The 266,551-nt window shown below is 42.4% G+C and overlaps 1 protein-coding gene and 3 pseudogenes across 2 annotated transcripts; 2 read left to right on the plus strand and 2 right to left on the minus strand.

The window, feature by feature from the left end:
* The first annotated feature begins 12,798 nt into the window (after nt 1-12,798).
* Nucleotides 12,799-228,616, plus strand: Poxm (Pox meso). 2 transcript variants are annotated; one of them, XM_065220334.1, is made up of 3 exons: nt 12,799-13,910; nt 50,194-50,226; nt 227,281-228,616. In XM_065220334.1, the coding sequence occupies exons 1-3, from the start codon at nt 13,901-13,903 to the stop codon at nt 228,144-228,146; spliced, it is 909 nt and encodes a 302-aa protein (XP_065076406.1). In that variant the 5' UTR covers nt 12,799-13,900; the 3' UTR covers nt 228,147-228,616. The 2 variants fall into 2 exon arrangements, with proteins under 2 accessions (XP_065076406.1, XP_065076407.1); XM_065220335.1 differs by lacking the exon at nt 50,194-50,226.
* Nucleotides 143,362-144,070, minus strand: LOC135699953 (uncharacterized; annotated as a pseudogene).
* Nucleotides 168,806-169,825, plus strand: LOC135699954 (DNA repair protein complementing XP-A cells homolog; annotated as a pseudogene).
* On the minus strand, nt 213,474-216,057 carry LOC135699937 (uncharacterized; annotated as a pseudogene).
* Nucleotides 228,617-266,551: the final 37,935 nt, after the last annotated feature.

Genomic DNA, 266,551 nt, shown 5'->3' on the forward strand with positions numbered 1-266,551 from the left:
TTTCTGGGGATCTTATTTATTGCGCTTCACGACGGTGGCTTTGTTGTGATGCATCGCCATGATTTTTCATCATCGTTGGAGCAATGTGTAGTGTGTTATGTGAGCGAAATCAAACTAGGTTTTTTTTTTAAATCTAATTTCCGTCCTTCTACGCGCATCCCTCACTCAACATATTTTTTTTTGAGTGGATTTGAACAAAAAAAAATGGGATGTGGCTTTTACAGATCACTTCTGAATTAATTTCCTTTCCATACTGTTGGATTTGATAACGGACCACAAATTGTTTAAATTTTGTGAAACATGTAACACTGCTTCTAGATTAAAAATTCGTCATACGGCTTTCACTTACGTCCAAACGTATTGAAACTTTGACTATATGTTTAGTATAACTTCTACGTGAAGTCAACGATTTACATAGTTGAAGATGCTAATTTCAAATAACAGACTAAAGTGGTAATTTTTATACGATAGATAAGGAGAAGATGAAAGTATAGAATTGATAGTTCCGTTAGAGTACGACAGTGTGAAAATTGCATATAGAGAGTAGACAGCGAGCTAGGACAACTTTTAATCGGTTTTATCATCTCTCTTTACCAAACTCGGAAACTCGGTTCTTGGAATGTCAGAACGTTAAATGAACCTGGACGAGTGGGCCTTCTAACCCGTGAACTGCAAAAGGTGAATGTGAGTGTGGCTGCTATTCAAGAAGTACGGTGGCTTAGATCTGGAGATCGTGAATTCAGGGCGGTAGATCCTATCGCCAACACATCGTTCAAATACCATATCTACTACAGCGGTGGCTATAGAGCAGAACACGGAGTTGGTTTCATAGTGATTGGGAAACAGATGAAGCGGGTTATGCGGTGGAAACCGGTTAGCGAGCGCATCTGCGTTTTGAGGATTCGTGGCAAATTCTTCAATTACAGCCTGATCAACATCTACGCACCGACTAACGATAAATCCGATGACGTGAAGGACGCGTTTTATGAAAGCCTGGATAAAACCTATGATGAGTGCCCTAAACACGACGTGAAGATTGTCATCGGAGATGCAAACGCGCAGGTCGGAAGAGAGGAATTCTTCGCCCAATCATTGGAACAGAGAGCCTTCACTCTGCAACGAATGATAATGGCCTGAAGCTGATAAACTTCGCTGCTGCTCGTGATATGGCTATCAGTAGCACCCACTTTGCACGCAAGGATATCCGAAAGCACACCTGGAGACAACCTAATGGCGAAACTTGCTCCCAGATCGACCTCGTGTTGGTGGATGGTCGGCATTTCTCGGATGTCGTAGATGTCAGGACCTTCAGGGGGGTCCTAATATCGACACGGATCACTACCTCGTTGTCGCGAAAATTCGAGCGCATCTATCGACCGTTACGAGTTCAAGAAACCGGAGATCGATGTGTTTCAACATCCAACGTTTGACAGTAGATGGTGTTGCTGCAGAGTACCACCAGAAGCTGAATGAGCGGATAGCGTAAATCAACGTAAACGAGAATCTCAACAATCTGTGGGAAGTTGTCCACGGAGCGGTGAGCACAACAGCACGAGAGGTGATAGGTACAGCTCAGAGGCATCACCGGAACGGGTGGTTTGACGAGGAGTGCGAGTGCCAGCGAGTGACAGAGGAGAAGTACGTCGCCAGAAGCCGGATGTTGGTGTCTGGTACCCGTCAGAACAGAGAGCGGTACAGGGTAGCAAGGTCAGCCGAGAAACGAACCCATCGCAGGAAAAAAGGCAGTACGAGGAACGCGTTATTGCTGAGGCGCAAGAAAGTATGGAGCAGAATGATATGCGAAGGTTTTACGCAACTGTCAATGGGGTGAGGAGTAAGACAGCGCCGTCTCCCGCCATGTACTACGACCGTGAAGGTAATCTGCTGACAGATAAAACGATGGTGGCTGCCAGGTGGAAGGAGTACTTCGAGACGTTGCTGAACGGAGAGAACGAGAGAGCATATACAAACAGAATACACATCGACGACGATGGTCAAGCTGTGGAACCACCAACGCTAGAAGAGATGAAAAAGGCGATACGAGAGCTGAAAAACAGTAAGGCTGCGGGAAAGGACGAGCTCCCGGCCGAACTTCTCAAACACGGAAGTGAGCAGCTGGACCAGATGATCCACCGTATACTGCTCAAGATATGGGAGGAGGAAGAATTGCCCGCTAGTTGGTTGGATGGTCTCGTTTGTCCCCTCTACAAAAAGGTACACAGACTAGAGTGCGCCAATTACAGAGGAATCAAGCTTCTGAATTCGGCGTACAAAATATTATCACGTGTTCTGTTCAACAGATTGAGACCGCTTGAGGAATCCTTCGTCGGCCAATACCAGGCTGGTTTTCGTGAGGGTCGATCAACGACGGATCAAATGTTTACCCTGCGTCAAACCCTTGAGAAGTTCCGGGAATACAACTTGCAGACTCATCATCTGTTCATAGATTTCAAGGCAGCGTACGATTCAGTAAAGAGAAACGAGCTATGGCAGATAATGCAACAAAACGGTTTTCCGACGAAACTAATTAGGCTGATTCGTGCAACGCTGGATGGTTCGAAATCATGTGTACGGGTTGCAGACAAGATTTTGGCCTCGTTCGTGACCTTAGATGGGTTGAAGCAGGGAGATGCTCTTTCGAACTTGCTATTCAACATCGCCCTCGAAGGAGCGATTAGGAGAGCTGGCGTGTAGAGGAACGGTACCATCATCACAAAGTCGCACATGCTCCTTGGTTTTTCGGACGACATCGACATCATCGGAATCGACCGTAGAGCAGTAGAAGAGGCGTTCGCGCCTTTTAAGAGGGAGACAGCCAGGATTGGTCTCACGATAAATTCTACCAAAACGAAGTACATGGTCGCCGGTAGAAAGTGTGGGAGCAATAGTGGTGTTGGTAGTGAAGTGGTGCTAGATGGCGAAAAATTTGAAGTTGTGGACGAATTTGCTTATCTTGGTACTTTAGTGACGTGCGATAATGATGTTACCCGCGAGGTGAAAAGGCGTATTGCAGCCGCGAACAGGGCTTTCTACGGGTTGCGTAGCTAGCTGAAGTCCCGCAGCTTGCGTACGAAAACGAAATTCACGCTGTACAAGACGTTGATTCTGCCGGTAGCCCTTTATGGCCACGAATCGTGGGCATTGAAAGAGGCCGATCGGTGTGTTCGAGCGTAAAGTGCTGCGAACAATACTCGGCGGTAAACTGGAAAATGGCATCTAGCGGCGTCGCATGAATCACGAGTTGTACCAAGTATAAAGGGCGAACACGAAATTATTGCGACACATTCAACAGGCATAACTTTTTTACCATTGGGTAAAAATCAACCAAATTTTGCACACTTTCTCATTGATGTGTAGTGTGTACATGCTGTCAAACTCGAAGTCGTGTTTTTCGATTCAACGAAAATGGAGGTGAACCAACGCGAGTTGAGAGAACAAATTCTTTCCAAACACCTGGAATTTCCTGACCTGTCGCACCGGCAGTTGGGAAAAATGTTGAACATTCACCATTCAACCGTCTCCAGAGTGTTGAAGCGGTTCCAGGAGCGGTTGACGTTGGACCACGGCAAAGGAGCTGGAAGAAAACCGGGACCGGAGAACAAAAAGACGGAGGGAAAGGTGAAGCGGATGATTAAAGCAAATCCCAACGTCTCAAGCCGTGATTTGGCTAAAAAGATCGGCATGTCGCAGAGCTACGTCGAGAATGCAAAGAAGAGAGCTGGACTACATACATACAAGGTACAGAACTTCCCAAACCGCGATGAGCGGCAACAATCGACGGCTAAAACTCGGGCACGGAAGCTCTACGAGAAGATGCTGACAAAATATGGCTGCTGTGTGATGGACGACGAAACGTATATAAAAGCCGATTTTAAGCAAATTCCGGGGTTGGAGTTTTTCACCGGCAAGAGCAAGTTCGATGTGGACGACACATTTAAGAAGAAGAAAATGTCGAAGTTCGCCTCCAAATATCTCATTTGGCAGGCCATGTGCTCTTGCGGACTGATGAGTAAGCCTTTCGTGACAAAGGGCACAGTAAATGGCGAGATTTACAAATCTGAGTGCCTCGAGAAGCGCCTTTTGCCGTTCTTGCAGCAGCACGACGAAGCTCCGCTATTTTGGCCAGATTTGGCGTCATGCCACTATTCCAAAAGTGTCCTGGAGTGGTATGAGGCCAATTCTGTCCATTTTGTTCCAAAGGACATGAATCCGCCAAACTGTCCGGAGCTGCGCCCGGTGGAGCAGTACTGGGCAATAATGAAGTGGGAACTTCGGAAGAGCAAGAAGACAGTCAAAGACGAGAAGGACATGTTAAGAAAATGGAAAAAAAAAACTGAGAAACTGGTACCGGATGACACTGTAAAGACTTTGATGGAGGGCATCAAGCGAAAATGCGTTCAATTTTACACTCAAGGCTCCATCGATTAACTTTTCTTTTGATTTTTGAAGTAAATATATGTATAAAACTACCCTAAAATTTTGGTTTGATTACATTATAAGAAAATTGGCATGACATTTTCGGTGTCGCAATAATTTCGTGTTCGCCCTTTATAACGGCATGGATATTGTGAAGCTTATTAAACACGGCAGGCTACAGTGGGCTGGGCATGTGGCACGAATGCCGGAAGAGCGTCAAGCGAAGTCAATATTCTGCAGGGAACCCGGAATAGGACGTCGGCTTCGGGGTAGGCCACGCACGCGTTGGCTTTGTGCAGTTGAGGAGGACATTAGGTCCTTGAACGTCCAAATCGACTGGAAGCGATTGGCTCAGGACCGAGACCAATGGAGACGGTTACTTCGATCGACGCAGATTTGAATTCAACGAATCGTCGCCCATCAGACACTCAGGTAGGTACAGACTTTGTGTTGTAGCTTTTTAACTAAAGTATCGGATAAAACGTATAACTGGGTTATTTAGCTTCGGAAAATATGCAGATTTTTATACATCATCTGATAGAGCTTCGTTTTCTGAGCACAACGGTATTTTTATCGATCCCGTTGACATTCATCTCGATTTTTAAACCAAGATTTAAATTTTTGATCGTTGAAACTATTCGTTGACAGCTCGCTCCCATACAAAGTCCCACCAAGGGGCATTATTTATAATAGTTCCAGTGTACCAAAATTGATGAAATGTTGGATTTCTGTTCCATTTTTAATGCATGTATCGAATATGTATTTTATTTATCACAATACCCCTAAACAACCTAATTGATTTGAGCACGGTGAAATTATTTATATTTTTGATGATTTCTACTCGATAGAACGGAAATAGGCGATCTACCCTTAGGCGCCTAATGAAAGGTGCCACACAAGGAAGAAGTGTTCGGTTGTTTACTAAAATGAACTTTGACGATTCTATATGGCAAGTTTTGCTATAATCAATCCTCCTCGTGTTTATTCGTGAAATTTACATCAAAGATTGTTCACTTGCGTAGGAAATCAATTTGGCAAGGCATTTGTGACCTTCCGGTCGTATGAAACAGGTCTAAATCTGTCCAAATCCACCCGCATTTTTTTGTTTTTTTGGCACTGTTCATGGCAAAATGGTGAACTTTTCATGAACATTAACAAAAAATAACTCACCAACACTAGCGGACCGTGAGTACTGTGCCACCCATATGCATCTATCCACCTTAGATATATCCTACACTGAGAAAATTGATCATATTTCGTTTATGTGTCACACAAATAGATTTTTGCAATGTGATTTCGCAAATGAAATTTATGTGTTAGACACATAATTATTTTCATACGACCTTCAATAAATATTAAAGGGTGATACGGTCAAAATTTGGTCAATATCAACTTGACGTATTTCTTTCAATTTTGCATTTAAAAAACCTGAACACCCCTCATTTTGAAGGTGTGTGTGTGTAGAATGTTGCTCCTATTTTGATTTTGGAATTCACTCTTCAGTTGTCAAAATGCCGTCCAAGCAAGAAGAGCAGCGTATCAAAATTTTGCTCGCGCATCGCGAAAATCCGAGCTACTCGCACGCAAAGTTGGCAAAATCGCTAAAAGTTGCCAAATCAACCGTTACAAATGTAATTAAAGTGTTTGGGGAACGTTTGTCGACAGCCAGTAAGTCTGGATCGGGGGGAAATCGAAAACCGGAAGCCGCTGAGACAACAAAGAGAGTTGCCGGTAGTTTCAAGCGAAACCCTAACCTCTCTCTCCGAGATGCCGCAAATAAGCTGGGTGTATCGTCTACAACCGTGCATCGAGCCAAAAAACGAGCCGGACTATCGACTTACAAGAAGGTAGTGACTCCAAATCGCGATGATAAACAAAATACGACGGCCAAAGCGCGATCCCGGAGGCTGTACACGACGATGCTGACGAAGTTTGACTGCGTGGTAATGGACGACGAAACCTACGGCAAAGCCGACTACAAGCAGCTTCCGGGACAGGAGTTTTATACGGCAAAAGGAAGGGGAAAGGTAGCAGATGTTTTCAAGCACATGAAACTGTCAAAGTTCGCAAAGAAATATCTGGTTTGGCAAGCCATCTGTACCTGTGGCTTGAAAAGCAGCATTTTCATAGCTTCCGGGACTGTCAACCAAGAAATTTACGTGAAAGAGTGTTTGAATAAACGTCTGCTGCCTTTCCTGAAGAAACACGGTTGTTCCGTACTGTTTTGGCCGGATTTGGCATCTTGCCATTACGGTAAAAAGGCCATGGAGTGGTACGCCGCCAACAACGTGCAGGTGGTTCCCAAGGACAAGAACCCTCCCAACACGCCAGAGCTCCGCCCAATTGAGAAATACTGGGCTATTGTCAAGCGGAACCTAAAGAAGACCAAAAAAACTGCTAAGGGCGAGCAGCAGTTCAAGGCAAACTGGCTTTCTGCGGCGAAGAAGGTGGACAAGGTGGCTGTACAAAATCTGATGGCAGGGGTCAAGCGTAAGGCCCGGCAATTCGGATTTGGAAAAGCGGAAGCCTAACTAAATATTTTTCCTGAATTTTATACTAATTGAACTTGAAAAAGAAATTTAATTTGATTTTTTAAATAAACGATTTCACCGATTTACACGCGTTTTCCCTTGACCAAATTTTGACCGTATCACCCTTTATGTGTGGTCACACATAAACATTATAGCTATTGACAGATGCATATATTATTTTCAAATGCCCGGAAAATATTTTCTATACGATATTAAACTCGATCTAAATCCAATCCAAAACACCAAATATTTTATTTTTGTCAAGTTATTCTCGAGTTTCGAGTAAGGAACGTACTGGATGCCCTTTAAATAGCAGTTAATAATTAGGAGAATAGCTAGCGTTTTCGGCCCTGATTGCACAGCTTACCCGTTCCTATTACTGCAGAACTGGATCATCGATTACAATTCGTCCAAACCAACGTACACAACAAACAAATGCGGACCTTATTGCTATCGTGGATGAAGCTGTCTTTCATCTCCTGTCTTGCGTCCGCCTTGACGAATTTCCTTGTGAAATTCCACATGATTTTCATGTGACCACACCTAAACAGAATCCACCCAGAAGCACACATGAAATGTATGAGTCAAATGTTGTCAAATTAAACGTTTGCTTTCCAATAAGTAGGTGCTTAGTACAGCATGAATTGAAAATTAGGGGGATTCAATTATTGAATTCCAAAGTCAGAGCAAAAGCTCGGATGAGGCATGAGGCAAACGAATAAAACTTATCTTGTAACACCTCAAATCACATTAGAATTAAAAAAAATAGTTCAATGGTAGTCATTAGGGGGGCCCAGTGCCACATTGGCCACACCTGGCCATGTTTCGATGCCCTCGGAAAACTGATCAGTTTCTGAATATGTTCAAAACCCATTGAATCACATTAAAATTCATCAACCAGTTCAATGGAAGTTATTGGGAACAGCCAGGATCCAGTCAATTTCCGGAAACCCCTAGGAAAGTAGCCTTGGACTTGGATCAAAATCCATTATGCGACGATTCACATCAGAATTCATCTACTTCCTCTATGCTCTGCTTAAGAAAGTTGTGACTAGGAAAGTAAGCAGAAAATCATCGAGGGTTGCGACACATCTAAATCTCTAAATAAAATGGTCGGAAAATCTCACACTAGCGAATCAATCTACGAAAATCTTTTTTCCATCTCTTGCATCTAAACCCATCTACTCGCATCGCTCTTCACCTTTTTGCAGGAAATCTTCAAAATCATAATCAATCGTGTTTCCATCTATTGAGCGGGAGTGCATCTCACAACAGCAAAGCAAAACATTTCCTGCATCTTAGATAGAGTCGCACCCCTCGAAAATCATGTTGCTGCGCGCGAAGGAAATTAAATAAAACCGAAGCACACCTGACAGCCAGTGCAGGAAACAACTAGGTCCAACCATAGAGGTAACTCTTAGACTAGTAGGTCCCAAAATAACGTGCTCAACTTTTTGGCTCAGCTCTGGTACTCTCTTCGGTTCCGAGCTAATCGATGCACCCCTCGAAAGATAGGAAAATCCACGAACCCCTGATATTATCTGTCAAACTTTCATAGCAAATCAAAACAAACATAGTGTAGTACTAGAATTTCGACAAGAATGGGGCAACAATCAATACGAAACTAACGATTTTAAATTGGCTCACCACTTTAGTAGCCTATTGGTCCCAAGCAAACGATTAACGTACCCTATTCTAGTTGAAATTCTATTACTACACTATGTTTGTTTTGATTCGCTATGAAAGTTTGACAGATAACATCAGGGGTGTGTGGATTCATGCAGAACATGCAGGGGTGAGTGAAATAGCTTGGGACTGTTGTTCTGGTACTGAGTGAGCCAAAAATAATAATGATTTTCTTCGGGACCCAGTGGTCTTAGAGTTAACTCTATGAATGGGGTGCGTTAATCGTTTGCTTGGGACCAATAGGCTAGTCAAGTAGTGAGCCAATTTAAAATCGTTAGTTTCGTATTGATTGTTGGTCCAACGGTGACATTGTCTCACTCTGACCCTACTCTGATAAAGGGTGTCCCACATCAAATTGCATCACGGAAAAAAAAAACGCTGTAGTCTTTTTTTATATCTAATTTTATATATATATAAAGTTTATAAAGTTTTAATTAAAGAAAAAAAAACAATTTGTATTGGAAAAAAAAAAACAGTGGAGAAAAAAAGTACCCAAAAACGAAGTAAAAGTAAAAGAAAGGCATTTTAATAATGAATATGTCCTACTTTGGCCTTCAGGACTTGATGCAGGCGCTTCGGCATGCTCTCCGCCAGGTTCTTTAGCTGCTGTGGATCTAGCTCTTCCTAGGTGCGCTCCAGGGCTTCAAAATAGTTATTTTTATTGGCAACACTAGTTTTGTCAACCCTGGCATCGAGAATCACCCACAAATTCTCGATGGGGTTGAGGTCCAGGCTTTGTGGAGGCAGTATGCTTCGGATTGTTGTCCAGTGTTGAAATAGGAACTTTTCTTCAAGGCCCGTCTGGATCAGTCAAATCTCCAGATTTTGGCGCAGGATGTTGATGTAGGAATCTGCCGTCATTATTCCGTCCCCACGAAAAACACCCCCAGACCATCACATTTCCTGCTCCCTGCTTCACCGTGCCTTGGATGTGGCGCTCCTGAAGCTCCTCACCCTATCTGCACCACGTTTGCTGTACTGCAGCATACATCATGAAGTAGCAATTTCAGGTTAAATGGGGCATTAATTTCCGCGATGTGTGCAATTGAAAATTCGAAGTGGAAGTGCATGTATAGCCTACGTGGGGGCCATTTGTGGACTCTACAAGGAATCACCTTAAACAGCTCGAATTTTGAGTCGTCCGTCTAGACAACTATTTTCCAGAACACTAGGGGCTTATCAGCATGTTCCTTAGCAAACTTAAGCGATTCAACCGGAAGCTGATAACTGAAGCGTTTCTTGGATCTCGCGGAGAGTTACCTTCCGGTTCTTCTTGACTTCGCGCATGATAATGGTGTCCGTTCTCGCATCCGTTTTGCGCCTCTGCCAGGACGATCCACCACTGATTTGAACGTTTTTATTATTTTTTTTCCCTTGATTGGTTTTCCGTCGATCTTGTTTTCCGTGCTGAGCACCAATGCTACCGACGCAGGGAGGCAGCTCCCACACCTGGACCCTACATATCGACCCATCAACTCATGAACCGGGGACTAACGGCTTTGAATTGTTATGCCTCAGAACATCCCGGCGGCGCCGACTGGGATTGAACCCAGGCCTGCTGGGGTGAGAGGTAATCACGCTTACCACTACACCACCGACGCCGCTAAACCGAACGTTTTTAGTTTCAGAAGAATTTTGCCAACCGCTGCCTTGCTGATATTGTACTTCCTAGCGACATCACGACGAACCACAAATTTTCGGATACACAAAATATCAAAACATAAACAATCGAGGGGTTTTCCGATGGAAACATATCGAAAACATATCGATTTTTGAAGTGATCATCAGAAAAGCGAGTATCTGGTAACCTTATTTGTTGTTTAATTTTGATTCTCCATTCTGTTTCGGATCGTTCCATTTAACTTTACTCCATTCCATATACTAAATGACGTTGGAGCAATTTTTAGTTTGCACGGCGAGCAGACTAGCGGGGTTTAAACTTCAGTCCTTTATGCCCTAGGTCACGTGTACCACATGCCCGCGCGACAAATAGATTAATTTTAAACTTGCATTTTATTTACTGTACATCATTTTCACATTCACCCTATTCAGATAACACTTCTGAAATTTGTGGGTTTGACTGAACCACCAGCACTAAATTGTCAGCCGCTGGTCACCATAGCCGGTCGAACTCCAGACGAATCTGGAACCGCACTACCGTTCATACTGGTGACAACGCTCTGTTGAGACAAAGAAACCTCACTCCCAAGCTCATCCCCTGATCCTATCCTTCGACAATGTACCCGTCTAACCTCGGGTAAGCCACGAGTATTCGTCCCAACTCCTACTAGACATAGAAATAAGTGAAAGTTGTTACAAACAAACAATGAACAATTGATTATCGGCTCCGTAAAGCTAACACGATTGCGCCTTCCAAATAAGCGTACTAGATAAAAAAAAATTATGCGTTTTATTCGAAAGAAAATGACAATCATCAGGTTTCAATCATTGATCATTGACATTAGCGTGAAATGGACCATTTTCGTTGTCTCTAGTCAATGAGGCTTAGTACAGTTGATATCGTGGACATTGTTGTTGGGAATAGCTACGGTTCATCATCTATCCCGGTTTGCGTTTGGAGCAATTTTTTTTTCAAACTATTATTCTTGTCCACATTATTGTAGCACTTCTGGGTCATTTTTGTGACCTGTCCGGGGATGAGATTTGAATTCGTGACTTTGTTCACGAGAGGTATGGAAGTTAACCACTACGCTGGAGTCGTCTCTTTTTCGAAAAAAATTATTAAATTTACATCTTTTTCTGTTGATAATAAGAGGCAAACCGTTAGAACATGCACCCAGAAAAGAATCTCTCTCCGATTTCTTATCTCCATTATCACAAGCGTTGCTAATTAGTGTCAATTATTCAACTGACTCGCGAAAACAAACCCCATTTCTTCGTTGGTTCCGGATTCGCTCCGCTCGCCACGATGACCTAAAAAAATCAACGCATCGTATTCTGCTGTCTCAGCTTCCAACCGAATATCACCAACTGCCCTCTGTTCTATTGTGTTTTTCTTTTGACCTCATCTCAACGAGACGGGAGGACGCGACGTGGGCATCATCATTCTCGCCACCACCTGCTCGCTCAACGAACCACTCCGAGCGACCTTCTGTTCCTTTCTTCCCTTCGTTCACAGCAGCATACTACGCTTTTCACGCGAAGCTTGATCAATTTGAAAATTGAGTGTCAAATTTATTTCCGCTGACCCATTGCCGAAAAATTAAAACGCTTCGTTAGCTGCTAACCAGAGCCTACTCATCCACGGAGACCGGAGACTGTTGTCGCCGTCGTCGCCTTCTTCTGTTCCTGCTTCGACTCCGCGTAGCTGTATTATCGATCCGATCTGGCTTTTGTTTACGTGGTGCTAGTTCATTCACGTAATTTTCCATTTTACGCGCAGCGGCAAGGACTGCTGGGATGAGAGATGTCCTGTTCCGTTATATTTCCCCATCCATCTGTCAGACGCACGCAGCGGAACCGAAAGTTTGCATCATTTTCCACACATCGTTTTACCTTAATCTTTCCGAGGCATCTCTCGCTTGGTCCTGTTCTGTCCCGTTTCCGCGAAGCGGAAAGCATTTAGCATAAACACAAACATGCTCACGGTGGAACGGAACGGGAGACCGACCGACAGACAGGCAGACAGACATACATGGAGAGAAAGGAAAAAGTGCGTGCCGTAGTTTTTTTTGTTTGTAACCAGAAACCAGAGAACCGAGAGGAATTGTCAATAAAATGGATTTTGATTATGAAATTGTGTGTGAAAAGTAGCAGCGACGGTTTGGTGCACAACACCACCAACCATTTTTCCGAAAACTCCTCCCCATTAGCTATGCTCGCTGGCAGCAGATTGGCCGTTCAGCTGTGACGGACTGACGGGTGGTAGTAGGCTGGCACGCCCCTTTTCACGCTGTCAGTTATGCCGGCACACAACTACCAGCGAAGGGTGAGCGTCGATACGCGATGGGAGGTGAGAGTGTGTTGGTGAAAGCGAAACTGGCTGCTGCTAGGGTGGAACTGGCGAACGGAGCGGCTTTTGTCTTGTGCGCTGGTATTGGTGTAGGGCGGTTGAGCAATCAACATAGTCCGGGTCGGGCGCGCGAGAGAGCGCATCGCGTGCTTCCACAGATGATCGCCGCAGTGTGCCATGAACGGAGGAATAGCCCAAACGCGAAAATTTCTTGCTGGTGTCGCCGTCGTCGTAGTCGTCGTCGTTTGTCGTAGTAGCCGTCGTTTTCGCACGCACTGTGCTTCAATGTTTTGCGCGCAAACCGTGGCTTTTTTCGCGGTGGTGAATTTTAGGTGAAAATTGCACTCCCGATCGATTATTGCCGACGAGCCCCTCGGTGTGTTTGTTGATTTAGGTCCACGCAAGGGTCACTCTCACCCGGATCCGCCACTGTCATAGCTGTCATCGCGCTACTGACACGGTTGACAGCAGCTCGCCCCCACCAACGTCACTTTGACCAGGGGGTTGACCCTGTTGCCAAACAGCGGAAGTGCGTTCGTGCGTGTACATGTGTGTGGGAGTGTGGGAGGATCATCACAAGGCAAAGGCAATCCTTTTCCAGCATCCCCGCCAGGACGTTGTCGACAGTCCTTTCCGGTTCGTGGTTCAGTGATTAAACGGGCGTGAAAGTGTTCATCCATGGATTGCACACAGTAATAAACAGTCGATTTGCGGGATTAACGCCGTAGCGGTTTGAAAAAATGAAACTTTGTTGTGGAAAATGATCGTGTAAAGAGCAAGAAACTTTGCCTCCCGGGTCAAGTGGATCAAAGCAAGCGAAATACCTCAAGTAGAAAAAAAATCGAAATCACAGTAGCAATCGTGAAGTTTTAGATCAAAACAAAAATCTATGTAGGAAAAGTGCCTTACCGGACCGAAAGCAGGAATATAGATGATTTTAGAAGCAAAACATCTCAAATCAACCAATAGTACAAAACTATATCGAAACACTATTTTAAACACCAGAAACGTAAACAAAACAAAGTAGGCGGAAAACCGTGAAGATCGAGTGGATACCTTTAATATCAAAGTAGGCATTTTATTTGTCCAGTTACACCCTTGAACATCAACAAAGTTGGAGCCGACCGCCGGGTTCAGCAGCACGGATTTGTTGCATAAATTTAGCAACAAATCGTTGGCCTTTGTGGGTCAGCTACCTCAGCTGTACCAATATCCACTGCCACCGCCAACGTCGCTGACTCAATCGGAGGAGGATACACGGAAGGCAGCAGCAGTCACCGTCGCCGCCATCAAGATGGAACCAGGTAGGTGAAATACGACCCTCAGCATTCCAACGCAAACTCCGGTAGCCTAATTCCTAATTTCTCGAAATCAACCGTCGCGTCATCTCCACAACGACGATCCGGGAGCGATGCAGACGTATGAAAAAAGAAAAAAAAAATGTTGTCTGACACCCGGGGAAACATGAAATCAAGATGACCAAAAACTGTCAAAAGTCTTTAGGGACCTCTATCATTCTATACGACGGGATTGATCTGTGGATCTGACAGGAGAGTGCGCCCTCTTCGTCCAGATTGAAACCCTCTGTTTCTCCGTCAGTCAGTGGCGGGTGACTCTAATCCATCTTGCTCCGAGCAGCTCATCGCCCACGATGACGATGAGGACGGACGGCGGGGCTTTCGAGCTCTCTGTTTGAGCTTCTTGGCTTTGAGCAAATATTGGTTCTTTTTGTGATTTCTTCTGTTCCTTTTAACGACGGCACGGCGGTCGGCGGACTGGCGGTTGGAAAACGTCTATGAAGTTCTTGATCTCGGTTCTTACAGCGGTTCATTTTATTAAGCCTTTCGCCGGTTGATGCTACTGGATAACGTAGCGCAAGGTGCGGGTTGTATTGGGATAAACTGACTCGAAGGGAACTATAGTGACTGTCAAATACTTCGAAGAAAGGCATTTCGCAAACTTCCGCTTGTTCTAAATGTTTTTTATGGCGTTAATTAACGAGACTGAAAATTGAGTTTAACTCTGTGTGCAGCCTGCATGAACTTGTTCAAAGTGAGAACTTAAATGAAGCTGTTGAATCTTAGGCGATTAAAAGTAATGAGCACTCTAACAAAATATTTAAGCTCTGATTTTCAAATTTCACATCACAATTTGTGTAGAAACTGAACATAGATTAGAATACATTTAAGAATTGACAAACCTCAGCACTGAGGAAAAATCAATCATTGTTTTCATGTTTCCAAACATGGCTATTTGCAATAAAGTCACAGATTGGAAGGGGTTGATTCTAAAGAGCCTGAATTTATAAAGAGACGACATCTTATCCATTTGACAGGTCTTCTGCTCGATTGGAATGACTTTGACAGACAATAGATTGTTCCAATTTTGACATGTCGCCTCTTTATAAATTTAGGCTCTTTAGTTGATTTGAGCAGTTAAAATGACGTTTACTACTACCATTCGAATTTCGAAAATTTTGAGATTTTTTCTTCTAGAACCTCGAGAAAATTTGTGCGTTTGATAAAAAAATAGAAAGTATTTTTTGGTTCAGTTTTTGTGAAATCGTTTGTAGAAAATCACGCCAAACTGCTTGAGAAAGTGGTCCATTATGGATGGCTACTTCGCGTTTCTAGAAGATGAAATTTCAAAACATTTTTTTTTATTCGAAGTTTGAGTGGTAGTAAACGTCATTTTGCACTGCTCCAATGAAGTGGTTAATTATAAGGTTGTGCTACCACATACTTTTCATTGTACTCATATGATTTCATTGTGTCTTTTTGTATATGTGAACTGAATTAGTGTTATGAGTCTTTCAATGTGGAATTTCATTAATAAGAGTATGCACAGACATAGGCGTTGCCAGCGGTCGCTCAGCCGCAACATATATATTTTTAGATTAAATGTATCTAGAAAAAAGTTTCAAGATTTTTAGTTTCATTAGCTTTTGCCAATTTTTTTTTAAAAAACGTTTATCTTCCACAATCATATTGAAGTTAGATTCATTCGGAATTGGTTTGAAATGCTATCTAACATGAAGCTTTAGTTAGATAATTTATAAGCTAGAGAATGATTTTAGAAGAGGGTAGGTAGATAGTTCCGTTCCTAGGGGTTTCTCACCATAAACTTTAGACCTAATATTAATTAAATATTTTTAAATTCCTCGTAAGTATCGTAAGTATTTTAAACTAAGATTATATTTTCATCGTAGTAACACTTGTTTTTATGACGCGTTGCTAGCGTAGAGGTTTGTTGTTGACTTTTTTTTTGTTATATCGAATCGTTCGCCGTGTATTTATTCAAGTTCATATGAAAATTCATGTTAATGTCTATGAAATAGTATTACTAATTTCTATTTTTCAGCCATTCAAAATGTTAAAATGCAAAGGTCAAGATCGACGTAGCTGAGATGCACCCGAGTCTAAATTATGAGGTGTCTAATGAGCGAGAGAACACAGATTGTTCATTGGCTCACATAAACCCTTTCGGTGCACAAAGATCCTACCGATGAATATATATTTCCACAAATGGATACTACTCCTACCTTCCTAGCAGCGAATCATCTAACTTAGTAGTTTTTTTGCAGTACAGTTGAGGAACTAAAAGTAAGCTTAAGGTGCCGTGAAAATCGTGTCACATAATATTCCTAAGGAAACCAAGATGACCAAGCGAATGGGTAGTGGAAGAATGGGTCAGGAGGGTCAAAACGTTTGATCAAAAGCAAAAATAAAGGTTATCAATCTATCGAGCTTCTCAATTAAAGAAAATGTGCTATTAAATTTCTAATACCTATTACATTTAAACATTGTATTGCTTGTTTCTATTATACGTAGGAAATCCGACTATTTTAATCAGTCCCATAATTGTTTCATTTTATCGTTGGACCATTATACTCCAACTATTGCTTTGAATTGCTCTTTAATTAGTTAATCACCAGATCATGCAACGAGAGTATGGAGTTCAAAATCGATATAGGATATAACCCATATCCTCCTGGAAAGTTAAAAAGAGAACTGTGCTGAAAACTAAAAATGATTAAAATTAGTTTCAAACACGCTCCACCTTTGGTTCAAAGAAGATATCTTGCTTCGATGGTATCCAGCTAAGAAGCAGCCTTGATGATTTTTTATCTTCTGTAATAAACATGTTCTACATTTAGAAGGTGAGAAGCTACGAGATCCAGGTCCACACCATAGGTTTTGGTGTGAAAGGTTTTACTTTACCACTTCCGATTTTGCTTAGGCAGGGCTGGTAGCAGGTCACTTTTTAGTGACTTGGTCACTATTTTCAAGTCAGTCACTAAAAAGTCACTATTCCTTGAAATTTAGTCACAAGAAAGTCACTTTTTTACGACCAATGTTGAGAGTAAATAATTTGACTTTATAAAGTCTGACAAGAAGAGTTGCGAACATATGGAAACGTTTACTGTTTACGAAATCTAATATTTTTATTTTAATCTTGAAATTGTCATAGACCTATCATAAATTTTCAGAGATTTCTAAAAAAGCTCTTGACCCAATATTCTGGCTGTTTTACATTGAGATCTTGAAAGTTATCCAAGTCTACACTGCAACAAAAAGTTTCGTAAAATTCACGTACACATTTTCCATCATACTTTTTAGGTGAATATTACGTGTTTTGGCGGAGAGATTACATTTGAGTGATTCACATAGAATTCAGATGATTTTCACTAAAATTTTGTCGGATTTTCCGGTCGATTAATTTGAGTCATAAAAAGATTGCATTCTAGAAAAATTGAAATTCTCTCATATTCTGCAATTTTATTTTTAATTTATAAATGAGCGTTGATCTGTAAAAATTATAAAACTTACGCTTGAAAGCATGAAGTAGCCTGGGAATTCCAACACTTTCAACAACGATGAATGCACACTTTCTTCCATCGCCATTTTTGAGATACAAATACGACGAGAAAATTTTCATACCATGAAATCACGAAAAACTGAAGTGAATTTCACTTAACCAGAGTTACATTTTCCTCGTATGTGCTGCCGAGACTCTCAATAAACCGTCTCCCGTCGCAACGAAAACAATATGTGACGAGAGAGAAAAAGAAACGCGAAAATAAGATACGAGCGAGAAATACATGCGACACCCAAAAATCCTGGCGTGCGCGAGGCTCGCGTTGATCTCATGTGCTACGATTAATTCTAGAACGGCAGAGCTCTAAGTTCTGGAAGGTGTAGGTAAACGAAATACAGGCTGTTGAAACTTGGTTGCTTTGACCGACATTTCATATGCGTTACCACAAACCATTTCTATTTTAGAGGAAAGGTAGCATATCAAGACCAACAATTGAAAAGGCTTCAACTCCATTTTGTAAACAAACCTTGTAAGGCCATTTTCTCGCGAACCGAAGTCCGCCAAGGCAAAACAACAGAATGAACAGGTAGGGGAAATTCTCCTCTACCCGATTGTGGTTTAGAATTGCGAATGTAGGTTTCGGTTCCCGAGAAAATGGCCTTACAAGGTTTGTTTACAAAATGGAGTTGAGGCCATTTCAATTGTTGGTCTTGATATGTTTGCAGTGCTTTTATTCTTGAAATCCTCTAATAGCCAAAGCCTTTCATTTGCTGGTCAATTGAATATTCTTTGTTTATTTTTTTCAGGTTCAACACTTAAATGCACTTGCATGACTAACATCTTTTGACACGTTATTTTCAAAATATGTAATGAACAAAAATTCTACAAAAAGTGTATTGTTTAGAACGGGGATTTGACCGTTGCAAGACGTTCACAAATGTTCAACGTAATTTAACCATGCATCGGCAACACAACTGGTATGCATTGCTAGAAGGGATGTTACGTAATTTGAATAGATTATGTATATCGAAATGCTACGGATGCAGCAATGTTATGATAAGTCAATGGGTGAAAGAATTTTATGCAGAATATTTTTTTCTTTAACTCAGATGAGCATGTGGACCAGTGCAGTGATATATTTACCATTCCAATTATTAAGTCTACCGACCTTTTGTTCCGTTCCTTCAAATCGTTTTTTGGTTGGCACGGTACGATCTAGGTGGCTTCTGAGTCAACTATACATAGACGTTAAGGACCATTGCTCTGCGGGTTTCGATGGCATCGTAATCGCTAAGAAGAAAAAACCTCTTCGGTTAGATAATGGGCGACCTTGCCTTTGTATACCAACAGTGAGTATCGGTACCAATTCTACAAAGCGACCACCAAGCGCCACCATCTCGCTACAACAAACGGTTGACCAGAAAGTCGTACAGCCATCGCTACAACCTTCAACAGATCAACCAATCAAATCACCATGTTGCCACCAGAATCGGCGCAGCACTGGAATATGATTCAAAATCTCGTCGCATCCGCTCGCCGGATTGCCAGAATGTATTAAACCATACATTTGGAAAATTACGTGTTGAAAGTTGATCAATCCATTTGAAAAAAAAATATGATATACAAAAACTTAAGCACATTCTTAAGTCGTCCTTTTTTCTAGCAACTCTCTAATTCAGATCAGAAGACCATCAGCCAATGCTGGTATTTTAATACTTCTTGGCTGTCTAGGGGGCATATCTGAAAGAATATCTTGTTACTTATGCATCGTTTCCTGAACATCTACAAAATTTCCATAAGTTTTAGAAAATTTACTCAAATTTCAAAGTTTCTTGAAATAAAACGATGGTCCAAAATCTTCATCATCAGGAAGTTCATTGAGCTCTTTAAGATTTCTGACAAACCGCTATGAAGTTCCCTAAACTGAAACGAAGATCCCTGAAGTCGTCTATCTCTACGAAATTCCCTGAACTTTTTCAAAATGCTCTGTACTTCTATGAAGTCTACGAAATTTCCTGAATTTGTGCGGAATTATCTGAACTATTTCCAGTCCACGAGATTTCATCAAAGTGCTCTGAAGTTATAAAAAGGTCACTGAATAATAAAGAGGTTACCTTACATCAAACAATTAACTTCTACGGAGATCCCTTAGCTTGTATAAAGTTGACACTTCTACGAAGTTTTATGAACTTTTCCATGATCTCAGAACTTCAAATAATTTCACTAAATCTGACATATGTTTGTCCTAATGCATAAAACAAAATATAAAAATAATACCAAAGAAACATTCAAAATCAGGACAGTGTTCCACTGAAAATAGTTAGCGGAACATTAATGTCAAACAAAGCATAAGCGCTATTAATCACATTAGCGACAGTATGAATAGCCTCATTCAGCTCATACTGTCAATTACGAGCTGCAAGGTGTATGAAATTTAGCTGTCATATAACTTTTTCAGGTGCGTAGAAAAAGCCCGAGAGTGCTATTTCATCGCAATAAGTTACAGCAACTTGTTTATGACTTAAATAAGTCGTATATAAGTTTCTACAATTGATTTGTGACAAGCGTGCTACTAGGGAGAGTTACCGAAGTACTTCGATGAAACTCTACGAAGTTCACTGAAGTTCGGTTAGCTTCTACAAAGTTAGGTGAACTTAAAAAAAATCTACAATTCAAGAAAGTTTCCTGAATCTTTGAAAAGTTCCCTGAAGATCCGTGAAGTTTCTTGAATAACTACAAAATTCCTTGCAACTAGGATAGCAGTTCGTACTCTGGTGTAGTGACTGTAGGTGCATTGTAAGACTGCACCAGCAAATAAACAGAGGAAGTGGTAGAGGTGCTGCATGAAGAGGTGGTGATAATGGACGTGCCCTCAGGAAACCGATAAGGCATGCAAAAACGAAGCCCTGCATCCTCGGCAGAAACGGTTTGCGGATCTGTCGAGATTCGATGCGTTTCGAGCAAAAAATATAGGAAAACGATTCAGATCTCCATTGCAATATTTGCTTAGTGCTTCAGCTCCGCAGAGCTTTTAAAGATATTCAGCCTACTAAATAAACATTTTGGAAAACATGGTTTTCGATTCAGATACCGACTGTTGAGTGTGAAAAATATGTTGGCTTCATCCCAAAACATACCATCTAGTTTTCTTATTTCTCATCATATTTTCAGGTTACCATACTCATTAAACTATGTCTACGCAAAATTTCCATTAGTTTTACCCAAAGGATCAACAGTTAGAGCAATTTGAGTATGTGTTGATTTTTAACGGTACACCCTTTACTAGATAGGACGAACACAGCATGCTTTTTATTCTAAATAGGGGAAATGTTGGCTTCGGCAATACCTTAACCTATTATCGTCAGGGGGGTCAGCCCCTAGTCCCAAAGTCCTAGAGCACTCAAATTTGGCCAATAGTTTCTCTGAAACACAATGTATCCACATGGGAAAATTGAGCTCTCAAGGACGTTGTTTACCCCCTGACGATAATAGGTTAAGGTATTGCCGAAGCCAACAGCCAACAGTTCTCAAATGTAAGTACATGTTTGAATTAACTAGTGATGTTATCGGCTACAGCTTGAAAGGCTGAAAATACTGCTGGATGAAGTCACTCGAATCAATTTCAATAACGAAGATATTGTTTTAAAGAGCCCTCCGAACTATTGGTTTGCTGCCAGCTGCAAAGTATCTTTTCATAATATAATGGTTTCAATTTGATCCACCAAGCTCAATCGGTTCCAAATCAGGCTGATCAATCTCCCAAATATTGTGCTAATTTGATGGCGAACTCATTCTGCACTGGCTCTTTGAAGTTTATATGGGAATTACTATAAGAAAACTTGTCCATCGGAGCCCCCCCTTCCCTTACGTGAAATTTTCCCAGCTACAACTTTGTTGAAAACCACTTTTCAATTGAATGTCAAGAATATTAGTTATTATAGTTGAAGATGCTAATTTCAAATGACAGACTGTAGTGGTAATTTTTATACGATAGATGGAGTAGATGAAAGCATAGAGTTGATAGTTATGGTAGATATGGATTGTTTGTTCCATTATGTCCTATTAGAGTTAATGATCCTAACGTTCAATTTTTCAATTCCCACATAAACAGTTCAGAATGAGTTCGCATCGTAATGAGATCAAATTTTGTGAGAATGATCAGGAGCTGATTCGAAATTGTTTGAACTTGGTGGAGCAAAATCAATATTTTGAACGATGAAAAATCCGTGCGCATGGATCGGTAACAAATAACCCCGCCGGTAATTGGTTCGTAATCTTCCACTTGAAATACTTCTATAAAATTTCTCAACGCTCAAAACCTGAATATCAACTGATTCAAATTAATCAGCTGTATCAGCAACATGATAATGTGACAGGACTACTCGATCAACAGTTCTCCGTTGTTTTCTTTATCATCAACCAGCCACTTTTAGCATGCACGCAGGACGTAGCTACGCTGCCGATCTCCCTGGAGCTCGCAAAGCTTGACTCATGAGACACAGCACATGTGACACGAATGAGGCACGTAGGAACAAAAAAGTGGCGCGAAATAATTCGTCTCGAAATGTACCAGGCACCTAAGATCTGATAGAAAGCGTGTATGTATCACGCGGGATGGATGCACGTGTACATTAACTCTGCACTTAACCTTTACCAGCATGACATGTGGACTGTACCAGTGAATTCAGTGGAATTCATTACCATGCCATTGAAGTCCTATTTTGAAGAGGTTACCCGAATTTTCAGGTAAAAATTACCTTTCTCGTTGGTTTAATGTATAATGTCAAAAAATGATCTAGGAAAATTTTCAAGCTCTCAACATTTCCAGGGAACTTTCACAAATCATTCATCTACCTGTTTGTGTGGTTAATTTTCGAGATTGAGCTTTGATTTTCGAGAAATCGGCGATTGACATGTTTGTTTACAAAATCAATTACGCCCAAATCTCAAAGTTCTCGGGATTTATTCAAAGGCCAGAAATTTGAATAATCTTTGACCCCCGGTAGCTTTAGTATCCATCCAAACATCGAGAAAAAAAATTCATGTCACAGATCTTTGAGTTCCTTTTTAAGTCCATTAAATTGTATTGTATTTTTTCCATACTAATATTCCGGTAAAACAAAAACAAAAAATCAAAGCGCAGGTCTTAGAATTTTTTTCAAAACTCTAAAATGTATTCCTAAATATCTAATTTTTCGCGATCGAGATTTTAAGTCCAAGACGCATTCAATTTTGTTTTATGTCCGTGATCATTCCATCTGGGAAAATTTCCTCATGCCATAATAATGTGATTTTTTCTTAAACTGCGATCTAGAAAAGTTGTCCCAGAGTTATGATTCTTTTTCTATGTTTGAGGTGTTACAGAAGATTCTATTCCTGGGAGGGAGGAATTGAGCAAAGTAAAAAGACGTTCAGTTCGTTATAGCGACTACAAAAAAGAGAAGGATCTTTTATTAATATACTCATGGCTAGCTTGGATCTATGTACATTTAATTCTAGACTGCAGTTCTTTATGTTGCTAAATGCATCGCTTCATATATATCCAATATTTTCAAAAATTGCTGTCTTATATCGGTACTTTGAACATGTTTCTCTGTGCCTCTATTTCGCGATCAAATAACAAATTCGTGATTTGCAGAGTTGGAAAATGGAGGTTAGAATTGGAACGTGCTTGCTCATTCAATTCATACTTATTTTTCGATAACAAATTTATGTGATCCTTAAATCATTTGTTTTATTTTTAAAAAGCATGAAAAATACCGCAATAACGGATAATTGGAACCATATATTTCCGATCAATAAATGTCACTGATGGTTACTTTATTATTGTTTAAAATTCACTATTTGGTCACTATTTTCGTAATTTTAGGCTGTGTTCCATTTGGAAAATTTTCACTTAGATTTGACACTTCGAAAATAAATTAAGATGTTCGAAAATCCCTCTGTTGTTGATCGGTCGATTTTCGAGCAAGCGTCTGTCAAATTGATTCCTTGTTTGTCAGAATTAAGTCTGCTGGAATAGCAGGTTTATTTGAAAATTTTCCATCTGTCAAATTTAATTAAAAATTCACCAAATGGAACACAGCCTTAGTCACTAAAGTCACTACTATTACATCACAAACCCACTACCAGCCCTGCTTAGGCTATATACCCGTAGTTATCGTTTGACGGGCAAGAACCTAGCGGACGAAAAGTACAATTATGTACCCGATTATAACACAATACTCACATGGAGATAAGGAATACAAATGATAGAAATCAAACCTCGAACGAGCAACCAACAAAAGATCCTCATGTCATTCAGATCAGAATGAACTCTTTCTGGTTCCATTCGAACAGATTACACCGGCAACGGTTCATGACATGTTCCCTAAGACATTAATTGAATCTTTCGTTGATATTAACTGTGACTTCAGCTGATTTGTCCTGCTGCTGATACTAAATCTAGGCCAAAACTTCTCAACCTCGAAATCAATGGTTTGGTAATGTTTCCCTGATGATGAGAAGATCTAAGAAGGGGAGTTTGCCGTCTCTCTCTTCTTCGTGAGTAAATTTGATGTTCTGGTGAACGTTACTTATGGCCTCCATAATTTTTGATAAATCTTCCATTTTGACAATGCTAAAAATATCATCCACGTACCTATACCAACACTTGGGCAACAAATTCCTATCCTTCAGAGTATTTTCCAGGTTTTTTTTTGTATTAATTTATTTGTACAGGCTCAATGGAATAAACTTTACAGAGCCAAGTTATCATTTGCGTTATACATAATAGATGTCTTAAAGCTAGAGTTAAAGGAATTGAACCGATTACTCGCGGTCGTCTCGAGTTTAGCAGAGATTTATAGTTTTATGGATGGGGAGAGGGAGAAGAAGGTTTGAGTTATATTTTACAATACAAATATTTCATTATTCCTAAAACATGAACTTACTCCTATTCAATTTGGTATCCGCAGTGTAATTATACAATTATTACAGAAACAAACATTAAAAAAAAACCAAACGAACAAAACAAAAACTGAACACAAGATTAGTCAAACTTACAATCTAAGGTTAATATTCTTTAAGAAAACATATATAAGCTTCATAAACTCCAGATCGCGTCTACCCAAAATATCCCGAACTGGAACATTAGGTTGTCTACCTCGAGCCCGAAGGGAATCATACAACTTGGATCTGACTCCACGATGCTCAAGACCAAATGATGTGATCTGCGTCTTGGTAAACTTGTCCACATTCACAGAGATTGCTGTCCCCCAGCCCAACACGAAACAAGTGAGAGTTTAACGAATAGTGATTGGACATGAGGCGAGACATCACACGAACGAAATCTCGACCCACATCCAACCTTTTGAACCAAGGACTCTTCGACACCTTAGGGATGATCAAATATAGCCATCGTCCCAAACTCCCTTCACTCCATTTATTCTGCCAGCTGACGAGTGACTGTTGACGATAAATGAAGAAAAATTCATCGTAGGCGATTTGTCGATCGTATATATCGCCTTGCATAGTGCCCACCTTAGCAAGTGAATCCGCCTTCTCATTGCCCGGAATCGAGCAATGAGATGGGACCCATGCAAAGGTGATGACAAAAGATCTTAAAGAGAAAGCACCTAGAAGACCTCGTATTTTCATGAGCAAAGAAGAGGAGTGCTTTATCATGGAACGAATAGCCTCGACAGAACTGAGACTATCCGTAAAAATGAAGTAGTGATCTGGTGAAAGTGAGGCGATGGTTTCTAGCGTATAATGTATTGCCGGCAGCTCAGCAACATATACGGAACAAGGAGCTTGAAGCATTTGAGAGGCGCTATGAAATTCGTTAAAAATACCAAAACCAGCGGACGCCTCTATTAGCAGGGTGTCTACTACATGGAAAAACCTGGAAAACCGGGAATTTACAGGGAATTTTATTTTTCTGGAAAAACCTGGAATATTCAGGGAATTTTGGTTCCACTCAGGGAATTTTCCAATTATCACTTCATTCGTAATTCAAAAGAAGTTTTTCGTTCAGTTTCTCGAAACGTTTCTTAAGGACACTGAACTTGGCAAGCATCTGACAGCTAAGACAACGTGTGCGAACGAGACAAGTTCATTCAGAGTGTCTTGTCACGTTCGCTCTTCGCTGATTTGTATGTGGAGGATCAAAATCGCCGTAAAAAGGAAACAGCCGTAAAAGAGAGACTGGCAACCGTCAAAAGGAAGCATACGAAGCATGTATTGTATAAGAATAAGCATGCCAGACAGCAGGTCTGAGACCCAACATAGAATTTGTTTTTGAGCTTCAGAGAGGGTCGGAGATCTACTGAGAAATTTGTTGAGCTTCAGGGTAGTTCGTAGATCTTGAGAACAGAACTACAAACAAATTAAAAGTTATTAACAGAAATTCATAAAAACAAAATCACAAGAGAGGTCGTAGATCTTCAGATAAATGTTCAAAGAAATTTTCAAAACTTCAAGCAAGAAAAAATAATTTCAAATCAATTTGTAAAACTATGAGCGAAATTTTACAAATCTTCAGGGAAATTCGCATAACTTCAGACAAGTCCAAGAATCTACAGTGAAATATAAAGTATTTCACAGAAGTTTGGAGATCCTCGAAACATTATACAACATCACAAAAGTTCGTAGATCTTCAGAACAAAGCTACAGAACTTTGAAAAAAATCACAGGACTTCTGAAAAAATCACAAAAATCTCAGAAATGTTAATGGAGCTTCAGTAAAAATTGCAGAACTTCAGGGATTTAAAAAAATAAATATTTACACGATTTCAGGAAAATTTGTAGATCTTGAGAGAGACATTTAAAACTTCAAGGAAGCTCAAATATTTTCTGATAAATTTTGACAACTTTAGGTAATCTTCAAGGAAATTTTCAAATCTTCAGGGTAACCCTAGAGGAATTTACAAAACATCAGAGAAGTTTGCAGATCTACTGAGAAATTTATGGAGCCTCAAGTTTTTTTTTGTAGATCTTGGGAATAGAGCTACGGAGCTTAAGACAACTTTACAGAACTTTAAAGATATTTGCAGGAATTTGACGGAAAGTTTCACAGTTTCACACAAATGTGAGATCTTCAGAAAAATTCGTTAAATGTCAGAAAAGCACCTCAATTCCAAAAACAAATCGCAGCGAAGTACAAAAGTACAATATTTTGCAGAACTCCATGGAAGTCGGAAATAGATAAATCTAAAGAACTTCAGAGAAGTCCGTAGACCTTAAGAGAAGTTTGTAGAATGTCAGAAAATTCGTACGTTTTTAGAAAAATTTGCAAAACTTCAGCAAAACTCGCAGATCTTCGGGAACGTTTGCCGATCTTTAGATCAAGAATCCACAAAGAAATTTAAATAACTTTAGAAAAGTTCGGAGATCTACTGTGAAATTTATTGAACTTCAGGGCAGTTCGTAGATCTTTAGAGCAGAAATACAGTACTTCAGAAAACTTTACAGAATTTGAAATAAATTTTAGGAACTTTAGAAAAGTTCAAAGGGCAGGTCGTAAATCTACTCAAAAATTAGCAGATGTTTAAATAAATTTTCAGAATTTTACTGCGGTTCTTGGATTTTGAAAGACATTCACAGAACTTCAGGTAAGTTCGCTGATCTTTAGAGATATTTCCACAGCTTCAGAAAAATTAGAAAAACTTCAGAATACTTCCTAAAACTTCCGGAAAGTTCAAAAATTTCTAGATAATCTTTTAATTCTTTAGAAAATTGTATAGATGTTCAGAGATATTTGCAGATATTCATTGAATCATGAAAATCTGCAGAGAAAATTACAGAACTTTCGAGAAGTTTGTAGATTATTAGAAATGTTGTGAACATCAGAGATAATTGTTGATCTTCAAGGATCTTAAATCTTCAGGGATTCAGGAACTTTGTAGGTTTTTAGGAAAATTTGCTGAACTTCTGAAGAACACACAGAACTTCAAAGAAATCTGTAGAACTACCGAGACATTTGCAGATTGTCAGGAAAGATTGTTGATTTTTAAGGAAATTTTACCGGAGAACAGAAACAAAACTTCAGGGACGTCAGAAGGTTTGAAGACCTTGCAGAATTGAGTTGTTAACAGAAATTTTCAGAACTCAAGGAATCATGTATATCTAGTGAGAACTTTTCCCACTAGCTTGTCTAAAGTTGGTATCGACATCGTAGCGAAGTTTTGAAATCCATTTTCATCTTCATATCGCAGCTCTTGATGGACAAGATGAGCCAAATCCCTGCCGGTGTTCCTCCTGAGCAACCATTTCCTACTCCACAAAGTTCACCTTCTCTTTCTCATTTTATTTAAAATAATAAAAGCAAATAGGGGAATTTACGTATTCTCGTCAATCTAAGCAGCGTCTGCACTTCTACTAGCATTTTCTCAGCGTCACGCACATATATGATGTGTCTGTTTGTTAACATTCATCTGCTGCTTGCTTCTCTATCCATTCCAATCGACAGAATTTTTCAAAACGTTTTGAAAGCGTTTTTACAATGCTCCAAACTCCTCAGGTGAGTGTGACTATTGTCGGCAGTCTCTTTTTCTTCGGCAACCTTCCCATTAGAACTGCGTGTTAACCAGCTGTTCTATTATCGGCAACTCGAAATCAACCTCATTTTGTAGTGCGTATGCTTTATTTGAAGAAAAATGTAGCATTACTGGATTGCTCGATCGTTCAAATATAATCAGATTGAAGCTGAAAGGCTAAACAATCGTTTGGACACATTCAGGGAAGTGCGTTGATGGGAAAACATAGTGAAATTAACGTTTAAATTTTGGTTGCCGAAAACAGTCAATGGGTGCCGAAGCCAACATTTACCCTACTTCTAAAGATCGGCGAGCTTTCCAGAAGTTCTGTGGGTTTTGCTGAAGTTTTGCATTTTTTTTTCTACAAATGTACGAACTTTCTGAAGTTCTACAGACTTCCCTTAAGGCCTACGGACTTTTCTGAAGTTCTTCAGATCTACCTATTTCCAACTTGCATGGAGTTTTGCAAAATCTTGGACTTTCGTGCTTTGCTGAGATTCGTTTCTGGAATTGAAGTACTTTTCTGAAACACTGAATGTCTCTGAAGATCTGCAAAATTCCAGGGCTGGTAGCGAGTCGCTATTTAGTAACTTGGTCACTTTTTTCAAGCCAGTCACTAAAAAGTCTGTTTTGCTGAGGCCAAGTCACTAAAGTCACTTTTTCTTGTAATAAGTCACTATTTTCAAATTTTTTAGCGTAAATTTATTTCAAGGATGATTATTCTTTGCTTTGTGACGATTAATCGGCTTTCTCTATGCACAGGATGTCTACTAGTTTTTCTGGATAAAAATACCTGAGTTTTCTAAGTAAGCAAGTCCAAGATCTAAAAATTTTCAATGTCTTGAAGTTTCGTATTCGATGTACAAGTTCAAGGTAATGAAAATATTCAAAGTGCCAGAATTAAGTAAACAAATAAATGATTTATTTCAAGTTCGTAATTAACTTTATGACATATTAGAGATCTTCAATGCAGTCCAATTAACTTTACAACAATTGTAGGAACTTTTGAGAAGTTCAGAGGAATGAAAGGAACTGCTGAGAATTTCAATTAAGCTCTATAAACAAACCGCAGGAACATAAGGGAAGTTAACACGCTGAAAATATGGGACGCTTACTGGAAGCTGTCAGAACCTCAAAGCGGTTCTTTTAGCATCCGAGACTTCTCCGAGTTCCTCAGAGAACTTCATAGGTGTCAAGCTTGAGAAATTTAAAAAACTTGAGGAGTATTTTAATTTTTTTAGAACTTCTAAGCATCTCAGAAAAGCTAGATAGATTGAAAATCTATAATCGTAAATTTAGATGAATTCAATATAATTCCATGATGTGCTGAAAAACAAATCGTGAACCCTTAAGATGTTCCGCGAATTTTAGAAAAGTAAGAGACCTTCAGCGAATTTATGAAAACTTCAGAAATATTTCAGAAACTTCACAGAAGTCCAAAGAATTTCAGGGAAATTTAAAGGTGTTTACGAGAATTCTATTTATTTCCCAGCAGAACCGAGGTCTTCAATAGAACGAAGAGCTTTATGGAAGCTTCGAGAACATCAAGACAGGTCAGAGAATCAAAGGGCAATTTAAATAATTTCAAGGAAATATTAGAAACCTTAAAGAAGTTTCGAGAAACTCAGTGAATTTCCAAAAACTTCAGCAAAGCTCCGAGAGAATTCCTGGAAATTTTATGAACATCCGGAAAACATGAGAGTATTTTAAGGATGTTATATCATGGAGATTCCAAGAACTTTACAAAATGCGAAAATTTAGCTAAGTTGATTAGAGAAAATTATCGAAGAACTTTTAGCAAGCAGCGATATCTTCAAGAAATTCCAGAGAACTAAATATAGATATTTTTAGATAGTTAAATGATATTCAGCGAAGCTCCGAGTACTTCGAAGACGATCAGATAGCTTCAGAATAATCCCATTAACTTAAGCAAATTTACAGCGACTTACAAGGAGTTCCGTGGAATTATATGGTATTACAAGATTTCTATGGTTGATCCTTAAATGTGAGAAACGTCAGGGAATTATGAATACATATCAAAAAATTTGCTGGCCTATCAAACAAATTTAGAGAACTTCAGGTAAGCATAGATAAGTTCAGGGAAAAACGCGTGTTAATAATGGTTATAATACTTTAAAGACATTCAGTAATCGTTTAGCACCAGGAAAGTCTAGACTATTGAAGAAATTTTATGAACTTCAGAAAAATCTTGAGAACTTTAGTGAAAATCATAGAACTATATTAATTATTTCGTTCTAATTCCATGAAAATTGCGGGAGCACAAAAGTTCCATAAATTTAGAAAAAAATCGGAAACTTCACAGAATAAGAATATTTTTTTAAATTTATTTCTTACTGAAGATTAATCTACCGTAACTAATACCGTAGGTTTGGTCATAAACTTTATATTGAATCTTTCGCTTTAAAGGTTTATATCGTACATAAGTGTTTATGAGATAATAATTGAATAAGTCTAAAACATCAAACATTTATTTGATGCGCCTTCTCCTTGGTCACTTTTAAGTCACTATTTTTACAACTATAAGTCACTATTTGGTCACTTATTTATTCAACATTTTCACTAAAATCACTATTTCTGACAGCAGTGGTCGCTACCAGCCCTGAAATTCCTTGTTCCACAGATCTCTCTAAATATCTACTCTCCTGAAGTTCGGCAAATATCTTTAAAGTTCTTTAAAGTTGTCTGAAGCTCTGTAGTTTTATTCTCAAGTTTTACGATTTACCTTGAGGATCAGTACATTTCTCAGTAGATCTACAAACTTGATCTGAAGTTTTGTAAATTCCGCTGTAGGCTCTCGGGCTACCCTGAACATCTGAAAATGTCCCTGCAGATCTACTAAAGTTCTCAAACTTTATTTGAAAATAGTTGAGCTTCTTTGTAGTTTTAAATGTTTCTCTTTTGGAGGCGAACCAGCCCAAGGCTGAAAGCCTCCCTAATAAAGATAAATAATAATAATGTTTCTCTTAAGATCTACAAATTTCCCTGAAATCGTATACATTTTTTTAATGCGCCGAACTTCCCTGAAGTTCTTAAAATTTCACTGAAGATCCATTGAAATTTCTGACATTCTAAAAATGCATAACTCTTTCTTGAAGGTCTAAAAATTTATCTGAGGATCTATGACCATTCTTGTGATTTTTCCAAAGTTCTGTAGCTTTGATCAGAAAATCTGGGAACTTTTCTGATGTGCAATAATTTTTCAGTAGATCTCCAAACTTCTGTGAAATTCTTTACATTTCACTGTGGAACCTTAAACTTTTCTGAAGGTATGCGAAGTTCCCTGAATATTTACCACAATTTCCCTTATAGTTTTACCAATTGATCTGAAAATATTTAAGCTTGCTTGAAGCTTTGAACATTTTTTTTTCTGAAGATCTGCGATCTCTCTTGCAGGGCTGGTAGCAGGTCACTTTTTAGTGACTTTGTCACTATTTTGAAGTCAGTCACTAAAAAGTCACCTTTCAAACCAAAAAGTCTTAGTGAAAGTTCAAGATTATTGTAAGCAGAAATTTATGATATTTCTGATGTTAATTTCAAAGAAATTCTAAAGGGAATCCAAGTAAATTTAAAATGGATTTATGGAAAGAACCTTCATGGAAATCCTGGAAGAATAATTAAAAAATCAAATATAATCTACTTTAACTAATTATGATTTATTAATTTATGCATGAAGTTAGCGATTTAAATAGTTGGAGATGCTTAACGTCAAATATCAGACTTAAAAGTGGACATTTTATACGATAGATGAGGAGATGAAAGTATAGAATTGAGTACGGTAGTGTGAAAATTGTATATAGAAAGTAGAAGTAGAAAGCGAGCAAAGGACATTTTTTAGGAAGTTACGAATCAGGTAGATGCTTACGTCAATTGGCGATTTGAGTGTGAAACATTTAATAAAACTGTTTCCGCACATCGAAGGTACATGAGCAAATACATCCCTTTTGCCAGTGTGGCGGAGTGAAACACCCCTCCTTATCCCTCATCAACGGATGAGTTTGGTAAAAGGGATGCTCTACCCGATTCGTACCTTCTTCAAAATTGTTTTAAGCTCGCTTTTTTACTTTCTTTATACAATTTTCACATTGCCGTAGTACAACGGAACTATCAACTCTATACTTTATTAAAATGTCCACGTTCAGCATCACCAACTACGAAAATAATCTATTTCCAAGAATGTTGTCGATTGTTCTGCAAAGAATTTCCAGAATGCAATATTATTTTTGTTAACCTTGTTTTAGAAGCAAAGAGGAGTGGAATAGTTCTAAAAAAGTTCTTGAGATCATTCTGATTTTTTTTTATGAAATATTCTTAGTGAATTATCAAAGTTATATCAAAATTTTAAAGATTTCCATGGCAGAATCAAATTTAAGATCTTCGATAAAAAATGCTGTCGTTGTAATGATGTATTTAGCCTATTTAACAGTAACATTTAAAAAAATCTTTGGGAAAATCTGGAAATTGCACTTCAAATGCTCTTAATAGAAGATTCCGTTGAGAGTTTCGATATAATTAGAGGAATTCATGAAATGTCATTTTAAGTTCCATGACAAAAACAGTTTATTTCAATATTAAACCTTATTTGAGTTTCTGAGTCATCATATAAATTTAACTTTTGGTTACTTATTTATAATTCAAAAGTCACTATTTGGTCACTATTTCCGTAATTTTAGTCACTAAAGTCACTACTATTATATTGCATCACCGCTACCAACCCTGCTCTTGTGATTTTTTCTGAATTTCTGCAAATTTCTTTTAATTTCTGTAAAATTTTCTGAAGTTTTGTAGTTCTGTTCTCAAGATCTGCGAACTACCCTGAAGCTCAAAAAATTTCTCAGCAGAATCTCTCTGAAGCTCCAAAAACATCTTAGTAGGCTCTCAGATCTGCTGTCTGTTTGTTGACGGCCAAACACACTGGAAAATAAAAATCAGTCAAATTATACACATTGAATGTTGAAATTGGTTTACCTTGCTGCTGGATGTTATCAAAATATTTGCTATTTTGCAGAATGAGTCCAATGAAAATTAACGACAAACCCATTACGTTCGACAAATCAAACGTCAAATCTAATCATCATGTCGAAAAAGTGTGAACGCATTCGAACATTGCATCCGACAAAATTATCGAGCAGTCCGCTTGAATCAGACCAACAAATCAGATAGTCTAAACGTACCTTAACAGGTTGCTTCGATATACCATCAACTTGAAGTTTTCAAAATGTGACTCAGTACTTCAGTAGTAGCCCCTGATTTCAGGGAAATTCCAGATCCTTAGAAGAATAACGAGAACGTCAGCATAAATTATAGGTCCGCATATTTTTTAGGAAGTTCTCAGAAGAACTTTGTACAATTTTGGGCACTTCAGGGAAGTTTTCAGAACTTCAAGGTGGTTACATCTGCTTCAAGGAAACTGCAGAAATTTTTGAGGATTTCTAAAAACGTCAGGGACGCCAGGAAAACTTCAGAGAAGTCTGTGGATATTTTATAGAAATTCAAAGTGCGTTAAACAAGATAGGTCGTGAGATCGTCAGACAAGCTAAGAGATCTTAAGGGCAGTCCCAATTGCTTCAGGGAAGTCAAGCCTCTCGGGTAGTTTGAAGATCTGTAAAGGATAGTTTCTATGAATTCATGACAGCTCTGTGAATTCCAGGAATATTTCGGGAAACTTTAAGAGTTCTGGGAATTTTAGGGAAGTTCAGAGAACTCCTGAGAAATATAGACAATTTCATATATTTGTTGGGAACATAACAGAAGTCCAAAGTCTAGAAATTATCAGGCTAAACCTTCAGGAGCAGAACTTCGTGAAAACTGCGAGAACTTGCGGGTAGCTTTAAGGGCATCAGAGAACGTCAGTGCAGTTAAATTAACTTAACTAAAAACTCAGTGAATTTCCGAAAACTTCAGCAAAGTTCTGAGATCTTCAGAGAAGTCCTGAGAAGTTCAAAAATGTTTTGAAATTTTTGCTAGAAATGTGCTTAGATGAAAATTTTGAAAAAATTAAAAATATTACAAATAGGTATTTACATCAACACCCTTAAAGACCCAATTTTTATAGCGAAGTGAGTCGAGCAACCTTGTATTTAAAGTTAATATTCGCACATATTATCGTTCAAGATGTTGGTAATTGGCAGCCGATTGAAGAGTCATTTGGAATGATAGTGGATTGGCCAACTCTCTGTTGCTAATATTTCGTGGACAGAGGATACGCTCTTCTCCCAAACACAAATCTCTCCAACACAAAAAATAAGCGGCATACCCGATTTCTCAATCCTCTCTGAAGTACAGATCATTACAGAAACAAATGAAATTATTCCCATACCGTGTTTCTCCCAAACGAAACACAATCTCCTCTAAACCCCTTTCCAAATCCCAGCCTACTACATTCATCTAATCCAAAGCCTACTTGGAACGCTCTTTGTCGGCCGTCTTTCTCGCTCGCTCTGAAAATAATATCGTAATTATCGATTATCGATAATTATATTTTATTGCTTTAAATTTCCATCTCCGGCTCTTTCACCGAACTGAAGTACCGAACAAATCACAAGTACTTTTGTAGCATTATTCAGACTAGATATATTTACCGATCCGATTGGGCAAATGTTCTTTCGAGTTTTAATCCTTCTCCTCTCCTACCCAGAGCGAAAAAAGGACCCTGACAAAAAAAAAGAAAGAATCGAAGCTTATAACTGATTTAATATTTTCCTTTTCCATTCTGTTCGGAACCAGCTACAACACCGACGAAATTTATCCCTTTTCTACTCTCAAGAGTTATTAGCAGATAACAAAGAGGCATACACGTCGAGCCTGTTGCTTCACAGAAGAACGAAAAGAGAAAAAAAAGCAGATAAGAAAAGAAGAGCCCAACGGCTCTGCGTCAGATTAGGAAAGCGATCCTCTCTGCTCTCTGTTCTGGACTCGATGTTGAGACCTCCGGCTCCGAGCGCAAGACACAACCGCAAGAAAATTGGTTTCCATTGTTTGTGTGGGCTTGTTGAGCGGTGAGGCTTCTGCTTGTGGCTGTCTTACCTACCTACATACTTACCTAGATCGATGATGACAGATGCCACTCGACAAATATGACGATTATTCTGGCTTTTCTCGAGTGTGATCGGATTGAAGATTTAATTTTCGGTCCGGGTGTTGACAGAAGCCCCGAAGGCAAATTCCGGAATGTTAGCAGAAAATTGCTAAATTGAAGATGGCCATTTTTTCAGTGAATTTCCACGGCTACTTCGATCGGTTCCAAGTTCGCGAAAAGACGTACCAGACTTGTGAGCAACCAATGTGCGAGGCCAGCTCGTCTCCCCCTGCACGCTGATGAAAAACGAGCGATAAATGAGTATAGCTTTTATCTCTTATCAGAGGAGATTGATCTCCCTTTGACGGATTAAAGACACGAGCTCATGCTGCGTTTCTGCACGACAAGTGGTTTTGGCGGGGTGGAAATCGGGAATCTTATTGAGTTAGAGTGCTCTTTTCATGGCAAATGGTAGCTGCTTTATTTCCGGGCGGTTTATCCAACACTGCACGCACAATGGGCAAAAATTGACAAAACAGCGACTAAATTGAATATCTCGGTTGCCAAACGCGTTCAGTCAACAAGTTGTACATATTCTTAAATGAAAAACTCTGCTGAATCCATTGGAGGTAGTTCCATTGGCCGGAGACTTTTACCTGCCGAAATAGAGGGCCGTGGAAATGCCATTATCTATTGACATAGTTTTACCATCGAGATAACTCTAAGACCAGAAGGTCCCGAAGAAACGTGCTCAACTTTTTGGCTCAGCTCTGGTAGTATTCTTGGTCCCAAGCTAATTGATACACCCCTCGAAACATAGGAAATTCCACAAACCCCTCATTTTATCTGTCAAACTTTCATAGCGAATCAAAACAAACATTGCGTAGTACTAGAATTTCGACTAGAATGGGGTACGTTAATCGTTTGCTTGGGACCAATAGGCTAGTCAAGTAGTGAGCCTATTTTAAATCGTTAGTTTCGTATTGATTGTTGGTTTTACCATCGAGATAACTCTAAGACCAGAAGGTCCCGAAGAAACGTGCTCAACTTTTTGGCTCAGCTCTGGTAGTATTCTTGGTCCCAAGCTAATTGATACACCCCTCAAAACATAGGAAATTCCACAAACCCCTCATTTTATCTGTCAAACTTTCATAGCGAATCAAAACAAACATATTGTAGTACTAGACGTTCGACAAGAATGGGGTACGCTTATAGATGTACTTGGGCCCAATATGCTAGTCAAGTAGTGAGCCAATTTAAGATCGTTAGTTTCCACCGGTTGGTTTTACATCTTACTTTACGTATATTACTGGAAATTGATAGTACTAAGTATACATGGAGTAAAGACACCATATACGCCCTCAAGAAATCTCTACTGGCTTAAAGGAAGCCGATGCCTGTGGTGTAGTGGTAAGCCTGACTACTTTCTCACCCAATGGGTCTGGGTTCAATCCCAGCCGAGGTCGGTGGCATTTTTCTGAGGCATACAAATCTCGATTGCCGTCAATGGATGGCAATCGATGTCCGTCGGTGATTGGCACTAGATTGTGGAACAGAGACCGACGTTAAATACAGCAATGAAGAAGAAGATGGCTCAAAGGAGGATCCGGAACAACCGATAAAGTGACCATATTAATAAAATATCTATATAATGAGAGAGAGAAGGATTAATATTTTCCATTTAATTCCACTACTTTATTTGCTTATCCTTGACAGATACGCGTATTTCGTCTACAATGTGCAGACTTCTTCAGTGTCTTGTACTAATACTCGACTATTAGTACAAGTCGCAGTCGAGCGGCTGACCAACGTAGAGCTACTAAGCGACCTCGTGGGTTCTAGGTAGCTGCACGGGCCTCTGAAAACTGCCGAGTGGGAAGTAAAATGGCACTGGGAAACGTTGTTGCGGTCCCAATTTGTAGCAATGACACAGATCAAAAGTTCTGGCTATACCTGTCGAGAATTCGCCCTGATGTCGCCATAGAATCCGTATCTGCTACGGTCAAAGCTAATCTGGAGATTGACAGTGATCTTGCCGTGGTGAAGCTCGTCCCGAAAGGCAAGGAATTGGATTCCCTTTCATTCGTGTCCTTTAAATTTTGCTCGACCCCTCGCCTAAATGAAAAGCACTGGATCCATCAACATGGCCTGAGGGATTGCTGTTTCGGGATTTTGAGGATTATGGATCTCTCACCAGAAGCTTGGTCATCCCCAATCATTCCTGTTATGAATTTGAGTTAAACTCTTCCAGGCCGGGAAGCATCAGCCTAACCCATTTGGAAGCCCTTTATCCCCCCATCACAGCGCTCAGCAGGCGTCTCGGACCTGTGTTTGGGTATGGAAACTAGGTCTTCCAGTCCGTCGTTACCGACAACTACAGTTCATTTGCATACAATTCTAGCCAAATGTCGTCACCTAACCATCTAGTCATCCGGTCATCAAAGTTTGCAGATAATGAAATGCACGTTAAACAGCATGATGGAAGCCCCTAGGCCACCCGACACAGTCGAGCATCGCTGCTTTTCTGCTGACTATTCCGGCCATCCAAGCCGTTTCGTTCCTGTTTTCGAAGCTGGTGAGGGGGTCTTCCAACTTGCTAACCAAGGCAAGTACGATAAGATTACTGCTTCTTCGCTTCCTGAAATCTGTCTAATTGACAGCGCTGAAGCGCTGATACTGAACCATTCCCTGAGGCCTGCAGCTCAGCCGTTACCGGTCATCGAACCAAAGCTAAACAGCATCAGCATTCCTTCCAGCCAGTGGACCCAATGTCACTGCTTGCGCATCCTTCCATACTTTCTACTCTGCTACTGAGTTCGACGCCATTCCAGATCTTCGTCGAATGGCGTAGACGCTAGACCTAAACGCTAGAAATAGTATATGTCCAGTCGAAGCTGTGAATGGTACTGCACGACAATCATGTAGATCAAATTTCCTGAACGAACTTCTTCTGTGTCAACTCCCGTTCGCCTGCTTGCAACGAACCGATCTCAGATGCTAATAACAAATTAAGGGTGTAGGTACTACCAGAATGTTCGAGGAGTGCCCATGAAAATTGACGACGTTTTCTTGGCTGTTTCGTCTTGTCATTATGACATTATAGTTGCTATTTCAACTAATTTCAACGGGTACATTGACCCCACTCCGTTGTTGTACCTCTAGAACAGCTCTGAGTTAAGTTGAAACTGAATCACTAGACTGATGCAAAATTTGAAATTTTCGCTCCACAGTGTTCAAACGGTTTCAAATCGGGTCCGAAAGTTTAAACTCATTTGATGAGAAACTGACTTGGCACAAACCATTTGAAGTTTGTATGGAAATTACTATGGGAAAACAAAACTTTTTGCTCATTGTCTTCTAGCCTTTTAACATATTGAACTGTTAACAAATTCTTTTGCTATTCTTATGATAATTTTTATCAGCTACAACGTTGCAGAAAATCATTTTTCAGCCAAACGTCAAATTAAATAGTTATTAATTGTTTAAGAGATTGATAATCTTATGGCAAGATTAAGCAGCTGCATTGTGGGCAACACTGTATTCTGCAGTGTGACATAGTAGCCATGATTTTTGTCCTCTATTCTACGCGTCATAAACACCAATGTTGCCTGCTGAACAGTTGACTGAGCATAATCATAAGACATCAGTGACTTGAATCATTAATAACTTTTGTTCCTTACATTTGATCGAAAACTGGTCTTGAACAAAGTTGTGGATGAGAGAATTTTCAACAAGCTCAGCTATCATTTTCTAAAGTAGAATGAACTGGTGAATTTTGAGATAGATATGAATCGAAATTATGGTTTCTTCATAGTAATTCCCATATAAATTTCAAATGGTTTGTGCCAAGTCAGTTTCTCACTAAATGAGTTCAAATTTTGGGAGGCTAATCAGGGCCCAATTTGGAACCGTTTGAGCACTGTGGAGCGAAAATTTCAAATTTTACATCAGTCTACTGCATCACTGTTCAGTTAGTATTGGTGTAATTCAAGAGCAAATTTTCATTATGTCGTAAGTAACATTCGCACCAATCCGAGAAAAATAAAGTTTTGTTTTGATGACCGAAAAGTTATTCCTATTTCCAAGTCAACACATATAATCTCATAGTGATAGCAATGTTTAACATATTTAGCAGGGTTTTAATCATACAAATGCAAATCGCTAACTTTCATGCTAAAAAATACTGGTTTTTGAGTCAAAAGTTATTATACGTCGTTTGGTGGCCCCTATTGTTACTTAAGTCAAAGTGTATTTACCAGGATATTCGGGAGAATTATCAATTACGTCTCCTTACGTGCAGCCCATTCATCAGTTTAGGACCACCGACATCATCTTAGCAACAAACAGTTCGATTTATTCACTTTAATAATGAGAAAGCGAAACGACGAACGTACACTTTTCACGGGTTTCTCAGCGCTGTTACTTAAGTCAAACGGCATCTCCATAGAAATTGGGTGACTTAAGTAACATCGAAAACTATTTTGATCGGAAGGTGATTACGTCAAAAAGCAATTTGACTGGCAAATAAATTTAAAAATGGGATTTGATCCTATATTCGGACAGTATATAGTGTAATAGCAGGAGAATCGATTGACACTGATAGCTCGACTTTGTTTACCTTTGTTACATTCGACGTAATGAAAATTTGCTCTTGAATTTATCTTCCACCAGATCGCAAGAATGAATAGCCATATCGAGTCTATAGAAGCGATTCATTCACACATAATTCAATCGGGACTCGTCTGGAACACACCAAGCAGTCTCACATCTCTGTTGCTTTCCCCTCGTTACTCGACGGCTTCAATCTGCATGGTCTGTCTAAAGTTAACTATACCTATTACTAATCAGAACATGCAAAACTTGGATTTCGCATTGGTGAAGGAAGCAACGCTCTCTCGATGCCAGATTGAAGAAGCTGTAGAACCGCTCTCTATTGCTAGTGTACTAGCCAACTAGCACGAGTTTCAGTTGCTCCTGAAATCTCATGCTGGTAGACGCTGATGCCCTGTTTACATTATGCTGTCTCTCACAGCCTACTGAATTTGAGAGTTTCCCGTTCTTGACTTTCACCGCGCTGATTCTAAAGGATTACTTGAAGCGCTGACTGGCACATTCTTGAATCCGCTGAAGATATCGACATTGCTGTAGAGTACTTTACCAGTGTTTTGAAGAGTTACTTCGTTGTTCCACTACGCAGGCTGTTACGAAAGGCAATCGGTCAGCGATCGAGCAACGGGAGTGAACAGGTTAATCGACCTATCTACGAGTCCCTCTCACATCCAATCCGGTAAACAGTGCAGCATAGCTGTCCAGCGAAGTGTCATTGAAAATGCCAGATAGGACTGTCAGCGTGATTCGACTGTCATACTGTATTGAAAATTACTATTATCTTAAAAGTACACATTATTTAAACGCGTTGTCCCATTAATTATCCTAGAATTTACTTCTAATTTTGTAGTAAGTAAACCTAATTTCTCTTATAATTAAAACGAATACTAATTATAAAAGTAGTTCACAGCGACTCGATGTGTACAAACAAAAACACACTTGTTACAAGCAGACGGACAGTGAACGTTAAAGACTAGAAATGTAAGTAACCTAAAAAATACGCCATGCAACATGAATTTATATTTAATAAAGCTAATTTCAGCTTAAAGCTTACTCTAACAGCAAAACCGAGTTTGCTTTTAAGGGTCCGAAACGTAACCGTCGCCGTAACAAAATCTTTAAGATTTCTAAGGTGAAATCTAGCCGACATCGCCAAAACTGCCACAGCCAATTCCACTGGGCTCATCCGATCACACAGCCGCTACTGTTTGCCCATGTGGGCGCACGGATGAAGCTGAGACCAATATGGTACAGTGTGAAAAGTGTTTGCGATTTTATCACTTTGGATGTGCAAGTGTCAGTGAGAGCATCGCAGATGAGGATCGTCATTTCATTTGCCTGACATGTGTCGATCGTGCGCCGACGGTCGTAAGTTCAAGATGCGGCCGATCAAGTACATCCAGCTCTAGAGCAGCAAGGGTGGCTCTCGATCTTCAGCGTCTTGAGGAAGAGAGAAAGATGGAGAGAAATTATATTGCGAAGAAGTACGACATCCTGCAAAACCAGCTTGACGAACCGATGGAGGAAGGTAGCGTCAGAAGTCGTCGATCACGTCGCAGTACACAGAGGACCCAGGAGTGGGTGAAGACCCAGGAAGTCCCGACATCGAGCACCAGCATCGGGTTGTCACAAATTCTCGCTGGTATCCCGTCTCAGACTGGCACAATCCCAAAGGAAACTCCTCTAGTACCAGCATCACGTAGAGCACCGACCTTCACTATCGTCGGATCACCGGTTCGTCAGACACCTGCTAAACAAACTGCTACTAGGCCATCAAGCATACCAGCTAGAAACGAGGGTACGTGCTTCACGATGAAGAATCCAGAAGCGGATAGCCGAGTTTCGGGTAGGCCTGCCATGGAAACGACGACTGTTGCACAGTTGATCGACAAAGCAGCAGGTAGTTCAAGTGCTATTTTGACCGGTAATCGCAATTCACCAGCTATGGTTGATTTCAACATTTCTCCAACGCCGATGTCAGACGAGTTGACAAAGCAAATGTTCGATCTCCAGATGTGAGTGAACAGCATTCAGCGGCAATTGGCGGCCAAACCGTCCGCTCAATCGTGTCAACCATCGTCACAAGTGGACCAGTAAGGAGAACAGCCGATACCATTAGCAATGCCGGAAAGGATACCTGTATACGAGTTCCCCATAAGAAGTTCGGTAAGTCAAACGTGCTCTAGATCTACCAATGCTGTGACTACTAGTGCAGTTCCGATATTTTCGACGAGCCGATCTATTTGTGACTCAACGCCTTCCAATATACGACCAAATGACTCGATCACCCTCAGCCATTTATTCCGCCTCACAGAAGTACCCCTCAATCGAGTGCGAATTCCCCCTCAGTGCATACAGTCTCAGCGTGCTTGTCTCCGATTGTTACTCCCGTGGTTACCTGCACAGCATCTAATTCGAATTCCATCCATGGATCAGCAACTTCCCCGCTGCAGTTGTTCAACGGTCCTAGCTCACAACAACTCACCGCCAGACATGTTGTCCCCAGAGGGCTTCCTATTTTCTGGGGAGACCCAGTCGAGTGGCCGTTGTTCCTGAGCAGCTTCCAGAATTCGACGGAAATGTGTGGTTACTCGGAAGGAGAAAATTTAATGCGTCTCCAACGCTGCCTAAAAGGAAATGCATTGGAAGCAGTTAGGAGTTATTTGATGCAGCCTTCGTCGGTCCCGCTGATCATCCCTCAACCCTAAAAACGATCATCAACTCGTTGTTGGCCAAAGTGCGTGCCACTCCGACTCCGAAACCGGAACGACTTGAAACTTTGATAAGCTTTGGACTGGTATGTCAACATCTTCAACCAGCAGGTCTTCAATCTCATCTGGCAAATCCCTTGTTGCTACAGGAGTTGGTGGAAAAGCTACCAGTTAACATCAAGCTGAACTGGTCTCTCTTCAAGTGAAACTGTCCTTTCGTCGATCTCTCTAAGTTTGGTGGGTTCATGGACCAGATTGTGGTCGCAGCCAGTGACGTCACCTTCACGTACGAAACCGATGGTCAACGCGCGGGAAAGCAAGACAAACAAAAGCCGAAGGAGAAAATGTTTGTTAACACCCATGCTTCCGAAGAATCCAGAAGCAAGCACACCGGCAGCTCTATCAATGTGGATCATAAGGAGTATCAACCTAAGCCCTGTATAGCCTGTCAGAAGGAAGGTCACAAGGTCAAGGACTGCATCACCTTTAGAAATATGACCCTCGGTAACCGCTGGAAACTTGTTCAAGAACGGAGGTTGTGTCGTCGTTGTCTGATTGGGCATGGGAAATTCCCATGTAAAGCAGGACTTTGTGGAGAAAAGGGATGCGAGGATCGGCATCACAAGCTACTTCATCCTGGCAAGCCAGAACCATCACAGACGATCGATGTTCCGAAGACTACTAGTACGGTAACAATTCACCGTCAACTTCAGCAAACTATTCTATTCCGTGTGGTACCTGTCACACTATATGGAAATGGTAAAACCATTCAGACGTATGCGTTTCTTGATGATGGCTCATCCACCACGCTGGTAGAATCGGAAATAGCGCAGAAACTGGGAGTGGAAGGTGACATTCACCAATGGAAAGGGAATCGCAGCTGATCAGGATGGAGATCTCGAGCCAGGGAACTTCTAAGCGGCACGTTCTGAAGAAGGTACACACTGTGGAGAACCTAAATCTTCCAATTCAATCTTTAGACTATCCAGAACTAAGCAAGCAGTTTCCACATCTTCGTGGGTTACCAGTGCATAGCTGCGAATCCGTATCTCCTACAATTCTGATCGGTCTAGACAACTCTTTCTTGAAGGCGACATTGAAAATTCGGGAAGGTTCCAGAGGTGATCCGATAGCGGCTAAAACCAGGTTGGGGTGGGCGATACATGGGACCGTAAACGCAGATGCTGCACTGGCAGTTCATCACCAGTTTCACATTTGCGCTCGTTCACCGGATGAAGATCTCCACGACTTGGTGAAGGAGTTCTTCTCGATAGAAAGTGTAGGATTGACTGAAAAGTCCGTCTTGGAGAGTGACGATGACCGGCGTGTACGCGAGATACTGGAGAGCACCACCATTCGGACTGCCTCTGGTAGGTTCCAAATTGGCTTGCTGTGGAAATATGACCACATCGAGTTCCCAGACAGCAAACCTATGGCAGAAAAACGGTTACGATGCTTAGAACGTCGTCTAGCGTCCAATCCCGAGTTATACGACAATGTGCGGGATCAGATACAGCAGTATCAGGCTAAAGGGTACGCACACAAGGCTAGTCCGCAAGAGCTCAGTGACTTTGATCCTAATCGAACCTGGTTCCTGCCCTTGAACGTGGTTACTAATCCGAGGAAGCCAAATAAAGTGAGATTAGTTTGGGATGCTGCAGCGAAAGTCCAAGGCCAGTCATTAAATTCTACACCGTTAGCTGGGCCTGATCTTCTTTCTCCACTACCGTAGGTGTTGTGTCCTTTTCGGCAGTTCAAGGTGGCTATCAGTGCTGATATTCGTGAGATGTTCCATCAGCTCCTTATTAGATGGGAAGACAAATCAGCGTTATTGTTCTTGTGGTGGCCCGATCCATCAAAGCCCTATGACGTGTTTGTCATATACTTGGTGCTACCTGTTCACCGTCAGCAGCTCAGTTTGCCAAAAATCTGAACGCTCAAGAGTTTGCTGAACAGTATCCGCTTGCCGCCAAAGTAATAATTAAAAATCATTACGTTGATGACTTCCTATACAGCATGCACACTGAGGAGGAAGCGGTCGAGCTGGCACAGCAGGTCAAGATGGTGCATTCCAAGGCCGGATTTACTATACGGAATTGGTTGTCGAATTCAGCCGAGGTACTCTCACGGGTCGGGGACCAGAAAGCGGAGTCATCCAAGTATTTTGAGCAGCCCAAAACGACCACTTACGAACGGGTTCTTGGGATGATTTGGATACCGGATTCTGACGTCTTCGGGTTCCAAGGAGTATTCAGGGAGGGAATTTGGCCACTACTTCACGACTCTGTCGTTCCGACGAAAAGGCAAATCTTACGAGTCGTTATGAGTATATTCGACCCTTTGGGATTGGTAGCCGTATTCGTGGTTCACGGGAAAGTGCTAATACAAAACATCTGGCGGTGCAAGACGGACTGGGATCATTCTATCCCAAATGAGCTACTCGATGCATGGAGGCGATGGACTAAGTTATTGGAGCAGCTCGAGCACATTCAAATCCCACGCTGTTACTTTCCTGGATATACTCCTGAAAGTTACCGTTCGTTGGAGCTGCACATATTTGTAGACGCTAGCGAGGAAGCCTACGCTGCCGTGGCGAACTTTCGAATCGAAGAGGAGTCAGGAGTTCGCTGTTCGCTTGTCTCGGCAAAGACGAAAGTGGCTCCTTTGAAACCGCTGTCAATACCTAGAATTGCAGGCAGCTGTACTCGGTGCAAGATTGTCCAAATCAGTAGAGGAAAACCATACGTTACCGATAGTTCGCAGGGTGTTCTGGAGCGACTCTAGCACCGTGCTCTCGTGGCTACGGTCGGACCAAAGAAAGTACAGGCAGTTCGTCGCTTTTCGGGTAACGGAAATTCTCGAGTTGACGCAGATCGACGAGTGGCGTTGGGTCCCTTCTCGCTGGAATGTGGCTCACGAAGCTACCAAATGGGGTAAGAGCCCAAATATCAGCAGCAACAGTAGATGGTTCCAAGCTCTAGCATATCTGTATCAAAACCTGGATGCCTGGCCGCAACAAGACCCATGTGTGAATGGAGTGACAGAGGATGTTCGCGTGACACACCTTCATTGTCATCTCGTTAAGCAACAGATAGTGGAATTTGGCAGATACTCGAAGTGGGAGCGCTTGGTACGTGCAGTAGCGTATGTACACAGGTTCATCGATAACTGTCGTCGTAAAATGCAGCGGAAGTCTACGGAAACATCTGTGTGGTTAAATCGGCTATTAGTGAACTGGTACCATCGTCAAAACAAGCACTAAGTTATTAACGTTCAAAATCTTTCATAATTTCATTTGTCGGTTTTTATAAAGTGTACCCCCATCTTCCCGAAAGACGTAGTCCTACGCCAAACATTTACGTCGTTACATTTCTACGGATCAGCTTCTACCCCAAAAGATCAACATCTACAAATCTCTTCCAATTTGCTACGTTTTGCATACGGAACATTGATGCTGATTTGAAATCAGCTTTCGATAAAGTTGACAACGGAATATTACTAAAACGTCTAGGATGAATTGGTGTCTCTGTAGATCTTGTTAGCTGGTTTGCGATTATTCAATTAATGGTGTCATCCTGGATTCAGCGCTGACCTTCCGATCGCACTACAACGGTATTATCTGTAGAGTCAACCTGGAACTTATCTTCAAAGTATCCTGCTAATTTACCGATCCTCTCTGCCTCCGGTCTCTGTACTGCGATCTGGTGCGATCGATTCTGGAATCCAACTCTGTAGTATGGTGCCCGTACCAGTCAACCTGGACTGGTAGGATCGAAGCAATTCAGAGAAAATTTGTGAGATATGCCCTACGACGCCTTCCGTGGCGAGATCCGTTGAACTTACCACAATATGGAGATCGATGCAGATTATTGGGACTGCAGACGCTTGAGCAGAGATATAATGATACCCAAGCGTTGTGTTTTGCTAACATACTAATAAGGTCAACTTAACCTTTACGTTATTGAACGATTGCTTCGTCAACGAAACTTTTTGCTACTTGAGCCCCGGAACTCCTTGTACGGCCTTCATGTTCCTGTCCGCTTCATGTCGGCTAGGTTCAACGAAGTCTGCATCCTCTTCGACTTCAACTCTACTGTGGCAACATTTAAGCGTAGACTGATTGAATTGCATTGATGGATCGCGTGAGATTCGTTATTGTGAAAGGTGAGTAATATTCCGTTGCTACTAAATTGTGACGATTATGCTACCTGCATCTTTTGACGTAGGTTACGTCTTGTGGCAACATATTGAAGGTTGTGCAATTTCAAGAAACCAAAATCGACCGCGTTACGAAAAGTGGTCAGGTTTTGACCACTTATAACTCTGTCAATAGCGGATGGATTTTAATTCTAAACAAGCCAATCGATTGGAAATTTTTCTACGAATCTGCAAAAAAAAACACTATTGAAAATTACACAAATGTCCAACTGTCACCGATTGCCTGCAAAATGCGCTTTCCCTAACACAGATTTCAAAATCAAATTCCACCGTGTGTGGTGGTGTCCGGTTGGTGATGACGAACAGCAGCAGTGCTTTCGGCGCGTGGCGTTGAACATTGTTCTCCAGTACACAACGAAAGGCTGCCCGCAAGTAGCGAGCTACATCCCACATGAGCGTCCATTCACCGAAGAAGGAGGAAAAAGCCGCACCGCTACTGATCGGATTCAGTAGCTCTTCGTGAGTCGCTGTGGGCCATGTATGTCAAACGCGTCACCCTCGTTCCAAAAAACATACAGCTCGGCAGCCTCATCTGTGTTAAACACCCTAATAGCTCAGCATCGTCACCTGCGTCAATAGTTAGATCCACTTTTTCACTTCAATAAAAGTCCATAAAATTCGGTGGTAACATTGCTGAGAACGAGCATTTAAAAAAAAATCCAAGAGTTCAATTTTTAAGTGTTCATAATTTAAAAATTCCAACAGTTTGCATTTTTCATGCGATTTAAAAAAAATCAAAATCGGGCAAGGACATTTCCAGATTTTTGTTTTTTAAATTTTTTAATGAAATTATTGAATACGTCTTTTTTTTTCTAAATTTTTACCAGAACCACATTATTTTTCTCTACTACTTTGTCTCAGACGCAATGTCGATCGGAAGTACCATTGTTTTGAAACATTTCAAAGACGCCATTTTGAAAATTTTACAAGATCCAAAATGACCGAATTTTAGCACAAATGTGAATAATTGCCCATAACAAACAATTATGCAAAGTTTCATTCGAATAGGAGAAGGTCGTGTTTTTCCGATTCGTCATTTGGCGTGGAACTGATCAGAGGTAGAATCTAAAGTTTGTTTATTTTGTCGCTATTTGGCGTGGAACTGCTGCCATGAAATGTTCCAAAAAATAAAAGAAAATAGCATGATGTTCAACCCCTCAACACACAGACAAACCCATCATCATCGTTGTCGAGTTTGTAATCCTAAAAACGGATACAAATTATTCCATTCATTCACATTTGCTGCGTTCCACTTTTCCGGGGCTCCCTATCGCAGGCTTTCAATCTACTTTTACACAGATGTGGATAAATTTCATCCAAAATAAAACCGACAAGGAGGACCGGGGGAAGAGTGCAATTCTGTTAAAGCCCTCAAAAACACACAGCGAAAAACTAACCGAGAAGATATTTACTGCGTAAGAAAACCAAGCCATCCCTTCCCTGTTTTGCACCGTTGCCTATCTCGCTCTCTCTCTCTCTCTTTCTCTCGCACGAAGCGGCTCGAAAGAAAAGCCTGAATTAAATTTCAATTCTCAACCGCAAATTTTTAATCCGATTTAACGCAGTCCTGAACCATGAAAATTCCGAAAAGAAAATGATGATGACGTTGGAAGACTTTCCGGGCTCGACCTGATGGCGTGAATGCATTGAACTGAGACTTTTGTGCCATCCATCAGCCAAGAGCGAACCGGGGAACAAAGCAGGCTCCGCTTTTGAATGAGAAACTATGCGATTAATAAATTGTAGCAGATTTTGCTTCCAGGGCCTGCTGCTTTGGGTTGAAACCAATTTTTTTTTTCGAGATGAAAGGGAGAATCTGTGATCCCTGTGTGCACTTTTCACCGACTGCATTGGGAAATTTGAGATGTTGCAATCCTTTCGGGTGCAAGATTTTGCGGTTTGTCCGGCCCCCCTCCCCTCCGGTTGTGTGTGGGTTGTACTGTTGGGATGCGTTTTGTATTGAAATGCCCTCATCCGCTTGTTGAGAACTGTCAGATTTTGCGGTTCGGCTACTAGCTTGGTTGGAAGATTGGCGATGAAGTGGAATCATCTAACATCCCATTAATCATCCGCCGATGACAAACCGCAAACGAATCAGTAGCAACACATACAACATCGACAGCCGCCGCTACAAATTACCCAAAAAGGTAAGCTCAAACCAGGCGCATAATTTGCAAACACGCACCGAAGAACGAGATTGAAATACCCCGATCAGCTAAACGAGAATTTGATCCACGCTGATAGGAAGATTGACGGAACCAGACGGAAGAGAACGAAGGGAAAAAACGACAAAACGCCGGTAGCTAATCAACTTTTCAAAATCAATCAGCTCAAAATGTGATCCTCGGCTGCCACACCGCTTGCCGCGTTCAGCGTTTGCTTCTTTTGACAGCATCCATCAGAGCAGGTCCACCACGCGGGCGCGGGATCCAAGCAAGTACCGAACCAAGTAGGCTACCCAACTACGTACGATCGAGCGAGTAAAACAGAAATCCAAACACAAATGAAACCTGATAGCCCCGACATCGGCTCCGGATTATGAATCAAGAAATTCTCGAGAAATTCTCCGAGTCCCAGAAATCAGCTGAAAGCGGTTCTTTGCTGCCAGCCGAAAATGGCAACAAACGACACGTATTTTAAATGGGTTAAAAGGGAAAATCGCTACTTTCCGGTCCATAAGCGACGAGACCGACGACCGAGAGCACGAGTCGAAAATAATCGATAAAACCCATTTCAAACGGATAATTTATATGCCTCCCACCCCTCGCCTCGTCTCAACGTATCTCTCGGTCGATGCTCGTAGTCGGAACGGAACCTCACAGTCAGCCACCAGGATCTAACTTGGGAAAAACTTTTTAGTTTTTTTGCCATTCCAGCAGCTAAAAACTTCCCTATTTTCAAGCTGCCATCTTACTCGGAGCGGTGAATCGGTGCGGAGGAGGGGACGGGGAAGGAAGTTGTTGAACTTTCACTTTTTTCCCTTCTTATCCGATTGAAAGATATCTGCTATCATTATTCTAGTACTTCCTTCTTGGCATGCGCCCTGTACCACGATGGGGCACCCCTCGGTGTTGGAGATGCTGTTGCTGCTGATGTAGTAGTGTGACAGCAGCTCAGTAGTCAAGCAGGCGGTGAACTGATGCGCATGAACGGAACGACGCCAATGTCTCGCCTACTGCGGTGGTGTGGTGGTGGTGGCTGTCGTCCATCCGAAAAAGAAGTGAAAGTGGAATCCGAAATCTGGACTGGGTCGCGTTTGTCTATTGTAAACAAAGGTGATCCAGCATCCCTGCTTGTGGAGATCAAACGCGACCGACGGCAAGTGGAGTGGAGCGACGGACGACGGGAGTTTGTATGTGTGTTTAGGACATTTGGGACTGTTGTTCGCTGCTGCTGCCGCCGCCGCCGCCACCACCTCTCGACACGGACGGTGGTAGCTAAACTCCGAATAGACCGGATGGAGAATTTGTTAATTTGGAAGCTACTGTTTGAGTTCGCGGGATCCTTGGAACGGGATTGAAGGATTTTTGTAGAATTTATTTTGGCTATGAGCATTGCTAAAGGAAGATTTAAACTATCCTTTAAGTGTTGGTTCCTTGACAAGCGTTGTCGATTCGAAGGAAGCAACCCACAATCTGTACAATATAGTAACATACATTTTCACATTTTTCTTTCACAGTGGGACAAGAATCAGAACTAGGCTATCTTCAAGGTATTTATTGAAAATAAAATTCACATTCATTTAAAGCGCATCGCTACTGGTCAACATTAGACCGTTAAAGTTATGGCGAGATCGTGTTCCAGAATCAGGCTTTGTAACATATGGTGAAGCAAAACGGCCTAAAACCCGGGCCCAAAGCATTTCGATTACTGTTTTGGGCCCGCTGTTGCTATGTTGGGTACGTGAAAAAATAAATCTGTCATCAAAGATTCGAGGTTCGAACTTCAGGGAAATCTGTGAACTTGAAGGAAATCTGTAAACAGAAAATTGTGCTAAATTATAGAAAGTCGGCGAGCTTCACGGAAATTTGCGAACCTATGCGAAGACCACGAATTTCTCGGAAATTCTGCGAACTTCAATAGCTTCTCTAATAAACTTCCCTAGTAACAAGTTAAGCTGAACAGTAAGAACAGAAGTTGATTATTGATTGATTTAAGGTGTACACAGCTTCAAGCACTACTAATCAACTATATTTTCAGCCTGCTGTTAATCAAGCAGGCTGAATATATAGTTGATTAGTAGTGCATGAAGCTAATTGTATCCCTATAATTCAACCTCAATAAATTAGCTGATCTAATGGTTGAACAAACCTTATTTTAGCTTAACACTACTCCATAAATCAGCAATGCAATACACATATTTTGATTAAGCAAGTGAGTAAGGAAGAGACAGTGTTTTCTTTATGGTTGATCCAAATAACATAAACCACGATGCTTTTAGAATCAACATAAAAGCCACACGACCACACATATAACGAACTGTCAAGTCCAGTCTAGATCAGTATGTGAAATGGGTCTATGTTCAAAATGTAAACAATGACTTTAAACGGCGATTTCTTGCGGATTAAGACTCATTCAGGCATACCTACTGCAGCATCTGGTACACTGAGGCAAAATAACCTAAGAATTCCATAAGAACCACTTATGAATTTGAGCCACAAGAAATCGGAATTAATTGCATTGATTTACCTTATGAAAAATTATGTCGACAAAAAAATAATAAAACTGAGCAGATTGGAACCGAACCATGGACGTTGTGATTACGAGTCCTGTGTCTGGACCACTCATCTGTCAACGCTTGGGAAAATGGAATGACTAATGGCGTAGAAGAGCTACCTCTTGTAAGACGATAAATTTTCATAAGTTAAATTCATATGTGTCGTTCATAAGTCGAGCCTAATGAAATTTTTAGGTCTATTTGCCTCAGTGTAGAGTAAGTTTGTTCTATCAAATGGTGTTGTGAGTTTGCGCGAACGTGTTGAGCAACCGTGCAAAGTCATTATTTACATTCGTCTCATAGGACCTTATCACATGTTGCTCAAGAAGTAAAGTCCGAAGGGCTGATGAGATCGACTCAAAATTGAGTGTTTTTTTTTTACTCATAATCGCAAAAATGTAGGTCATTCATGATTGAGTCATATGTTCCTCGCTTTTCCTCATAATTCTGCTCGAATATGAAGAAAATCGACGAAAATTTTACTCAAGTATACTAATAGACTGAGTAAAACCTCTCTCGACGTTTTTCCTGGAAAACTGAGGAACATTTTATTCAGTCCTGCGTTTTTGCGAATTTGAGTGAACGGAACTCAAATATAAGTCAAATTCGGCGGCCGTGTGCCTTATTAAGTTAAATAATTTTTTTCATACATACTGATTAATTATAAATCTTATAAAATTTTGTTGAACATATCTTTCCTTTCGAATAATATTCATTTTTGGAATAAAATTCACTGTCACGGTTTCCCAGTGAGTGGCAATGATAAGAGGGCAATGAATTAGTAAGTTTTTAACAGAAGGTTAAATACTCTGTCCTTCAGAACCTACCGGGCAAGCACCCTCTAACACACTTCCACCAGTGATCATTACCTAGGTCTGGCGGACTCGTAATGGATTTCGAACCAATTTGAACTGTCAAAATCGAACCATTTTTACTGTTCTCATAGAGCTCAATATGGAAGAAACAGATAGGGAGTATTGTAATCTGAGTAAAACGTAGTTGTTATTATTTTTGGAAACATATTCATAGTTTTGATGAACTGGGGTTTCCGGATCAATCTCGCAAAAAATCAACCACGCGCGGTGCAAGAAACGATCCTTCGGAAAGCGAAATAAACTTCTCTTCACCTGTGCACTTGCAGTGTAGCTGCAAAACTTTGCGTAACATCGCATTTTAACTGCTTAAGAACTTTTATGAAAACCAAATATTATTGATACAGTAGAAAACCGGAAAATTCGACACGCGCCAATCGATTTTACTCTCAATCTGTACGTCGGACATAGTGCGCTGTATTTGTACAATGATGAGCCATAATGCACACCATGTCCGACGCTTTGTTGTTGTACAGAACGAGAGTAAAATCGAAAGTCGGGTGTGGGGTTTTCCGGTGTCAAACGCGACCGACAATAACAACGAACTACAACAGACTACAACTACCAATCGATATTTCAAGAGAGTCACTCACAATCTTGCACACATTTGCTTTGTTTATCAATTTGACAACCGTTCGAACAGAGTAAAGCTTGCTGCAATGCGTCTTGGATAGTGTCTGAAGCTGTCTGCGATTCGACTTCGCCAGACCCAGATCATTACTATGGACGCACAAGGAATTACCCAACAAACATTAAATATTGAATAAGAGCCTATTCAGGCAAAAATAAACTTCTTCAGCAAATTGTTTGTTGGGTATAGTCATTAGGTATAGTTCATTTTACGCGATGACAGCAGCCAGTTTGCCTGTTGTTAACAGCCAGTGATAATATTGTTGTTAATTCGCTCAGCGGGTAGGTAACTGTAATAGTCTATTAATGAATTGAAAAAAAAAATCAGTTCATCAGAAACGTCTCGTGAAATTGTGTTTCTTCCCAAAGCCTATGAACAGAATCATATTTCAGTTAATTAGCAAAACATCCTACCGTGCATTTTAGCAATTCGTAGCTTGTAGTAAATACCAAAATTACAATCAATTCAGGAACCTCTGCAATGAATGTTTACAATTAGTTGGTCAAATTGTTTGTTGTGTCGCCAGCTCCGGACGGAAAATTAGATCAGCTGCATGCATGCATACATGACGAATGTAAACATTCGTGTTAGCAGGGCTGGTAGCAGGTCACTTTTTAGTGACTTAGCAACTATTTTGAAGCAAGTCACTAAAAAGTCACTTTTTACACCAAAAAGTCACTAAAGTCACTATTTCCCTAAAAATAGTCACTAAAGTCACTTTTTCACTACTAAAATAGAGTGAAATTTAAAAATATCAACAAAATGTTGGCACTAAGAAAGTCTACAGTAGTTTTAACAAAATATACATTTCTGTTGAAAAATTGAAATTTTTTAACTAGGGTGACCAGTGAACCGCAAAACTTTAGAGCACCAGGAAAACTATTGGGAAATGCCTTCAATTTCGATTAAAAATTGGGAAAAATATATCACCTTATTCACATTTCCCAGAAAATTCAATTTCGATTAAAAATCGGGGAAAATATACCTCCTTTCCCAGAAAATAAATTGTAAACCTTGGAAACTTTCCAAAGGTATTTATCTGTGATAGATTTTCAAAAGTCTTTCAAGGATGATTAAGAACTTTAAAAAATCCCAAGTATATTTTAAGAGAATTTTAACGGATTCTAGGGATGACACCAAGATGTATCAGATATTTCATTCACCAAAGTACAGACAACGAAAGTCTTATGTAAAATTTGATCTGAGAACCGATTTCAACATCTCCGCTTAAATCTTAAGTCAGATTTAACTATATAGTTAAACTTGGCTTAACACACATACGAGCGTCGCTTTTGATTATTGTTTAAATTATTAGAGACGCAAAATTCAGCTCCGAAACAATATAATTGCGGGTGGATTTTAACGAAAGTTCTGAGAAGAATTCTATGATGATTGGATGAGGATTCTAATAAGAATAATATAAGAATTCAAAATTATTTCTGAAAGGAAGCTTTGATGAAAATTGCATGAAAATCCCGTGAACTCCAAAAACGGTCTGTACCGATAGTTCTAAAAGAATTCTGGGGTGATTTCTGAAGACACTTCCAATAGAATTCGAAAGGGTTCGAAATAAATTCCGAGAAAAATTCCAATGGAATAGAATTTTGAGGGTTCAATCGCAAAGGAATTCTGAGAAGAGTTTCAAAGTTATTCTGTGATGGATTTTTTTTTTGAGAATTCTGAGGAAATACTATGGGAATTCTAAAGGAGAATGAATGCCGGAGAGAAATCCAAGGTTATTCTAAGCAGAAATTTATTAAATTTCTGAGGTTAATTGCATGGAAATTCTAAGGAGCAGCGAGCAAGGACAATTTTGAGGAAGGTACGAAACGGGTAGTTGCTTACGTCAGATGGCGACTTGAGTGTGAAACAATCGATAGAACTGTTTCCGCACATCGGAGGTACATGAGCAAATCGGTGATCATCCCTTTTGTCAGAAATGCAATCTAGCGGAGCAAAATTAATAACTCCGAAACGAAGAATTTCCGCCACTTGGTGTCTTCGGCAAAGTTTCTCATCATAATAAGAACCATCTAACAGTAGGCTGTGGAGCTTTGAGTTTTTCAGAAGAGTTGTTTATTTTATCAAGATAAACAACTTTGCCTATGTCGTCAAGTCTTCAAAACGCCATTTTAATGCATTAAAAAAAGTTATAGAAAAAATACATGCTCCATTAAAATGATGAAATCTCAAAAACACCAAAATATACCTCTCTCAAATTTTGATATTTTGTTTATCGAGTATTGCTTAATTTTTGCTGAAAACGTCAGGTTGCGATTTTTTGCGCTTTGGGAGATATTAAAGTTCAAAAATTGTTGTTTTTTTTCGGTTTTTCAACAATATCTTTAAAATTTGAAGCTTAAACCAGTATTTTTCTTCACAAAAGTTATTTATTTAATGCATTTGCTTAAGAGAAAAATATAACTTTATATGGTTGTCAGCAAAAAAACCGAAACAGAAAGAAAAAAGCATATTTTCGACATTTTTTTCTTTAACTCCATATAACTCGGAATCAGTAGGCTGTGGAAATTTTACGTCTTCGAAAAAGTTGTTTATTTTGTCAAGGCAAACAACTTTACGGAATCGTCAGAGAAAGAAGTTAGATTTTGGGCCATCTTTGCGAAAGAGTTTTGAACTATTTGTTTATGTCAATAGATGGTTCTTATTATGATGAGAAACTTTGCCGAAGACACCAAGTCGCGGAAATTCTTCGTTTCGGAGCTATTAATTGTGCTCCGCTAGATTGCATTTCTGGCCCAGTGTGCAGTGGTGGCAGGGGGAACACCCCCTCACCATCCCTCATTAACGGATGAGCTTGGTAAAGGAGATGCTCTACTCCATTCGTACCTTCCTCAAAATTGTACGTTATCGCTTTCTACTTTCAATACTAACAAATTTCACGCTGCCTTACTATAACGGAACTATCAACTCTTTACTTTCATCTCCTCATCATCGAATGTCCACTTTAATTCTGATATTTGATGTTAAGCATTTCCAACTACGAAAATAATCTATTTGCAAGAACTTTGTTGATTGTTTTGCAATGAATTTCAAGAATGCAATATTATTTTTGTAAAAGCTTAATTTGCCTCTAAGTTTAAGAGAAGGAAAATTATTCTAAAAAAGTTCTTGAGATCATTCTGAAGAAATTCTGTGAAAAGTTCTTGGCGAAATATCAAACTTATCTACCTAGATGTATCAAAATTTAAAAAATTTCGAACGCAAAATCAAATTCAAGCTCATACAAAAATGGAAATTACTATTTGCTAGTCATCATGTATAACGTAAGCAAAAGTAAATTATTCAAATCACTTCAAAAGCACTTCACAGGAGATTCCGTTGTGAGATTCGAATAAATTAGAGGAATGTATGAAATTTGAATTTTAGTTCCAAGACATTAAAAGATTATTTCAATATCAAACCGTATTTGAATTTCTAAGTTACCATATAAATGGTCACTTATTAATTATTTACAAGTCACTATTTGGTCACTATTTCCGTAATTTTAGTCACTAAAGTCACTACTATTATATCGCATCAGCACTACCAGCTCTGTGTTAGCTTTAACTGGCTGTTTTGTATTTCTTAACATGAGAGACATTTCGAAATACCCATATAAAATAACTCAACTGTTGGGTAGCTTTGTTTTTTCGTGTATGGGTATCCACCCTTTAAGAAAACTAGTTCGCTTACGGACATGGAATTTTCACGCAAACGATATATTTTAGCCCGATAAGTTACTTTTGAGTAAATAGCATATTCTCAAATTTGCGAGAATTAAACTTAATTTTGGGTACAATATACTTAGGAGTAAGTATTTTTTGTTGCTGATGTTAAATGAAAACTACTATATTCGATTTACTCAAATTTGGGTTATTAGGCTGAACCCGTGAACTGATTGAAAAGTACTAAATTTTGGGTAGTTTTTCATCTCCGTGTAGACTAATCGGCTACGCTAATGGTTTCACCAATACCAACCTAAATTCATTATATAAATTCCGTAAGCCATCTTATCTAATCTAATCTAACACCAACACAGCCAGTTCTTGAAAGCATCATGGAAGATGATGGATATACCTCCATAATTTTTCTTGTCTATTTGATACATGTTTCACATCGAAGATGCGTCACACATATCAAAACGGCCAGGCCTACTGTGCAGTATTTAAGGGGCAAGATAATTCAGAAAACATCGGGAAAACATCGATACTTCAGAATTCAATAAATGGATGAAACGTGGACATCTCGTACCGTACGTTCCGATTTTCGTAATTATATGATTGGTTGGTCGTTGGAAGCATCAAAGCTAAAAAGGTTGGGACATGAGTATCAACTCTTTTCCTAGCCTTTTATGGCTTATGGCTATAGCGCCATTACTCGCTTTCTGAAAAGAGGGAAAAGGATAGGAGAAGGACAAAGGGAAAAGGATAATGTAAACTCTATGAACATAAGCAATATTTTTGATTTGAAATATACAATATAGAAATGCATATCGGCGGTGGTAACTATCCGAGTCTTGTCACTATTATCAAGTTATAAAAAGTAACAAGGACTAAAATGTGATCCTTTGATTACTGGAAAATCCTGATTCCCTAGTTTGAAGTTGTCACGACTAGGGTTCGGTGGTAGATCTTATACTAGTAACGCACCACAAAAAGGTGATGCACACTTAGAAATAACTAATTTTACACGTGACGGAATCCATCTTTGACATAAAGCATTAGACGTAAACAAACATGTCATGTAAAATTAAGTGCTCCTAGACTGAAAAGTTCGTTACTCGACGAAAAGTACGTTTGATTGAGCTGAATTTTGCGTTTATTATGACTCAATTTTCTGTCAAAATTGACGCTCGTATATGTCAGTCTCAGAGCACCTGAATTTACATCAAATTTTCTTAGAGTGTGTTTTGAAAAGATAAAAATTTACAAAATGGAACGAACTCACCAAGTTTAGCCAATTGAACCTGAAGGCTGCTTGGAACGCCTCATGGAGGTTCTACTTGTCTTCGGAACAGCTTATCAGCGGGAAATAACAGGGACGTAGAACTAGATACAATGAGATGCAGCTCTCGCAGGGCTTCTTCTGTCTTAGTGAACTCACTGAGAAACTAGAAATTGTCTCCTGGGCCTGGATTTGGCCAGATCAGCAACCGATTATAGATAAAAAAAACTCCACGGAATAAAACAAATGTCAGGTTCGATCACACGCACAGCCTCTCATATAAATTCCGTAAGCCATACACCGTTTGAAAAATTCATGTAAATTTCTGCGAAATATAGCGCACATAAAATTAACGCTAGATTTGGCATACATTTACGCGATATTTCGTGTAAATTTAAGCGCAATATCGCATAAATTATCAATATTGTATGCAAGCTTTTAGACGTTTTCGCTGTTTATGCCAAGTATAGCTCAAAATTAAACGAAGGGAGGTTTTGCGCGATGGTTAAAATTCATATTTTTTCTGTGTCATTAAAAACACGTCCCTAAAGTTCGGCACATGGTTTTAAAGCGCAAATTACGTTAAATCTTCTGAATCAACGACACAAGTGAAAACTGTTATATTGATTTATTAGGCTATCATGTTATAAAAAGGTTATGCCACGTACACACTTGTATGACCATTATTTGTATGATAAATTATAAGCACATCCATGGTGACACTTGTATAGTTTGTGTATAGTTGTTGTATAGTGCTCATAATTATTACACAAAAAATGCTATGCTTATAGTAGGTCATACAAGTGTATCCGGCATAAGTCCTTTCAATTCATGAAATTATCTGGTTTTTGGATGACCATCGCAGTGTAGATTTTCGTTAGTGCAATAATACGGCAGGATCATGGCCAGTGCGCAAAACAGTCAGGTTCATTGAGTCATTTTGATATGAATATGAACTGCCATCTGCCTCATCATTCACTGCCTCGTGAGAGTCTGAATGATTCAAAGGTAAACGAGTCACTGACAGCCGAGCACTCAGTCAGTAGCTCAGTCAACACGTTTATTCTGCCGTGATGGTACCCAATATTTGTTTTGAATGACTGAGCGTGCATTTTCTATGGAAAAATGACTCAATTACATGCTATGTGAGCGAAGGCAAGCGGTGTGCGTCACATGCTCGTGAGTGACTGAATGTTTTTGTTGGCTCTTTCATTGGTACAAACGGTCTGCACAGAGCAATGGATTGCAGTGCAGTGCTTTCACACTCAGCTTAGGCAGTCAATAATTTTAAGCTCTGATCATGGCGCCTAGATATCAAAAAATAAGAAAATTTTACTCAACTTTTTCTTTAATGTGTCCCGAAAATAGGCAATTCATTTACAGATTACAATTTCACAGCAGATGTGATGTTAGTTTTTCATTACTTTAATATGTATTATTGCTGAATAAATTATTTATTTGCTTTCAAGGCCGAAATGAAGGGCTAGGCTGACAGTACATCCCGTAACCCTAACCAATAAATTAAAAACCAGCTGTTTAAAGTACGGTAAAAATGACCAAAACCGGTAATAATTTCTAAGGCTGTGTTCCATTTGGTAAATTTTCACTTAAATTTGACACTTCGAAAATAAATTAAGATGTTCGAAAATCCCTTTATTGTTATTCGGCCGATTTTCGAGAAGGTGTCTGTCAAAATTGATTCCTTGTCTGTCAGAAATAAGTTTTATTCGAAAAATTTCCATCTGTCAAATTTAAGTGAAAATTCACCAAATGTAACACAGCCTAAGTGTGTAGCCTCTCTTGTTCACCTGACGCAATCAAGACCACAGCAGGCCGAGGGTCTCTCAAATGAGCAACGGTTCAAATATCGCGCTACTGGAAACACATTCCCACTATCGAAATCATCGGGATGACTCTTGTAGCTGATACTATTTCCCCATTAGACAAAAGAAAATGTATCGTATTACACAATAATATTTTCCCCGTCGGAATTCATACGAATTACAAGCTTAGATACCTTCGCTTCATCTCTCCCATTATATTGTCGTATCCCTTACCCGTATTGTGTGTGTGATCTTAACCGGCATCGACAATTTATTTGTCATTCAATATCCCTGAATGTCCTCTTTCATCCCGTTTTCCCTTCTCTGTCTGTAGTAGATTAATACGACTCAATTCGTCCAGAGGGAGCCCTTCAAAATCAATTGTACCCGCCGGCCGCCACCAAATTCATCACTGTTGTCTATTTTCAAGTGGCCTGCCTCGATCCGAACGAATCAATCGATAATGTTGTGACTGTCAACAACAATATGACGGACAATGGGCCTCGGGATGTGACCGGCGATGGCTATCGGGACAAGTTTCCTTTTCCTCTTCCTCTTATCTACATGTTTTGCACTGACCTTTGTTCGAGCTCGACGTTGCAACAGACAGACAGAGATAATCTAGGAAACATGTTTTAATTATTTTTATTTCAACTGAAATCGGTCCTCTCCTCTCATGGAAGATTATCGGAAATGGTTACAGTGTTTTCGGCTTTCGGGATAATGCCGAGGGGTGGATTGCAGTTTTCCGACGCGACACGAGGGGACGTGGAATTTATAATAACATAACATGTTTATTTAAATTGGTTTTGTTACGAGGACTACGAGGAGACCCGAATGGCAGCCGAAAGCAAATGTCGAACAAAGTTGCCTTCGACACCGCGAGATATCATCTCCTGTCACGGCCTACTTGTCGGATCGTGGGTAAAACAAACGCAAGCAAGGGGACGACAATTTGTTCTGCCCTTAACCATAATACAGCCTGAAAAAAAAAACTATCGTTCGAACGTTGAGCGAGCGAGCAAGCGCGCGCTTACGACTCGAAAATGATATGCGATTATTTATATTCGAGTGACATTTAGATAATGAATTGTTGCCTAAAACTGTAATAATGCGAAAACTCCCGGCCAAGAAATGTTGCACGTTCCTGCGAACAACAACGACAAATGCCACTTTTCCGAATCATGACGATGATGAATAATGGGCTGCCCTCGCACAAAACAAGTTGTCATCCCTTCGCCCTTTGGGCAGCTGGATGGAATTGATAGCAAGCAGGAGGAGAAAGACCACTTGAACTTGCTACTCGCGAGCGACGACGGGGGCAGTAAAAGGAATAATTTATGATTCTGATTTTCACCAGCTTACAACGCAACAGTGAAGAACAGTGAATCACTCCTTTTCACCCCGATGAAGTTTTTTGTTTTGCTTCGAAAAGAGCCAAGAGTGGTATCCCATCGGGAAACATATGTTAACAGTGATTTTTGGGATGTTCCCTCGAACGAAGTCAATTGAATGATATGTAATTAGAGTTAGTTCTCTTTTTTTTTCGAGGATGATACCCTCTCTTCAGGGAACGATGACATTAGGCTGCAAAAATGACAACATTTGGTCGATTTGTTTGGGTTCATTGTTGTAAATTTGTTGATTAATTGCGTTTGCTCAATGGAGGATGTAAACTTTGGCGGCTATCAGGGTATTGATGGAACAGAAGTTAGAAGTTAGGATTTCATCTGACTTAATTTGCTCGACTATCTCAAATCTAAATGATTGATGATGCATATTTGTCAGAAGTTTGCAGCATATACCACTAAACTTCAACTTATTCAATACAAATGAAGTTCCCAGATTTTTCTTAAAATTTGTAGAATGTTCGTGAAGTTTGCAGAACTTTCCTGAAATTCGCAGTTCTTTAAATTCGTCCGAACTTGTCAAAACTTTTCAGAAGTTCATTGAATTTTTTTGAAGTTCGCAGTATTTTCTTGAAGCTCACCCTGACTTCACTGAAATTGGCAGAATGCTTTTGAAGTTCGCAGAATATCCCAGAAACTCACGGAATTCGCATAGGTTCGCAAATTTCCATGAAACTCGCAGACTTTCTATAATTTGTTCATTGTTGAAATTTTATAAAGTTTACAGACTCTCTTGAGGTTCACAGAATTTCCTGAAGTTCCCATATATTTCTTGAAATTTGCAGAACTTACCAAAAATATGCTGAACTTTCCTGAAGCTCGCAGAATTTTATTCGAGTTAATAAAAGTTTTCTGAATGTTTCAAAACTTAAAATTTTTTAGATGTTTTCGGAATATTCCTGAACTTTACTGAACCAGAATTTTTCCTTAAATTGGCAGAATGTTCGTGAAGTTTGCGAAACTTTTCTGAAAATCAGCAGACTTTTCCTGGAGTTCTTGAACTTGTCTGAACTTTTCAAAACTATTCAGAAGCTCGTGCTTTTGTAGATCGCAGAATTTCCCAGAAACTCACGAAATTTGGATGGGTTCGCAAATTTCCATGAAACTCGCAGACTTTCTATAATTTAGTTCATTTGCCTGAAGTTTTATACAGTTTACAGCCTTCGCTTGATGTTCGCAGATTTTTCATGAAGTTTGCAGAACTTTCCAAAAATATGCTGAACTTTCTTGAAATTCGCAGAATTTTTCTGGAGTTCTTGAAATACGTCAAAACTTGTCAAAACTTTCCAGAAGTTCCTTGAAATTTTTTTGAAGTTCGCTGAATTTCACAGAAACTCACAGATTTTACAAAGGTTATATAATATACTACAATTTTCTGAAGTTTTATAAAGTTAACAGACTTTCTTGAAGTTCCCAGATATTTCTTGAAATTTTCAGAACTTTTCAAGAATATGCTGAACTTTCCTGAAGCTCGCAGAGTTATATTCGAGTTAATAAAAGTTTTCTGAATTTTTCAAAACTTTGCAGCAGTTTATTAAAATTATCAGAAGTTTTCGGAATATTCCTGAACTTTCCTGAAGTAACCAGATTTTTCCTGAAATTTGCAGAATGTTTGTAAAACTTGCTTGAAAGTCAGCAGAATTTTCCTGGAGTTCTTGAAATTGTCTGAACTTTCCAAAACTTTCCAGAAGTTCGTTAAATTTTTTTGAAGGTCACAGCATTTTCCTGAAACTCACCAACTTCACTGAAATTAGCAGAATGCGTTTGTAGTTCGCAGAATTTCCCAGACACTCGTGGACTTCGCATAGGTTCGCAAATTTCCATGAAACTTGCAGACTTTCTATAATTTAGTAAAATTTCTGAAGCTTTATACAGTTTACAGCCTTTACCTGATGTTCCCAGATTTGTCTTGAAGTTTGCCGAACTTTTCAAAAACTTGCTGAACTTTCCTTGAATTTCGCAGAATTTTCCTGGAGTTCTTGAAATACGTCCGAACTTGTCAAAACTTTCCAGAAGTTCATTAAAATTTTTTGAAGTTCGCAGAATTTCCCAGAAATTCACAGACTTTACAAAGGTTCTATAATTTAGTACAATTTTCGGAAGTTTTATAAAGAAAACAGACTTCCTTGATGTTCACAGACTTCCCTGAAGTTCCCAGATTTTATTTCTGAAGTTCCCAGATATTTCTTGAAATTTGCAGAACTTTTCAAACATATACTGAACTCTCCTGAAGATCGCAGAGTTATATTCGAGTTAATAAAAGTTTTCTGAATTTTTCAAACCTTTGCAGCAGTTTATTAAAATTATCAGAAGTTTTCGGAATATTCCTGAACTTTCCCGAAGTAACCAGATTTTTCCTGAAATTTGCAGAATGTTCATGAAGTTTGTAAAACTTTCCTGAAAATCAGCAGAATTTTCCTGGAGTTCTTGAATTTTTCTGAAGTTTTCCAAACTTTCCAAAAGTTAGTTAAATTTTTTTGAAGGTCGCAGCATTTTCCTGAAGCTCACCGACTTCACTGAAATTGGCAGACTTCGCATACGTTATATAATTTAGTACAATTTTCTAAAGTTTTAGATTTCCTTGAAGTTCACAGACTTCTCAGCAGTTTCCAGATTTTTTCTGAAATTTACATAATTTTCCTGAAGTTTGCAGAACTTCTCAAACATATGCTGAACTTCTCTGAAGCTCGCAGAGTTACATTCAAGTTTGTGAAAGTTTTCTGAATTTTTCAAAACTTTGCAGCAGTTTTTTAAAATTATCGGAATGTTCCTGAAGTAACCAGATTTTTCCTGAAATTTTGCAGAATGTTCGTGAAGTTTGCAAAACTTTCCTGAAAATCAGCATTTTTTTCCTGGAGGTCTTGAATTTGTCTGAACTTTTCAAAAGTTTCCAAAAGTTCGTTGATTTTTTTTTGAAGATCGCAGTATTTTCCTGAAGCTCACCGGCTTCACTGGAATTGGAAGAATGCTTTTGTAGTTCGCAGAATTTCCCAGAAACTCACGGACTTCGCATAGGTTCGCAAATTTCCATGAAACTCGCAGACTTTCTTTAATTTAGTAAAATTTTCTGAAGTTTTATACAGTTTACAGCCTTTGCCTGATGTTCCAAGATTTTTATTGAAGTTTGCCGAACTTTCCAAAAATTTGCTGAACTTTCCTTGAATTTCGCAGAATTTTCCTGGAGTTCTTGAAATACGTCCGAACTTGTCAAAACTTTCCAGAAGTTCATTGAAATTTTTTGAAGTTCGCAGAATTTCCCAGAAATTCACAGACTTTACAAAGGTTCTATAATTTAGTACAATTTTCTGAAGTTTATAAAGTAAACAGACTTCCTTGATGTTCCCAGATATTTCTTGAAATTTGCAGAACTTTTCAAGAATATGCTGAATTTTCCTGTAGCTCGCAGAGTTATATTCGAGTTAATAAAAGTTTTCTGAATTTTTCAAAACTTTGCAGCAGTTTATTAAAATTATCAGAAGTTTTCGGAATATTCCTGAACGTTCCTGAAGTAACCAGATTTTTCCTGAAATTTGCAGAATGTTTGTAAAACTTGCCTGAAAGTCAGCAGAGTTTTCCTGGAGTTCTTGAAATTGTCTGAACTTTTCAAAACTTTCCAGAAGTTCGTTGAATTTTTTTGAAGGTCACAGCATTTTCCTGAAACTCACCAACTTCACTGAAATTAGCAGAATGCGTTTGTAGTTCGCAGAATTTCCCAGACACTCGTGGACTTCGCAATTTGCAGACTTTCTATAATTTAGTAAAATTTCTGAAGTTTTATACAGTTTACAAACTTTGCCTGATGTTCCCAGATTTTTCCAAGAATATGCTGAACTTTCCTGAAATTCAGAAGAATTTTCCTGGAGTTCTTGAAATAAGTCCGAATTTGTCAAAACTATCCAGAAGTTCATTTTTTTTTTTAAATTCGCAGAATTTCCCCGAAATTCACAGACTTTACAAAGGTTCTAGAATTTAGTACAATTTTCTGAAGTTTTATAAAGTTAACAGACTTCCTTGAAGTTTCCAGATATTTCTTGAAATTTGCAGAACTTTTCAAAAATATGCTGAACTTTCCTGAAACTCGCAGAGTTATATTCGAGTTAATAAAAGTTTTCTGAATTATTCAAAAAATTGCAGCAGTTTATTAAAATTATTTTTAGGAAGTTTTCGGAATATTCCTGAACTTTCCTGAAGTAACCAAATTTTTCCTGAAATTTGCAGAATGTTCGTGAAGTTTGCAAAACTTTCTTTAAAATCAGCAGAAATTTCCTGGAGTTCTTGAAATTGTCTGAACTTTTTAAAACTTTCCAGAAGTTGGTTAATTTTTTTCCTGAAGGTCACTGGCTTCATTGAAATTGGCAGAATGCTTTTGTAGATCGCAGAATTTCCCACAAATTCACGGACTTTCTATAATTTAGTTTATTTGTCTGAAGTTTTAAACAGTTTCAGACTCCATTGAAGTTCACAGATTTCCCTGAAGTTCCCAGATATTGCTTAAAATTTGCAGAACTTTCCAAAAATATGCTGAACTTTCCTGAAGCTTGCAGAATTTTATTCGAGATAGTAAAAGTTTTCTGAATTTTTCAGTTTATTAAAATTTTCAGAAGTTTTCGGAATATTACTGATTTTTCCTGTAACGTTTGCATTTTAAATAAAAATGGACAAAAATTGTCAATTTTTCATGGGTTTACCTTCACCCGCACTGACGAAACTACCGAAACTACCCATGCAGCTTCAATCATAGTAACCCATGAGTCAGTAGACAAAATTTGACAGCTCTATCAGTCGAACTCTAACCGTGTTGGCAAAAACAGTGAAGCAACTCCGTTCAGAAGTGTGCGCGTTCAAAGAACGGCACCCCGCCGCGTCGAAAACGGACATCGTGCGGCACTTTGTGGACGCCGGATACGCCCGTTCCGGCATCCTCAACATCTTGGCATTATTAGACAACAATCAGAGCATCGAAAGAAAGCCCGGTTCCGGACGGCCGACGACCCTGAGCGACAAGAAGCTCCAAAGGATGTTGAAGAGGAAGACGGTGCACCCGGCCAAACAGTGAAAAAGTAGCTGGCGAACATGAACATACATGTCAGGAAGCGGAAGTCACGTCCAATGGTTTCGGAGCTGCAGGCAATGACGCAGCGGCAGCGGCTGAATAAGATGGTCAACTCGTTTTTCCCGGCGAATCGCGACGTGGCGCTGGTGATGGACGACGAGACCTATCTCACCCTGGATGGCAACGACTGGCAGGGCACTTCGTATTTTACTTCCCCCACGAAGGAAGTGAGCTCCGAGGTGAAGTTCATCTCACACACCAAGTTCCCCAAAAAGGTGCTGCTGTGGCTGACAATCAGCGAGAAGGGGATGTCAAAGCCGCTCTTCTTTCGCTCCGGACTGGCCGTGAACGGGGAAATTTATAGTACGAAATGCCTGCCGGAAGTTGCGTCGTTCATCAAGAAATACCATAAGGGTGAAGACGCGGTGTTCTGGCCGGATCTCGCGTCGGCCCACTACTCGAAGCGATCGTTGGAGGAGATGGAGCGGCTGAATATCGATGTGGTGCCCAACTCGGCGAATCCGCCCAACGTCCCTCAGCTGCGTCCCATCGAGAATTTCTGGGCCAACCTGAAGCGTAAGATCTACTCCAACAATTTTGTCGCGGAAAACTGAGGAGGAATTGATAAATAAAACGAAGAAAGAACTCGCCATGGCGAATGTTCCGGTTAACTGCCGGAAGGCCGCTCGCAAGGGCGTAGAATTTTTGTGCAAGTAAGCTTAAATAATTACCTTCCATGGGAAATTTATCAAAAGAAATTATCTGTCTTAGCTTCTTTTTTTTTATCACCATCCGAAAAAAAAGTGAACTGAACTTTTCAAAACTTTCCAGGAGTTTATTGAATTTTTCAGTAGTTTTTGGAATATTAATTAATTTTCCTGCAGCTACCAGAATTTTGCTGAAATTCATAAAATTTTCTTGAAGTTCACTGATCTCTGAAAAAAAAAAGTTCGCAGAATATTCCTGAAGATTGCAATATTGTATTTTAGCTTTTAGAACTTGTATTTGTGCAATTTTCTGAAGTTCATAGGCTTTCCGAAAGATAAAATTTTCTTAAATTAGTTAAAATTTTCCGAAGTTCGCAGAATTTTCTTAAGTTTACAAAAGTTTCTAGAAGTTTACTAAACCTTCATTTTGTTCTCAGAACTTTTCTGATTTACTGAAGTTACCAGTATTAGTATATCCTTAAGTACGGTAACTTCACTGAAGTTGACAAAATAGTTTTGAAGCTCCCAGACTTCCTTGAATTGAGCAGAATTTTCAGAAGGTCATAGACTTCCCTAAAGATTGCAGATTTCCTCGAAGTTCGCAGACTTCTCTGAAATTCCGAGAATTTTTGTTCTGAAATTTTCAGAATTTTCCTGAAATTTGCAGATTTTTATTCGAGTTAATAAAAGTTTTCTGAATTTTTCAAAACTTTCAGGCAGTTTATTAAAATTTTCAGACGTTTTTGGAACATTCCTGAAGTTACCGGATATTTTCCGAAATACGTAGAATTTTCTTCAGGTGCACTGAACTTTCATGTACATTCTTCTTAATTTTGCAAAATTTTCCTAAAGGCTTAGTAGTAGATCTCTAAATTTTTCCTACCTTCACAAAATTTTCCAGACGGCTTAGAATTTCTTTGGAGTTTGCAGAATATTTCCAAAAGTGAGCTGACATTTCGTATCGTATGATTTCGGAGAGCTTCGTAAAAGATCAAGAAACTTTCTAGAACTTCAAGGAGCTGAATGAACCTGCGTTTAACTTCATGACACATCTAGGAAGTTAGAGGAGCTGCGAAGAAGTTCAGAAAACTTTCTAGAAGTGCAGCAAATTTCGTAAAACTTGAGTGAATTTCGTTAAAATTTAGAGAATTATGCAGAAGCTCAGCGAATTTTGTAAGCGTTCACATAACTTTGAAGAACTTCATCAAACTTTATAGAAATTTAGCAAACTTTAAATGAATTTAGCTAATTTCGTAAAATGTGGTGAAATCCGATGAAGATCAGGGATTTTTCTTCAACTATAGAGAGACTTCTTAAATGATCGGGGAACATCGTATTAAATTAGAAAACGGGAACACGTAGAGCTTCAAAGAATTTCGTACAAACTCAAGGAGTAAAAATTCAAAGAACTTGTGAAAATTCGGGAAAACTTCGAAGAAGCGGGAACTTTGTACAAGTTTGAGGAACTTCATGAAAATTAAGGAAACTTTGTTAAATTCCGGGAAACTTCATAAAAGTTCGGGGACCTTCTTTTAACTTCATGATTCATCGTTAAAAAAAAAGTTCAATCGAATAAGGATAGGTCAAGAAAATCCGTAGCAGTTCAGGAAACTTCGTAGAAATTCAGGCAACTTCGCAGAAAATCAATGAAATTCGTTGAAGTGTAGCAAACTTTGTAGACGTTTAGCAAATTACATAGCAATTCGAGAAGCTTTGTAAAACTGCACAGAAGTGCAGGAAATTTGGTTTAAGTTCAAGGAACTTCTTAGAAACTCTGTGAACTTTGTTGAAGCTCAGCAAACTTCGTAGAAACTTTTTGGATGGATTTCCATAGAAGCTGAGGGAATATTGAAGAACCTCAGGAAACTTCTTTGCACTTCAGGGATCTTAGTATCACTTAGAACTGAGAACTTCGTAGTTGTTATTCGAAAAAGTTTAAGGAACTTCTTGGAAGATTTGGAAACTTTGTAAAAATTAAAAAAGCTTTGTAAAAATTCACCAAAACTTCGTATAATTGTGAAATTTTTACATGTTTGAAGAACTTCATAGAAATAAATGAAACATTGTTTAATTTCAGTGAACTTCATAAAAGTTCGGGGACCTTCTTTTAACTCCATGGTCCATTGTTAAAAAAAAGTTCAATGGACTAGGAATAGGTCAGAAAAACCCGTAGCAGTTCAGGATACTTCGTAGAACTTCAGGGCACTTCGCCGAAAATAAAACGAAATTCTTAAAAATACAGGGAACTTCGTTGAAGTGCAGTGAACTTTATATACCGTTAGAAAATTACGTAGGAATTCGAGAAACTTCGTAAAACTTCATAGAACTACAAGGAATTTTGATTAAGTTAAAGGAACTTCTTTGAAGCTCTGTAAACTTCGTAGAAGTTCAGGGAATTCCTAGAAGCTCGTGGGATATCTTAGAAGTTCAGAAAACTTCTTAGCACTTCAGCGATCTTTGTATCAGTTTAGGGAACTTCGTAGCAGTTATTCAAATAAGTTCAATTAAGTTCCTGGAAGATTTGGAAACTTCGTTTAATTTCACGGAACTCGGAGCTTAGCAAACTGTGTAGTAGCTTAGGGATCTACTTATCAGATTAGGGAACTTCGTAGCTGTTATTCAAATAAGTTCAATTAACTTCCTGAAAGATTTGGAAACTTCGTTTATTTTTATGCAACTTTGTAGTAGTTCCGAGGGTTCCATAGAAGCTCAAGGAATATCGTAAAAGCTCATCAAAATTCTGCGCACATCTGAGATCTTCGTATCAATTTAGGGAACTTCGTAGCAGTTATTAAAGAAGTCCATTGAACTTCCTGTAAATTTGGGAACTTAATTTCGCGGAACCTTGTAAAAATTAGGGAACTTAATGGAAATTAAGGAAATAAATCTTATTTGTTAACTGCGGCAGGAGCTTGTGTTTTGGGTAGGAATAGGAATTTAAGCGTGGTTATCTTTGTTTATACTCTTTAGAATCACCCGCGCTTGACATAGATTTTTTTTTTTTATATTAATTTATGTGTACAGGCTCAATCGAATAAACTTTACAGAGCCGAGTTATCATTTTCATTATACATGAATAATGTCTTAAATCTAGAGTTAAAGGAATTGAACCGATTACTCGTGGTCGTCTCGAGGTTAGTGGAGATTTACAATTTTTTGGATAGGGAAAGGGAGAAGGAGGTTTGAAATATGATTTATTATATAAATATTTAATTAATCCTAAAACATGAACTTATTTCTATTCATCTTGAAAACAAACATAAAAAAAAAACTACACGCACAATACACAAACTAAACACAAGGTTAATCAAACTTACAATCTAAGGTTAGTATTCTTAAAGTAAACATATATGAGTTTCATAAACTCCAGATCACGTCTAGCCAAAATATCCCGAACTGGAACATTAGGTTGTCTACCTCGAGCCCGAAGGGAATCGCACAGCTCAGATCTGACTCCACGATGCTCAGCACAAGACCAAAGGATGTGATCGGCGTCTTGGTAACCTTGTCCACATTCACAGAGATTGCTGTCTCCCAGCCCAACACGAAACAAGTGAGCGTTTAACGAATAGTGATTGGACATGAGGCGAGACATCAGACGAATGAAGTCTCGACCCACATCCAACCCCTTGAACCAAGGACTCTTCGACACCTTAGGGATGATCGAGAATAGCCATCGTCCCAAACTTCCTTCACTCCATTTATTTTGCCAGCTGGCGAGCGACTGTTGACGATAAATGAAGAAAAATTCATTGTAGGCGATTTGTCGATCGTAAATATCGCCTTGCATAGCGCCCACCTTAGCAAGTGAGTCCGCCTTCTCATTGCCCGGAATCGAGCAATGAGATGGGACCCATGGTGATGACAAAAGATCTTAAAGATAAAGCACTCAGAAGCTCTCGTATTTTCATGAGAAAATACGAGGAGTGCTTTACCGGCCTCATAGAGCGAATAGCCTCGACAGAACTGAGACTATCCGTAAAAATAAAATAATGATCTGGTGCAAGTGAGGCGATCGTTTCTAGCGTATAGTGTATTGCCGCCAGTTCAGCAACATATACGGAACAAGGAGCTTGAAGCATTCGAGAGGCGCTATGAAATTCGTTAAAAATACCAAAACCAGCGGACGACTCTATTAGTGATCCATCTGTGAAGAACGATCTTGCGGAATCAACTTGGCCAAACTTTGCAGCGTAAATTGACGGAACAATCATGGAACGATGATGTTCTGGGATCCCACGAATCTCCCGCGTCATAGATAAATCAAAACTAACTGAATTGCCGAAGTCGGAGAAGCATACACGATGGGGATTATGCTGTGAAGGGCTGACATCCTGAGTTATGTACACGTAGTACAATGACATAAAACGAGTTTGAGGGTTTAGCTCAAGAAGCTTCTCAAAGTTTTCGATTACCAGTGGGTTCATAACTTCACAACGGGTGAGGAGCCTAAGAGACAATTCCGAAAACCGATCCGATAGTCGCAACATGCCCGCTAACACTTCGAGACTCATCGTATGAGTCGAGTACATGCATCCTAACGCGATACGAAGACAGCGATACTGGATCCGTTCCAGTTTGATGATGCGAGTTTTTGCCGCCGACTGGAAGCAAAAACTACCGTACTCTAAAACCGATAAAATCGTTGTCCGGTACAACGTTAGAAGATCTTGCGGATGAGCTCCCCACCACGTTCCGGTAATTGTTCGGAGAAAATTGATCCTTTGTTGGCATTTTCGTCTCAGATACTCAATGTGGGATCTCCAGGTGCATTTGGAATCGAACCAGACCCCAAGATATTTGAAAGACATGGAATGAGTGATCGGCTTACCCAAAAGTTGAAGCTTCGGTTGTGCTGGGCTATGCTTCCTAGAAAAAACGACCAACTCAGTTTTCTCCGTGGAGAATTCGATACCTAGCTGGATAGCCCAAGTAGACAAATTGTCTAAGGTATCCTGTAAGGGTCCTTGCAGGTTGACCCCTTTGGGCCCTGTCATAGACACTACGCCATCATCTGCAAGTTGTCTCAACGTGCAGTTGTCACTTAGACAATTGTCAATTTCTCTGACATAGAAATTGTACAAAAGGGGGCTTAAACATGAGCCCTGGGGGAGACCCATGTAACTAAATCGAGAAGCTGTAGAGTTTCCATGAGAAAAGCTCATATGTTTCTCTGACAGCAAATTGTACAAAAAGTTATTAATTAATGGGGAAAGGTCACAAGCGTGGAGTTTGTCTGAAAGGACTTCAACCGATACTGAATCAAAAGCCCCCTTAATATCCAAGAAGACAGAAGCCATTTGCTCTTTTTTAACAAAAGCCAACTGAATTTCTGTGGAAAGCAACGCGAGACAGTCGTTCGTTCCCTTGCCCCTACGGAATCCAAATTGAGTATCTGAGAGTAGGTGGTTCGTCTCAACCCATGTGTCCAAGCGAAAAAGGATCATTTTCTCCAACAATTTTCGAATGCACGATAACATCGCGATGGGACGATACGAGTTATGATTTGACGCGGGTTTTCCAGGCTTTTTAATGGCTATAACTCTCACTCGCCTCCAATCATCTGCAACAATATTGAACTCCAGGAACTGACAAAACAAGTTCAACATGCGCCTCTTAGCGACGTCTGGGGAGGTTCTTCAACAAGTCGAACTTGATCCTATCAGCCCCCGGAGCCGAATTGCCACACGAAAGGAGCGCGAGTGAGAGCTCCAGCATTGAAAAAGGCTGGCTGATCTCGTCTACCGAATTCGTCGTTTCGCGAGGAATCATCTGTGCCGGCACGGAATCAGGACATACTTTTCGCGCGAACTTGAGAATCCACCGATCCGAGTACTCCTCGCTCTCGTTGTTTGAAGACCGGTTACGCATCCTTCGCGCCGCATTCCAAAGCGTATTCATCGACGTTTTGCGCGATAATCCGTCCACGAATTGCCGCCAGTATCCGCGTTTCTTGGCTTTGATGAGGCTCTTGAGTTCGCGTTCAAGAGCCGAGTACGCTTCGAAATGTACGGGTGTTCCACGTTTCCGGAAAAGCTTAAACGCGTCGGACTTTTTACGATAAACCTCAGTGCATTGCTGGTCCCACCAAGGGGAAGGAGGTTTCCTACGAAAAGACGTTCCTGGAACCGGCCGAGTTTGAGCTCGAAGCGCGCTGTCCAAGATCAGATTGGAGAGGAAGTTATATTCCTCCAACGGTGGAAGCTCTTCTACCGACGACACGGCTTCATCTATCGCGGTCTTGAACGTTGTCCAATCGATATTACGGGTGAGGTCGTACGCGACGTTAACGGATTCCGAAGAATTGAACCCACTGGCAATCGAAATGCCGATCGGCAAGTGATCACTACCGTGGGGATCCTGGATCACATTCCACGTGCAATCCAACGATAATGAATTAGAGCAAAGTGTGAGGTCTAATCTACTTCCATTTGAGGATGGACCAGCCAGACGTGTTACTTCTCCATTGTTAAGAATTGTCATATTGAAGTTATCACAGAGGTCATATATCAAAGTAGAACGGTTGTCATCATACAGTTCCCCCCAGCCTGTACCGTGGGAATTAAAATCTCCCATAATCAACCGTGGAGTAGGAAGAACTGAACAGATATCTGAAAGTTGTTTTTGACTAATCGAAACTCGGGGAGGAATATAAACAGAAGCAATACAAAGGCTCTTGCCTTTAACAAAAGCCTGACATGCGACAACTTCAATACCTGGAAATTGTGGAAGATTCACTCTATAGAAGGAATGGCACTTTTTGATCCCCAAAAGTACTCCTCCTCCACGCGAATCCTCACGATCCAGTCGAATAAAGGGTGTCCACGATGAAATTGCCACACTATGAAATTGCTCTAACTTTTTAACCGTTGAGTAGAATTTAATGAAAATTTGGGTGGATTTAGTTCATGGTGCATTATTTACATCCTGCAAGTTTTAAAGTCCTGTGATCAAAACTCGCGGAAATGGAGTCGAAAGAACAACTCGTGCGTGATAAAATCTTGCGCATTCATCACGAGAACAAGGATCTCTCGCATCGTTCCATCGCTAAAACTTTGGGAATCGCGAATTCCACGGTGTCACGAGTGATTAAGCGGTTCGAGGAACGGTTGACCACCGATCGGAAGCCCAGAAGTGAAGGAAAAAGTATTCCGTACAACACCAAAAATCACAACCGCGTAGTTGGGGCCTTCAACCGAAATCCGAACGCCTCCGTTAGGGATGTGGCTAAGAAGCTGCACCTAAGCCGAAGTTTTGTCCAGAAGGCCAAAACTAAGGCTGGGCTTCGAACGTTCAAGGTACAAAAGGCCCCTAATCGCGACGAGAAGCAGAACAAGTCCGCCAAAACCCGTGCCAGGAAGTTGTACCTCAACATGCTGACGAAAGTTGAATGCTGCATCATTGACGACGAAACATATGTTAAGGCCGACTTCAAACAGATCCCCGGCAACCTGTTTTTCACGGCCAAGGATAAGTTCAGCGTTCCGGAGCATGTCCGCACTCAGAAGATGTCTAAATTTGCGAAGAAATTCCTGGTTTGGCAAGCCATCTGCACGTGCGGGAAGCGGAGTGCACCTTTCGTGACCCAGGACACGATGAACGGACACGTGTACATAAAAGAGTGCCTCCAGAAGCGGCTGCTTCCTCTCCTGAAGGCCCACAACGTCCCAACAATCTTCTGGCCAGATTTGGCCTCATGCCACTACTCCAAGGACGTGCTGAAGTGGTATGCTGACAATAAGGTCAATTTCGTGCCGAAAATGTTCAACCCTCCCAACACTCCGGAGCTCCGCCCCATCGAGAAGTACTGGGCGATTATGAAGCAGCACCTTCTTAAACGACCTAAGGTAGTGAAGACAGTCGAGGAACTGAAGAAAGTATGGGTTTACATGCAAAAAAAGGTTGATTCACAGGTTGTGCAGAATCTTATGGCCGGGGTTAAGGCCAAGTTGCGGGCATTTGCGTATGGACTGTAAATAAAATACGAGTAAAATGGTAAAATGAAGTTTAATAGTTATTTCTCAATCCCTGAAAATTTGATGGCAATCGGATGAAAACTCGAATTTTGCGAATCAATTTTGTGTGTGGCAATTTCATCGTGGACACCCTTTAATGTTAAAATCATGAAAAGGAAGATCGATATCTGAAGAGAGCCAAGTTTCACACAGAGCAAATGCATCACAATCATTATTGTGAACCAAAAACTTAAACGATTCTATCTTAGGAATAAGACTTCGACAATTCCACTGTAGAACAGTGATCAAATCCCCGACCTCGTTTGGAAAATTATCCATCGAAGGAGATGATTGCTGCAAGGAGGGGCCACTTCAATGTCAACTGCTTCAAGAGGGTTTTCACAGTAGGAAGCATTGCCAGAACAATGCTTTTCAGAGGATCAGAAATATCGAGGTAATTGAGGATACTGTCCACAATGTTATCAAATGAGAACAACCCAGATGAAGAAGGGGCTTGTGTTCTGAAAATTGGGGCATCGGGGGTTTTGGATGTCCCCGGGAGAGGTGGAAAATCCTGGGTATAATCAGTTCTGCGGAATCCAGGAGGAGTAGAAGTCTCATTTTTTCCACCACTCCTTGATTTGGGCAAGCTGGTTTGGGGTTCTTGATCTGCAACTTTCCGCGAACGGATGCGTTTTCGTTTCCGGGCAGAACCTTCCGGAAAACTGAAAGAAACTCCCTCCTCAGCCAAGTCAGAGCCAGACTCGTCATCTGACAAAAGAGCGAAGGGATTTGTTTCGTTGGTCGATGGCTTGGCTGTCTTAAGCATTTCTGCAAAAGACCGCCTGGAACGTTCTTTAAGAGAGCGCTCTAGTTTTTCCCCGCGTTGTTTATACACCGGACACGACGAGAGACCATGAGGAGGAGATTCTTTGCAGTACACGCATTTTGGTGCCGTGACTGTGCAGGCGCCATCCTCGTGCTTCTCCCCGCATTTGGAACAGCGTGCCTTGCTGCCACAGTGAGAGGCCGTATGTCCCAACTGTTTGCAGTTTTGGCAGATCATGACCCGAGGAACAAACAAGCGCACAGGTAGCCGAAGTTTTCCCAACTCGATGTACTGAGGAAGGGCTGAACCAGAAAAGGTCACGCGAAACGAGTCTGTGGGGGTAAAACTCTTTTTACCCTCGCTGACAGATACTGAGCCCAGTTTTTGGACATCCAGTATCTTCACCGGGGGGAGCAAGGGGTTCTTGAAACGGCCAACCGCCTGCTTCTCCAAGATCTCGGGGGTCAGACTCGCTTCGGTGACCACACCTTCGATCTCCACATCACGAGCTGGTATGTAAACCCTGTACTCAATCGTAAAGAGCTGGGAGGCAGCAATCTCGTTAGCCTGCTTCAGGTTAGAAACGACAACACGAAGTTTATTATGCCTAACCTTCGTGATTTCGGTCACAGCCGAGTATCGCTTCGTCAGATCAGTGGAAATTTGCATCAAGTTCAAAGGTTTGTTTTTGGGCTGAAAGTAGACAACCCATGGCCCAGTCGAGTCATCTGGATAGGCTCGCGATCGGGGGCTTTTCTGAGACGAACCATGAATGACAGGACGTTTTCGTCTTTTCTTGCCATCGAGTGGCAAACTGGTGTCATCTTCCGACAAAATGTCCATATCGTCTTCTGACGAGACGTCCATTTTGCCGTACTAGTGGGAGCGGTAAACGCTCTACCACTGAAACGATGCTTAAAACCACACAGACACAATAAACAGAAAAAAAAAACTACAAACACAGAAACACAAAATTAAATTTAACTGATGGGCGAGAGAAAGAAACAGGAAAAAAAAACTTATCTGCTATACTACTACCACCGAGTGATTACACAGCAGCAGCGGAGCGACGCGCAGCGTGGGTGACCTTCGATGCGCGTGTGCGGGCGATCTTTGTAGTGGTGTGCTTGTATGAGGCTCGGCACTCAGCTGGACACACGATGATGGATGACCGGTATAAATGCGGAGGCAGATGCTGACACTCGATGACGATGATCTGTGTGCAGGTATGCGTGATCACGCACCGATGAAGCGCAAATTGGTTTGCGAATATCCAATTGCAAGTGAACAATTTTCTTTCCGATGACGCCAAAAACCACTTTCTTCTCAGAAAAACTCACTTTCAGATAATTGTTTAGCCGGTAACTATGCCAGTAATCACTAAGCGAGAAAAAACTGATAATTTAAACCAACCGAATACCGAGAAAACTTCCGAAATACCGGAGCGCGAAACAAGTCGACTGTGACTTGACATAGATGGCTCACAGCAACTCACGAAGAGCTACTGATTCCGATCAATAGCGGTGCGGCTTCTTCCTCCTTCTATAGATGCTCATGTGGGCTGCAGCTCGCTGCTTGTAGGCAGCCTTTCGTTGTGTACTGGAGAACACCACCACTCACCGCTCGGTGATTGAGTAAACACCGTTTGGGGAGACCGGATGGAATTCAACTTTGAAATCTGTGTTAGGGATATCGCTTTTTGCAGGCAATCATAGCAACAGTTGCACATTCGTGAAATTTTCAATAGTGACATTTTGAAAAATTATAAAGTCTTAAGTTTAACAGATGCGTAGACATCTGATCGATTGGTGATAAAATAATTGAAATTGGTCCAGGGACTGCTGAGTTATTAACGTTCAAAATCTTTCATAATATTGTTACATGTTCCATTTTCGGTTTTCACAAAGTGTACCCCCATATAGAAATCACAGACGTAGTCCTACGTCAAAAAATCTTAAAAGTACAGTGCGAATCTACCTGGATGATTTTGGAACTTCGTTTAATTTCACGGAACTGCCCAGCTGTTCAGAAATATTCGTAGAAAAGATTCAAAGTCTTTACAGAACTTGAAACAAGTTCAGGGAGCTTCTAAGAAGCAGGGATAATTTCCTAGAAGTTAAGGGGAATTTCCAGGTGTTTACCGAGCTTCAGGAAATATAACTTCAGTCATCTTCTTCTTTTTCTTCTTCTTCGCATTTCAAGCTTATTGCATATCGCATATTAGCTTATTGCGTGCTCTCAACTTAGTGTTCTAGATGCACTTCCACAGTTATTAATTGAGAGCTTTCGATGCCTGTACCATTTTTGCATTGGTATAATTGTGTGGCATACTTCTATGCCCAGGGAAGTCGAGAAATTTTCCAACCCGAAAAATTCCTAGACCGGACCGGGAATCAAACCCAGCCACCTCCAGCATGGTCTTGCTTTGTACCTGCGCCTTTACCGACTGAGCTAAGGGAGGCCCTTGGGAGTAATTTAGTCAACTTCTTAGAAGTTAAGGAAAGTAGGTGGCAGCTATGGAAAAATCGTAGAAGTTCAGGCAGCACTTTCCAGAAGTTTGTGGAACTTTAGAGGGGCGCAGCGAGCTTCGTTTGAGTTCATGAAACTAAGTTTAAGTTCAGGACACATTGCGGAAGTTCAGAAACCTTCGTAGAAGTTCAGGTAACTTTGCAGAATTTTAGAGAACTTTGTTGATACACACGGATTTGCGATAATGTTCTGTTCTTAAATTTAAATGTAAATGTTCTTCCGAGACGGCAGGTTGATCAGGGAGAATTCAAAAGATCTCCAGTTAATCGAAGATTTCAATAATATTCTGTGAATATTTCTTTAGATATTTATTCAAGATTTCAGGTTAGTGAAGTTTATTATGAAGGTTAGTAACTGTTCAAAAAATCAAATTACGTCCTCAGATATAATCTCTAGTCAGTAGGTTGATCCGAAAGTATTCGAAAGATTTTTTTCTAGACTTCAGGTTGATGCGCGAAAAAGATGTTATGTTCTAGAACTTTGGTCAATTTTGAAGTGTCCATTTCAGAAAAGTTAGCATTCTCGATATTACCCTAGAGATCAATTATGCGAAGTTTCGTGGAATTCAAGGAGGGAAAAATAAAATCGATTCGTAAGTTGAGCAGTTCCACGCCAAATGACGAATCGATCTGACGCGACCTTCTCCGATTTGCATGAAACTTAGAATAATTGTTTGTCATGGTCAATCATTCGCATTGGAGCTAAAATTCGGCCATTTTGAATTCCTCAAAAAAGTTCAAAATGGCGTATTTGAATTTTTTCAACAAATCGTACGTCGAAAACGTCACATCCAATCGAAGTGACGTCCGAAACAAATTCTGAAATAGAAATAGAGAGCATTTAATCGTTTAAATATATTAAACGTTTCCATAGCAGCCTGATTTTCAGGTTCCGTACACGCTATTTTGAGGCTACTCATTTTTGACTCGAAAATCACTCAGTCCAGTCAAAAGGGAAGGAACCCAAAACTGGCTAACCATGGTTTTACTCAAATTTGAGTATACGTTCCTATGGAGGAAGTTTACTCAGATGATGACATCGGGCAACTGAGTAAACCTTACACATTTCGATAGAAACGAATGAATGCTTTAGGAAGAAGAGTAAAAAATCATTGTGAAAATGATAATTCAAGTTGTAACCCATCAATCGGTTTTAACAAGTAGTAAGAACAAATACAAAGGGGTACCGTGAAACGTAAAAGAAAAGAGTAATTCTATGCCGATGGAATTCTTGGTTATGGCGCAGGTCACCGACGACCAGCCTTCTACATCTCTCCCACTGGCGAATTGGAAACCCCCACCAGAGATGCAGCTAGCTGATCCTGAATTTTTCCTCTCTGGTCCTATTGATATAGTCCTCGGTTCACAGTTCTTCTACGACTTCCATCTTCTAGATGGTGGCCGGATACAAATACGTAAACTCGAAAACACATTGCCAGTGTTTGTCAACACGGTATTTGGATGGGTAGCTGTGGGAGAATCGGAATGTACTGGTAACTTGTCAAAGGTCAGTTGTCACTTAGCGATGGTGGATCCGTTGGACAAAACCATTGAAAAATTCTGGGCCATCGAAGAGTTGACGGGAAAAAACCACGCTCGCAGGAGGAACAAGACTACGAACTTCATTTTCAACACACTGTTACTCGAGACGAAAAGGGACGATATGTGGTTCGCTACCCTAAACGCATCGGGTTCGAACATCTGATTGGTGAATCGAAATATACAGCAATGCGGCGACTTCATCAGCTGGAGCGGCGTTTAGGACGAGATCCTAATGTTCGGAAGCGTTACCATGAATTTATGCAGGAATACTTGGATTTGGGACATATGAAGCTCGTTGGCTCTATCGAAGACATCGGCAAGGAAACACGCACGGTCTGCTATCTGCCTCATCACCCAGTGTTTAAGGAGTTCAGTTCAACGACAAAGTTGCGTGTAGTCTTTGATGGTTCAGCAAAAACATCTACAAACTACTCTCTTAATGATGCCTTACTGACTGGGCCAGTCATTCAAGACGATCTGTTGGATCTTATGCTTCGATTCCGTAAACATTCCATCGCGTTGGTTGCTGATGTAGAAAAAATGTACCGGCAGATCCGTGTGCATCCCGACGATACCCTGCTTCAATCGATTCTTTGGCGATTCGATCCTTTTGGACCCATCCAAGTCTACGAATTACAAACCGTAACATATGGTCTTTCGCCGTCATCATTCCTCGCTACGCGTGTCCTGAAGAAGTTGGCTGAAGAGTATGAAAGCAGGTGTGAGTATGCAGCAAACGCGATAGCGGAGGACTTCTATATGGACGACTTCCTTTCTGGTGCGGACTCTGTTGAAAACGCAAAACGACTGCGAAAGAACGTGCTAGAGTTGATGTCGGAAGGTGGACTACAGCTGCGTAAATGGAATTCCAACCGACCGGACGTTTTCGACGATCCACTAACTAAAAACAATTGTGAACTATCAACACTTCACCTTGAACTGGAGCAGAAGATCAAAACACTGGGAGTAGCGTGGGACTTGGAACCAGACCAGTTCAACATTGAAGTTCAGGGAATAACGAAAGATGAACAATGGACGAAGAGGAAGGTTTTCTCGGCAATTGCTCAGCTCTATGATCCGTTTGGGCTCGTTTCTCCAGTAGTTGCCTGGGCAAAAATCCATATGCAACATCTCTGTTTGACTTGCATCGATTGGGATGATCCTGTACCAGAAGAGATTTATACCAGGTGGGAGGAATTTTACACGCAGCTAGCTACCCGTTGAAATCTTTCAAGGTGCCTCGCTACATTTTCGCTGACAATACCAATGAAATCCAGTTCCATATCTTCAGTGACGCATCTGAGGTAGGATACGGGGCTTGTGCTAACGCTAGATCTACTGACAAACACGGCCAAGTCAAAACCGTACTGATCTCCTCGAAATCCCGTGTGGCGCCACTCAAACGGCTTAGCTTGCCTCGTTTAGAGCTCTGTGCGGCACTTTTAGCAGCTAAACTATATGCTCGTATCTCTGCAGCCTTGTGTATGGAAGGCACTCCTTGCTGGTTTTGGTCGGATTCGACAGTTACGCTACATTGGATACGAGCTCCACCAAACAACTGGCAGACCTTCATTGGGAATCGCACGGCAGAAATCCAGCGTCTTACTCACGGACATAAATGGAGCTATGTCAAGGGAGTTGACAATCCGGCAGACTACGTTTCGCGTGGCATGCTTCCTGAAGACTTTGTAGCATGCCTGAAGACTTTGTTATGGCCCAGCTTGGCTTCTGAAAAACGAAGAAGATTGGCCTAAACAAGTTTCTCTTGACGCTCCCTCAGATAATGTGCTGGAAAAAAGGAAGACTGTTATGGTTACACATCACATTCTTCCAGAAGATTCTTTGTTTAATCGATACTCATCATTCTGGAAGCTGGTACGAGTAGCAGCATATATTCGTCGCTTCATTAGCCGTTGCAGCTGTAAAGAAGATTTGCCGAAAGAAATATTCCTGACGGTAGCAGAGTTGGAAGCAGCCAAGCAAGATCTAGTGAAAATTGTGCAACATCAATCCTTCTCAGAGGAAATGCAGATGCTGAAAAAGAAGCGGCTCATTTCGTCACAGTCCCCACTGAAAAATCTTCATCTCGATCTCGACGCAAATAGTATCCTTCGCGTTGGTGGCCGGCTTCAACTGTCCGATGAAAGTTATCAAGCCAAACAACCAATGATCTTACCTAGCAAGCACCCCCTCACTCGATTAATTGCAGAGCATTATCATATATTGTCGCATCACTCTGGTCCTCGTACGACGTTAGCTTCCATGTGTCAAGAATTCTGGCCCCTTCGTGGAAAAAATCTTACCAATTTCATTTGCCGCAAATGTCAAATCTGTTTTCGCCACCACCCTGTACCTATCAAACAGCCCATCGGCCAACTACCCAAGACCCGTACCATCCCCAGTCGACCATTCACTATAACTGGTGTTGACTACTGTGGCCTCATCTATATGAAACCCGTTCATCGTCGTGCAGCTCATAAAGCTCAAAAAGCGTTCATAGCAGTCTTAATCTGTTTTTCCACCAAGACCGTCCATTTAGAAATAGTGTGTGAGTTGTCCACGGATGCCTTTATCGCCACCTTACGTCGCTTTGTCGCTCGCCGTGGACTCCCCACTGAGATACACTCCGATAATGGGACCAATTTCCAAGGAGCAAAGAACACGTTAGCTGCACTACACCGAATGCTCAATGATAAACATGACCAGGAGAGGATTATCAATGAATGTAGTCGTAGAGGGATCAAGTGGATATTTATTCCACCTAGGGCACCAAATTTCGGTGGGCTTTGGGAAGCCGCCGTCAAAACCGTTAAAACTTCGCTGAGCAAAACTCTAGGAAACGCAAAGTTGTCATATGAGGACTACTCAACTATCCTTACTCAAGTGGAAGCCAATATGAATTCTCGCCCTCTAACTCCACTTTCCGAGGATCCTGCTGAGCTCGATGTCCTGACTCCGGGACACTTCAATCAACAGTCAGCGAAGAAAATCTTCATCACCGGTCGATATTGTTGTTGGCCAACTTGTACTCCTGCAGGAGGATAGTAAACCGTCTGTCGTCTGGCCGCTTGCGAGAATTACTTCCATTCACCCTGGAGAAGATGGGCTGGTTCGTGTGGTAACGGTGAAAACAGCAGCAGGAACGTACACCCGATCCATATCCAGAGTTTATCCGTTGCCATTCGATGAAAGCTTGAATCAACAAGGAGAACAAACTGAAGCTGAAACTGAAGAAGATAATTATGTTTTAAGTTAATTTAAATGTTTTGTGTAGTGTAAGTTAGAAAGCTTTGTTATTTAAATTTGCAAAATTTAGGTGACCGGCTATGTTGACAGCAATTTAAGATGGAATGATAGAGAAAACCTAAGAGGGAGAAAACCGATGTGCGGTATAAGAGGTGAGGAGAAAGGAAACTAGTGGACTCTTTCGTACTCGCGTCTTCTTATGCAGCAACAGACGTGACGTCACGTCTGCTGAAAACTTCAACTAAAATTTTCCCGGGAAAATCAAACATTCCGTTTTTTTTTCCGTCCATATAATCATAAACTCTACCTATGAGCAAAATTTCACAAAATTCGGAGACCCTTGGGCCCATTTAGTCCAATAAAGGGTGATACGGTCAAAATTTGGTCAAGGGAAAACGCGTGTAAATCGGTGAAATCGTTTATTTAAAAAATCAAATTAAATTTCTTTTTCAAGTTCAATTAGTATAAAATTCAGGAAAAATATTCAGTTAGGCTTCCGCTTTTCCAAATCCGAATTTCCGGGCCTTACGCTTGACCCCTGCCATCGGATTTTGTACAGCCACCTTGTCCACCTTCTTCGCCGCAGAAAGCCAGTTTGCCTTGAACTGCTGCTCGCCCTTAGCAGTTTTTTTGGTCTTCTTTAGGTTCCGCTTGACAATAGCCCAGTATTTCTCAATTGGGCGGAGCTCTGGCGTGTTGGGAGGGTTCTTGTCCTTGGGAACCACCTGCACGTTGTTGGCGGCGTACCACTCCATGGCCTTTTTTACCGTAATGGCAAGATGCCAAATCCGGCCAAAACAGTACGGAACAACCGTGTTTCTTCAGGAAAGGCAGCAGACGTTTATTCAAACACTCTTTCACGTAAATTTCTTGGTTGACAGTCCCGGAAGCTATGAAAATGCTGCTTTTTAAGCCACAGGTACAGATGGCTTGCCAAACCAGATATTTCTTTGCGAACTTTGACAGTTTCATGTGCTTGAAAACATCTGCTACCTTTCCCCTTCCTTTTGCCGTATAAAACTCCTGTCCCGGAAGCTGCTTGTAGTCGGCTTTGACGTAGGTTTCGTCGTCCATTACCACGCAGTCAAACTTCGTCAGCATCGTCGTGTACAGCCTCCGGGATCGCGCTTTGGCCGTCGTATTTTGTTTATCATCGCGATTTGGAGTCACTACCTTCTTGTAAGTCGATAGTCCGGCTCGTTTTTTGGCTCGATGCACGGTTGTAGACGATACACCCAGCTTATTTGCGGCATCTCAGAGAGAGAGGTTAGGGTTTCGCTTGAAACTACCGGCAACTCTCTTTGTCGTCTCAGCGGCTTCCGGTTTTCGATTTCCCCCCGATCCAGACTTCCTGGCTGTCGACAAACGTTCCCCAAACACTTTAATTACATTTGTAACGCTTGATTTGGCAACTTTTAGCGATTTTGCCAACTTTGCGTGCGAGTAGCTCGGATTTTCGCGATGCGCGAGCAAAATTTTGATACGCTGCTCTTCTTGCTTGGACGGCATTTTGACAACTCAAGAGTGAATTCCAAAATCAAAATAGGAGCAACATTCTACACACACACACCTTCAAAATGAGGGGTGTTCAGGTTTTTAAATGCAAAATTGAAAGAAATACGTCAAGTTGATATTGACCAAATTTTGACCGTATCACCCTTTAATTATAAAAATCCCCAGTTGTCTAAGAACCCTCAGTCGTCTAGATGATGAATATTTACACCCGAAATTATCCCACTTGAAGGTGCTAGTGAGCATTTGAGCTTCCGGTTGACAGAAATCAACATCCGCTAAGAAATCTTCCGACATCCTCAACAATCGCCACATTTCAGTTGAAAGCTGTCAACGACCAAAAACGATAACACCGATCGATAAGACCGGCGGCCAAAAATCAACAACCCGTGATTGGTTGCCCATAGTTGCTATCGATAGCAATCAACCTCCGAACCCAACCAAAGCTTGCTTGGTCGAATTCAACGACTGCCGTCATGACGACGGCGGCGGCGGGTTAAACTGTCTGCAGTCGGTCCCTGATTGTGCTCAAAATTTGCTGTGGCAGGGTGATATAAACCAGATTTTTCGCAGCATCATCGGCACCACCGTGTGCCGGAGTTTTTAGTCACGGCACGTGACTACTCCAACCCAACCGGAGAGCGAGTATCATGAAATTGTCACATGCCAAATTACATTCGAATACTTACGGGCCGCGTCGAGTGGCTGCAGTTATGATCCGTTATTACCAAGGCTCCCTATCCGAGCTAGAGCCGGAGGGAGGAAGTTGTTATAATTAATGGTGTAATGGGTCCAGCAGAGACACGGCCTTACACGGAAAGTGCATTGTGCTTCCGAACGACTCTTGAAAAACCGCAGTCGCGAGTCGCGTGCCGGCGATATTTTTATTAGATGTTGTCTTCCACTTTTCGATCCGATTGTTCCCCGGACTCTATCGGTGATTTTCATTTATAGCTGAAAACGATGGCAAGATAATACCGGCAGCAGATAGCTTTTATGTCTTCATTTTTTCGCGAGTGATGAAGTCCTGATGCGTTTTCCCAGCGGCAGGGAGTTGTCTGTTCGGCTCCGACAACGGATTTCAAACGCTGAAGTGTGCCGGCCGCACGCAGCCAGCCCTAATCCTTGTTGATGAAGTGGTTTTCGTTGTAATGATGATTGGAAGCGAACGGTCTGTACTGGGAAATGTGGCACCGGATCGATAATGTTCGGTACAGTCTATTAGATTGCTTGGATCGCACTTTCTATACAATCATTACACCACCACTTGAGGGCGCCACCTGGTGGCTTACTTGGTATTTGTTTACCCTTCCAGACCTGCTGTCAAAGCCATCTTCGTCGTTGGTGGCAGTCGCTGGTGACGTTGACATCCAATCTGGGCCAACTCTGAATCACCTTTTCCCGATCTCGTTGCGCTGCTTCTCGAACTGTACTTGAACAAAGAAAGCAACGGGGAGAGTGAGAGAGACAGGGCAAAAAATACCAGAAATACAATCACGTTCACGTTTGCGATGTTTACCTTTTTAGAGGGTGACACTTTTGTGAGCTGCACTTTGTTTTCCTTTCGTCCGTATTTTTTTTTCGTTTTATTAGATTCCTGACTAAAAAGCTTCGTGCCTCATAAATGAGCGCTATTTGTGATGTTTGTTTACTTGTGTATTTGCTCGAATCGGTTCGGTACATTACCGAACCGAGAGACAAAGTGTGTAAACAATAAGACATTGACAGCAGCAGCAGCAATCTTTGTCATTTATTAGATATGTCTAATTCCCCGTCGAATCGTTTGTGTGTTTTGACAAATTCGGCTACCTGAATTACCCGTGGCTCGGGGTGCTCTCGCTCTTTTAAACCGAAACAACGCAAGGAAATCAATGTTTCCTTTTCTTCCCTTGACGGCTCACTTCCAAGAACTATCCCCTCGAATGAGTTTCGAAAACGGATATTTACAACACGCATCGATCGATGCATTTATGAAGAGTCCATCATTAGGAGCGGTAATGAAAGTTAATACCCACTCCGCGTCGCTCCGCACTCCTCACCCTAGTTGGCCATGTCCAAATATCAATAATACCCATAATAACCTGGATTAGAACAAATTTGACCAACTCGCGCGCGCTCTCTCTGCTAGACAGATGGACGCTCGCCTTGCTCAAGCTGCATGTGCCTGGATTTAAATCCCAATTTCGAGGAAAATTTGAGTCAAATTAGAACGACCGTGCGTTCCGCCAGGATCAACGTTACACAATGCCTTTTAAACTTCCCGGAACGACGGAAAGTTGTTACTTCCTATTGCTTTCGTCGCCCGTTTTCGGACGACAACGACGATGACGATTGCTTCTCAAGTGTCAAATATAGAGTACCGCGGTTCACGTCCGGGGATTGACCTTTGCGGTTCGTGGAAGCGCTGCGTACCATTGCTGCTATGGTAACTGACTGGCCAAAAGTACAATCATAACCTCAAAATGCACAACGCATCGTAATCCCACGCACAGCGGAGCTTGTACAAAGCAGATTAGTTTTAATGTTTTTATATCGCACTCACTCTCGTTTGCCGATTAAAGATCGTCGGGAAGCCCTGTCCATATGCTCAATTTTCCCGCTCAACGATTGGCAACAAGTGAAAAGACCGACCGAAGGAGGGAGATTCTAATCTCTGGAATGGGTTTTTGATGCAGAAGGAACCCTTTTCGGATGGGTTTTAGCCTTGTAAGGATAATGACGTTAGAGGAACACTTCACGGCGAAAGAAGAGGGAGCCTCTGATGGGTGACAAATTGCAGTGGCGGTGGAGAAATTAATCGCTTTGGACGTGAATGAGAGGTTATGGAAACTCAATTGTTGTTGTGAAAATCAATCAGGGAGTTTTTTCCCGTTTTGAAAATGTTCTGTGACTGTCCGTAGAATACGTAGATAGTTTTTGGGAGTTTAAAGACTCGTTCTTAGTAAACAGCTATTAAAAAATTGGGTAATGGGTAGACCATAGTCACTATACTCATAGTCTGGTGGACACAATGACGGGTGTCCTATGTCCTATTAAATATCTCTGAGAAAAACAAATCACATTTCGTTTTAATCGAAGCAAACCGTTTCTTGAATGAAACCATCCTCATCGCAGCAATCCCCACCAGCAAAACAATCAAAACATCAACAATTGCCACACCCTTGATTCTGTCAGACTGCTCTTTGACTTACGATTCCGTATGCAAAAGTGCACCCAGCGATAACTCGAGCAGCGTGAAAAATGAGAACTTTCCGTTCGTTCGCCCATTCAAGCCGGCAATGAGGAAGTAGCGAGCAGCCACTTGAGCTAAATGCGTTGTTTATAGCCATTTTTCTCGAGTAGCAACAACAACTGCCATTAAACAAAAACTGTAACAAGCGTGCAATTTTCATTCATCGTTTTTCCCGCTCGCTTCCGCGAACACCATGAACTACTGACTGGGTGCAGCAGTAGCGTATACATATATAGGATAGTAGGAGCAGGTGTTGGATTGCCACTTGCAAATTGTCAGTATTTTCAACTTTTAGATTGATCACCAACTGTGCTGTAACAAATTTGCCTCAAAAGTCAATCGTTGAATAATTCCATTCAATTATTTTTTCTCTCTTGACGGATAATGGGCCTCATTTGAAGCAGCGATTTGTGGCCTTATCGGTCCCACGGGGACAGTTTCCCTCCAAAGTAGGCGATTAAGAGGGCAGCACTTTCGCTTGCGCGCGTGAGCTTGTTCTTGCAAAGAAGTAGGCCGAACAGAACAAATTGGCAATTGGGAGTCGGTTCGGACGGTTTTAGCAACCCTTTTGGTGATTCATTTTTGTTTTGTGGGAGGAAATGAAAGTGAAATAAAACTAATGTTATTTCATCCCCCTATCGAATCCAGGGGATTAAGGCGACGGCGGTGGTTGCCGTGTGGCATTTCTGATTATGATGCTAGCAGTGCTGCGAGAGTATGATGTTTGGAAGGGGTACGTTTGTGATGTCTTCGATGTCATTAGAGCATTGAGATTGGTGTCATTCAAAAGTATAATTACACTAAAAGACATCATTCATCGTGAGTCAAGAGTTTGATGCACAAATTTTGCGTGCCTTCGGTTGTTGAAAATATTTTTTTCAAATAACATCCCATCCATCATGTGGATACTGCTGAGAGTCACGAATTTGCACAACGATTTACGGTATTTCCAATTGAAAATAAAAACGCTTAGATACTTGTTGTTTGGACCAGTGCTGCAAAATATCATGACACTCACTCGACACTCGTCAACGCATCAACCGACTATCGCTGACAGAACGTTTTGTCACGCAGTGAGAGGTAGAGCCTTGACAAACAACAATCACCAGTAATGGTCGCTGCTCACAGGAAAAAAAAGGTAACACTCGCTGCTGATGATGTAAAGCACAACGAAAACAGTGAAGACTTCTGCAGTCTTCTTTCTTCTTCCTCGCATTTCAAGCTTATTGCATATCGCATATTAGCTTATTGCGTGCTCTCAACTTAGTGTTCTAGATGCACTTCCACAGTTATTAATTGAGAGCTTTAGATGCCTGTACCATTTTTGCATTAGTATAATTGTGTGGCAAGTACAATCATACTTTATGCCCCAGGGAAGTCGAGAAATTTTCCAACCCGAAAAATTCCTAGGCTGGACCGGGAATCGAACCCAGCCACCTCCAGCATGGTCTTGCTTTGTAGCTGCGCCTTTACCGACTGAGCTAAGGGAGGCCCCTTCTTCTGCAGTACGATGATGATAACGTAACGGCTAAATCGTCAAACCTGCATAGATAAGCGCTCTGTTTTCGAATCGGTTTTAATAGTATCGGTTAATACCATTTGGACTGCAACTTCAGTGAATCGGTAAACAATTAGCTCCTGTACAATCCAACATAAAGTACGCATCGAGTTTTGCCCAAATCGAAGTGGTGAGCTGGTTTGAAAATTCACTCCCTGCTTCTATTCTGCCGCCATTGACAGTGATATTTCGTTGCCAGGAGTGTTTGTGTTTTCTTTAGGGAACGATCGGTGGTGTTACTCATTATCTGCTTTGTGCTCATACTGTATCTGTGTCAGTTGCTCTTTGGGTAGTACTAGAATTTGCTGTTTCTGTTTTGCTCCAGTTATTCACACGTTCCACTGTTTACGATTAGATAGGATAGCGAAGGTGTTTATATACGACAGTCTCAAAAGTCGTGTTGTTCAACCTGAGCCAGTCCTGGTCAGAAGTTAAACAGTGCGTGCGGTGCTGATGCGTGAATAGAGTCGCTGTTGTTGTGTACATCGGCGGTCTCAAAAGTTGGTATACATCAGCTCGGCTAGATTCTGGTTCTGGTCGGATGCTTTGGTGGATTCTGAGCGAGACGGTTATTTCGCATTGTATAGGAAACCTAGCTTGCAATTGTACAGTGCAGTTCTAGTTTCAGGGTAGATTTCTGAGTTTTGCTATTTCCTGTTTCCAACTGAATTTACATACTTCTCCTGGTAAGGACTTCTCTCTGAAAGTGTGCTGCAGAAACGTAGGGTGAATTTGATGATCATGGATCCATGTAGAATTTGTGGCAATCAAACTGAGCCCACGGATAAGACCGTCCTGTGCAGTGGATTATGCGCAAATTTTTTTCACCCCTGCTGTGTTGGATTAAACGCGACGAATCACGAAGCCTGGACGGCGAATGTAGGACTACTGTGGTTTTGTGACATCTGCCGAGTAAATTTCAATCCTGTTGTCATGGACCGAGAGACAGTGCTGCTGAAAACTTTAAGGGATCTTCTGGTACGTGTGGATTCCATGGACCTGCGCATCGGACAATATGGAGAAAATTTGAAAGTTCTCAATACTATGTTATCGGCTGTACCATCTAACAGAAGGGAATCCAGTGCATCGAATCGTCTCCAGCAATTACTTTCCGGCTGTTCTGGTGGCGGTCTTGCGGATTTTCATTCGAGTATTGATCGGATAAACCTGGACAGTTCCTTACAATCGCAGTTGGAGAACTCATCAGCTGGTGAGGATGGTCTGGCAGCTCTATCACCTATCGTGGAAAACAATTCTGTGAACCAACTCACAGCCACCCAAAATACTGCAAGTTCCGTTTCGACTGCATCTACCAATACTATTGCAACTGTTACTGCTACTACCGCTGCTGCTGCTGCTGCTGCTGCTACTGCCACTACTCCTGCTCCAACTACCATTGCCGCCACTACTACTGCTGCCACCTCTGCCACGTCTACTGCTACTGCTACTGCCACTGCTGCTGCCAGTACTCCTGCTGCCACTTCAACTGCTGCTACTGCTTCCACCTCCACCGCTCTCTCTTCCTCATCATCTGCTGCAACGGTCACCACTAACCCGGGGGATGATGAACAACGAAACCCACAAACGGAATGTCGTCTGAGAGTTGCAAATAGGAACCAACGTCAACGTGATCAGACTGAAGAAGTGCTGAGGTCTTTCTATTCAACACCATTCGCCATTGATCAAACAGAAGTCGACATCCTGGAATACATCAAAGAGATTTCGAACGCTGAGAATTCTACACTTCGCTGTGCCAAGTTAGTTCCGAGAAACAAAAACATCGATGAGTTAACATTCATCTCCTTCAAGGTGACGGTATCTGATGACCTGGTTGGTATTGTCAGTGATTCCTTCTATTGGCCCGAAGGCGTTCAGGTCCGTGAATTCGAATCAAAAAACGCGAATCGACCAGTGAGCCTTCAGCAGTCCTAACAAATGAGATGATGATCAGTTCCGAGGTAAGGCCCGATGATGTCTATGAATCGGTTAATTCACATTGCATTTCTGATACGATCATGAAACACTTTATTGAGAAACCCGCTAGGAACTACATTAAAATTGCCTTCCATAATGTTCGCAGCATTGTTAAAAATATTGATTATTACTGTTGCCGATGCAACTAAGGTTAGAATAAAAAACACTCCTTTTTAGCGTAGATTTCACTCGCTCTAAGCTGCAAATATTTATTATTTTAAGTAGATTTTAAGTAGGAATATCTATATTTAACTTACGTTTAGTGTTTAAGCAAATTTTAATAGTTTTAAGCGAGAAAATATAAAAGTTTTATCGAATACAATGCAATTGAGATTCACGTTTCACAAAATATCGTCACCTTTTGATTTCATGTAATCTTCAACGAATGACAGTTGCGCTGACGGCTGTAGCGATGACAAGCAGCGGTAGGGCTACCAGATTCCTCGCTCGTCCGTCCGTTACGAGTTCAAGGGGACTGCGGATGGCTCGTAGCAGTACCAACATTCCCCGGCCCGTAAGGTTGAGTTTGGTCCTGTCCACTAGCCTCGACCTTACCATCTTCAGCTACCTCGATGACGGCGAGCTTCACTGCCGGACGTCGGATGACTCCCGCTTCCGTACGTACCAGGGCCTGTCTGGTAACACCATCTTTTCCACGAATAACCTCGATGATCTGACCTCGAATCCAGGTATTTCTCTTGTTCTCGTTGGCAACGAAAACCAAGTCACCCACTTCAATTGGTTTAGTGTCTCGGAACCATTTGGTTCGCCTGGCAATCGTTGGAAGGTATTCGCGCAACCATCTTTTCCAAAATCCATCCAGAATGTGTTGTGCCAGGTTCCAGCTGCTGCGTAGACAATCGGTGGCCTTCGTAGGTTCCTTAGGCAGTTGCTTAACTCCATTTGAGCTACCCAAAAGAAAATGATTGGGTGTCAGCGCTTCTTGGCCGGCGTTGTCCAGCGAGATGTATGTCAAAGGTCTTGAGTTGATCATACTCTCGGCCTCTAGGATGATTGTCTCGAAGGTTTCATCGTCGGGTACTCTTGGTGCGGAGGCCATTGTTTCTATAGCGACCTTGACCGATCGCACAAGTCGTTCCCACACCCCACCCATGTGGGGTGCGGCTGGAGGATTAAAATACCATTTGGTCGTGGTATTGGTGAAGGTTTCGGCGCACTGCTGGATTTGATCTTGTAGCTCATTCGCGGCACCGCGGAAGTTGGTGCCGTTATCAGAGTATATCTCTGATGGGGCACCTCTTCTAGCAATGAATCTACGGATGCACATTTTGCAGGACATCGAAGACAAGCTATGTGCCACCTCCAAATGTATCGCTCGAGTTGTCAGGCACGTGAACAAGGCAACCCATCTCTTAGCGTGTTTGCGACCAACTTTGACTGTCACTGGCCCGAAGTAGTCCAGCCCGGTGTAGGTGAACGGACGAAGAAATGCTTCCAGCCTGGCCCGCGGTAGTGGGCCCATCTTCGGCGAACCCAGCGATGCGTTGTAAACCTTGCACATCTGACATCTAGCGGCGACTTTGCGGACCAGGTTTCGTAGACCTGGAATGTAGACCAGTTGACGAAGCTCATTGACTACCGTCTCCTGGTTACGGTGGTGACATCGACGGTGGTAGAAATCTACGAAGAGAAAGGTTACTGGATGGTTCGGAGCTAGTATAACGGGATACTTAGCTTCGATCGGCAGGTTGGGGGCGGCGCCGATACGACCATCCATTCGCACCAATCCCTCTTCATCGATGAAAGCTGACAATTTATACAACGGGCTCGATACCAGCACCGCCCCCGAAGGCTTTGTAGAATGTCGACTCTGCAACACAGCTAACTCCTCAGGAAACGTCTCCAGCTGAACCATCTTCCACAGCTTCACTTTCGCTTTGCACAGAAGTTCTGAATTTATCGGTGTTTCCAACGACGTATCTTCGCTCATCACTCCTCCGAATTTGAGAACGTACGCTACCGTTCGCTGCAGCTTTTCCCATCTCGAAAAACGTTTCACATCGATCACAGGCTCTATTTTCACCCGTCGGTTAACGAGTACCGGGCGAAGTTCTTCTGCTGCATCTGTTCCTTTCCAATTTTGTTCTGGCCAAAACTCCTCTGGACCCCATAGGAACTGTGGTCCTCGATACCATGGATCTTCAGGATCAAAGCACGGCCCGTTGCCCCACTTCGTTGCCTTATCCGCTACATTCTGCATCGTTGGTACTTTCTTCCATTCGCTTGGGTTGGTCGATGTCAAAATCTCTCCAATTCTGCAAGCAACGTACGGTCGATACCTGCGGGAATCGGAGTTGATCCAATGAAGGACCGTCGATGAATCGGTCCAGTAGAACCGTTGATGAATAGGAAGCTGATGATTCTCCAAAATCGACTGTGCTAGGTTTAAGAGATGAACTAGCCTCAGGCTAAAAATCTCTAAAATAAAGAAAAAAAAAAAAAAAAAAAAAGACTGTGCTAGCCGGGTTCCCAGGATGGCAGCTTGCAATTCGAGCCTTGGGATTGATAGTGTTTTGATTGGAGCGACCTTGGCTTTCGCTCCTATCAGCGCACAATGCGGCTGACCAGCATAGATAAAGCAAATATACACTACGCAGGCGTATGCAGTGCTGCTTCCGTCGACGAACGTGTGAAGTTGCAGTGGCTGGCAGTCTTCTGGAACAGCGTCTCCAAAATACGACCTTGGAATACGGACATCGTTCAGCTTTGGCAACAAGTTTATCCAACGCTTCCAATCTCCGAAAATCCCGTCATCTATCAAGTCATCCCAGTCACAGTTGGCTCGCCACAAGTCTTGAATGATGATTTTCCCTTGAATCACGTACGTGGCGAGAAATCCAAGTGGGTCGTACAGACTCATAACCGTCTTCAAGATCTGGCGCTTCGTAGGACGAACTGAACCGTCTAACAAACCCTCCTCTGTACCAGGCATGTAAGCGGAGAAGGTCAGTTCATCTGATTGTGGTAACCAGCGGATACCCAGGACAGATTCTGCAACGTTAGACTCCTCTGAATTCCACATCTTCTCCTTCGCAGCATTTCTTTCTCCAAGTCCTTCCAGTACTTCTCGGCAATTTGACATGAAGTTTCGAATTTCAAATCCCCCTTGGCTATGGACGTATCTGACTTCCTCGGCCAAACGAATGACCTCCTCCACGGTATCTCCGCTGTCCAGAAAATCGTCCACATAGTGGCTATTGATGATAGCTTCAGCAGCGTTCGGGAACTCTAGTGCATGCTCTTTCGCATTTAGATTTTTAATGTATTGTGCTGAGCATGGGGAACAGGCTGCTCCAAAAATCCCCACATTCATCACGTAAATGACGGGCTCTTCGGATGAGTCTTTTCTATGCAGGAACATCTGCGACTTCTGGTCTCTCAACGCGATCTTGAACTGGTGATACATTTCTCGTATATCCCCCGTGACCGCGACGCGTCTCTGCCGGAATCGATACTGCACACTCGTTAGTGGCGTCAGCAAATCGGGACCCTTCAGCATCATTGAGTTAAACGATGTACCTTTGACTTGAGCGGCAGCATCCCATATCAACCGCAGCTTCTGTGGTTTCTTAGGATTAATTACCACTCCCAGCGGCAAGAACCATATTCGATCTTGATCATCGGAACACAGATCATCCTCCGTTGCAATACGCGCGTAGCCCTTTTCCAAATAGGCGTCCACCTGATCGTGGACTCGCTTAGCCAGTTCTGGAACCTTTTGAGTCTTCCGCTCCAAACTCTTCAGTCTGCTTACAGCCATAGGATAGCTGTTGGGGAAGTGGACCTCATCACATCTCCAAAGCAGGCCAGTTTCGAATCCACCTGGTACACGTCGAGTTGTTGATTCGAGAATTTGTCTGGCCCTTTTGTCTTCTGCCGATTCAAGCTCAGTAGTCAATGGAGTGACACCGAGACTGTCCGTCAGGAAGTACTGCTTTACCAGGTCATGCAACTGACGATCTTCAGTCATACGGCTGACGTGGAAAACTCCTCGAAAATCGTCTGGTTTGGTAGATGCTCCTCCGTAGACGCACCACCCTAATCTTGTCTTAGTGGCGATTGGTTGACCACGTGCTCCTTCACGAATCTTCAGCGGAGTGGACAAGTAGAGGTTTTCCAGGCCGATTAGTAGCTGCGGACGAGCTTCATCGTATCCATCAATATTCAAACCTTTGAGGTACGGAAAGTTATTGATTAGTTCATCCGGGTTGATCGACTGAACAGGAAGTTCTAACTCTTCTACGGTACGTGCGTTGACCACGTTGAAACGTCGTTTCTTTTGCTTTCCGGAAATCTCCAGCTTCACCACGCAAGACTGTTCCTCTACTCGGGACACATTTCCGATCCAGCGAAGGTGCAATGGATCTGGTGAACCCTTGAGACCCAGTTCGTCAGCCAAACTCTTCTCGATCATCGTTACCTCGGAAGCCTCGTCGAGTAACGCAAATGTGTTAATGAAACCAGAAGCACCATGCACCGTAACAGGGAGAATGCGATATATTACGGTCTGACTGACGGAGTGGAAATTCTGTGAGCTAGCTGCTAATTTCGACTGTGAAGGGAAAGAGTGGAGCAAGGGATGGTGACGTAGTCGACACCCGTCGATCGTACAATCCTTGGGTCGTCGACAGGGATAAGGAAGGTGATTCCTCATACAGGATCTGCACAAATTGTGCTGGCGCACCATCTTCCAACGTTCATCAGAATTCAATGCTTTGAACTTACCGCAACTATCCACTCCATGGCCTACTTTGCTGCAGATCGGACATACCTTTTCCGATGGTGTTTGCTTCAACTGGTCATCACCTGACGCACGAGTATCGCTGTGGTGATTGACGAATCCTCGAGCCTTCGCATTCCCGCTTTTCTTCGTTTCATCTTTCGGTGCCTTTGCCAAAGTCGCTGGTCGATACGTTGTTACCTCGCTTGCTTTCCGTACTATATCCGCCATAAACTGCCCGAAGGTGTCCAGACTAACTACCGGTACAGGATCCTTGAAGTCCACCCACTTGAGCTTGATCTCCGACGGAAGCTTCTCGACAAGCTCATGTAGCAACGATGGATTGCCCAAATGTGCTTCAAGATTCGCTGCAACTAGGTGATCGCAATAGTTCTGCACCGCCATCCCATAAGCGATAAGTGTGTCTAACCTTCCTTCCTTCGGGGATTGCGTATTTCGGATCTTGGCCAATAGCGAGTTGATCAGCACCTCTGGCCTGCCAAAGAGCATTCGCAGGGTGTCAATTACACGCGGGACCGCAGCAGGAAGTAGAAGCCGACTCCGTACTGCTTCTAGTGCATCGCCTTTCAAGCAGCGCTGTAGGCGGATAAGATTTTCTGCGTTGGAATACCCGCATTCTGCAGTAGAGTTTTCATAGTTGCTAATAAAAACTGGCCAGTCCTCCGCGTTTCCAGAGAAGCTGGGCAAATCCTTTGGCAAAACCTGGCGAGCTGCCAGTTGTGAGTTCGTCAGGCCGAATGCTCCACGACTGGGTTGCATAGGTGCCCGTAATTGGTCTGGGCGTGTTCCTTCCCTAGGGGCATTCGAACCTGGATTTGGATAATTTTCTTCGGGAATCCTGGGTAGACCCGGTGGCCTGTTGCGTGGAATATCAGGCTGTCTCTGGTCACGATGGTCAGAGGGCCCCGGCCCGTCATCCCGGATATGCGGACGCTGTCCTCGGTCCTTTGAGGTTCTGTCAGGAACAGGATCTTCATTCACTTTGCTGCTCGCTTTTGGTTTCGTCCCGGTGTACCGTTCCTTACCGGATTTTCCCATCGGTAGGGGAACTGGAAGTACCTCCGGTGGGTTGGAGTTTTCCTTTTCGAGGTTGTCCACCCAGTCTTTTACCCTTTGCGCGCGAGGTGCGTACAATGTTTTGTGTTTTTCAGCAAAACCCATCTGCTCCAACTTCTCCCGGAACTCTTCACGGCGTTTCTCCTCTTCAATCCGCATCTTATACAGGCATTCCCGTTCTGCGTTTTTGGCATTCTGCGCACGATCGATTTTTCGACGATCTTCTTGGTTCCTCTGCTGGTGATCTGGAAGGGCTTTTGCTCCATCAGACGATTGATCGAAACTAATGCTGCTCATTGAGCTACTTCTACCGACTGATCCTTCCAGTTGGGCGTTCAAAATCCGATACTTTTCGGCGAGATACTTCTCCTCCAGCTTCCGGAGCAATTCAGAACGGGATTTCTCATCGTCCAGTTTCTTCTTCGCTAGTGCTTGCTCCTGCTCCTGCTGCCGACGTTCGTTTTCCAGCCGCTTTCGCTCCAGTTCTGCCTCCCTTTTGCGCTGCAGCCTTTCTTGTTCTTGCTGATGACGTTCTTCGTCCAAACGACGGCGTTCGAGTTCCGCCTGCATCTCACGTTGCAGCTTCTCCTGCTCGATGCGGGCTTTCTCCAATTCCGCCTCTTGCTTTCGACGCTCTTCCTCCTCGAGAACCCGCTGCAACTCCAATCGCTTCCGATCCTCCAACTGCTGCAATTCCAAAGCGGCTCTTGCTGCACGGGCTGATGCACGGGTGCTTACCGTGATCGACGAACGACGTGAGGAAACGGAATTCTTTTGCCGACCAACCGGTGTACTGGCCGCAAGCAGTTCTTTACTGCAACCTGGACAGGTCCAAGAACGATCCGCTACTGAATCTCCTACATGTACACACTTGTAGTGATACCACATATCGCATAAATCGCATGCGACCATACTTTCGTCCTCCGGATCTTCACACAGGCCACATCGCACTGCTGGAGCGGAAGCCTTCGTCTTCGGCATCTTGGCCGGATCGTTCGAAAACCACCGAAATTCACTATATTCCGTAAACCTTAAAGAATGTTGCCGATGCAACTAAGGTTAGAATAAAAAACACTCCATTTTAGCGTAGATTTCACTCGCTTTAAGCTGCAAATATTTATTATTTTAAGTAGATTTTAAGTAGGAATATCTATATTTAACTTACGTTTAGTGTTTAAGCAAATTTTAATAGTTTTAAGCGAGAAAATATAAAAGTTTTATCGAATACAATGCAATTGAGATTCACGTTTCACAAAATATCGTCACCTTTTGATTTCATGTAATCTTCAACGAATGACAGTTACGCTGACGGCGATGACAAGCAGCGGTAGGGCTACCAGATTCCTCGCTCGTCCGTCCGTTACGAGTTCAAGGGGACTGCGGATGGCTCGTAGCAGTACCAACAATTACAGAACCTTCTTTCAGAACTCAAAGCTAGCTGTGTTGGGGATTGTTGAGTCTTGGTTGAAGTCTTCAATAACAAACAAATTTGTTGAGTTAGATGGCTACAAAATTGTTCGTTCTGATCGACTTTTAGACAATAAGAAGCGAGGCGGAGGAGTTGCTTTCTATCTAAACAGCAAAGCAAAGTATAAGGTTCTTGCTAAGTCTGATGCTGGTGATGAAATTGATTACCTTTTTGTTAAATTAGTTCATTCAAAGCTTGTGTGTGGCATTGTCTACAGACCTCCAGATGTAAGGGTTTCTAAACTTAACAGTATTTTCGAACTTGCGCTGGAAATCAGTGCTACTCAATCTCATTTCGTATTGATGGGCGATTTCAATATAAATTTGTGTGACACTTCTTCACCTGTTACAAACAAGTTAATCGATATGATTAAATCGCTTTCTGTTAAAATTTTACCTCTTTCCCTCACTTGTCATAAATCAGGCTGCAGTTCATCTTTTATTGATTATGCACTTGGAAATTGTACGTTTAACGTTAGCAACATCTTTCAATCTTTTATAGGAGGTGTTAGCGATCATGATTTGATCTGCTTCGATTACAGAGTTTAGGTACCTCATCAACCTCCAGCTGTGTATTGGACAAGAGAATATCACAAGATAAACACCGATAGTTTAATAGCTGACTTGCAAAGGTACAATCTTGATGCTATTTATTACTGCAACTCAGTTGATGGAAAATTACAAATTTTAAACGATATGCTTTATTCTGTCATTGATGATCATGCCCCGTTGAAAATGAAAACTACTGTTGATCCTAGTGCTCCATGGATTATCCATACATCAAAAATCTCTTCCAAAAACGATCTGAAGCTTATGATAAATGGAAAACAGATAAACCCAGCGCAGCTAAATGGAATGCTTTTGCAAGGTTGCGAAATAGGTCAAACCGTGTAGTGAAACAATCTAAGTACACTTACTTCTCTCGGCTCCTTAACCCTTCTCTTTCTTCCAATAAACTTTGGGAGAATATAAAACGTTTGGGACTTTCAAAAATTCAAAGTAGAGCAGGTGGTGGTGATGTGTGTAACATCACTGCCGAATCATTGAATCAGTTCTTCATGTCAAATCAAGCTCCTATTACTTTTGAAGAACAATCTGTGGCTGGTAGGTCCTCGTCATCTTCTTTTTCATTTAGGAATGTAACGAATGAAGAAGTCCTGACCGAATTCAATTCCGCGTCCAGTGATTCTATCGGCTTTGACCAGTTACCACTCAGCGTTTTGAAAAAAACTCTTGTTGTCATTCTTCCTACCATAACGAACTTATACAATCACATTATAACAACTTCAACATTTCCACAGCTTTGGAAGATAGCACGTGTTGTACCTATTGGCAAAATTGATAATCCAATGAACAACAAGGACTACAGACCGATTAGCATCCTACCTGCTATTTCCAAAATTTTTGAAAGTCTTCTGACTAAACAATTAAACGATTATCTGATTCATAATACGTTACTATGTCCTTTACAATCTGGTTATCGTAAACATTGCAGTACTACAACAGCTTTGATTAAAATAGAAAACGATATAAAAACTGCGCTTGACAAACGTAATCTAACAGTTCTAGTTCTTTTGGATTTTAGTAAAGCTTTCGATTCTATCAATCATAAATTGTTATGTCGGAAGCTACGTAGTTTTTTCTATCTCGATACAACTTCTGTAAACTTACTTTCCTCATATCTTACGGGACGAACGCAATATGTTGAATTTAATAATACAAAATCGGAACTTTTGAATGTAACAAGTGGTGTGCCACAAGGATCTGTTCTAGGTCCACTGTTATTTTCCATGTTCATCTATGACCTTCCAAGTATTTTAAATTATTGTGCTTACCATCTCTATGCTGATGATGTTCAGTTATACCTCTCTGGTAAAGTCGAAAATTTACAAAATATCGTACGTTGTGTTTATTCGGATATTTCAAAAATTTGTGAATGGAGTGTAACAAACGGCTTACAATTAAATGCAAACAAAACTCAAGCAATCATATTTAAAAATACATCAGTAAACATTTCAGATGCTTCTTGCATTATGATAGGTGATACCGCAATAGCATATTCAAATGTTGTTAAGAATTTGGGAATAATAATGGACTCGCATCTGAACTGGACTGCACAACTAAACAGTGTTTCAAAAAAAGTATTTTTTGGTCTGCATTCATAAGTGCTGTTGAGAGACTGTACTCCTAAACATATTCGTTTGAAATTAGCTCAAAGTCTTCTAGTTCCGCTATTTAACTATGCTGATGTTCTATATACATCTACTTCCTCCAATAATACTCGAAAATTACAACTTGCATTTAATGCTGTTACAAGATATGTTTATAAAATTCCTCGCTTTGAACATATTGGCATCAATCACAAGGGGATTTTAGGTTGCACTTATGAAAATTACGTGAAGCTGAGAGTATGTACCCAAACTTACAAAATTCTGAATGAAGGTCCTGTTTATTTGCATAATTTCTTTTCATTTTTGAGGTCATCTCGCTCAAGAAATTTAACACTCGCTAGATGTCGTACAGAGATCTACAGATGCTCTTTTCATCAACGTGCTGCGAAATTATGGAATGAACTGCCTATGAATTGCAAACAAGCTGCCTCATACGTATACTTTAAAAATCAATGTAAACAATTATTTTCGAGACGGAACTGATCATCTCTCAGTGTAGTACGAGCTTTGAGAACACATGTGGTTATTTGTACTACGCTTAATACTTGTATTAAATAAATAAAAATAAATAAATAAAAAGCGAAATGATAGAAGAAAATGAAAACAATGCGTACGCATTCCAAGTTCGACTAGGCACGCGCGACTGTGTGAGCTGGCAAAATTAAACGGAAGCTGTTGGGCTCACTCACCAACACACTCACATAAGCAAGCAAAGCAGCAACTGCTTCAAAACTAGCACAGTCGTGATTGTCGGGAGTGACCAGATCGGTGATGGATCACCACCGAAGACGCCATTCACCAGTTGCTTTTTACTTCTTTCGTCAACTTGATGGATGGTCATGGAGGTCACAACTCTGGTTTAGACACCAACTTATGGTGTCAGAGTTGATGACCTACAAGACCTCTAGCCCAGTATGCTATTTGATTTGCTTATGATAGTGTTATAATGTTCTACAAATGTAAGTTTGGTGTCCAATATTACGCCAAAATCCCTTACAATTTTGCATTTGACTATTATTTCGTTTCCTAAATGTATGATTATGCATAGGGTTCCAATTTTTCTACTAAATGTTATTGCATTACATTTTTTACGTTGAGTTGAAGTAGATTTTGCTAACCAGGTGTAGAATAGATTTATTTCATTCTGGAATATCAGAGTGGTCAGCGAACCGGGAAATATACGGAAATTTGAAAAGTAACCGGGAAAAACCTGGGAATTCGATGAAAGAACCGGGAAAAATAGGTTACCATACCATAGGAACAACTTTTACACCAAAATTTCGTGATTCTTTACCAAATAAATGTCTTGCTCTATTTGCTGCATAATTTTCGTCAGTTTCCCGTCTCATTTTTTTTAGAACCTAATCACTCAGCAATATTTAAAATTGATTTTTGTCGTTTCAATTTCAGATGTAGGAGCCTTAAAAGAATATATTGAAGATACTGAACTTTGGAAACGAATATTTGCTAAAACCGAAACTGAACTATTATTTTCCGGGGTTTTAATTTTCCTTTATATGAATTATATGATATGAATTCCAAAATTAACTTGGAACCCTGCTGTGAATAATCATGGAATTCTTCATCATACCGTTGAATTATTTTTGGAAATTCCTTGAAACCCCTTCTAAGAATTTGATTAGAATCTTTCTACGAATTCCCTCGAACCTATTCGGAGACTTTGAAATTCTTTTCAAAATTTGCTTTCAACTCTATTCACCCGAGACACAGGTGATTCTCAGTTGTCTTCCGATCCATCTCATGGTCGCAGTCGGATTTTCCATGACGGCGCGCGATTTTCTTCTTGTTTCGATGACATCTCAATAACCACTGAACCGATTGTTATGGTAAACAATTCACTCCAAACTAGTTATACCCAGATTTTCATCAATTTTTACCCACGGATAAAAAAGTTACACACAGATAAAAATGGTGCATTTTTTCGAGTACAAGCCTTATATAATGTTAATGCTAGAGTTATTCAAGATTGCTTTCATGTCATTGGCCACATCTTGCTGGACCTTATTAATGGATCATTGCAGACTGGACATGTGTCACAAAAGAATAATGAGGTAACTTCTACAATGTACTGTAATTTGTACAATAATACTCATATTGCTTTAAAAAATCGTCACGTCGGTTATAGCTTGTTATGATTGCCTGAACAATGCGTAAAGAGCAAATCGAAACATTGAACGTCGCGTGATAGTGGAATTTAATCAAGGCTTAAATACTTTTTCGTAGCCTTTTGTTTTCGGATTTGAAAAGTCCGTCGGTTGCAGTGGCTTGCTTACTGAGCAGAAAAACGTGGTCCCAGGTCCTTTCATATTAAAAATGTATGGTAAGATCGCTTGTTTATCGTGTATTTTGTTAAACCTTTCGTTGTCGTCGGTGTCGGGTTTGAATAGTTATAACAACTTGAGTAACGGTATGATGTGATATGAGGGGCTCGGTGGCCTTAGAGCAACCGTTTTTGCTTACTGAGCAGAACATCCTGACTCTAATCTCAAGCCCATCCACATCAAGATTCGTCAATCGTTTTTTTGTTAATATGACTACATGGTAATAACAGCAACTCTATGATTTAAAAGGAGCTCGTTTGCCTAGTAGCAAACGTTTTTGCTTACGGAGCAGAAGACCGTGGGTTCAATCCCAAGCTTTTTCGCGTTATACGATCGTTAGGGCATCAATTCAGCTTATCGTTTATCAAAACGAACCCTGCTGCAAACCCAACCCTCTTACCCAACATCCCTGTGATTCCTCGTGGAAGTGCAGAGGACTCCTCGGCTTCCATCAAAGCGAGTGTCACGTCAACACATTCCTACCCATTCCTTTCTTGACCTGCGTTCTGGCGCGGCTGGCGCTGGTATTGCCTAATTAAAGATCATCAGTTTTTACACATTGAGGATGATTGCTAGTCCCAAGCATCGTCTATTGGTTCTCTTTGTAATTACAGCTGGTCTGGCAATAACAGAGTAGCAACCGAGGGCGGTCAATCATGCTCATGCTCATTGCAGACTGGACATGCGCCACAAATTTGGAATGAAACCTTGGTGGTTCCTATTCAAAATGCTGCTGCAAGTATTAAAATAGTAATAGTTTAGTTGAAGATGCTAATTTCAAATAACAGACTATAGAGGTAATTTTTAAACGATAGATGATGAGATAAAAGTATAGAGTTGATAGTTCCGTTGGAGTACGGCAGTGTGAAAATTGTATATAGAGAGGAGAAAGCGAGCAAGGTCAACTTTGAGGAAGGTACGAATCGGGTTGATCATCTCTCTTTACCAAACTCCCCCGTTGGAGAGGGATGGTGAGGGGTATAAAAAGCCGATACTCACAGCATATCAAATCTAATAATGGAACACTCCAGCACGGTAAATTTGAATTCAAATAATCCACTTCAATGTTCAGGAGCTTCTTAGCTGAAACTGCAGACTTCAATTATCTTAGGAATAAGTCTGGAAATGTCCAAATCATGTTACGCAAAGTTCAATAAATTTCCGAGGGGGAGCTTCAATTAAAAGTCTTCGGGATATTATTTCTGAACATGTTCTGGAAATATTTAACGGAACTTTAACCAAGAAGCTATATGGACTAGCAAGATGTTCTGGAGGGAAGAACTTTTTTCTCTGTGAAAGCAAGTGGAAGTTCTGACAACTGCCAGTGGGAACATATAAAAACATATACTTTGGGAAGAACTAGTTTAAAACTTTCAATAAGAATCTCTACGAATTTCCAGGAGGAAGTTCTAGCAGAGCTGTTTCCACGCCTACTGACGAATCGATTTTCCTTTTCCCTCTCCGAATTTCATGAAACTTCACACAGCCGGAATTCGGCTATTTAGATTCGCATCTAATTATTAAAAATGACGTGTTCCATATTTTCCAATAAATCATAGTAAGAAAACAAAGACAAAGTTGTAGGAAACTGGATTGCCTTTTCAGCGGTGCCGGTGGTTTAGTGGTAAGCGTGATTACCTCTCACCCCAGCAGGCCTGGGTTCAATCCCAGTCGGCGCTGCCGGGATGTTAAAGCCGTTGGTCCCCGGTTCATGAGTTTGATGGGTCGATAGGTAGGGTCCAGGTGTGGGAGCTGCTTCCCTGGCGTCGGTAGCATTGGTGCTCAGCACGAAAAACAAGATCGACGGAAAACAAATCAAGGGGAAAAAATGGATTGCCTTTTCACAACAAAGGAAACACTGAAAAAAAAATCACGTATTTTTGTTAACAAATTATCTTGCCTGAGTTCCACTGAGGTTCCCTAGATTACTTCTAAGTACCGGGAGGTTCTATGAAGTTTGCTAAACTTCTCTAAATGTTCACTTTAACTTAATTAAAGGCCTCATGGGATATTCTAAGATTTTTCCTGAATTCCTACTAAACTTTTTGGGAAGTTTGTTTGGAACTTTGTTTGAAGTTCCCTGCAGTCTCAAAGATTGTCTAGTCCAGTCGGGTCAAGTCGAATTTAGTCTACACATTCACAGCCAATACATGAAAGGATCCTGGAATCCCTGTAGTTTCAACAGAATGGCCGGAAAAAAAAACGTCAGAGAACTTCAAATAAGTTCAGAGAACTTTGTCAAGCATTGAAAAATTTCGACAAACTCAAAGTGGTCAGCAAAACTTAAGAGCTGTTCAGGAGCCTTTTGAGAGATTCGAGGAGCTTCTTCTGAGCTGTTCAGGGAGCTTGAAAGTTGATAAGCGAATTTGAGAACTTATGGAAGTTCTTTTGATACTATTGTCTGTTTCATTGGGAACAAAACCCGCAGAAATCGTCACCATAGGAATTCCTATGGCGACTACCGTGGAACCCCTCTTGTTTCAACGACACTTCGTGCATATTAACGGGGTTCATTTTTAATTTGAACTTCTAGTAACCCTACGGATGTCAGAAAAACGAGTTTCCGATAGCGAAGACAACAAATCAAGAAGACTGGCAACTCTTCCATTTTCTCATATGAACGCTATGCGACAGGTACAATCGCGTCATCTACCGCTCAAAGGTAAATGCTTTGAACGAATTAGATAGCAAAGAATGCATCCTCACAAGAAAGGTTTGTGTATTTGCTCATTTTTCTATGCGTTGCTTCCACCTTCACTCAAGCGCAGCGCTATTGTATTTGTCGCTTGGATTCTGGAAAAGCTGCCAGTCTTCTTGATATGATGTCTTTGCTGATAGCCTTATTTGCTGTTTTGTTTTGATTCTGTGTTCCATTTCTCCATTCCATGTGGTAAATGACATTTGAGTAATTTTTAATTTGCACAGCGTGCAGATTAGCGGGGTTAAAACTAAAAAGTGTTCAGATTGAAAACGGTCAGATTACCGGGGATCCACGGTATTTTTGCAGATAATAACAATCTTGAATTCATGGAAAAATAGTGAAAGCAATAGAAGGCCACCCACATTATATCCGTTTGCGTTGCGTTAACGTAAATTTGACAGTTAGCCAATAGATCTAGCTGTCACTTTGCCGCAACGCGTCAGATCCGGATCTAATGTGGGTGGCCCTAAACGGATTACCTAAAAGCTCTATACATCATCCCCTCTAAAATTAAAACGCAAAAAACAACGAAACAACACTTGACAATTCGTTCCACCTAAGCAGTGTGACATTTCATCCGACCGATAAAAAAACTGCCATCTATCCCACGCTTGTGCACGGGGAGTTACCGAACAACGCATCAACAGCGCAAATGTCATCATCGATTCAAGTGGAAACTAAATAAATCTTCCCAAATGTGACTGATAATAAAGTGAACTTTAAATCAACTTCCCCCTGTTCACCGACTGCACTGCTTATCGCAGCAACCCGGCGGCCGCTGACGTTTGGTGCGACAATAGCAGCGCCTACTGCCTTCATCAAGAACACGGAGCCGGAGCGGAACCCGGCGAGAATCAAAAGTTATCGACTCCGGCCCGAAGGAAGGGGTTGGTGATCGGCGGTCCTGCTTTTGAACACCGTGGAAGAAGTTATTACCATTCAGAGATACGCGCGCGACATAGGGCCTTTTGTGTATTTTTATATTGCTTGTAATTAAATAAACGAATGGCTATAAAAGTTGTGTCGTGTGTGGGACTTTTATCAAGGGGTTGTCTTGCCGCGGCCGTTTGCATTGTTGAATTAGGACGGATAAATTACATTTGCTCCCGCACGACTGCTGCTACTCGAATTGAGATGTATACCAGAGAGAGCGATCTGGCAGAAATCTACATCCCTTGCTTGCAAACGAAACAAAGCAGACATATTTCACCCTCGTATGATTTTCCATTATTACAATCAATTCCACCCCTACGCGGTCTCCGGAGTTCCGAAAATTCCGTACCCGGCGAAAGAACGCACCGAAAGGTTGATTTTTTCACGCAAATTTGGCACCTCCACTCGGTTTCCTTTCCGCAGGCTGTCAAAGGCAATAAGATCATCTCCCCGCGGAAGACCAAAAATGCGGACGGGGGACCGAAAAATGTCGAATCGTTACATGATTAAGTCAAATCACATTAGAATAATTTGATTACCGCAACCGGCTGCAACTGGCGGAGTCTTATTCCACCGAGCTGAACCGAACCCCCGGAATCTGATTACGGAGCTGGTGGCCCAATCCCATTGGTAATCGAGGAGGTGTTCTGGTTTCTGTCATTAGCAAAAGCAAAACAAAAATATGAGTAGGCTAATGCCACATGGCTAAAGTTGATGACATTTGAGCCCCCTCGTTCGCTTTGCCGATGTTGTTGTTTGAGGTTATGTGTGCTACGATTTTGCGCGATTAGAACCGGATTAGAGCCGGTCTAAGAAAGTGTGAAAAATTGGAATCGTCTCCGATATCGATTACCCGGTGGGGAAGATTTTCCGCCAGAGCTAGCGCGATCAGAAAATATTGGATTTCATCGGGTCGGGCTTTAATTAGCATGCTTGTCAGTCAACGTGACGTAACAAATCCCGTACGTCAACAACACGTACCGATAGGTACGTATAGTATGTGTCAACATTGGTCTGGGTAAACAAAGCAACGGTTCCCCGTTGCCACAAGGAAGGACAACATTTTTATTGCTCACAATTGCGATCATTAAGGGACCGCCAGCTTCCGAACACTGTTCCGAGGGATCTCATATTTCTGTCGGCTGGGGGAAAAAAATGTCAACAAATATTTACGCTACAATCACCATCATCCAGACTGACTGTAAGTTTATTTGGCTAATAATATTCTCCAGAAGGGTCCTTAATCAACTAATAAGGAGAATGATATTTTCGGCTGCTTTCGGGAGGGGTGATTTGTGTTTGTTTTTGTTATTTCTACCGATAATTAACTTGTCCCTATACCAAAAAATTGAGACCTGCTGCTAGTTCTATTTTCGAATTCTGTAAGAAATTCAAACTAATTAGTAACAACAAAAGCCTATAGCCACGAGCGATTGCGCTGTGCAGCTTAAAGTCCGGTAAACCACGCGTGCAACTTTACGTCAGTGTCATAATTAAAATTTACATTTCATACATATATTTCACCGGGGCCTGCTGCGCTCTGCGAACGCGCCAGGCACACTTTGATGCCACCATAAAATAGACCCCGCCGAAAAAGAGGCGCTCACGCGCGTCTCTGTTGCGGCATTTATGACGACGGTTCACCGCACTACAAAGCGATGCATTCACACCCGACTCGCTTCTTCGGATCCGCCCGGGACCACACACGCAGATTCATTACAGTCGTTTTGACACCTGTGCCGGTCGCCGCTGCCGCTTCTGGTCTGGTCGCAGATGAGTGACTTTAAGCGGTTCGGTTTTGGGGACACTTTTTCGGGGTCCAAAAACCACTGCTAATTGGACCTTGGCGTTTAAAGGGCCCGGTTCAAGTAGGTCGTCGAATCACACTAATTATGCATACATTCCCGGAATTCCTGCCGAACCGAACGGATCTTTCCAATTTGAACCTTCGGGGGTCAATGGATTGAACGACCGCAGGGGAAATTTCCCATTGTTGGCATTTGTTCCGATTTTCGAACCGAAGCAGAAGGAAAATATTGAACGGAGAGAACAGATGTGACTTTCTGTGTTGCAACATTTTGCACAAGAAAGGGAACAATGGTTCCCGAGAGCAGGACCCGGTCCGTAAATATAAAGCAGATGAAGCTAAAAAAAAAAAAACTGCCGAGCAGTGAGGGACTTGTACTGTGGAATACGCATCGAAGGAGGCTTGTTTCTCGTGGGTTACAATATTTTTTTTTCCGATAATGAATGATGAAACGGGCCAATCTAGTTTTATAAACGACTTTCTTGATTTAATGAGGGAAATAAGAAAAACCTGGAAAAGGCAAAAGAAACTTCCGAAGGTTGCTGGCAAACAATTCGAGAGTAATTTGGAGGAGACTTCCGGAAAACTTTGGAACCACTTTCCGGGGGAACTTTGAAGAACCTTCCAGTACAAATCGAAATACACTTCCAACGGTAGTCAGAAGGACTTCTGGGGAAGTTGGAACAAATTTCTGGAAGACTTTTCCAGGGCAAGCCGGTGAAAACTTCCGAAATTTCCTCGAGAAGTTAGTAGAAGCTTCGGAAATAGGGAAAATCATCCAGGGTAAGGTGAAACAAACAACCGGCGGATGTCAGAAGAAACTTAGCTTAGCTGCTACAGAACCAGTGAAACTGCACTGAATGGGGTTGGGAGTGACCTTCCATTCTCATTGTGCAAGATTCAGTGATTCCAAATTTTAAAGATCAATAACGGCGCCGACCGCGTCCACCTTTGTTATTTTCGGGACCGTGTTTAACTATGCGTCCCCACAAAGGCCTCCGGATGGGATATTTTGTTAGTAGGTTGGGTTCTTTGGATCAAGTTTCACCTTGATAAGTGATGCGATCGTAGTTTTTATATAATGTGTTGATTTCCGATATTGACTCCGATAAGATTTGCGATCTTTGGAATGGCTGGAAGGCAAATGATTCGACCCTATCAATTCAGTAATGTGAAGAGGCCGGGGTGGGATAAAACCCACGGTCTTCTGCTCAGTGAGCAAAAACGGTTGGACTAGACAAGCGAGCCTCTTATATAACATTACATTACATAGCAAACGACTATTGTATATATCTGGCGGCATGTAGATATTGAAATGAAATGATGTCCCGTATCAAGCAGATGTCAAATTTTACCGAGAAAACATTTTTTTCGCCGTTTCAACCGGGTTCTAACTAACTAACGATTGTCTACGACGACGGTCACCAAATGAATGACATTACGAAAACCATAATAACGAAGGTAAACACAATAAATGATCTCCTCGGAAGGCTCCACCATGATTATCGGAGGATCGAGCATTACGTTACAAATATTGCACTTGTTTTAAGCGATCTGGAATGAAGTCGGCCCAAGTAACATTGCAAGTTTTAATGTTGTTTAAAGCATTCTACAAGTCTAAATCATATTCTATAGAACCCTCATAAAATCAAAATTGATACTTGAGTATTGCGCTTTACAACGTTTTTCCTACTTGGCAAGCGCAATGACAGCGGAAGCGGAACGGCAGCGGCAGCGAAAAAGCTCGATCGGAGTAAGCCTACTTGTCGGATTGAAAACTAGTTAGAACCAAATCCACTCCGGTTTGGCATCTTGATGTCATTTGTAACTAATGTCAAACTTTGCGTTTCTGTTCCGCTTCCGTCCACATTGCGTTTGGGCGAGGGGGCAGAGCAAATTGTAAACAAACTCGGTTGCTCCTCCATACAAAAATCCAACAGGCTGAACCATGAATTTGACACATTAGAACACCTTTATGTACTCACCTTGACAACCACCGATACGACCTAAGAGCAGGCTTCCGGAAATCTCACGCGTACACAAATGCGACAGCGAGCTGTGAGACGGAGCGTCGCATGACTCTCAAATCCATGGTGTGCTACATTACTCAACAAATTCGAGCGTTTCAATTTTTTTTTTTCGTCTCATCGCATTGCTCTCTCAATGCGACGCATGTATTCAATCACATGCGACTGTTTCATTGAAACACCTCAATGCGCTCTCTCAGGGCGCCATCGCCGTGCGCTGTTTCGCATGCCTTGACTCTCGCGGTCCCATCATATGTGATGTTGTCGGGTGACGAGAGAAGAGATAGAGACAGAGATATACTGGAATCACCGTAAGATCACCACTCATGCTCCTAGGAAGACGCAATTGCTTGTCGAAAGGATGCTAAAGGAAGGTAAAGGAAGGCTACGTGAGCGGTGGATGGCAACCTTACGATAGTTGGGATACCGTTAGCATGATAGCACCCCAAATAATTCCGGAATATCTCTGGAACTATGTGTCATTCAACAAGTCCTTATGCGGAAATCTTCTAAAATACATTTTTTGGAAGCCTCTGAAGCTTTCAGCCCATTTGGTGGAAAAATAAACAAGTTATTGCGCATTTGCACCAAATTAGACTGCCGCGCTAAAAAATCCCTCAGAATACTTTTACTCAGACCAGTAAAAATATAAATGGACGATTTTGAATGTAAAACAACACTACATTTTACTATAAAAGATCATATGGTCGGCGTTAAGTCAGAAGGGACGAAGTAGCAAAATAAAAACAAAAAATGAGATCCAGAATTCCCTCAGCTACATTTCACTTTCTCAGCTAGATTTGAAAAATTATAGTAGCAAGAGAAAACAATCAAATGATTTGTCCCATTACATAAGACACAATATTGAGCAGTCAACTTTAAATTCGTTTTTCTCGAAATCAAAAAAATGTCATAGTTTGGTCTGACTTGACCGATTATATCAATACGCTAGTAATGATAGAACTCTGAAGATTAATATTTGTACTTTGTCTGGCTTGAGTGAACAATATTTTAAGGGATTATTTTCAACGCAGAAGTGTACTTTGCTGCAAAAACGCTGGTGGTGACTTCATATTACATACACATAAGTCTACACTTAAAAATTAACCAAGTTCAACTTGTTGTAAATTTGTTCTGTTATGATCAATTGAGATGAAATTTTGACTCAAAACTTGCTTTTCCATTGACCTTTGTCCGATCACAACAACAACATGTTAAATTTGGCTAGTTTGTATGAAAACGACCTTTTTCGGATCAACTTTGCACCACAGTGTACGTAGGTACGAAATGCTGGATTAAGGTTAATGTAATAAATTTAGGAAAATGTTGTGTAATATCTGTATTACGGATTGTTGCTAAGCTGCTTGCTTCAGGAGTTGTATTGAATATCTGTCAATCAACAAAACTTACTACGGCAGCATCTGAATTCTTTAGATGTGTTAGTGCTCACAGGATAGTTCATACCAGCCACCATGATGCTGAATTGAAACAACAGATTTCCAAAAAGTCCTAGTGTTAGTACCGTGGACCCTCGGTGAAATTGAAAAAAACATATTAACGAGCAAATAAACCACAACTTGATTGTACATTTCGTTTACCAAAGCCACATCTCTTCCTTCGTTCGTTATGAATGGGCTATTTTTTAAGTTAATCCTTTAGTCAACGAAAATTGCCGCTAGAAAAACTTTGTTGGTCATAGCCATCTGACAACTCTTCTCCATGTTCGATAAGAGTGTAGTAGCTAGGTCGCTTTCCATCGTTTTCAAAACAAAACAACACGTTTCTCACATCAAGAACACGAGTTGGTCTTCCAGTTGAGTTTGTTATTTCGATGTCGCATAGCGACGTCTCATTGAGAAAAGCGCTTCGCCTCACGCGACATCGCATGATACTCGTTCTCATGAAACGCATACATCCGGAAATGTGCTGTGCTTACAAAACAGGGCAACACACAGACATTATGAGAATGCGAGATGCGACAAAACTGAAGAGAGAGAAACAGAGTGCTACAAACCTCTTGCGCATGAGACTGCCATGACTATATTGCGTCTCGCATACGGTAGCGCGCGCACTGGAAGCCTGCCTAAGAGCAACAGTGCCGGTGTGTTGTTAAAGCTATTTTAGCAACCTCATAGTGCAGCTACCGTACCGCTGCACTGTGGACAAAAATTGACAAAATTGCGACTAAATTGAATATCTCGGCTGCCAAACGCTTTCAGTCAACAAATTAAACATTTTCTCAAAGGAAAAAATTTGCTGAATCGTTTGGTGGTGGCCACATTGGCCGGAGACTTCGGCCTGCCGAGATAGAGGGCCGAGATCAACCCGAGTTCCCGGTAAAGTAGGAAATGCCACTATCTATCGACATAGTTTTACATCTTACTTTACGTATATTACTGGAAATTGATGGTATTAAGTATATATGGGGTGAGTTGCTATCCATCTAACCGATCAGTTGCTTTATCACCAGACACTATATTCGAGATTCTTTTGTGCGGCGTGCGAGCGTGTGGTTTTTACTTTACTATGAAAGTGTTACCACAGACAAACAGACATAACACATTGAATATTTCTCACTGTAAAACATCGTCGCAAAAACATTACCGCCATCTGTTGAGTACACTGTGGTGGGTAGTACGCTGAACAGATGGCGGTAGTGTGTAAACGTCAAACGCAAGGGAATTTACTATGCGCGCCACAGGTGGCGGTACTACCAACTACGATACTTTTAAATTGACCGTTAAATGCTTGTTCGATGAACAACTTGCGAGTGTTATGTCTGTTTGTCTGTGGTGTTACGAGAAAACTGTGTCGTATTAGACACATCGATCCTTCCCAAGCGACCGTGTATTTCGGTCATAAAAACATTCTTGGACCATGAGCTGCAGCTCGATATGTCGCTTGTGACAAGTATCCAGCCTCACAACGTAAAGGTTGTGTACCTGGGTATGCGAGACAAGGACGTGGCCGACAACATTGCTTCAGCCCATCATTTGAAGCATTGTATTGAAAGTGAGGGGAAAAAGTTTCCATTACCCATCTACGTCGAGAGCAGTGCTATTGACGTACGGATTCACGATCTCCCGTCGGATATGAATAATGTGGTTATCGTTAACCATATGCGCCAGTATGGTGAGATAATTGCAATCAGAAGTGAAGTTTGGAAAAGCTACTTTCCAGGCTTCATAAATGGAGTTCGCGTCGTAAGGATGAAGCTTAATCGTCCGATTCCCTCTTACATTACTGTGGACGACGAAGTGACTTTGGTGTCATACAAAAACCAAGTCAAAACTTGCCGGACGCAGCTAAAGATAAGCAGTGGCCTTATCTTCCTAAACCGGCAACTGATGCAGATCTACACATAAACAATAGAGCAGTGATGAACAAGCGACAAAGGTCCGTCGAATCGGAAACAACAATCAACCATACGAAAAAAGTTAACACGAACGAACCAACTACCAGTGATAGTGATTGCAGCCTGACCACCGTGAGTTACATTTGTCCCTACACCCAGCGACCATACAAGATCCCTTCGTTTGAAGGGTTTGAAGATGTACAGCAGAAACGTGCTTTGATCGAGGATTACGAGCAGAAAGTGGATGTTTTGTATCTAGCGCAGCAAAATGAACGAGACAAAAATATTTGAATTGTTTTTTTATGATACTTGGCTCCGTTGAGTCTTTTTAGACATATGAGCCTTACAAATAAACAGATTGAAAAAAAATATATATATGGTGTAACGACACCATATACGCCCTCAGGGAACTTCTACTGACCCAAAGGAGGATCCGGAACGAACGATAAATTGGCCACATTATAAAAATTGTCGTAGAACCTTGTGATTTTTGACGTCTTACGAGAAGGTATTGGGAGTAAATCGAAAATCTAAAATTTGCGACAGTCACGAAAAGGTGTAAGGTTTTGAACGCTTATAACTTTGTCATTTATGTATGAAAATAAAATCCAAATACACCAATCGATAGGAAATAACTCTCACAATCTGCTACAATAAATGCTTTTACAATTTTTCCAAAAAAAATCGTTGAGAAATGAACAAATAAAAAGTGATAATTTTATCACTGTTTTCATGGAATAAACGATCTCCCCAAACCAAGTCGTCACAATCGAGTACCATTTGGTTGTGCATCTTTTTGCTTGAACCTGTAAAACTATATAAGATCTCTACTGTCGTTCCTCCGCTCAAGGTCATTGGTTGCTAGACCGTCTAGCAGTATAGTTCGTTCGTTCGTTCGATCCGCTATCGTGTTTCTTCTAATTAATATTATTGTTACGTTTACGGCGTGGAAGTGCCGTCATCGACAGGCACATTGGCAAGTCTAATTGCACTTGCCACTAAACAAAGCATGGTGCGCAAGCGTTCTACTACTACCGCATCGGAGGGCCCTGGTAAAAAGGCCCAAATGGACGCCAGCGCTGCTTCGGATGACACAGCTAATCGGCTGCTACAGAGCAACCAATTTCCTCGCTGTTTACCCCGATGAAGGACATCGCCAAGCGTAGGAATGAGCTGGCAAAACTCAAATTGTTCCCGCGATTCAAGATCTGTAGCGTAGGAACAAAGATCATGTGCTCCAGCCTACAGCAGTACAAGTCGGTCGGTGACCTACTGAAGAACAGTACGGTGGAGTTTTACACCCACGATTTGCCTTCGGTGAAACTATTGAAGGTTATTTTACGGGGACTGCCGTCGTACGAAGCAGCTGCCGAAAAAGATGAACTGGTGAGGCTTGGATTGAAACCAGAGGCAGTCCACCCAATGAATCGAAGGCCTATGTCCAATACTAACTATCGTGACCAACTGTTTCTGGTCCACTTCACGAAGGGCTCCACCACCATTGCTGCGCTTAAGAGCAAAATACGTGACCTGCTATGGCCCACTCGACGGCGACCTGTGCTCAAGCTGATGACACCGAGCCGAAGTGCGTGAATTGCGGCGGTACTCACCGTGCCACTACTCGGGACTGCCCCAAGCGAACGGAATACATCAACATCAGGGAGAAGGTGGCTACTAGCAACCAGCCAGGCCGGCATCGAAACAAACGTACACTAAAAGCCATCACGGATGAACAATACCCGGCAATCCAGCCTCGTCGCCTGGTCCCAAATCTCCCACCGCTCCCCTCAACAATCAACGAGCCACCCCCTCAGCTCAGCATCGCCTCACTGCTGCAGTGGCCTTGCCGGGCGCCTGGACTATCGTATGCCCGTGTTGCCTCAGGCGATTCAGTTGACGAATCTCCGTTTACATCGGAGGAACTAGTAACGCTGGTTGCAGAGGTGATCGTCATCCTCCTGCGCACCTGTAAGACTCAATCTGAACAGCTTCATGCTGCCTTATTTCCCGTCACCAAGTATGGACCGTGAAGCTATAAAAATAGCAATTTGGAACGCTTGCTCGCTGACGAACAAGCATAGAGAGCTACTCGATTACCTCAACACCAAGGAGATCGACATTGCTATCATCACCGAGATGCACTTGAAGCCCGAACTGAACGTATTCCTTCCCGACATCTGGCTCGTCAGACGTGACCGCACCTGCTTTGGGGGTGGGGGAGTGGCCATCGCTGAAAGACGGAACATCAGTTGTCGGCTGCTACCAAACTTCCAGCTGAAAACAATCGAAGCCATCGGAGTGGAGGTGAGCACATCACTTGGTACAATTACCATCATCGCGGCCTACTGCCCCAAGCAAACCAACAACTGGGACGGGTCGTCAGTGGCCCTCCGGCAAGACCTGCAAGAGGGCCCTATACCATCTTGGCCCCGGACACTCCCACCCGGTTGAGTCGGTCTGGGGTCCATGCGACCATCGACATCTTCGTCAGCAACATGGGACACAACATCTCGCAAATTGTGGCCTTCCAGGAGCTGAGCTCGGACCACTACCCGGTGGTGGCTATTTGAGTGCTTTAAAACCTCAATAAAACTTGTAAAACAATGTTACATGGGCATGGGCTACGTGCTTGTGAACGATTTCCCCCCGGAGGTATCGCTCTGCGATCAAGCGTTTGGTTAAACGTGTTATCCATAACAAATGTTCAACGGAGATGGGATGGGCATTGAAGTGTGCACGGGGAATATATTTTATAACGGAGGATTAAAGACAAGTGTTTCATATCGCTTCCCTAACGGAAAGTCCAGAAACAGTCAGAAAAATAACTAAGAAGGGTGAGGAAATTGACATGTCAAGGAGAGGAAATGGAGTAAATTGAAGAAATAAGTTACTTCTACTGTATTTTAAATCAATATCAAGAAAAATTCACGAGAAGTTTACTTAACATCTCAACGTAGTCTAAGTCAACCATGCGGTCGTTTCTTGTACACAAACCCACCCATTTTATATATTGTTCAGAATAACGATATAAAAGCGTATGGAACTATATTCTGGGCTATAGTGGCCATATCCTGGTTCTTCAGATAATCCGGAGTTTTTTCTTAAAGAATATGAACAACGTGTTGACTGAAACCGTTTGGCAGCCAAGATTTTCAATCTAGTCACGGTTTTGTCAATTTTTGCCCACTGTGCGGCGGTTGCAATACGGGATGAGTAAAATAGCAATCAGCCTATCGGTGAGCAGCGGGTCACTAAATTTAGCAGCGTGGTCGCAATCGACACAAGCGCTGCTTTTTGTGAAATGTCATTTTTGTGTTGAAGTGTTGAAATTCGTTATGAAACACACCTGGGCACACTCATTGGCACTGTGTGGCACACATGGTTAGACATTTTCAGTTACTGGCAACACTTACTATCTCTGCGCGTGCGTAACGCATGTATCAAATCATTGTTGTTGACACATTGCAATTGTTCCATTCGGTTAACTGCAACAGTGAATTTTCGGCGAAAGCCTACCATAGATTCTCCAAAACCTAATTGGATTTCCCAGCGTTTTCTTCAAGTTCGTGATCTTGGCGTCATCCTGGATTCAGCGCTGATCTTCCGATCGCACTACAATGATATTATCTGTAGAGCCAACCGACAGCTGGGATTTATGTTCAAAATATCCTGCGAATTTACGGATCCTCGCTGCCTCCGGTCTCTGTACTGCGCTCTGGTGCGAATGATTCTGCAATCCACACAGATCGGTCAAAACTGAACCTACCCAAAAATGGGTAAACTATGTTGGGAGTGACAAGTTGACAAATGGACAACATCGACGTGAATCCGATCGACTTTGTTCATTTGTCAACTTGTCACTCCCAACATAGTTTACCCATTTTTTTTTTTTGTAGGTTCAGTTTTTACCGATCTGGGTGGATTCTACCCAAATTTGGGTAGTTTTGAAATAGCGTGCTCAGGTAAAAGGTAAGGTTACGCGACGCCACTCGAAACAATGACTGATAGTGAAGCATCATCATTTATCTGGCACGTTACTTGCTTTTGGTCGCATATCCCTTCAAGCTCGTTTACAGCAGCCAACGATCTCGGTTCAACTAATGACTCCGATTACGACCTAACCTAAACATCCCATGTTCAAACTTCCCGTGCATGACTTTTGCAGCTAGCGTTGGTTGTTGTTACTGTTTGGGACGGTTTTAATGACTTTTCACCCTCACTTCTGGAGAAACAATCACTTGTTGGACTAGCACACATGAGGACCTCGAGCCGACGACGACGGGTAACATGTCAGCTAAAGGACGATAAAAATTAATGTTCTCGCACTAAATGACTTTCGGGGTTCAATCGTGTCCTACCCCCCTCCACGTTCCTTATCCGTCGGATCGTTACAAGGTTCGTCTAATTCAATTTTCAGACCAACTTCGGCGCCACGTCCTGCTTCTGCTTCTGCTCGCCAATCATTATCAGTCGCCTCATTTTTCGGATGGGATGACTTTGGCGAGGTCAAAATCTGCACCCAATCAGCCATATAATTTGAACGAGCTCCGCTTTATCTCTCTCTCTCTCTCTCTCTCACTCGCTGTCATGGTTGCTCACCAACAACTTTTCGGCTCGCGAAACTTTTAATGAGAATAATTAATGGCCGTTGAAATGAGCACTGATTAAGCCCCGGAACGCGTTATCATAATAAACCTCAAATGTGCTCCGCTAATGAGCAGCACCACCACCACCACGAGCCGAAACAGTTGCACAGTTCCTTTTTTTTTTGCCACTATTTCTATTTACATTCCATTGATTGCAAGATAAACATCGCTTAACATAAATTAATCGGATTACCTGAGGCCAGCTGATTGATTTGTTTCCTTTCATCTTTCTCTTCCAGGTAAGAGCCAATTGCCACCCCGAACTAACGTCTCAATCTAGTCAGCCGTCGTCGTCGTCGCCAAGGGCTTCAGCAAACAACCGGAAGCCACTACCGATCGGGGCACAAACAAATTGCCAATATCGTCGTCGTCGTCGCCTTCTTGGATTAGGAGATTAGTCTCCAATTGGTAAACAATTGGGAAAAATCATCTTCATCCCGCCGGGCTCCGATGTTACTTCCTGTCGCAGCTGCTGGCCTAAACAAAACAGCCAGCACAGACACTGCATGGCTTTACTCTCTCCCTCTCCTGTATGCACATACATATCTACATACGTTGGGTTTTTGTGTGCATTGGCGAGAACTCGGCGAGATTTTGAGTTGAGTGGCTAGGCAAATAAGCTACCGACCAGAAGCTATTGCTAGCTAAATAGCGCGCGTTTTGTTTACCGATCGGTAATGAATTTATGCTCGCTTGCGATGGGGTTCCAAGTTCCCGTACGATCACCACCGGTAGTGGATTCGGTTTTAGAACCCTATCGAGGAACCTTTTTTTTTCCGCAGTAGGCCGGACGGACCTTTGATGTTATAGATACCAACCGGTCCAGTAAGTAGTAGCGCGCGGTGACGATCACAGTAGGCTCGATCAGAGTAGAAGCGGTGGCCGACGGAACCGACACAGGTAAACAATACAAACCGGGTAGCGGGTTCTCGGTCTCTACTCGAGGCTCAAGTATTATTAGTTGGTAAACAATCAGAAAACGTACCGTTGAAAGGTGGCTTACTGTGCTCTCTTGGGTAGAGTGGAGCGAAAAAGTGAAAATGAAACCGACGAGCGAAAGATCGGGAGGAATTGTGTTTTGAGCGCGTCCACGGTGGTGAAACAAAAACAAACATTTCCATCATCGTTGATCAGGTTGAGGATGAGGAGGGTGAAAGATCGGTCAAGCGGCAGCATCGGATCGGGAAAGGAACAAGTTTATATTTTAGCCACCTATCGTCCCGAAGGGTAAGAGATTGCTATTCAAGCCACGACCGCGAATTTGAAGTAGGATTACGAAAGGTACACGACCGCTGATATCGGTGAAAAATGGAGTGATTTTTCACTCAAAATCGCAAAAACGTAGGTCACTCTTAGAGTGAGTAAAATTGTCCTTAGTTTTCCTCAAAAATCTGCTGGAATACCGTGGACTCCCGGTAATCTTACCGTTTTTAATTTGAGTCCCGCTAATCTGGTCGCCATTTTCTACATGGAACGGAGTAAAGCCTAATGGAACATTGCGGAAACGGAACGCAGAATCAAAACTAAACAGCATTGCCTTAGGCTACCAGAGACAAGCTTTTTTGATGATCTTAGGGTTACTAGAAGTTCAAATTAAAAATGAACTCCGTTAATATGAGAGGAGTGTCGTTCAGATAAGCGGTTGTCTACGGTATAAGGAAAATCGACGAAAATTTTACTCAGTTTAGGAGTATACTAACAGACTGAGTGAAACCTCTCTCAATTTTTCTCATACCGTAGACCCCCGGTAATCTCACCGTTCTTAAAATGAACATTTTTTAGTTTAGAACACTTTTTAATTTGAACCCCGTGAAAACTAAAAATTGCTCAAAAATGGAACGATGCAAAATGGAACACAGAATCAAAACTAAATAGCAAATAAGGCTTGAAGTTCAAATCAAAAATAAAAATGCACGAAGTGTCGTCCAGATTAACGGTGGTCCACGGTAAACAAAAAAAAAATCCTGGAAAATCGAGCAATATTTTTTTTAGACAGTATTATTATTAATTTATTTGACAGAGCCGAGGATTCTTGTTCACTATACAATACATCTTAAAACTATAGTCAAAAGGTACAACACAATAAACATTTTATCTTCCGCTATCCAATAAGCCTCCTCTACCAGAATGGGAACCGCTTCCAGTGGTTTACTTGTATGGCAGATTCGCCAACGAGGGTCAGAGCGCTTCCATTGCAGCAATGGACGCAAAACGTGGTCAGCACTCACACATTCATCACGAAACGGTTGCTTTCCAAAGTCGACGACGCATCGACCGAAAGAACTGCTGATGAAGAACAATGAGGAGGACCACACAATGGGAGCTGCCGAGAAAACAGACGATCGCGTGACACACATAGAGAGTGGTCTGCTTCTGTCGACAGCCGAGTGAACACTTGAGCAATATTTTAATCAGTCTATAAGTGACACAAGGGGTAGTTACTCCACACACTCATTTTGCGCCATTTTTTTCTCAGTGTGCTGGCAGCCCTAATACAAAAATATCATAAACGAACGATAACCCAAATGATTGAACTATTACTCAAATGGTTTGGATGATACCCCGAACACGTCGTTAAGCAAAATAAGTGCCGACAGTTCCAGTCATCATTTTCTTAGAAAGAGAAAGCATAGTTTGCTATCTCTTTTTAATCTTCACCGATGGCAGACGCGAAGGGACTGCTGCAAGCCGTTATGGAAATTTCGGTTGCATTCGGGTGTAAAGCAAAATCATTTAACTCAATCTCAACACAGTTTGGTGAGATTTGCAGTTGGTGAGTTTTGTCAGCTTGATATTCCGAGCTGCGATATCACAGCTTGCAAAATCAACCGCAGTTGTTTGCTTGTTGATTTTTGTCTACGAAAATCAAGCGTGATCTTGGGCGTTGGTGAGATTTGACTTTTTGATATTTTCCCAACACTGATTTATTTATTATTGTTATCTATCATCTGACATCGTGGTCTTAATGAAATATTCTTAATCCTAGTTTAATTAAATATATACAGAGATCGTAAACGTTGTTTAAAAGTGTGTGTAGACATATTAAAATCAAAAACATGATACCCTTCTTGAAACCGTCTGCTTATAGAGTTCAAAGGGTCATTGGAGCCATATAAAGTATTCCTCGGAGTTGGTTGGATTAGTTGTCGTGACCGCAACACTCGCTCTGGGGCATAAATCTTCATACGATTCATTAAGGCTGAACTATCAATCTCTGCGCGAAGTATCTTAGCTCCAAATACAGCTTGATCCATCTTACGACGATTTGCCAGCGGTTCGATATTCAGCAAGGCACAACGATGCTCATAAGGCGGTAGGTTTACTGGGTCACGCCAATGTAGACTTCGTAGTGCAGCCCGGACAAATGGAGATCCACACATCTTCATACGGTGACCAAACAACCGATGCAAATTCTAGTATTGATCTAACTAGAGAGCAATAAAGAGCACGCAAGCAAAGTAGATCATTGAAGTCTTGCGCGATTTCTGGAAAGAATCCTAATTTCGGTTGGCTTTGTCAACAACAGCTGAATAATGCATCTTGAATGTGAGTAGGTGATCCAGCAACACTCAAAGATCCTTCACTTTATCAACGCGCTCAAGGTCCTGTCCATCGATCGTGTAGTTGTACAGAATAGGCTTTTTGCACCGCCGATACGAGATGATGCAACACTTAGATACATTGCTGGAAACGCCTAGTCGAAGTAGCTTGACAAGAAGAATATCGTGGTTCACGGTGTCAAAAGCAGCCTATATGTCGGTGTATACAGCATCAACCTGAGCTCCATCGTCCATTGTGCCGATGCAAAAAGAGGTTGTAAATTCACACAGATTGCTGTCCACTGATCGTTTGGGGTAGAATCCGTGTTGAGAGGCACTGATGTAGTTCCTGCAATAGCTGAACAGTACTTCATTGACGATGATTTCGAGGCACTTAGATCCAGCTGACAACGAAGTTATCCCACGGTAGTTGGAAATATCTGACTTATCACCTTTCTTGTGCACTGGAAGCATATGGGAGGTCTTCCAAGCAGAAGGAAAAGAACTGTTGCTGCAATGATTGGTTGAAAATTACTTGAAGAAGAGCAACCAAAAGTGCACTACACTTTTTGAATACACACGAAGGAATGCCATCCGGGCCAGGTTGATAAGACTGCTTGAGTTTCTGTAGAGCTGATTCAACCGTCGCTGTGTTGATGTTGAATACATCAAGATCCACCGCGTCTCTTGGTACCAGCTCAACAGCTACAACTATCTCCTCCACAGTTGGCATACGATTCTCAAACACGCTTGCAAATTTTTGAGAGAAAAGCTCGCACTTTGCTTCTGCAGAAAGAGCATGAACATCTCCTAAGTGCATCGTAGTCGGCAATCCGCTCTCCTTACGTTTTGAATTTACAAAGCTCCAAAATCGTTTCGGGTTTCGCCGAAGATCATGATGTAGGCTTCGTCATCCATAACCACACACACATCGGTTTCGTTAACCACTCTCGATACAGCTTCCTTGCGCGGGATTTGGCCGCCGTGTTTTGTTGATCACGCCGGTTTGGTGCCTTCCGGACCTTGAATACACGAAGCCCAGCTCATTTCATGATTTGCTGAACGCACCAGGTGGAACACTTTGCCTTCAGAGAAGCGTCGCGAATCGAAAGGTTCGGATTACGCTTCTTCCACTTCCAGCCCGCCGCTCGGTCGTCTGGGACTCCTTAAAAAATTTTACCACCCGAGACACAGTTGTATGGGTGATTCCCAGTTGTCTTCCGATCCGTCTCATGGTCGCAGTTGAATTTTCCATGACGGCGCGCAAAATTCTCCGGCGATTTTCTTCTTGTTTCGAAGACATCTCAATAACCACTGAACCGATTGTTATGAAATTTTGCGCATGTAAGCAATTCACTCCAAACTAGTTATACCCAGATTGTCATCAATTTTTATCCACGGATAAAAAAGTTACACACAGATAAAAATGGTGCATTTTTTTCGAGTACAAGCCTTAGAGTCTAGAAAAATATCTGCATTACTTTATTTATATTTTATTGAGGATCCATGAATATCAACGTATTTATCTCAAATTCTTCAAAATTTGCTGAGCTTCTACGATGGTTCCACAAAGTTTCTTAAACATCTTATCAGTTCCATGAATTGAAATTTCCTTTCCTCCCGTGTTTCCTTAGCTTCTATGAAGTTCCCTGAACTTGTGGATATTTAGTTCCACAAATTTATGGGAAGTTCCGTCAACTTTTACGAAGTTTCCTGAACTCTGAACTCTGAACTATTTATTCATCGATCATACAAAGTTTCCTAAACATCTGGGAAGCTCACTGAATTTCTACCTAGAACATCTAAGCTTCTACGAAGTTCCCGGAACTGATTCCAAGATCCATAATTATTATTTTTTAACCTCACCTAATTCTAGCTTCTCAGATCTTCCGGGAAGCTCCTCAACCTTCTCCACAAATTCGCCTGAAAATCTGGGAAGTTCCTTGAAATTAAACGAAGTTCCTAAAACTTCCAGAACGATCATTGAGCTATTTTGAAGTAAGATCTCTGACAAACTACTAAGAAGTTCCTTAAACTGATACGAAGACCCTTCAAATTCTAAGAAGTTGGCTGAACTTGAACGAACATTTCTGTGCTTCTATTAAATTCCCTGAACTTCTACGAAGTTTGCTTAACTTCGACAAGGTTTGCCGAGCTTCTACAAGGGTCACTAATGTTTAAAAAAAAATCCCTGCACTTATGTAAAGTTTTATGAAGTTTCTCAAATTGCTACGTGGTTCGTTTCAAACTGCAATACGCTTCTACGTTTCTCGTAAATTTTCTACAAAGTTTCTTGAAATTATGCAGATATAGTCGAACTATTTCAAGTCCATCAAACTTCAATGAAGTAACCCAGAATTTAAAAAAAAGGTCCTTGAAATTGTATGCGGATCTTTCTGATTTAAAAATATTTGTTATTTGTTTTTTTCAAAGTTCTCTGATTTTCCACGATGCTCTCCGAAGCATTGCAAATTTTTCAGAATTTGTACGATGTCGAAAACAATCACGAATTTAAGATTTTACCTCTCAGAATTCCACGAAATTTTGCATAGTTAATCACTATGGGCAACATATTATTATCATTGTTCTAGTATCATGAAATCCACGTATAGCAATTTACAGCTCTGTACACTAAACATCATAAATTTTCATGTTGACCAGTGTTCTGTTCTTTTCATTCGACATGTCAAAAAAAAATGTAATACTACGTATTAAGAATTATTGCAATGCAATTCTCCCTCAACTTACCAGAAAATTCCATTTGAACTCTACTCTTAATTACTGAATCTTTCCTAATTATTTCCTTGGAATCCTTCTTAAAATGCCTTTTAAATTTCCATGAGAACTATACTTATGCCAGGATGATTCTTGGCATGATAAAAAAAAAATTATTTTTTATCTTCTTACAGGTAATTACATTTAACTTTTAACACTAAGTCTGAACAACAACTCTTCTCAACTAGAACCTAACAAAAACTACGCTCGCTCCTGCCTCTGCAACTGGTTTTGTTTGTTGTTCCTGCAGTCTCAGCAAAACTCCTCTGGGTGGTAACCGATCGTCAACTGCTATGTTGACAATTGCTGGTCATCGAATTCTTCGGTGTCCAAAGTGCATTGTCGAGTAAGCGTTGGCCTGTTTCCATCCATGTGGTGTGATATGCTGATTCTTGTCGCCAGGTGCCTCGTGCATGGAGTCGAATACGGGGATGTTGTCGAGTCAGCGTCTAGGCCATGTTCGGTTGGTTAGTGGACGTGGGTAGAGCATCGGTATGTCCATAACTCTATATTCCTATAAAATTCTTCTCAAAATTTTGTTTGAACTTAAAACTCTCTTCAGAAATAGGGTAAATGTCGGCTTTGGCACCCATTGACTGTTTTCGGCAACCAAAATTTCACTGTATCTTCGAATCAAAACACTGCGTTGAATGTATTCGCACGATTCCTTAGTCTATCAGCTTCAATCTGATTACATTTTTACGACTGAGCAATCCGGTTTTGCCAGATTTTTCATTAAATGAAATATACGCACTACAAAATGTTGCTTATTTCGAGCTGCCGATAATAGAACAGCTGGTTAACATGCAGTTCAAATGGACAGGTTAGCGAAGAAAAAGAGACTACCGACAACAGTCACACTCACCTGATAATTTTGGAGTGTTGTAAAAACGTTTTAAACCCGTTTTGGACAATTCTGTCGATTGGAATGGATAGAATAGCAAGCAGCAGATAAATGAAAATAAAACAAACACGTAAATTCCCCTACTTCTGAATTCTCTTCAGAATTCCATTGGGGTTTTATTCTGAATTTTCTTTAAGATTTGTTTTTTGCAGAATGCCTTTGAATTTGTGCTCTGAATCTTCCTCGGCATTCCTTTGAAATTATCCTCAGAATATCCTTTTAACTCTGCTTATCTAATACGTTAAGAACTCTCATCTGAATTCTCTTGGAATTCTCCTCAAATTTTCCTCAGAATCACAAAGGAACTGAATTCAAAACTTTCTTTCTTCTCCAGAGAAACCCCTTGGAATTCATCTCAGAATTTCTTAGAACTTTATCTTAATGTTATCTTGGCAGCAACTCCCTTTAGAATTTTTTACATTTTTTTTTTAGAAATTCTCCTCAGCATTTTAAAATTAACAGTTTAATTCCTTGTAAGTCTATGCTAAGGTATTCTCGGCAGTATTATATAAAAAAATGTTAAAAGTTTTAGAAACCTGCAAATTCTTTCTGATCCCAAAGCCTTGACGATTTTTGAGTATTGTTTTCAGTTGAGTATTACATTTTGAGCATTTTTTTTTTCAATTCCTGATTGATGAAAACATTTTTTAATTTTTTATTCTAAATCAGTCAAGATTTTTATGAGACAAATCTCGACAAATGTCAAAACCTCATAATCTTGGAAATTTTCCTAGATTCCAAAATGCTTAAGATTTCTATTATTACAGACTACGGACTGTTAGCAACCTTTCTTGATTCGAGATCTGCAAGAATGTTCACTAGATCTCATTTGTAATCATATTCAAGATTTCTAATACAATTATCACTGCTTACCATTTGATCTAACGACTTCTCAGTAAATTCTGCGGCCAGACATGAGCTTAAAGAAGTTATGAATACTGATTATTATAAGTATTTTAAAAATAACATTTACTTTTTGTATATTTTATCTAATCACTTTCCAGCTATGGATCGTTTTCAGTTGGCAAACAACCAAGATTCATAATTGTTTTTAGCTGAACCTTAATTTTAGGAAGACTCGTATAAACATAAGGGGGCCAAAGAAATGCATATACAAAATGTCCATTACCTCGAAAAAAGATCCTATGCTAAATTTGGGCTCGATTGGATGTGATTTAGGTATACTTTTAGGCCTTCAGCCCTAGAACTATGTCTTTTACGTTTAGGTCAAGGCAATGGCGATCCTTGACCAGATAGCGATTTAATTGAAAAATAGGTCCTGAATCGGCGGAATTGGTGATCTACACTTCACCTTGGTATTCTGTTATACTCCACTGACACTTCTGGTCTACACGCTCGCCTGAGATAAAGTCAACGATGGTTGTTCCTTAAACATCACAGAACCCTTCAGCTCATCCCCCTGACTCCATGTCACCAATTTGCAGCGGACATGCACACGTTATTCAGAAATCGGCCGTTAAGCATGACCGTATCGTCTGCCCAATCGGTTTCACCGCAAGGGTTATACAGATTGACTTGAATGCTCGATCACATGGGGCAAATATTGTATTGAACCTTTGTAAGAGAACGGTTACACTATCTCGTTGCCAGGTGGTAGGTAGGCAGTCTTAACGTCCGCATGTTTCACCAGCATGTCCCGTTCACCATCGTTGTGTGCAATTTCGAAGCTATTCGAGTTAGTCATCATAGAGTCTATCTGCTGTGTTTGATATCGTACATCACGTAAAGTCCGGTTGAAAGGTCACAAGCAGACGTCATCTACACTGACTTGTCTTCTGCCTTCGATAAGATCAATCACGCCATCTCGATCGCCAAATTGGATAGACTCGGGGTCAGCGGGAATCGTTTGAGATGGTTTCGCTCTCGCCGATCGTCAGTTGGTGGTAACCTATGGTGACTGCCAGTCCGACATTTTCACAGCTACGTCAGGAATACCTCAAGGAAGTCATCTGGGGCCGTTGATTTTCTTACTTTACTTCAATGACGTGAATTTAGTTATCGAAAGTCCACGACTATCGTATGCAGACGATCTCAACATCTACTCACGGATCTATTCGATCGATGATTGTCAATTTCTCCAACGTCAGTTTGAAGCATTTGCCAGCTGGTGCCATTTGAACCGAACGACGGTGAATCCTGCGAAGTGTTCAGTCATCATCTTTACTCGAAAGAAAAAACCAATTATTTTCCACTATGCTCTCCGGGACTCCATTATTGAACGTGTGAGCCATGTAAATGATCTAGGTTTCATCCTGGACTCTCAACTTATATACAAGCAACACATTTCGTACGTCGTGAACAAGTTGTGAAGGATATTGGGCTAAGAATTTCTCCGACATCCATTGCTTCAAGTCACTGTATTGCTCCCTGGTACGTTCCATTCTAGAATGTTCTGTGGTTTGGAGTCCAAGCTACAACAATGGTACTGAGAGAGTCGAGTCCGTTCAACGCCGCTTTCTGCGAAACGCTTTGAGAATCTTACCATTGAGAGACCCATTTCATTTGGCCAGCTATGAAAGTCGCTGCTGATTGGTTTGGAGCCTCTTCGCACCAGAAGAGATACTTCAAACGCCCTGCTTGTCGCGGACACGTCCAATCCCGAATGCTTCGTAACAATGTTATGCTGAGAATTCCACTACGTCGGACAAACTATGCAACCAACGGTGGAATAGGCGGACTGTAGCGTAAATACTCGAATTTGATCAGTATCCGATTTTCACCTGCCACGACATACACTTCGGAGACGTTTTTCTTCATTCATCTCTAGAAATGTAAATCGTCAATGATCATGTTTTAATGTTCTTAAGTTTTAACTTATGACTTTAATTTTTATTTTAAGTTAAACCATAAGTCGGACCATATCAAGTATGTTTATGCTGACAAATGAATAAATAACTACTGTCCACCATCCAAAAAGTCTTGACCCCCTGAACAAGTTTGCCCAAGACAGTAAATTTCTATCTGGTACTAGCGCCGCGTATTGAGAATATGCTGAACTACTATCCACCAAAGAAAAGTTCATGACTTCGTGAACAACTTTTCCGAGGACATGTACCTTCTATCTGGTCAGGATCTAGAGATATTTTATATGCCAGAATTCAACATGTATACAAGCACCACGTAGTTATAAAACTCTCAACTCTCTCAACTTAGAAATAACTAATTTTACACGTGACGGAATCCACCTTTCACTTAAAGGATGGGACGTAAACAAACGTCATGTAATAACAAGTGCTCTGAGACTGAAAAGTTTGTTATTCGACAAAAAGTACGTTTGAGTGAGCTGAATTTCGCGTCTGTTATGACTCAATGTTATGTCAAAATTGACGCTTGCATGTCAGTCTCAGAGCACTTAAATTTACATGATTTTTTCTAAGTGTGTACTGTCCATCAGTCAAAAGGCCTTAACAACTTTGTCCAAGACAGTGACTTTCTATCTGATTAGCTTCTCGAGATATTTTATATGCGAGAATTTCAAGTGTATACTAGCGCCGCATAGTGAGAAAATTCTGAACTATTTTGCACCAAGCAATAGGCTTTGACCTCTTGAACAAACTTGTCGAAGACAGTAACATTCTATCTGGTCAGGATCTCGAGATATATCACTTGCGAAAATTTCACATGTATACTAGCGCTACGTAGTGAGACAATTATGAACTAGTATCCACCAGCAAACCAGGTTATGATCTACTTAACAATTGTGTATGGACACCGTTTAGGCGGTTTCCATTCACATTTACTGTAATCAAAGTTTAGCTTGGGTAGTTCAAAACAAGTTTTTTTTTAGGAACACACGTTGGTTTCAAATCGATTGGTAACACAGCAACAAAATGGCAATGGAAAACTCATATGTGTTGTACAAAAGACAACAGCGCGAGTAATTGAAGGTTAAGGAACAAAAAATACATCACCTGTGCATAGGCATGATCTTTTTTGGCTGGATCTGTTTAGTTTTCGTTGTTCCAAATCCAGTATAAAGTTGGTTCAAAAATAGACCACCGCTGTGCCCTAAGTCAATAATTCTATAACTCGATGATCCCTTCAATATCAAGTTATAGGGAGTTGACTGTATCTAGAAAATGGCCATGAGCATTTTTGTTCAAAATGACATAAGAAATTGTTGAATGTTGATAAAATTCATACTTTAAATTTTAAAACATGGACTGTCAAAAATCCATGAAAAGTTGGTCTTCTACGAAATCTGTTGATAAATTTTGCACCATCACAGAGTTATTTTTAAAAATCTCTAATTTAATTCCATTTTTGCTAAAACTTTTCTTTTTTTGGATGGCCAATTTTTTTCGCAGTTTTAAAATCCATTATCTACAACTCGTCGTTAGACACCATTTCTACACAATCAATAGTTTAAGAGATACATTTTTTCAAACATAGTGCCCATGAAAATACATACGCCCTTTTGAAACTTGACGCTTGAGCCAAAATGGTCTAATTAGCTATGGAAGATTCATATTTCCTAGAAAGGATAGGCAAAGTTTCATTTAAATCGGAAAGATTCGTGTGGGATTTTAGCTTTTTCAGCAAGATTTCACATGGAACTGCTCCGTATAAGAAACGTTCAAGAATTAGGTTTGAAGAATTGGATTCAGAAATGAACTTCGTGAGATTCAAGATTTTGGTTAGAAACGTTGAGTGGCAATCGACGTAAGAAACAAACATAACGAGGTTAAAGATTTTGGTATGAGGAATTGATTTCAGGAATGAACTTTTAGAAGATTCAAGATTTCGATGAGAAGAATGAATATTTAAAAAAATAGAATGTAGGGAAGAAGAGGAGTGCATTTTTAGCGAGTACAGGCAGGGCTCTACATTTTCGAAACTCTAAAATGAGCTCGAGTTTTGTTTTGTTTTTCATGCGTGCTTAACGCAACATTTCTATAACACGCTTAGAGCGAAAGGCTGGATGGGAATTTTTTCGTTTTTGCTTCGCTCACTCTTTTCAATGAAAGTAACGTCGATTTTCGAGTTGAAACGAAGCCTTATTGTGGCTTTCAATTCCTTTCACCAACACTCTGTCACCGCTCTTTCAATATATTTAATATAAATTATGTCCCGTTTTCGTTACTTTTTTGACATAGAACAACATCTGTGTGGACTATACTGGGGTAAAAATCGAGAAAAAAAAAATGTGTGACGTAATAGTGTTATGTTTTGAACGCTTGTAACTTTGTCATTTATAGGTAAAATTAAAATCCAATTACACCAGTTGATAGGAAATAACTCTACAAATCTACTGAAATATATACTTTTCCAATTTTCCATTAAAAAAAAATTGAAAAATTCACAAATGATAATGTTATCACTGTTTTCATGAAATAAACGTTTTCCCCAAACCCGGTCTACATAATCGAGTATCACTTGGTTGCCCATCGTTCTGCTTGAACCTGAAAAGTTATAAAACAGCGCTGCTGTCATGCCTCTGCTCATTTCCGCTTCGGACGGCGTGGCAAGCAGCAAGCAGAAGCAAGTCAGCCGTTGAAGGTGGAATTTTTCTCCGTCTCTCTCTGCCGTCGTGCAGAAACTCGAAATAATCTCGTAGTTCTATGTCAACAATGTGGTCGCACTTTGGACACAACCCTTAACTTTTTTTAGATAAATATGCGGAAGAAACAAAAATTAAACATATTAAGAGTAATCTTCAAATGTTTCCATGTGTGAAATGCTTCAAATATACGTATATTTTCATGTTCCGTGATATACTGAAACCTCGGTTGATGTGTATCATGAAAGCCGAGCTTGAAAGAAACACGAATGAAGCGATATTGGTGATGTGAATACTCTCGAAAAAAAAAAAATCATATTCGTGAACTCGCTCGACTTCAATAGAAAAAAGAAAGCTTGCACTCTCGTCGTCGCATCGATTTTATCGATTGAAGCTGACGCCCTGACTACAGGTATGAATGTGATTTATACCGGACTACTTTACATAAAGGATTCCAGAAAACAGATACACGAACAGCAAGGCACGAACACTACAGATCAATCCCATCAAATTCCAATTGCATAGAATTTACGACTAGAACCACTTGTATGGTTATTTTAAAAGGAAGAAAATCTACCCTTTTCCCTATTTTCTCTCGGTTAAAGTGATTCCAAAGTAAACAAATTTACCCATTCTCTTAAGTGTTCTTCTCCCGCTAATAGCAAAACATGTTCCGAGCCGCTCATCCTATCTGATATCCGATAAAATGAAGTATATCCACATTATCAGCCAAATATGATTACGCTCTCGACTTTCAAGAGTTTCAGTTTTATTTGAAAATAATAATCTGCAATGATGTTGACGATGATGCTGATGGTAGATAATGGAAACCGGTCTCGGAGGGAAGCAAAAACGGAGAGAAGGGAGAGATAGTAATCAGTGAAGCCTTCTGCTACTTCTGCTACCCTCCTGGTTCTATCCAGAGAGCCGCGGGCGGCGGCAGGGTTGGAAAAAAAACCACTCGAGTCAAGTGTCTTTCCTGCCGTTTTCCGTACTTTGGGTGTAAATTATTATTTTTGTTGTAATAATCTGCGCTTCCTTCCCGAGTTGCTTTAAACGTAAATGTCTGCCCCCTTTTTTCCCACTACAAAATGCACCGCCCGTGAGGAAGGAAACTCATCCTTTTGACAGTTCGCTTCACGCTCGCTTAGTTCATTTTTCCGGCGCGGGCGGTCGACGGCGATGTGAATTTTCACACTTTTTGCCATCGCCGCCATCGTCGCCGTAGTAAGCCACGACACGATTCCAGCGCACACGTGGTTGCCAGGGGCCCGAAATTCACTGTGCCGAATCGGATTCGATGCGTGCTTTTTCGGAATGAATCGCGTCGTTCGACGTTAGTTTAAAAAAATGCGTTATGGTTGATAGTGGCCGTTGATTGACTGGCTTTCGGTCGTTCAAATTATACACAGGAAGAAGACAAAAAAGTGTGTCAAATCGGGACACTTGTTGTGTGTTGATGGTGGAAACGCGGATGCACGACAGACACAATCGGGATTGGGCGCCGAAATTTGATCTCACGAGTCATTAGCTAGATGCGAAAATTAAGTTTAATATAGACCAGAAGCAACAATACACGCACGGATTCGCATTCGGCGGCAGTGACGGCGACGGCGGCGATCGTGACGCGATGATGATCACGCTGACAGTTTGGTGACAATATTTTGGCAACTGTCTGCGCTCGCATAGTAGGCGAATTTTCACTTTTCAAACCATCCAATCGCTGCGAACGTAGGACATTGAACACGTGTTCGGGGTATGTTTAATTAAAAGTTAATTATAATGCAAAACTGCAAAAATCTTATTTCATGCCAAATTTGCTTTCAATTTGCTTCGTTACATTGCCGGGCTGCCTGAGCTGAAGCTTCTCGGGCTGCTCTTCGACTGCCATTCCTACGCCGGTGACAGTTAGGAGTAGACAACGACGGCGACGCACAAACACAGTATGCGTTGACAAAATTAAATAGTTGCCCGGTAACGTCAAAGGGACGTTTTGTCTTCAACCGTCTTCGTTCCAGAGTGCTCTTGGGTGGAACTGGACAGCGGGCTCCGCAGTGCTGGACCCAATTAGTATGCGTACCATAATGATCTAAGAATTTTAATGAAGCGTACCAAAAGTGCGACATTTGACAGCGTGTGCGTACGAGCCGGCGATCACATGCCCCAAAGTCCCTCCAGCCTTTCCCGGCCGAAGTTCTGAAGATCGTTGTTTGACAATTAACACTTCGCAAAATGTGCCCCTCTTTCCTGTGTTCTGATGCGATGTTCGATCATTCGAAGGGGAGAAAAAAAACACAAGAAGAAAAAACAAAACAAACTTGCCCTGTGTGTTCACTGATGGTCTTCGCCGCTGGCGAGTGGCGGCAGGGTAAATACCATTTAGACTCAGTTTGTTCGGTGGTAATGAAATGCAAGACGTTCCAACGAAGAAGAACTGACTGAGTGGGGATTGTTCAATAAAAGTGAGAATGAAGTCAGGTTGAATGAAATGCCGCGATCGCCGTGTTCGCCCGGAGCGGAATTTCGTGGCATGCTTGGATTTGATCTGATGAGTTGAACTGGGCTTATGGTGATATGTTAGTACAGACAAGTATCCAAAATGTATAGTAGTTTTGTGAGCAGTATGGCAGAGTATCTGTTCCAGCACTTCGCGTTTTCAGGGGCACACATCCACGGTGGTCGGAGATGGCAAAATCACGAACTTAAAATTAATGAAGAGCCTAACTTTTTCGCCTAAAGCTATAGAAGGATACTTTCTTCAGCAAAGTTATAGAACTACTCAAAATATGAAACTTTGTTGAAGGTACCGAATTTCTAAGTCTTATAATTATTAACTTTTTATATAATCGATTTTCATGCAAATAATGTTCTAGACAAAAGTAAACATAGTAAAGCTACATATTTTTGCTTAAGATAGTATGTAGATTTGTGCATTTACATAACTTTACAAAGTTACATAACTTTTTAACTTTATTTTACCTTATTTTTGACTGCGTATAGGGGAGAAGGTGGCAATACCTAAAACAATATCAACTACTGTTTGTAGTACAAAATAGTGAATGTATGGTTTGGCGCCAACCTAACCTTCACTACTTTGTAGTACAAAATCGTAGCCTCGTTAAAAAGAATAGTTGATATTGTGCCCGGATTTGCAACCTTCTCCCCTATATGCAATCAAAAATAGGGTAAAATAAAGTAAAAAAGTACTTTAATTTGGAAAGAAATGCACATAGCCACATACTGTCTTGAGCAAAATCATATAGTTTTACTTTATTCACATTTGTCTACAACATTATTGCTTGAAAAGTTATGGCATAAAAAAGTTAATAATTTTAAAAAATAAAGAGGTAAGCATTGAAAATGGTCTCTAAAACTATTAGACATAGAAATTTTATATCTTCAACAAAGTTTCATATTTCGAGTTGTTCTCCAATTTTGCCGTAAAAAGTATCCTGGACCAATTTCAATAATTTTAGCACCAATCGATCAGAAATATTTCTACGCATCAATGATTTTTCAACAAGAAACTATTGAAAAAGTGGTAATGTCAAGCACTTCACTGTTTTCATGAAATAAACGTTCTTCCCAAACCCAGTCATCATAATCGAGTACCACTTGGTTGCACATCATTCTGCTTTAACCTGAAAAGATATCACAGAGCGCTGCTGTCTAGCCTCAACTCATTTTCGCTTCGGACAACGTGGTGAGCAGGCAGCAGAAGCATCAATAGCTCTTGGTAAAGGAGGCGCCAAGTGTCATCGCAACCCAAGTAACACAAAGTCATAGAATTATGTTGATTAAACTTCTGTACAACCAAAACAAGTAATACAATAAAGTGCTATGGAACATGTGTGTTGCTTGGGAAGGTTCTTCGTGATAACTGTCATCCGTCGTCTGGCTCGCCGTGGCGGTGTCAAACGTATCTCCGGTCTGATCATCGAGAAAACACGAGGTGTGCTGAAGGTGTTCCTGGAAAATGTGATCCGTGATGCTGTCACATACACGCCAAGTTTAAGCGGCTATGGATATCGTTTACGCTTTGAAGCGACAGACACACTCTGTACGGTTTCGGAGATTAAATCATCATCAACTTTGGCAACAAACGGCCATTGTCAGGGCCAACAAGCTTACAGAGTTGGAATAGCATTTATCTGTGCCTGTTTGTCCATATTCAGAACGACACGCCCCCTAACGAGCACGCAAATTGCTCTCCAGAGTTGTAATCTTGTTACCAAACTTGGAAGCTGGGGTTCAATTGAGTTTGATCGATTCTCTTCATCTTTCATTAATTGGAAAACTACGCAAAAGGAGAGTGTCGCTACTTGATAGCAAACTACTCATGATGAGAGGAGTCTGTGTAGCATACTGGCATATGCAAAAAGAAAGTCATTAAAAATTTCATTTTGTGATTGTTTCCCAAACACAGACATCATATTGAAACACCATCGTGATTATACATTGTAGCATTCTCTGTAAATTCCAATTGGTGCAGTAAGTGCATCAGTGTTTACTCTCCGCGTTGGATAGAGTCAATATTGGAAGTGAAACAAGTGTTTATTGAGAAATTCTGTAAAAAATCTTCAAAATGTTACAACACATGGCTGCTAAATACCTCCGCGATTATCGGAAGCAGGAGGCAGGGAAACCTGCGAAACAGACGCGGACCATTGCTGAACGCGCTCGAATGTGTCGAGCCAACAAGAAAGTGGCCAAAGGTAAATCTAATTTTAGGATTTATTCAATAACCGCCCAATTTCAAAAACTTGAATAATGAATTGTTCATTTTGGAGTTAAGTTTCTAGACCATTTATTTTGATATTAGTGAATGGAGCATCAAAAACAATCTCGTAGTTCTACGTCAACAATGCGGTCGTGCTTTGGACACAACCCTTAAAAACATTTCATTTGTTTGCTGAGGTTCAGCTAAGCATTATCCGAGACTCAGCAATCAAATGTCACTTTTGCTGAGATCACAGTGAAACTTATTTTTGCCGAGATTTGCACAGCCGAGCTCGGTAGAAAAAACTAATGTCGTTTTCGTTTTTACTACACTACACCGGTGTAGTGTAAGCAGCAATAAGCGCGAGTCATTAACAGCTCATCATCATTTGTTTGTAAACAAAGGTGCAACCGATAGCTACAGCTTGATTTTTTTCGGTGTAAGGCGGTGTAGCACCGGTGTAGCTACACCGCAAAAACGAAAACGACATAAGTGTGTGCCTTGAATCTGACAACGTTGCCTTGCTCATCTGTCTTCTTTCTGAAAATCCACCGGCATCCTATAGCTTTCTTTCCATGTGGTGGGTAGTTTGTTGCCAGTGACAATTGTTCACCAGAGACTGCAACTCCTCCTCAATGACAATCTTCCACTACTCCCGTTCTGGACCTGTCATCGATTCAGAAAATGTTTACGGTTCGTTGCCATCCTGTTGTACAAGTGCAATCACTTCTCCGTACCTGGCAGGAGGGATTCCACTAGTGTTCCGACATGATCTTCAAACTACTTGCTGATCTTCATCGCTTTCGTCTTTTTCAGAAGCTGTAGCACTTTCATAATCACTTCCTGACGGTTCCAAGACATCTTCAATGTTTTCATTTTCATTTTCCGGCCTCATTTGTGTGCTGATCTACGAAGGTAACTAGTCCCAAAAAAAAAACTCCTAATCTCCTCTGCAGACTTTGGTTGAAGAAACTTCTTGATTGCCTCCAATTTCTCTGGCGAGACCTTAACGCCATCAGCGGAAAGATGGAATCCACGAAACTCTATTTCCTTGGAGCAATCTACCGTCTTTGTCGCATTCAAAACTGCGTCCCGCTCTTTTAATCGGTTTTTTACAAATGTTATCCTGATGGGTAATGTTTTCTCATCCATAGCATGGATTAAGATGTCATCGATGAAGACTATAAGCCATGGCAAGTCTCCCAAGATGGTTTCCATGCACGTTTGAAAAAGTTCTGGAAAATCATTTACATTCATTTGCCTCTAACTTTTTTCTTCAACAGCATTCCGCAAAATGATGTATAGAGCTTTTGTAGGTTTTGTTATTTGCTACAACTTTTGTTAACAAGTCAAATCCGTATCTCTTATGCTTGACGAAGCAGAGCGGACAGAAGCCACTACTGTTTTTCAGTGAATGTATTTTACAACAAGTACAGTAACAAGTTCTGGCTGCTCTAGTTCGTGATACATAAGAGATACAGATTTGAGTTATGAGCTTGTAGCTAATAACAAAACCTACAAAAGCTCGATACATCATTTTGCGGAATGCTGTTGATGAAAAAAGCTAGAGGCAAATGAACGTAAATGAATGTATGAAATGAATGCAAATGATTTTCCATGCCTGACAACTACCATTGTGGAATGCTTTCCATCCAGGTGAAATAGCTCACGAATTTCTGATCGGTTTCTGATACGCATAATTTCTACGATCTTGATGCTCTGGAAATTTCAGATTCCGTCCCGCAAACGATTAAGGTTGTTTTTGAGATGGCTTCTTCACACCCCAACAACAATGTGCATAGTGTCCTACTTTATTGCATTTGTTGCATCGCGATCCTCGAGCTGGGCAAAGTGGATCGGTTGAAGCATGATTTCCTAAGCATCTGGTACAAGATAATTTCTTGAATCTAGGTTCTCTGTCGATTTTCTCAAACGTATTGATGGCAACGTTGTCAGCTGATTTGAACCGAATTTCTTAAACCTATTTTTTTTTTCTAATAGAGAGATTTTCAATAATACCTGCTGATCAACAGTTTCATAGGTACGCCCAATGTTCACCATTTCATCTAATGTCAGGTCGTCGGTTTGAGTAGCAAAAACGATTTGATACATAATCATGCTGTCTGTTTGATCTCCAAAACTACACACCAAAGCTTGAACTTTCAAGCGTACCACAAAGTGAACTACTTTCTCGTTTGGGTAGAAAGTCATTTGTCAAAACTTGAACCTCTCATAGCGTAGAGACATTCGGGGCGAGTAGTAATTGTCGAGTACCTCCATTACTGCACGATATTGGTTGTCCATCAGTCTATCGCTTACGACTACATCCTTTGCAATTTTCCTGACGTCAGGTCAACCAAAGTATAATAGTGCTCTAAACTTTTTGCCAGTTTCTGGTACTCCATTTGAATCTAGGTAAGCCACAAACTGGTCTCTCCATTCTTCCCAACGAGAGCTGGTAGACGGTTCTCCGGATTCAAAGAACGGAGTAATGTTATAAGTTAACTGGAAAAAATACGAACTCAGTCAAATCAAGCATAACTTTTCAAAAGGACGTATGTAACATTGGATATGAAATTATAAACATTGTATAGCAATGTCTATATGAGATTATTAAATCCTATTTAAAAGTTAATGCTATTTTTTTTTAATCTGTTTGTGCTATTAGTTGGATAAAGGGATCGCGTTTAAGAGAATTGTGAAAAATGTTGAGTTTTGCAAACACGGACAAGACTTTTGATAAAACAAAATCATACACCTTTTACTTGTGTACTACTCACATACACCCTGATTGATTCGTCGGTATCACACCTTGATTGTTACATACACCCTGCATGATTCGTCAATTTGACAGAAGGGTTTTCACATACGTCAAATCAGATACACCGGTTTTTGTTTTGCAGTGAAGATACATCGGCAGCTCGAAAAGCATTGAGGAATTGTCGGATGGTTGGTTTATTTACATAACTAGCCAGAGTTGTGAAATAATTGATGTTAAAAGCGGAGATGAGAGGGTCATCGCATTATCTGCTGTCAGATTTGTGTTTTTCGTATAAGGAAAGCCCTGATCAGAATGGTATATGAATTTCAATAATAGTGTCAAGATTAAAGTGCAATTTTATTAAAATACTTTTGAAATAATAAACATGTTGCTCCCGGAAATACAAAAACAAACATATCACAGCATTTTTTGCAGGATTCAAACAAAGACTTCATCGTAACCGGATATAATTCTACATGATCAAACCCACAACCAGCATCGGGTTGCCACGAAGCAACTTCATCAGAATGGAAATAAGATAATGGGAAGAGCAGAAGAGGAAAATGACTTATCTGGGACTGAAATTCTTTGTGACATCTCTGGCCGTTTGATTCCTTTCGTTGGTAGTTTGTCTGTGCTTGAGTGGAACGTTATACAAAAAAATGATCTACTAGAACTACTAGAAGAACTGAAGCTGAATATAGTTTGACACCTGCTGGGAATGTAGAAAGTAAGAGTGCTTGAACGTTACTAGGCAGAATGTTATTGAGTGAATGTTTTGATCTGGTGACTCCGGCTTTGAATTTATGTGTAAGTGCATGCTATATAATTGTCATTAAAATAAAAATAGCATCAAGGTTAGATTTTTTTTTCTATGTTGGTTTTTTTTTTCAAATTTGAATTCAATCATTTTCGTTTAGCAAGTTTTAAGCACTGCAACATATCTTTACCTTATACACCATTATTGGAATCCAAATCGTTTTCAAAGTCGTCCTCTTTGGTTGATTTTGCTTTACGGCCTCTTTTTGCTGGAACCAAGCTTTTAAGGAACGTTTGGTAGTACTCTTTTTGTCGGATAAACGGAAGTAGTCCTTGAAGGTCTGATAGTTTTGCAGCAGGCAAAGAGAGAGGCTCGGAATTCAGTGGCTTCAAGACAATTGTATCGATATTTGTTGCTGCCTTTAACAATAGAACTGCTTCCAAATTATCTTGCGTCGGTTCATATTTAAATGAAACTTTTCCTGGGGACTCCGTGGTGTATTGAAATACCATGATGTCTTTGAATTTAACTAAATTCCCTTCCTCTGATCGCTTTGGAAAACAGTATCGATCAGTCAAAAGCTTGAAGGCGATGAAAGATTTTTGTTCCAGTTCAATCACCTTGAACGGAACGGACCGTCTTATTTCCGATATAAATACAGCCCAGTCATGTGGTGTCTCTATGTCCACAGTCGTTCTGCGCTTCGCTTTCTCGATAGCTGCATGTACAGTGTCAACCTCCATGTAGGAGTGACCAGTCTTCATGAACTTATGTTCAATTGTTAACTTTCTTCCAATGGAGGCCTGAAGTTTGTCGTTTCGTTTAGAATTTTCAACGAATTCCGCATCAGAGTCATCGTCATCGCTTTCATTATCTAGATACTTTTCGAAATATTCGAACATGGATAGTTCGTTCAACAGAGTTGGATCACCTTCCACCTCATCTGGTTCATCGTCCAGATATTGAAGGACATCAGCGTGGGGGACAACATCCAAATGATGGTGATAGTAATCGGCTTGCTGAGCTGTTGATGACTGCTCCTCGGACTGCTCCTCAGATTCCGTATCATATGATTTAGCTGTAAGAATTTTTCTCTGTAAACAAATTTAGTTTGTGAAACAATAGGAACATACCTTGCGACATATTGATTCTCTTGAGTGGCGATGAACTTATTACCGGTTCTGAGGCTTCACGTTTTTGAACCGAAGGCCCACGCACCTCATTGAAGTTGTTGGGTGTACTTTTCGAGATAGTACGGAAATCCATTGGGATGGCTGGTGATTTCGTTTCCTCTGGTTTTCGAGGAAGTACTAGATTGATTGGTTTTGTAGAACAAGCACTCGTGTGCAGGGTTGCTTCCACTCACTTGCTATAAAAAAATGATTTCCTGAATTTTGAAATCATTAGATGTTATAATGATATTTTGTACTTGTTAGATACAAGAAGATTTCGCTACCAGAGTGTTACAATCAACGATCTTATGACTCGTGAGCGTTCACTCAGAGTGAGCGCTCGCGAGTCGGAAAATTGCTGATTGTGACTATCTTAAAGCGAACTTGACAGGTTTCATGTGTCAAACACTTGCCTTTCAACCTCTTCTTGTATCTAACAAGTACAAAATATGATTATAACAGCTAATGATTTCAAAATTCAGACAATCATGTTTTTATAGCAAGTGAGTGGAAGCAAACCTGCTCGTGTGACCAATCGATAAATCCAGTGGACGTTCTTCAGCGAACAAAGTGGTTTCGATTGAAAGGTCCAACGGATTACTCAATTCCATTCGAGGATCACCTCGGGCGTGGATTGGAGTCGACACGTAGCGTTGTGGCAAACAGCGTTCGAATAAGGAAAATGAAAGTGAAGGAGTTGTCTCATTTCTTGAATCGTTAGATCGCCCTTCTGAAAGAAATGTTTATATATATATATATATATAGATATATATCGGTCACACATATTATCTGTTTCATTGAAAAAATGCTCCGGCATCTTTGAAATCGCCACGTATTCGATTGGGCCCGGAATTTATAATGTTTTCAAAACTCTAATCAAGATTTAACAAGGTAAAGCAATCAGGAATTTTGCGTGAATCTGAATACGGCTTTCAAAAGCACTCACTATCAGTTTGTAAAGCGGCTCGGATATCATCAACCGATTGTCGTAAAGCGTTGTCATTATTCTGACGAGAAGAAGCATCATCGTGCAAGTTTAGATTCTAGGCTTGGAGGCAATCCTCCTTGCGGAACTGTTTCCACTTCTTCGAAATATACCACGCTGGGAATATGTGCAGATGAAAACTGTTCTGACTCATCAAGCTGGGTGGCTACATCTAAATTTTTTTATAATATTTATGTTTTAGTCAAGAATATTTAATAAAACATACCTAGCAGTAGCTGAATCCCGTTGAAATCCATTTTGTATCTTCTTAGAAATAACTTGACGCATCTGCTGATTGATAGTGGTTGCTTTGTTTTTTCACATACGACGCTTCACTGTGAGCGTATCTGCAGTTTTGATGTTATCATCAAATTTTAACAGTTAAGTCATGTTGTCAATAAAAGGGTGTGTCAACACCATTTTAAAAACAATGAAAGAAGGTCACATAGGGCGTTCATTAAATATATTTTCCATAATGCATTACAATTTCAAACCTTGTTTTTCATCAACTCGTAGGAAAAGCATGTATTTTATATTCGTTAAGATGCAAAATATCGATTTGTTTATTTTTGCGACTTACGTCCTTTTGAAAGTTATGCTTGAAATGTATGACAATCGATGATTTTCTCTTTTATGCTGCCATGGTAACGCTTTTCTTATGTGGTTTTCGTTTTTGAACCTAGGTTAGTGTTAACCTGACGCTGCAATAAAAAAACGTTTTCAGTTTGTGTTTCGTATGTTGGGGTGTGTGACATCGCGTGGAGTTAGCTGTCAAACACTTTTTTGCTTGTTGCTTGCAGTGTCGCGCTTTTTTCGTCGGAACTAGAAATAAACATGTTTTGCTTGTTCATGATGCAAACTCAAAACTGATAAAAATGCCACTTGGAGCTGACTTCCGTTTACCGGCTGCATATAATCTATATTATTACCTCTTCCTCCGAGAAATGCTCAACTACGTCTCTGACGAAATTATTCTTCGGTTTTCTGAGAATGGTCATTAAAATATGTTCATCGAAATCGGAATCAGAATCATCCTCGGTGGACAAAGCCGAGTCTAGTCACTATCAATAAGGCATAAAAAGTAACAAGGACTAAGATGTGTTCCTTGGATTACTGAAATATCCTGTTCCCCTAGTTTGAAGTAGCCTCCCTTAGCTCTGTCGGTAAAGGCGCAGCTACAAATCAAGACCATGGTGAAGGTGGCTGGGTTTGATTCCCGGTCCGGTCTAGGAATTTTTCGTGTTGGAAAATGTCTCGACTTCCCTGGGCATAGAGTATGATTGTACTTGCCACACAATTATACGAATGCAAAAATATTACAGGCATCGAAAGCTCTCAATTAATAAATGTGGAAATGCATCTAGATAGAACACTAAGTTGAGAGCACGCAATAAGCTAATATGCGATATGCAATAAGCTTGAAATGTGAAAAAGAAGAAGAAGACTATGAATCGACATCCCGTAACGTACCACGAAAAGGTGATCTACCCACGTTACGGGGCTATCAGTGGATTAGAACGCGTAGTTCCCTGCACTGAAGGAAGTCAACGTTTTACCGATATACTGGAAAAATAACGTGGTAAAATATCCCGTTTCCTTTATCGTACTAACGTATAAAAATCACTTTTCCTTGCACCTGGTCACAGTTGCTCACTTTGAATTTCGGAACATTGAACATCATTTTTTTTTCTAAAATAAATCTCTTACCGTTGACATCTTGACAAGCTCTTGATACTTATACAAAACCCGTGGTTCTTCCAGTATACTCTCCCCGTCCTCCCGTGATTCTTACGGTCTGAAACCTTCTCCTCTTGAATCTCTCGTCGCCAAATGTGTCCAATACAGAATTATACTTTATTATGCAACCAGATTGCTATGATTATTCTAGCGTCTCATGACTATATTAGCCTGCTACAATTCGGACTGAAACTTTCTGTTAAACCTATTTACCAAAGGCAAAACCAAAATCATAAAGTCCAGAATTGGCTTTGTCGTTTGGTCGTTCAAATGTGTCAAGATTCTGTGTGCAGTTGGATTTTTGTCATAATTGTACTGGAACGAAAAGAAAAGTTTCAATTCCGGCAATCGCTCCAAATTTCTCTTAACCACTGCTTCAAGAGAAGCCATCATGTCTGAGACGGATGCAAGATTTTGACTGGCTTCAGTTCAACAATTTCCGCTTAGGTCTATGAGATAGATAACTGTAAATGTCTCGAAGCAACTGCTTCAAGTATTATTGAGGTATTTTGCCGTATGCATTACTTGCACATAAGGCAAGTGAGTGGCATATACATTTAACCACGATCAGATCTGGACAATCCTTCTTTACAAGTTTCATCACGGAGTTTTCGGAACCCATCATCACCGACGCACCGTCGGATGGGAACCCCTTGAGCCGATTTTTGTAATCAATCCCATCTTTTTTGAATTCCTCGATTATGGCATTATAATTCGATCTATGGTCACCAGCCTTTAGCTCCACAATTCTATAAACTATGTCACTGACCTCGAATTTATCCTTTCCGTTGTCATCCAGCAGCCTAGTCACGATGGCAAGGGTCTTTACTGTGCTTATATCCGTCAATTCATCACCAATTCATGCAACATGATTTTCTGCCATAACACCATCCACAAGAGCTCCAACTTTGGTCGTCGCCAACTTGGAAGCAATCGGTTATGAATCTGGATTCGAAGGTGCAGGTGCAGCGGGTGTTGAAGGCGCAGCGCATGATTCCTCCGAATGAGTGCTTGAAGTAGTTGGTTCTACAGTATTCGCTTCTGGAATAAACACAATCATCGTAGCATTTAATCATAAATTGAAAATGTTTTCACTTGCCGTTGATCGGAAATCATTATATGACAACATTTTTGTAAGTCTCATAATTTTTAAATTTTTTGTTTCACCGCTTTCAAGTGGCGTGACGTGAAATTTGTCTATAGAAGAACTGCTCATTACGGTGTCACAAAATAGCTTTATGTCTTTAAACCTGGGGGCTTACCCTACAAAATGAGAGCTTAGTGTGTTACAAACAAACTTTTGTATGACGGCAACCTTGGGAAATGTTGTTTACAGGTTACAAGTTTGATGTTTTACCTTTTCCTTAACATAAGGGAATTTAAGTATTCTCGACAACCTAAGCAACGACCATTTTTCTATTGCCTTTTTCTCTAAGGAACGCACACAGTTGCAGTATTGGTTTGTTTACAATCTTTTGCTGCCAGCTGCTCTAACAATTTCAGTCGAAAAAATTGTCAAAAACTGTTTTGAAACGCTTTTACAAAGCTCCAATTTTCTCTGGTGAGAGCAACTATTGTAGGCAACTTCTTTTTATTCGGCAACCTTTATATTTGAGCTGCGTGTTAAACAGCTGTGCTTTCATCGGCAACTCTAAATCAGCAGCATTTTGTAGTGCGTGTGTTTCATTTCCAGAAAACCCTGCTAGATTGCTTTTTCTCGCCGGTAAAAATATAATCAAATTGAAGCTGAAAGCCTAAAGAATCGTTTGAATGCATTCAGCGAAGTTATTCATAAGAAAATCCAGTGAAATTAGCGTTTCAATTTGGGTTTGCCGAAAATAGCCTGTCAATAGCCGCCATTCCCCCTATATAAAAAAAAACTAATTCTTAAAACTCTATAGCACAGACAAATAGACATAACACTCGCAAGTTATTCATCGAACAAGCATTTAACGGACAATTTAAAAGTATCGCAGTTGGTAGTACCGCCACCTGTGGCGCGCATAGTCAATTCCCTTGCGTTTGACGTTTACACACTACCGCCATCTGTTCAGTGTAGTGCCCACCACAGTATACTCAACAGATGGCGGTAATGTTTTAGCGACCATGTTTTACAGTGAGAAATATTCAATGTGTTATGTCTGTTTGTCTGTGTCTATAGATTCTGTATTGTAATCCTCAGAAGATATGAACAATGCTGCATGATTTTTGACGTAGAACTGTCTTTAATTTCTATACTGGGGGTCACTTTAAAAAATCAAAATTCAGACATGTAACGAAAAATCCCAAACACGGACGCAACGATAGAGCGCAAATCGAACACACGACACATTGCGTATGCTCACATGAGCGAGCTCAACGCTTGGTTGATCGCTCACCATTTCACCGATGAAAGGAAGGGAGGAGAAAAGCAGCGATAATAAAAACGCTAGCCAAATCGTTTTCTTCGTCAGCAGACTTGAACGTCAAGCAGTACAGTTCGGTCTTTGCTCGCTATGTCGAGTTGTTCTAAAGTTTCTAGTTTGTTCCAAACATTCGCAGTTTAATCGCGTCGTCAGTAGTGTCGGTCGCTTCGTGTGATGGGAAGACAGCGCTCCCGGAGCAGGCTCCTAGAGAAAACGGAGAAGAAGAACAGCGGTGAGGGTAGCTTGAGTGTACCTATTTCGAATAGGTACGCTACTCTTCCCACCGATGTTGGGAATACCACCTCAGCCACAGTGAAGCGGTCTAAGAAGAGGAAGAAAATCAGGGCCAGTCCGATGGTGCGATTGGACGGGACGATGCCACCGTCGACAACGAAACTGCTGCCAGCCCAAGTGCAGCAAAAATGAAGCTTCCTCCACTAGTTGCAAGTGCCACTTAACATTGATGATTGGCGATCTCGCATCGCTGGGCGTTGCAGCTGAGTTTAAGCTCGGCAGGATCGGCACCAAGGTGATGCTCCGAACGAAAGCGGAGTACGAGGTGGCCGTGAAATATCTGAAGGATTCCAAGGCGGAATTCTTCACGCATGACATCCCCGATGAGAAGCCCTTCAAGGTAATCATCAGGGGTCTACCAAACTTCGACCCCAAGATGGTCGAAGCTGAAATCAAGAACCGGTACAAGCTAGCCCCAATCGCTGTCTTCCGAATGACAAGGAGAGACGAAAACGTGAAAACGTACCCGGATTGTCTTTTCCTGGTGCACTTCCAGAAAGGGACGGTTACGCTCAATGCGCTGCAAGCCATCCGATCGATCTACTCCATCACCGTACGGTGGGAGCCATACCGTGGCGCCCATCGTGACGTAACGCAGTGCCAGTGGTGCCTCAATTTTGGACACGGTACCCGCAACTGCAACATCAAGCCACGCTCAAGAACACGCCACTTCCAACTGCCCTGCGGATGGAGCCGTGGCGTTAAAATGCGTCAACTGTGGAGGTGCTCATCAAGGTTCCGACAGACAGTGCTCCAAAGGCAAGTGAATTCGCGGGTGCATTCCACTCAAGCAACTTCCGGTGATTCTGCTGGCCAAAGCTCTCCATCACCCCCTGGATTCTGGAGACAACCAACAGCGCAAAACAAAAACCCCGATCTGTTCTCAGCGGATGAACTGATGGAAATTTTCGTCCACATGTCCGGTGCTCTTCGTAAGTGCCGCAATAATCTCGAACAGATCCAAGTGCTCGGTAATTTCATCATCCATTATGGTGTCTAAAGCGCTAACCATCGTCACCCTGGAATGCTTGCTCTGTAAGAGCAAAAGAGATTGAGCTTTCCGACTTCCTCCGCAAGCACAGCAAAGACGTGGGTCTTCTAATCGAGACCCATCTAAAGTCCGGCGGCAGCTTCTGGTTGCCTGACCACAACATTATTCGGCTTGATCGCACCAGCTCCAGGGGGGGGGGGATTGTGGTGGTCGTCGTCAAGAAAGGAATAAAATACCACACTCTGTCCCATATCCGCACCTCTATCATCGAAGCCCTTGGTGTGGAGGTGGAGTCGTCGACTGGATACGTCCAGTTCATCGCCGTCTACTGCCCTCGACAGTGTGCCGCCAGCAGTGGACTAGCGGCTAAATTCAAGAAGAACCTGTCCACCATCACCCGGACCGGTTCCCGCTTCGTAGTTGGAGGAGATCTAAATGCTCGCCATGAGGCCTGGCGGAACTACCAGCAGAACCAGAACGGTCGTCTGCTGTCGACCACTCGCAGCATAGGCTGTACTCCGTTTGGTTTTCGAATGAGCCAACATTCATCTCACCGGCGGGCAACCCATCGACGCTAGACCTGTTCTTGACCAATACCGGCTTGTCCAAGCCGGTAGCCTTGAACGAACTCAGCTCCGACCACCAACCGGTGGTGGCTGAACTGGGCTACAATGTGGCCCCTGCTCCAAGTCTGCACAGGGACTACCACCGCGTAAACTGGGCAATCGTGGTAGACAGGCACCTCATCGACAACCCGCCCAACAAACAATTTAAATTGATGAACAGCTGAATAAGCCATTTTTTAGCTGAAGAAGCTTATTTTTGCCTGAATAAGCTCTTATTCAACATTCAATTAATGCATAGAATATTCAGTTGACGCTTCGATTCACAAACTGTAATTAATCAGCATGTGGGTTGTTAAAACGGCTTGTTTACAGATTCGACAAAAAATCATTGTTCGCGCAGGTGGTGGAAAGGCCAGAGAATCTCTTTTGAAAGCAAAACTAAGTTTTTGCTTTAACGTTTGCTTCACTGCAACCGTTTAATTTCATTAGTTACATCATTATCATAAGTTACATTTTACTTACAAATTTTGTGATTCTTTGCAGCGTGGGGCCTCTCCCTGCGCCTCAAGTTTTAGGTTAGCTTGTACGTCCTAGGTAAGTTTAGAATCAGTTTCGTTTTAAGTCTAGATTTAATAGTTTTAACTTTGTACCTCCTTTACTAGATTGTAATAGACTTAGAACCAGCACTTCCTAATATAAGTAAATAGTAAAATATTTTTAACTGTAGCGATATGAAAAACACTACCGACCACGCCGCGAACTTTTATCATAAATAAATTTCGAGCCGCCAGCGTTGACGTCTGTCAATCTCATTGCAGCGGCGCTTTAACAGCCGCCGCGCTCCCTTAGGAAATGTCGGTTGACAGGGTGGCCAGCTCATCGAATCCTGCATCGACAATCATAGTACCTGTCACCATGTGCTATGGTTAATTAAACAATAAGAATGAATAACTAACATCCTTTCTAACGAGCAATCAAAAATCAGAACATCTAGTGCATGTTCGAAACATTTCAAGCATGATAAATCAAGAGGAATTCCAGAACAATATTTAAAACTGGACGTTCAAGACAGACTTTACTAAAAAGTGACGCATACTTGCTTGGAAGTGCATCCAACGAAATAACGGATAACAACCGCTGGGAAGTTGAAAATCACATCTCACGTCCCGTCCCGATGATTTCGGAATCTCCCTCGTCCGTGACTCATGAGATGATTAATTAAGATCCCTCTCGCTTCACACAAAGGACAAACTTCACCCCCATCTGACGCGACGTCCCAGTACCTACTTGAATCGAAGCAATTATTGCTTTAAATAAATCGATTACACACTTGACGCAGTGAAGTGTGCCTACTTGGATCTCCGACTTTACATCCTCATCGATCCAAACGTCAAGTGCGTCGTCCTCTTGGCTCTTAACTCCCCCAATAGTTCAGCGACTGTGTGGACGTACCTTTTTCCTCCTTGTGAAATCACAGCAGTCGTCCACCGGAGCACTGACGAAATCCTTGACGTTTGGCCACGATTCTCCATGCCGTCGTCGGAAATTCGTTCCGCGCTTCGCACGACGACGCACCGCAGGAAATACTTCACCTTCTCCTCCTTCTCGGTTGGAATCCGAAAATTCTCCATGGAAGCTCAAACTGCAATTTCGGCAGAGCCTAGTCGTAGATTGAAATTGGATTCGGTTATCGCAATTGAGAATAATGACAGCGAATCAATCGATGGAAAGTTGCGAAAAGTGCGAGAATAACTTTATTATATGCAAAATCATTCGCCGAATGCAGCGAGCGAAGCGAGCGAGTGATCAATCAAAACAAGTGCGTTGACAGCTGACTACTTTTCGAGCGGATTACTTTGATGTGCGTTGTGTAGTAACGTTTTGTCTCTCTCTCTCTCTTTGTTTTTATTTTCAGGTTTGTAAACATTTTTCACGGACAAAAGTGCACCTTCTTCCCGTCAATATTGACAACCGGGTAAGTGGCGACGGTGTCGTTTTTTGTTTTTTTTTTTGCTTAAAAAAAAGAAAGCAGCTGCGCTCCCCTTTATGTTAACTGTCGCGTTAAAGAGTTTGCAAAATATCTTTCTCGGTGCGCCCGGCAATCACATTAAGCTGGCAATATAAATTGAATGGTTCATGAGCGATACACTGACAACAAGTGGGGGAAAAAATATGAAAACAAATAATTATATGGAATAATGATAATCGATGAGGCTCGAACCGACTGAAGCCGACGCGGCAGCGGCGGAAGGTGGTGCGAGAGAGCAATCTTTTATTTTTAATTATGAACTTCTTATTCTGGACTGCTTTTCCTTTGGTAGAAAATGCTTCGAGACCAGACGGACGGACAATCTTTCCCGTTTAATCGTATACTCGCTCACTGACACGACCGTAGACGGCCGTTGCCGGAGCAGCGTGCGAATGAAAGGGTTTTGACTTGAACAAATTGTATTCTTTCGCTCTCCCGCTCCATTCCGCCTGTTCCCATAAGTTGTTAGTTGGCACAGATTATTTATTTCGAATGAATGTAGCTCTTTTTCCGCCTCGAGAGAGATACAGATTCTGGCCATTTGATGAACGGAGAGATGCGAGAGGAGCGGCGGTGATAAAGTAAGGTTAGAGGACGTTGAGCTTCAGCGCCGTTAGATGGGGCTTTGTTTTGTAAATAGTGGCAGTTAGTGAGGTTAGGGATGATGGGAAATTGCTGTTTCTTGTGTGAATTAATCATGTTTTGCGGGTGAAATTAGGATTAGGATTGTGACGGCTCATTGAATGCCAAAACAATCGCAGTAGCTTTTGCTTTCGGTCGGCAGGGTCGCCATGTTGGTGGTTTTCCGAAAACTAGACCTGTCAAAATTACCGTACTCCGTGTCGTCGGCAGATTCAATGTCGCTGTCGGGGAGGCTTTAATTCCGAACAATTTGCACCTTTTCGGATTCATTCTCACCCTCGATTGCGTATTCCTGTGTGTCTCGGCCGGCGTGTATCGTTTTAATCCATTTCACCACCGCAGTTGGCCATAATGGTGGCGGCCGAGAAGCATGTAACCACCGTAGAGCACCGTGTCGCCGCAGGTCAACCTTGACGGATCGAATTAATCGAAATGAGGTTTTTTATTCGGTTCCTCAAACAGCCTGTCAATTGCACGCGCACACACACACACACAGGAACTGAACTAATAAAAAACAACCAGGAAGAAGAATTGATCCCAACACAAAAACCGTTTCCATCCACCGTGGTGTGTAATTCCACTATTTAACCACGCCGCTCATGCATGTCCACTAGGGCAATAAGCTCGTACGTGCAAGCAGTAGGCCATGTCTGTATCTGTCAGTTTTGTATATCGACTGCTGCAGCCCGCCGTTGTTGCACGATAAAGTTTAATTCAGGGAACAATTTGATTACATTTACGTCCCCCATCTTTGGCACTCACACAGACAACCCAACGCACCCATCGTAATGCATTTGAATTATAACCTACAGTAGGAAAACGAAAAGAAGCAGCAACAGCAAAAAGCCTCCTCTGAAACAAAGCAAGGATTAAAATAAACCGATTCGATAAATGTGCGAGCGTCAGACAACCTGATGGACCAGGGGCAGAAAGTGAAACAATATGGGTGTGTAAATAACTGCCGGGAAAACCGTACCAAAGAAGGGATAAAAATGCCAGATGATGATAAAAAGAAGCGGGATTCAAAATGGCGGCGGGTTTGGGAATAGGGGGGTTGGCTCGCACCGGCAAGGGGAATAATGAACGCAGGCGCGAATTTTCGGCAATCGCAAGAAAATCGATTCAAAGAATTTCTTCCGTGCGGTTTGGACAGGAATGTGCATCCAAGCAGCCAGTCAGTGACTTGGTTGAGATTATCAACGCTTGCTGCGAGAGCGTGCATCGGAAGAAGCGACCGTCGATCGGTCGGTCAGTTTCAATGTCTGTGCGAGCGATAATGGTTTCAAGGGTCAACGCGATTATTATACACAATTCAAGAAGAATCAGCTCCGTTTATATACACTCTCTCCTTCACATGATACGGTTCTTGGGAAGCTAGAAAAAAAACGAAGTTTAATGTTTCCCATCGACAAAAACAGAACCGCGCAAAGAAACAAATGAGCTGTCTGACAGCTGACCGACCGGGAAAACGGCCTGATACGGCCTGACCGGGGCAGAGAGACACAGATTCTGATTAGGCGTGAATAATGCGGATGTGCTTAGTTGAATCTTCAGCACCCGTGCAATGTATTTCTGTTTTCTGTTTATTGAAAACATCCATCGCTTCAGCCAGCTTTTACCGACGAATACCCAAAGGTCAACCCCGGTGTGGACGCAATTTCCTCCGCACTCTCCCGAGAGGAATTAAAGCCGAAAAACCGCTCGATTCACGTTTCCAACATTACGAATTCAGCACATTGTTCGGCGGTTGATCCCGTTGAAGAATAACCGACAGCAATCCGTCTTAAGACATTTTCCCACTAGACCAAACAACAAAGCAGCGGGCATAAAACCTTCACGCATCGATGCGTTCCTTTCAGGATGACGACGGATTCATCCTAACCTTGCTTTTATTCGAAAATTCGCACACTCCGATAGCATACCGACAGATATCGATTCGATTTCTTCGTCACATCGCAGTGGGCCTTATTTCTCTCTTCTTTTTTTTCAGGATTACCGATTTTCCTGGGTTGCTGCGATCGAAATAATGTTTCCCTCCTCCCAGCTCTATTAGCTCCGGGTGGCGTGACGTGCAATGCATTCAACTCGACAGTTGCGTTTGTTTACAAACAACCCACCGCAACGCGCCACCAGCAGAACGCTTTCGGTTGTGTTTGTGTCATCCTATTGGAGACGGGGTACCTTCATCTTCCTCTATACCTTTGCTATCTATTTCGGTGTGTGAATCTTCTTTCCATCCCTTTCCATCCGCACGCTTCTTGCAGCATGATGGGTTGGCTTTCCAATCTTCTTCACCGCTGCCGCCGCCGCTGCGTCTTCTTGGTTCATCGCCAACGATGCATCGGCATATTTTTAACCACACCTCATCGACTCCATTTTTAGTCCGAAGACACCATTGGTTTGCTGGGGTTTTTTTTATTATTATCTTAATCTGATGCGTCTTTCAGCAAAGGAAAACATACACCTTTCTTGTTCGCACCTTGATCGGTTTTTTTTTTAAATTACGCCTTAGTTTTGCTCAAATTTGCTTGCTTTCCTCCGCGAAAATTTATCAACGTTACACACGACTTCGGTAATTTTACCGAACTTTCAACAGCTGAACTGTTCGGTAAAAATCAGGCATTTTAATTCATTAGTTTTAAAGCTTCAAAACAAGGAAAACTTCACCGCGATGACAAGACTAATATCGAATTTGTTTATTATTCAGGTTGGAACCAGTGCCAGGTTACAAAAACAAACGTTAACACTGACGTTTGAAAGGCAACAAGCAGACCCAATCTTGATACCCGATCCAGGTTGGAACTGAATCAAAAACAAATTCGCTATAAGTGTGTATCAAAGTTACGTTACATATCAGGCATAAAATTATTTGATAACGGCACAAAAGCATTTGTAAAAAAACTTTTTAAGGCCCTTTACACGCGAACCAAAGTACGCCCATGCAAACCAACAATATCATCGGATAGGGGCAACTATCACCTTTCCGAAAGTGGTATTGGTTTGCGTGGGCGTACTTTGGTTCGCGTGTAAGAGGCCTTAGAAAGTTTGTTTACAAATGCTTTTTTGACGTTATCATATGTTATGTCTGATATGTTACTCTCTTCTGATAGTACTTCCTCTATAGATCAATGCACGCAAAAGCTAACCTCACTCTTCACTCTGCCAATATTCGTCGATAGATCTCCATAAGAGTAAAATGGATAGCAACGAATAGAAGCCAAAACAAACCCGGTAGAACTGTCAAAGTTCGTGGTTGCGGGGTGATTTAGGTTAGGTTTCATGCAGTAATCCAGAGATTCAGATCAGGGTTCGTAATACCAAGTGCCAAGCAATGTACAGCAAAAAAAGAGTTGTTCCCTTCCCATAAACGCTGGATCCCAGATTAAGTGGCAGCTACGAAAAAAATGTTCGAGGTTCCAGACGCAGGAATAGACTATTGGGGAGAAATAACTTGAGACATCTAGTCGAGTTGATGGTTGAACAATTAATGAAGAAAATCTTTATTTCAGGTTAAGTGGACCCTACACGGTTGCTTTTATTGACAATAATCGTATTGTCAATACATTATATATTGACGTCAATACATCGAGATTGACAATATTTCTGAATTCATATCATCAATATTATTGTCAATAATTCCCCTTCGCGTCAATATATTGATGCGTGTGGGGTTTGCTTTAGTATAATATAGTGGTTGGGTTGCTAAGGAAAATACATAGCAACGGAATGATGTTGCATTTCCAATGCTTGCTACGACTCTTCAACACCTCCTCAACATCATTTGGTAAAATCCCAATTGCTTCTCGTAGCTGCCGCAGTTTCACTGCACCCAAAGTTGGTGAGAAGATCTGCTTCCATTTGCTCTGTAGGACAGTACCGAATGGACACGATACCATCTGCTGCCAAATCCTTGACGAAACAGTACTTAGTGTCGATATGTTTCGACTTTCGTGAGGTTCTGTCCGTCGTGGCAAGAGCGATGCAGCTCTGGTTGTCTTCATTGACCACAATGGGCAACACTAGATGTTCGTCCAAGTCCTACCAATCGACGCAGCCACTGCAGTTCTTGCAAGCATTCTGCAAGTGAAATGTACTCCGCTTCAGTGCTGGAAAGGGACACACATGTCTGCTTTCTGCTTCCCCAGCCAACGAGTCCCCCACCGAACTTGAAAATATATCCAGTGTTGGACTTCCTGTTGTCGACTTCACCAGCCCAGTCTGCATCCATGAAACACTCCACTTGAAGGTTGCTGCCACCACCCAGGTGTAGCTCGTGGTCTGCCGTACCTTTCAGGTAACGAAGCACCCGCTTCGCTTCGTTCGTTGTTGGTTTGGTGCTCCCGCCGCCCGAGAATGGAAGTCGAGATCGCAACGTCCGGGCGCGTATTGACAGTGATGTACAACAAAGCTCCGACCAGACTTTGGTATTGTTGTCCATCTGCCAATGAGTCACTATCCTCCTCCTTGTGTTGTACGGAACCGGTGATCATCGGAACGCGAGAGACTTTTCAATTCTCCGTGTTAAACCGCGACAAAATCTTCAGCACATACGATTTTTGGCTCAAAACGAACATGTCAGCCTCCTGTCGAACGTGGATTCTCAGGAAAAACTTTAAGTTGCCCAGCTCCGCAATCTTGAAGTGCTGGCTCAAAGCTACGACCTGTCTCCGATACTCCTGCTACACACGACAACGATATCGTCCACGTAAATCAATATGTACGTGTAAATACCGTCCACAATTCGTATATAGAGACACGGGTCAGCCGATGATCGATGAAATCCTATATCCTTCAATGCCATATCAATCCGCTGGTTCCATACTCGCGCAGCTTGCTTGAGCCCGTATAGACTCCGCTGCAAGGAGCACACGGTATCTGGAACACCGTTCGAGTACCCCGTAGGCTGTTTCATGAAGATCTCCTTCTACAGCACGCCATACAGGTACGCGGTCTTGATGTCAATGTGCTTGACGAGCATTCGTCGCTTGCTCGCTATCGTTAGCACGGTACGGAATGTGATTTGCTTCACCACCTGATCGTAATCAGTGCCGTACTTTTGGGAAAACACCTGTGCGACCAACCTGGTCTTGTATCGCACAATCTGCCCGGACTCATCTTCCTTACACTTGCAGCCAACCACGTTGCAATGTCGGAGTACCTTGGTAAGGGTCCATGTTCCGTTGTCACGAAGGGATGCCATTTCCTCGTCCATGGCTGCTTTCCAGTTTTCGCTTTCCGGGCTCGCAATCGCTTCACTATACGTTCGTGGCTCTTTGCACGTGCTCACGGACAGACCAATCGTGTCATTGTACCGCGCTGGTGGGACTCCGAAGTTTGCTCCTCCTATATTGGCACTGTCTCGTCGGGATCATCCTCAACATCTTCGTCGAATCCGAAAAATTCATCTTCGTCTTGAGATTCTTCACCTTTTGCCGCATTCGGTCCGCAATCGAACAATCGCACCGCAATGTGCTCGCCTTCGTTTTGGGACTCACCTGATAGGCTACGGATGGTTCCACCTCTCACGTTCCTATCCTCTTCATCGAGCTCCAAGAATCGTACGTCACGACTGATGACTATCTGGCCAGTAGACTTATTCTGCAAACGATAGGCTTTGCTATCCGATGCGTATCCGACAAAGGTCATTTTGATTGACTTCCCTTCAAACCTATTTCTCTTTGGTGGTGGAATCGACACGTATGCACTGCAACCGAACACCTTCAAGTGCTGTAAATCGGGTTCGGTGCCGAACCAGATCTCGTAAGGCGTAGATGATAGCAGTCGATTCTGGATATACGCCGCGGTATTCATCCCATCTCATTAAACGTCCTATTTCTTCTTTCAGCTACGCCGTTCTGCTGTGGGGCATACCCAGCGGTGAATTCAGCCTTAATTACCTTCTGCGATTTTTCGCCAAATGTGACGTTGCGCCCGAATCAATCACCAGCTCCACCCATTCGTAGCGGTTGTTCTTCGAAACTGAACCGTTTCCGAAGTTTATCTGTTCCAGGGTGAGCTCATCCTCGTTCCGCGCTTTCAAAGCCGTTGTCAGAGGATTGAACAACTCCGGAAGTCCTCGCAATATCAGCGCCACTTTAAGGCACTCCTTCATTTCAAATCCGGAATTTTCCAGACGTGCGTACTGCTTCTCAATTTCCGCCAGATAGGCCTCCATGTTATTCCCTACCCTAAAAGTTCTGGTTCGTGATCTGTCGAAGTAGAGTCACTCGCTGCCCTAACGTGGTCTTCTCGTGGTGCTCCTTCAGAGTCGTTCACGTGTCCTTCGCGGTCGTTTTGTCACGAATCAGTCTATATTGGCTCTCATCCACCATGAAATGAATCGTGGCCAACGTCTTCTCATCGCCGTCCCTCCAAGCGGTCACTCGGTGCCGGAGGAGTACCTGGTTCCACATGCTTCCAGAGCTGCTCCCTCCGCAGCAACGCTTCGATACGAGAGTGCGCATTACTCGTCCCTTGTAGCAGGATTGCCGAATCGTCAGCAAACAGCAACAGTGTTCCACCTTGCGGCAGTGTCGGTATGTCCGATGTGTACAGATTCTACAATATGGGTCCCAGGATGCTTCCTTGAGGGGCACCAGCGGGTACATCATACGGTTCCGAGAGAGCACTGCCTACGCATACTTGAGGCGTCCTGCCGTCGAGGTAGTCTGAGATGATCTTCAACAGGTAGCTGGGGAAACGAAATTGCAGAAGCTTGTGCACCAAGCCATCGTGCCACACGTTATCGAATGCCTTTTCGATGTCCAGTATCGCAATGACCGTTGTCTTCAAGACCGACTTCGCCTGATTGATGAGGTTTGAGACCCGCTTGAGTTGGTCCACCGTCGAGTAACCCCGTCGGAATCCAAATTGCTCGTCCAGTAGGATGTCGTTCGCCTCGGTGTGCTCGAGGAGTCTGGTGTAAATGAGTTTTTCGAACAACTTGCTAAGCGAGGAAAGCAAACTGATCGGACGGTAGCTTGACGGGTTGGTAGGATCCTTTCCCGGCTTCGGTATCGGTACCACCTTGGACCGTTTCCAGGTAGCTGGGAAGAGTCCGTCGAAACCCGGTGCCTTCATGTTCTTCGTCGACTTGATGGTATTCAAGTGTGATTTTCCGGTCCGCCGGAAGCTCGCTAGGCTCATTAGCTAGCTGGTAGACGCTCTCAAGCACCGGACCGTCCTTCGGGCTGACAATATCTCGACCCAGATTATGCGAAGCCATAAAATGTTGAGCAATGGAGTTCGCCTTTTCGACGGCTGTTATGTGAACCTCATTATCAAGTCTAAAAGGTGGCATGGGCTTTGGTTTGTTTTTAAGCACTTTTGTTAAACGCCAGAAGGGCCTAGAGTAATTTGGTAAACTACTAAGGTCTTTTGCAAACTGCCTGTTCCTAAGTTTTTCCATCTTAATGGCAATAATGTTGTTTAATTTGTTATATAAAACTTTCCTACTAACGTTTTGCGTTCTTTGGAACTGCCTCCTAACACAATTCCTAAGAGATATTATACGCTTGGTCTCATCATCAAGGTAAACTTACATGTCACCGGGGTTATCGGGATGAACCGTTGTTCCGCTTCGCCTATGTCATCAGGGAGCGCTTGCAGCACGCCGTCGATTTCTTCCGTCGTCGTTAACGCAGGATTTTCGACCACTCGATCCTCCATAAACCGCTGGAATTGAAGCCAGTTCGCTCGATGATAGTTTCGCCTACGATGCTGCTGACGTTGGTTGATGGTTTGATTCATCTCGAAAACCACCGGTAGGTGGTCGAATGACAGATCGTTAATGGCACGGGGCTCAGAGCAACCATCCGCCATGTTGGCGAGAACGATGTCGAGGGTGGATCCGACACCGGCTGGTGAGTAGAAGGTAGGCGAGTCCGGATGGAGGACCACGTAGTGTCCCGCCTGCAGGTCCGTGGCCAGCACTGCTCCGTTCTTGTTACTTCTTGCATTGCCCCACAGCGAGTGGCGTGCGTTGAGATCACCGGCGACGATAAACTTACCCTTCCGACGAGTCAACTTCTGGATGTCATTCTTGAGACGATCGATTGTTCCATCCGACTCCTTACATTGGGCAGGGCAGTAGATGGCAATGAGTGTGATGAGACCATCCGGCGATGCCAGCTCGACTCCCATGGCTTCCACGAACGATAGACGAAAATCAGGCAGCATCCTGTACTCCAGTCCTCTCCTGATGGCAATGGCAACGCCACCACCCCTCTGTGCTCGAACTTGGTCCAGTCTAGCAATTGTGTGATTTGGCAGGCTAAAGTTGACCTCCGGCTTGAGATACGTCTCGATTAGAAACGCGACATCGATGTTATGTTGGCGCAGGAAATCTACGATTTCCGGCTGTTTTCTCGCCACTGAATGGGCGTTCCAGTTAGGGGCGTTTATGGTGAACGTGAAACTGATTACCTGCGTCAGACCATCGGTTGGAGGGACCAACGGTACAGCACCAGGCTGGGTTCTCCAGAACCCTGCAGGAGTGCTGCTTGGTTCGGCTTGCGTCGAATTCCTATACTGCCTTCTGGGCAGCGGAAGGGGAGGAAGATTTGGTGCGCGTCCTTCGGTTGGAGGAAGCGGTGGAAAATCATTTACCGGGTAGTTGTTTCTTTTTCTGCTGTCTCGGCTGGCTTGCTTTCTTCCGCAGTGCGATGAATTCAGCCCGCTTGGGACACGATCGACTAGTCGATGTGTGGGCATTCCCGCAGTTGACACAGGTTGGCTGCTTGTCCTTCATGTCCACGATGCATTGGGCAGTGACATGTTGTTGGCCGCATTTGGAGCAACGCGACTTCATATGGCAGTTGCGCGTGCCATGTCCGAAATTCAAGCAGCTGGTACACTGCGTCACTTCACGGTGGACCGGCTTGTACCGCTCCCACTCGACGACGAGACTGAGTAGCGTTCCGATGCTTTGAAGCTGCCTCATGTTTGATTAGGTCGTATGTAAAAAAGTAAATAAATTATGTTAATTACATTATCCGATAGTATGGCCTCAGCTATTGATGTAGGTACTAAAATGTTCAGGTCGATACTACTTTTTATTTACATTTACGGACACAATACGTAATGACGTATGCCACATGACAACAATAACAACAACATATAAAGTGATGTTGCTAATTACTGCAAGTGGTCGAATGTACGGTAAACGTCAAAACAGAAATTAACTGTAGAAATTTGGATCTCCAACAATCTGCCGAAATATGTAGAAATTCAACAGGAATCCACAGCTGCAGAATCAACGTTTGCGGAACATTCGTAATCCTTGTTCAGCAAGCTCACCGGCAGTTTGGCACCATCGAAATCGATCGGCACTACCCACTGGTAATTCAAGCTACAAACCGGCATCACCAGCTCGATCTACAGATAGCAATTGCCTTGTCATCAAATTATAATCAATTCAAGCAAGGTTCAAAAGTATAGTTAACGTTGAGTATTGATACCTAGCTGGATCGATGTGTAGATAATCGACCAACTTAACTTTGTTCTTGGTGCCCCTAAAGCACGGATTGTTCGTCTAGGAATAGCAGCACTCTCTCCTCCTGTAGGTAGTAAAGTGCATCCAGTAGGTTATGTAGCTTTCGAATCCGCCAGCGAGATGACATCGTTGGGACTTCGAACACTATCGTGAGCTTTGCCTAGAAGCTCCCATGGGTGCATTTTCACTACGATAGCCTTTACCAAACAATCATAGAGTTCCGCCGCGGTTCCGGCGATGCAATTGCCAGAATCTCCTCTCCCGATGTTCCACGATACCACCATCACCAGATAGGGAAATTTTCGCCCTATCTGATAGTGGTGTTAGTATGCGTAGGCGAGCTACCACTTACGCCAAAACGACGATCAAATGCATTGCTTACTAAAGCTGATACGCCTCTTCGAAAAAGTAATCGAGAATTTTTGCATACGACCTAATCAAAAGGGACTCCTGATTGTGTGTAATGTTTCATTCCAACATGACGTTCGTGTAGGTTCCGACCCAACAGCTATTATCGTCTGGCGGATAAATGAAGTCCTCATATATCATAGCTCCACAATTTTCCTTGAAGAAGCTTTCCGGTTCAATTTTAAATAACCCGAAAAGCTACTTATTTAGTACCCGTTGAATTCCGGAAGCGAAATAGTTGGAAGCTCAATCCCAGAGAGAGCGGAGTTAGATAGTTGCTCCTGTACAACCTCCAAGTTGGCCCAGATGTTGTCGACGTAGCTCAGTCTAAGTGGTACCTGCCCTTGGTCCTTACAGCGTCGTAATTCGCAAAGAAGGCCTCTGCCCGACCCAGTGAAGCAAAAAGCGTGTCCCTCCTGGCGATGATCACCGCTTGGTCTACTATGACGCAGAACCGGTCGTTGCACCCAAAAATAAGTGGATCTGTCAAAAAAATAGGCCAAGGTAGACCGGACGAAAAGAGAAAAAAAAAGCTACTCAGGAAAGGTACTCACTAGGGTGTTTCATTTTGAAAAAAGTGATGAATTTTTGATAGGCCACCCTCCAGTTCGATTCATAGCCCCAAAATATGAACCTGTGCAAAAAATGGTAAAGATTGATGAAGGTTTAGAGGTCGCGCCAATGATTTGGATTTTGTATGGAGATTTTGGTGAATTAGTATGGGAAATTATTGATTTTCGTTTACATTGCTCTAACTTTGGTTGTAGTTGTCCAAACGTTGAAAAAAAAAATATGTGGTTGTCATGACAATGATCAACAAGCCTGTTGTTGTTGCGATGAAATTGGCGTTGTTGCCTTGTACATATTCATCTGTCAATTTACCCTATTTTGTCATTTTTTCACATTTTTATAATTCTTGATACGCTGCAAAACTGAGCGTAGCAACTGTAGGCTTTTTGTTTATTGCCATAGCAATAACATACTAAATTTTTTCGACATTTGGACAAGTAGAAGCAAAGTTATAGCGATATAAGCGATTTTTTAAATTCTTTCATAGTAATTCCCATACAAATTTCAAATCATTGGCGCGACCTCTAAACCTTCATCAATCTTTACCAATTTTTGCACAGGTTCATATTTTGGGGCTATGAATCGAACTGGAGGGTGGCCCATCAGAAATTCATCACTTTTTTCAGAATGAAGCACCCTAGTACTCACCTTATCCAAGGCAAAGCGTGCCTTGAATTTATCCAAAAAAAAAGTTGGAAGGGTTGTATACTAGATACGACCGCAGGGTTGGCGTTGGATAACGTCTGTTATGTGTTGTACTTAATTGTGTATATTATATTTTAGGAATATTCCTTAATAACTCTTTTGCGAAAGTTTGGTGGCCCTGAAAAGGGCCGTTTTGTTGGGCTGATGTTGTTGGGTTTGCTCTACTCTGTCGCCCTGGAGGAGCTTTGGAATGATGTTGGTAGTTCGAAGACAGACAGCATCTCCCCTTCCAGCGTTCCCACACCCCAGTATAGTCCCCAAATTTAAGTGTACTGTGATATTCTGGAAAGAAATTGTCTTCAAAACTAACTCTTTGTCGAATTATTGGTGGCCCTGAAAAGGGCCGTTTTGATTGTGCTTTTGGAATGATGGTTATGCCGAGCATGGGTACCGGATGGCGATGGCGATTTTGATGAGCGGTTTGCATGCCGGGCGCTTTGCTTCAACCACGAGTGCGGTGAACTCCGGGTAAATATTATTACCAATCAGTAGAACAGCGCTAGGTGGTATGATGAACCGGGAAATCCACTCGAGATGTCGAGAGGGTAGATGGTTGTTTTGGAGGTTGTGATGAGGACGATTTAGGAACGTAACGGGTTGTGCTCGATGATGCATCGTTCTTCTTCACACAGTCTGTGAAGACAAGTTCGATTCTGAAATAAGTTTTATAGAAATGCAATAAAAATGGAATCTATGGCTCTGCGATGATTCAACTTTCGATATTCAAGTGTCGGAAAGGCATTAGAAAATTAATCGTTAAACTCTTTCTTGATAATGTTGTGGCCCAGGCTCTGCTGCCGCTGCTCTGCTGCCGCTGCTCTGCTGCCGTTGCTCTGCTTCCGCTGCTCTGGTACTGCTGCTCTGCTGCTCTGCTGCTGGGTCGACGATCGGATAGACAATGATGGAACGGGCGACCTTGTTGGACGCTTATATAGTAAAACAGAAAATATCAGAGGTGTCAGATACTCGCATCTGATGTCTCGGTTGGAGAAAGTATAAGAATATAAAAAAAATCAATCGATTTTCACCATCTTTAGACAATGGTTTACTTTTAACCATTTTTCAATAGTTTACAGAATAAAATCAATAGTTTTGAAACATTCAGCGAATTGCTAGAAATATTTCCAATCGGTTGATGCCATTATCTCGTAAATCTATCGAGAGACGGTTGAGTTATTGTCGTTCAAAATCTTTTAATTTTTCGTAACGCATCCAAAATAACTGTTTTCAATTTTGTACCCCCGTATGTTGCCGAAAGACGTTATCTAACGTCAAAACTGCCAACTGGAACTAATTCGAGCGCCGTCTGCGCTATTCGTGACTCAGATTGTCGGAATAGGAGTAGATCGTCAGAAAATTCTGTTGGATGGCTCAAAATTTTGATGAAAATGCCACAGGGGGAGGGGGGAGGGGTCAATGGTACGTTCACAACGTCGAACACTTTTTGGTGCCGCCAATGATACGGATGGAGCAGAACTTGCCGATACATTTTTGCGACGTCAGACATATTGAAAAGTGACGCGAGTAATATCTACTGTGGTTGACGTTTTGTGCACGGGAAAATAGCAAGAAACCTCGCGTAACATTTTAAAAGGGCCTATCCTCGTTGATCGATTCTTTATCGACCTTCTCTTTGGTTCACCACGGCTACATAAACGAATTTCTCGCTAAGCTCGCAGCACACTTCGGCAGAAGACAATGTTAGCTTGCGCCTGAAACAACACACTCAATGGATAATTCATTTGCAGTCGGGTTATTCTTCAAAGAGTAAATCGATGAAGAGAATCGATCAACAATGATAGACCTTTTTCTCGTGTTGCGCGAGAAACGTGTTTGCATAGCCGTTGTTATGAAACGAGAGAGTCGATGCGGAAAATTGGCGTTGACGGCGACTCTGTAGCCCTTTACTCCTATGAGAAAATCCATAAGCAAACGTCACACTGTGCGTGAAACATGGCGGACTTTGTTCCACCGACAAACCGACATGAATGACCATAGCAAAAACAATCAAATTTCTGACCAAAGCGCACTACTGACATCTGGCTCCGTGTTCGCGGGAAATATTTAGCTAAGCCATAAACCCGCATGCAAAAGTTATGTATTGGTTCGTGTCTGATCTATTCTGGACAAATTATTTTTATCTAAATAAAAAAATCCTATGGTTTCGACAGTTCGGATCACTGCACATTTAAATTGGCCGTTTACCGTTTTCGGGCATAAGTCAGAATTAAGTGTCATGTCGGTTTGTCGGTGTTTGTACTATCCTTTCGCTCCACCGAAAATTCCCATAAGACACTGTCTATATTTGCTGGAAGAGCAAATTTTTCGACGGTGCCGTCAACGCCAATAAAAGTCTTCTTCACAGAATTTCGAACCAAGCTGAACATTGCATTAGGTCCTAAGTAACATTGACAGATTCGCTTCGTCGACTTTCTCTTTGTATCCCCACAACCATCTAAAGACATTCCCAGGTATTTGCAGCACACTGATCGATAAGAGAAATTTTTATCTAGCATCTAATACAACACTCAAGTTATCAATGAAAGAGAAGTCGACGAAGAGTATCGATCCATGTTTCTTAGGACCTAATGCAATGTTCAGCTTGAAATGTCTTCAAAATATCTGCGGAAAATAAAAGTCTTCTTCACAGAATTTCAAATGTCTAGATAGAGCAGGAATTAGGGTCTAACAGCTTTTGTAAACAATGACTTCACTTGATGATTTCTAAAAATTCAAGGCTCGCCCACGCAAGCCAACATCCTCATCGGGTAAGGAAAGACTTCCCCTATCCGATGGTTAGGTTGGTCTGCGTGAACGTGCCTTGAATTCCTAGAAATCATCGGTAGAAGTCATTGTTTACAAAAACTGTTACGCCCTAATTCCAGCTCTATCTAGATGTCTTCAAAATGAAGAAATGCCAAGCTGAACATTGCATTAGGTCCTAAGTAAGATTGATAGATTCTCTTTAAGGACTTTCTCTTTCGTTAATAACTTGGGTACAGAAACGTTTTTTGTCGTGTTTGTCGCATTAGAAGCTACATAATAGCTTATTTCAGCGATCTGTGTACTGAAAATAGCTGGCAATATCTTAACATGTTCGTGTGGATGCAAATTGAAAGTCGACGAAGAGAATCTGTCACCTAATGCATTATTCAGTTTGATGTCTTCAAATCTGGCATCCCTGGAAAGCGACACGCTTAAAGTGAAGTATGTGTAAGTAAAGTAATTTTTACTCGTAGCAACATTAACTCCAAGGAGTAAATTCTGCTACAGAGTTAATTGGTTTCTTTAAGGGTATTGAGGTAGATGCATATTCGTATTCTGAATAAAACCGATAAATTTTACAAAATTAAAGAACCTAATTAAGACGAGATGGAGTCAAAAATTGCGCAGTGTGAATCGTTTTCTGCTTTCTCCCAATCATCGGACAAAAGATTCAAACATATAGAAAGTCGACGCCGTTTAATATGACACGATCCGCTGAGATGGCTCACTTCAAATGCCGATGGACGAACTCAATGGCTTCAAACTCACCATTAAGCGATACTTAACCTCACCACGACGGTCGCCAAAGTCTCATTCCGTGTCAACCGTAACAAAACGACCATCATTACACTGAAAAATCTAAAAACACCCCGAAAACACATGTCTGTCTTTTTGTCTTTCCCTGTATTCGAAGATGAGAAAAAAATAAGATGTAAATCCCGACGTGTATCGCGCCGGTAAAATGTGATCTCTCCCCATTCATCTCCCTCAGAAGAGGATCCCGATGCCGAGCGACGGCAACCACCGAGAGTAGAGTAATTTGTTTCTCCCGCTGCAACAAGACCTAAATCAAAAAACGACGACAACAAAAAATCTATCCAGCAGCGGCATCCATCCAGCATCAAATGACAAACTACGCGACAGGTTAATTTTTATGCGTTCGCTCCTTTGACTTTCATTCGGGTGGAATATTTATTAGTCGGTCGTTTGTTGTCACGCGTCAAGATTTGTCTCCGCTCTTGTGTTCTACAAGACAGTTTATTAATTGATTTCGCCGAGTTTGTCCGCTTGTCTGGATAGTATTTGCTTTTTTTTATCTCTTAGGTCGGAGATGAATGAATGCACTTGATGAATGGCGATCAATCCCGTTGGGTTTTCAAGTGATTTTGCATTAATTATGCCAATATTTGGACATTTTCTTGGAAGTGTAGTCCCCCTTTTTCTGCGAAGCAGAAGAGCAAAAAGGCAAAGCCTACTGAAATCATTCACTGTCAAACAAATTTGCCAAAAGTTTCTCTCTCTCTCTCTCTCCCTGCAACAGTGGAGCCGACACAGACAGGCAGACAGAGACGCTAATGTGTGAGCAAGATCTACGACCGACAGAGGTTGGATGTCAGCCATATTTTTCTCACCGCACAGCATCCATGTGTTTGCATTTGCCCCATGTAGGTAAGGGCTACGTCTTGCGAGCGGTTTTTCCTTCTTCCATTTAATTAATTCAATTTGTAAATCACGTTCTTCAATTTGTACAAACCCCGAAAACAAAAATGGCAAAAGCGCGACACAAATTTATGGCCATTTTCCAGTCCGTTTTGCGCTTGTCTTCGTCGCACAAAAACAAAAGCAAAGGAAAAACGTGCTTAGGTTATCTTTTCATCGCTTGCTCGACTCATTTTCACCGTAATTTGTGCGTTGCTCGCTCGCGGCCTACTCTGTTGTTGTTGTTGTTGTTGTTGTTGTTGTTGACGATCTTGTAACTTGCAAAAGATTTAAGGCGATACTGCTCGGCCATTTTTAGCGAGCGGAATGTTTGCATTTTCCTGGCTAATACGTGCGTGAAAATCAAATTCAGGCAGAGCAGAGCGATCTCTTGTCTGACTGTCACTGTCGTGTCCCAGGACGGGAGGACGAGCATCGTTTTACCGCGCAACTTGCTCTCCTGTCGGCCATGGCTCATTTTTAACTCAATTTGCTGCCGTGTGTGAATGCCATTGGGACGTGAGGATGAAAAATATCCCAACGCTCGCTCGGACTTTTCAAAACTGCCGGTACACGGCAGGGAAAGGGAACTAGGCATAGTTTGGGGCCAGATTTATTTGATAAAGTTAATAAATCAGCTTCATTTGCGCACGGTTTGCCAGCTTCCGTACCGGGCTTGGCTCGGCGGACGGCGGTGTATATTATAGTTGATGATGATCTTCACGGTGCTTGAGAAACTCAAACTGTGCAGATATTTCGGTCCGGACCGAGAGTGGGGACCGGCGGTGGCGGTGTGATCTTCACGATCCATTAGCTGCCAACCGTGTTTGGCAGTGGCCAATTCTACTTTGTTGTTGTGTTGGTGCTGGTGATTTTGCAATGTTTTGGCTGAGTGTTTGATTTTATTTTTTTTTTATTTTCGATCAATCTTAGGAACGTTTTGCCGGATTGAATAAAAGCCTGCGTCATTTTGACGTGCAATGACTAATAGCGTTGCAGTCAGTATTCAAAACTGCTCGTTTAAATTTACGCTGCTTGGAATACAACACGAAGTAGGCACGGTCTCAATTATCGTAGCTGGTGAATACATAGTACTTGGATATCGATCATGAATTCAATATCTGGCTTCTCTATTGAGCATGGCATTTTCGGACTCTACACCTACACTCAAAATCTTCTAATGCCTTGTTCAGGCTACAGAGTTATAACATGTCATAGCGGTATCTTGATGGTGGTTTTTGCAATTATTTGACAACCGTTATAACATATTATAATCATAGAGGTAACTCTAAGACCAGAAGGTCCCGAAAAAACATGTTCAACTTTTTGGCTCAGCTCTGGTACTGTCTTCGGTCCCAAGCTAATCGATGCACCCCTCAAAACATAGGAAAATCCACGAACCCTTCATTTTGTCTGTCAAATTTCATAGCGAATCAAAACAAACATAGTGTAGTACTAGAATTTCGACTAGAATGGGGCACCTTAATCAATTTGCTTGGGACCAATAGGCTAGTCAAGTAGTGAGCCAATTTAAAATCGTTATTTGCCATCGGTTGCTTCTATAGACAACAACTGGTGCAAGTTTGATCAAAGTAGTCGATCGCGTTCAGAAATAACGTCAAATGGAACTCGAAAGAAGAAAAAATATTGTGCACAAACACCTTGAAAATCCGGAGTGGTCCGGTTCCAAGCTGGCTAAAGCAGGCATGGTAAATCATTTGCATTCATTTCGTGCATTCATTTACATTCATTTGCCTCTAATTTGTTTGTTCGACAGCATTTCGCAAAATGATGCATGGAGCTTTTGTAGGTTTTGTTATTAGCTACAACTTTTCTTAACAAATCAAATTCATATGAATGACGAACCAGAACGAGCAGAAGCCACTACTGTTTTTCAGTGAATGTATTTTACATTCACTGAAAAACAGTAACAAGTTCTGCCCGCTCTAGTTCGTGACGCATAAGAGATACAGATTCAAGTTATGAGCAAATGTTGTAGCTAATAACAAAACCTACAAATGCTCTATACATCATTTTGCGAAATGCTGTTGATGAAAAAAGTTGAAGGCAAATGAATGTAAATGAATGTATGAAATGAATGCAAATGATTTCCATGCCTGGGCTAAAGTGCTGAAGATGCCGAAAAAAACAGCTTGTCGAGTGCTCAAAACCTACAAGGAAACCCTGAGAGTGGAAAGGTATTAGCGGACCTACGAAAAAACTGGAACCAGGGATCGTCAGCTGCGCAGCAAGGTGTTGAGGTGCGTTAAAGTCAACTCCGGTCTTTCGATCCGAGATGTGGCCAGAAGGTACAACGCCAACTTTCAAACGGTGCGGAACATCCTTACCAGGCAAGTATACAAGTCGTACAAAGCCAGTAAACATCCGAACCGGCACATGAAGCAGAATTCCGTGGCCAAAAAGCGTGCAAAGCACTTGTTATACGACCGTGTTTTGCCGAAACACAAGGGCTGCACTTTGATCGCTAACGAAACATACGTCAAACTCGATTTTAAGCAGCCTCCCGGTCAAAAGATTTACCTCGCGACTGGACGTGGGGATGTGCCGGGAAGATTCAAGTTCGCGAAGACGGCCATGATTTGGCAAACGATTTGCAGTTGTGGCCTGAAAACGGAACCATTCGTCACATCCTCGACGATGACATCCCAAGTTTACATCGAAGAATGCCTGAAAAAGCGGGTATTGCCGTTCATCCGCAAGCATAGGGGCAAAGTCATCTGTTGGCCCGATCTGGCCAGCTGCCAATACTCCAAGGTAGTATGCTGCCAACAAGATCGATTTTGTCCTCAAGCTAATGAATCTGTGTGGGCGCTGATGGGCTCCATCAAGAGGAAGGTTCGAGATTTCGTTCGAACTGGAGAAATGCTGTAACTTTGAAGTTTTAATAAAAGTACTGTAAAGCAACCATTAATTCACTTTTTAAACTTATTGAATCACATCGTATCGATGGCAATCAGTTGCAAGCCCTGCACCTTAACCAAACCACCTAACCGCAAATCTATATGGCGGTGGCAGCCACGTCGATTGGAAATGGCCATAGGAAGCATTATTGATGTATCTGGAACCTAGTATATCGCCAGTGGAAGCGGTTTCCTGATTAAACAGCGAATCTGCGTTGATCCGAAAGAGGAAGAGAAGCTGGTTGATGAGAAGATAGTGGAAAAGGACTCCGTCCCGATGCCGATAGAGTTTGGTGAATGTCTGGAATGTGGGGATCACTTTACGGATTCGCATTTGTTGGCCACGTTCAGGTTTGCGATAGCTGTTGAAATTCGGTTGATATACTAAAGTATTGCAACATGGACGGACACCGTTATTGCAGGTTAAGTAAAGGGTGCTGAAGCTTTGGAGTTCGAGGATAATTTAATCAAGGAGAAGGAGCTGAGGGAGCAAAAGTGGGATGCCACGAATTTGAAAAATAACAACAAGTGCCCGAAATAGGATTGGGCGATCTTGGATCAATCTTTGGAAGACCGATCTTTTTCATCCCGATTTCCGTTTTTTCGGATCGATTCTTTGTCCACGAATAGATCGACAAAATCGATCTCTTCTTTCTTTATGTTAAATTTTTTATATGTATTTACTTAAAAACCAATTTACTCTCACCCCAGACTGTGTGTTAAATTTAAAGAACATAACTTCAAAATCAGCATCACTCCCTACAATGACGTCGCTATTTGCGTTTCCGATATTTACGAATACAGCAACATTTGAAGAATTGTACTACCTACCTCCTGTTCTCATTTCTCCTTACCGTCACGACAACATTTAACTGAATATTATAAAAGATTTTCTTGGGATACCAACGTAAACAAGCGTATTCAATAAAAATCAAAAGATCGATCTACCAAAGATCGATACTTTGGTACTGATTTAATCAGTGGATCGATTCTAGAGCCAAATATAAGATCGATTCGTTAAGATCGATCTTTCTCTGAAGATCGCCCAATCCTACCGAAAGCATCAGCACAGCGGGGCTGACAGCGAAGAGGAAGATACACAAGAACGTGTGAATCTTGCGGTCACAAGGAAACTTACGAGAAGATGTGATATCCGAATTCCCACAATGGATTCCCCAACAGCGCAGATTCTAATGCCTGTCCGAAGCAGTAAACCATTCCGCCCGAAGCAGATCAAAACCGGACAACCGCTAATAATCGTCATCGAATGAGACCGCTTCGTAAACTTTCACTTTAGGTTTCTGTAACAATTGGAAGGTTTCGGAGACAGTAGGTGGTTGGCCCAAGGTCTCCTATCCGCCCTGATGGGACTGCCATCTTGGGTACAGTCAGAGGTTGTTTGAGCCGCCGCTAACATGGAGAACAGACGCTCGGGTTTTGTGAGCCACATCCTCCGAAAAGGATGCAGCTCCCCCTTCCCTGTCAGCATACGACCAAAGTTCCCACCGGGGTTGGTTACCCGATCTTTCCTAAGGTTACTCGTACCCCAGTCGGCGCCGCGGGGAGGAAGGGATAGCAGTTACACGCTATTTCAAAATTACCCAAATTTGGGTATAATCCACCCAGATCGGTCAAAACTGAACCTACCCAAAAATGGGTACACTGACTGTTGGGAGTCAATATCGATTGTGCCGAGGGATGCTTTGCATCTGTGGCAACTATGCGATTGACGTAGTGCCGCGTGAAAGTACATCTGTCGAAAGGACTTTTGAATGGTCACGTTGACCGCACCAGTGATATCGCCGATCTCTTCGAGAACATGTGGATAGTTTTCATGGCTACCGAAATTAAACGTCCAGGTACGATGTCCATCTCAGCCGCTTTCCAGGAGATTGTGTTGTTGTTGGTCTGGAAGAAGATACTGTGTTAGTTGAGGATTAATGAGTATTCGCAGGAAATGTTCACATATACCAAGATTAGTGCATATGCGGGACATAAAGTCCGAACGATCTACATATTACGTAGACGTGACCAGATATTTTTTGTCTCAGAAGATCTGACCGGTTTGAATTTAAATGTGTCTCTTCGTACACTTGGCCTCTTACGGATTCTATTTCTGAATTCCAGCCAATAATGAAGCAAACAGATGGTTTGGACGGATCAATAACACATCATGTTTAGAACCTTCAAAACACAGTGCAACATATCCTGAACAGATCCGGTTCTGCGACGGTCCAATCAGCTTTACCTTCTTCAGTTTCCAATCATTGTGTTCCCACTTTTCGTTTTGCGCAGCCTGGTATGAGTTCTTTTCAAGGGGCAATCAAGTCTGCAAACTGTGCCGAAACACAGCATGATACTCTGTTCGGCACACTTTGACAAGTAGGACACAGACAATTTATCTGTCTATCTATCTTCTATATATATATATATAAATGAATTTCTGTCTGTCTGTCTGACCCTTATAGACTAGGAAACTACTGAACCGATCGGCGTGAAAATTTGTATGCAGGGGTTTTTGGGGCAGGAAAAGGTTCTTATGATGGTTCGAGACTCCTCCCCCTCTGTAAGGGGGCTCCCATACAAATAAAACAGAAATTTCTGCATAACTCGAGAACTAATCAAGCAAATGGAACCAAATTTGACATGTGGAGGTCATAGGGGGTAGCCCCCTAGATAAGAGGGGGGGGGGGATACGCACATGATTTTTTTAATTGGCGGATAAACTCAAGCTAATATTGAATCCCGAGCAAGGCCAGGCACACTCAGCTAGTATAATACAAAACGGCATCACTGTTGAGTGTTAATGTTTTGCCAATCGTTGCTAAGGTTCAATACTTGCTGTTTACTCCCAAATGAAGCTAGTGAGAGAGTGTCATACATAAAACTGGTGATACAAGGATTCAATCAAGAATTTCATAACAACAAACAGGCGTTGAAGATCGTTCGAAAAATTATGTAAGTATTGTCTGAATCATGAATCTCTTCAAACCTAGCAAAACTAAGTCCGTCTCTTCCGAATCACAGCAAAAATCCCACCGGATCGTGTTTTCATCCAGAACAGCTTCTATTCGGGCCTCACTTCAGTCGAGTTCAACTACACCATGACCGGTCCAGAGCGTCTTGTCGATACGGCAGTCAAGGCGACTACCTCTAGAGACGATTGCCTTTGATGATAAATTCGGAAGGTCACACCACCACTTTCATCAACATCAAGCAAATGGATCCCAGCAATACGGCAGTGTTGCGATATTGAGTGAGGGAGGGAAACGCACGATTCACGGTACAAATTAAAAACTATGTTTGTTAGTTAAAAGGCTAGTACATAATGCGTGTAAATCGCGGCTATCGCAAACTTCTAATCTTCATGATGACAGCTCATCCGTGGTTGCATCTGTCAGGCTGACGGCTGCCAGCTGACGAGCCCTTGTGGTGAAATCGGTGGGGGGTACCCAACACCTCCCCTTTTTTTAAACAGATGGTAAGGCTGTAGAAAGTGCTGATAGCTTCTTGCAGCGTTTCCCCTCCGGCGGTAATTTTCTTCAACGTCCTCTTAAAGGTGTCGACGAACCTTTCAGCGATCCCGTTCGACTGCGGATGATAGGGAGCAGTCTTCAGGTGCAGAATAGCGTTGGACTCACAGTAAGCCTCGAATACTTCGCTCGTGAATTGAGTCCTGTTGTCACTCACCACCGTCTCTGGAAACCCGAATCTGGCAAAAATGTTGCGTAGGATTCGGAGCGTCGCTGCAGATGTAATATCTTTTGTTTGGACCACTTCCGGCCACTTGGTGTAGGCGTCCACTAGGATGAAGTAGTACCACCCATCCATAGGACCGGCGTAATCGAGATGATCGAGGTTTCTCCGGGGCTGGCCACGACTCGAGGCAGGTTTTACGATCCGTCTTCGCTACACTCGAACACTCATTGCACGTTTGCACCAGGTGTTCGATATCCTTATTGATATCGGGCCAGTAGACGTACTGACGCGCAAGAGAACGCATTCGGTCGATACCTGGATGGCCTTTATGTAGCTGTGCAAGCACTTTATTTCGAAGAACGACTGGTAGCACTAATCGTTCACCGTACATCAAGCAGCCAGCGGTGATTGAGAGGGCCTCGCGACGATGGAAAAACTCCTGGATGTGCGGATTCGTGATGCTAGCTTTATTCTCCGGCCACATTGTTTTGACGTACTGGGCTACCTGTAGCAGAGTTTACTCCTTACGGGTCTTGGCTTGTACGATCTTGAACGAAACTGGCAGGGCCTCCAGCGACTGGTTCATAATGCTTCGGATACTGCTTTCGAACTCGACGTTGGCAATGATGAATTCCTCTTCCGGACGAACATGGCGATTGATCAGGCGAGACAGGATATCTGCGTGTCCGAAAGCTTCCGTCGAGACATAATGGATGTCAAAATCATATAAATGTAATGTCAACGCCCACCTCTGCAGTCGATTGGCGGTATATGTGGGGATGCCCTTTTTCGACCCAAATATGGCAAGCAAAGGTTTGTGGTTGGTCACGAGCACGAAACGCCGCCCGAAAATCATTCGGTGAAATTTGGTCACGGCGAATATCAGAGCCAAACCCTCCTTCTCGATTTGCCTATAATTACTCTCCGCTGCTGTCAAGCTGCGCGAAGCATGGCAAATAGCTTTTACAGTGCCATCCGGGAACTTGTGAGCGATCTGGGCACCCGCTCGATTGAGGAAGCGTCCGCCGACACAACTATTTCCAAGTTTGGATTATAGTGCGTCAACAGAAGTGGGGACTGGAGGATTTCTCGGAATCGGTCGAACGATCTTTGGCAAGCAGGTGACCACTCGATTTTTACACCAGTCTTCAGTAGCTGATCCATAGGGTGTCGAAGGGTGCGCATCTCTGGAACGTATTTGCCATAATAATTTACAGCTCCAAGGTACGCTCGCAGCGTGGTAACGTCGTTCGGTGTTGGCATACTGACGATCGGTGCAATCTTGTCTGGATCCGGACGAATCCCGTCACTATCGAGTATTTGTCCGAGGTACTTCACTTGCCGCATGTAAAAGCTGCATTTTTCGATGCGGACCGTGAAGCCGAATTCTTGCAGCCGTTGCAAGGTGAGGTGAAAATTGCGTTGATGTTCCTCTTGCGTTCGACCACCCACTACGATGTCGTCCAAATACCCAACGGTACAAGTGAGACCGGCAAGCATCGTATCCACTAGCTGTTGGAATGCACCTGGAGCGGATTTGATGCCGGGCGATAAGCGGGTGAATTGAAAGAGGCCCTTGTGGGTGTTTATGGTGAGCAATTGTTCGCTTTCTGGATCCACCTCGACCTGTAAGTAGGCATCGGAAAGGTCGATGTGACTAAACATTCTGGCGAAGATGTCTTCGGGCAGCGGTAGGGGGTACTGATTTGGCTCCAGCACATTGTTGAGCCCGGTTGAAAAATCAGCACAGATTCGGACGGTTCAATTGGACTTCCGAACCACTACGATCGGGGCTGCCCACTCAGCGAAATCCACCTTCTTCAAGGTGCCTAGGGACTCCAACCGACAGATTTCATCCTCTACCACACCTTCCATGCAGTAGGCTACGGGACGCTTTGGTCTAACAACTGGCTTTGGGTTTCCTTTCAGTACCAGCTTGACAGGAGCCTTCGTGCAGAGGCCTACCTTGCCGCTGAATACTTCCGGGAATTTGGCTTGCAGAGTAGCCAGCGACTGATTTGGTTGAGCGCTAACCTGATTACAAAACGATGCGATAGGTTGGTTCCATAACCCAAACAAATCCATCCAGTCGATGCCTAAAATATTAAGACTGACGTTAGGAGCGGCAACGAAGCACTTACCCTTTTTGGTGACGTTGTTGAGGGAAATGCTGCACCACATCTCGGCAACCAGCTTGAGTGGATGTCCGGAAGCCGTTCGTGCGGTGCGCACCGTTGGTTTTGTTTTCGGCTGACCCATTTTGATCCACGATCGGTGCGAAATTATGGATATATCGGATCCTGTGTCCAATTGTAATCGAAGAGGAACGTTGTTGACCTGGAGCTCGACGAATTTTCTACCCTGGCTGATGTTGCGGATGGTCACGGTCTTCGTCGAGGGTCGCTTCTTCTTCGATGCAGTGTGTGTCGATGCGTTAGACGAAGCCCTCGATTGGAAACAGGCACAATAGCCCTCGCGGTGCCCAAACTTACCGCACTCGTTGCATTTGCGGTCGCGGAATCGGCAGTTCTTTTTGTAATGCATCCCCCCGCACGACCAGCAAGGAGTCTTCGGTTGCTCACGTTTATGGGGATGGAACGAATTCGATACTGCTGACTGATGTCTCGACTTCGGCCACTTATTGTAAGCAACGGCATTCACCACGGACGACGGATTCTCGACTAGGACGGTGTCTTGCTTTAGGTTGACGAGGCTGTTGCACTGCTCCACGAATTGCTGTAGCGTAAGATCGACGGCTTCATTCAACTTGTTGATAAGCCGCATTCGGATTTCAGCATCCTGCTTTTCCTTTAGACCGCAGACGTAAATAAGGCATTTAAATTGCTCTTCAGTCAATTCCGAAAGCTTGAAATCGACGCAAGCCTTATTAACCTTGCATGAGTATGCCAGGTAATCATCACTGTCCTCCTTTGCGAGTTGAAGGCAATTGAATCGGCGGCGAAAAGCAGATACTGTGGCTCCGAATAGAGACTTTAACTTTTCGACGGTCTCTTTGAAACAGAACTCACTAGAGAGCTTCGGGAGTATTAAGCTATTATAGCGCTCGTGATCGGGTGGGCTTAGCTTTCGCAGAAGCTGTCGCACTTTTGCCGTGTCATCGAGCTTTCTAGCGTCTTTATCAAAGAGATCGACGTATCTAGAAAACCATGCGTCGAATTTGTGACCATTGTCCTTGTCATACGCGAACTCCGCCATGTTACTCGATAACGAGTGCAGCACTCTTTCATCGGGGGAGCGATTCCTGATGGCAACTTGGATGGCGGCCAGCTGTTGTGCCATTTGCGCCATCAACATCTGCTGATTCGTGAGGATCTGCATCATCTGATCCTGAATGTTCGGTGGTTGTGGCATCTGTCCGGCACCTGCATTCGGCGGCACACCATTGTTCTGCGCCATCACGGTGTCCTCCTAAGCACGATTTTTACTGGAGCTTTACGAAACGGTCGCGCACGATTGTTTTCGCGAAAACTTCCACCTCCTCGTCGTCAACTGTTGCGATATTGAGTGAGGGAGAGAAACGCACGATTCACGGTACAAATTAAAAACTATTTTTTTTAGTTAAAAGGCTAGTACATAATGCGTGTAAAATCGCGGCTATCGCAAACTTCTAATCTTCATGATGACAACTCATCATCGATTCATCCGTGGTTGCATCTGTCAGGCTGACGGCTGCCAGCTGACGAGCTCTTGTGGTGAAACCAACAGGCAGGGATGACGGAATGCCTACAATATGATTCGTTATGTTATTCGTACGAAAAGAAGAGTACCATGCATCCTGCGAAGATCGGATTTAAATTCACCAAAATTCACTAAGAATCACGATTTTTTCAATGATAAACTTCGTGTAATGTAGCGAACGGCCAGATTTGAATCCCGGTCTTGCCGAGTATCTTCGGAAAGGAAATTTACACATTTTCTCCTGCCCTTTTCCTCGGAAGTTCTTCCCAGTAATTTGGTTTGGACTTCGATGCGATAACCGCAGGACTTTATGGGGATGTCCATTAAATTTTAGAAAGATTTATAAGTACTGCTATAAGAACTCTTGAATCGTGAATCGTCCACGTTTGTCATCTGTGAGGAGCTGAGTGGATTGGGTGGAAACTTCTCTAGTTCTATACAGACATATTCAAGTAACCATAACAAGCTCGCTAATCGCCCTGTTTGCAATATAAGGCTGACGTACGACTGAAATAAGGTCCGAAAAACGGGTAGTTAGCGGGCTTGGTGGTTACTTGGGTACAGGCGATGGATAAAGCGCTTCCGCTGAAGTCTGTGGTGGACGAGAATCCTATTTCTGAAGCATGACAGATCTTCAGGAGGAGATGTTTGATAGTTTCCATCGATGGTGGGAAGGTGCCACAACTTAATCAGATCGTAGTTTGGTAGGCTTGAAAGGTAGGCGATACGATAGGCTTGGATTTTATCTTTGAGGACATGCTCTTCTGAGTCAATCAGATGATTTAAAACTGATTCGATGGTATTGCTGTGGGATTGAACTATCACCCGTTCGAGTTATGGGTTTACTTTAGTCGGGGAGAGATTTCATTCATCATCGATCGAAATTCTCCTTTGTTTCTGTACACCTGCAAGGCATGAATAATTCAAAAAGACATCGAGCCAGAATATCTCGCAGAATATTGTGGACGGGTTGAATTTGCATGATGGTTTCCAGTTCCTCTTCCACCTCCCGACCCGCTAACGCTCTAATGAGAATGAAGGTGAATGCTTGCCATGATCCATGAGAGAAATTGAGATTGTAAACAAAATCATAAAAGTCAAAACTTTCGGGGTTGCCAAACTCTTGGATATTGTCACCTTGATAGGCATACTTTGATTGTCTCTGATAGCGTTGTTCGTCACAACGCTTGGCACAGCTTTCGGCACAACTTAATCACTCGGTACGAATTAAGGTGTGCAGAGTTGAACACCCCTTGGTTCTTTTGCATTTCCTTTATTATATTGACTATAGAACTGCATCTACTTCCAATTCCTCAGGAATCTGTGAATATTGGATCAAATGGCTCGAAAGCGTAATGCGATGTCAGTGAGTAATGAATAAAATTCAGACACTTCCTGTGCGGAACGTTTTTCTCGGAAAGTGTCTAAATTGTATGCGCTTTTCTGCTATAAATTTTAACCACTTTACACCCAAAAGATTTTCAAATCTTAATAGATTAAAAGTTACACTAAATCACAACTCTCCTGACCGACGCATAGCTTGGAATAAAGACAGAGAATACACACTTAGTATATTCTGCAAGTATACAATCTTAGTTAAAGTGCTTGTGCTTAGTGCTTGTATTCAGGCTGCTGTCAGAACTAGAATTTTATTTTCATTTTAAATGGATATATAAACGAAGTATGAAGAAACATTGAAAGCTATTTATTTTGAATTTTTATTTACAATAATTGTAAGTTTAATTATCATCACCATCGTGATCATCTCACCGGGCCTGTGGTTGCGTCCAGGGTTGCATTTTATTTCGTGGCCGTTGCGATCGATTCCGGGCTCCAGCTGGCTTGACTGGCCAGACTTACCACCAGGTTGTTTCGTATCAGGCTGGGGTTGTGATTGTTGCTATGTCCTGTTTTCCTTTTCGGGCTATCTCTACTTGCCAGCTATCAGCATTTCAACCAATCGGGTTAATCTGTATCTGCAGTGAGCTAATCAATCAGCATAGACTTATAGTTTCCTCCATTTCCCGCTGCGCCTTGTTCATCTTCAACGCTGCACCGAAACCCTCCTTGGAGAATGCTGTCGTTATCTTTTTCACTCTCACACTTTGAAATCATCAAAATCATCAGGAATTAACGACAGCATGGATGGGACAGCTTCCTTGTGCTGAAATTAATTAGATATACCTTTCTTTAACACACCAAAAAGAAAACCCCAGTAACATACCTGAAAAGATTTGGCATTCTCCTACCGGATCTCAGTCAGCTGCCTTCCGATCCTATCCTTTTCTTGGCAGAGGTGGACGTCGGAACCCAGTCGGATCATTGTTGTTTTTAGCGGATTGCACTTGGGTCACTATTAATTGAGAGCTTTCGATGCCTGTACCATTTTTGCATTGGTATAATTGTGTGGCAAGTCCAATCATACTTGTATGCCCAGGGAAGTCGAGAAATTTTCTCACCCGAAAAATTCCTAGACCGGACCGGGAATCGAACCCAGCCACCTCCAGCCTGGTCTTGCTTTGTAGCTGCGCCTTTACCGACTGAGCTAAGGGAGGTCCCATTCCGGAAGAGTTCTAGCGATTCAAACAGCAGCAGCTTGTTCCGGAGGTTGCAGATTTCAAATGCCATTAGATGCGTTTGGATGTTGTCTTTGCCGACTTCCTTGCCAAGCATCTGCCACGGTCGGAAAACTCGATCATCTTCCAAAGGGTCGTTGAAGTTTGTCCGGTATCATCTCATCCAGCTGAGATGGCTTCAGATCACCGTCTTCGCTCGTATTTTACTGCTTGGTTGTGTTGTTCCTTCACCTTCGAAATAAAACATTTGAAGTGTCAAATAAACCTGGTTGCCAAGCATGCCGTTATTCACAAGTAAACAAATTTGGTCTGGTGACAGGTACTTTCTTCACTTCTGGCACACTGAGAAAAAAAAATTGGCACAAAATAAGAGGGTAGAGTGACCTGCCCTTGGATTTTAAAAAATCGGTATGTACTATTTTCATTAATTTTATACTTTTACCGTTTTTTAAGGCGAAAATTTAAACTTTTGAACTGCGATCAGAAGAAAGAAGCACTTCTGGAGGAAGTTTGAAGAAATTTCGAAAAAAAAACATTCGGGGAGCTTCGTGACATCTAGAGGAAGTCAGCAAGGTTTCGGAAATTGTAAGAAAATCCCAAGGGAAACTATAAAAAGCTTGAAAAAACCTTCAAATACAAGTCTGAAAGAACCACCGCAAGGAGAAACTTCCAAAGGACGACGAAAGAAACTTCTAGGAGAATTCGATAGATACAAAAAAAAAACACAGAAATTTGAATGATTCGAATGCCTTAAAGCTGAATATCAGCATTTTATTTCTTACGCTAGGAGAACTAACCTCTCAATTCCGAAATATTCACCAGCCTACTTAAAAGAGGGATTGCGTCTTCCATAACCTCAACAAAAGAACCTTAAAACAGATCGGAAAACTTACCCTCTCCCTTAAACCCTGGAGCAGGCAAGCAAATCGAGATTCATCACTCGTGCCAAGCGAGGCGTGCAATTTATTAAACAATTTGCGGTTGAGAAAAGTTCGCTTTGAAGTGTCTGCTGGACTAGTTGGTTCGTTGCTGGCTGGTTGGTGGGGTTATATCCTTTTGTATCCCATTCCATTCTCTCTCTCTCTCTATATCATCGGAAAACCATCATCGGTGGAAGAAGGGTGTGATACAGATTCCCAGTTTTTCTCTTCAACTCAGATACATTACGGTGAGATTACTCGGAGTGGTGCTGCGATGCGGTACGTAAACGATTTCAACAATTTCAAAAAAACGACGCATGAAATGCGGAACAGGAGATCAGAAGGAACTCGAACAATGGCAGGGCAATTTTTCCCCGCTTGCTGTGTCTTCCCTTGGGTTGATTCATTCCGAAAGGGCGAAAGGGAAATTGATGGTTTTGATTTAAATTTCATAATTGGCATTGTGCACCGGTCGGTCGCAGCCTGCCTAGTTTTGAGAGGGAGAGCAATTAATTGGTTGAAAAAATTAGAATTCCGGCCAAAAAATGAACAATACCCGCTCGTTGTTGGATAATCGCGAGAAGAAACAAGCGAGGGAGCAGGAATTGTTAAGACATTTTTGATTGCTCGTGATTCAACAATGCACGGGTGGCGGCTGGCTTTTGTCACCTCGCGTGTGTGAGCCTTTAATTTGAAACCCGAAATTAAAATCAACCGGCGAGAACAAAACCACAAAAGGCCAACCGCAACTGCAAATTGCGATTGAATATGTGTTGAATGGAGCGATGATTAGTGATTGTTTGCTTTGTTTTTTCGAATAGGTTGTTTCTACCCTTTTCGCCGGTTGAAGTTTTTGAGGCGCTCGGCTGCTCCGCAAGCACAAAAACCACCGACGTCCGTCTTAAGTCACTCTCGGCACTGTCGAAAGACTCCCGGGACATGGCAAGGGCAGCAAAACTGCATTGGTTGGCAAAGAATGTACTCAATTGTAACTGTGGAAGTGCAACTAGAACACTACACTAGCTGAGAGCCGGAAAAAGGCTCGCAAAAGAAGCGGCCCTGAACTGTCAAAATAGTGAGGTTAAAACTTTCTGTGCCCAGCTGAGGAGGCTCCGCTGAACGAAGTTGGTTTGCCTGGTATTGAGGTCCAAATTTGATCAATTTTGGTACACTGGATGTTGTAATCGAAGTGGCGCATTGTAATCAACGATAACCAATGTATACCATAGTAACATAGGAAACCATAGCAACATCTAGCAACGTAGTTTGTTTAGAGTAAATAAATTTTTCATTAGTCCACGAAGGTTGTTTTATCTCATCACTCTGCAAAAGGTTAGGGGCCCAGTTTTGGCTATAAATAGACGGAAGAAAAAGTTGAAATTTGTTGTAGGTATTGAAGGCACCAAAGGAAATGGGCAGTCGGCCGCTGGAGGAGGAAGCGGAGTGCCAGCTGCTGGAAATGGACGGATCAACGCGGTTGCTCTACCAATCATCGAGAAGCTGAAGGGCCGTATTCCACATGGGCGTTCGCAATGAAGATGACGCTGATTCGCGAGGGGACCTGGTACGCGGTATCGCCACCACAAGATCAGGTAATCGACGGAGAAGTCAGTTTGCGAGTATTAGCCACAATTTGCTTGAGCCTGGATACCACGAACTACAGTCTGGTCCAGGACGCAAAGGACGCCAAGGAGGCCTGGGAGAAGCTGCGCAATGCTTTCCAGAACAACGGATTGTCAAGAAAATTCGGGTTGCTGAGGAAGCTTCGTCTGTACGCTTGAACGACTGCGGTAGCGTGGAGTTGTGCGGCGACGAACTGATGTCCACAGTGCATAAACTTGCGGGAATCGGTTTTAAAGTCGACGACTCATGGCTGGCTGCATTGCTACTGATGGGACTCTCGGAGCACCGGGTACTGCATAGACATCGGATTCGATGAAGACGAACATTCTGCAAGACGTGAAGCTGCTGAATGGATCGAATATGTAGGGTTACGGTATGTAATGTGGGTCTAGTCCTTTCATTCGGCCTATCACGCAAATAAATAATTAATTAAGGAATATTACACAAAAAATAAGGAAAATATTGATCACTGATGGTTGATAAATGTGTACCACACACAAATCAATTTATATCACAACATTTCAATACATTTTCAGCTCTCGTAAGTAATAAAACTGGTTGAGAATATCACAATGTTCGGAGTTTTTAGCCGCCATGACTTATAAGGTTAAGATGGGAAGGTTGACTGACGATCATCAAATGGCCTGATTATGGCATTTATTGATTGGAATTACCTGATAATACACACTAGACGTAAAACTTACAGTTGCTGTTTGAATATTTTATGTTTATTTTAATTGTTTAACAACGTTTTCACAAGTAAAACATGGACCCAACTTTAGGGACACATTTCTTTTCTATGTTCCTAACTATGGCCCATGAAATTCATTTGACAGCATATAGCAATAAGAGTAACGTCAACAATGTTGTTTTGCATTTGGATGATAAGGAACGAACAGGAAGGGAGATTTTTTCTGCCAAACCTGTATAATGAACATCACAATGTTCTGATTTAGATATTCTGCGGTCAAAAGACGATAAGCGAAATTTTTAATTTTTAATTTTTAAATTGAGTGATTTAATGTAGTTTTCGTAAAATTTTCTCTAAGAAATGTTTTGAGGAATGAAGAGCATTAAGTTAACAGTGATAGTGATAAAAAAAAATACATCAGAAAACGTTACCAAGAGCGTTTTTTTGAGGATCAAACAAGATAGGACGAAGTTGCATCCATAAATAGACCCAATTTGGGGACAATAGACCCATATTACATACATTTCCCTCGTGAGTTATTGTCTTAAAAAAAGTAAGTTTTTCAACTTTTCGTGGTTTCTGATAGCAAACGACATGATAAGCATATCTAAGCATACCATTTAGCAGTAGAATATCGTTTGCAGGTAAATTCATTGATGAGTTATGATTAAAAACGTAATCGATGGCTGCATATTAGACCGAGGTTAGGGACGTATACCCTATTCCAATACGAAGTCGAGACGGCGTGGCAGCAACAGTGGTTTGGCGAAAAAGGTCGACACATGCCATAACTGAAAGAAGTTGGGACATTATGCAGCCAGGTGTCCACAAAAGCAAAACCCACCAAGAATGTCTGGCAAAGCTTTGTACAGCGTTTTTGCGATGCCACATGTCTAGAAGTGGCAATGGTTTTGTGGAACCACAGCATTTGGAACACCCGGTGGGAACGGCGAACAACGACATCATGATGTCAGTGGCGAAGTGTCTGGTCAAGCTAGAGCTCAGTGAAGGTTCAATCGAAGTTAAAGAAGTGCTGCAGATTCCGGATCTAGCGACCAATCTACTTTCGATCAGCAATACTTGTCAGAAGGGATTGATGGTAGTCTTCGAAGAAGAGAAGTGCGAAGTTCGTGAGAATGATGGCAACGTTATCGCATCTGGTATGCAGGTAGGCGGCCTGGCATCTGGCATAGACGGCTCGGTCCCATTAATCTTCAAAGTTTACGTAACCTGATGGCAATGGCCGATGGCACCAAATTGGCAAACAACATTATTCCGAAGTGCATCGCCTGTGTCGAGGGTAAGCATGCACGTAATCCTTTTACTTACAGTGTGTCGTAAGCTGAACGTCTGCTGGACTTAGTTCACAACACTAGCTGGTGTTGTTAGTTTCTGTGACTGAGCTAGCAGTTGCCACAAACCGTCGATTGAAATGATTGTTTACAAAATCAGCTACGTCGATTTGAATAGTTACGCTTGAATGTGCCGAATGCAAGCGGCGAACTTCACCCGATTCTGGAACCGATTGTTGATGACGATGATGTGATCGACGACGAAGTTGAAGTATCTGCAACATCTGGCAGTGACTCAAGTGATCCCGACTTCCGCTCCCGTCGCAACCAAGGGGGGGAGGTGGGTGTCAAATACGAACAATCGTCACCTACCTCGCATAACTGGTTCCAAATGTAAACAAGCCATAAGAAACCTACACGCTCGTTTATTTTTACTCTAAAGTGAGTAACTTCTACTCAGTTTGGTATTTTTATTCAAAATGTCAAAAATTGAGTAACATTGATTTAGCAAACTGAGTAACATTTACTCTGTTTATCTTAAATCAATGATTACTCACTTTAAAGTAACCATCCAAAAAATTACTCATCGTGCATTTGTCAAAGAGTTACAAAATGTTCGTAGTCCCCGTTTTTTCTTCAATCATGAAATTCCTGTAGATATAATAATTTAAAATTGTAGAATCAACATCGACGAGCATTGCAGCATCTTCAGAAACCAACTATTTCGAAACCAAACAGGAACCATTGCAGAACAAAGAGGATGCGTGGATTTTGCAGCAGAAGGAAATTTTGGACCTGGCGAAAAAGGAACATTAGGCAAGATGCCAATCAACTATTGTGTAGGATCGGGAGACGTTCGAATGATCTCAATGTCTGGAGCAATTCAATCGCCAGCATTACTTTGCACTTCATACTCAACAAGCCAGAAGGTAGATTTCTTTAAACTGATTTGTGATCGATGATATGTAGAAAGTTCGAATTAGCTTTTATTTCAGGAGTACGAAAAATTCCCTGTCAGCAAGAGGACTGATGTACCAATGTTCTCCATATGAGAAGTCTTCAAAATTATGGATTTCTACTCACTTTAGAGTAAAAATGAATGAGCGTGTACAGGGTTTGTTTACGTTTGGAACCAATTTCATACAAGAATGATCAGTAGGCTGATTTGACAGCAAGTCCCACCCCTGGTCGCAACTTAGGCTGTGAACCATTTGCCGAGTTAAATTTAACTCGTGGTTAAAAGTGACATTTCGAAAGTTATTTCTTATGTCCGAAAATCCCTGTGTTACCGATCGATCGGTTTTCGAGCAGAACTCAGCCACGGTTGTCAAAATTTAACTTTTTGTCTGTCAGAAATAACCACGCTCGGATAGCAGGGTTAATCGATAACTTTCCACCTGTCAAATTTTAACCCAAAGTTAAAATAATCCACCAAATGGTTCAGAGCATGGACCCAAAGGGTAAGGACCTCCTTCACGCGATTTTTTTTTGGTTCACCTAGCTTTTTTTTTTAGTGTACCTGGTGCACCCGGTACTAGGGTACTAGAGCAAAAGACAGCAATTTGTACCAGAACAGGTGTCAAAAGTGACACAGACAGCACAACTGCCAGCAAAAGCGCCAGCAAAAAAAAAAGCGCGGTACCCGCTGCCGTGGCAGTCAGATTGAGGTGTGTCATATCCCTTAGCACGTTTCTTTTTGTTTCGCCATTTTGAGATTTGAACTCGTGACTTTGGCGTGAGAGGCATGGATGCTATAAAAAAAAAGCGGAACTAGTTAAAATAGTTAATTATCTAATCTAATAGCTCATTAGCTCCAGGGCCCTTGAACATCATATATTTGGATTGTCCCCAGAAGGATTGTCCGCAGGAGGATTGTTCGAAGAACGATTGTATCCAGGAAGATTGTTCGAATAAGGATTGTCCGCAGGAAGATTGTTCAAAGGAGGATTTTCCACAGGAAGTTTGCTCGGGAGAAGGTTGTTCGAAGGATTGTTCGGAGGAGGATTATCCGCAAGAAGATTGTTCGGGAGAAGATTGTACGAAGGAGAATTGTCCGCAGGAAGATTGTTCGGAGGAGGATTGTTCGAAGGAGGATTATCAGCAGGATTGTCCGCAGGAATATTGTCCGCTACCGACGAGTTGAGGAGAAAGATTATCCGGAGGAAGAGGATTGTCCGCGGGAGGATTGTTCGAAAGAGGATTGTTCGAAGAAGGATTGTCCGCAGGAGAATTGTCCGCAGGAAGATTGTCGACAGGAAGATTGTTTGGAGGAGGATTGTCCGCAGGAGGATTGTTCGAAGGAGGATTGTCCGCAGGAAGATTGTTCAGAAGAAGATTGTCCACAGGACGATTGTCCGCAGGAAGATAGTTCGGAAGAGGATTGTTCACAGGAAGATTGTTCGAAAGAGGGTTGTCCGCAGAAGAATTGTTCGAAAAACGATTGTCCGCACGAAGATTATTTGGAGGAAGAGAATTGTCCGCAGCAGTGATGGAAAAGTTCATCAAAGTTCCCTATGACTTGCGAACTTTTCCCTTGGTGAACTTCGTGAAATATCGCGAACTTTTCCAACACTGGTTCGCAGGAAGATTCATCAGAGGAAGATTGTCCACTGGACGATTGTCCGCAGGAAGATAGTTCCAGGAAAGATCTTCAGAGACAATCAATGACGTTCAAGGAAAATTTTGGGGAACGACACTCATCCTGATGCATGTTGCTTCAAAAAAGATATGGCAACACTGTGACGGCATGCGAGCGGAATTGACAGAATTTTTGGAATAGACAGAAGGATCAACAGGGATATTCAGGATATACTGAAAAATAGACAAAAAATCGAATAAGGATGTCTGGAGAAAAAAAGTTCTGACTGATGTTCTGGATATATAAGCAGAATTTTATGGATAAATTTGATGGGGATACAGGATGCATCCGAATGTATCGTTCCCCCTGGAACATATAAAGAGCTTCAGAGTTCCGGATAATCTTCTTCCTCCAAGTACTCCTTGACTCGTCGGTAGCAGACAATTCTCCTTCAAACAATCCTCATGCGGACAATCCTCCTTTGAAAAATCTTCCCGCGGACAATCATCTGACTGGCGGGATCTGGTCCATTCGGTCCTCGCTACACAAGGATCGTACCTGGGTCAGGCTTGCATGATTTCTAGTTGGACCCCCAACAATTAAGTGATAAAACTGATTCCATTTTGATCAACATCAACAATGACATTAATCCTAGCTCTGAAGCTCAGGTTAGGAAAAAAGTTAGGTTAAAACAAAACGTCAGCTATTGTTGGTAAACAAACCGACAGTATTGTTGACAGCATTCCCCCATGCACTCAAAAATATAACTACCCACAAATCTAAAAAAACCTACTACTGCGTGCACTCCCATTCTATTACCGAGAACCATGATTTTACGATAAATTCCTTCCACGCTATTGGTCCTGACCTTTGGGTCCATGGTTCAGAGCCTTAGTAGAGCGGCTGTTGAGCAGTAAAGGGCTGAACACAATGCCAGCGGCATAGCGACATAGCGGTACAGCGGCAAACGCGCGATGTACACGGCGAATGAGAACGACCCAAATTTGAGTTTAGTTCACTCATAATCGCCAAAAGTGCAGGAACTCAGCGATGAGTAAAATTTGTCTCATGGTTTCCTGTGTAAAACCTAAAAAATCTGCCGGAAAAATGAGGAAATTGACGAAAATTTTATTCAGTCTCGGAGTAGTACCAATAGACTGAATGAATCCAATCTTTACTTTTCTCAAATTTGGGATTTTTTTCCTGGTAAATCCTGGAAAATCCTGGGAAAACATGAGGCAAATTTACTCATCGCTGAGTTCCTGCACTTTTGGCGATTATGAGTGAACTAAACTCAAATTTGGGTCGTTCTCATTCGCCGTGTACTAAAATCGCGCTAACCGCTGAACCGCTGCCGCGTTGCCGCATTTCTACCCACACGGCGAATGAGAACGACTCAAATTTGAGTTTAGTTCACTCATAATCGCCAAAAGTGCAGGAACTCAGCGATGAGTTAATTTGCCTCATGTTTTCCCAGGTTTTTCCAAGATTTTCCAGGGAAAAATTCCCGAATTTGAGAAAAGTAAAGATTGGATTCACTCAGTCTATTGGTACTACTCCGAGACTGAATAAAATTTTCGTCAATTTCCTCATTTTCCGGCAGATTTTTTAGGTTTTCCACAGGAAACCATGAGACAAATTTTACTCATCGCTGAGTTCCTGCACTTTTGGCGATTATGAGTGAACTAAACTCAAATTTGAGTCGTTCTCATTCGCCGTGCTCAATGCATGCGCGCACAATCTATTATTCTCCTCTTCCGCTGCATGCTGTACGTAAACAAACCAAGTAAACGGGATTATTTTGATTGCAGTTTTGAGTTATTTGTTATTTGAATAATCTCTGATTCAGCTGACATAGTGAAGAAAAATCAGTAGAATGTCTTCTGAATAATTAATCAATCTGAAATCTTGTAAAAATATCCAAGGGGCTTTGAAATTTTCCGAAATTCGTCTCTAAATTTGCATTAACTTTAAAAAATTTGGGAGCACTTTGAATAGGTACCTTGAACCTTCGGAGAGCTTCGGAGAAGAGTTATGAATATCAGGAAAACTGCGGCAGCTTAAGGATAGTTCGGTGAATCTTAGGGAAGTCCAGACAACTCTAATTAATTGGGAAATTAAAAGAACTTCTGGGGGAGTAAAGATATCTTTAGGGAAGTCCTGACTAGCAAGAGAATATTCGGACAACTGTTGATAACTGCATCGAAGATCTAGAGTAATTTTTAGGAGAACTTCAGAGTAGTTTTGACAAGAACTTAGTTCCGAGGAGACCTTCAGAGTAGTTCTGAGGAGAATTTCAAAATAATTCTGAAGAGAGCATCAGAGTAGTTCTGAGGAGAAGTTCAAAGTAATTCTGAGGAGAAGTTCAGAGTAGTTCTGAGGAGAAGTTCAAAGTAGTTCTGACGAGAACTTCAAATTAGTTCTGAGGAGAAGTTCAAAGTAATTCTGAGGAGAACTTCAGAGTAGTTCTGAGGAGACCTTCACAGTAGTTCTGAGGAGAACTTCAGAGTAATTCTGAAGAGAATTTCAGGGAAGTTCCGAGATTTCCAGAGAAGTTCCATTGGCCTCAGGGAAATTTCGGGAAATTTATGAAACTCCCCGGGAGCACCCGGAACATGTATGGCCAGTTTGGTCCTCAGTACTTAATATGGTCACCAATGTTCTTATTTTTGAATTCTCATATAGTTTGGTGTGTCACATGAGGATGTAGGTTCAAGTTTCACTTCTCCAGGGGTATCCGGAACATGTTCGGATCTGGCCAACGTGGTCTTCAGTACTTAATATGGCCACCAATGATCATATTTTTGAATTATCAGGTAATTTTATGTGTCGCTTGTTGGTGTTGGTTCAATAAGAATCTGACCAGTTCCCCAGGGGTACCCGAAATATTTCCGGCTGCATGGTTCTGTTTACATACTACGATCTTGGATGATTATTTGGTTCACGTCTTGAAGGTTCTGATTAACTCAAAAATTTAAAAAAATACAACTGTCAATGTTGAGCACTTCTCAGGCTGCCGCTCAACCGCGCACCGCCTTTTTCCGCTTTTGCCGCAACACGCTCATTGAAGGTTGTCAAACGGATTCCAGTAGAAACACTGGAATAAGAGACCAGCGGAGAAAAAAAAACATGAATTTGGCAACAAGATAAACATCAAAGCAATCCTGGCATCACTTGCATTTGTAACTGCTTGCGGGTGACTTCGCCAATGCACCGACGAGCGAGTTCATGAGTGATTGTTAAACGATTTTAATACTCCTCCCTAATTGAAGCAAACCATTTGTAAACATTTCAGATTGGAACCGCTTTTGACAGTTCGATTGGAATCATAACAGTGTCTCCGCTGGTCTCTTATTCCAGTGTTTCTAGATTTGAGTGCATTGGAAAATTTGCGATTGCCGCTGTGCCGCTATCATTGTGTTCAGCTCTTAAGGGTTTAGACGCAGCGAGCGGGCGCGCCGAATTCCAGGCAGGTATTCAGATTTCGTTACGTATAGTTCGTTTTCTGGTGACGTTGTTTCCCCCCTGCTCACACCGATGTATTCGGAGGAGTTGTTCGACGATCCTCAAAACTACGACGAGGCACTCAACTGGATGGATTGCGGCCATGTGTGAGGAGCTCGAAGCTTTGGAGGAGAACGAAACATGGGAGCTCACCAACCTTCCAAGTGACAGGAAGGCAATTCGAAACAAGTGGGTCTTCAAGAAAAAGCGAGGGCCAACCGGCGACATCGAGTGGTAGAAGGCGCGCCTAGTTGTAAGAGGGCTAGGAATCGATTACGATGAAGTATATTCTCCGGTGGTACGGTATTCCACAATCCGATACCTTCTGGCGCTGGCGGTGAAGCATGACCTTGATGTAGAGCAGATGGATGCGGTTACAGCGTTCCTTCAGGGCAATCTAACGTCAAGCGACAGCGAACGGTTGCGTTGTCCTCGTGCGAAGCGGAATACATCCCGGTTTCCCGCAAGATCCAGGAAGCTCTTTGGTGGCACTACTTCCAGTCGCAGATTTTTGATGTTCAAAGTAATCGCATCCGGTGTGACAACCAATCAGCCATCTGTATTGCACGGTATCTCCGAATGAAACATCTAGACATCAGGCATCACTTCAGCCAAGAAACAGCAGCCTGCAGATGGGTTCACAAAAGCCCTGGCAAATTAGAAGCTAGCAGAAAGCAAGAAGTTAATCGGATTCGTTGCTTAAGGAGTTGTAATCGAAGTAGCGCTTTGTAATCAACGATAACCAATGTATACCATAGCAACGTAGTTTGTTTGGAGCAAATAAATTTTCATTGGTCTTCAGTCATTCCACTACGAAGGTTGTTTTATCTCATCACTCTGCAAAACTGGAACTATTTTAAATAAGTGCGATTACATTAGCATTGGGAATTAGTATGGGAGCTAGCTGTCAATTTGTTAGTTTAGTGTCAAACTGTGAGGTTGTTATTATGCTTTAAACCTTGATTTTAAAAAATCGAGATCAGTGTTCACTCGGCTGTCGACAAAAGCAGGTCACTATCGATGTGTGCCACGCGATCATCTGTTTTATCGGAAGCAATCATTGTGTGGTCCTTCTCATTGTTCTTCATCAGCAGTTCTTTCGGTCGATGTGTCGTCGACCTTGGAAAGCAACCGTTTCGTGGTGAATGTGTGAGTGCTGACCACGTTTTGCGTCCATTGCTGCAATGGAAGCGCTCTGCCCCTCGATGGCGTAACTGCCATACAATGAAACCACTGGAAGCGGCTCCAGTTCTGATGGAGGAGGCTTTTTGGATAGCGGAAGATAAAGTATTTATTGTGATGTACCTTTTGACTATAGTTTTAAGATGCATTGTATAGTGACCAAGAATCCTCGGCTCTGTAAAGTTAATTCGTTTGAGCCTTATCAAATAAATCAATAAACAACAAAAATCGAGATGAAAGTCTATGGGTTTGAAAAAATAAATATCGTATGCATAGAAAACGATATTTTTTCAAAATTAAAGAACCTAATTAGGAAGGAGTGATTTGTGAGTAGCGAATTCGGGTGGCGCTAATGCTACATTTGCCGACAAACTCATGCCTCTAGCTACGATAAATGAAGTAGTTATCTCAATTAAATCTTCGAAAGCACCTTGTCTCAAACACAGCTGATTACCCCGAAAAAATTCCAATGTTTCAAAACACACTCGAAATATTTGACAACAAGCTCTGTGTGCACTGTGAACCCGCAAGCAGGGGTTAATTGCCACAAATCACTTAAACAGCGCTGTTCAACAACTTGAAACCGCACTTCCGTTCGTCATCACCTTCTTTGCCCCGAGCTTCGAGTCGATCCGCACTTAGAACACGGAAGGTTTCTCCACCCCGGTGATGCTTCCAATCAACCGCGACGGAACATTCCTCCAAAACACCCAATAACCATTAATTATCTCGTTACAACGTTCCAGCCATGATCCGAAATCTACTTCACGAAACTGGGAACGGGAACGGGGCCCGCAACACTTTATTTATAGCCGTCGCTTACTTTGATCGATCCTCGTTGCTTAATTTTGGTCGCGTGCCTTTGATTGTTTGCCACCTACACACGCGTTCACCGGGCGGCGGCATGGCAACCTCCAGGCATGGAACCCCAGGCTAACTAGGATTGATGCGCTTTCTGCCGTCGAGAGTTGGGGTTCGGGGGGTCCAAAATCGATTTTCCTTCTGCCTGCTGCTCGGAAGGGAAATCAATCAAACTCGCTGACTCCGTCGGTGTAATTAGAGCGTTTTTTTTTCTTCTCTTCTCTGGAGGATTAGGGCTTCGCCTCGCCGCTGTATAATCAATTGACAAACGTCAATTACATAGCCATTCTGGCCGGCATGGGAGAGCATGCCATAGCCGGTGACGTAAAAGTTAATTAAGTCGTTTCCAGGCAAGGAATTCGGAGAAGGTTAAGAGAGTGAGCAAAGTGGCAATAACAACAACGCACCGAGAAGAGCCATCGTCATCATAAATCTCAGGTTACACGAGCACCCGGGAAGGTCTTGTTCTTGGCTGTTGCTTTGCCCGTTTCGTTTGATATTTTTTTGGCAACCCGAGAAGTCCGCGGAAGAGGTAATGAGATTAGCCGGCGCCTAAAATGGCAGCTCGGCTGTGAGAAAGTCATGTGCAGGGAAGTGCACTTTTTGGCAAGCCGTGCTCAAATTACCTTGAAGAGAAGGCCCCTTGTAAGGACCACGCTCTAATCTGTCTTAACAGCCAAAAAATTTGGATCCTGTTACCGAAACGCCAGCTTCTTTCGGGGCCAGGAACAGTTCCTTGCGAGTAAAATAAAGAAGAGTGTTTGAAGTAATTGAATTAATGTTCGTCTAATTGCTGCGCTGCCCTGACCTAACCTCAACCGTCCTTTTTTCGTCGTCTCTGGCGTTCGTCACTGGCTTCGAATGAATCGAGAACCTGTTCTCGAAAGCGTCTCCGGCGTTTTCTTCGAAAGCGCTTCTGGCTTCTGAATTCCATATTTATACATGCTAATAATATACATATATCTGCGAGTGTCCGTCCCGCATCAAAATCCTCCTCTCGCCGAGACACCGAGACAGAGACCTCTCCTCTTGGAGCACGCAGGGATTCCGGTCCGTTCGTCCGTCTGTCCGTCGATCATCGCAGCAGGCGACAACGCGCAAGAGGAGCCGAGGGGCTTCCTTCGGCAGGGGGATATTAGATATCATCTCGCGAGGGACAGCACAGTAGCAGCGAAAGATTAAATGCTTCTGATTCTGCACTCAAGTGTACCGAAGGCTGAAAAACAATGACTGCTACTGTGTTACGAGACGACGACGACGACGATGATGAGGCACCGAAACCGGACCGCACTCCGCCGGTCGGTCGGTCGGTCGTTCATCTGGTTTGGCTGCTGTTCCATCCGCTCACCCCTCCACCGTGAGTCCGCAAGACCTTAAACTCATTTGCATTCTTCTGAGTGAGTGCCCGGGCGGATGGGGAGGCACATTTTTGGGCGTAGGCGAACGCCGCCGCCATCCGATCTGAACCACAAAAGGATTAATTAGTCAGCATATCATAATTTGAAGTCGCTGAATGATTTAATTAGCGCGCTCGGATCTGCCCTCTGTGTGGTGAGTGCGCTAAATAATTAACCCAGTGTTGTTAACTTGTCTTGGAGCACGATCCGTAGGTAGAAGAATTTGTTTCCAATGTATCAATTATTGCTAAATCTAAACACCTTCTCCGATTTGCATGAAACCTTGCATAATTGTTTGTTGTGGGTAATGATTCACAGTTTTGCTAAAGTTCGGTTATTTTCGATCGTGCAAACTTTTTCAAACCGGCGTCTTTGTCATTTTTCAATAAATTGCAGCAAGAAAACGACACTTCATATAGAAATGACGTCCGAGACAACGTTTTAGAGAAAAATAAAGTGTTTCTTGAAAAAATATAAACGATAGTTTTGTTTAGTAATTTGGAGCAAACATTCCAAAAAGTGTTAAATACTCAAATATCTCAGAATGTCATTGGTCAATTTTTAGAATACAGTACTTTTCCGATTTTGTCAGCCCCATCTGAAGTTTTAGGCCGACAAAAACGGGATTTTTTTTTCAATATTTTAACCTTCAAAATGATTTAGAAATCAAGATTAACTATCATTTATCCACTGTTAATGGACTTACTGATATACGTCTCAAAAAGGCAAAACTGTTTGCGTACTGAGCTGGTACGTACTGTTCAATTTCCTTAACCTCTGCTTGGTTTCCAGCGCTGCAACCCAGGCTGGACCTCCATATATCAGTATCGACGTAGCTACTGGTCGCGGCCTAAGGCGTTATCCCCAACGGTGATGTCTGTCCGCTGCACTGCTATGCCGTATGCGTGATAATGTTTGCACCATTGAGTAAAGTCTTAAACTATGTTAATCAACGATCGAGTTTCCACTTGCTGCAATTACGGCCTCCACACGCTTCCGGAATGCACGGCAGGTTCTAATAATGTAGTCTGGATCCATTTCTCTCCAGGTACGGGTCAATGTTTGTCTGAGGCTTGCTGTACTCGGGTGGCGTTTAGAACAGGCCTTGGCCTTCATGACGCGCCATATTGAGTAATCCAGCGGATTAAGATCGGGGCTGGATGGCGGCCACATATCCTTCGTCCAGAACGGAAGATGTTCCTGCAACCACTTCTGAGTGCGGTTCGAGGTGTGGCACGGAGCCCCATCTTGTTGAAATACAACATTTGGCTTCGGACCGTACTGTTCTTTGATCCACGGAAGAACATACTTGCTTAAAATCCCGATGTAGACCTCCGTGTTGACCTTGTCGCGTTCTGGAATGAACACCGGGTCCATTTTTTGCCATCGGAAGCCACCAATCCAAACACCATGCTTGGTCAGATGCACCTTCTTGTGCTTGTCAGCCACGTCTTTTACCGGAAGAGAACTAATATACCGGTCGGTTCTGGAATTTGATACGGGATCGACGGTAAACATGCTCTCGTCGGTGAACAGAATTACCGGATTTTTTCGCTTAAGGAAGTTCAAGATTTTCTTGCATCGTTCGACTCGTAGCTCCCGGATGCGGTTGGTAATCATGTGAGTTTTTTTCCGTACCCTCGACTTCGCCCCGCAATCTTCCGTGCCGTAAAGTCACTGATCCCGTGTTCCTTTGCCATTTTCCTTATTGAACGCACTGGATTCACCCAAATCTTATGTTTGATAGCAACGATAACCCTCGGAACACGAGCTGACCTCGGACGACCTGTGGCCACCTTCGCGGATAGTTGTCCTTTCTCGGTCTAAACCCCTTTTGACGGTCCACCGGAACGCTTGCGACATTTGCAACTGTCAAACTAAGTAACTCATTTTCTTTTATACACAGCCTACTACGGTATGAGCTATAGGTTACGTGCATACAAATAAAACCAAGGCATTGTATGCACAGGTGAAACGGAAACCGTATTTGTACGATGGTGCAAACATTATGACGCATACGGCAAAGTTACTGACCAATAGCGTTTTGTTGTGGGCTATCTGCAGCTTTGCTTCTTGCATCAAGTTTCCAATCATGTCGATTGCCTCGGCCGCCACACTTTTCCATCTCTTCCTCAACTCCTTTGGACAGCGTTAGCACGCCGTTGTACTATACAACACGTTGCAGAGCGTTGGACCGAGGATGGAGCCTTGTGGAACTCCCACCATGATGCTAATCGATGTCTATCCCTTGTCTTGTGGTTTTGGAAGTAACTTCTTAGAATCCAGCACTGGGAGGCAAGGACTCCCAGCTGGCGCTGTTGAACATATTCTTGACGTCGATCGTTATCATGGTTATGAATATAGATCTCCTCCCCGCTTCTGTTTGCACGCCTTCTCGGCTCTCTCGATCGCTGTCCGAATTGCATCCACCGTTGCTCTCCCTTTTCGGAATCCGTGCATTTCGTCAATCTGTTCAGGATGATCCTCTCCAAGAGTTTTCCGAGTGTATCCAGTAGGCATATAGGCCTGTACGATGCTGGATCCCCCACCGGTTTTACTGGCTTCGGCAGCAACACTAGCTTCTGTATCTTCCATTTGTCAGGGAAATGACCCTCGTCCAGCCATTTCTGCAGCATATGTCCGAGGACGCCTGGATCCAGACCGGGAGCTTTCTTCACCTTCCTACCTTGCGCCACTGCTACGAGCTCCTCGTTAGTGACTTCGACGTTATCTCCCTCTCCCTCTCTGTATGGTGTAGGTGGTCAGGTCGTTGGGTCGTGCTTCGGGAAGAGTCCTTTCACGATGACTTTCAGCTTCTCTGGGCACATTTCAGCGGGCATCGTTTGACCTCTGATCTTTGCCATCACGACACGGTGATCGTCGGTTGGCATCAGCGTCTCGACACAGCTCCTAGAAACAGTTTGACTTGCTCTGCTTTATTTCTCGTTTATATGCGGCCCTGGTCACTCGGACTATTCCTCTACATTCCTCTATGTCTGCTTCTGTTCTTGCTCTCTGAGCTGCTAAGTGTCTCGTTTTACCAGTAAGCTGGACGCCGTCTGTTATTTGGCTCAAGTTTCCTCGGCATGGTCATCTTACATACTGTCACTAACGTTTCTGTCAGCTCGTCTGCGTTCAGATCCGCAGGGCCCCTGTCCACATGAGAAGATCCTTGTCAAAAGCCTTCGTCTTCCACTTCAGGTCGCAAGTTCTCGTCCTCCGTACTGCCAGTGCCATATCGGATCGCCTGATGGTCGCTATGGGTATAACCTTCGCACACTGTCCAATTCATGTTTGCCACCAGCGACGAACTGCAGAAAGTGACGTCGATAATGGATTCCCGGCCATCTTTGCGAAAAGTGCTTGCATTGGAACATCTGCTTCCCCACTCCACTGTCCATGCATTGAAGTCTCCTCCAATGACTACCGATCTTCGTTCGATCAGCTCTTCGGTAAGTCCATCCAGCATCGTGGAACTGCTCTACCGTCCATCAAGGTGGTGCGTAGCAGCTGCATATGAAGATTCCGCGATCACGAAACCTTCTTCTTGAATAGGGTACTTGTCCATAACTTGTATTGCAGTCATTCCAGCTCTATCAGCCACCTAGTTACCGTTATCGGGAGGGACTCAATACGGTTCCGCAATGATCGCAACGTCGCACTTTGTTTCCGTTGTCAACTGCCCGCATAAACGCGAACCATAAATTGACCTTACCTAAAATGGTTAAAAATTGTTTATAATCCCTGCTAAACTTTAATTGAAATGGTTATGGAACTTTACATGAACGTTTAATGATAAAGTTTCAACCTTATGTATTATGGTTTTTTGGAACTGGACCTTACAAATAATGGGTTGTTAAGAACCATTACCGTTCCAAATTCTTGTTTTCTCCATACATTTTCGGAAAGAGAACTATATTAGAACCTTTTAACTTATGGTTTGAGAACTTTAATGGTAATGGTTATGGTAGTCAGTAAGGTCCACGAATGGTTTTGTAACATCGATCAACTTTATGTGGAATATATCGCGAATTGGTTGCCTGTAATTTACTGATTACCAATTCACGATATATTCCACGTAAAGTTGAGCGATAATACAAAACCATTAACGGACCTTACTGACTACCATAACCATTACCATTAATGTTCTCAAATCATAAGTAAAAACGTTCTTATATAGTTCTCTTTCTGAAAATGTATGGAGAAAACAAGAATTTGGAATGGTAATGGTTCTTAACAACCCATTATTTGTAAGGTCCAGTTCCAAAAAACCATAATACATAAGGTTGAAACTTTATCATTAAACGTTCATGTAAAGTTCCATAACCATTTCAGTTAAAGTTTAGCAGGGATTATAAACAATTTTTAACCATTTTAGGTAAGGTCAATTTATGGTTCGCGTTTATGCGGGTGCCACAACAGCTGTTTAGAGTGTCGCAATGATTGAGGTTTATTTGCGTTATCTCCGTTACTGTTGTGACAAAACAATTAAGTGTCATTTGGAGTGAAATGCTTGAGAATTCATGCTTTAAAACCAAAAAGGTCAGCAAAATCTGCATGTGGACAAAATCGGGAACACAAGCTGACAAAATCGGGGGTAGACAAAATTGGGAGCTGACAAAATCGGGAAAGCACTGTGTTTAAAAAAAAATCCCATGAAAAATGATAACGTTCGTCACAAGGAAAGGGAACATTTTTCCAAGGATTTATAAAATCCATGTCTTCTACAAATCTAGAAATTTAAGTAAATCACATTTGAAGATTTTGCCTGCAAGAATCAAACGTTTTCTATGGCTGTGAACTCGAAGTTTTTTTTTTTTTTTAATTCTTTATTAAAGAGATTTTTAGCCTTAGGCTAGTTCATCTCTAATTGAGCTCGAAGTGCTTTTCCTCAAACTATTTTTTTTTAATTAAAGGATTTTAAACTTCATATATTAATCTTAACTATCCAAGGGGTAAGTCACTGAGCACATTGTACCGAAATTAGATTCGGCATAGCTTGGGCACATTCATCGGCAACCTTCGGCACAATCTCGTTGGCAATGGATTGTTGTCAATAAATTGGGAGCACTGCTGGAAAACTGTCATTAAAGCTGTTCACAACATTACGTGCTGTTTGACTGTATACTCAGGAACATCCTCTAATTTAATATACCAGAGGAACTCAGACCAGCAGTTCACTTATCGGTTTACTTATAAATCTAAATACGAAATGTAAGTTCTAGATTGGGCACAAGAGAAAGAGGCAGTTGCTGCAACGCACACAAAACAAACTGCAGAAGTCATATTCATCATCCTCTATAGTCGGTCTCCAACAAAGTTCCCCACCGGTTTCAACTCTTTCTGGCCGCTGATAGACAATTGCTTTATACATCATGAAAGGCTAGGTTTCTGGTCTGCCTTTGAGGGCATTCTAAAACTCCAATACACAGGCTTTTATTATCCTATGAACACCTCCCGCGTAATCCTCAATCCAATTTATCCTTGCGATTTTAAACCAAAACATTCAAGGTGTCAGAAATACCGGGTTGCCGGGATGGGTATTTTACTAACAATCGCAGCTTGCTCTATGACCGGCACAATCGGCACACTGACAAAAAAAGATGACCCAAGTTTGGTGTGTTATTATCCAATATTTGGGTCCATAGCCAAAGCAGCTCAATAACGTTCGATCTAATGGTCTATAAAAAACTTCATGTTTCCGAAACTCAAACAAATTGCGTGATTCAGAGTCCTTGAAAAAAAAAAATTATGACGCTTAGAAAATTTGATCATTTGTCAAGAATTAGAACTAGTCTAGTTTTGTCCCTTTAAATTGGCTTCCACGAGTTTTTCTACCTTCCTCCTTCCTGCGCTGCTTTTGCCCACAAACTGTGCAATTCGCATGACCTGAGTGTTGAGGGATCTTGGATTTTCCAACATGTTCACGGATCTTCCGACATGTTTACCGAAAAGGTCTTTCGATTGCTTCACGGAACTTCTGACTATTTCAAGGATCTTCCGACTAATTTACGGTTCTTCTGACCAGTGTGCAAAACAGTCTGGTTCAATGAGTCATTTTCATTTGAATATGAAAAGCCACCCGCCTCATCATTCACTGCCTTGTGAGAGTCGGAAAGATTGGGAAGTAAACAAGTAACTGATAGCAGAGCACTCAGGTCAGCACGTTTATGCTTATGCTCGTTCTTGAGTGACTAAATGTTTTTGTAGGCTCTTTCATTGCCTCATCTTTTACCGTTTGGTACAGACGGCCTTGGATAGAGCAATGCATTGAATGGTGCTTTCACACTCAGCCTAAACAGTCAATAGTTTAACACTCTACCTCTGACTACCCAAGTAACCACCAAGCCTGTTGATAGCTCGATCAGGATCTTTTTGACGTAGGATTACGTCTTTTTTGCAACATATTGGGGATGCAATTTCGAAAAAAAAAACCAAAATCGACCGCGTTACGAAAAGTGGTCAGGTTTTGACCACTTATAACTTTGTCAATATCCGATGGATTTTAATTCTAAACAAGCCAATCGATTGGAAATTTTTCTACGAATCTGCAAAAAATTAAAACTATTGAAAATTACCCAAGTGTCCAATTGTTGATCAAAATTATCACCGTTTACCTGCAAAAAGCGCTTTCCTTAACACAGATTTCAAAATCCAATTCCATCCGGTCTCGCCGAACGGTGCTTATTCAATCACCGTGTCCGGTCAGCCGTCATTAGCAGCAACAGCAATGCTTTCGGCGCGTGGCGTTGAACAGTGTTCTCCAGTACACAACGAAAAGCTACCCGCAAGCAGCGAGCTGCAGCCTTCATGAGCGTCCATTCATCGAAGTGATCAGCTTCAGTAGCTCTTCGTGAGTCGCTGTGGGCCATCTATTCCAAGCGCGTCACCCTCGTTGCAAACGAGCTGTCATCTGTGTTGAACACCCTAATAGCTCAGCATTACTCAACCGTCACGACAAAACGGTTCTTTTCAGGACCACAATAAATTTGTTAAAGAGTATTTTCTGGACATTTGTCAAGGTCATCAATCGGATGTCAGTTCCCATAAGTTTAGATCAAACATACCATGTATTTTTAAGGCAACATTGGGGGTGCAATTTCAAAAACTAAAGTCGGTCGCGGTCGCGAAAGTGGTCTGATGTCCAGATATGATGGATTCTTAATACGCCAATCGATAGAAAATTTTTGCTACGAGTCTGTTAAAATTAAGACTATGAATTTTCAAAAGGTCACGATGTAAAATTGTGCTTCCCTTACACAGATTTCAAAATCGAATTCCATCCGGTCTCGCCGAACGGTGTTTATTTAAATCAAGATTTACAGCATGATAAAAACTTTCCTGTTTGACACTAAGCTAACAAATTGACAGTTCGCTCCCACACAAAGTCCCACCGAGGGGCGATATCGATTTATAGCACCACAGTAAACATTAATTTCATGGCTACTGTGATAGCGATTTTGTATGGGATTGTTATTCTAAAAACTCGATGGTCCCTTGAATATCGAGTTGTAGAGAATTCAAATTTGAAAATTTCATTCGATAAGGTTACTTCTCCAGTTGAAGCAATGGTGTAAAAGTTACCCAAAACCATGATGCCTCTAGGGTTTTATTCAGGATGTAGTAGAGGAACAGATGTGAGTGGTCAAGATTTTTATCGACCTGTAGATTATAATGATGAATTCCTGGTGCAATCCGCTTCTACCAGTTAAGAAGTCGTCAGGTGACTGGAGGATCTGCCTCGACTGCCGTCGAGTTAATGAGGTGACCAAAACCGAAGCATTTCCGGACATGCTAGGGATTTTAGGTAGACTCGAGAAGTCGAAATACTTCTACTGGCAGATCCCACTAGAGGAAGGCAGTAGAGATCTCACGTCGTTCAGAGCGGGGAGGTCTTTATACCGGTTTAAGGTGATGCCGTTTGGCCTGGAAGGCGCACCCATAACACAAACGAAACTTATGAACAGAGTTTTGGGTTTCGATTTAGAACCGCGGGTTTATGTTTATTTGGATGACATAATTATAGCATCCAACACCCTAGCGGAACACTAGTTTCTGTCAACGTCGAATCACCTACCTATGGTACACACTCTCAGAAGAAGGACTGGCAATCGACAGTACAAAGATCCAAGCTATTTTGGACTACCCGGCCCCAAGGACAACGAAGGAGATACGACGATTTATAGGGATGGTGAGCTTCTATAAGCAGGTTTAGCGATCTCACAGCGCCAATAACAGACTTGTTAAAGGGAAAAAAACGCACAGCTGGACGAAAGAGGCTGAACAAAGTTTTCTAAAAATAAAGTCTATATGTACCTAATGTACTTGCAAATGCCGATTTTCAGCTCTCCTTCATAATCGAGTCAGACGCGTCGGACGTTGCTGTAGGTGCGGTGTTGATCCAGATCCAGGAGGGAATCCGCCGCCCGATTGCCTTCTTTTCGAAGAAACTCTCGGCGACCCAGAAGAAACACGCAACAACGGAGAAGGAGTTTCGTCACTTCTTTGAAGGCACCAGATTTACCGTCATTACCGATGCCCAGAGCTTCACCTGGCTGAGGAAGATTAGTGCCGATGGTGGATCCGTGAAGTTTGCATTCTCGCGAGCGGTCAACAACGTAAACGTTAAGGATGTAGGAACTTCAGGGTAATTCGAGGAAAAATTTATAAACTGGTTCCATGTACAGGCCTGGGTGATGAGAGAGGTTGACAATCCTCAAAGACATCCACGATGCAACCCATTTCGGAAGGTTCAAGACGTTGAAGAAGCTGCAGGATCGTTTTTACTGGCCAGCTATGGATCTGGACGTCCGTAGATACTGCCACGGGTGTGACACTTGTAAAACGTCGAAACAACCGAACATCAACAGTACACCGCCAATGGGCAAGCAGAAGCTCGCTTCACTTCCGTGACTTGATCTGGTAGGACCGGTGGATTCACCGATTAAAGAAAAGAAAAACCAGCTTTACAACACACCTGAAACCCCTTTTCTTATTGGCACGCCATAGACCCTAGAATCTAGTTGAGGAGAAAGAATTCTTTTAAGGATCTAATTGGATTAACAATTTTTCCGCGTATCAATAAGTTTCCCCTGTAGGCAAGTAGAGGCAAACCACCATAGGAAACCTCTTTTGCCTATGTTTTAAGGCTTTTCCCTGTTGTTAAGTCTCCCTTTTCGGAGTTCGCAACCGCTTTGCCGCCATTAAGAGTTTGATTGAACTCGCCCTGATATCTCCAAGCCGGGACGGGTCCATTTGAGCCCATCGCTTCTTCACGGTAGATTCGTCTAGGTAGTAATTAGTTCCTCTTCCCTAAACACCCGACCCGTTACAAGTTTATGATATTAATATCTCATTCAAACTTCATTTGCAACGGGCCGGAGTCGGTATCGGGCTTGCCGGAAACATCACACCAACCAGCTGCAGCTTACCGCCGCAGCGTTCTGTCTTCTCTGCTGAAGCTGCTGCCATCTTTATCGCTGCTACAACGCCCTTGGACCGACCGATCCTGGTCCTCGCGGATTCGAACAGCGTCAAACAAGCCCTGAAATCCGAGGCCCCAACTCATCCCTGGGTACAGGTGACGATGAAGTCCGCGCCACCAAACACGGTTCTCTGGTGGATTCCGGGGCACTGCGGAATACCAGGCAACTCTGCAGATGACTTAATGGCTGGGGCAGGACCATCTGCCCCTCGCTATACCAAAGAAGTACCGTTACACAATGTCAAGCGCTGGATCGTGAGCAAAGTATGGGAAGCTTCGGACGTGGAGTGTGTGTGTATTCCCCCTAACCCCCACTGGCCGGCAGTGTTATTATGGAAGAACTCTCTCTACAATGTCCCATTTATGGTCATTGTAAACAGCTTTAGTCCAGGAGTTAGAAAGTGATAGCTCTATTGTAGATCCAGCAACCCATTTCAGAATGCCTGGAGAGTCACGCCCATTCCAAGGTTACTTTCACTTACAATAAGCCCCGCATGTATGCATCATGTATGTTATCAAATGGATATTACCATTACATACACGCTTCCAGGTTCGAAAATATTCTTTTCAAACCTAGCACGTATTTAGTTATTGTTTTTTTTTAATTGTAAAATGTATTTGGACTAGTCACTCACCGCTCTCTCCGCATAGGGTAGTTCGTAATAGTTGCTGATTGCACACTCCTACACTCCTCCTCAATCTTCAACTCTTCATTCCGTGAGTCCCAGCATTTCCGAAAACATAAGATGCTTGTTTGCACCAAGGGGTTTGGTCAACACGTCTGCAATCATTGAACCGGTAGGGCAGTACTCCAAACGTATCTCTCGGCGATCGCACAGGTCTCTAACGCAATTTCGACGCGTTTCTATGTGTTTGGATCGCTTACTCAATCGGTCTGAGCTGACAAAGCTCAAGCAGCTCTGATTATCCTCGAAAACAGTTGTTGGATGATCCTATTATTCGTTGAAGTCTTTCAGTAGCCTGCGTATCCACAGAAGTTGGCAAGTTTCGCTTAATGCACAGTATTCCGCCTCCATTGAGGACAGGGTCACCGAGTTCTGCTTTCTGCTGATCCAGTTAACTGCACCGCCGTTGAAGAAGATCACACAGCCATTTGTTGACTTCCTAGTGGACAAGTCACCGGCCCAGTCAGCATCAGAGTATGCTACAAGGCCCGAGTCAGCACCTCCAGCTGTCAGAGACGGACCCAACACAAGCTTCCATTTTCGCGTTGCCTTCAGGAATCTCAAAATCTTCTTAGCTGCAGTCCAGTCTAATTCGGTGGGACAGCTTACTTTCCTGCCGAGAATCCCAACCGTGTTGGCTATGTCGGGACGAGCAGTAACAGCGACGTACAATAGAGCACCTCCTAAGCTTCGGTACTTATCACTGGTTTCCGTATCTTGAGGGTATCCAACATCCATTGGCGTACGGCACGTTTTCGCATCTGCCATTCCAAATTTTGAAATCATTTTCTCGATGTAACTGCACAGACTGATCGAATAGAACCCATCTTCTTGATCTATCTCCATCCCCAGAAAATAACGAGCTTTCCCGAGATCAGAGATATCGAAAAATTGCTGCAATCCACGGTAGATTTCGTCAATCATTGACGGATCTGACGTCGCAACCAGTAAGTCGTCAACATATACTAGCATGTAAATTGTCTTGCCTCCTGGCATCACCTTGTAGAACAGGCACTGGTCAGTTGAGCTGCGCTGGAATCCTAGCTTCGTTAGTACCTCCGAGAGCTTCTCACTCCAGCAGCGAGCGGACTGCTTTAATCCGTAGATACTCCTTCTCAGTCTGCATATGAGATTTTCCATGCCTCGCGCTTCAAAACCAGGCGGTTGCCTCATGTAGACTTCCTCCTCTATATTTCCGTACAAGTATGCAGTGTTGATATCAAAGTGCCTCAGATGGTTGTGTGACTAACCACAGGAGCGTACATCTGATCGTAGTCGACACCGGATTTCTGAGCGTAGCCTTGGGCTACAACTCGCGCCTTATACTTTACAATGTCACCTCTCTCGTTCTGCTTAACCTTGAAGACCCACCGACTTCCGATAATCTTCCGATTCGGTGGCGCTTCCACAAGTTCCCACGTGCCGTTCTTGCCGTGTGACTTCATCTCATCGTCCATAGCATGCATCCAAAACTGCTTCTCTGGTGACTAGATGGCTTCATGGAATGTAGCAGGTGCTTGCACCGAACACATGGCTACGCCAACCACATAGTCCGTTAGTTTAGTAGGCATTGTACCTCGTGTCTTCCTGTACGGCAACTGTTTCTTCGATTCCTCGGTATTCCGCTCCTCCTGAATCACTTCATCTCCATAGAACCTTTCGATTTTCCCATTCTCACTCGCATCGGATCACTCGTCACTCGATGTCGGCGTCGATTCTGTCGATTCATCCTTGCTACGTCCGGGCTTCTTCTGATTCTCGATTAGTTCCACTTGCGACGAACCGTTGCTCCATTCTATGAAGCTTGCATCTCTACTTAGTGTGATCGTATCTGTGGCACGATCCAGAAACCGGTTTCCTACCGAAGTAGTTCTGGCAGAACCGAACGTAGTCTTTTACCTTCTCCTTGGCTTCCGTTTTTTCCCTCAGCAAGTAGACGACGGTAAATCGGCTATGATCGTCTATCAGACTCATAAAATACCGATTACCGCTCGGTGTGACGTTGTTGAAAGGCCCGCACAGGTCGGTCCAAGATTTTCTTCGATTTTCTATCCACAACAGTAGGGAAAGGCTTCCGGGTGAGTTTCCCTTCAAGGCACGTTTCACATATCTCTTCTCTTCCGCATTCCGTCACATTAATGCCACTTCCGAGGTTCTCTTTGTTCATTTTATTCACAGCGTCTATCAGAGTTGCGACCTATCACAATCACGATCGCCAAACAGCTGATGGTAGTAACAATTTGTACATTCCTATCAATGTGCTCGTCGAAGCTCTTTCCATGATCATCCATCAAGTTGACGAAAGAAGTAAAAAGCAACTGGTGAATGTCGTCTTCTGTTGTGATCCATCACCGATCTTGTCATTCCCGACAATCACGACACTCATCTGTGCTCGTTTTGAAGCAGTTGCTGCTATGCTTGCTTTTGTGAGTGTGTTGGTGAGTGAGCCCAACAGCTTCCGTTTCATGTTGCCTGCTTTGTTTGTAACTCACATAGTCGCGCCTGTCGAGACGAACTTGGAATGCGTAGGCATTGTTTTCATTTCCTTCTGTCGTTTTGCTTTTTCTCATGATCGTACTGCAGAAGTCTTCACTGTTTTCGTTGTGCTTTTCATCATCAGCAGCGAGTGTAACGTTTTGCTTGTGAGCAGCGACCATTACTGGTGATTGTTGTTTGCCATGGCTCTAACTCTCACTGCGTGACAAAACGATCTGTCAGTGATAGTCGGTTGATGCGAAGACGAGTGCCATGTGAGTGTCATGATATTTTGCATCACTGTCGTCTATGTCCCGGTGGCCAAACCGCCGATGCCACAAATGCCGACACTTCTCACTATGGCAGTCACTTACTGACTGCATCGCGCGTTCCAGTACTTTAAGTTTGTACAAATTTCCGAAAAGGTCACCCACCGCAACAACAACATCCGAACTGTTCACAACATTACAACCGTCATTTGTGAAACGCACTTCGAAACCTTTACTTGCCATCTTTCCTACCAATAGCAAACTCCCGTCTAATCCCGGAACGAAAAGCACATCGGTAATACGAATTTCGACCGGTTTTCCATCACCATCGATACCGCGAATCACTCCGTCACCCGAACCAGCCGATTTGGTTTTGTTGCCGTCAGCAAGCACAACATCTGCCCCAACACGTTCCGTCAAAGAGGAGAAAAAACTCCTATCACTGGTCATGCGACATGACGCGCCGCTGTCCATAATCCAGGCATTCTTCACTGTGTGCCCCGCGATAAAACACAACGGTTCACCAGATTTTTGAACTTGTTTCGCTTTCTGGGGGGCAGATTTACCGTCCGACTTAGAAACACTTCCATTGTGCTTTTGCCATTCCAAAAACTTCCGGCAGTTCTTTTCGAAATGTCCTGGTTTCTTGCAAAAGAAACACTTTTTCTCGTCGTCGCACTTTGTGTTCGATTTCATAGCCTTCTCGCCCGCACTTTTACCGTTCGACCAATTTACATGCCATTAATGCGCGTCCAACAGTTTCGATTTGACGAGATCGAGTGTAATGTCCGCTTCCACTCGGCTTTCTAAAGCCATCACAAGGCTATCAAACGAATCGGGCAAGCTACGTAAAATCATTGCCACTTTCAGCAATTCGTCAAGCTTCTGCCCGACGTTTTCGAGACGTTCGAACAGCTCATCTAGAGCGACTAGATGCAGCTCCATGTCACCGCCGTCGGTTAAGTTAATCGAACACAATCTTTTTAAAAGCGACACTCGCGACGACATGTTCGGTTTTTCGTGGTACGCTTTAAGCGAGTCCCACAAATCTTTAGCACTGTCCTTCTTCTTGACGAGACTGTATTGCGACTCTTCTAAACACAAACCGATTGTCGCAATAGCACGCTGATCATCACGCTCCCAGTCCTCGTCTGGCTCCTCCGGTTTCGGTTTGGCGATCCCATACCAAAGTTCGTCCCGAATTAGCATCATCTGCATTCGGAAATTCCACGAGTGCCAGTTACCGTTATTCAGCCGTATAAAAGCGACCTTCGACATGTCTGCCATCTTGCAATCACCAACGCTTCACAGCAAATACCGACCGGAACACTCAACCGTGCAAAACCGTACCGAATGAAACGCAGAACTCGCGAAAAATGAGGAACTTTTTCATTTTCCAAGCATCCACTGGGCCCATAACCTGTGGGAGAGGGTGGATAACAGTGAGAAAACACGTTTCTTCGGATGAAAAGAACACAAAGCGCGATTACAAACAAAAGTATCGTTTAATGAACTTCACTTTAGCACGGTCGATATAGGAATGAAAAATATAATGATACAAAAGAACTTTTACTCTGCAGTCGGTGGGTTTAGGCAGCAAGCGAAAAAGTGCTGCCCGATGATGCCAGATCTTTCACTCACTCACCGCTCTCTACGCATAGGGTAGCTCGTAAAGGCCGGCGCACAATAGATACGTTTTCGGGTTTTTTGACAGTTAGCCCATGCATTATCTGTCAAAAAACCCGAAAACGTATCTATTGTGCGCCGGCCTTAAGAGTTGCTGATTGCACACTCCTACACTTTTGTCGTAATATTTCCTTGAACGAACACAAATTTTCTTGCATTGCCATGGTCATCTGGGAGGAGGTTCGCGTCTAGTACTGTCCCCAGAAGCAGTTCGCGGCCATCAACTGCCACCCGTCCAGTCTTGGACGTATCCAGCGAGGCATCTTTCATATTGCTCGCAATCTCCGACACCGGCGAGAGACCAGTAGCCGAGCACTTTTGCAAGCGGAAAACTTGCTCATTCATCACCAAAACTCACGATGGACACATTATCAACACGTTCCCGGGTTAATTCACCAACCGGACCGATGTCCCAATAGAACTACACGCCGAAAGTGTAGCATCCGAACTCGGAGAACCGGGCTCCCGGGAGGCAATGAAATCCGACACCGAACAATGGAACTGAAGATGCGTCGTATATTTTGGAGGTTAGATTTAAGGTCAACACTCAAGGCAAACACAGGCAAAACACTAAATCATAACTTTATGAACACTTGAAACTAAAATGCAGCCCACAAATTAACAAATTTAAAGCAAACAATGTTAATTCGCTGACGAAAAATATGCACCAAAAGAAAAACACGTCAGCTTTCAAGCGCGGCCTACTGCGATCATCGGGAAGCTTGGAACGCGGACTGGGCCCAAAACCGCTCCCTCTTCATCAGACGGATCAAAGAGACGACGAGAAGGTGGACAGAACCGTTGAACCAGTGGGATCAGCAGATAGCGTCACAGCAAAATCTCGCACAATTTCGGTGGAACGCCGTTCCACAGGACTTGCGTCGGTTGTAGAACCCCAGCCTCAATCGAGCACATTCTATGCGCATGCCATCAGTATGAGAACCTGCGGAAACTCCACGGGCTACCAAATAGCATACGTGACATGCTGGGTGATGATCCCTCCACACTGGCAGCAGTAATGCGCTTTTTAAACGATGCTGCATCTCTTTTTTAAATGTTGGAACATCTCTGTCTGGTGGGGGCCCTCCCGCATCCCCCGGTGGGGTGCTCTGTCTTATTCAGACTTTAATGTTTGTGTTCTTAATATGCGTGATGTGGAGATTTATTTGACCATACTCCAGCTCCAAGTGTTTCCATAAGTACGCCTAAAAGTTGAGTTTGTATATTATATTTAATAGTTTTTCAATCGAGCAGAACTTTTGACAATACTTACCTCATCCCATGCCTCTTCCACATGGTACATCTCAAAAAACTTTTATAATTTTAGGATTAATCGCTGTTACACCAGTATCGACGGATATTTTCATTTGGAGTAAACAAACCTTAGCAACGGGTAAATCGATTAGAAAAACTTCAGCGATCAACAGTGTTGCCATTTTATATAATAGGGTAAATTATGGCTTCGGCACCCATTGACTGTTTTCGGCAACCGAAATTGAAACGTTAATTTCACTGTATTTTCCCATCAAAACTCTTCGCTGAATGTATTTAGACGATTCCTTACCTTTTCAGCTTCAATCTGATTACATTTTTACGACTGTGCAATCCTGTTATGCCATATTTTTCTTTAAATTAAATATACACACTACAAAATACGGCTGATTTCGAGTTGCCGATAATACAACAGCTGGTTAACACGCAGTTCAAATAGAAAGGGTGCCGAAGAAAAAGAGACTGCCGACAATAGTCACACTCACCTGAGAAGTTTGGAGCGTTGTAAAAACATGTTCAACCCGTTTTGATCAATTCTGTCGATTGGAATTGGTAGAACAGCAAGCAGCAGATAAATGTCAACAAACAAACCTGTCATGTATGTGTGTGACGCTGAGAAATCGCTAATAGAAGTTCGGACGCTGCTTAGACTGACGAGAATACGTAAATTCCCATATTGTTCGTGTCATACGTATCACTGTGTGCCTTAACGTGCCGAACAGAGTGTCATACTGTGTTTCGGCACAGTGTGAAGAGTTGATTCCCCCTTTTCAATACCCTTAAAGAAGCCTGTTGGGTTGTTTAGGGGTATTGAGGTAAATCAAGGGGTATTCAATTCTGCACACCTTAATCCATGCCGAGTGATTGAGCTGTGCCAAGCGCTGCACTATGGGCAAAAATGGGTCCAAAATTACCCAAAATTCAATATCTCAACAGCACGCTAAATTCCGGCCATAAAAAACGACTTTTCCGAAGGGAAATCGTCCGGGGAATCAATTGCACGTGGTCCCATAGACCGGAAAGCCTTGTAGGTATGTGTTTTGGACCATTTTACCCCATTTTCACCTACTTTTTGAAGGAAATGTTTTTTCACAGCTCTATTTTTCGTAAAACATAAGCACTTTATGCATGGTGTTAGAATACTATGTCTTTAAACAACAGTTCATGAGATATTAGGGGAATACGGGTACACTTTATAAGGGAGTAAGGGGTAAAAGTGAACCTGCGCTAAATTTATTTTAATTCATATAAATGTTGAACGATGCGATTGTTTGAATGACCCCAAAGGTTGCCTGCAATAATAAGATTTTTTTTTCGAAATTTTAAGGTTAATTGGGGTTAAATAAGTTTTAATTTACTGATATCTGTTTTAAAAGAGTTTTCACTCTTTTTGTCTGTATACAGCAAATCGATATAGTGGTTCTAAGAATTTTGTAAAAATTGGTAGTTTTGTTCCTTATCGCAACATATTAGACCCATATTTTGTATTTTGTCATTAGGGTGACTATTTATATATTAGGGCGGTTTTTTTTTCGATTTTTTTCAAAAATTTATAACTTTTGAACTGTTTGGCTGATGACGGAACTCAAAATACCAAATGAAAGTTAATTAAAAAAAAATTTCAGAAAAAATATTATGATATTTAAAAGAGTTGATTTTGTATTAAAAAACATTGATTATATTTTCACATTGACCCCTTACTCCCCTATACAGTGTACCTCGTATTCCCCTAATATTTCATGAACTGTTGTTTAAAGACATAGTTTTCTAAAACCATGCATAAATTCCTCATGTTTTACGAAAAATAGAGCTGTGAAAAAACATTTCCTCCAAAAAGTTGGGGAAAATGGGGTAAAATGGTCCAAAACACATACCTACACGGCTCTTCGGTCTATGGGACTACGTGCAATCGATTCCCCGGACAATTTTCCTTTGGAAAAGTTGTTTTTCATGGCCGGAATTCAGCGTGCTGTTGAGGTATTGAATTTTGGGTAATTTTGGACCCATTTTTGCCCATAGTGCGCTGTGCCGAACAAGGTTTCAATCAAAGTGTGCCTATCAATGTGTCGCTATTCCATGGTTTTTTATTGCGTTTACATTCTTAATTTCTCTGATGAATCAAGGCAGGCATTCAGCTTTTCTTCATTCTCATTAGAGTGTTTGCACATCGAAAGGTGGAAGAGGAAGTGTATATGTACGGAGTTAAACCCGTCCACCAGATTCCGACTCGATGTCCCGTTGAACTGCTGATTCCTTGCAGATGTACAGAAACGAAGGCGTACCCGATTGATGATGGATAAAATTTTCCATCTGCTCCCTGTCAAATTCTTCCCGACTTAAGTAACCCAGAACTTTGATGGCAAGAATTTAATCCCGTCATAGGAGCAACTTCCTCGAGCCAGTTTTTAATAAAGCCTCAAATCAAACTTTCAGTAATGAGCAAGGCCTTACAGTTGACCGATCGGTAGGTCACCCTTGCTGCACTGGGCTCCCTTGATACGAGCTAGTTCAAAAGAAGGATGATGAGTGAGATGCATTTGCAAAATGACCGGATCTGGTGACGGGGATGTGCTTGATATGGAAGTCCATATCAATTGAGACCAATGACTGGCAATAATATACTAGGGAAAACGCATCCCGGATGATCCTCTGCAAGACCAGTATACGAATCTGGCCGCCCTCTATGATAAGCTGTTTTTATTGATTGATTATTCTGCATAACAAACTTGTAAATGTACCTAAACTCTCGCAGAAAATCATGCTCTGATCCTTCGTTGTACGCTTCGAGGGACAAAATATTTACCAAAAATGCATTACCCAGCCCCAACGTAGTCAAAACTTCGGATATACAAACAATATCCCACTACGATAACAGACTTCTTAAAAGTTTCACGGGATCCAACCAGTTTGTACCTTAGGTAGCTTTTGACCAACCGTCGGTCGCTGGAGGCAAACCGCTGTAGCTGTTTTGACTGCCGTATCGGCAAGACCCTCTCGACCGGCCATGGTGCGGTTGGACTTGATTGAAGTCAAGCCCGAATAGAAGTTGTTCTGGATGAAATCACGAGCCACCGGGAATCGGATTGAGTTTTGCTGAATTTAAAGCGATCCACGGTTCAGTGAATACTTCAAAACCGGTTTGTCGTTCTTAAATTATTGATTGAATCGTTGTTTTTCCAGTTTTATGTATGACAGCAAATTCTCTCACTAGCTTCACTTTTGAGTAAACAAAGTATTCAACCGAGTAGTCAACCTTAGCAACGATTTACAAAACGTCTACACTCTGTTGTTTGTGTCCTACTTGTCAAAATGTGCTCTATCGTGCCGAACAGTGTGCCATGCTGTGTTTCGGCACAGTGTGCATATTCGTAATCTACACTAAAAATGGAACCGAAATCAACAATTTAACAATGTTGAAGCACTTGAACTATAAGTACAATTACGTTAGTAAAAATCACCATCTTAGTGCCCCTCGGTGGAACTTTGTATAGTCCCTTCTATGCGCACGAGTATTGATGGTCCGAAAGTAAGGATAACAATAACAAACCAACATTTTTGGCTGGAGCGAAAGTGAGGATAACAAACTTCGCAGTTGAAAATAGGATTACAATTGAAAATTTAAATCGAGATGAATCGATAAAAATATCGTTTTGTTTTTGTCGAAAACAACCCACACCAATTTTTATTTTATTTTTTAAATTCGTTCATAGGTATAACCATAAACTGTGGGCAAAGTTTCCTAAAATTCTAAGACCCTTTGGCCCAACCCGCCCGATAGTAAAATAAAAATCCCCAGAAGCTTAATTTAACAATAGGGTAGATGTACCAGTTTTGGCCACCCTATGTACCTAATAGGTTTTATATTCATTTTTATAAAGAACAAACAAATTTCAGTACGTCTTTCACTAATTATTAATGAACTTGGGTTTCATTTCTACCAAGTTCATTAATAAAAAATGATTAAATGTGTACAATTGTGTACACATTCCCATAAATCGTAATAGCTTTTTTGTTCCTGGTTTGGCCATCCCTTTCCTTGTTTTCGCCACCCCTTGTTCCTTAGTTAGCCATCTCTTTGATATTAGTAATTTTTTTTTCTTTTTCACGGAATTACACCCCAAATGTGACAGAGTATGTTTAGAGTTTTCATTAGATATCGTAGGTCAAGCACAAAAATACTCTATGCCCAGGGAAGTCGAGAAAATGTTCTAGACCGACTGACGCCTTAAACATGGTTTTCTTTTAGCTGTGCGTTATCGAATAAACGGAAGACCCCAAAATTATATGAGTATGAGTTTGAGCATGATTTTTCGTAAGCAAGAAAATAAAACTGCCTAGTGTCATTTATTTTTCAGAAATTATGAGGTTAAATATCAGACATAAGAACTTGGTTTAAATGATGCATCATTGTTTTTATTCTTTATTCATGTAAAAAAACATCCCGATTTATTTTATTTAGCTTACCAATTCCAAATAGAGTTTTCCTGCAGCTTCACTTTTCTGTTTTAATTTTCTTCGGCTTTACTCCTGGCTTTTTAGTATTAACGTTTCGAGCCCTCTTCAAATTATGATTTTCTTTATCCTGTTTCGCTGATTTTTCATTCGACTTCTGCTGTTTCCGTTTCTCAGCCCGTTCCTTTTTAGCTTCTTCAGTTTTTCTTTTAGATTCTGCTCGTTCAGCTGCTCTGATTTTCTTTTTTACTTCATTATCTTGTTTTTCCTTCTGTACTTTTCGAATTTCTTCAATCCGTTCACCAGCCGTCAGAACAGGAAAGTATTTCTTGGTATAGTTTCGATGTTTACTGCTACGTCGTGGTGTTGGGGGAAAACTAAGAATCTCAGAAATACTAGTCTTTCTTGTCTTTGGTGTAGTATTTGTAACATCATGAAGAATTTTCTCGAGAGACATAGATTGGTCAATAGGTGAATTATTTTCTGAAATATTTATAATAATAATTAAAAATAGTTCAACACTCTGATACCTACTAGAATTGACTTACCACAGCATACAGATATCGTTGTGACAGAGTTATTGCTTGTTGAATTGGATTTGATGGCTGATTTTGCTTCTGGATTCGTTAGATGATCCCTTGCACTCGGCTCGTTCAATAAATTAATTACTTCCTGTTGTGTAGTTTCTTTAGCAGAAAAGATTGTAACATTTCCTTCATTATCGATCAATAACTCGCCAATGACTTTGTCATTCTCTCCAACTTCAATCATTGTATGTTGTTCATTCCGATTGTCCACCAGATTGAATGAGTTATTGTCAAAGGTCGTAAACGGTTGAATAAAATCTTTGTAAAAATATTGAATAACCCGCTCCTCGTGAGACAAATCAACACCTGAGCGTTTTTGTATCTTCGTTAGCATAGGAATTCCTATCATTTCGACAGCTTTTTTAATTTTGTCTTTATGGATTGGCACATAATCAGAAAAAAACTGTAAATGGAGCTTTCACATTGGCCAATGAATCATTACTATCGATAGACAATCGGGGGCCTACTGTTGAAGAAATTTCTCTGACTGGATCTTCAGCACATCCTGTTACCGACTGTGTGGATTCTTGAGTTTTACCTGAAACTTTAGCTGGGGTACTATCGATTCCGGGTGAAAAAGTATCCATACTGAGACCCACAGCAGCAGGCACACAGTTGGTCGTCGGTTTCGCTATGCATTTGGTATAGTCGACGTTGTTAGCATCAAACGGAAATAAACCGCATACACGAAAACCGTTAATAATACTGTCGGTTTTAATTCCTCTTGCAACTGCTTTCTCTAGTACACCTCCAAAGTATCGCAAGGTGAAATTATACCCTGGATGTGCTGTGCGCCAATCATCCACTTCTTGCTTCCACTGGTCTTTGAGCGGCTTGAAAATAGACACGTCCGCTGGTTGTGTAATGCGGGTCGTATTAGGGTATAAGGCAATCAGAATTATTTCTAGCTGCTGACATAAATCTGCTACTTCTACTCCTACGTGGGAAGAATGACCATCCACAAAGAATATTACTGGCAGTTTGATACCTTCTCGAAGAAGGAAAGGATGAAAGATTTTTTTAACGTACTCACTAAAGTTGTGAGTCGTCATCCACCCACGCTCACTCTGCCCAATTCCCCATTCTGGTGGAAATCCTTGTGCGATTTCCTTTCTGATTCGCTGTCCTGGAAGAATGATCAGTGGATTCACGACACTTCCGGTTGCGCTGAACGAAAACATCACTGTAACATTCTGTTTGCCACAGGCCTGTTCTACTTCGTATACGTTTCGGCTCCCTCTTTGTGCGATGACTTCTTTAGTTTTTGGATGGAGGTAGAAGGAGGTTTCGTCTCCATTAAATACACGGGATGGGTCGATAAGCACATCATCCATTCCATGGTGGACCAGCCACTTGTGAACTTCCGTAAACCAATTTCGGATGTCATACTCGGTTACACGAGCACTAGCCGATGAAACTTCTTCAGGTGTTCGAATAGACAATCTAGGATTTCGCAGCATAAACGAGTTGAACCATTTTCGACCTTGAAACAGAGTTGCTAAGTAAGCACTAAATAAATTACTTACTTTACTAAGCACACTTACCAGGACAATCATTTCTGAAAGGAGTTTTGCGGGGACTTGCAGACAGGAACTCTTTTACTTTGAAAAGTAGAGTACGACGCTGAACGGGGTATCCTCGCTGTTGCATCCCAATGATCCAGGAGACAATTTTATCCTCTTCTTCCTTGGAGAGAACACTAGATGGACCTTTTTTGACTGTTTTTTGCCATTTGCTGCTCAATCGGTATCGTAGAGTGGACCGAGGAATCCCATATTTGTTGCTGGCAGCTTTAATGGACGAACCTTGAGCAATTTCATCGAGACACTTTTCGATTGCTTCTGGGCTGTAAATATGCTGGCCGGGAGTCCGCAACGACGTTGTTCTGTTCTTTTTCCTACAATAAATATATAAGAAATTAACAAAAGCACATGCAATAAATAAACTTTTATGCATACTTCATCCTTTTGAACAAATTTATTCACGATTCACGGCAATAACTAAATAGATTCACTACAATAACAACGGGTGGCGAAAACTAGGAACTGTCAAACTGCATGGTGAGTGAGAGGGTGGCTAAAACAGGCGCATGGTGGTATTTTGTCCATTGTTTTTAAAACGCAAAACTAACAATATTTGCTTATTTAAATTAATAAAACTCTTGATCAATTTGATCTTCTGTTCATGAATTATGTATTGATACTCGTGAAACAGCTTAATTTAGCATTATTTCTACAATTTCCTCTAAATCCAAAGTGTGTTAGCGGAACAAATAAAATAAGAATGCATTACAAGATTAACAGTGCTCGATTAAACATTTCATGTTTATTGCAACTTACTGCGATGGCAGATGTTTTTTTCGTTCAATTATGCAACCTAAAATGATAAATTCAATGTATTCCAAAATAATTTAAACAAAACTGCCTATCTCTTAAAAAATTATGATTTATCATAGCTATGGCTAATACTGGAACATGGCCAATACTGGAACATCTGCCCTAGAAAAAAATCAAACTTTGCTCAAACCTTTTCAAAAATACCTCGCATGTCTTTGCCAGAACTTAATTAAACTCAAACAAAGTGTAAAATAAATCACCCTTCAGCCGAACGCGAACGAGAAGCTATTCAGCTCATTAGGATTCCGTTCAAACAGAAACTCCAGAGCGAAAAGCGAAAACACATACGCGAATGTACCTACCCTGTGCCAGGGTGTACACACAAACAGAATATTCCTCGCAAACGAATTGAAGCGGTTAAATATTTGCCTAAATTTTGATTCCAATGTTCGGCATGTTTACTGACGTACACACGCACACTCGCACCCAAATACACTGGCGAACAACTTTTCGTGTTGATCTAGTAAGCCGGGCATCTGTACCCTTCCCATCCATGCCTGCTTTGCTACTCGCTCTGTGTCGTCGTCACTGACGTTGACGAAAATGATGATGATGATGATGACGATTTCGCTCGCTCTCCCCTAATATTACAATAATTCTCCCTCCGCTGCCGCTGCTTCCGTCATTACTCAACAATTTTATGGAAATCTCGTTTTCCATTCCCCCGTGCCCGTCGTCGCCCGCCGCCATAACCATCATCCACGCCTGACACGCACATTGCCCATCTTTCGCTTCCCCTTTCTTTCGACAGCCTCGATCCATTTTTTCCACCCTAATTCCCCGTCTCAGCACAAAACGATGGAGGAGTTTAATATCGCAGCTTGTAGCAGCAGCAGCAGCAGCAGTCCGCCATTTTGTTCCCACTCCCCACCGCACCACGGCAGTAGGCCGTTGCTGTGCTCCCTAAAAATTTCCCATTTTCCTCCCTCTCCTTGGACAGGGGCTTTTTTTTTAGCTATTCTCGTCAGGACTTTCAGGAATGGAAAAACGGGGCAAAAAATCCAATCCAATCTACTCACCCCCGCGTACGCGCACCTTCTTCCCGTCGTCGTTCGCTTATTTTTTTCCATCAGCGACTTCTTGTGAAATCCAATTTCCACACGAAATGAAATTTCACCCACTCGCACACTCACCTTCCTGGAGCGCTTGAGATTTGGGGGAAATATGGCGAAAATTTGCCTTTCGGGAACCGGCGGCGGTGGCGGCAGCGGCACATACTTATTGCTGCAATCTCAATTTTTATGATAATTTTAAAAGATTAAAAATAAAGCAATCCCCCGCCATTCTGTTTGATCACGTCGCTCCATGCAGCCAGGGTCCTTCGCCGCCCTCGGAAAATAAAACCCATCAACAGTTCGCAGCAGCAATCAGCAGAGTAGGCCTCTTAGTCTTGGCAGAAAACTACACACCGCGAGCGAAAGCGGCCTGTGCCGCCATAAATCAATTCCGGTAATGAAAGCTGTGGAAATTAAATGTGCAACGCATGTTTTAGCTCAACTCACATATGAAAACACTCCTCGGGTCGCGGCCGTTCCAAGTTCCAACCCGCATCGCATCCGCTATCCAACGGAGCTCGGTCCACCCGTGCGGTGCTGGGGCTGGGGCTGGGCTGCAATTTTCATCAAAGCAGGCAAGATGAAGGAAACTCAACACGTTTTTTTTTATTATTTGAGTGTGTGTGTGTGTGTGTGTGTGTGTGCGTGTTTGGTTTCGCGACGACACTTCTTGCTTGGCCGCCATCATTGGGAATTTGCTGGGAGAACGAAAACTCCTTTTACAGAGCAATTTTCTTGGCCTCTTCGACGTGCATTCGCGGACAGTGTGAGTGACAGAAGAGCAGGCGCGGTGAAAGACAAGTGAAAATTAATGCTCGAATGTCACAACATTCATGGGTGACGATGCTCAAGTGTACGCTCTTGAGCTGGAAATTGCTTATACATGATATATTAACAGTTTTAAGAGGTGAATGGAATTTATTTGATGTTTATTCGTAATGGGATAATATATTGCCTTGTTCATACTGCAAGCCTTGTTATATGTTATTCAGAATATGACCATGGAACATGTATCATGTTACTACCTAGATCACATGTTTCCAAGTAATATTGAACAACATTGCAAGGCTTTGTAGTAGAAGCAAGACGGGACATTCAGCAATAACTTTGATAAGTTTGACAATGTTTTGTAATAGAGGTTCTATTATACACTATTATTGAATACAGCATCAATTTCATAATACTCATACGCTCTAGAATGCAAATTATTTCGGATGAAAATAATCCATCTTCGTGAGTAATGTTTAGCATGTGCGTTTTTGACATTTGCTTCGAAAAGCAAAACTAATCAAATTCAATGGATGAAAACGGTGGTGCCAATTCAAATGATGATCATTTTGATTTAGAGGTGTTATGCAGTACATATTTTTCAACGACAAATCACTTTGTTTCAAAACGCAAATTACTTGAAAATCAATGATAAATCACTTCGATTCGTAGTGCCGCATGACAGACTAAGTCAAGTGCAAGAGCATTTGGATTAGATGTGACAACTTTTTACCGTGTAGAACCACACAGTTTGAAAATATAGTGTAAATTTGTGTTACATATTATTTGCAAAATGGAGCGTCATCTGCATGTCACGTCACTTGGAATCGATGTCAATTATATTTATGGTTGACATCGACCAGAGACGTTAAATAGACTTCTCTGACGTTTGTGAAATGCACAAGTATTAGTGCAGAACTTTGGGTAAATTCAAAGGTTTTCTTGCGCTAATACTGATAATTCCCAAAGTTCTGCACTAATATTTGTGCATTTCACAAACGTCAGAGAAGTCTATATATACACGCATAGACTGAAGCAAGAAGGACCAAACGAACCGTCAAACGCTGAACCAAAACGAGCAAAGTAAATAAACCCGGGATGGCAAATGTAATTTTCAATGAAAGGTCGTACGCGATATTTACAGAGATGTTTCTGTCACTATCATCGGATGAGAAAACGATGCTAGAGATTTTCTCCAAAATCTCATCGATTTTTTTTGTTATGACAGAACGTGATAGTGTTGTGATCATCGTAATTACTAGCTCATTTATTGCTATTAATGCAAGGGGTAAGTAACTCAGCACATTGTGCCGGAGTTATATTCTACACAGCTTGGGCACATCCATCGGCACATTTTCGACATACTTTCGGCACAATCTCGTAGGCATTAGATTGTTGTAAATAAAATGGGAGCACTGCTGGACAACTGTCATTGAAGTTGTTCAGAACATTTGACTGTATGCTCAGGATCATCTTCTAATTAACCACTTCATTCCAGCAGTTGAAATGACGTTTACTACCACTTGACCTTTGAAATAAAACATTATTTTGAGTTGCAAATCACACAATACAAACTAAAGAAGTATATTCATCACCCTCTATAGTCGGTCGTTAACAATGCTCCCCACCGGTTCCAACTCTTTCCGGCCGAAAGGCTAGATTTCTGGTCTGCCTTTGAGGGCATTATAAAACACAGGACTTTTATTACCCTATGGATCACAAAACACCGAAAGTTCACACACTCGTCACTTCCCGCGTCATCCTCAATCCGATTTATCCTTGCGATTTCAAACCAAAACAATCAAGGTGTCAGAAATACCGGCCGGCAACCCGGTATTTTACAAACAATCGCAGCTTGCTCTATGACCAGCACAATCGGCATACTTGCGACACACTGACAAAAAAGATGACCCAAGATTGGTGTGCAGAGTGACCTACCCCTTGTATTAATGTTACTTGTACCGAGGAAAACTTAATCATATATTCACTCTACCAATTAGACATTGCTGCTTGTTTAAAATTCTCTAAATCATTAGGAATTTTAGATTTCAAAACCGTATGAGAATTATTCCCATGAGTGCTTGATCATCGCTTTCAGGAATTTTAGATTTCATGTGAAGCCTGATAGTTTTGAGTAGAATTTCTCTCAGGAATTTCTAAGGAGCACAACTCCTGTGAACTTCAGATGATTACAATTTAATATGAGAATAACTCGAGGACATCTTCAAAGGAATTCGAAAATAAATTTAGGAGAGTTTGCCAAACAAATCATGAGAAGAAATGGATTTGTTTGGAGAAATGCCAATGAATTCTTAGGACACCTTCAATGTGAGTATATTTTCAAGGTAAGGAGATAGATTCAAAAGGAAATCTGAAATTAATTCAATGAATATTCCGAGGGGGGCGACACATCTAAATCTCAAGTTTAGATGCTCAACAAATCTCACACTAGCGAATCAATCTTCGAAAAATCTTCTTTCATTTGTCGCATCTACTTGCATCGCGCATCATCTTTTTGCAGGAAATCTTCAGAATCGTCATCAATCTTCTTTCTATCTACTCAGCGTGCGCGCAGCTAGTCACAGCAAAAGACAATCTTTTCTGCATCGTAGATAGAGTCGTTCCCCTCGGAATATTCGGAGAATCTTTCCAAAGGGTTTTTTTTATTGTGGAGAATTTCATGGTAATTCCGAGGAAAACTAAAAAAAAATGAACTCGGAGGATAGCTTCATCGAACTTTTGAGGAATATTTCAATGGAAATCTCCATTGAATATGAAATGGACTATTTTGAGGTCTTCAGAACTACTTGAAAGTTCCCAAATTTTTCCTGAAGTTAATGAAACTGCCTTGAAGTTCTTTTGTAGTTTGAGAAACTAACCTGATGCTCACAATACTTCTCATCAAATTCTTAAACTTCCCTGAACTTTATAGGACTTCCTAAAGTTTCCTCAAATTTACTAACGAACATGGATCCCCTCTAAAGGTTTAACAATTTCTCCAAACTACTTTAAAATTTATGTGACTTCTCTAATGTTAACGAAACTGATCTGAGATTCTCTGTTCTTTTCTGAAATTCTCAAAACTACTCTAAAGTTTTTGCAGGTCTCATGAAGCTTGTTGTACTGCCGTCAACTTCTGAACTTATGCGAAGACCTCAATTAACTTTTTAACGTCTCTGAAGTTATCTGAAAATCTGGGAACTCCTATAAATTTCCCACTAATTTTCTGAAACTAATAGAACCAGCCTCCCTCTAAAATTCCTTCAATTTTCGGAGCTTCCTAAACTTCTTTCAAATGCTCCCGCATTTTGCTAATATTTATGGAAATTCCTGAAGTTCGTGGATCTCCCCTTAAGCTCCATAGATTTCTATGAAGTTCTCGAAATGTTTCTGGAGACCACTGTCCTTCTGTAAAGTTTTAGAAGTTTTTCTAAATTTCTGGAACTTTTGTGCTCTCTTGGAATTAGAACGAAATAATTAATATAGTTCTATGATTTTCACTGAAGTTCATGAAACTTCCCTTAAATTATCGACACTAATTTAAAACTTCTTCAATAGCCTAGACTTTTCTGGTGTTATTAAAACTGCCTAAACGATTGATTAATTTCTTCTATGTTCTCTAGACTGCCCTGAATTTAAGAGTATTTTGACGTAGGACTACGTCTGTGATTTCTATATGGGGGTACAATTTATGAAAACCGAAAATGGAACATGAAACTGGTCCAATTTCAAATTTTTTATCACCAATCGATCAGTAATATTTCTACGCATCGATAGCAATGCTTCCGACTGTTGATTTTTTTTAACAAGAAACTATTGAAAAAGTGGTAAATGTCCAGCATTGTCGAAAAGCGTCGAATTAACTAATAAATCGACCAATTACGTACATGCTTATGCTGCTTTCCCAACACAGTCACCATAGAATCATTCCTAGACGAAACATGTCGATGTAGCATTACGACGAGGCTCGGTAGCTTAGTGATTACCGGTTTTGCTTACTGAGCAGAAGGTCGGGGTTCAATCCCAGCCCCGTCCCCCACCTTGCAATTTTCACTTTGCCTTATCCGATCCCCACTGTAACAGATATCAGAAACCTTGCCCCTACTTTATACATGCTCCTCTACATACCCCTATCTACTCTATGTATACACGACGCCACTGTATCTCGATCATGAATAAAACGTAATAAACACCACATGGTGTCAGAAGTGGTTTTCGCGCGCGGAAAAACCCGAAAAAACCGATGAAAATATCGCGGATACGGGAAAAATAGTTCGGAAACGCGAAACGTAAAGTTGGACAACGTAAATATTGATTTGATACGGATCGGTAAAGCGTAAAAGTTGCGAAAATGGTCGATCCACGACAGCCACCGCCTCAGCAGCAAGCGAAAAGCGTACATAACCCCATTCAAAGTTTCTCAGCCCAGCCGCCGGAGAGAATCAACATCCGGAATCAAATTGACAAGCGAGAATCTGGAACGATTGGAGTCAGCAATACGAGTGGTTCGAGCTAGCAGCAGGAATTAAACAGCTCCCGGCGGAAAGGCAGGTCGGCATCCTCATGAACAGTCTGGGACCGGATGTAATAGGAACGTTTATGGGATTCCAACTGACGGAAGAGGAGAAAAAAGACCCGAATGTGATCAAGCGAAAGTTTGCCGAAGCGTTCAACCCTACTGCTAACCCTACGTACAGCACGTACATATTCCTGAAGACTGACCAAGGCCCGGATGAAAGTTTTGACAGCTTTCTTATTAAGCTGCGACAGGCTATTGTGGATTGTGATTTCAATACTCCACAGGAAGGTATGTCTACGGAAGATCGACTGCTAAAGGACAAAATTGTGCTGGGAGTGCGCAGTCAAAAAGTTCGGGAGAAGCTCCTCAGTGACTCCAAGTTGACGCTTGAGAAAGCAATTCAAATCTGCAGATCCAGTGAAAAGACGACGGAAACGTTGCACCAGATCAGCTCTGACACGAAGAGTTGCGATGCCATCAAGGGAAGAGAAGCTGATAAACCTTTCAACTGCCGTAGGTGTGGAACTAAGCACGGAATGAAAAGTTGTCCTGCATTCAAGAAAACCAGTCCTGTTTGCAACAAAACTGGACACTTACCAGAGTGCTGCTTCAAGAAGAGCAAGGACCGGAAATCGTCTAGCAGTAGCAGCAAGAAGAATAAGGAGAAGAAAACAGCGTCTATCGTACAGGAAACAGAAGATTCGTCGGAAGAGGAACATGTGGACCTGCATCTGCACGCAATTCAAGCTCAGGAGAACTCCAGGACGGATGATGACGATTGGTTCGAGGAAGTGTTCGTGGGACCTGCGAAAATTACGTTCAAGTTGGATTGTGGAGCACAATGCAATGTTGTGACTCATCGACTCATCGACCAAGTACATCGTCTCGTACAATGGACACCGGAACAAGGTGGAAGGCGAATTCACAATGAAAAGTGTAGTGAAAGGTAAAGAAGAGAACATAACCTATAAAGTTGTGGATCTAGACGTCGTTCCTGTTCTTGGAAGGACCAGTTGCGTGAAGCTGAATCTGCTTAGGCGAGTACACGTCGTGAGAGAGGACACCAACATTTTCAAAGGTTTGGGCTGAGAAGTGAAGGAGGAACTGGAAAACATGGTGAAACTGGGAGTTATAAGGAAGCAAGAAGAACCAACACCAGTGGTAAGCAACCTAGTAGTGGTCCGGAAGAATAAGAAGATTCAACTGTGTATTGATCCGACAGACGTGAATAAAAGCATTCTGCGCAGACACTATCCACTCAGGACGATTGAGGAGATTGCGGCAAGGATCCGTGATTCAACTTGGTTCACCATACTGGACTGCAAGAAGGGCTTTTGGCAGATCCAAGTAGCGGAGGCGTCCCAAAAATACTTGACATTCGGAACGCCATGGGGTCGCTACTCATGCAAACGTATTCCATTCGGTCTCGCATCAGCACCAGAGGTGTTCCAGAATCAGATCTCAACGCTGCTGGATGGACTAGATAACACGGATGTCTCGATGGATGATATATTGATATATGCATCAAGCGAAGCGAAACTAAAGGAGATCACAGCGAACGTTATTGACCGCCTAGATCGCGCTGGATTGAAGCTGAATAAGGAAAAGTGTCGGTAGTGGCAGTAGGATGCTTCCCTTTTGAACTGGGTGTTCACAGTATCCTTTTCACAACAACGTCACCTTACATACCGTTAATTTTAAATCCACATCACCAAAACGGTCCTTTTGAGGGCCATGCAAAATCAAAACGACTCTTTTCAGAGCCACAAACCATCAAAGCGGCCCTTTTCAGGGCCACCACAATTTTCAAAGATAGTGTTAGTTTGGAATAGTTTCCAACACTAGAATAATTACACATGAACTGAACAATAATCTTATTAGTTTTAAACGGAAAATGAACACTGACCAATTATTACACCTCGGAAGAAATTCACGGATGTCATAATAATATCGGGAATTTTAAATAACGTTCGTTCAAAATAGTAATAGATATGTGAGCGTAGTCCTACGTCAACTGTTCGTACAACCCCATTGGGCTGTTCCTTGTAGTTTTTTTTAAGAACCCGCAACTTTACTGAAATTTATTGATTTGCCATGAAGTTTCGACAATCTTCCTAAAGTATTATTACCATTATAAACGCTCACTAATTTTCCCAGAACTTATCTATGCTTACCTGAAGTACTCTGAATTTGTTTAATAATCCAACAAATTTTCTGAAATAACTCTCTGGCGATTCTGACATTTTCGGATCAACCCCACGTTTTCCGAGTGTTTATATAATTTTTATCACGTTCGAAATATTTCTGAAGTTTTCATAAATTCTCTGTAAGTTACTGTACTTCCCTAAAATTCTCAGAACATCTTAAGGGTTTTCGATTTTTTTTTCAGCACATCATGGAACTATCCTGAATTCTTCTAAATTAACGATTATAGATCTTCAAACTGCTCCAAAAGTCTGGACTAAAGTTACGAAAACAGTTCTTAAGATCTGAAATTCTCCAAAGATCTAGCTTTTCTGAGGTGCTCAGCATTTCCTTTAATTCCTTAGAACTTCTCCAAAGTTCCTACAATTGCTGCGAAGTTAATGGGACTGCTCTAATCTTTCAAAAAGTTAATTACGAACTTGAAATAAATCGTTTTTTTCCTTGATTCTGGCACTTTGAAAATTTTCCATATCTTGAACATGTTCATGGAATACGAAACTTCAAGACATTGCATATTTTTAGATCTTGGACTTACTCAAATTAAGTAATTTTTGTTAAACTTTATTGAAGTGAGAAATTAAGTAAGGGTTAAACTTCAACATTCAATGGATTTGATTGTAAAGCTGTTTCTTTAAACCTGATTGCCATGTCTTAACAACGTTTCGGTTAATTGCTGCAAAAAAGCGATTTATACGCATTTAAAAAATAGCTTTCTTATTATAAGCCTGGAATTAATCCGTTAAAGTTCTGGAAAAACCTGGAAAACTCAGGTAATTTTATTTGGAAAAATGAGTCACAAAAAAAGTTGAAAATAGTGATTGATTACTAGAAAAAGTGACTTTAGTGACTGGCTTGAAAAAAGTGACCAAGTCACTAAAAAGTGACTCGCTACCAGCCCTGTCTTTGGAAAGTGACAAGAAAGCTAATGATAGGTATTTTCAAACAAAGACTTACATTAGAATTTTTTAGCACATTTAGAATGTGCTTTTAACTTTATAAAATACTCCAATCAACAAAACTATTGAAACAAAGGTAGATTCAAACGCATACTCATTCTTTCTCGATTTCCTGTCCTATACTGTTAGATTGAACTGCATAGACACTCGCGATTCCGCTCAGGCTACGATTTACGATACCTCATAGGCCATAGAAGGTGTGGTTTGTAGCGCTCCTCGATCCAGGGAGGTACTTCGGACGGATTGTTCGTCGGCAGTTCATCAAAAGTGACAAACATCTCATCGATAATAGCTTTTTGAACTGCTGCTGCTATCTAAATCTTAATTTTAGATGGCAGGAAAATCTCACATTAGCGAATCAATCTACAGAAAATATTTTTTCATCTCTTGCATTTAAATCCATCTACTCGCATCGCTCTCCAACTTTTTGCAGGAAATCTCCTAAAATCTTCATCAATCTTGTTTCTATCTACTAAGCGTGCACGCATCTCACAACAGCAAAGCGACATTGTAGATAGAGTCGCCCTTCTCGAACTGCTGTTGTTGTAGCAGCATATGGCCGTTGTTCTTCTAAGTAGTTCGCAACGCCATTACTTCCATCTAAAACGAAGAGCGGTCTTAATCAGGCTTCTCTATGTGTTGATAAAAATAGCTCATAGATTTATTTCAGCGAGGCCTTGCTTGTACCCGAAGTTATTCATTTGCTGGCAGGTAAGGACAATCGTAGCCCTTCTTAATGACAGCATTACATTTCTGTTCCTTCTGGATACTTTGAGGTGACGTTCCTTAAGCTGGGTTTAGACAGGGCAAGTCAATTGATCAATGAACGCGAATTGAACGTGTAAACCATGCCATTCATCTGACTTGATCAACTCACTTGAACTGAAAAAAGTTGAACCAGGCTCAACTTTTCAAGCCAATTGAATTCAACAGAGTTGATCATTTGACTTGCCTAGTCTAAACCCAGCTTTATGCTTTTGGATGCTACTTCTGTTGTCATCACCCATTTCTTTCTCGTAATTTGTGAACAATTAGAAGAAAATTAAATGCTTGCAATGAATTGCAGTGTATGAGCCAACGTTGTCAGCTTGAACAATAGTTCCGGGCAATGTCATTTTCGTCAGCTGGACTCTACTGCTCATGCTACTCATAGCAAAGTGTTCCTCTCACCTCTGCTAAATACCGAGAGAAGCAGAAACAAACGGTACCACACCACAATATTAAAACAGGTTGACTCAGACCTGGTGGTGGTCTTGAATCATCGTTGCCATCCATGCATTCTGTAACACCGATATCCCGGACAGAATTATCCAATCCCGCAAATTTCTCAAGTATCACATCCGGAAGAACTTCAGCGCCAATTTTCAGTTTCTTATAAAAACTTTGAAAAATATGTCAATCGGCTTGCGGCTTCAGCCCACCGGTGATGGCAGATTTCAACACAAAAATCAGGTTGCTATGTGTATTTGATGTTGATCAACGCGAGTTAATCAGAATTAGTTGAAATTAACTCTGATTTTACTCATGATCAAGAGCTGTATTGCCCATTGAACTTAACTCATTAATGGCTAAAATAATTTACTTATTAATGAGCTAAGCCAATTCTCATAAAAATGGGTATTTTTTACTCATTAATGGGTTTTTTTCAATTTAGCGTGTAGAAACCTGGAAACTCGATTATGCTAATGTTTTTGTTTTCAAACCGACGACTTTGTAAAAGCTTTGAAATACTAACAAGTTTCTCTTTGTCTCTCTTTTTCCCCCACCTTCCAGAAAACCAAGCCCAACAGTACGGCGAAGTGAACCAGCTGGGTGGAGTGTTCGTCAACGGGCGACCCCTCCCAAACAGCACCCGGATGCGGATCGTCGAACTGGCCCGGTTAGGCATCCGGCCGTGTGACATCTCCCGGCAGCTCCGGGTCAGCCACGGGTGCGTCTCCAAGATACTAGCACGCTATCACGAAACCGGCTCGATACTACCCGGAGCGATCGGCGGCTCGAAACCCCGGGTGACGACCCCCAAGGTGGTGACCTACATCCGCGAGCTGAAGCAGAAAGACCCGGGAATCTTCGCGTGGGAAATCCGAGACCGGTTGCTATCGGACGGCGTATGCGACAAGAACAACGTGCCCAGCGTCAGTTCCATCTCCAGGATCCTACGGAATAAACTCGGCAACATCACCCACCACCACACCGGAAGTCACACCCCGCACACGCCTCACCTCTACAATTCCATCTACCCCTCGTACCCGTACACGACCAACTCGCTCAAATCGGAAATGTCCTGCGGGGGAAGTCCGTCGCCGCCGACGTCCGGCGTGACACCCATGCGATCACCTCACCACCACCACTGTTGGCCCTCGTCGCACTCCGTCACCGACATCCTGGCCAATGTGCACCACCAAGCGGCCGTGGCAGCCCTCCGCAATGGCGGCAACATGCCGACGTCCCAGTGCCACACGACGCCTCCGCCGCCATCGCTGGGTTCGGTCGTTCCGAACATGGCCACCGCCGCCAACATGCAGCACCAGATGCAGGACAGTTCCCACCACCAGTCGCCCAACTCGTACAACTACTACATGTATCTGCAGAGCGGCGGAATGCACCACGGTGGGTTGGCCAGCGCATCCGGATTATAGGACACCGCCGACGAACGGCACAGTAGCAGGTCGTCGGCATCGCTGTTCGCTCAGAGTGTGCTGTTTTAAAATAGCAAACCGAATATGTCTCGTTAGGTCAAATTTTTGGAATGGGAGGGCCGGAGGACGGTAAATGCCGTTCAACTAGTATAGTGTAGATAAGTGTTTAACTCTTTTTGTTTATTTTCGGTTCTTAAGGACGTAACGGGGGATGTAATAACTTCCGAAGTGGAACTGTGACAGCTGGTTGAGTATTGAGGGGAGGGGGGATTAAGGGAAGATTTCCTGAGAAATTTAGTGAGAGAAAAACGTCGAACCAGTGCAATATGAACGTAATAAGGAACCAGTTAATTTTCTCAGTCTTTTAGGAGGTATGTTAACAATTTAGATACGAACCGTGTAAATCAATGAGAACCGTGAACCGTGACTGTTTGGTTGTAAGATAATTTAATCTGTGAAAGTCGACAGGGGAAAAATGATCAGCTGGAAATCTGACTTAGGACGTCTAGTTTACAAATTCTGTGTAAATCGTATAGCGTAATATTGCACAACAAGCGGAATGACCAATCAATAATATTCAACAACATTTTTTTAAAGTATTCGTTAGTACAGTACAGTATGTGGTACAGTAGTGGCCCGATTTTTCCTCCGCGCATCAAACTTTTATCATTGAATAATTTCTTAAAATCGTAATTCTAAATTATTCTTATGCATCTTCAAGATGGGTGTTTAAGGTAAACTTCGGTGCAATAAGACCACTGAAAAAGCGCATGGGTTTCGTAGAACATTAGAAAAGATTTATACAAAGAGGGCTGGCAAAATTGGGTCATTACTGTATATGTCTCCAGTGGGATGCCTTGGTCCTCTTATCATTCTCAAGAGCTGACATCTACTAGATTGACCTGAAAAAGAACTGGCATCACTGATAAGCAGGGTTGCTTCTACACACTTGCTATAAAAAAATATTTTTTGGAGTTATGCAATCATTAGATGTTATAATGATATGTTGTACTTGTAAGTAACAAGAAGAGGGTGTAAGGTATGTGTTTGACTCATAAAACCTGTCAATTTCGCGTCACATTAAGCGATCTTATGATTCGTGAGCGTTCACTCAGAGTGAGCGCTCACGAGTCGTAAAATCGCTGATTGTGACGCACTGAAAGCAATATTGACAGATTTTATGTGTCAAACATATACTTCATAGTTGAAGATGCTAATTTCAAATAACAGACTGTAGTGGTAATTTTTATACGATAGATGGAGTAGATGAAAGCATAGAGTTGATAGTTCCGTTAGAGTACGGCAGTGTGAAGATTGTATATTAGACTGATGCAAAATTTGACTTTTTCGCTCCACAGTGCTTAAATGGTTTCAAATCGGGTCCTGATTAGCCTCCAAAAGTTACAACTCATTTGGTTAGAAACAGACTTCGCACAAGCCATTTGAAGTTTGTATGTAAATTACTATGGGAAATCTCAACTTTTTGTTCATTGCCTTCTAGTCTTTTTCCATATTGAGTTGCGAAACAGTTCGATAGCCATTCTTATGGCAAATTTTCTCAGCTACAACTTTGTTGAAGATCGTTTCTATGTAAAACGAGACAGGAAAAAGTTATTAATTATTTAAGAGATTGGTAAACTTATGACATGATCAAGCAGCTGCTCTGTAGGCAACACTGTATTTTGCAGTGTGACATAGTAGCCATGATTTTTGAGTCCTATTCAACGCCCCAGAAATACCAATGTTGCCTGCTGAGCAGTTGATTGAGCATGATCATAAGACATCAGCGCATTGAACAATTGATAACTTGCGATCCTTGTGTTTAATTAAAAAGTAATCTGCAGCAAAGTTGTAGCTGGGAAAATTTCCTACAAGTACAGTTGAAAGCTTTTGAAGCAGACCGATATGGTGAATTATTAGATAGACATGAACAAAAATCTTGGTTTTAGCATAGTAATTCCCATACAAACTTCAAATGGTTTGTGCGATCTCAGGTTTTCACCAAATGAGTTCAAATTTTGAGAGGTTAGTCAGGATCCGATTTGGAATCGTTTAAGTACTGTGGAGCGAAAATTTCAAATTTTGCATCACTCTATTGTATATAGATATTAGAATAGCGAACTAGGACAACTTTTAAGGAAGGTACAAATCGGTTGTTTCATCTCTCTTTACCAAACTCCCCCTTTGGAGAGGGATGGTGAGGGGTGTCCCCCCCCCCCCGCCACCACTGGCAAAAAGAGATGAAAACCGACCCGTTCAAGTACCAACTGTGTGTTTGAAACAGTTCTACCGATTTTTACCGCACTTCAATTGTTATTTGAAGGAAGGCATCCAGTCGTAGGTTTGGAAATTGCAACTATTGATTACCCCTACCACGATATGTGCTCCTGTCATCGTCGACTTGACGATCTCGAGGGGACACGGGTGGGGTAGGTGTTGCTACTGTACCTTTCGACCATTGACAGTAATTGATGGTATGCTCCCATCCAGAGTTATGTACTTTGACTATATGTTTTTAGTATTACTTCTACGTGAAGTCAACGTACTTCATGACCTCTTCTTGTTACTTACAAGTACTAATTAGCATTATACTATTTCATGATTTCATAATTCCGAAAAACATTTTTTTATAGCAAGTGAGTGGAAGTAACCCTGCTGATAAGTTCTAAATGTAATGGCATGCTTAACGCTTCCGTGGCGCCACCATGACAAATGCAAGCACTAAAAACTTATTTGCGAAGAGTGTTATGTCTGTTAGTCTGTAACCAAGGGGTGACTATGACTTGTCTTCGCCAGACCTAGGGTATAACCAGTATGAGGATTTATTCGTAAATATCAGGTCAAAAACGTTTTTGAAAATCACCATACTTTTCAAGTGTTCATCACAGACTATCCTCTGGCATCGCTGTCACTTTCTTATCTTAATCAAAGATAAAAACCCGGGACGGGACTTGACAATCGAGCTTCTCATTCTTCTTAATGTTTTTGAAGAATTCCCATCGAAAAGTTGTGCGTGGTGTTTGACGGAATTGACCAATGATGTTAGGAATGTAAAATATTTTTTCTATTTTCTTCCGCAGTTTGGTTAATCATTTTTGCTCAACACAATAAAGACAACAATATCCATCGCTTAATACACGCACTGCACTCAACTTTTCAACTTTCCTTTCACCAATATAAACAATTAACAACGCCATTGACGTCAACATTGATTCCAGCATCACTGCCAGCCAGATTAATGCGATCCCTTTGTCCTTTTTATTCCACGAGTGCTACCTCTCAAATCGACCAATCAGAAACTGGCTCGGATTTGACTGTAAATGGGCTCGAAATCGCTACTCGATAGTCAAGTCCCATCATCAATCATCAAACATCAACTTCATAATGATGTCTCTTGAAAATATCCAAATTATTTGACATTTTTTTGATTAATTTGGAAGTAAATGCTGTGCTAAAATAATAAAGAGTCGAGTGTGTCCGGAAGCACATTTGCGATCCGGATACTTCCCTGATGTGTGTTTGATTTGCCTCAGTTGAGCTTGGCTGTGGTGCCATTCGGATTCCCAGGCAGCCCAAATGTTCCTTTTGATAGCATGTATGTCGTCTTGAGATGGTATTGGGATGTCGAGTTCAGCTTCATTTCGTCCTTGTTGAGTAAGGTTGTCTGCTTGTTCGTTTCCGGTAATGCCGGAGTGCCCTGGAATCCAACTGAATGTGACGTTTCGACCTTCTACGGATTTTTCTACAGATTGTATCCATGGATGTTTAGATCGACCACTCCGTAGGGCATCGAGACAACTAGCAGAATCCGTCAGTACGATTGTGTTTTACTGTTTATGCAACTTTGATGCAGCAGCGTTAAGGGCAAATGCTTCTGCAGAGAAGACGCTGCAAATACCTGGTAAACAGTAACTAAATTGATCGCTACTTATAACCACTCCAGCACCAGGGGAGTTTCCATCTTTAGAACCATCAGTGAAAACTTGTGTGTGTGAGTGGTGGTAGTTATCGCTCAGCTTCTGAGAAGTGCAGACGTTTGTGAAGCATTTACGGTTGGATATTTGTCTACTTCGGTGTGCCGCGTCGCGTGGTAAAGTGTTCCGCGATGAGGCGAGAAAACACTTTTAAAATCGATTATTCGAACTTCACCATCAAGCCATCGGTCGAAAAACTTTATGGATTTTGTCGGTCGGTTCTCGGTTTGAAAAGGGAAGATATCAAAAGACTACAGTGCCACAGAGGTGGAGCATGTGCGTTTATCAAAGTCAGTGACTTGGCGCTTGCACAAAAAGTTGTTGACGTTGTAGTGTTGAGGTGAAGGTTTACGACCTCCCCGAAGGTGTGTCTGAAGAGAAGGTCGTACAATTCCTAAGCGCGTTCGGCGAAGTAATCTCGATTCGCGAGGTATCATGGAGTGAAAACAACGAATGCGAAGGCATACCGCTCGGTATATGGTCTGTCCGTATGTTAGTGCAGCGGAACATCGACTCGTGGGTCATCATCGACGGAGAGCAAGCGTTCGTGGTGTACAAGGGGCAGCTCCAATCCTGCCGGCACTGCAAAGAGCACGCACACACTGGCATATCATGTGTCCAGAACAGGAAACTACTGTTTCAGAAAAGCTACGCAAACGTGACGAAGCAAACTGGACAGAGTTATAGGTCAACAACCGGTCATCAACCGATAAACCCAGCTGGTGCGAAACCGCCAAGCACGAAACCGTTCGGTCAAAAATCCACCGCTCCACCAGCGGTATCGTTGGACGTTTTTCCCGAACTGCCGAAACGCACGAGCCAGGGTGAATCCTCAGGCTCGAAAACAAACGCAAACAGCCTGCCTACAGTAGGTGCTGTGTCGTTATGCCCACAAACACAACGAACACCCAATTCGTTGCCATCATTCCTAAATCCACCGCAAGTTGTCGTATCGTTGGTCGATGTATTTAAAAAACCAGAAAATACACCGCGATCGCGGGGCAAAAGCGGCAACGGGAACGAAACCGATGAATCCTCCACATCCACGAGCAGTAGACGAAGCAGAGAACGTCCAGTGGGCAAAAAACCTCGTCGGGACGACGGTGATATGGAGAAGGATGAGGATTCCCACCCATAAATGGCTCTCACGTCGTATAATATCTCGTCGATCAACATCGGCACCATCACTAGTCCAACAAAACTAAACGCGCTACGGAACTTCATCAATAGCCAAAGCCTCGATATTGTGTGTCTGCAAGAAGTAGAAAACGAACAGCTCTCCTTGCCTGGCTTCGTCGTTTTCTCAAATGTGGACCACACGAGAAGAGGAACGGCGATTGTACTGAAGGAACATATCCAGGTCTCTCACGTTGAGAAAAGTCTGGATGTTCGACTGCTTGCTCTGAGAGTACAAGACACGACGATTTGTAATATCTACGCTCCCTCCGGCTCCTCACAACGTGCAACTCGGGAGGATTTCTTCAATGGAACGCTTGCTTACTGGCCGGCGATTTCAATTGCGTACTTCGTGCATGTGATTCGAGTAGCCCGAACATGAGCCCTGCCCTTAGATCAGCTGTGCAACAATTGCAGCTTCACGACGTGTGGGAAAAACTGTGTCCACGCGAGACAGGATTCACGCACAATCACGTCTCGATCGCATCAACGTGAGCGGTGAACTGCGACAACATCTTCGAGCAGCACACACGCACGTGTGCTCATTCACCGACCACAAAGCGTTGACACTCCGAATTTGCCTTCCCCATCTTGGACAGGAGCCTGGCCGTGGGTTCTGGTCTCTTCGGCCTCACCTTCTGACCGACGAAAACGTTGCGGAGTTCCAAAACCAGTGGCAATTTTGGACGCGGCAACGCAGAAATTATGGTTCGTGGATTCAATGGTGGCTTACATACGCTAAGCCTAAAATAAAAAGCTTCTTCAAGTGGAAATCTCGTTTGGTGTTCGAAGAATTCCATAACGAACATCAACATCTCTATACGGAACTACGGCAAGCGTATGACGGCTATTACCAGCACCCAGAAATGTTGACCACCATCAACAGGCTGAAGGGCGAGATGTTGGCGCTTCAACGAAATTTCTCCCAAACATTCATGCGAATCAACGAAACTCATGTGGCGGGAGAACCCATGTCTATATTTCAACTGGGGGAAAGGCGAAGGAGGAAAACCATCATCACGCAGCTGAAGACAGAGCAGCACGAAACTATTGCCGACCCACAAGCGATCGAAACGCACATGGTCAATTACTTCTCGACCCTCTACTCGGAAGAAATAAGGGAGAATGTCGAAAACAGCCACTGAATGAAACCTGCACAAGCGAGATTACCACGGAAGATATTTTGCATGCAATCAGAGCAAGCGCACCGAAGACGTCTCCAGGCTACGATGGTATCCCGAGGGAGTTTTACCACCGTATGTTCGATGTCATCCACCGAGAGCTTAATATGCTGCTAAATGAAGCACTCGCCCGCTACGTCCGTGGAAGGCATCATCGTGCTGGTAAAGAAAAAGGGTAGTGACAACACGGCCCGATCGTATCGTCCGATCTCGCTTCTCAACAGCGACTATAAGCTCTTCTCCCGCATCCTCAAAATCAGACTGGAGCGACTGATGAGAACCCACAATGTTTTGAGCAACGGACAGAAATGTTCGAACTCAGAGCGAAACATTTTTCAAGCCACTCTGGCCCTCAAAGATCGCATAGCCAGTCTCCGTCATCATCGTCGTGCAGGGAAGCTCGTCAGTTTTGACCTAGATCATGCGTTCGATCGGATCCGGCACTCGTTTCTATTCGATACCATGTGCTCGCTCGGATTCAACCCAGAACTCATCGCTCTACTCTCGCGTATTGCTAGCCGATCTACATCTCGCCTGCTGATCAATGGGCATCTCTCTCGTTCGCTCGAGATCCAACGCTCCGTACGGCAAGGGGACCCGTTATCCATGCATCTCTTCGTGCTGTACCTCCATCCTCTTGTGTGTAGACTCGAACAAGCGTGTGGAAACGATCTGCTGGTAGTGTATGCGGATGACATCAGCGTAATCGTAACATCGGCTAAGCAAATCGAAGTGATGAATGGACTGTTCACCCGCTTTGAGATTGACGCCGGCGCAAAATTAAACTTCCAAAAAACTGTTGCCATCAACGTAGGTTTCTGCGAAGGAAACGAAATCAACACTCACTGGCTTCAGTTGTCAAAATCTTGGGTGTTGTTTTCGCAAACTCTATACGGTTAATGACAAACTGGAATGCGCTCGTGGGGAAGTTCGTTTTCGATGCTGTAGATGACAGGCGTATAATAGCTTGGATTTGGCATTATATTGAAAATTGGTTGCATGGTCACCAGAAACAAGGTCACGGACAGTATGGATCCTTGCGGAACCCCATTTTCCGCTTTTCTGAGGCTTGAGGTGGTTCCGTTAGCAGCCACTTGGAAGTACCTATCAGAAAGGAAGCTAGATATAATGTTTATCATTCGTCCAGATATTTTCCAATCTCCATGTCGTGTCGTCGGCTTTTGATATGTCTAGGGAAACTATTTCCAAGTGTTCATCGTTACCGAGACTGATGAGAGATTCTAGCTTGGCTAGATGAGTGTCGACACCTTCTCCAGTTCAGTGATCAGGCGGCGGTTCACCATTCTTTCAAACAGTTTACCGAAACAGCTTAGAAGAGTTATCGGTCTGTAGCCATCTGTTTTGCTACGGTGCGCATCAGGCTTTGGTATGGATATTACTGTACCTAGCTCCCACTGCTTCGGAAACGTGCCATTGTCCCAAATCCTATTTAGGAGCTCTAACAGGGCAGTTTTGGCAGAGAATGGTATCCGTTGCAGCAGAAGGTAGCTTATGTTGTCAGCACCAGTTGAGGAGCCTCCTCTACGATCAAGAGCCCACATCAGTTCTTCCATCGAAAAATCTACGTTGTAGGGTTTGTGTAGGTTTGGACGCTGGGTTTTGACGAAAGTACGAGCGTCTGCTTTATGCTTCTCCTGGAATTTTTCAGGGTAGTTTGCATCAGATAATTTCCTTTGGTATTCATCGGCCAGTGCGTCCACTACTTTTTGGCCGTCGTTGGTCATGCCCGTTGGAATTTTTCGTGGATCATCAGGGCTCAGCCGACGAAGAGCACGAAGTCGTTTACGCCTTTCCTTTATTGCTGCTTTGAGCTCTGTATTCCACCATACTACAGCCTTCGGTTCTTTCTTCCCAGTAGTTTTTGGGATGCTAGCTTCTGCCGCCGAAATGATCCTGCTGGAGAATTCCTCCACCGTCAGAGGTTGTCCCGGACGCAGAGTTCTGCTAGTGAGATTTTCATACAGGTCCCAGTCAGCTTTATCGTAGATCCACCTTGCTCGATGCTTCGGTTCAAAATTGGGAGATGGTTACTATCGGAGCAATCCGGTAGGATCCTCCAGTTGAATTTGGCAGCTATCGATGTGGAACAAACGGAGACGTCGAGAGCTTGAGAGGTCACGGTGGTGGGATCTATCCGAGTATGAGAACCACCGTTGAGCACCAGCATGTCACCTCTTCTTCTCGCATCTGAAGCTGATGGGCATAACCCACTACCCCAAGCTGTGTGGTGTGCGTTTAGATCACCGAACAGCAATTCACGAAATAATCTTGCAGAGTTTTTGACTTTAGGTGGCAGATAGACCGATACGACTGTTATCTTAGTCGGAGCGTATAGTTGAACGGCAATTGCCTGGATGTTGGTTTGTATTGGAATCTGATGAAAAGGAGTTCCGCTCTTGATAGCCAAACCAGCGCCTTGTCTGCCATGGACTGAGCATTGACTCAATAGAAGCTGGTACCTATTTCCCAAGAATCCAGTGGATAGTCTGTGATGATCAGCGTTCGTTTCTTGCAGGCAGATAACGACAGGTTCATGTTTCGTGGTCAGAATCTGCAGCTCACTTTGGTGTGAACGAAGGCCACATATGTTCCACTGCATTGCAAAGGAGGGTGGAATATTGTGTCCTTTGTTGTTGGAAACCACAGTGTCGTCAGAAGACTGCGAAGACGACCGTGCGTTCTCTTTTTGAGGTAAAGATTGCGGTGCAGCCGGTGACTTTGGTGGAACTGGACTGCTTGATGGCTTGCGTTGTTTTTCTTTCCGGGCGTTGCTGCTGTTGTAGTTCAACTCGACTGGTTTCCGGAATGATTGAATAGATGCAAGGCACTCTTGACTTACTCCATTCCTGTCTCCCCGAACATCCACTCCCAGTGCCAGTGTTGGGAGGGGGACGTTACTACACGATCACCCTCCTCTCGTCGAAGGTGTCTGTAGGACGGACTGAAAGAGCTTGAACAGGCTTCGTCGTTTCCGATAAAGATGTCTCCGTTTTGCTTAGGTGGCACGGCATTTTTACTGGGACCTGGATTGGTGGAGAAGGAATTGGGATTTGACTGCTTTCTAGGTGAGCCACATGGACTGCCGCCAGAGGCTCATCGGAAGAATCCGGAACATCCCTGGTCAAGGTCGACATGGAAGGCCTCACGCTTGGCGAATCGAGAGTTCTAGTTGCTGTTGTCCTGCTGGATGATGGTTCACTGTTAATCAACAATTTGCGGAAATTATCGTAGGCGACGGAGTTGGAGACTGTTGAGGATGGCAGAGGCTGCAGCTTCAAATCGACGGCGGCCGAGCTGGAAGTTTGGGTATCAACGGGTCTCTTGCCAGCTTCGCTTCCTTTTTTTGGAAATGAAGGGGGTACTACAATTTCCCCGTCTTCGAACCGCATTTCTCGTTGATTGTTGGAATCGAGCGTTGTATTCAAACGTTGTCCTGAGTTATATTCCATGTCGATATTGCCGGGGTCTATACGTGTGCTGATTGATGGGTGTTGTTCGGCCATTCTCATGTCCATTTTTGTCGCGGATTCAATCATAAGGAGGGTCAATGTTGATTTTTTGGTAGGTACTTGGTCCACCATTCGTCCATACTAATCGTACTGCTCAGTGTGTCAGGCTGGGTTGATGGATGCTTACCCCGATTGTTGTTTGTGTCGGTTGGAGATATCTCAATAGAACGTTTTCCGCTTCTGCTCTGAGTTCGTATTCCTTGGTCACGATCATTACTCCAGTTATCTTTCCAGTTAGCTGGTGGCGGGATGAAGGCATTGTCTTTCCTAGACAGACGTGAATCGGTTTTTTTGTGATGAATTGGTGTGGAAGATGGGTTCTGTGTTGATGATTTGGGTTGGATGGTTGTGCGTGGTGGATGTGGGGCTGGGGAATGGCTATGGGTGCGAGATCTTAACGCAGAAGTTAATGAAGCAACCTGCTTTGCTAAATCGTTCACTTGCTTCTGTAGGTTGGCTATCAGTTGGTCCTTGGCAGCTAGTTCTTGCTTCAGTTGTTCTTGGATAATACGAGAAAATGATTCCTTTTTGTTTTCTTCAGCGTATATGCGTCTTGCTTCAGCAAACGAAATACACTGATTGACTCCTCCTCCTCCTTGTATTTTGGGCAGTCACGTGACGTGACTGAATTCCCGTTTCTGCAATGGAAACAGTGAGGTGGATTATCACACTGCTCACCGACGGCCAAGTGAAGAGGTTGAGAGCATCGCATGCAGACGCTGGTTTGTTTGCAAAATTTGCGAGGATGACCGTAAGCACCGCAGTTAAAGCAGATCATAGGTGATGGATAATATGGGCGTACTGCGATTCGCACCATACTGAGGTACACATATTTTGGTAAGACCGACCCATGGAATGAAATAACCAGTAGAGGAGTATTCTGCAGTTTGCCGTTAACTCGCTTCTTAATACGTCGAACTGACCTTGCGTCCTCAAATTTTCCTCAATTTTCTTCTCATCGGTATTGGTGCAGTCCGGATCATACACGGTTCCCTGTATTGTGTTGAGCGTAGGATGAAGGAGAATTTCAATTTTGACCCATCGGTGAGTTCCGTCATTTTGGTCAGCTTTTCGACGATCGTTCTAGAATTAGTGCGGAGAAGATATCGTGATCCACGTCCTTCACGGGTAGCTTTCACGGTTTTGGCTTCCTTTACACCGATTGCCACTTCAACTGATGCTCCTAAGATGAAGGGATCTGCGAGACGAGATTCCTGATTCTGCCCAGGATCGTTAATTTCCCGCTGCAACACTAGAACCATAGTTTGGCCCATCTCATTTTCACCCCGCATCGTTTCAGGAATTCTTCCATCGCCTGGGTCTGGAGGGACTCAGGGTGGTGTGGAGGAGCTGCCGGTCAGTTGACCGGAGCTCAGTGACACTTTTCCAAATTCACTTCACTTTGACGATTTTTCGCGACCAACAAACGGGACGCGATTTTCGACACTTTTCAGTTCACACTGCCGCTCGGGACACACTGTTCAGTTCGTTCCTCAATAGAGTTCTCCAGATGCACAAAAGTGTGCGTGAGACCGCGCGCTACCTTTTTAAGTAGTAGTGATATCGCGATACCTTTTTGAATCTTCTTCTTCTTAATTTTTATATATGGATGTTGGATTTTAGTGTTCGTGAGATTGCGCTTGGAGATCTCTATGGGCACTATCACAACGATGTGTGTATTGGTGACGTTATTTTGCAGCCACCGCGTGATATTCGCACTAAATGTTGATCACTTTACAACACTTTCGTTTGGAATCTCACGAAAAATTCACTTTAGCTGAGAAAGCACCACCGAGTACAATCACGTGACCACTGACCGTGGTATTATAAGTCAGTGCTACTAAGCAAAAAGATCAATTCCAATTCGAGCAACTCGCGCGTGCTGATATACAACCGTAACCCGATCACTCGAAAAAATGAAAATTTAATAAGGATTATAGACATTTTGTATGAAACCAAAATAAATTAATGTTCTTCCTCTGAATGTTGAGATAATTTATTGTTTATTGTATTATCAAACTGTATACCATGAAAAAGCAGTCTGCAGGTGAGTTTGTACCCGTTTTCAAGAGAGGAGTTATCATAAAATACAAAACGCCAGCTGGTATTTCCTGGAGAATTTACAAAAGAATACAGTCAAACGCAATCGTTATGCAAACATAGCAAGGATTTGCTGTACTTCATATTTAGCAAATTTGCTTTCGAGTGTTATGATGTCGTGACCAGCCTATCCCGCAATGTTTCAGGCATAACATTTGATAATGGCACAAAAGCATTTGTGAACAAACTTTCTAAGGCCCTTTACACGCGAACCAAAGTACGCTCACGCAAACCAACATCATCGGATAGGGGCAACTATCACCCTTCCGAAAGTGGTATTGGTTTGCGTGGGCGTACTTTGGTTCGCGTGTAAAGGGCCTTAGAAAGTTTGTTTACAAATGCTTTTGTGCCGTTATTAAATGTTATGCCTGGTTTCCCTTATTCCCTCTACTAACACATACGTGAGGGTTATATCTCCACACCTTGTATAGACCAGGTTGAATCACTGTGACATCCTTATTCACAAATATCAGCTTCTACGGCACGTGTAACATTCAAATTGCTACTCCACGTTTGCTGCACTACAGCATACATGGAGTAGCAATTTCAGGTGAAATGAGGTACCGATTTCCATGATTTGTGTAATTGAAAATTCGAGACTCTACAAGGAATCACCTTAACTCGATTCTTGCCTGCATCGCCACTTCATAGAACGATAGACAGATTTTTTCACAACACTACACTTGGATCAATGCTGCCGGAATGGGACACTGAGGCTCTGAACCAGTTGGTGGATTATTTTAACTTTTGGTTAAAATTTGACAGACGGAAAGTTATCGATTTCTGACAGACAAGAAGTTAAATTTTGACAACCGTGGCTCGAAAACCGGCCGATCGACAGCACAGGGATTTTCGAACATAGAAAATAACTTTCGAAATGTCACTTTTAACCACGAGTTAAATTTAACTCGGCAAATGGTTCACAGACTGAGTTCACGCTTCGCTTTCCTTCCTTAAAATTACATCACAACACCCAGTCTGATTGAAATGCTGCTTACAGTAAAACTTGAACAATTGAACCTTGGAAACATCGGCAAACATTATGTTCATCACTTCTTGACACAACTTGCACCGAGATTTAACTGAAAACGAGCGATAAATGCTTGATTACGTGTTATCACTGCTTGCAAACAATGACGAGATTGCTGCGATGTGACGCCGACGAGTTGACAACTGAAACACACTGAAACCAAAAACCACAGATGAATCATAGTTATTACCCAGTGTAATGTTTTCAACTTTGATTGATTTGATTCAGTTTTCCACGGTATTTAATCCCTAATAACAAAATGTTATTGTTATTTTACTTATCATCGGGTTATCATCCAAACTGTTTGTGGAATAGTTCTATCGTGTGGGTTATCGTTCGTTTGTGGCATTTTTTTTATGGATGAGTTATACCTTCGACAGACATGATTGTAGTACCGTGTTATACTCCTTTAATCCAGTACCACAATCGACGTACTAGATTAAAGGAGTACGATTACCTCTATGCTACAATTCTCTAACCTACCTGACCTGTAGCGCTTTGCTCGTTTTCTACTAATCCATACGGTCCTGAAAATATAAACAGAGAAGTCTTCTAAATTGATTTCAGTAGAATAATTGTGCACCTTATTACGTTGTTTTTCCTTTTAATTCTATTACTATTGTATCAATTTCACTTGCACTAATTCACTATTCGCTTTCTCTATCACTATATTTTGCAAGTAGCAAATGAAATACGTATCTGTTATAGCTTTTTTTAAGTGATGATGAAAGTGAATAGTGAATTAGTGAAAGGTAAAGTCATACAATAATTCTATAATTAAAAGGAAAAACAATGTAATAAGAAGAAGCATAAGAGAAGTCTTTTAGATTTGTTTCTCAAAACAAAATTCCCAGAGCTCGTCAAGTCGATATTTTTTCAGAAGTAATAAACATCCAACTACCAAACAATCACGGTTCGGAATTATTCTCAAACCATCAGTCAAATCAGTTCCAACCAGTGCTTTTGTGTTTCCAACCTCAGCGATTCGTAAATGTGAACGATGATTCTTTTCAACTCCACATTAGAAATAGATTTCAGACACTTTGAAAATAAAATGTGCACACATCACCGTCAATCGAAACTCACGTAGGAAAACGACAAAGAAAAAAAAAACATCTAACAATTAAACAACGTACAGTACAAAGCAAAATGATAACAGCAAAACTCAATGATTTAAGATTTATTCACTCTACACTCTACGTAATGCTCAAAAGGTTGTTGACTTTGGCAAAACAAACATTGTATAAAAAATCATCAACTGAAAAGCAAGTACAACAAAGAATATCATATATTTTCAAATTAAAGTGAAACCAACCGGAAGACCTGACTAAAGAGAACAAAACAAAAAAATCAAGAGAAAAGCAATATTTTTCACCAAAAACTATGAAGAGAAACAAACAACCACTACTCATTGTAGAGAGAGAGAGAGAGCTAACTGTCTTAGAGCAAAACATAAAGAGAACAAGTAGTTAAATAGCATCTATTTTTGACTGTACAGAACCGGAAAACTATATATGGTAGAGGAAGCTAGATTCAAACAAACAAACAAAAGAAATTATGTAATAAAATATCCCCGGATGTGTGCCTTTTTCTATAACATTATACACGCAGAAAAAAAAAACGCCGAGTACCGAGTTACAGTGAACTATAGTAGGAGGAACCAGTAAACAAACACACACATTATTATTTTTTTCTGCAAAACTGCAACAACTCTTTAATGGATTGTACATAGAGAGGAGCAGCAAGAAAAACAAAACCAAAACAAAACTGCTCACTTTTCCATTCAGAACAAAAGTCCCGCATGAACCCGCGCCGCAGCCTACTTGTTTTGTGCGGCGAACAGTAACGGAACGCAATTATACGTGACTTCTTTTCGCGCCTACTTTGCAGTGACCGTTGCCGAGGCGATTAGAAAGAGTTGTCGGGTGTTTACATCACTTTTTTTCCCCCCGCTGCCCTGCCGCTCGGTGCTTGTGACTTGAGAGTGAGCTAGAAAGCGGACAGTGTAACACCTCGGCGGAAGTTACTATCACTTCAGTAGGTTGCGGTATTTTCTAAATCGGTTTTAGTTGATCGCAGGAACCAGTGCTAAATCAAATTCTCAAATCAGATGGTTTTGTTTTGTTTTTCGTAGGATATAGTTTTGTGTACAGTTGTAAAAAGAATTGTTTTAGGCGGAATTGAACTTATAAGCAGCGAAAAGCTTGGGAAAAACGGAAAAAAGGGAAAGATGTGAAAACAGTTGCGATAAGAAAGAAAAAAAAACGCAGTGAATATTAAACCAATTTCAAACGCTAAGAATAATAAGAGAATATATTTTAACTGATATAGATTTATGATTTTAACAAAAAAAGAAAATGAGGAAAATTGCAAAAAAAATACTTTACTTAAAAACGCAGGCTAGCGGACGAGTAGAGGGAAACGGAATTGTAATAAGAAGAAGTAAATAGAGTTTAGTAGTCGTGTAAGGCAGTCGTTTAGTAGGTATATTTGAATAAATGGGGGCAAAAAGCGTAAATATATATATATACATATGTAGGATATTTGCAGATAAAGCGTGAAAGCAGAGAAACAAAAAAATCTAATGGAGAAAGTGTTGAAACAAGAAAAACAAACACATAACATTTTGAATGTTTTTGATACAATGTAATTTATATATCTAATTTAGTTTAATGTGAATATATTCTATTTTAAGTCCTATAACTGAATATGGAAAAATACAAGAGCGCGAATCTGTAATGAATGAAAAACAAACGATTTGTTGCTTGGTTTGAAACGAAACATTTCCGAAAGCCCAAATGGATTTCTTCTGGACGTCAAACCAACTGGTTTTATTAATTCCAGTCCCTTTCAAATTGTCTCATTATTTATTAATGGCCCTCATATTTGTCATTGATGCTCGTATTGATGGTGGTAAGCTCCAACCGGTATTATCCTTAGATTAAATCCCGATCAAGAATGTCGTTCACTGCCAATGAGAAGATCCCAAATTTGAGTTTAGTTTACTCATAAATCGCATAAAGTGCAGGAACTCAGCGATGAGTAAATTTGCCTCATGCTTTTCCAGGAAAAAATCCCAAATATTGGTACTACTGGTCTATTGGTCAATTTTCTCATTTTCCGGCAGATTTTTCAGGTTTTTCACAGGCAAATTTCATCGCTGAGTTCCTGCACTTTTTGCTATTATGAGTAAACTGAACTCATATTTGGTTCGTTCTCATTCGCCGCGTTTCACATTCATTTACTGAGCATGACCATGAGCATGATTGACCGCCTATGGTTGCTGCTCTGTTACTACCAGATCAGCTGCATTTACACAGAGAACCAACAGATGATGTTTGGGACTAAGGAATGTGTTGACGCGATACTCGCTGTGAAGGAATCCGAGAAGTCCTCTGCTCTTCCACGAGAAACTGGGATGTTGGATGTGGGGGAAGGTTTGCAGGAGGGATAGTTTTGGTAAACTAATGCTAATTGTAGCGATTTATAATAAGTACACAACACACACACACACACACACACACACACACACACACACACACACACACACACACACACACACACACACACACACACACACACACACACACACACACACACACACACACACACACACACACACACACACACACACACACACACACACACACACACACACACACACACACACACACACACACACACACACACACACACACACACACACACGCACACACGCACTCATGATATGATGTGAAGTGAATGGAACCCACCATCAGTGCAAGGATTACCAATGTCTGCAGATACTTTACCGGTTGTAAACTTCTGCCTGATGGTTTGTTGCAGCAGGGTGAATCAGCTTCATTGAAGACCTTTGGAAGACAAAACGACCAGATAGCCACCTGTAAACACGTGACAAGGGACTGGAAAATCCACGAACCCTCGTCAAGTCAACAAATCCTTTGATTCCCTTAGGCTACCCCTCCCCAACCCAATTTATAATATAATGTTTTAAAATATATGATTTACAGTAATGTTCAAATTTTGTCAACCCCTCTGCATTCGAATTTTATTTATTTTAGATCATAGGAACTTTTATTTTAACTCTCCTTCTTTGATAAGATAAATTTGTTTTGTTTGGGTGTTTTAAGGTCTTGTTTTCTGTTTTATTTTTGAAAAGATTATCAAGGAGGGGTTGACAAAAAGAGTTATTTATGTACTCAAAAACGAATTATTTCAATGAATTTACCTGTACCAACGAACTAACCTTTTGATGATGACTTACTCCATCCAAAATCGCACTATCACTTTCCTTATAAATTTCCTCTGCTTTTTACTTAAATTTTTCCCTATCCTTTGCTAGCAACTTCCAGACTCCAACTGCTATGGCCGTTGGTATGAGCGACTCCGTTTCAATTCTGATGATGTCCTTTCGAAGATAATGTCTTGCTGGAGCCATTGCTGTGGCCGTTGGGTTTTCCGAATCCGTGGCGTCGCTTCCGATGGGAAGATTGCTCTTCATGTGGTTCTTGGCCGGTGTATGCGGGCGGTCCACTACGCCGAACAGACAGGTTGTCCGAGTCCTGACCAGCGGCGGCACGGCGTGGCGTTTCCGATCAATTTCCGGCCTTCTGCCCTTCTGAGGCACAAACCGAGCGAAAAAAAATGACAGCGAAAAATAAACACGTCCACTCGCGGCCAAAGCAAACTTCGATTTGCACACACACACGCACTCATGACTATAAACAGAACATCAAATGATAGAACCCTCGAAAAGAACGAAACTTATCACGCTGTCCAGACTGGAGAGTTATAACATGTTATAACGGTTGTCAACTAATTGCAACACAGAAACCACCATCAAGATAGCGCTATAACATGTTATAACTCCGTAGTCTGAACGTACTATTATAGTTTTAACCATCGTAATCACAATATCCACAATATCACAATATTAATCCACGAGTAATGTCAACCGGATGAAACTGCATGCTGCTGCTGGTACTTTCATGGTCCCTCTTTCTTGCTTGAATCAGGATGATATCCACCAGGCCCTTGGCCGCTTCCTCCACCTCGTACTGGCATTTGAGGATGGTACTATTGAACACAATCAGCATCTTGTGTCTCTCCTTGAATACACCCTGATTCCTCATGTTTCCTTTTCATCAGGGAGGATTTCCTGTAGTCCTGTATATGTGATCTTTTTGTAATTTTCAGATTTACATCATCCATATCTGGTGTATCTAATATGAAATGCCGCTAAAGAAGTCCTCAGGATCAGCACTTGTGGGTCGCTTCTCCGTGATGTCGTTGAAAACTGAAAGAACATCGGAGGTTCAGTGGAGGAGTTTGTTTTCGGAGCTCCTTCTTGACTCTTCACTTGAACTTCTTGTTAGCGGCTTCTGGACCGGTGTGATATGTGGGTCTCTCGGGGTACGGTTAATGTGGGAGTACCCTATTCTTGGATATATATTGGATCCAGCTGCTGCCCTTTGAAGCTTTGAATCACTTCGGAAATCACTATCAGTTTGTTTAAATAAATGTATGCCGAAATCTTTTTCCTATTTTTTTTTTCGCAGAAAAAATCACAGTGAAGAAAATGCACGTCAAACTTGTTCAAAAGGCAGAGCCTACTCTCTGGCCGTGTTTCACATTCATTTACTGCCCATAAACGCATGTTATACCCCGTTCACATTACAGCGTATATCACGTGATATACGCTGTCTTGTAATGAGCACTCATACATCTAGTTTTCACTGGAAATCCTATGTATGAGTGCTCATTGCAAGACAGCGTATATCACGTGATATACGCTGTAATGTGAACGGGGTATTAGTCCCTAATGCCCCGTACAGGCTATGGCTTATATCATGTAATATAGGCTGTCTTGCAATGAGCACTCATACATATGATTTCCAGTGAAAACTAGATGTATAAGTGCTCATTGCAAGACAGCCTATATTACATGATAGAAGCCATAGTATGTACGGGGTATAAGAGGAAGAGGAGACAACTGGCTTTTTTTTTTAAACTTTATTAGAGAGATTTTTAGCCGTTTGTTAGTTTATCTCTATAAAATAGGAGGCCCCAGAGGGGGGTTCTGCCAGCAAATTTTGCTACGGAGTTGGTTTACAATTCACATGTACTCAAATAGAAGCAATTAAAACAGATTCCAGTAAAAAGACGAGACGCAACGAGAAGAAAAAAAGTAACGGGGTAATCCCCCGTCCGGTAGAGATGTACCGTCAGCCAAAAGAAAGTTAAAAGGACCTAAATGTTGTTGTATAACCCAGCGTCCTTGAGGAAATAAATAACTGTCGCTAAAGTGGAAGGTTCGTCGCCCAGTATGTCCCTAATGCTGTTGGGAAGTGCGTACTGCTCCCTTAGTTGTTGGTATTGCGGACACAGGCATAGGATGTGTTCCACCGATGCAGTGGTTCCGCAAATGTAGCACATTCTGTGGAACTGCGTCCCACCCCCACCAAAACTATGTGAGATCCTTGTATGGCCTGTCCTAAGACGAGAAACCACCTGTTCGTCGTTCCTTTGATTCTTCGGATGAAGAGGGATTGGGATTGGCACCACCCTGCTTTCCAGGCTTCCCACATTTTGCTGACTATCCATCGCTTTATGTCCTTTAGTGGCACTTCGTCGGTGTAACGGGGGCCAGCTGGTCCAGACCCTACCAGGCTGTCGGCTTCGCTGTTTCCTGGGATACCGCAGTGCCCAGGAATCCAGGAAAACACCGTGTTCGGAGGTGTGACCTCCACAATACCCTGTATCCAGGGATGAGTCATGGTCTCCGATGTAAGGGCTTGTATCACGCTGTACGAATCGGAAGGCACCAGTATGGGCCGGTCCGAGGGTGTTGTAACGGCAACAAAGATGGCCACAGCTTCGGCGGAGAAAACCGAGCATTGTGTTGGTAGGCTGCTACTCATCGGTGCTGAAATTCCGGCTACTCCAATTCCGACCCCGGCTCGGGAAAGCGATCCGTCTATGTATATGTGGGCATGGGTTGGGTAGTCCGAGCCTAGCAGTTCGGCTATTGTTCTCTTCAGTGCTGCAGAGTTATCTCCACCCTTGAACCTGCTTTTTATTCCACTATCGATTTTTGGTGGAGGTATGCGCTAACTTTTGTCTCCGTACCAGTGGACCTTGGCCACTGGGGGAGCTCCGAATTGGCAGTCATGCGGAGGAGTCTGTTCCCCTCATAAAGAGATGAACTAGCCTCAGGCTAAAAATCTCTATAATAAAGAAAAAAAAAAAAAAAAAAAAAAATGTTCCCCTCATGGAGAAAGATCCTGTCATTTCCGGAGGTCATTGCGGTAAAGGCAGCGGCTTTCGTTGCAATTGCTGCGGTTATACGATGGCGGAAGGGCAGAATACCCGCTTCGATGCATGCGGCCTCGGCGGGCGTTGACGGAAGAAGACCGGAGACAATCCGGACGTAGGTGTTAAAAGTTGGTGCTAGTATCTGCACGAGCTTTTCGGTGGTGATGCACGTCATCTCAATGACGGCTCTTGCAACCCGAAACGAGTGTCGCGATTGTTAGACCGGTGGGGGCGAGAGATAGTGCGGATCAAGTTGATCCTAAGGCGGCAGTTGTTCTTGATCGCCTTAAAGTGCTGCTCGAAGTTGAGGGACCGGTCAACAAGTACCTCCAGAATACGGACCGTCTTCTTCAGTGGTATGGACTGGCTTTGAACTTTAATAGGTGGCCCGCTGACACGGTGCCGGGATGGACACACGTGGCACCTGACACTTTTGGTGGCCGAAAGCTGGAAACCTACCGCGCTGGCCCACCTGGCAACAGCGGAGACTGCTGCCTGGGCCTTGATCCTGTTGCGTGCTGCTGTTGGGCCGGTAGTTACGATAAGTACATCGTCTGCATACACGAAAATGTAAACATTTTTCGGCAGTCCTCCGAAAACTCCGTTCATGGCCACAAGGAAGAGGGTAACGGCAATAACGGAACCTTGTGGGACGCCCGTCTCTTCTCTGAAAAGCTGCAATTCCTGCCAGGAGAATGCCTGCTTGATGTCCGAGTTTCCAGCGTCAGAAGAAACAGAAAAACTTGCAATGGATGACGTCGAAGGCTTCGATTTCCGCTTGAATTCGTCTTCGTACTTCTCGATGGCTGCGAGATCGGCAAAGTACGAGCCGAGTTCGCCCGCTACTATTGCAGGGTCAGAAACAACTTCACCGTTAATCTGTACGTGGAGCGGTGTCATGCGCCGTTTCCCACTGAGGGCGTTGACTTGCCTCCATAAGTCGGCCGAAGACTGTGACGAATTCATTCCTTCCAGAAATTCCATCCAGCTGGTTCGTTTGGCGACACGGATTTCTTGCCGGCATTGCTTGTGCGACTCATGGTAGTGACGAAGAGCGTCCTCGCGGTCGGGATGTCCGATAGGAAGGCGCTTTACACGGCGAAGTGCTTTAAGCCGGGCTTTAACGGCTTTCCTCGTATCTTCATTACACCAGCGTAGCGCTTTTCGCCCCGGAACGCTGCTGGTCTTTGGGATGGTTGCTGTTGCTGCTTCGTATACCACTTCTGAAAAGTCTTCAATGCTGTTCGGATTACGCTGTAGTAACAAGGACTGAAAGGCTTCACCATAGCTATCCCAGTCCGCTTGTTCATAGCGCCATCGGGGCCTCCGTGTTGTCATCGGGAAGATGGCGGTCGAAAGTTGAACTTTGATGGGGTAGTAGTCACTACCATAGAGATCCGTGTTCGCGCGCTACTGAGTTTTTCCGGCAAAGCAGCGGCTGACAGCAGAGACGTCGATGGCAGAAGTATGCCGCCCGTTAAAGTACGTGGGCACACCGTCATTCAGAATCACCATGTCTTCCTTCTCGAAAATATCGACCAGAGTAACACCTCGAGGGTCGGAGCGGGGGCAGCCCCAGATTGGGTGGTGCCCGTTCAGATCCCCAACCAGGATGCGCGGTTCCGGTAGTTTAGCTATGGCTTCGCTGAGTTGATCGTGCAGGTTTGGCAGCCGTCCGCATGGCAGGTATGCACATACGACGGAGATGTTCGTCGGTGCCGCCAGCTGGACACCAAGTATGAGAAGCTCGGAGTCCATATCGACAACCTGGAAAGGTATCGTCTTCAGACAACTGGCTTCTTACTCTTCAATCTCTATCTCTATCTATCTATATCTTTCTCTATCTGACGCACTTCAAATCAAATCACGAGCTTGTTTCGATGGGGACATTCTACATTTCATTCAACAGATTTAACTAAAATTTGCTAAATTATTCAGATTTTTTGGATAAACTTGATTCATAATGAATAATAACACGTGCCTGCCGACATCATCCGATTTCATCCAGTATTCTTCGATAATCTTGGATGAGTTAGAAATCAGGCTTGCAATTGCTCATTACAGCTAAAATGCTATTTTTTCTTTAATATGAAACGATGGGATACTATAATGATATTTTTTTATTTGCAAGATGCAATGAACACAAAAAAAAAACAAAATTTCGCACACCCGCCACTTCCCACTTAACGCGTCACCCTCAATCCGATTTATCCTTGCGATTTCAAACCAAAACATTCAAGGTGTCAGAAATACCGGCATGGATATTTTACAAACAATCACAACTTGCTCTATGACCGGCACAATCGGCACACCTGCAGCACTCTTGCGGCACACTGATAAAAAAGATGACCCAAGACTGGTATGCGGAGTGACCTACCCCTTGGCAGAACCACTGTGTGGTTGCTTATCGTTTATCATCGGGCAGTGGTCAACGCTGATATGCAAAAAAAAAAACGAAACACCAATTGTCGATTCCGCAAACCATCTGCCACTATCTAAGCAACGACGGAAAAAAAACCCACAACCCATAAACTCACCAAAGTCCCCACCGTGCGTTCTGATTCAATTAAATTACAGTTTCATTAACTGTAGCATGTAATTTGACAAACCTCTCCCGCGTTCAAACACAATAATTTAATTTTTCTCCATGAACCAGTTTCAGTTGAGTGGTTTCCGGGACTGCGACAGCGAATGGGACAATCTTCTGCCTGGTGGTTGCCTCGCAGCCAGAAGAGCCTACTGAGCGCGCGGCTACAGTAATAACGAGCTTACCGGGTTGCTTTGATCGCCGCAACTATTCCCCCTTTTTTCGCCTCCTGCCTGGACGAAGGATTCTTCCCAGCGCAACGCAACGGGTGGTACGCGTAAAACCATTATGATTACTATTATTATTGAGTTATTTTCTGCACTGATTACAGCCATTGCAGGTTCGCTCGGCTTTTTCTGTGATTCGATTTCATTGTTCGCGTTGCGTTGCCGGCCGGTCGGTTGGTCTTATCTCTGGTCCATGATCAAAAATATCGCATCGATTATGCTTTTATTGCCTATCGCCTGGAAACACCCTCGCACACTCGACATACAGCCCAACGGTTGAAGGGGAGTGTAAAAGATGCTCTCTTTTTCATATTTTGGGTGGAATGATTTCCTGGTTAGGTACATTTCAGGTATAATCTGGATACGGATGCGTAGTTTTGCTCGGCGCAAATTTGTACCGCAGTAGGCGTTTTGTGATTGCCGTTTTAGCAGTTCCTGTCGCATGGCAACCAACTCTGATGAATGGAGAGACTCCCCACCTAGGCTAAATTTGAAACAAAATGCTCTAATCCTCATATAGAGATGCCGCCAGACGTGCTAGATTATTGGAATACTTTGAGGTACTTCACATTTCCAATTTGCACCCATGAAAGTGCACGGAGCAGAAGAATCTTATCACGTGTCGATCAAAGCAACCGTCTCTGCAGTGAGAGTGAGTGTGAGGAAAATATTAGGCACACGTGTGCGGTGCTCGTCTCTTGCTGTCCAGGTGCCGATAAGCCTGCTTAGATCCAACGCAATTGAGTGAACCCGCCGTGCGTTTTGAATTCAGGGAAATTTACGTTTGGAGGGTTGAAGAGAGAGAGATAATTGAGCAATATTTTTAACAGCCAATATATAAGGAATAAATTTAGCTAAGGTAAGGTGAAAGGAGTGTTGCCATGGTGATTTCGGATGAATTTCTCACTCTGTGCTCGTGGATTAAGAAGTAGGTAGGTGTGATACGAGAAGAGAAACTTAAATTAACATTTGAGCAGCGAAAATTTAATGACCGCATAAGAAGTTAAAAATATCTTCAAGAGTCAGGCCTTTTTAATAAAGTTTAACCTAGTTCAACCAACCAACTAATCTACGAGAGTTTCAGCTATGTAATCTATCCAGCTTCCCACGCTTGGTGATGGTGGCCTGTACGGTTCTTAAAATGCATACTTTTTTGTTTTTGACACTAACTAGATGTCACATGTCGATTGATTTTCCTCTGTTGTTGGGAGAAGAGAAAGAAATTTTAAATATTACCTCTCAGAATTTCATGAAACTTTGTTCGCTAGGGGCAATGAACCAACTTTTTTGCTGGAATTAGGCCATTTGGATTCTCGCCTATTTTTCTAAAATTACGTATTGAGAAATCCCTTGTTTCCCTGGTTCTAAGCTCGGAGGCACGACAAAAAAAGGTCGTCTGGAAGTGTAAATAGTCAAGTGTTTTCCCCATCCAGCGATCGACTCGGCATTCATCAGCTTGACCATTAGGCAGTCCAGATCAGATCGTTAAGCAGTCTGGCTCAGTTCGGATTCCTGCTTGCCTGATGTAACACAGTGCATGAACCGCCTCTCTTACGGCCATGGCACGAAAAATTGCCATATGAAGCGTCCTGTGGTCAAGCTGACGACAACGAGCCAAAGTGTGCCAACTGCGGTGGAAACCACCGTGCGTCCACTCGCGACTCCCCCAAGCGAGCGGAATTCAACAATATTCGCCAAAAGCCGGCAACAGGCAACCAGACCGGTCGACACCGCAATAATCGTGCGGCCCCGGCCATCACTGATGCTCAGTACCGTTCAATCCAGCCCCGTCAACTGGTCCCGAACCTAGCACCGGTTCCCCTCAACAATCCACGAGCCCTTAACACCCCCACTGAGTATTCTCCAACAGAGCAAGCGGCCCCCAGCCGCCGATCATCCCAGCATCGCCTCACTGCTGCAGCGGTCCAGCCGAACCAAGGTCCCTCCACTGCCCCTGGTTTATCGTATGCCAGTGCTATGTCAGGTGAGTCCGTCGACGATTCTCCATTTACCTCGGAGGAACTTGTGACACTCGTGTGAGGTCATCATGTTTGCTGATGAACAAGCATATCGAACTGCTTGACTTCCTTAACGCCAAGGAGATCGACATTGCCATGATCACCGAAACCCATCTAAGCTCTTGAGACCTGTCGTGTATCAGGAACTCAGCTCGGACCACTATCCGTGGGTTCCTCAATCAACAAGTTCCAAGCATCACGGCGAAACTACCATCGGGTAGATTGGTCGCAGTTCCAACACTGCGTTGGCACCAGTATCGACTATGACGTCCACCCGGAAACGACCGACGACATCGACCGGTGTCTGCGCTCTATCGATGAAGCGATTTCCCGGGCCAGGGAGCAACGTGTTCCAGTATCCAGACAGATGAGTAATACTCTGAACCTTGACAGGCCCACTAAAGACCTCATTAGACTCCGCAACACGATTCGTAGGCAGTACCAGACGGATCCATCCTTACCCATAACCCCAGTGGAAAAGGCCAGAGCTCTTGGTCAACACTTTGTGAATTCACATAATCTTGGCCAAGCCATGGTGAGTCCCTTCGAGCCTGCCACCCCCGTCCCTGACGAAAGTAGAATATCGACGGATGAGGTGATAGCAGCGATTAAATCAACCTAGAACATGAAGGCCGCTGGTGTCGATGGAGTGGTCAATCTCGAGTTGAACAACTTGAGTGTTGACTTCTTCGAGCACCTTCCAGCGGTATTTAATAAGTGTTTGGTGCTTGGCTACTTCCCTGCATGCTGGCAGTTAGCCAAAGTGATTCCAATACACAAGCCTGGCATCCTACTGTAGAATCGCCCGATGCCTCTTGGTTCGTTTTGCTTCAACCAGCTACTGCCGTCCACCTCCAGTGATATTCGTATCGCAACTAACTCGTGTGATCATCCTCTCGTTCCTATTGTTCTCACATACTACCAGACGTATACAGGGATGTATTCTAGTCCAACCATACAGAGACGTACCTGGGGTGTGAAGTTGTTCGCCTCCTCGTGGTGCACCCTGGAAACGATGGACCACCAGTGCTGCGGTTCTGATCCAGTCGGCTAATCGAACAACAAACGAGGGGCCGTATGTAGGAAACCGAGCGGAAACTTCTCATAAACCACGCTACGGGCTGGCGTCCAAGGTATTTCATCCTCTTAGTACAGTCGGGTGGAACCGACCGAAACGACGGTCGAGCTAATGCCTTGTCCGTCTCCGTCCCATAAAACCCTGGCAGGCCTTAGTTGAGTTATTCCCGTCTTACGCTCTGAACATAACGCTCCATGAAAGCCTATGTCAACCCTTGTCATGGACCTCACTGCTTGCATAGGCACCCATGGGGATCAATCAGCGACTATTCCAGTTGCACGGTTAGGATAGCGGTCTAAGGGGGATCCAATAGTCGGGATGATGGATCATCATCAAACAAGCTCTATAAGAGATGAACTAGCCTATGGCTAAAAATCTCTATAATAAAGAAAAAAAAAAAAAAAAAACAAACAAGCTCCAAACCCCAAACCCCCAGAGAACAAGTCGCCAAGGAGGCGACCGCGAATCCATTCGCGAAGGGTGTTCTAACCAGATTTCCCCAACATAGTGATCCGAACAAACGGCCGAAATCTCCGCGAGACGCAGAGACAACGGTCGAGATCGGTGGACAGCCGGAGGAGCAACCGATGGACGGGCCCGGGCTAATCAGAGCGACGAATAGCTTTGGGCCCCTCCCTAGGTTGCTGGCAATCGCGGGACAGCTCGACGCCATCATTGAGTTCACGAGCACGCGGAACAACATCCCGAAGGACCTAAAGCAGGCCTTGCGAACCGTGAACGAGGCGCAGGAGGACCACGAGCGGCTTAGGAAGCGACTAGAGGTCGCCGAGAGGGCGGAACAGAAGGAGCCGAAGTCTACCCAGACGGACGCCTTCAACTTCGCGGGCAACAAAACGATGGCCAGTGAGGCCCTCCACTTTGCCGTTACGCAGGGACAGAAGCGCGATTGGCCCTCACCCTCGCCAGTAAAGGGCGCGGCACGCCGTAAGAGACGGAAAGTCTCTGCCCAGGTGAAGTGCGTGGCGGTGGCCCATCAGTCCACTGCAACAGTGGACGATCCGCAGAAGAGGGCTGAAATAGTGAATGGAAAATCAGTTGAGAAAAATAGCGGCTCCAAGCAGGGTGGTAAGCAGGACGGTAAGAAGGGCGCTCCCCCGAAACCCCCGGACAAAACTGCCCCCAAGAGCAGCTCTACCCGGAACAGGAACAAGACGAAGGGCGAGGCTCTCATCTTTAAGACGGAAGCGTCGAAATACGCGGAAGTCTTGAAGAAGATGAGAACGGACGAGCGTCTAGCGGAGATGGGCAGCAACGTGAGGAGCATCAGGCGCACTCGTACTGGCGAGATGCTCAAGCGTGGCGCTAAGGACCAGGGTAATGGGGTGCAGGTGAAGTCGCTAGGCTCGACGACGTCAAGGACCTAGATGAAGTGACGGAGCCGACCGAGATAGTCACGGCGCTCAGGGAGCAGTGTCCATTCGAGGTACCGCAAACAGCGATTACCTTGAGGAAGGGACTGTTTTCCACCCAAGTGGCTACCGTCAAGCTCTTGGCAGCTGATGCCAGAAAGGCGGTAGCCACAGGGAGGGTGCGAGTGGGCTGGTCGGTTTGCCCCGTGAGTATTCCCCGACCGGTTACAGCTTGCTTTAGGTGCTTCGGCCAGGGCCATGTGGCTCGGGACTGCAAGAACACCGACAGAAGCAAGCTGTACAGATGGTGCGGCTCGGAGGGTTGCCAAAAGCCGCCGAGGTGCACTATATGCGCGGAGAAAGGGAAATCCCTTACCAACCACATGGCAGGTGGCCCACGCTGCCCATGGGCAAAGAGCTATGCTCAGCCATGTTCGAGGTAGCGCAGTTGAACCTGAACCACTGCTCGGCTGCCCAGCAACTGCTATGGCAATCGGCAGCCGAATGGGGAACGGATGTCGCAATCATCTCCGACCCGTACCGCGTCCCAACCGGCAACGGGAATTGGGTCACGGACGCGTTGGGGATGGCGGCGATATGCACGATGGGGAGCTTCCCCATTCAGGAGGTAGTCGTGTCCAACTCGAGCGAGGGATTCGTGATCGCCAGGGTTAATGGAGTATATCTAAGTAGCTGTTATGCTCCGCCCAGGTGGTCTATCGAGCAGTTCTCGCAGATGGCGGACAGACTCACTGCGGTACTTGTCGACCTAAGACCGGTGGTCATTGCGGGCGACTTCAACGCATGGGCGGTGCAGTGGGGCAGCCACCACACCAACCAGAGAGGATGCATCCTACTGGAGGCAATGGCCAAACTGGACGTTGTACTAGCCAACACCGGCTCGGTCACAGAAGGAATGGTGCAGAATCCGTCATCGACGTGACGTACTGCAGCCCGTGTTTGGAGGGCAACCTACACTGGAGGGTCGATGAGGGTTACACCCATAGTGACCATCAGGCGATTCGGTACAGTGTGGGGCCAGGTGAGAGGCGAGTGGCAGGAGGAAATCCTTCCTGCGCTCGAGGCTGGTGGACGTCGTTCTTCGAGGAAGAGCTCTTCGGCGAAGCACTGAGGCGAGAGCGAATAACCCCGGATCTGACGGGGGAAGAACTGGTAGCAGCGCTAACAAGGGTGTGCGATACAACCATGCCTAGGAGAGCCTATCCCAGGCATGGCCATAGACCGGTTTACTGGTGGAGCGAGTCGATTGCTATCCTTAGGGCGTCTTGCCTCCAGGCGAGAAGGAGGATGCAACGAGCTCGTACGACTGAATCTCGGGAGGAACGCCGTGTTGCTCTTCGAGCGGCTAAGGCGGCCCTCAATAAAGAAATCGCCATACGCAAGCGTGCGTGCTTTGACAGCCTATGCCAAAGCGCCAACACGAACCCATGGGGGATGCCTACAAAGTGGTCATGGCCAAGACCCGCGGCGCGGCGGCACCCCCGGAGAGATCGCCGGCGGGACTGGCTCCGATCGTTGGGTTCTTGTTTCCACGTAGGGACGTAGACTCCTGGTCGCGGATCAGGGAGAAGTGTCTAGAGTGACGAACAGAGAACTTAGCGATATTGCCAAGTCGCTGGTGGTGGGCAAGGCCCCGGGCCCAGATGGGATCCCGGTTGTGGTTCTGAGGGCGGCCGTTGCGGAAAATCCAGACATGTTCCGTTCTGTTTTTCAGACCTGTCTGGACGTAGGCATCTTCCCAGATGCGTGGAAGCGGCAGAGGCTGGTGCTGTTCCCGAAGCCAGGAAAACTGGGGACCCGTCAGCATATTGGCCCATTTGTTTGCTGGACACCACTGGTAAACTGCTTGAGAGGATCATCCTCAACAGGTTGTCGGCTTACACTGAAGCCGGTGGAAGCCATCCGCGACGTCATCGAGACGGCAGAGGTGGTCCACCGGAAACGAAGGGGCACTCGCTACTGCGCGGTGGTAACCCTAGACGTGAAGAACGCGTTCAACAGCGCGTGCTGGGGGGCGATAGCCCGCTCGCTACACCAGCTCCAAATTCCCGGAGGGCTGTACAGGATTCTGGAAAGCTACTTCCAGAATCATGTGTTGACGTACGACACAGAAGATGGCGAAAAATGCGTAAGAGTCACCGCAGGAGTGCCACAAGGCTCCATCCTGGGCCCGGTGTTATGGAACGTCATGTACGATGGATTGTTGAGGATAAGATTCCCGGTAGGCATGAAAATTGTAGGTTTTGCCGACGATGTCACGCTGGTAGTCCACGGGGAATCCCTCGAGGAGGTAGAGCTGACAGCGGCTCACTGCGTCAAGCTTGTGGAGGAATGGATGAGATCCAGAAAACTGGAGCTTGCCCATCACAAGACGGAAGTGGTCGTAGTCAACAATCGCATGTCGGTACAGCATGCGACGTTGACAGTCGGCGAAAGCACAATTAGGTCTGTGCGCTCTCTGAAACTCTTGGGGGTTATGCTCGATGTTAAGCTCAGCTTCGGCTGCCACGTCGAGTACGCCTGCAAGACAACGTCTACGGCTGTGGGGGCATTATCCCGCATGATGTCAAACAGCTCGGCAGTGAATGCCAGTAAGCGCAGGCTCCTCGCTGGGGTCGTAGTATCTATCCTCAGATACGGCGGCCCTGCGTGGGCTGCGGTACTGGATATTGACTGCCACAGGCGGAAATTAGAGAGCACACACAGGCTAATCAGGGTGTCGACTCAAAGTCGAAAACAAAATTCCCTGACTTTCCAGTCGGTTTTCAGAAAATTTCCAGTCCACAAAACTACGTTATTTTAACCTAAGAAGCTACAACGTGATGAGCTTTATTATACCCAGTGCTGTGTTCCTAAAATTTGAGCTAAGTAGTCGCACCCAATATTGACCGGCGCCCTTAAAATATAAATCTGCCTAAAATAACGATGCATTCGCCCGCGACGTTGATGGCGTTGTTTCACTTAGTGTTTTATCTAGTTTATAAGTCCCTTTACCCTTTCTTCTTGAAATTATTATTAGTTCCATTATGAAAGTTCCGTCAACATTTCCCCAGTACAATCATTTGTGTTTTCTAATTTATATCATATTATCTTGCTTGACTTTCTCCTAATTTCAGGAAAAACCTTGAACAATTTCTAGAATTTTCCTAAACATTCGTGGGCAAAGCAAAATTTCCAAAACTATCAGTTAGCCCTTACTGCGCTAACTGCGCAAAGGCGCAATGAACTTTTGTTTCTCCAAGGCACTCGGTCCCCCTTCTTAAGTCACAAGTACTAGGCCAATTAAGGGGAAGATTATGGATATGATGATAGTTAAAATAAAAAAAAAAAAACAAAAAATAAAGATACATAAATATGGATTCGTTTTATGCGTTTTACTTAGAACACCTCTGGCGTTTTACAAATCATTACCATCAATCGTCGCTACACAAATCTTTGAAATAAGAACCAGAGATGTTTGTGTTGTTACAACTGATGTTACCTTTGGAAACCTTATTAGGCAATACATTTACTGTTTCAGTGCCACGTTTTCACGTTTATAACAGGTTCTTGTTTTAAACGTTCCCAAGAACTCGTGACATTACTGCCGAAAGTATTAATTCAGTCCAGAAAATTTAACATTTTCGGAAATGAGTCTATCTTTAAGCGATTCAACATTTTCCCTACTGAACTCAAGCTTTTCTGAAGTTATTAAATATGCTATGAGCTGAATACACGAATCCAGTGCTTCCAATGTTTCCGAAGTGATTCAAAACTTTTGTAAAGTTCAGTACTGTTTGAAGTTATTCTGTTGGCTGCTTTTTTCTGAAATGGTCCAGTACTTGCCAAAGTGATCCTAATCTTTTCTCAAGTTATTCAGTACTTTCTGAAGGGATTCTTAACTTTCCAAAGTGATTCTAAACTTTCCTAATGGAATGTAATGTCAGTATAGACAGATCTCGTTTTTGGAAACGTAACTACAGTGCACTCTCTACGACTCGAGGTACCTATAGAATTATCGAGTTATAGAATAACAATCTCATACAAATTCGCTATCTCAGTAGCCATGACACTCATTTTTATGATGGTTATATAACTGTATATCGAGTAACTGGACATCGAGTTGTGAAGAGTTGGCTGTTCTTCATCTATGTTGCCAAAGTCGAGATCTTTTTCGATGTGTCACAATTGAGTAGCTTAGCGATAATAATCAATACTCCCTGAAGTAAATCCTGCTGAGAAACTGTTGAAAAATTCCTGGAAGTGAGGAGGATCTCTCGGTTTTTGACGGTCTAATTGACCTACATTATGAAGCGGCCGGCGCTGTTATTGCCTATCCTAAAGTATGAGATCAGCAGTTTTTACACATTGCAGATGCATGCTCGTCAAACGCATCGTTTTTTGCTTCTCTGATAGGTGATCTGGCAATAACGGAGTAGCAATCACGAGTGGATTTTTTTTTCTTTATTTAAGAGGTTTTTAGCCTAAAGGCTGGTTCGCCTCTGAGAACCGCGAGCGGTTAATCATTCTCATGCTCAATTATGTCTGTACTATTTGAAGTGATTCAGTACTTTCTGAAGTTTTTCTGCAGTAATTCAGCACTTTTCAAACTGATTCCGAGATTTTCTATCGTTTTTCAGTACTTTCAGAAGAAATTTTGAACTTTTTTTTAATGATTCTGTGATGCCCAAAGTTATTCCGATTTTTCTGAAGTGACTAAATATTTTCTGAAGGGATTCCAAACTTTTCTGAAGTTATTACAAAATGATCTCAGCTCTTGAAAAAGTCATTGCAAACTTCAGTTCTTTCCGGATTTTTTTTAGTTTTTACGACAGCGATTACAAACTTTCTGAAAAGATTAAGTATTATCCAAAAGGATTCAGAAATTTTCTTAAGTCACTCAATACTATCCGAAGAATTTCAAAGTTTTTTTCTGAAGTGGTAATTATCCAAGTAACATTGTAAGTTTTATTGAGGTTTTAAAGCACTCTACAAGTCTAAATCATGGTCTACAGTACCCTCATAAAACCCAAATTGTTACTTGGGTACTTTCAGAATTGATTTCAAACTGTTCAAAAGTGATTCAGTTCTTCCTGAAGCGATTCAGTACTTTCGGAAGTGATTACAAACTATCTGGAATTATTCAGTACTTTTCGGAGTGATTCCAAACAGTTCTGAAGTGATTCAGTACTTTCTGAAATCATTTAGTGCTTTGCGAAGTGATTATGAACATTCTGAAGCGATTCAGTATTTCCGACGTGAGGCTGAACGTTTCTGAAATGATTCTGTGCATTCCTAGCTAATGTAATCATTTTCGAAGTTATTCGGTTCTTGCGGAAATTATTACAAACTTTCTGGGATGATTCAGTACTTTCCAATGTGAATCCGAAATTTTCTGAAGTGATTCAATACTATCCCAAGAGATTCCGAGCTTAAAGTGGTTCAACACTTTCCGAAGTGATTCAGTGCTTTCTGATGTAATTCAGTACTTTCCGAAGTGATCATGAACTTTTCCAAAGTGATTCCGAACATTACTGAAGATATTCGGTGTTTTCCGAAGTGATTCCGAACATTTCTCAAGTGATTCAATTATTTTCAAAGTGAACTTTTCGCAATGATTCAGTGCTTTCCAAAGTGATTTCGAATATTTATTAAGTGTTTTGGGTCTTTTCTGAAGTTATTCAGTACTTTGTGAAATGATTCTCAACATTTATGAAGTGATTCAAGACTTTTTGAAGTGATTCAAGACTCTCTGAAGTGATTCCACACTGTTCTAAATCGATACAGTACGTTCAGAAGTGATTTCGAACATTTCTAAAGTGATACAATACATTCCTAAATGATTCAGTAGTTTCCGAATTGATTGAAAACATTTCTGAAGTGATTTAGCACTTCCGAAGTGAGTCCAAACTTTTCTGAAATGATTCAGTACTTTCTGAAGTGATTTCGAACTTCTCATTAGTTATTCAGTGCGCTCTGAAATGATTCAGTACTTTCTGAAGAGATTCCGTATTTTTATGAAGTGATTCAATTATTTCCTTAAGTGATTCAGTAATTTTTTAAGTGATTCCGAACTATTCTCAAGTGATTCAGTACTTTCTGAAGTTATGTCGATCTTGTTTATATGATTTCAAACTAATCTCCCATACCTCACCGTGAAAGAATTTTGAAAGCACCATCATGTCAAAATTTCTATCTTACGCCACTAAGTAGCGCCAACTTTTGCCCGCCAATCAGGATTTGCACCGTTAGTGGTTAACCTCAATTAGATGAACTTTTGAACAGTTCAGTGGTATTATTTAACTTTTTTTCCCTCGATCATGGACACAGCTCGAGCAAAGTCTGAGATCAAATTGCAATCTAAATTTGATGTTGTGATTTCGCTGATAATGATAACTCAGGTTGCTGTCGTTTTGGGCGTTTTAACGGTTAAAATATCAAAATTGATAGCAAACATATCTTCCTGTGACATCACATTGAAAACTATTTCTGCTATCAGTGAGAGCAAACTGAATACTCAATTTGATATCAATTTTTCATGTTGATAACAAAACAAGTATTCAATTTGATGTTATGTTAAGGCAATGAAATCAAACCCGCAACAACATATTTTTGAAGAGCAAATGTACAGCAAAATGAAAACAAAATTTATCAATTGCATAAACTGAAATCAAATTACGATTTCAGTTTGATGTTGATATCAAAACTTGATTTCAATATGCTTTCATTTTGATGCTGGACTGATGCTGATGCTATTTTTTTTTTTTTCAAAAAGATATTCTGCATTTCTAGATAGAGCTGGAATTAGGGCGTAACAGCTTTTGTAAACAATGACTTCTTTCGATGATTGCTAGAAAGTTAAGGCTCACCAACGCAAATCAACAGCACCATAAAAGGTTTCCCCTACCCGACGGTTATGTTGGTTTGCGTGGGCGTGCATTGAGTTCCTAGAAATCGTCGATAGAAGTCATTGTTTACAAAAGCTGTTACGCCCTAATTCCAGATCTATCTAGATTTACCTAAAAACCTCTCTCTGCATTGGCGTTGACATGCGATAAGGTACATCTTTGAAGATATTGTGGATACCACGCAAATATTTGAAAACATCCCAACTGATACTGCAAACACTATCCTTGAATGTATTATGCAAAATATACAGCCCACAGCTTCCCAGATCTATCAGCTTCTCGCCACCTTTTTGTACCTCTTGCTTCAATTCACATTGGGCCCATCCATGGACACTTGCAGCAACTTGTTCGAAGAGATACTGGCAAGGGCGTCCATAAACGCAGCGAGTAGATCTGATGCCCGGGATCTTCCCAAAAACGTTGACGTCATGCACTGATAAAATTTCAAAGATTGTTTTATGTGTCCCACACATAATTTTTAGCAATTTGATCAACATTTTTTTTCCCTGACCTACACTAATATTCCCTGACATTCCCTGACTTTCCAGATCATAAATAGAATTCCCTGACATTCCCTGACTTTCCAGGTTTTTCCAGGTAGTCAACACCCTGCTAATGTGCTTGAGGGTGGCCAGTGCATACCGCACTATCTCGAGAGAGGCCGTCTGTGTCATAGCAGGGATGATGCCAATCAGCCTTATCATTAAGGAGGACGTGGTGTGCTATGACGCGAGGACTGTTCGAGGGGTGCGCAACAACGCGCGAGCTGTGTCGACCGCGAGATGGCAATCGGAGTGGGAAAACTCCACAAAGGGGAGGTGGACTTACCGCTTGATACCTTCCGTATCAAGCTGGGTCAACAGGCGCCACGGGGAAGTAAACTTCCACCTGACACAGTTCCTGTCAGGCCATGGCTGCTTTAGAAGCTATTTGTATAGGTTCGGACATGGAAGTACTCCCATCTGCCCCACGTGTGCTGGAGTCGAAGAGACCGCCGCACATGTTGTGTTCGGCTCAGAGGTGGCAACACTACATTTTTTGAAAAACCATCGTCCAGAGCGAAACAAAACAGCCAGCACACGGGCGGCCGTTTATAACTACATTCCAAGCGAACAGCGGAGATAGAGAATAAATAAAATCTCGCAGCCTGATTTTTCCAAACAGTTTATTGTAATGAAATTTTAGCTGCAAGCTTGCGTGTGACAGTAAATTACCAACTCCCTTATTTACGCATAATTTTAACATCAATGCTTATGAGTGGTCAGTCTTCATTCTTATCTTTTAATTCCATGCAATAAACATCAAATAAATGCAGTAATTAGCCAGAAATCAGCAAAATTCTACACGACATAAATTTATGTCGCGCGCGCCGCCGGTCTTGTCTGCTTCTTTGTGCGAAAATGTTCTGTCGCTGGCAGAAAATAGTTTAGAAATGTCATGACATTTTTGCCGCTTGCCAGTTTGTTTTTGTGTGTCGTCACAATGGTTATCGCAAAAAGTATCAAATGTTAAGGAAAAAATGTTTAACTCCAGGACTCGTGCCACCACTGGTTCGGCTGTCCACGCTTCGAGCCAGTATCGAGCGCTATGCTAGCGATATGCGGAGCGGATACCAGTCCGGATAACATCGTCCCTAGGATGTGTGGTACCACCGAGAACTGGAGCGCGGTGGTGACTGCGGTCACCCACATAGTTTCGGAACTACAACGACAGTGGCGTGCCGAGCAGCAGTTGCCTACTGCCCGACTAGATCGATAGAGTATTGCTAGAGAAGCGCCATAGCGCTATAGCGGCCCCTCCCACGAAGTAATGCCTTCGGGCGATTCCGGGGAGGTCAAGGGCCAAGCGCACAGGGTAAGATTTAGTGGGTCGGGAGTGAAATTCTCCCATCCCCACACCCTGAGTTCCTTCTCAGGTGTCTGTGAGCAGATTCCCCCCTGAATAAAAAAAAAACAGAGACGTACCTCTGCATAACGCATAATATTACTGAACTCTACACCTACCAGTGCCAAAAGCTATCGCCCCATCAGCCTCTTGTCCTCCATCTCGAAGCTATTCGAAAAGTTGATACTCAGCCGTCTGCTGGTGTTTTCAAATGATAATAACATCTTTCTCAAAGAGCAGTTCACTCTACCATCCACCAACTCGCCCGGGTTACTAACATTATCAAGCGGAACAAGTCCGTTTCCAATATATCTGCCATGGCATTGTTGGACGTCTAGAAGGCGTTCGACAATGTCTGGAATGATGGCCTAGTGTACAAGCTGCATCGATACAACTTTCCGATCTACCTCGTGAAGATCATCAAAAACTACTTGTCGGGCAGATCATTCCAGGCCTTCTCAAACAATTCAACCTTCACCCAGGGTAGCTTCCTTGGTCCTTGGAGACTCCGGATGACTTTTTTGTTCGACGCAGAGTCTCAGAGTTCGCTCACACGCTCTGAAACTCAGTGGGATGATTTAGCAGAAGGCATTCTACTCCTCAGAAAAATGCTTCGCTCGGCTCATTTCAAACTCGCGAGCGAGGCTCCATCAAGCCTGTGGACAAATCATCCACCAAGTGCAACATCTTGATTAGGTTGCTTATCAACAGAAAGTCCACCCTTTCCATTAAAAACAAGCTTGTCGCCAATATGGGAGAGCTGTGCTAAGTGCCATCACCTCAAACTCCAAAGGATCCAGAACAAGATCCTTATGATGATCCTCAAGAGTCCCCTGCGGACTTGAAATTCTGAGATCCACCGCTGGCTGGTCTTCAGACACTGGAGGAACGGAGTACGCTCATCCTCGAAAGATTCAGAGACGCCTGTCTGGGATCAAATCACGAGATCATACGCAATCTTGCTAATTAGGTTAGGCTCTTAGTAGTTAGGAAGGTTTTCAAAGTATTTTTAAATTCAAGCGAAACACACCCCAAAGGTGTATCTTGTAAACTAGTTAAAAAACGTAAACACGTAAATTAGAATAAAAAATTAAACAAAGATGAAGAGCCCTTCAGACTAATCAATTGGAATATATGAACAATGTAAAATCATAATGTGATGAAACAACGGACTTTGATCATGAAAAATGTGAAAACAACATCAATTCAGTTTGTCCCATTAAGCAAAGTAATCGCAGTCCCATCCTTAAATTCAACCGTCACGAAGTGAAGTTACAGTTCTGATTTCCAAATTGCCCTAATTTTCGCTGATATAACGTACAAGCTTCAATGCAACTGATTTTAAATTGAAAAAATATTAATAAATTTACTATGAATTTTCAGCGGCGCCGGTGGTGTAGTGGTAAGCGTGATTAACTCTCACCCCAGTAGACCTGGATTCAATCCTAGTCGGCGCCGCCGGGTTGTTCTGAGGCATAACATTTCTGATCACGCCTTACCTTCGGAAGGGAAGTAAAGCCGTTGGTCCCCGGTTCATGAGTTGATGGGTCGATAGGTAGGTTCCAGGTGTGGGAGCTGCCTGCCTCCCTGGCATCGGTAGCATTGGTGCTCAGCACGGAAAACAACATCGACGGAAAACAAAACAGGCATAAGTTTCTCCTGAACACCAGTAGCCTAAAACCGACAAATTCTCGGTAAAATCTTACAATCTACTCAGTCTAAAAAGGGTCCGAAGAACGCACGCCAGACATCCCACTTCCGCTCTCTCTACATATGCTCGTTTGGCATTTTATGACAGAGATTCAACTTTCAGGTTTCCCTTTTGTTTTTAGGCCGCGCCTGAGCGCACTTCATTTGACACCCACCGAAAACTATACGGCAAAGGAATTCGCTGCGCTCAAACACCAACAATGAAAAAAATAAAATAAACCATGTCACATATTTCATCCTTCACTTTCAGCAACGGTACCTTCACTCCTCTCGCGTGGCGTGGCACATGTTGGCCTGCCGCGTTGAAACAAAAGCCAA

Source organism: Ochlerotatus camptorhynchus, unplaced genomic scaffold, assembly GCF_037179485.1.
Source record: "Ochlerotatus camptorhynchus isolate MF236.1 unplaced genomic scaffold, CSIRO-AGI_Acam_v1.1 ptg000124l, whole genome shotgun sequence".
Taxonomy (NCBI): domain Eukaryota; kingdom Metazoa; phylum Arthropoda; class Insecta; order Diptera; family Culicidae; genus Ochlerotatus; species Ochlerotatus camptorhynchus.

Coding starts and splice junctions, on each gene's coding strand:
- Poxm (XM_065220334.1), top strand. Junction 50,227..227,280: donor AGAACTAGGCTATCTTCAAG/GTATTTATTGAA, acceptor CCCACCTTCCAG/AAAACCAAGCCCAACAGTAC.